Here is a 241,435-nt window from a genome sequence, read left to right as displayed (position 1 = left end):
GTTCTAAATTTCCTCTGAACCATGTTCTGTTCCTCCCAGCAGGAGGGCTACTTTTTAAGGTCACACACCCACCACGAGCAACCTTCCTGAACTGAAAACATTTACTCGGTGGGTTTTTTATTTCCACTCTCCATTCAAACCAGGCATGTTTAATAGTCTGTGTATTGACAACATCCAGAGTTCCTGCACTGATTAAACTATTTCCAGATACACTCCCTCACACTGCATTCACCTGTTGCCAATATCTCCCAAGAGTTCTCCAGCTGCTCGCCACAGTCTTGTTGTCCTTAGAAACGCCTGCAGAGTGGACATCCCTCCTAAGTGTGACACTAGTGACAGGAACCTCAGGGCCGAACCAAGGGACTCAACATGACTATCTTCTTTCAAGAGAAATGAAGAAGACCACAAAACACCCAAGCACAGCTGCTTGGAAGGAAACTCAACACCAGCTGGGCTCTGTGTGTCCTGTTGGCACAGGAAAGCCAAGGATTACTGCCTGGTCCGCCAGACCATCTTCAGTGCCGCCGCCTTCACCCTTGACTGTCAGTCAAGCCCTATTTAGAGAAAGTGTAGCACTCACGTGTAACAGAAAGCCGATTCTTTTGTTTCAAATGAAAAATATGGACTTGTTAATGCATAAACAGGTTTTAGGCATTTTCACTACACATCATGTTATTTTATTTCTCTTTCATAGAGCTGCACTTAGTATTTTGGCTACCTTTGACTGCTGTCTTGCCGTCTTGTTTTGTTTTTTTTATTTATTTCGGACCAGCTTCAGCAATCCATTTAACCATATTTTGAAGCAGGGGATTCTTGCTAAGAATATTCTGTTTTGGAGGCAAATGGGATTAGGCTTCATTTCACGAAAGGTTTTCCATGTTGAACTTGCTCTGCCTACAAAAATATATATGCATGACTTTAAGCGACATTGGGGAAAAAAGACTCCAATGAACTGCAAAAAAATTGAAGAATCACGATTAAAAATATGTCGTCTGGCAAAATTCAGGAGATTCTTAAAACAAATGAAATAGAACCTGGACATAGTTTTAACATTTTTATGTAGAGATGGATCTTGAATTGAGTTAAATTTAATTGACTGAGCTTAGGGAGAATTTACCCATGTGACGCTTCAGCAGAAAAAAAACCCAGTTTGGCACATGGTGCAGCTAAAATATATCGTACAAAGTAATAACAAACTGCAGGCCATACTGAATAAATCACTCCACAAAGTTGAACGAATTCCAACCAAATGTGAACCAATGTGGTCGAAGTGCTGAAGGAGGTTACATTGAAATGGCTGGCATGTTTAAAACAAATTCTATGAACTTAATGGTGGGAAAAACTGTGCAAACAAAGCTGCCATTTGTGCTACCTACAACTCCAACAAGCAACTGGTGAAACAGAAAATGGTAATCACATTAGAAAAAACAACATTTCAAGGTAATCTTTATTGTATATGAAAAAGCACATCATACTGAATTCATTAAGCAACCCTGGTGTGGGCAGTTTTTACCTTCAGTAGATAGCACAGCCATCCTGAATGAATAAATCAGTCAATCTATTTAGCTAAACTATTTAGCTGTGGTTCATAAGGAGGGACTGAAGTACCAAAAAACAAACTAAGTTGACTTTAACAATCAGATGAAAACAAGATTAACTAATTAAATCCATTGATCTTGACAATAATAAAACACTATATTTAATAACTTACAAACTGTAACTAAAACATTTTTTTTCAGACTGATGGTGATTGTTTCTGTGTAACGTGAGCTAATTAAAAATTATAACATGATTGGATACATATCCTATGTTTTTTCCATTTAAAACCTGCTTTCATCCAGGCATAAGGCTAACCCATGACCCACTAATCAGCCCCAGTTCATATAATTAGAAACAAATCTGTGTTATGCACAATTCTACAATATGGTACAGTTTAGTAGCTGTAAAAATGAGAGATAATTACTTGAGTGGGTTTAAGTCACTATGATAGCCCCATAACTTATTTCTGTCAGTCCTTGGATGGGTTAGTATCCTATCCAGGGGGTCTGCCTTGCACACAATGTCAGCTGGGATAGACTTAGGTGAGGTGACCCCTGCTACCTTGCACAGGATAAGCAGGTATCATAACACATCTTTCTTTGAGATCGGTTTTGATGACTTAATAACAACTAAAATTAGAATTTTGTTATTCATTATTATTACTTTGTAAATTAGTACAGTGCCCGTCGGAGGTATGTATTCATATAGTGGGACCTTAAGTCCCACTATATTTGGCATAGTACAACCAAAAGTGATTTGTAGAATAGTAGTTATAATAGTAGTAGTAGTAGTAGTAGTAGTAGCAGTAGTAGTAGTAGTAGTAGTAGTAGTAGTAGTAGTAGTAGTGGTAGTATGGAAAAGTAATGCAATGGTTTAAGTCATACTTGGAGGAGCAAAGTTATTTTGTAAGCATTGGAAACTTTGAATCTGACAGATTACCAATGTCCTGTGGGGTTCCTCAGGGCTCTGTTCTTGGACCCCTTCTGTTTAGCCTTTACATGCTTCCTTTAGGACACATTTTACAGAACTGTAAGGTTGATTATCAGAGCTACGCAGATGACACACAACTATATCTATCACTGAACCCAGATGACTATGGTTCCATTGAGGTGTTGTATGACTGCTTAGAAAAAGTAAACTGCTGGATGAGTGAAAACTTCCTCCAACTAAACCTTGAGAAGATGGAGGTGATTGTCCTTGGTAACAAGGAAAAGATGACTGCTGTCAGCAAGTATCTTGAGTCTTGATCTTTAAAAGCTAAAGACCAAGTCAAAAACCTTGGTGTTCTGATTGACTCAGATCTTACATCCAGCAGTCAGATGAAATCTATCACAAAAACAGCCTTCTACCACCTAAAGAACATCTCCAGAGTGAAAGGTTTAATGACTCAGAAAGATCAGGGGAAACTGTTTCATGCTTTTATCTCCAGCAGACTGGACCATTGTAATGGTCTTCTGACAGGAATCCCCCAAAAGAGCATCAAACAGTTACAGCTGGTTTAGAACGCTGCAGCTTGGGTCTTAACCAGAACAAAGAGGTCAGAGCACATTAGTCCAGTTTTAAAGTCTTTACACTGGCTCCCAGTCAGCCTCAGAATAGACTTTAAAGTTCTGCTGCTGGTGTATAAATCTGTGAATGGGTTTGGTCCAGAATACATCAGTGAGATGTTAGTCAGGTATGAACCCAGAAGGTCTCTCAGATCTATGGACACAGGTCAGATAGTGGAGACCAGAGCTCACAGTAAACATGGTGACGCTGCGTTGAGTTGTTATGCTGTAAAGAAGTTGAACAAACTGCCAGTAGAGCTGAAATCAGCATCTAATGTGAACATTTTTAAATCAAAGTCAAAGACACTTTTTTCCTGTACTGCGTATGATTGAGAGAGAGATTTTTGGTCATGTTGTTGATGTAATGTGTTTGTTGATGATTTTAATTGATTTTACTGATGATTTTGAATGTTCTTATTGATTTTAAGCCGTTGAATGTTTTGTCATGTAAAGCACATTGAGTTGCCTTGTGTATGAATACGCTATACAAATCAATTTGCCTTGCCTTGCCTTGCCTAGTAATAGTAGTGCTTGCGGTTCAGACGCTCATCTCATGTTCTGTTTGGTTTAACCCGTGTTTGTCACTGGAGAGCCCACCCCCACGCCCTCTCAACTCTGTCCGAATTACTCCAAAATAATGTACACACTCAGGGTATTTGGAAGCTGTTGACAAAGTCTCAGGTCAATCAGATACGGAGAGATATTTGCTCCACAAACACACACACACACACACATGCGCATTCCTTGCTTTTATAGATTGATACTGTTCCAAAATATTTGATTGTACATGTTATTTAAATTTTGTTGAACAGGCCCAAAATTTGTTAATGCTTTAGGGGGGACACAACAGAAACAGTTTGAGAGCTGTATGAATATATAAATGTCATTTAAATGCTTCTATTTGTTTAACACTGAGCATTGCTGGCAATCCCCACCTGTTTCCAAGCCTAACCAAGATCTCGGCTTGTTTTAAGGCAGTTGCTTTTTGCCATGGTGTCCTTTTCTTTCCAAAGAAGCCACTAAGTGCAGCTCTTAAATAGTCTAACTATTCATTTGAGATCTTTAAGCAAGCATTTTGTCACAAGCTAATGTGCCTTTAGCACTTTTTATTTTGTGCCATAGTGTCAGTTTTATCAACTAAAGGTGAAAAGGAAATGATAGTGAGGGCAACAGAGGGGCGACGTGTTTGTGCACATTCCTGGAAGCCATGGCTCCTGGCAGGTTGTCTCCAGAGCCTGTTAGCTCTCCAATGTGTTCATGTCTTAAGTTTCTCTGCCTCTCCCTCCCTCTCCAAATATTTTCTAATGACACTGAAGAATGTCCTTGTGTTGTTTAAGGAGTGAAGCCGTCACTTTCAATGAGCAGCTGATTTCTTATGAGGAGGAAGATTTCTGAGCCAGTTCTCTTTTTTTCTCTCTTTCTATAACTACTGTTGACTAAATCTTGCTTGATAAATCATAATATTTATTCTCAAGTGACTCAAACACTTTAAAGACTGAAAAGCAACACCAGCATGAATACACGGTTCATTTCAAAAGCTACCTGAAAAATTCAAAGAGGTCTTTGTTTAGTCAGAAAGGGTTGGTTACCAAAATAAAGCTTTGGTGTAATACAGGGTTTTATGGCTCAGGGTGAGTCTGCTTGTTCTCTCCATGTCATTTTTCAGATATTTCTACATTTTTTAAGTGCTGTATGTAAAAGAACAGCCTGGCCACAATGTGACACAGAATGTCAAAACTACATAACAGAGTAAAGAAGGAAAGCCTCACAGAGCTTTGGCACTCATACAAACAAAGGAATCGCTAAGGAAGAAACTAAAATACATATACCCAGCACTACTACCATAAAAAAAGAAAAGGACGTGAATACCATTACCATCGCAATGCAATTTTTCAGCTATATATTGGAGCTTTGAGCTTCATACGATGAAAGTTTACTGGAAAACAGTTGTGGTAAGGTGACGGTCTAAAAGAATGAGTACACATGTTACAAACGGTTTAACGTATGTAACTACATTTCTAGACAGAATGATGAATAATTTTTGGGCACGGCAGTATTTCGGTTCAGTTAACACTGGGATTGACTGGGAACTTAAAATAACACAGTGGACACCAGCAGATGACATGGTAGCCCAAATAAACACTGACTGTGGAATTTTGCAAGTCATTTGGATATCAAGGTCCCAGGTTGTGGAGAAAGAGTGGAGAAGCACAGAATCCACGTTGGTTGAAGTCCAGTGAATTTTGGGTTTTCATTAACTGAAGGTACAAATAAAAATTTCAAGTAATAATCAAAATTTACATATTTTACTTTATGGGTCATGAGTTTATATCCCATATGAATTTTACATTCTGAAATATTGAACTTTTTCATTATGTTCTAATTTTAATTTAATCAGATGTACCTGTCTTTGTGCGGACCTATCAGCCTGAAGTTAGTCTAAGAACAAGCTCCTAGAATGGCACCTTTATCAATGGCAGTCTGTGCAAATGTAATAATGGGACTTGGGAGTGAAAAATCTGCTCTGTGTGTACATTAGTATACAGTAACTGAGGGTCCACTCTTTTAGGAGCAGTGTATCAACAACAGAGATCAAATAATGGAGCGTGGCATTATTAAAAAAAACACTTAGCACTAACAGGAGCTGCTCACCTGCACAAGTCATGCAGCAGCAGTGGATCACGTGTACTGAGGTGATTTCATGTGTAGGCCATGAACATTACACATTTCATTTTTTATAATGTTTATGCAGATACAGTGCATGAAAAATTTTAATTGATGAGTTATTGACTAAGACAGTTTTGCTTTTGGATGTTAATGGGCCGACTTAGCCCATTAAATCACTCAATTTTCCCACAGTTAGTCTGTCTCCACTGCAGCCTAGCACATACACAGCTGATGATTACTACAGGTAAACTTGGTTATTACTGCAGCCTAAATGAAGGGCTACAGCTGCCTACAGGCAGAGCAGTAATACAACGAGTGCAAACGGCCCACTGTCGTTTCAACACTTTTGATAAACAAGATGGTGAGTTGAAAATTCAGCAGAAGCACATAAAAAGAATGTGAAGGTAACGTGATGTGTTTGCACAGCTGGCTCTTTTTGTAATTTTAAGTCTATGCACTTAGGAAATTTAGCTTTCCAGTTGGACTGAAAGGCCTGGACTGTTTCATTTGCTGTCATTATTTTGAGGTGGACTGGTCGCCTTTCAGAAGAGGGTATGACAACATTCAGCATTATATCCTGCAGGTGCACTTTTGTCAGGTAGGCCACTTTTAACTCTGTATTGTTAAGTGAGCTATTTGTGATAAAACAAAAATATTTCCAAAAATTGCCAAAAATGTAAATCAGTGCTATGGATGTAGAAATATATTCAGGGGTGGGCAACTCCAGTCCTCGAGGGCCGGATTCCTGAGACTTTTAGATGTGTCCCTGCTCCAACACACCTTGCTGAAACCAATGTGCTGTCATCAAGCTCAGCAGAGGCATGATTACGAGCAATTCATTTGATTCTGGAGTTGCCCGCCCCTTCATGAACAGTGTCTTGTAGGTGTGAAACTATTTTTGGATTACTCTACCAGAAGAAGAATCACGTTTTTAAAATTTTAAGTTGGCTTCTTTGATGACAATGGTCAAGACTGAGATGATTTTTTCAAATCGTTGCTTTGGCTCCCCGTATGTTCCAGGATCAAATTTAAAGTTTTTTTTATTGGTTTTTATGTGTCTTAATGTTCGTTGGCCTTCTTATCTTTCAGAACTGCTTTTACTCTATGAACCTTCCCGGGCCCTGAGGTCCTCTGACACTGGTAATCCCCAAAGTCAGGACACACACAACCTTGCATGAAAACAGGTGCAAATCTGAGTGCACACTGTGTCATATGATAGGACCAACGTGGGACTTATGACACATTCGTATTTGACCAATCTTAGCATACCAATGATCGGGTGTTGATAAGTGCGGAGGCTGAATTTGATCGTAATTAACTCCACCCACTGAGGTAAAACAAACAATGGTAAGGAAATAAACATTTCCGATATGGAAATCAACATCATCACAACCGAAGTGAAGAAAAAAACAAAGATATGCTTTTCGGTAGTGTGAAAACTGGATTTTAAGGTGCTCATTTTAAACACTTATTTGGAAGACAATAATGGAGGCAGTAAACAGTGTTTCTGTATTGGAACGGACTCCGGCTGAGGTTTGAATCAAATTCTCAATAACTAACTTAACCAAAGCCTAATTTTGCTTTAAATGAAATTTTACTCATCCACAGTCTAAAGCGTAAATCCCTGCTATATGATCAAGACGATTCTTTACATTTTGGTCAAGAAAAAGTGGACGAGTCAGGGTGGCGAGAGTAAGCCCGCAGCAACCAAACCCGATCCGGTCGTAAAATCCAGTCGTGAAAAGAGGATGTTTCCGGTAAATCTGGACGTATAGTTACCCTACCCAACAGAAGATATAAAATCAACAGCATTTACTGTCAGCAACCAATGAGGACGTAATGCAATGCGTATGTCGTAAATGAACGTGATGACGTCTTTGTTTGTAGGAACTGGGTGGAACGAGTGAGCTGGTGAGCACGTCCTTGCACCGTGCTAGTGGAGGGACAGGGGAGGGGGAAGGATCCTGCTGTGAGCTTGGAACGGTCCTAGCCGGTTGTGTGAGTACACCCTTATGGCCCCCTTCTGTGGAACAGATTGCCGGAACACGCGAGAGATCCTTCATATGTTTAAGAACAGGCTCAAGGCCCACGTGTTTAATTTAACTTTTAGCTACTTATTTAATTAATTATTAATTTAAGGTGCTCCCAGTCTTTGACCAGCACCTTGCAAGGCAGCTCAGTCCCATTGGTGTGTGAATGGGCGAATGAGTTGATATTGTAAAGCGGTTTGGAACTACTTCAGTGAAGGCATAAAAGCGCTATATAAATCAAGTCCATTTGCCATTTAATGTGCTGGTGAAGGACTCCTGTCTCTTTGCTGCGCTGGGAGCCCTGTTCCGGCATCCTGTGGCCGTAGTTTATGATCAGCTCCTGGTGCAGATGGCCCCAGCGTCATGCTGTCCTCCCTCCAAGATCCTCTGTATTGTTGCTGCATTGTTCTTATCTTAATTCTATGTGTCTGTGTGAGTGGGTTTGTGTGATGTCTTTGGGGTTTCTTGTGGATTGTTTTCATGGGGCATTTTTTATGTAAAGTTTTAATATATATTTTATATATGAAAAGTGCTCTATAAATAACGTTTGATTTGATAACTAAAAATTAAAAAAATACTGAAGGAGAACAATGATATTTGTTACTGACAGAATGCAAAGGACATTTTCCACATTAAACCCAAGCTTTACAGAAAACTGTAATGAACAACAGAACATCTGTTAAAATTTACAGACGTGGGGTAATTTATTCATACAGTGAAGGGCGACATTTTAAAGAGGTTGTTTGTGTGAGGTCAAACAGAACAGCTCATGCTGTGACACAAAGCCACACACTGGAGCAAACATTTTTTTATATTCAAGATAACAAAAGTTTAGAGAATGTGCATAAACTTGTAAAACCTTGAGTTGAATTGATCTAATTCCCTACGGACTATTTCCATTCAAGCTCTAGCCAAGAAATCGAGCAATTACCACAAATTACCTAGTTTACTCCCATGTTGGCTTTTCAAATGTAGGCCAAAAAAAGGGCCTGGTTCATTTGCTCATGGGAATAAGAAAACAAGGTCATGTTGAGTTACTCTGAACCTAAAACCAAAATGTGCTGCAAAGTGGGTGTTTATATCCTCCATGCAGCTGATTAATGCGGAGAGGGGCTGGCACCTGACCCCAGATATGAGTGTGACCTCCCCGCAGTTTGGATCCTCTCCAGTCTCTGCTTCTGACAACCATAGCTTCTCATCATTTGTTGTGTTTCCTCTAGCAACCGAGAATTCATCATGCATCTTCCAAGTGAGATACGTTTTGCGGCCAACATAACTTATCATCCGAAGTGTAATGGAGCTGAACACTCCCACTATTTTCTGTTGCCATGGAAACCTTGTGCATCCTGTAGTGCTGCATTTTGTTATAATGATTACAAAGTTCTAATGACAATATATTATTATTTATGGATAATCAATAAATGATTTAAAAAGTAACTAAACTCCAAGTCTGACGTGCGTCTAGGCTGAAAATTCAAAACGTGCCTTTATTTTAGATCCACACTTCTCTCTATCCAACCTACTCGCCACAGATTGCTGAGTCGGCAGGTGCTAGTTTTTACGGGAGTGGTGGGTCTAACAGTGATAGTTTGTGATGTAAGAAGCCATCAAAACATCACAAACCACCATTCGCAGCCAAAAGCAAAATGAAATTGCAATAACCAGATTTCAACCCATAGATGGCAGTCACTCTTATGTTTTTTTTTTTGTTTTTTTTAAAGCAAAATATGCCAAATGGAAATATTTTGGGGTTTCGTTACACTTTAAGTGGGGTTTGTTGTATTTTTTTATCAAATCATACCCTGTAAATCTTCTGCAACAAATAAGACATTTTTTTCTACAAGCTAATATGTCACTGTGTGAATACATGTTATTATATCGCATCCTGAGAAAATATAACTTAAAAAGTGTTTGCAGTGACAATTAAAGACTTTAAAATCTTGTTCCTCCTTATGCCCAATGTCAGTGTTGGTCAGTGGTTAAATGTGTGAATGATATAGATTATTATACAATAGTTAGTTCTGACCAAGTGATTTGATTGACAGACATTCCAGGAATGTTGATATAGGGCAACAACAGCACCGGGATTTCTTACGGATCATATCACTCCGCTGTACAGCTGATCTAAATAACGTTAATTACCATTACATCTTGGACTACACGCCGCAGTATGTTATACTGTTACTACGTTCACACATTAATGCACTATCAATTTTATGTCTGTGGTCATTCATGTTACATATTAAATGCACTTTCAATCAGTTTTGAGTATGAATGGAATGCGACCCTGAAGTGACGCGCGTGCGCATTAGAGGTTCTAAGGTGACCCATGACCCCACAGGCACGCACTGTGTTTACGGAAGTAAATGTGGAGTCTTCCAGTGTAGAAATGTGTGTCGAGCTGATGTGGAACTATTTTTGTTGGTGGAGCTTTCAGCCTCGTGCCTACGACCGAATCACACCAGTGCTGATATTTCATCACAACGGCACTGCCTCTCTTGTGATATTGCTTATGTAACAGAACTTGTCGGAGCAATTTTGAATCTTATTTTGTGAATTAATTTTTTTTTACAATATTTTTGCAACAAAACAGAACCATATGGTTGTAAAACTTAGGTTTAAAACAAAACAGAGTTGTTCAAGGGGTGACTGTGTGTTTTTGTGTAATTTTTTTACTCAGGTGTGCCTCATTTCCTGATTACCTTCCCTCACTATTCAAATGAGTGGAGCATGGAGTTCCCTCATTAAACACATGCCTGGGGTGTTGCCTTGGCTCATTCATGTATGTTTGAATAATCTTTAAAAACTCTGACGGCATCCATTTTAGGTGTAAATACGGACCTTTCGTCACCAGCTGAGTTACCGCCCACTGCTCCACAGCAGAGCCCCTCCCCCTCCTATGTTCTCTTCCTTAGTTCAGCCTGCAGCACTTGCCTCTGCAGGTTTAGCTTTTCATTTACTTATATTAAATACTTTTGTAAGAAACCCATGGCTTATATTGTCTGTACTCAATGAGTTAATAACTAAAATAAAAAAGTGTGTGTGTGTGTGTCGGTGACAGGGGAGAGAGATCTCCGTCTGTACATTAGCATTCCTTACTTTGATAATCATTCTAATGTATTGTAGCGATGTAAAAATGTAAAAAGTAGCCAAATACAGCACACAGAAGAACAGCATCCATGCGTGTTTGTATGAGTACTGAAGGGGGCGTGTTCATGGGCGCATCAGACAAGCTTGAAGTTTCTTAAAGAGACAGAGGCAAAAATGAGGCATCATGAACCGTGTGCTACACAGGGAAATTTCTTTTAAGTTTGATTTTTTTATATTTGCTGCATCTTCCCCCATCTGGGCCTTCGAACCCCTTTCACTTCGTGACCAGTTGATGGTTATTACAGCAGTACTAATACTAAAAAAATTATTACACCAACATGTTGATTACATTTATCTATACTATAATTCAAGGGAGGTCTGTGTGTGTGTGTGGATGTGTGTGAGTGAGTGAGTGTGTGTGTGGAGCACTTATCTCCCCGACGTGGTGCCAGTTCAACCTGAAACTCGGTCGACGGGTTCCAAATACCCCGAATGTGTATATCTGTTATTTTGGAGTAATTTGGTCATTTCAAAATGTTTATTTTAATTTTATTTCACTTCTGGACGGCCTAGAAATGAAACCTATTCAACTTTTGACCTCAGGGTGTGAGGGGGCGCTACCGCACCATCTATATCTATTTCACTACACAGCTCCTCACGCGACCAAGAGTCACGTGTGCGGCCACTCCTCCTCCGCCATGCTATTGTTAGCTTCTGAAACACGGAAGCTCTCTGAATCATTTGAAGCCGTCAGCCACTGGTGACTCTTTTGCAGACGTTTCCCTAGAGTCGGTATTGAACTCAACCCGTTCAATACTCCATCTGGAAAACTGCGGATTCTCTGTGGTGCAGTGCCGTCTGACCACTCGGTTCAAAGGTAAAAAATGATTTTTGTTTTTTTTAAAAAAGGCAGCCGAATTGTAGGTAATACTTTAATGTACTTACTCACTCATGTAGTTTGGAGCTTTACGTTTTGTTTTGCGCCGTTTGGTTGTTTTTCTGATTGGTGCTACAATCACTATGTAGTTTGATTATCAGCCGTTCAATTCTCCATCTGGAAAACTGCAGATTCTCTGTGGTGCCGTGCATGGAAGCTAAGCTCTGACCACTCGGTTCGAAGGTACAACATGATTTTTTTTTTTTTTAAAAAAGGCAGCCGAATTGTAGGTAATACTTTAATTTACTTACTCACTCATGTAGTTTGGAGCTTTACGTTTTGTTTTGCGCAGTTTGGTTGTTTTTCTGATTGGCGCTACAATCACTATGGAGTTTGGTTATCAGCATCTCAAACATTTCACAAACACACGGTATGAAAGAATAAAAAATACACATGACTCCAAAAAACATACATTACAGAAAATCCCCGGAAAAACCTGCAAAGTCCGTTTAAACATGCACATAGTTCTAATGTCGGCAGTTAAGAAAGCTCAGCTAAAGCTTGTCACATGGTGCTCGAGGTTATACATGTAGACGACGCATCGACTGCTGCAGCTCCAAAGACGGAGCGATGAATGATGTGACTACATCTTAGTCTTTCTTATTATTGTTTTATCTTATAGTTACTGGTATTCATTACATTATTTTGTTGTTGCTGTTATTACTATTACTATTATTATTATTATAGCATTACTATTATTACTATTACTACTTTCACTATTAATACTATATCCATATCATTATCATTGTATTATTAGCATTGCTATATTATCATCATATTTATTATCATTGTATTATTAGCATTGCTATATTATCATCATATTTATTATCATTGTATTATTAGCATTGCTATATTATCATATTACCTTATTTAATATTGTTTTTTATCGTATTATTGTTAGTGACAATGTTAAGTTTTTCTATAACAAGCAGTGGCTGAAGTAATTATATTAATACATATATAATTTTAAACGACATAACAAAAACTTTTTATTAACAGCAAAGCATAACAACAAGTTAACAACAGGCCTATTATTAGGTCTCATAACATCGGTTCTGTCCGGCCTGTCAACATTTTTTTCATTACAGCTATAACAACTTACTTATCCCTTACATGTCCATGCACAACTGCCTCCACCGGCACCCTTGCAAGATGGCTGCACTGTCGACGCGTCCCTCCACAGTATGCATCTACGTATGTTATGTTTATAGTTAAGAAAGCTATGCTAAAGCTAATCGCATGGTGCCTGAGGTTGTCTCGCAAGAATCCGTCAACAAGCTTTGCGGCATTTCTATAAAACTACGTTTTTTTCAGTAGTCTGTGTGGTTAATAAACATTGACATTTTATATCTTTGACCTGGTTCTGGATTGATAACAGTAGTTAAAAAAAACTGTTGACAAACACTTTTGAACTTATAAACTTTGGTACTTATACTTTTTCACTTTTTAACAGAATTTTAAGCAGAAACCAAGGAGTTAAACCAAGATTTAACCCCGGAAACTCCTGCGCCTGGAGCAATGGTAAGCTTTATGCATTTAACATTCAGTCTCTAACACACTCTCACACTCGCTCACTCAGTAGGAGGTGTGGGGAAGCTAGCTAACAGTTCTCTCAACCTTCACGCTACTCATAATCCAAGGGTGTGCATCCATTATTGTTGACTTTTTTGGTGATTACGTTTCAAAAATTTTATTTTAAACTAAACGCGGGTTAAACCAAAAGGGACTTGCAAGGTGGGAGGAGCGTCTGAGCCGCACGTACTACTATTACTATTCTACAAATCACTTTTGGTTGTATCATGCCAAAAAATCGACGTGCTCAAAAAGAGCAGAAACGTGAGGCAATGCGCCAGGCACGTGATGCTGAGTCACCTGAAGTCCGAAATGCCCGCCTGGCTAGCAACGTTACATGCGGGGCAACACGCCGTGCAGCGGAAACAGGTGAAGAACGGAAAAATCGTCTGGCCAGCAACGCTGCGTGCGAGGTAACACGCCGTGTAGCAGAGACGAGTGAAGAACGGAATAATCGCTTGGCGAACAATGCCGCGCGCGAGGTAACACGCCATGCAGCAGAAACACCTCAGCAGCACGAGGACCGACAAGCAAGAGATGCCCTTTGCCATCAAGAAATGCGTTGTGCACGTGTAGAACAGGCACGCAAAAACAATTGCAACCTTGCTCGGTGTGATGACATAGACTTTTTTAAAGAGGAGATTTATGGTGATTTCACACACACACACTCAGTATCACCTCACTGTTTGAGTGTCCTACATGCGTACACTGCAATGCCTATGTATGGAAAGAGGAGAGGAAAGGATTCTGTTGCGTGTCTGGAAAAATAGACCTCACATACAATCCCACTAATCCTAAACCTGGCTCAATCCCACCACAGCCTCCAAATGCTATCAAGGACCTTTTCATGAATCAAAACTTTGTTAAACAAGCTAAACAATACAACAATGCATTGGAAATAGCAAGCATTGGCATAAAAGAGAAGGCTATTCCTGGTTTCAACCCAGGCATACGAATACATGGAAAAGTTTTTCATGTCATTGCCGGCCCCCTTCCTGAACAGGGTCAAATGCCCATCTGAATGAAGAATTCCTGCTTAGAGCACAAGAGGCCATTCACAGGTGCAACCCTTATGTACAACAGTTCAAGTCAGCAATTGAGTACATGAACCAAAATGACTGCTGATGATCTGAGAATTGTCCTAACAGCTCACTCTCGTCGTCGTGACCTTCATCATGGCACTGTGAATCTTCCGTCACTGGACAGCGATGTTGCAGTCATTGCTCCAGGAACCACTCCTACTGAGCAATTTGGAAAGCTGGCTGTCACTCTTCACCTCAGAGGAGGACAACTTCAGAAAATTGATGCCATTCATCCAGCATATGATCCGCTATCATATGTGCTTCTTCTGCCACAGGGCTCTCAAGGATACCACACTGAACTGATAGGTGTCACCCCAACAAACTTTTACCAATTCCACCTTCAAGTGCGCAACACTGATCATCACTTTAATTTGCTGCATCAGTATGTATGTGACATGATGGCTAAAATTTAATCACACCGTCTCAACTGGATTCGCCATAACCAGAAATCCATCAAGGCAGAAAAATACAATGTCATTGTTGACGCCCTGAGTAGTGACACTGAGATCATCCCGGGACGCCTAACCATACTGCCCCCAACGATTTATGGATCACCAAGATGGTACGCCAAAGAATTCCAAGACGCCATGGCCTTCGTCAGAGTCAAAGGCAAACCAGACTTCTTCCTCACCTTCACTTGCAACTCCAACTGGGCTGAGATTAAAAGATCGCTTTTTGAAGGTCAGCAGACCCATCAAAGACCAGACATCATTGCCAGAGTATTCCACATGAAGGTGGAAGCTCTACTCACATACCCTCTGAAACATGACATACTGGGACAAGTGGATGCATTTGTGATGGTGAAAGAAACTCAAAAAAGACATCTTCCTCATATACATATGCTCATCACCATGGTGCAACGTGACAAACCCAAGACCTCCACTGATATTGATCGCATCATATCTGCAGAGATTCCAAAGAAAGACACAAATCCATATCTACATCACATTGTCGAATCACATATGATTCACGGCCCATGTGGACAATGGAATCGTAACAGTCCATGCATGGTTGACAGAAAGTGTTCAAAGGACTACCCCAAACAGTTGAGGCATATCACAAGCTTCTCAGACAACTCATACCCACTGTACAAAAGACAAGCTGAAGATGGACCTGGCTCTTCCATCTTAAAGACGATCAGAGGGGGCATAAATGTGTTCGTCAATAATGAGTGGGTTGTGCCATACAATCCATACCTCCTGCTGATACAATGCACACATTACCCTTGAAATTGTCTGTGCTGTCTCCAGTGTCAAGTATTTGTACAAATACTTGGAGAAGGGTCCAGATCAATGTCTTGTGAGGTTGGATGTAGCTGACCGTGAACAACTGAGATACGATGAGGTGACGCGCTATGAGTTAGGTCGGTACATCACTGCATCTGAGGCCTACTGGCGAATCTATGAATTCCCCATCCAACAAAAAAAACCGCCCGTAAAAACGCTGGCAATTCATTTAGAGAATGAACAGGTCATCATGTTCAATGATGACGGCGCCGTCCACAACTTAATGGACGCAGGACCACCTGCAACTACACTGACTGCCTTTTTTAAAGCAATGTCTCTACATCCACACATGCGACACATTGTGTACACAGATCTATTTCAACACTTCACATACGCAGGTAAGACATTTCAATTGCGAAAAAAAAGACTAAGTTCCGACAATTATCTCATGACCGACACCTTTGGACACATTCCAATGATTGCCTTCAACCCACACACTGCTGAACTGTTCTATTTCCGCATCCTTTTATACCGTATCCCAGGACCTACTTCCTACAGAGACCTCCGTAAAGTTGGAGATGTGGTCATGGACACCTATCTGGCTGCCTGCATTGCACATGGCATTGTTGACAATGACCAGGAAGTGGATTCTGTTATGGAGGAAGCAGCAAATGTGACCTTTGGCCCAGCACTACGTGAAGTATTTGCCACCATGCTCATGTTTGTGCTTAGAGGAGAGCACTTGCAGTTTTGGGAAAGGCACAAACGTGTTCTTTGTGAAGACTTCATGCACAGGACTGCAATAAATGAGCCAAATGAGAACATTCTGAATCAAGTGCTAATCGACCTCAAGGACCATATTGAAAGACATGGTTTCAAACTGAGTGGAAACTTTGGACTCCCTGAGCCTAATCCACTTCATGATCAAAATCAGACTCCCCGCATCATCCAGCACGAGACAGAGCACAACATGGAGCAACTTCACGCTCAAATTACTCAAACAGAAAACACACTTAATCCCGAGCAGCAAAGTGTTGTCAAAACCGTGATAGAGAGCGTGGAACAGGGACTTGGAAAGATGATTGCACTTGATGCAAGTGGTGGGACAGGAAAAAACTTTGTATTGTGCCACATCCTGAACAAAGTCCGTGCAAAAGGCAAGGTGGCTCTTGCAACAGCCGCGAGTGGCATCGCAGCAACCTTACTGCTAAAAGGCACAACCTTTCACAAAATGTCCTCTCATTCTCACTGATGAATCCACTTGCGCTGTCAGCGAACATGACAACACTGCCACACTCATTAGGATGGCACATCTCATGGTTGTGGATAAAGTGACGACGATGGATTGCCGTGCATTAGAAGCAGCAGACCGTACATTTCGGTGGCTTTGTAGATCAGACAAACCGTTTGGTGGCATCACAGTGGTCTTTGGTGGCGACTGGAGGCAAATACTGACCGTTGTGCCACACGGTAGCCGAACCGAGATCATAGGACGGTGTTGCAAGAGCTCATACCTATGGAAAAATGTTGAAACTCTCAGTCTAACAATAAACATGAGAATCTCTCAAGCTACAGAACATCAACAAGCTGAAGAAAACTTTGCCAAATTCCTTTTAGACCTTGGCGAGGCAAAAATTCCAATAGTTCCAGAGGAAGGTGAATTCGCAATTAAACTCAACGACACACTGACAATTTCTGGTGACAAACTAAAAGACATTGTAAATTGGGTGTATGAAGACATGCTGGCCAACATTTCCTGTCCAACGTGGCTATGTGAACGTGTCATATTATGCCCAACTAACTCTGAAGTCGACACAGTAAATGAGTACATGACCAAGATCTTTCCAGGAGAAGAACACGTTTGCAACAGCGTTGACACAGCAGATTCTGAGGGTCATCATATGTACCCAACTGAGTTTTTAAACACACTCTGCCCTTCTGGAATGCCTCCTCATCGCATTTCTTTAAAAGTTGGAATGGTGATCATGCTACTGCGAAACTTTGACCAACAAAATGGACATTGTAATGGCTCAAGATACATTATCGAAGAAATCCTGCCACACCTCTTAGTTACAAAATCTGTAATTGGTGTAAATGCTGGACGCACACTCTTAATTCCACAAATCACACTCATACCATCTGACAATATCTTCCCATTCACCTTAAGACGCAAACAATTTCCAGTGAGACCATGCTTTGCCATGACTGTGAATAAGTCACAGACTCAATCTTTGCAGCGTGTTGGTGTTTTCAGCACAAGAGATTTCTTCAGCCATGGACAATTTTATGTTGCCGCCAGCAGAGTTGGAAGATCAAAAAGACTTTGTATACTTGCTCTAGGTGAGCAAGAAACTAAGAAAAAGTGACACTTTCTAAGCAATGTTGTATATACTGAAGTACTGACTCAGTAAACCACTCTCTCATGCTCACTCAGTAGTTGGGGGGAGGCTGGAAGCAGTTGGAGGTCCATACAGACCCAGTTGTGGTGAAGCTCAAACAGGCTCCCACTTCTGACCCGGCTTACAGTTCTCTTAACCCTCGTACTACACAGAATCTGAGAGTGTGCTTCCATTATTTTTAACTTCTTTAGTAATTACGCTTAAAAACGTTTTTGATTTTGAAATCAACACAAATTAGACCAAACGAGACATGAGGGGGAGGAGCGTCTGAGCGGCACGCACACTGATACTACGTACTATTACTGCTAAGAACTAACACACTAACAACTAACAAACTAACCTCTAACATGGTGTGGTGGTGGGAATCCAGCCACTAAAGGACTCACTCAGTGTGTTCCTGTGTGCCAGTCCCAAGCCTGGATAAATGGAGAGGGGCACTTTTACTGTAAAACCTGCCCATTTTCTGTGTCTCTTCTCTATGGTCGTATGTTGGATGTACGTGACATGTTTGTGTGTAATTAATTTTCACACTGGGTTTTGTGTTTTTCATTGCTGAGGTAGGGTCTAAAGATGGGATGCTCTGGTACATTTATTATTCATTTACCTAAGTCCAGCAAACATTGGTGCAACCTTTATCTATGTATCATGTTCATGTCCCATAGAATTAAAACAGGGAACTCACACGATATTTTATTTTGCACCCACAAATATACACCTTCATAACACTACGGAGTATGTACACCTCTTTGTACATCCACCTTCAAACACATTCTCATTTGGCCATAATTAACTCTTAAGCTCCCACATGAATGCATACTTCCGACGGGCACTGTACTAGTGTTTTAAATACACTTTAGAAGGTCTTACAGTGAACTCTCAGCTTGGCAACAGAGTAGTTTTGTGTTTAGAAACTAGTCGACCACTGAAGTTTGAATTCATATTTGGTTCTGCTTTCCCTCTCTGTTTGTACAGGTGCACTCATGATGTATGTGTGTGCTCAGTCACACAGTGCCTGAGCCACTGACCCACTTCTACCACTTGGCAAGCTGGCACTGCTGCCTCAGTCCTGAGCAGAAAAGCCGCAAGGGTGAACAACAAAGGGGCCTCTGTGGATGGAAAGAGGCCTCACTTTGCTCTAACAGCCATTGCACAGCGTAAATAAATGAATTCATAACTATTTGCAGATTTCCAATTTTAGTGCATATCCAGCATGAAAACACAGGCAACAAAATGGATTTTAGAAAAATGAAAAAAAAAACAACAAAAACACCCTTACCGTTAATAGTAATAAACACTCTCCACTGCCACTGCTAAAAAAAAAACTGTTTACTGCAAGATTGTGACATTTGTAAAAACACAGCCAGTAATGGGTGGCAGAAGTACTCAAAATGGTAACCATCAGAGGGAGGTGGTCTGTTAAGAAAAGTGTGACAGCTGTGTTTAAAAAAACGGAACTTTGAGATTAGCTCACATTGGCCCCGTTTACATAGGAGCTTTAATTCCTCTTTAAAGCAGAAATATTTAATTCCTCTTTAAACTGACCTTGTAAACACTTAATTCCTAATGTTAATTTAATTCCGAATTAAACTTAAATTTGAATTAGGTGGCTGGTTTAATCCGATTTTTAATTCCAAATTACATAATTCCTCTATCTTGTAAACAATGAATTCCCTTTTAAGGTAATTCCGGTCGTTCTGCGCATGTGCGATTTACTGCGATGACGACATAATCCAGGATGGCCGCCTGGACTCCAGCCGAGACTATTTAATAAGAGCCTTAGAAATAATGAATATAATGAAAAAAGTGGATGGACGAAAGCATAAACATACAGACTTATTGAACACAGACGAACCTCGGTAAACACAGTAAAAGGAACAGGCTTCACCGGACGACTGGCACTAGGACCCGGAGGTGGCGAAAATACGTCCCTGTAATGCATGCACAGGCTGTAATATCACCAAGTTTGTCATTTTACCAATGTTAGAGCTACTATCTTTAGCAGGGAGCAAATATTTATTCCTGGTGATTGTTTTCCGGAGTTTTACTGGGCTTTATTTACCGGGTGATTAGTTCCTATCTTCCTTCCGCTCCGCGGTCCAAACTGAAGCCGTATGTTATCGTCCAGCTGCTGCTTCAAAACTACAATCAAAATGAAAGTGAAAACAGTTCTCATGTGTTGTCTTCTGTGTTACAGCCGATAATAAAAGGTTTGTTTTGTGTTTTTCCCAATAGACATGATACGTAACTTTCTCCCCCTGTCCAATGAGAGCCCTCCCAACCCCCAGCCGAATAAACCGGTTTTCCATGTAAGCTTCAATTTGGGAATAACTATTTTCATGTAAACACAAAGCCGAGCACTTTAATTCCAAATGATTTAATTTGAAATAACTAATTCCGAATTAAAAAAACATCATGTAACCGTGTCCAATAACTCCTGCTCCAATTCAAGCATATTTAATGCTCAATCGGTCCTTGTATGCTCCTTAGAAATGGTATTTATACCCACTGAAAGCATTGCTGTAACTGTAGCATCAAACTGATAGCAAAACCTATTTAAAATGACAAAAGAGAATATATTTTTAATTTCTCTCAATGATGTTAGACAGGAGCTTTACCAACTTGTGGCAGAGCATACCCTCATCAGTCAGACCATTAAAATGATTCCCTTTTGGGGGACACAAAGTAAAAAGTAAACCTACTTCACCTGTGACACACATTATTATCGGCTTTGTGATCATTTAGTCACTTGTGCAGAGCAGTTAATTAGGTGTATTGATGGAAATACTAATATATGATCGAGAGGACTCCGTAATAAGAAGTAAAGGAAAATACATAGATTGGAACAGTCCATACAAGGGTACTGATTGACCATGTAATTCGACTGACTAAAATACTGAATCAATTGCTTTCTGGTGGCCTGGATCAATGGTGGGTCCTCAGGCCATCAGGTCCTTTATGGATGTCCCTCACTGCAAGGCTCCTGTGTAGCAACTAAAGTTTTGTTTGGCAGAGATAGTTTTTCTACACCTGGAAACTTACAGAGCATAGGTAGGCGGAGTCCTGCTGGTGGATGTTAACCTACCACTGCTAGAGCAACAACAGTCCTTTCAGCCATAATATTAAGAATAATACATTTTATTTCAAAACCAGTGCACTTCAGGTCACCCAAAGTCACTTTACAAAACATAGTATTAAACAACAATAAAAGCTAAGCTAAAACAGTATAAAAACAACAGTAAAAGTTAGGCTAAGACACAGAGATAGGGCAGAGGTGGTCAGGTGGGAAATGCTGTTGTAAATAAGTGGGTTTTGAGTATGACTTTGAAATGTGAAAATGAGTCTATATTCCTGAGATCCTGAGGTAGTGAGTTCCAGAGCCGGGCTTTTAGAGCTTTCAGCCGCTAGACTCCCCATGGTGGTAAGGCAGGGTGGAGGAGTAGATGGGTGAATGGAGGAAGAGGATCTGAGGGAGTGAAATGCAGTGTGGATGTGGATGAGATCAGTCAGGTAAGGGGGGCAGTGTGGTGATTGCCTTAAAAGTTAGCAGAAGGATTTTGAAGTGGATGCAAAATTGAATGAGAAGCCAGTGAAGCCAGTGGAGAACAGGAGTGATGTGGGAGATAGAAGGCATTTTGGTGATGAGGCTGTCAGCTGAGTTCTCGACTAACTGAAGTTTATGGAGGAATTTGCTGGGGAGACCAAAGGGAAGGGAATTGCAGTAGTTAAGTCGGGAAGTGAAGAGACTGTGGACAACGACAGCAGTAGTGTGAGGGGTGAGGGAGGAGCGGAGGCAATTCATGTTACGGAGGTGGAAATATGCAGACCGGGTGACATATTGATGTGGAATTTGTAAAAAAGAGTGTCGAGGATAACACCCAGATTCTTGACCTGTGGGGAGGGGGAGACCAAGGAGTTGTCGATTTGGATAAAGAAACTATTGGATTTATAGAGTGTTGACTTTTTACCAATGAGGAGAACCGCTGTTTTGTCACTGTTTAGTTTTAGGATATTGTGATTTAACCAGAATTTAACTTCTGTGATGCAGTCGATAAGGGATGGGGATGGGAGGGTAGATGATGTTTACTGGTGAGGGAGAGCTGGGTGTCATCTGCATTGCAATTCCTGTAAAAAGTTTTTTTTTTAAATAACAACAACTGCTGTTCTCTTTCTTATGAGTTTTTTTTTTTAAGAAAGCTGGATGTTTTAGGTATGTTTATGTTCGCTTGGCACAGAAAGGCAATCTACAGGCAGCTTAACATGCCCATTCAAAAACAAGTGACAGCAAAGCTCAGTGAAGCTTTGTGTAGGACGCTCTGTCTAGGACTGACTCACCTGAACCTGCAGAACAATGGAAAAGTAAGCAAAGCTCTAAGTCAGGAATTTGATGGACAGCTTCACAAAGTGTTAGTGACATTAAGCGGTTGCAAAGAGTGAGGCTGCACAATATACATTTTTACACCAAGATTTGAACCACAAGTCAACATTTTAAAATGTCTCCCTAATCTTAAGCTTGTGCCTTAAACAACCCAGACTTTCTCTTTTCTTTTTACAACATTGTATTTGGTGAGACATGAATCAACCGAGTAGGTGTGCAGAACAGGGGTGGAGGAATTTGCTGAGTGTTTTGCTTGAAGAACTTGTCCTGCAGTAATAGACTGGTGCACTTTTGAATGAGCAGAAACCCCACCCCCCAAAAAGAAAATTTAAAAATTGCCATTTCGCAAATTGAAGCTTTGGTTACGCAATAGAAGGGATTTGTAAAATAAGTCTCAGCTGTGCAGATCCCAAAAGATTTATGATGCATCTCTGAAACCATATTTTGATCATTTTGTTTTACATTATACGCTTTTTAGAATGAAGCTGTTTTGATTTAATCTGATAAGAACGTGAAAAATTGTTGCTACTCAAATATTTTGTAGCTAGATCAGCACTGGGAAAATAGATCCTGGAGGTGACTGGGGCACAGATTTTGTGTCTAAAGCTTAGAGCGTTGCTTCTTCCTGCAACACACAGGATGTAGTGTATCCTGTCTGGCAGCAGCAGAGAGAGGAGACACGCTTCAAAGGAAGGAGAAAGTGGCCACAGAATGGAGAGAGGTAGGAAGGGCAGGAGGAGGAAAAGGCAAAACACTGAGCCCTGCAGCAGTGGATGGGCTTTCAGGCTTCCCCTTTTTGACTTGAGTACATTTCAAGATGAATTTAATCAGCAGAGACTAAACCCACTACCGGATTTTACCAATATGAGCTGAGCAAATCAACACAAGCCAAAAATGTTTTGTGACATTTAAAAGCTTCAATAAAAAGGCTACATAAAATGCACAACAATGTAATAAACCAAATGTTGTAAACGGCTGCACAATCCTGACAAGAGGACTACAGTTTCCTTCCTACAAACCATTGTTCCGTTTACAAGCGAGGAGGCTGTTTCAAAGACTCTTGCAAATTTTGACTTCAGAAGTATGCACAGTTGGCTGGGGTGGAGGGATGAGGGTTTGGGGGTGAGACGCACCCTGTTTCACTGGCATCTGAGTCATGCAATGGTCTGCAGCAAATGTGTGTAAAATAGCAAGAACCCAGTAGAAGAACTATGCGTACCAGGAAAGTGTATAGTGTTTGAAAATCATGATATTTTGTTTATTTTCCAGCCTGATTCGTGAAATCTCAAAGGCTGATTCAGAGGGAAATGGAGTTAGACTTGAAACGACAAGATGAAACAACCCTGCTTGTCTAGGCTATAAACCCTTTCCTTGTGCACACATGTTTGGCATTAACTGTCCTGTGCCCTGAATGGCAAAGACATTCAGACCTCTAGAAATGGCCTGACTGAAAGAAGGCCTGATGGCACAAGGAAATCTATTTATAAATGCCACTAACAACAAGCTGTGATTAATTAGTGCTGTTCATCACAAAATGAAAGGTATGCACAACGGAGGATTTAATCTAATTTAACCCTGAAAAGCATATTTAATCAGAACTGTTGCATGTCTTTAGAGTGCTGCGTTAGGTTCGTATGAATTTTTATCACTCTAATAATCCATCATTTTCCCAAAGCAATTCATACAGATTAATTTCAAATCAGTGCAATATTTACCTCAACCTTAACCCCAACTTAACTCAAATGAAGTACATCTGAATGAAAAAGTAGACTAAATCTGACTGAAACATATGACCCAAAAATGGAGTCTAAATCCAATGACATAGCAACAGCTAGCTTGTTAGCATAAGCGCCATAGCTGTAGTTCTGAACGCTGTTCACTCATTCAACCGCCATGGCGGTTCTCTTTTTTTTTTCTCTCTTGTCTGCACATGCTGTCAAAGGTCAACACTACAAGAAGTGTAATCATTTTTAGACAGCAATGCATTTTTTGTTATTGCAATTAAATAAATTGCATTATTTTATTGCATAATTGTGACCATCACCAGCCCTCCCTAAGGAAGGGAAAGAAACACTTTATTAAAGGGAGAATATAAAAAGAGAGGGCAGTGTTACACCTCGGTGAGGGGGTGGGGGGGAGGTGAAGGGGGAAGAGAGCAGGGAGGAGCGATTCAAGGTAGAGAAATGAAAGGGTGGGGAAGAGTTGATTACTGTAAAGTGAGAGTGAGATGTGAAGTTGTAGGCGTGAGGCTTAACTATAATGGTGGTGGCTGTGGGCAGAGGGAAGGAGTGAGTGGTAATACCTGAAACAGGTGCTTGGGATCAACGTATCTAAAGATAAGCCCACTCCAAGTTTTATCCCACAGTCCAAGGCATGCTAGTGCATCGTAGACCGATGTATGTGCAAGAAACCGCCACTGCAAACCCAAGCGCTGCCCCGGACTCGAAAACGCAGCCAGATTAGCAGAAAGTGCGGGGGCCAGGGGGGCCCAGGCAACCCCCCCCGGGCGAGCAGCCCCCCAGACGCCCCCAGGACACCAAGCCGAGAGGCAGCCACTGCCCCCCAAATACATACTCGAGAAAGCACCTAGGAGCCGAGGAACCAGCGCACCCCGCCACCGCCCCCAACCCCCAACCCCAAGGCCCCCCACCGACAATGTTATTGTGTACAAAGGTCACATGATGCTGTGAAGATGCTACGACTGCCACAAGCATATGCCAATGCAGTCGTAGCATCTTCACTTTTGACAATCTTTAACAGGATTTTATCGCCAGGGATTCCAATGGAGAACAAGCAAACATGATTTGATCTCATGCTTCAATTTCTGGATTAGTCAAAGATTGGCTGAGGCGCACACGCTGACATGAACATTCAGTTTTACTCAGGAGATATTGGCTGTTACTCCATCCTTGAGTATTTCATTTTTGCCCCCTCAAATTTTCACATCTATAAACATGATGCACATTCATGCTTGTGTTTTTAATGTCTCTTCACACTCTACAGTTTACAAGTATGTAACAGGGTCTATTTCATTTCATTTTATGATGCTATGTTATGATGCTTTTGATATAGGTTGAATCATCATGACCATATCTGAAAATGAATTAGGACAAATTGCAAAGCAGCAGTGAAATAAGTAATTTCCCCTCGAAGATAAAGTCAACAATTTAGCTATGACTCACTTTGGCACATAAAAAAATGCATTAAAGTGAAAAGTTAATGACAATAAGGAAAGGTCTTTGCTGATACATATATATTTCAAAAATGTGTAGTCATAACAATAATGTACAAGTTTAATGACAGATTCGGAGCTGTTCTAATTAACTAAAGACATCAAGTCTGGTTAAACCTACAATATTACTGTCCATTTTAAATTTACCAGCCTTTCTGGATAATAGCAAGAGAATAGCCCTACTATTTAGTAGCACAAGTTAAAAGCACTTGTCTCAGGTATGCCCGTTGCACAACACAAACAGTATAAAACTTCATACATAACCAGATGACATTAAAATAACCATGGATGTGTTGTGAATACTAAAGATGTCAGCTCTCAGCACTTGCATAACATTTATATAACCAATTATATGTGTAACATGTGGATGAATTACTCCACTTATAACCTATTTCATCTATCACACACATGGAAAATATATTATACAGAGATACCACATCAAGCTCCATAAATCCAGCAAACCTGACAAATTTTGTTTTAGATTTGGCCAACATAAAAAATGCTTGAAATAGGTGCTGCTTTGAAACAAGAATGAACTTATAACATTTACTAAATAAACATATACTCATTTAAAGTAAGAAAATTGATTTGAAGATGCCCCAAATTATGTCAGTCTATACATCTTGTAATGTATAGACAGCATCTCAGGTTAGTGTTAATGTTACCTGATGTAACTATACGGGTGTTAACTGGAAAGGGGCCCACTGGTGTGACTTAGGTGGAGGTGTCAGTTTCCAGCCCAACAGCTTTCCGCTCAGTCTAGGGAGTCGGGACCTAAACTGTGAATCTTCTGATCACAAGCTTGCTTCCTCTACCCTTTTTCCACAACTGCCTCAAGACATTCTGAGTGTGACTGTCTTTCTATAACTGCGTGTTTACAGACATTTGTGCAGCAGATGTGAATGTGCTTGATTCTCTGGGTGTACAGGGTTCCTTTCCCAGTGCATGCTGGGAATTTACTATTTTCATTATTGTAGTGCCAAAATTTGCACTACATTAAATACATAAATCCATGGGCGGTAAATTTAATTGAGCCAGAGAAAATACAATATACGTTCTTTATTTTCTTGCAGGTCCGAAATCCACTAATGTCATGTGGTGGGACTGAAATACTTGGCTGATGTCTCTTTTTGGTCTGTGGCTCAGAGATGGAGGAGTTGGTGCTCACGAGTAGAAACGTTGGAATAACAAAATACTCCTGATGCCAGAACCTCCTCAAAGATCCTGCTGCCAAGGTGTCAACATGCCCCACAAGAATGTGCTGAGCTTCACTGTGGCCAAGGGTCAGTGCACAGTGTGTGCCTCTGTGTGTGTGTGTGTGTGTGTGTGTGTGTGTGTGTGTGTGTGTGTGTGTGTGTGTGTGTGTGTGTGTGTGTGTGTGTGTGTGTGTGTGTGTGTGTGTGTGCGTGTGTGTGTGTGTGTGTGTGTGTGCCTGTGTGTGAGAGAGAGAGAGAGAGAGAGTATGCACATGGATATGTTTCCAACAGGGGATTCACTATCTATGTGAAAGGCGAGTGTGTGCACAAGAGGCTTAGGGTGAGTCAGCTCCAGTGAGAAGAGAAAGGTTGGAGACTTAGTGGTTCCTATATAAGGATTGACTCAGCAGCCAGGGCCACTCTGGAGCAGACATGGCCAATGATTGCAGATACAAAGGTTATATTAAATCATTTATGGTCTATATTCTATGCTGTGAAGAAGACACTTTGCAGAAAGGAAAATCTAGAACTGACTTCAGAACTATGGAAGGTTAAAGTGCAGCACCTTAACTCTATCTGTGTGACAGCTTATCCACATGAATCCAAGTAAAAAAAAACAAAACAACAACAACAAAATATAGGCATAATAGATGCCATTTAATGAAAATTGACCACCACACGACGTCTGAACAACCCACTGAGCAAACCGACGTTGAAGTGACCTGATGGTCTGACGTTGAAAAGACATCTGTGGCGGGTGCAGAGTGAAAGTTTTTAAAGATGTTGTCTGGACGTCTAAAAAAGACATCATAAAAAACGTGTTACAAATCATTATTCAGTATTATATGCAGTCAACAAGTATATATCCAGTTGTATTTCAGTAACATTAATTGCTCTCCGATCTTTTTAATAAATAATGTAAATATCGGGCCTTAGTTCTCACTGATGAAGCCGACGTTGAAACGATGTTGAGAAAACGTCTTTTTCAGCTGTGGTCTGGTAAGGTTAATTCTAATTGACGATGTACCTTCAGCTTGTTTGTTTCTGTGACTTCCAATAGCATAGCCTTCAGCCAGGGGCGTTTCTAGACCCACTGGGGACCCTAGGCAAGAAGGACTAGGGGGCCTCCCGGCCCCAGAATGATGATGAATGAAGTCCAGGATGACGGATCAGTAAAGAAATACTTTATTAAATAATTAACATATAAACTAAGTAATTAAGAACATAACTATCTAAACTAAATGCAAACTTTACACACAATATATACAGTAAATGCCAGAAAAAACAAACTGAAATGTGCAAAATTTTAAGTATGATAAAAATGCAACCAAGCAAAAAAAAAAAAGTACACTAACCATAAACATTGGATTTTCTAACCATTTCTCATTGTCATTTTGTAATTTTCTTTGGTGAATCTTCCAAGGTGGGTTTTCTGAATTTCGGGGAAGTCCATGTCTGTAATTTGGAGTGGTTCTTTTCTCACAATTTCACGAGCATCGATAGCTTTTGGCCACAGCGCAAAATAATCTGCATGATATTATTTGTTGTTGTTGTTGTTGTTGGCTTGCATAAAGTAAAGTAATGCATGAAGTAAGTTTGTTGATAACCACACCGTCAAATTTGAATAATTAATATATACATATAAACACTTTATGAATGTGTTTAGAAGAAAATGACTGAATTCACTTTACACAGACTTAAATGTGCAGTTACCGTTTCTGGTGCTGGGTGGATGACTGGGAGTTTGGGACAAAGTGCCTGGGACTAACTGGGACAAACTTTTTTAAATGTAACACACATTCACACTTACCACTATCATGTTTTTTCATGTCTGCTTCATTTTATCGGTGTATGTTTGATAACATCAGCACGTTGATGCAGGGACCGGTAGTAGTGGGGCCCCATTCGGGAGGTTCTTGACCTATCACTGTAATGTGTCCGGGGGGGTTTCAAATTGTGTCACTGATATCTGCCGTCTGTCGAGGCCCCCTACTAGCAACTAGCCAGTGACGACCCAGAAAGGGCCCTGTGCAGGGGATTTTCGATGCACTGTTGTTGCAGCGTCTCAAAGCAGTTTCATTATTTTGAAATTGACTGTCAGCCATCCCTCGGGGGCCCCCTTCAGCTCGGGGGCCCTAGGCAATTGCCTGTGTTGCCTACCCTGTTGCAACGCCTCTGCCTTCAGCTAAGCCCTGCAAGCCAAATTATAAGGTCATTCTGAACTGAAACTAAACATGGTTTCAGATAATAATATAACTCAAGGAAACATTAGTTATGCAACATTCAACAATACTAGTTCTCGACTTTTACCTTCAGCGTTTAGTTCTTGAATTATAGCTTTCTTACTAAATGTTTTCGATCCCCATTCAGTTCCCATGTTAGCAATCTTGGGGCCTTTGTTACATCCCTTACAGTATATTATTGAGTAGCATAATATTTGTAGGACAAAACCTGACATATTTGTGTAGTGGGGTGCATATATATATATATATATATATTTTTTTTTTTTAATCTTAATTTGAAATATCTACATCTTAATCCAGGTCATCTTCATGGAAACAATGAAGATAATTCTTCATTACCATTTTCTCCAGCAGCTTCTAACTCAGTTTAGAAATGTACCTGAATTTAACATAACTGCTTATATTTGAATGTTTGTCCAACGTACTGCTGTAAAGAAGCTCTCAGTCGATTTCAGAGGTATGACAGGTCTGTGTTAGTCACAAAAGGGAAATGCAGTAACTGCTGTCAGTGATGCTGCAGCTTAGAGACACAAAGGCTGATTCAGAGCAAATGTGAACATGTGTGCAACATATGGTGAAACTCTAACTGAATGAGAGCCACAGGCTGGAGAGGCCTGCTGAGAGCTGGCTACAAAGAATCACTGCACTGACACACAGAGACCTGCACAAACAACCACATTGTTGCACATTCCCTGCTTTTAGCGGAGGTTGAAGGATCTCACCATAACTTGGTCTTCCAGGTAATTCACAGTATGCACAGTGTGCAAGTGCATGTGTGTGATGTAGCAATGAGGGATATCCGGTGCCAGCGTGTGAAAGAGTCAAAGAACACCCAAAGAGGTGAGTACAGCCAACTGCCAAGACAAAGCAATAATAAGGAACTTTCAGCTGTCATTTAAAGAGCCACCAAACACATCACACATTGTATCATCAGTGAAACCCGTTTTGTTTTTTTTCTTCATGGATTGAAAAGCAGTCGCTTTTTGCACCTCACCTCTTTTCTCCTTCTAGCGGTTGGGCTCTTGGCAGACCAGAACTGGAGCTTATAAGACTGAGAGGGTGATTGAGTCAATTTAAGTTGGCTTGGATGACCCACCCAGCACCCCCCCCCCACCTCAACCCCCCTCACTGTGGTATTGATAAAATCTTAAAGATGCTTGCAGCCAGATGTCTGAAGACATGAAGAAAAGCAGCATGAAATTTGGAGAGGCAGCATTGTGCCAAACATTTTGCGTGTCACATGTCTCTAGCCATAAAGGACTGAAATTAGATATCCTCGAGTCCACTGACAAAAGTAAGACAATTTGAATTTCTCCAAAAACCAGACATGCTCTTCTCATTTTGATGGTTCTGGTTTTAGCATGGATGGTGGTGGTGCTTTGCGTACTTAAATTGCTTTTTTTTCTGTGTACTTTACCCATTTATGTCACTTTTATCTCCAAAGGCAGAATAAAGACAGCAAAAAGAAAAATATGATAGTACCGTAAGCAGAACTTTCTTATCATACAGAGAATCCACAACTAAAATTATCAAGGCAAATATATGCATTGTTTTTAGTTTAATATTATTTACTTTAACAATATTTTAATGATTCTTGGTTTAAAAAAACAATATTAAAATGTGTAGCTTCTTGAAAACCAGCAAATACTGTAAATGTTTGCTTGAAGAAGTAAAAGAATAGAACAAATGAAATATTTATTTGCCTTTTCTACCTCCTCTTTGTATCTGCCTGACCTTTTTTCCAGGCAGTCCTCTGGTATTTCTCCAAGAGAGGAGCTCTGAGCAGACAGGAAACGTGGTCTCCTCTAGGTCGAGGCATCTCTGCTGTGTTTATTGTCCTAACCTCAGTAAAATGATGTTGTGAAACTGAGAAAAGAGTCAAGGGCATCAGAGCTGGTAAACGGAGAAGAAACTAAGCAGAACAGGGCTGAGATGTGTGTTTGCTTAGTGCTGGGTGTGGAGCTGCTAACAAGCGCAAAGATGATCATGAAGGTGGACAGGGATGAGGAGATTGTTTCTAAAATGTAGCGTCTATATTGTGTTTTTGTTCCTACCTCCATTCCCTGACATTGTATGTCTATTCAGGAATTATTTGATTTGAATTTCATTTTGCACACACTCCATTCTTTCTTTTGCTTATAGGTAAAAACTCAGTTCAACCCTTGAGATGCTGAAGCACTTTACCATATGGGTGAAAAGTCAAGGTGTACGGACAATAAAAAGGCAACTTAGATTGTGTTGATAAATACTTTTGGGTGATATAAAGGAAAGTTAACTGGAAGTGTGTGGTTCTCTGTGTAAAATGCCATGACGAGCTGTTAACGGTATTCTCCCCTACAACAGAGAGGAATAAGAGGCTGCAGGAAGGTGCCCTGTACACCAGTGCACATTACACATTTCAGCGATAAAAGCAGCTGCATTTTTTTCAGTCACAACTGCTTTGCACTGCTTTGTTTCATTTACTCACATTGGTTTTCACAAAGCCAGATTATTTATTTTCCACTCCAGGTTCTGCAGCCCACAAAGAGAAAGTTAATGCTGTGTAATGTATCCGTTTTTCAGAGCTTTTAAAAAGTGTAGTGCTCCTGTGGAGTGGAGAGAAAGGAGAGTTTTGAACAAAAAACAAAACAAAAAACAAGGCAAACATTTATTTAAGAAAAAAAACACAAAATGTTCTGTTCTATATCTGATGTGTTTTATAAAATAGATTAATACGTTTTTTGTTTTTTTTAATTATTATTCATAATAATTGTGGTCATACCAGCCTGTGGTCATACCAGCCTGTCATTGCCCGATCCTGTTAGATCTCGGAAGCTAAGCAGGTCTGGGCCTGGTTAGTAGTTGGATGGGAGACCACTGAGAATTCCAGGTGCCACAGTGGGGTGGCAGTCACCCAGTGGTATCTGTCATTGTACCCTTGGGCAAGGCACTTCACCTACATTGCCTAGTATGAATGTAGTGTGTGAGTGAGTGTTGGTGGTGGTCGGAGGGGCAGATGGCGCACTATGGCAGCCTCGCTTCCGTCAGTCTACAATCTATTGTGGCTACAATAGTAGTTTACCACCACTAAGTGTGGAGTGAAAGAATAATGCCTTAATTCTGTAAAGCGACTTTGAGTGTCTATGATAAAGCGCTATATAAAACTGATGCATTATTATTATTATTATTATAAGACTACCTTCAGTTTTGTAAATATTGATCATAGTGCGTGAAGTCTTACTTTACGTAAAAATGTATTTAAGAATTAAGCCATCCAGTTAAGGTATGTTATGTTGTTGGTTGATAAAATCTGAGTGAAGGATATTTTATTTTTTCAGTTTCTCCCCTTGAGAGATTGCCACCTTATTGTGGTCAGCGGGTTTGCAAGGGTGCCTCAGTGACATTAAGAGCTATACCAGCAGGAGTTTAGTCTTCAGGTGGGACACCCAAGTTGGACAGGACAGAAGGTAGAGGCCTGAATAAGTGCAATCCACTCTAGATTGAGGTTGGACAGATTGCTATCAATCCAATTCAATGAAGAAAATAGTTACTACAAGCACAGGGGAAACAAAGTGCTGGAGAATGTTGTTTACATATGATGCCCTCTTAACTTTTCTGACTGCCCCTTAATATATATACCTGCCTACAACGGGCCCTGTGTTGAACTGCAGGCCACCATTGTATTCAGAGCGTATTTATTTATTTTCATTCATGTCTTGATGCAGCAATGACTTTTCTTCAACTCAGATGTTAAACTGAACTATTTTTATTCACCTACCATACGGCCCAGATTCACAGTTAGACATGCTTTTATTGACACATTTCCGGCTTAGAGGAGCTTCCAAGTTCTCTGCTGTTTAAAAGTCATTATGGCAATAACTTTAACAACATCCACCACCAAAAGAGCAACGTAAGCCAGAAGCCATAATGACCATATCCTCTGCCTGCTGTAATTACACTGTAGAGGAGGTAGAGTGATTAATATAAACCTTTAATTAGTGTTTACTACACACTCTTCCTTCATTTTATTTAAGTAGGAACATGTGGAGGCTCACTTTTAGATACTGAGGATCTTACACAAAACAGAAATGGTAAGAACCTTGTAAAACAAGTCAAATGGCAATAGCTTATGCAGTTATGGTCTGCGACCATGAAAACTGAAAGGTGAATATTTGGAGAGAGTATGAGACCACAAATGATTTCTCATTAGGTGAGTAAAAAGCATTTATTAGGATTCTTTAGGGAAAGACTGTATGAATTTGATTGCATTAAAGCATTTTTCTTTTACAACTTAAATTAAAGCTACCTTTGTTCTAGCAAGGAAAGTAGAAAAAAAAAAAAGCAGAGCAGCAGCCAAACCTGGATTAGCTGTGCTGTAAGGAGCTGAAAAATCCCAGGACATTATTACTGCAATTTTACAGGCTAATTAGGAGAAGGTTAGAAATGACACATGTGGCAAATATATATATATATGAATAAACAATGGGAGTCCAATAATAAGCTGGCCTCTTAGTGAAGTCCATTTGAGTTTTCTGAAAAGAACATCTATGCTCAAAAATCCTGCAGTGATGACTGACCAAATCTGTTGCTACACAAAATTATACGCCTGTATAACCAACCAATTTCTGGAGGATCACAGAGATGGCCTACACAACAGCAATCAAATCTTTAAGAAAACAAATGTGACACTGAATGCAACTCTTTCAGAGGAGGATTATGGGTTTCACTTTTTTCCCTCAAGAAGGGCCAGAGCTGGGCAAGCCATGCATGACAAATCCTATTGATGTAAAGGATGGAGGGATGTGAGGATTTAGCTGCATGGAGGCTGGTGGTCTGGCCCACCTGGAGAAGTGAAGGAAATTTCTGCCATTTCATTTACTCAGAGCCCTGTGACACCAATCAGGAAAATCTGCTCGAAGTAGAGAATTTAAGATGAAACCACAAAAAGCCTGCAAGGGTTGGACTCCAGGGGGAAATAGCTGGGGTAAGATATGGCAGCCAGGCCTGGCTGAATTGTAGCAGCAGAATAGTTATGATGAACTGGCCTAGATAAAGCTTCTGATTATTGTAAACATAGGCTCTGGTGTCTGATGAATCAGGCTGTTGGGCTATTAAGACATGACTTGGTGCCTGGGAAAGGGGGAAAATACAGTAAGTGGTAGTGGCAAAGGAAGCTCAGGACCTGCAGGAATGTGTGAGTCTGAGTGTTTACCCCAGCTGTCCTGCCACTCTCAAAGCTCTGTGAATTTTAGCCTTTGGGCTACACAGACGGGGAAATGCTTTAATGTTGCAACTGAGGAAGTAGGAGGGAAATAACAGTCCAAAACACCACCCTAATTTATTAAGTTGTCTGTTTCCAATAAGAAAGTGCTAATTAATGACTATGGATGAGGGAAATGAGAGGCTGGTTGTATGACAGTGAAATGAGAACGCTTTTGTGGCTTAAATGTATTCAAGGGCAGAGATATGCTGTAGCTGCTTTGCTTTCTGTCACAAGAGATCACTCCTGAAGAAGGACAAGATCACTTTTCTTTCACAATTTTTTCATTTAAACCAATTTATTGCATGTGTTTGGCGACTTGGAGTAGTTTATACAAAAGGAGGGTGAGTTTCCTCTGTTTACTTTAACATAGAAGGAACAGCATGTGTCTGTGTACCACTTATGACAGCGATTTTCTCTATCCCTGAGAGATGCATGGAAATGATTAGAAAAGAAATGTGCATCATGGTGGTCACAGTTGCTCTGGCAATCAGTGAGAGAGGAAGAGTGGGACTTGCTCTTTTACCTACACCTGGGCTCATCCCGACTCAAAAAAATCATTATTCTGAATGATTTTCATTTTTTCTTTGTTTAAAATGGAAGGATCAGACTAGGTGTTTCAGTTTAATAGGACAGACATCAGCTACTTAAAAATTGATCCAATAGAGATGGATGACTCAAATAACCATCAGCCTATTCACATACCACAACACAAAGTTACCTTTAACCAATTATTAATTAATCAATTTCTATCTTATTATATAATACATTATAGCACAAAATGTTTTTCATAATAATAAAAAAAAAACATTATCCGCATTAAAACATAAGCAACAAAAGCCAGGTCCTATGCTAAAACCCATAAATCTTCATTAATGCCACATCCTAATGTGGGGTAATCCAGATTAAAAGGTCTCTGAGAGACCCAACAAACCCCAAAGCACCAGCCCTGGCAGCACCATGTGGCAAAAAGAAAGCTCCTCTTCCTTCTCCACATCTCCCTCAGCAAACACTCCACCACTCATATACCACCTGCTGAAGAGCATGTTTGCACAGCTGCAGATTTGTCAGTTTATGTCCATATTCAAAACTATTTCATGCCTTCCTACTGAAAAGAGAATAACATTGGAGCCCCCCTCAGTTACCGCAGCCTGTCTTCACTGGGAACTGAGCTCCTGGTTGACCTGGGCCAGACAAACAAACCGGACATCCGTTTTCACAGTTAACCCGACAGGCTGGTGTTGACAAAGAAATATGATGTCTTCACTGAAAAGACCAATGTTGTTTTTTACTCTTTCCTCCAATCTAATAAGAAGATCAGATTCCCAAAAAAGCACACAATCTTCATTGACTTAAAAGCTGTCAGCAGCTCTTAATTTCCTAACGCCCATCAGTCAATGAAAATTTCTGCTGATAAACTGTTGACTTGGTCTGACACTAATATAACTTTCTTTAAAAGGCCCAACTGTGCAGGGCAGGGAACTGGATGTATACCTTTCCATTTTCATCAGGATTTAGTCAATCCATAGATGAAATATATCTAAACATTTTTATAAAATAGGTACAATCTGTTTTGTTTCCACATCCTTTAACAGGGATAAATGTAAATCATTATGTGATAGATACTCATTCATTCAGGGTTACTATGTCGCCAGTTCAATTGTTTTACACCTTAGGAGCCATCATAAAGTTAAACTCCAAAGAATTTACTCATCCATCATTTATATGTACTTGCAAACTGGATACTCTCAAGACATTGTTACCAGTCTAGACATGATCACTTCAACAGTCAGTGTAAGGAGTCCACTTATATAATAAAAAAATCCAATTTTGATCATTTCATCTACAATATTTCTTACTCACTGGCAGGATGTCACACTAAAAGCACCAATCGACAAATTGAACATCATCAGGAAAAATATCTACACTGTATGAGAAAATAAACTGATTTAGTGCAAACTCATAAAACAGAATCAACTTCAGACATTTTTCTACTTTCCATTTTATTATTTTTTTAGGTCTGATGCTTCAACTTTTTTTAACTTAGGTCCATCATTTAATGAGTAGTAGTTAGTGAATCTTCTATTTACCTTCAAAGGTAAATTTAATAACACTGATAACTCAAATAGTTTGAGTACATCCAAAATGTCTGGGATTATTACAGGTCTGCTGACCGGGTAAGGATTTGGACATAGTGACATAATTTATTTAGCGCATATTTTTGAAATTATCTACTTACCTGCATGTATCTCACCTAACAGACTAATACAAGACAGAAACATAGACTTGTACACAGCGGTATGCTAGTGAATATTATATCAAACTGTACAAACACATTGCGCATAGAAAAAAGCATTGACGCACTGCGTGATCTCAGCGCTCCTCCAGGTACGAATGCCGATGCTGAGCCAGTGACATCACTGTTGAGGAAATAGTTGGGCAGCCACAAGGTGAAAGAAATGAAAAGCTTGCGTTTAAGAGGTTGTATTACAGTGTTATTATGCAGTGCAAGGCACGTTTTGGAGAGGACAGCACCGCTCATTGGAGTACCTGCTGCTCTGAACCCAGAGGCTGAGGATAATGTCCTGGATCCATCAAAGCTAACCCCTGTACTCAGATTGGCTAAAAACGATGTGGTTGAAACTGGATTTAATGTGGCTCGTGAATTCCTGATGAGGAAGATGAGTGAAGTCCCAGTTCCCCACAAAGACAACAAATGGACAATCGCCAATGTCCCCAGCACATTTAACTGCATACTTCATCCTATTTCCTTGCTTTAACCTTATAGAGCATCGACAGTCACCTCTGAAAACTCATTTTTAACACTTAATAACGTGTTCTTGGAGCATTAGTGAAATATGCTGCCCAGACGCAAGGCCCAGCAGATTCAGCTGATAAAAGACATAAATGAGTACAAAAGAAAGTATTTATTTAGCATTTAACATTTCTTAGTGCAGGGGTGATTATCGTGCGTGTGTGCTCTTTATATGCTCCCCCAAAGACCAAGGTCTGCCAACAGGTCTGTTGTCTCCACATGCAACGCTAGAGAATGACACACATGCAGCTTCCAACACTACTTTCAACAGGTAAAGTCCTTCTATGGGTGTGGTAAAATTAAACAAAATTATCAATACAAATGAACAATTATCGAGAAATACAAACAAAACTAGAAAAGCACTCGGAGAATGCAGACCTCCGCCAAGTGATTTATTAAACCATAGTGCACTATTTTATTAAGATGGTGTCACATTTCTTCTTTTTAAAATTTGAAACACACACAATGCACTTCCCTACTACTACATTACCCATAAGCCACTGCTCTTAAAGAAGCAGGCTCAGGCACAGCTCACATCCACCCATATTGCAATTTCCATGACTGGTAATTCAGAACATCACCTAAAGTGAACCACCTGTTCCTTGTCCCATTATCAACATTTCCTGAAAATTTCATCCAAATCCGTTCATAACTTTTCAAGTTATCATGCAGACAGACAGACAGACAGACAGACAGACAGACAGACAGACAGGCAGACAGGCAGGCAGACAGACAGACAGACAGACAGACAGACAGACAGGCAGACAGACAGACAGACAGACAGACAGACAGACAGACAGACAGACAGGCAGATAAGATAAGGAGGAACCGTTAAGCGGAATTGACAGGCAAGCAAACAAACGATTTGCACTTGGCGGAGGTAATAAACACACATCCAAGATACCTGAAATTTCTAACTAAATTTAAAAAAAAACATTTTTCAAAGCAAATCATAAAACAGCTCCACCCAGAAATGTAAATGAATAATTAATCAAAATAACTCATAATCACATGATCTCGAAAAACCAGAGCTTTTGCACTACATATACACCAAGATGAAGCCGCTCCATCTTGCCTGTCATTGCTCAGAGGAATCATGCCACCGCTAAGGATTCCGTGTGAAGATGTGTGAATGTATGCGCAGGTGGAAATATAAAGCAGTCAAGTGTGCACCCATGGCTGGTTATGTTAAATGTTGGGGAAAAGAGAAACGTTAAATAAATGAAGGATGTGGGAGAAATGTCTTGTGTGTTTGTGTGCTGAAGACAACAGGAGCGCTGGGGGGGTGTGCCCCGCTGCCAGTCACTGACGGAGTTGCTTTGTCACATCTGTAATTTTTTTTCTTCAGTAATAAATAAAACACCTTTACATTTTTTTTTTATATCTGAAATGTGAAAGCCTGTCATTGTCACTGCCCTGGGTTGATCCCGTCTAATTAAGAGATATAAGAAACCTCTCATTTAGGTCAGGAATGGTTATCTCTTCCTTTACCATGGACATGTTTGAATTTATGAAACGTTCACTGAACAAATACTTTAAGAAACTACTATTTAGAATTGTGCAACTTTATGAGTTGCACTAAAGTATTAGTGGCTCTCAAGATGTTTTGGATGGAGCCACTTGTTCTTTTGGTTGACTTGCAGAATGTTTTCATATTCACATTACCTTTAGTTCTTCATTTGTGACATTTATCCCTGCTTCTGCCACAACAGCAATCAGTTTTAGCCTCTCTGATGTTGCTGCAAGTTCAAATACTTAACAGTGGCACAGACATGGACTAGTAGGTAATAAATGTCTCAAATTTACTATAAGCCTAGGTTAATTTTAGCACATTTAAACTGACAGAAACCAAGACAGCCCAGCAACAAACAAATAGTGTGATAATTAATGTATGTGCCAAAAAATGTGTCTGTAAGAGACAAGGCTGAGGTTCTCAGCCTTGTAGTCTGGGATCAGCATTGCAGCCAAAAGTGCCGTATCACTGTATCATGCCCCATACTCTCTATGGTTAAAATGTGATAGGTGACGAATGTTCCCAGCAAGTAAAGCAAGCATAATGTTCTGTATGAAGGGACACAAGATCTATTAGTATTCAATAGCAATGCAAGGAGCTTGAGCAGCAAAGTGTGTGACGGATAAATGTTTGCTTGAATGTTTGCCACATACATTGGCACACACAGTACATACAATACATAGTTATCATTTGCAATGATGACCTGGAGAGTTAAGGAACTTGCACAATGTCCCACAACTATGGCCCACAGTGGATTGAACCAGTGAACCCGGTTATAAGCTTCCTTCCTATACTACACTATAATAGATGTGTAGCAGTCAGTTAATGGTGAGGTAAAAGTGGACAAAAATGTTCCTTAATCATTAACATTTGAGGCTGTTACTTGTTAGGCTCGGAAATACATTTATGTTTTTGGTTTATTTTTAAAAATTGGGTTATATAGTACATTACCTTTTCATTTTAACTTTGCATTACAGATCACGCAGAGATTACAGATCACAAGAGATGCTGTGAGAGTCCCGTGTTTCTGTGAGATTCTGTGATTCTAAGATGGCGCCCCATCTTATGAACACTAATGTCTATCGTCAAATCCTGGTCAATAAACACGGTCATGTGCTATACCACCAGTGACGTGCAGTCAGGGTAGGCAGCGCAGTTGTTTTAATCATAATATAATTATTAATTATTTATTTTTTCATTTCCGATTGCCTACAGTACCTATAAGTTTGAAAGTGTCAGCATTTTGTGCTTTTCATAGCCCAAATGACTAAACAGCGCTATTTCCTGGTACGGCAGAGACGCTGCACAGTCTCACTCCACTGTAAAGCAGGAAGAGTGTTATGTTCTGTTGGGAGTTTAGTTATTCTGTGTCTGTTTATTTTAAGTCTGTCATGAGTCTGCTTAGTTAGTCATTGTTTACCTCCTTATTCACTCCCTGTTCCTTGATTTTGCCTGTTCCTGTTCATGTTTTTCTGCCTGCCCAGTTTTTCTACTCTCCACAGCTGCTCCTCATTCCCTCGTCAAGTCAGAGGAGGGTATATATACTCCCTCAGTTCAGTCAGTCGGTTGCGGGATCATTGTGTTTGTATGTTGTCTCTCCTCCTCGTGTCCTGCTGCGTTTTGTTCCCTGTACCTCCTGCCTCGTTGGATTTAAGTTACTTTTGTTTGGTAAATAAACATGGACTGGTTCCAAGAATGCTATTCCTGCATCCTGCCTCCATCTTTCCCCGCATTTGGGTCCATACCCACAACTAACCGTGACAAAGAGGCCACACCCCCTCCCAAAAGCACATTGCTGCTCTGCCTCTGTTCCCATAGCATGTTTTTATGTGCTTGCGCATGTGCAGTCAGTTCCCCAAGATGATAACCATTTACGTCCAAAGGCAACTCTCTACTCTGCCTTTGGACGTAACCGCACTATGCTAAATGGTATGTAAGTTAACAGTGCATTAGTGAATTGATATGCTGATTTGCTCCGTGTTTCTGTGCTTCCAATACAAAAAATGGATGCGCTGCCGTGTCATGAGACATATTTTGTTGGCAGAGTATGGAGGCCATATTAAATAATTGTTTATATTTCTTTAATGGTGTTTTACGAAGTTAATTTTGTTAGATGGCTAAATGCTTGTTCATATGGATCTTGTTGGATTTTTTTCTTTCTTATTATGAATTTCATGTTTTGATAAGCACATTGTCTTTGTTGTAAATTGCGCTATCCAAATAAAGTTGAATTTAATTGAATTAACACTTGCCAGCAGAAACATATGAAATTGTCATTGGTGTTGACATTGGTGGTCTCGATTTGCAACGCCCTGCCTACCCAACCCTAGTGCTCACTGTATACCACCTATCAGAGTAGAGAACCTAGAAGAGTTTATCAACAGGTATTTCATCTAGTTTGCGATGGAGGATTTGGCCCAGTAGAAATTGACACCACAGACCTGGGGCCTCATGTACAAAGACTTGCCTGAAAATGACGTGAAATAAGCGTCTCAATTCAGAAAAAGGCGTACTCTCGAAAAAATTTTAATGTCTGAAACAGTGCGTGTGATTGGATCCACGCACCTATCCTTTGAACATCTGAATTTGCGGATGTGAGCGCACCTAAGCCTCACCCCGCGACCCTCCCCCGTCGATGCCCTCATTTACATATGTAAATTATACTGAAATGAGATCAGCACCAGGATTCCCCTCACCAGAAAAAGCCGCAGCTCTTATCACCAGTAACACAGGAAAAAATATATTTTTTAAATTATTAGACTGACAGCTACATGCATGACGGAGAAGTGTAAAGAAGTGGGTAGCGGATTAAGGAAGAGACGAAAAGTGCTATACTATTACTACTACTACTACTACTAATCAGGGTTTTCGCTAGTGAACAACGTTGTAATTTTGTTCCCCTACGGAGTCATGGCGCCCCCTACGCTCCGTTTTCAGCAATGTAGGAAGGATTTTCTGTTTTTTTTTTTCTTTTTTTAATTGGTACTGTTGTAATGCTAATACTGTGTGCAATACAAAGAAGCTGAGAACAGGAATTTATCACTGTTTGTTCTTCCCCCACTGCTCCTTGAAACACATGGAAGAATCTTTTCCCTTTGTGTTCTACTGTTCTCCAAGAATTAACAATGAAACATTCCAAAAGCGGACACAAATTTCTGATAAAAGTTTGAAATGTATTTTTCTACACTGTCAATAACTGTTTTATTTACAGGAAGTCAAGGACAACCTTAGAATAAGATCACATAATTGTTTTTACAGTTAAAGTGTCCCTAAAGAATATCTCTCATTAACGTTGCATAAAGTATATCATGTTTGGTGCCAGAATAACCAGGAAAATATGATCTCTGCTTTTGTCCGTTGTGAAAGTCATAATCTAACTGGTTTCTGAGTTATATTCATATTTCTTGTTCCAAAAGGTTTCTTCATCCCTTATCACCCATGATAGCCACAACCCACAAAACATCCACAGCAATCTAATTGGCTCCCGAAAACACGTCGCCCAATAGAATCGCTTAGACGGCGATAAAACCAAAGCGCAAAATTCAAATCATTGGATTTCGGTGGTGCTGGCCGCTAAGATGCCCACTGCAGTGTACGTTATTCTCTTTGTCAACTTTTATTTTCTTTGTAACCTCAAAGTGTTTCCTTTCATTAGACCTTTTAAATAAGCTTTCTATCTCAGAGATAAAACCTCCTGTTCCAACTGAAGATGCTGAACACGAACCTAGCCTGAAGGAGCTGAACACTGAACGACAAGAACAAAGGTCTGCATGATCTGAGCTGAGTCTGAAGGCCAGAGCAAAGCACGCTGCGCTGAAGAAGTCTAGGCAAGGTCAGTTTTCGACCCGTGGTGAAGAACACAAGACAGAACCAGTAGAAACCTGCTGACTAAACAAGCTGTGAAACACGCTGAACAAGGAACAGGGCCATTGGTCCTATCACAAGCCAGAACCAAGCTTTGCTCCTCAGACTTTTCTTCAACAACCCCTCTGCCACAAGAGACGGACCACCGACCACGGACCCATCAGAACCGAGGTACTCTGGATCTCAAATTCTAGTTGGGCCTAAAGTAATCGCTGCCACATGGATCCACACTGATCTTATGATAGCTCACACACACACACACACACACACACAATCACACACACATTGAAATCATGCTACTTTTCTTTCTTTCCTTCTTTCTCTTCTAAGCTTTTACCTTTAAAGTGTATATACATTTATCCATAGTTTAGTGAGTGTAGCGCTCTTTTAGCTTTATTGTGTTAGTAGGTTTTAACTTGTTTTGATTAATACATGTTGTCTGTGGTTTATGAAAATATTACAATCATAAGGTTTGTTATATGAGAGTAGACAGTCTTGACAAGAATTCATAACCCTGGATGACAAGGTATTAATAACTAATTAAGTGATCTGAAACACTTTAACTCGATTTCAGATGGCACCTCTTGGCAAATTACTGTAATATTATTAATAATTAATATTATAATTCTTATCACTCCTTGTCAAAGCTCCTCCCCCTACAGAGACAATATAAAAAGAAGGTCAAAAAGATTTAGGCAAAGCAGGATTTGAACTGACTCCAGTTATTGCCTCAGAGCACCCCACAAGTAAGTGGTTTGTATTGTTTAGCAAGTAGACATAAACTCTAAATTTGTGAATAGCAACTTTTTAATAGCTAATCAATTCTAACAGTAGTACTGTATATAACAGACTCTTTACGTACTAGATGTGATTGCTGGTGATAAAAGCAGTAGTCCCAGTTAATATACAACTACTGCTTTAAAAGAAACAGTCCTTGCAGCAGCAAAAACTCGAGCTTGTGTGGTGAAAATGTTGGGTCAAAGCCTGAATTTAATAACAAGCTATCCAGCATTTGAAACATATAAAATCCTTAAATTTGGAGCCAGAACCCTCCATGTTCCCATAAATGAAGTGTTGGCCCAGTGTCTGGGTTTGCAGGCTGTTAGTGGTGGTGGAGACTCAATTTCTCTGGCCAACACGTTCGTACCCAGGATGCATGGCAGCGGTGAAAGTGTTTATGAAGCGGGTCTTTCTTGTTTAAATGTATTTTCCTTCTAATCTGTCTCAATCATTCCTATTTCAAGTCATTTCTATCCCTGCTTCACACGCTGACATGAAAGTAGAGAAGCACAGTCTAAATCTTACATTGTATGTCGAATCTGAAACCCAAGACTGGCACCAGGAGTCACCATCCACATGGTTCAAATACCCAACACCATCTTTGTGGTTCACAGTCACAAAGTTGAGGTGAGAGAGGAGTAAACAATGGAGGGGGCGCCTCTACCCTCCTATCCACCACCCTTCTGTTGCTTGATAAATTAAGTCACTCATCATTGGGGTGTTTGGGTCATCTCAGTATGAGCAACGGTGTTTACTACTTTTCCAAGAGAAGAACTTGAGCTCCTGTGAGACAACCCACACTACCACTAGCCGGTTCACATGAGACAAGTAGCTATCTCAAGTTTCAGAAAGCATTTCTAGCCTGCTTCATTTGCAAACTAAGTCCTCTACTGGACTTTTATTTCAGCCCTCAAAAGTAAGACAGTCATCAAATCAATATATTCAAAGTATTCAGTTTAAACTAAAATGGTATTAAAAAGGAAAAGTCAGATGAATAAAAAGACTAGCAAAAACATTCAATTCAATTACCTTTATTTATATAGCACCAAATACAAAAAGTCCTACCAAGTCACTCAGAACAAATAATAAAGACATTTCCACTTGATCAAGCATCATCAACAATAGAGAGGATAATGTCCTTATAATAGGAAAATACCTATATCAAAACCAGATTCAGAGATGGTAACCATAGTTGGGGTTTAGTCCATAGGAAGAGGAGAACAAAGCCGGATACAAAGTCCATGAGGGTATCACAAACAAGTTGAACCACGAACCACAGATTAGGAACAGTCAGCTGTAACGCAAAAACAACTAGAGAGTGAGAGGGCGAGAACAGAAAGGATCTAGATCTAGATTTAGATTACTAAATCTAGATTTCTGAGGTGCATTGAAGGCATCATGAAGACAGACTTCCTGGTAACGATGCAGCTTGTGGGCGGGCTTAAGAGTCCACATGTTGGGTGCAAGCCGCTAATTGGCTGACAAACCTTTCACTCAAAGCTTTCCTTGAGCTTGTTATTGGATAAACAGCACCTGTGTGGGCCTTGGTTAAAATGTGGCACCGCAGTGACTCGGTGCTCAGGATCTACATGTGTGCTCAGGCTCCGAAGTACCAATGGAATAGGCGCATTTTACTAAAATGTTAAAAGTTGAACTAGGATCAATCAGCAGCACTACTTAATACCCAAATAAATGTGTATTCAGCAGAAAAAAGTGGGTTTGGGGTTTACTTAGTCTTTGGTGTTTGGAATGTATATGGACGGCATGCTCGCTACACTGTAAAAAAAAATTGTAAAATATACAGCAAAAGACTGTTAAAATCCAACAGTAAAGGAGCGTTACACAATGACGATGACAAATGGTACAAGTCTCAACTTTAAAAGAACAAACATTTATTGAAATTAACAAAGGTGAGGTAGAACAACAGTAAGTAAAAAATATTTAACAAATATTGAAAACAGGTGATGTAGAACAAGATCAAATAAAAAATATTTCTGCTCTTTGTATATAATGCGGATCGGCGAACGCACCAGCCCGCATCGGCCAATAATATCAGCCGGCCAATGCATCGGTCTATCAATAGTATGGAAAGCAGCACAAACCTGCACAGTGACAATATTGGGAAACTTGTTTTGCACTTATTTTCTTGTTACTTTCATTTCTTGTCTCATTATTTTTGTTATAGTTATTATTTATGGTATAGGCACTTTTTGTTGTTTTCTTTCTGAATGCAGAAGGGATCTAGCCAGTCCACATTGAAAGCTTCATTGCCAACGTTGCTGTGAGTCTTCAGGCAGAAATGATGCCTGTACGAATTCTTTGGTTTCCCTAAACATCGCACCCTGTCTGTATGAGGCTCTCACCATCTTCAATTAAGTCTGCACCTAAAGATTCAATAAGAGGTAAGCAAGGGTATTGTTCAGTTTAGCAAAAGAAGGACAGAAAATGCAAATCTTAATCAGTCTATCAGACTGTATCCATGTTGTAGCATTAACTCATAGGGACCGCTTGGAAAGCTGCATTACATCTACGCTAAACATGCTTGCTCATCTTTTGCAGCATTTTTCTCATCGGAATCACTACCACATGATGATCTCTGTCCCAACAAGCAGTATCCCTCTCTGACCCCAAAAGATAACATATAACACCTATTTCAACACAGTTACTAGCCATAATTTTAACCTCTAAAACACTGTGTACAGACAGAACACTGTTCGTTTACCTGCATCAGCTAACCGAGAAATACAACTAGACATCACATCCCACCATAAGAAGTTGCTTCCCATTTGCTTTGCCCTAAGAATTTTTTTTTTTTTCTAAAAAAAACTACTTATAACTATAACTTATAACTACTTCATTGGATGTTGATTTTGAAACCATTAAGTGCAAAAAGTTATGACTCCAAATAAAAGTCAGCGCTGCTCAGTGCCTGAATGATGTGTGAACACGGAACACATTTGCTGTCTGACTTTATAAGTTCGATACTCTGTTTACAGCTTGTTTTGACATGTATGGCATGTATGCTCTCTACATTCTGTTGACACTCCATTCACACACAGGCAACCAATAATCAAGAAAAACACATCAACAGAGCTGCTGGAAACTCAACCCCTGTTTCTTAAGCTGACTGCTGTCAGATGCATGTGCCCCAAAATCTGACTCAAATGCCACTAAAGGTTACACACTCTGTCACAACGTTAGATTAGACACAGTCCGACATTCACAGCCGGTGGCCCGTAATGTACTGCTATGGGTAGCCATGCCGGAGCCAGCCTCCACAAACCCACAGTGAGTTATAAAAAGAGAGGAGCGCAAGTAAAAAGGCACTCCCTCTTTGTTCCCGAGCCTGACTATCCGGTGTCAGATTTCTCATTCTGTCTTACAGCAGAAAGAAGAATAGTAAGAAAAGAGTAAAGGAAATTGCAAAATGGTTTGCTCAGTATAAAACTAATGCAATGCTCAATTAATTCATGTATTTGTGTGGTTTGCAACACTGAAAGCATCAGACCTGTAAGATAACACAGCCAGGCTGTATAAAATACAAATACTGTCCACCTTATGATGTAGGCTTGCTGAGCTGTTTACTGAACGCAGCATCGGAGCCATAGACTGCACCCAAAATGAGGTGGATACTTATATATTCTCTGATGTATTTTTTTTCCCTCTCTTACTTTGTCTGCACATGTTTTGATATTACAATTAAATAAATGAATTAATTTTATTGCATAATTGTGACCATCATGAGTCCTCCCTAAGGAAGGGTAAGAAATGCTTTATTAAAGGCAGGATATAAAAAGAGAGGGCAGTGTTACACCTAGGTGAGGGGGAAGGGAACAGGAAGTCAGAGTAGGAAAATGGGCAGTGTTACATCTAGGTGGGGGGAAGGAAACAGGGAAGAGGGAATCAAGGTAAGAAATAGACAAGGTGGGGAAGGGTTGATTGTTTTAAAGTGAGAGTGAGATGTGATGTTACAGTTGTGCATATTGTGCTTATTATGTTGTGTAATCAGTTCAGCCAGTCTGGTGACATTGTGGAGCTTAAGTATAATGGTGGTGGCCGTTAACAGAGGGAAGGAGTGAGTGGTATTACCTAAAACAGGTATTTGGGATCAACGTATCTAAGCTTAAGCCCAGTACGAGTTTATACCACAGCCCAAGGCATACCAGTGCATCCATGACAAATGTTTGTGCAAGCTTATCAATCAATCAATCAATCAATCAATCAATCAATCAATCAATCAATCAATCTTTATTTGTATAGCGCCAAATCATAACCAATGGTATCTCAAGGCACTTTACAGTAGAGCAGTCTTAAGGACGGACTCTTCATTTTATGGATACACACATATGCATATATACGTATATACACATACATATGTATCCCACACCCAACATGAATTCATCATGGCGGCAAGGAAAACCTTCTGTTAAGCAGCAGGAACCTTGTGTGGATCCCATTCCTATGATGAACAGCCATCCACGTTATGCTGTGTTGGGTGTGTGCAGAGGAGAGGGTGGAGACAGAGCCGCTGAGACTCTGTAACTCCACTCTGAGGATCCCATGGACCTGCAAGACAAAAGCCAGAAGGAGTACAGGAGCAAACACACAAGGGAAGAAGCAGACATAGAGGGAGTGTTTGAGAGAGGAATGGGACCCTCTCCGGTCCCTCTCTAGCCTAAATGACCTATGTGAACCCAAGCGCCGCCCTGGGCCCAAGGATGCAGCCAGGCCAGCAGAAAGAGTGGGGGCAAAAGGAGCCCGGGGCCTTAGTTATTGTCAAAGTTAGGCCTCCTCCAAGGGCCCCAGCCAGACTGTCATACCATTATGCGACGCTCACAGCTCCGAGGTGGCAGAGCCACGGAGCTCAGCCCTGTAGGGCACTGCCCAAGCCAGGGGTCATCCTGAGCCGTATCCATAGGCATGCAAGGGCGCGGACTGCGCCGCCCTCCCCGAAAGACCCCCTTTAAGACCAGCCCAGCCAGCAGGCCAAGCCCACCAGACCCCAAGGGCACCCCCCGGGACCGAGAACCCTCAAGGGGTGATTGATCCGGGCAGAGCCCCTCGGAGAAAGCCCACCATCCAGCAGGACCCCACAGCCCCAGAAGGCACAAGGACAGCAGCCCAGGCCCTGCCGGCCACCGGACAACGCAAGCCATGGGTCGACACCCCCCATGGCGGCATCCCCCACCCCCCAGGCACAGCGTTCCAGGGGGCGAACCCTGTCGCACGCCGGCCCCAAGTGGCCCACCCCAAATCGCGGCCAGTCCCCTAGCAGACGGTAGGAGAGCGCGCCCCCAAGAGGCCCAACCCAGAGACCCACCACCGAGACATCCCAGCCCTGGCACGGCACCCACGGGGCCCGGCGCACCCAGCCAGCAGACCAGCCATCCTGGGTCAGCTATTTTTAGTAGTAGTGCGCTCATTCACCGATTCATAACATTGCAACTGGACATTGTCCACACCACAGTAGATATAAATGGATCCAAAGGCTCGCGAATTGATGTGTTCATATCGTTGAAGTTAAAATCAATATTCGGTTGTGCTGCTTGGCGCGTGCCCGTCTGCGTTATCTACCCTCTCCGGTGGCCCGCCATGCGGATGGGCCGGGCTCCTACCAGACAGGCCTCCTACAAGGGCACTTCACATCACTCACTCCCACCTGGTCTGGCTCACCCACTTGTTGCACCACACTCACATACCCAACCCTTAGGGGGCTGGATGGTGGGGCTCCGCATCGGTTGTGTGCCGTTGGGGTGCCTCGCTCCCGCGGTGGCGGCCGCCGGTCGGGGGGGGGGGGGCGGGGGCATTGGCCCGTGGCTTGCGCTGTCCGGTGGGTGGCGGGGCCTGGGCTACTGTTCTTGTACCGCCTGGGGCTGTGCGGTCTTGCTGGGTTGTAGCCTGTACGTGGGCTGGGGTGGGGGGGCGCGGGGGTTTGGCCCGGGGGCTCGTCCTTGGGGGTTCCCTGTCCTGCGGTGGTGCCCTTGGGGTCCGGCGGGCCTGGCCGGCTCGGTCCATAAAAGCCACATGTCCCCAAACTGCAAGTTGATACCCTCACGTCATGTTTTCCCCTATACATCGCAGGTAGCCATACTTTTGTTTTTGTGGCTGTGTTTCTAAAGCATTAGGTTGTCATTAAATGCTCATTTAGCATTTTGAAATGGTGTTCTCTGATAAATTACAATGTACCTAGTTTGATCTGTATACATGTCTTTTTATTTTTCTTTTGCATGAGAGAAATTCCCCCTTTTTAAGTGAGCTACTTTTTACTTTTACCCTTTTACACCTGTAACTTTACTTTTACTTGAAGTAAAATGTAATCAAAGTAACAGTACTTGTACTTAAGTAGATTTTTTCTGTACTCTTTCCACCCCTGGTGCAGGTGTATGCTTCACTCTGTATCTGTCTGGCCTCCTAGTGGCCATAATTCCCCAAGCGGCTGCTTAAAGCGCTTATTGGGAGGGCCAGCTTTGCTGCAGTCCCATGTGGACTGAGTGTTGAGGTGTTGAAAGACCCCAATGAGCCAGAATGTGCGATATATACAGAGCAGATAAGGCAAACTACCAGTCTTTCTGCAGTATAGAGAGGCTTCAATTCTCTGCACCAAATCCCACCCACTGACATCTCAGGGCCGGTCGGTGTATGTCCGTTATACAAAGACATTCACCAAAAAACTCTGCACCAAGCAGGCAAGTCCATATTTAAAATTATGTTAACACTATCAGTTTACATATACATTTTAAGTGTGGGTGTCTCCAGCTCCGGCCCCCTGAGGCCCACACTTTGACTGAAAATTCCATCACCATTGTGATGCATTCAAAGACATCTGTTTCTCTGAAATGTCACGTCCTTAACAGAAAATAGATGGAAACCTCTTACAAAGCCAACATTGTTCATCAGGCCTGTTAAAGTCCACATGGAGACATTGTTGAAGGGGGAAATACCCTGATATTGAGCGGTGGGTGAGAGTTCAAGCAACTGGCAATTTTTTTGCCAACTAGAGAACAAAAATCCTCTTTTATTCACGCACTGCAGTATTGATACAAAATACATTTGGTAGCTCAGTGTTTTAGAATCCATCAGATGGATGTGTTGAGCAATTTAAACAGATTGATAGCAATAAAAATGACAAAGCCTTAAATCAGAGCAATAGGCAATATAAACAGTAGGAAGCAGTGTTGGCCACAACAGGAAAAAAGCAGGGGGAGATATTCAACGTTGAGTACCAATGGTCTGTTTATCATTAACCCACACTTCAGTAAAACTTCATGTTGTCTCATGATTAACCAACTTTAACAAACAATGTTAAATGTGTTGTTGCACCGATGCTGTTATGGTGTTTTATGGAGACAAACTCAGAGCCAAAGATGAGGAGTCACTGGTTTGATACACTCAGGGTTTATTGTCAAAGTGCAAAGACGAACAAAAAGGCCCAGAGGTTGATAGCACCATCAGGTGTGATCAAAGTTCATAGAGAATCAGCTGCTACTTGGTCTCTCTCATATTTAAGGGTGGAGAGTTTCTGGTTACAGGAAACAATACATTTTAGGTCACTAGATGCAAAGACCTTGTTACTGAGCTGTGCTCTAAGGTCACTTTGACCAAACAAGAGACCAGGTGCCTCGTTTATAAAACATTGAGTAGGCGACTCTTATTTTTATATATCACAACCTTTGCTTGGGAAAAGGCGGACATCACTTTCAAGCAACATTTTTTGCATAAGCATGCTTTATAAATGAGGCCCCAGCACTGAAAGAACAGGGTACAGTTCACAGCCAGGGAAAGAGGGGTTCTGGAATTAATCTACTTCAGATGCTTGACAAGCCCAATTATCAGGTCAGAACTGAATAGAATGCACATCTGAAGGGAATAAAACATATATTGGAACGTGCAGATGTCTGCTGAAGTAGTCCAGTGGTTTAAGAAGAGAGGGGTGGTTAAAGGCAACTGTGTCAAACAGGAATGGCCATAGAACAGCCAACAAGACCTGAAGGCCGCAGCACTGTCAGTAAACTGACAAACAATTGCAATGGTTATATTGTCACACTGTATGCATAAAAAAGCTCTGCTGCTTACAATCAAAGTCAACACAGGGCAAACACACATATGCTAACAACCACATTCAGTATTAAATTACCCATACAATAAACTTGGAAACTCAAATCAATGTCTGTATTTTTAGACTCTGGAAGGAAACTGCAATGCCTGGAGCAAACGTATGCATGCTTAGGGGACATGCAAATCTTACTATTTTTTAAATTATTTGTTGGTGTCTTGATGTACGTTTTTATGTAATGTTTTTGTATATTTTTATTTTTTCTGTTCTTACATGTACTAGAAACTTGATTTATTTTTTTTTTTTTTGCTTAGACCCCAGAAAGATTAGCAACCACCACGGTGGAAGCTAATGGAAATCCAATGAACAAATAAACAGTAAACAGCAGAGATAACCCTGTAATACCCGCAATGCCACAGAATGTACTTCCTAACAAAAAAGGAGTCTTTGAGCCGCATACTGACGCTTACCGACATGTAGGTGTTTTAATGTGCTTTCTGTACCATAACTGAAGAAGTTATTGATGGAAAACTAAATGCTGTAAACCAATTGGACCTTTATTTGGACCAATAAATTATAATCACCACTCTAATGTGTTAAAGTACATCAAAGCTTTTCCATTAAGGGTATAATGATTCCTTCATGAGATCAATTTAATATAAGGGTTTATATTCCTTATATTTCTGCCACATGTCAACACATATCGATCTAAAATCATTTGAAAGCCAATTAATCAATTGTATCGATACAAAGAAATAACACATTGGATTTAAGCACGGCAGACTATTTATGAATGTGTTTTAAAAGCGCTTTTAAAATGTTGCTGCCGACTCTGTCGACTGTCTATGACGTCATTGACACGTACCAGCATGGCAGAGAAGCCAGCGAACGAGAAATGGATCAATCCACCTTTCGGATCCAGTGTGTGGAAAAACTTAGGCTTTTGCACAGACTGAGATATTCTAAAGGAGTCGCTCGCTGTGTTAAAACGCACTGAGTATTGAAAATGAGAGCAGAAATGATTACCGTCCTGTTAATTTAAACTTAATTCACATTTTATTTAAATAAAATGTGAATAATTATGCCATTAAATGTTGTGTTTATGTCCAAGGGAATTGTAATGATAATTCCCTTACAAGAAACAGGAATCTAGGAAACCTCACCTGCACTGTCAAATGTCCAGGAATTTATGCAGGCACAGGTTATGTTTGCTAAAAAGTTACTTAACACGAATCATGATTTGAATTGTTACACCCCTACTTACACAAATTCACAGTCAATAACCTAACCCAATGATGGTTTGCTGGTATGGCCTTATCTACCAAATGATCCATGTTAAAATAATCCCTGAAACACTGCATTTAACTTCAATATAGCAGTTCTACAGATATTGTAATATTAGCCAGACTCGATGCTTTTGCTGCAAGTGTTGTTGCGCGGTGATGCTTCAACAGAGACAGGTGGACCTTAGGGTGCAAAACACTTCTGGACCTCTTTTGTAGATCCACATTATAGTAGCTACGTCTGCCAAGGAGGTTATGTTTTTGCTAGCATTTATTTATTTGTTTGTCTGTGAACAGTCTACCTCTAAAACTAATAAACAGAGTTTGATGATATTTTCAGAAAATATCTGAAATGGGATAAGGAACAACTGATGAGATTTTGGGGATGATCTGGATCACCATCCTCTGGATCAATTTTTAAAAGCGATAAATCCCTATCTCTCATCATTGGCAGATTTTCAAAAATTCATATCTCGGCTTGTAATTGACCAATATTCATGAAATTTGCCATGTAAGGTTGGATCCTCTATCACCCCTCAGAGTTTCACGCAGATCCGGAAGACAACCACTGTTACGGATAAATGGATTTTCCTCAATATCTAACATTTCGGTGACAATGCAATAAAGGAGACAGCTATATCATGGTGGAGGTCTGAGCTTTCTGGTTTTGTCTTTACATACATAACAAAATCATCAGCCAATCAGATTAATATGTTCACAAAGTAAATTTCTAACACAGAACTTCACTGACACTGATTGTTGAACCTTATATGAATTAGAATTTTATTATTTATTTATTTATTTATTTATTCAGTTCATTTCCGACATGAATCAGATATAGTAGAAACCAACTTTCTTTAAGGTTATGGAGATTAGCTTATAATACCGGGGGATGTTAAGATTGTGGAAGGCATGGTGTTAATCTTACCCTCAGCAAATGATTCAAAAGTATTTTCTGTGAGTGAGAACAGGGGATCTCTACTGGGCAGACAGAGGCTTCCAGCTGTTTTAGGGCATATAAGCAAAGCTCCACAGGAATTTCCAATAGTTAATTTGAGGCAACAAGGAGACTGAACTGCAAGGTGTGATATTTCCACTATATCTGTTGGCAAACTTCACAAGTAAAGTAAAATGCAGCCAACATCAGCCTGGTCCTCCTCCAAGCTGCAGCTGTAAGTGCTGATGTTTGTTGTTTTTGTGGGAGGCACAGACAGACCTCCTGCTGTGACTCTGGTATGCGGACTGTGTCCATTTCCTTTTGTCAGGATGGAGCAAACACAGGAGCCACCTCAAGCCGTATCTGAGTGTGCAGGTTGTTAGGCTCCTCCAAAGGTTAATTAGAGGGGATTCAAGCGGCTGGCTGGCTCTGTGAAAGGAGTCTGATGAAAGTTGAATAATCAATTGCTGGGAGGCTAAAACAAGAAAACAAACAGACTAATTTGTCAAATTCCACAACCACTCAATTGTGTTTTCAGGAGTTAATCATTAGTTCGTATCTCAATTAAAATAGTTTTAAACCATCGAGGAGATATTTGCAGCAGGGTTCACACAACTTAGTTACATATCGCTTTATAAACATATGCTGCAGGAAGAACTACGACTCACAAATGTGGTACAATTATCAAGATCACCATGAAAACATATGCATGTTAGGACGGCATCTGTGAGAGGGTCAATAGATGGAGCAAAGCCTTGTTTAGGAAGAAACCACAAGATTTAAAGGGAAACAAGACAAACTCAGGGCTAATTCTTTCAACAACAAAAGCTGCAAGAAAGGACTTAAAATGTACAAATGTCTTTAGATCTCTTGCATATACTTGTGCAACTTACCTAATAACAGTGTTGGGGCGGGCGGTAACGCGTTACCGTAACTAGTACTGTAACACAATATTTTTGTAAGAAATAACGCAGTTACCGTTACAATATGGTGCATTTGTCTGTTACTTTGCTAGCTGCAGTGTACTTCCTTTTTACAGTGACGCTACAGTAAAACAGAAGAAGAAGAAAAAGCAGTGTCAGCATGTCTCTGTTTACATCTCATGCACCAATCATGGCGAGTCAACGCGAGAGCGGAAATACACAAATTATTTTACCAATCTGTCTCCAAAAGATGCATCAGTGAAGCATCATGATGGAAACCTCTGCACCAAAACAGCGTATGGATTTTAACTGACTGTTATCCAGGGACAGGTCAGCTAAACTATTGCACGGTATGTTGTTGTAAATAAGCCTAATAAGGCTGTCGCTACTGCTGAGTCACTGCTAACAGCAGCTCATTAGCCTGTTATGTTTAGCATTGTGTAGCTGAGAACAATGTTGTGAATAAGTTTTAACACATTTATTTTTATAAGCATTTTCAACATGTGCACCTGGAATACGCACAGCTTACTTTACATTACTGTGCTAAGGTGGAAAAATTACTGTTTCAATTTTTGAGCAGCTGTTTTATGCTTTATACACTTATCATTCATGGTTGTTTTACAGCAGTTTTTGTAAAGCAGAGTTGGTCAAAATTTGTTCTGAATGTTAATTCAGATTGCTTTCATTTATTTATTTTAGAAGGTTTTTTGTGTTTATGTTGAACATTATTGCTAGTTTTTGTACTTAAGCTGTAAGGGAACATTCTAAGGCAAAACACAACTGTTTTAAGATGCTGAAGTGGATCAACAGTGGATTATTATATTATTACAGCACTAATATGAAGCTGTATGGACACAAATTACCTTCAAAAAATAATATTCTTTAATTTTAAGTAACTCAAAAGTTCCTTTTTCCAGTAACGCATTACTTTTTGGTGTAAGTAATCAAAATAGTAACTGAGTTACTTAGTGAATGAAGTAACTAGAAACGGTAACTAGTTTTTTTAGGTAACTAGCACAACACTAGTAACTAGTAACAGCCTAATAACTACAAACAATGAAAAATCAGAAACAAGAAACTTTGTTTGCTGGATATTAACCGTAGATTTCGATGATCAGTACATTTAACTACAGTTAGGAAAACCACAGGATAGCGCTACATGCTGACTTAAAAAGATCCATGGATCCCACCCAGATTTCATTACCTACTTTAAATAGCAAATTTATACTGAATAAACTGTCTGTGGTGCACCCAAACTAACCACAAAAAGTAAGTGTAGAACCTGCTCAGACTCAGGTCTGTTTACCACTCGTCAGCTTTCCCAAGCCTTCGCGCCACGCCTGTCTTTTAATAAGGCACAGAGGGCTGAAAGAGAGGTGAAGGTGTAGCATTGCTCCTCAGTCTCTACTTATGGCATAATCTGATTGCTGGCAAAACTATTTGTGCATGTGTCAATTTTAGCTTGACACATGCAATTTTAGCTTATCTTTTCAATCCAGCAGAGGCTGGATTGAAAAGATGCTCACTTGCAACGCCGCAGAGCCTCCTCACATGGTTTTAATATTTCCTGATTGTTGTTTTATATATCTGCATTGAAAATGGAGCCACATGCTATTGATGGGGTTTACATACACTAGGAGGAAATATCCATCCTTATGTGATTTGGAACAACTCATCAACTTAGGATATCAATAAATGAATCAATGGAAATGTAGCCATCGTTGCCACAACCAATAAAAGCATGTGAAGTCCTTGCTTGCATAAAAGGTTCCTCTGTGCCTTCAGGGGTTGTCAGGCAGAATATATTTGCTTTTGATCATGTTGAAAGCCGGGTCTTGGTGCAAACTGGGTGTGACCGGGTGACATGTGACCATTAGCAGACTGAGGTGTCACTTTTCCTGCATGCACTCATATCCAGACATCCTATATCTAGATGCTTCTAGAACCAAAGAAAGACTGGCTTGCCTGCTGCACGTCCAAATGTGCACACTTAAATACCATCCAACCTGTGCATGGAAAGGAAAAACAAATGTTTTTACACTGAGTTGAAAGTAATGGACTTGTTCTGACACAATAAACGAACATCCAATCAGTAGTGTACTCACTGTCCAGTTTAAGCAGTAACCAGTATTTAATCTTTATATTTCGCCGAACAATCTGCACATAGTGCTGGTTGGTCAGCATAACTGGGAGTTGAGCACTTTCCAGTATGTCAATGTGATACAATATGTATATAATTTCAAATGTTTTCTAACTTTGGACACTTTCGTCAGCAATATTTTTCTGATGACCAATCTCTGACTTTCTGCATCTGCTCCGACGCATTCAGGACATCACTAGTTTAAATATATATATATGTATATTTTTAGATATTGTAAACAAGCACATTAGTAGTCACTGTTGACAAAATGATGACAACCCCCTAAACATTTTCTGACAATTCCTCTAAGTACTTAAAAAGTACAGCTAATTGAGACTATGTACACCTTCAAAGATATAACTTTTAACACATTATGAGTGTAATAATTTATAATTGTGTGCAAATGCCACGTCATTTTAAAAACTTGCCAGCCCTGGTGGGAGAAATTTCATCACATTTGTGCATTTTTTTCATAATATGTATCCACTCGCACTCGAAGCAGTTGCGCTGGTCTAAAAACAGTGGGGGCAACTAATAAATTTTTTTTTATTGTCATAAGTACCTGTTCGTTTTTGGGGAAATGTTTGATTGAGGTTTTAGTTCTTGTCATACGAGGAGTTTGCGGAGGTCTTTGATACTGCTTCTCATCGGTTTTACAAAAGTGCTCGGATATGTGCATCATTCCTGGGTAGAGTCTGAATTCCACCCGCTGGAGACCCAAGTAGTCTGGGTCTGCTGCAGAGCTGCTTCCGTCAGTTTTTAAAAGCACTCGGATCGGCCGAAAGTGGTTTCAGCGGAAAGCCCTGGTCCCTCCTTGAGTCCGAGTATGTGTAATATTAATAATATAAACACTATTAAAATACTAAAGATCTCTGGAATAACATTACAAATGCTGTTAGATTGGAAATATTAACAGAGTGAACAAGCTTGTTTACGTTTATATCCCTCTCGACCTATGACCCCCCAGGTCACGCATGCACAGTTCCAGTGTGAAAGGCTTATTCACCTGACGTGTATTACCTGTTCTGTTTGTTTTCACCTTTTCTAAAAGAGCAGGATCTTTTTTTGTATATTCAAATATGTACACCATTTTTAAGACGTACGTACAGATGTTATATCTTCTTATTAAGTAATAAATGGTAAGTACATGCATAGCACACAGAGCAGAATAAAAATTCCCCCCATATCAATATCATTGCCCCCTGGAATTTGGTAGAAATTATAAATTTGTTTTAGGAATATTTATGCCTGGATGAATTATAAACCTGGTTTTGTTGTAGACAAGTGCCATCATATACCTATGTGTGGATTATAGAGATTTAAAGTCACCCAGTCTCATCCTTTTATTAACTGAAACTTTCTTGTCTTTCTCTTGGAAGCTAATGAACTGTCTTTGGCTGTTCTTCTTGCAGGCGAGTGAACCACAGCCACTTACTTATACATGACACTAAGTATCCACAGATACTGTAATCCTGTAATAAACATCTCTGGGAGTACAGAACAAGCAATCTGCTCTGTGTTCAGCTTCTTATCAATCACCACATCATTAGCTCCCATTAGATAAATAAACGCACTACACACAGCCATCACCTCGCTAGGTTTTACCCCAACAAGGAGACTTCAATGATACAGAGATGGAAGAGTGATTGCTTTAAATGTATCCAGAGGCAGATTCAGCTGTAAATCTTCATCCTGTTTACGGCTTCCCTGTGCTGAGTGAGTTTCGGAAACAAGAATGTGTCTCCCACACACTATAACACCAGAGCATCTCATACTTGTGTTCAAAGGTAAGAAAAAAGATAAGGCAAAGGGCTGGAAAATGTCAAAGTGGGCCCGAAAAACAGAAAACCATTTTCATTTTATTTTATTTTGTTTAATTCAAAGACACTTGATACACCAGCTTTAGCAAATAACTCTGTTTTACCTTACAGTATATTCAGCACAACACCATCAGCACAGAACGACCGAACAAAAAGTCAGTTTATACACATGATTACAATTAAATGCTCTAAGATAACATGGTAAAATAACAATAATACAAATGAATTACAGTTTTCTGATAATTAAACATATTACTGTATAAGGTAATTGTCTCAATGGGAGGACTTTAAAAACCAGCTTAAATGTACTAAACAAACACAATCCTCCTATTGTTCAATCTTCATATAGTGATCCATCATCTCTGCTTTTATCTGCTGGAGTTCATCCAAGATGACTCAGTCAGAGCACAGGCAGGTTCTCTTTTTGAACTTCATTAATTGATATGCAAAATCAACTTATTTGAAAAAGGATACATTCAGGCCTGCAAAGTCAAAACAGGCAGTTATTTTTGTGCAGTTTACATGTTCTCTCCGAGTATGTAAGAGTAAGATACTCTGGTTTTCTTTTGAAGCCCAAAGACATTTTTAAGGTTATCGTGTCTGTCTTTCTCTACACAATGTGTTCAGTGTTGAGACTAGGTACCCTCTAGAAACCTTATAAATAAACAGTGCAGCTTTCTTTGTTTTAATAAAACATTGTCCAGACAAAATGAAAAAATATAGATGAGAGGAGCAAAAATCCAAATCCCACATTTTTAAGCTCCTTTAGCAGCCCTAAAGTGGTTTGAGCTAAAGAAAAAAGTAACATCCCAAAGCCAAAAGCTCCACATTAAATAGATTATGTGTGCAGGGCAGTATTCACAAAGTGGCATTTTAGATGTCTCTTCTAATTCTGTTGAGCATAGAAACTTGGTAGCTCTCTTTTGAAGTGTGCCTTGTCCCATTTTCTTTGTGGTCTTTCGGGCTTCGAGAAGGAATAAAGCCGCGTGTGACACTGGATCTGGGAAAAATGAGCATTTGGCCCGAAGCAAAGTTAAAGAAAATAATCTCTTCAAAAACTGAATGTCTCCAGCTTAAACTAGGTCCTCAGAACATCAACAGGGTTGCACTTGCCACCTCGCACTGGCTTTTTTGTCATGGAAAGTTCCAAATTTGCATGCTACAGAGCCAATGAAGGCAAAGAAATTCAAACACAAATTTGGTTGCATTCATTTCTGTCCAGCACACGTGTGTTGCTGTTAAAGAGTTTTAAAGGCAAAGCCAGGCAGAAACTGTATCCGCTGCTGGCTGGATGTTAAAGCCGCCCACAGGTAAGGTTGGGTCAGTCGATGGGTGGAACAGTGGCGGGGACGTGACCCCAGTCCAGGCCTGCACAGCTGAATAAACAGCTGCCAATAGCTCAAGTGTGAGTATTTGTAAACGAAAGAAATAAATATTTAAAAATGGATGATTTCTGCTCTACTTTTGCTGCACAAGGAAAAACAAAGTTGTTGAAGATAAGAACCACATAAAGTAAAATCTAAAAATTTGTAGCAATATCACAGTTTCATGTGTGAAGAAAACTATCGTTGTACAAATAGATAAATTTGACACCCACATTCTCTAATGAATTAGTACAGTGTTATTTTAGATGGTGATTAGGTGTTGGGGTAAGGTACACCACTTCGTGACCTCCTGGCTTAGGCAGGCTGAGCACAGGTTGAACAGACCATGGTGTGTATTGCATTTTGATTTTAGTGATTTTATCGATTCCGTATGCTTCGTCCTTTCGTGACGTCGTTTGTCACTCACTGTAACATGCTCTCTGATTCTTTTTGTGACGTGATTAAGATTAAATTGGGCTTTCGCCTTTAATTGGCCATGTAATGTTAGTACATTATTGGAATTTGTCTTCTGCACTTAACCCATCCCTGAGGAGCAGTCGGCAGCCATTTTGCGGCACCTGGGGTTCGGGGTTAAGGGACTTGCTCAACATCCCACAGTGAGGCTTGAACCGGCAACCCTCCGATTACAAGCCCAGCGTCCTTAACCACTAGGCCACCACTCCCCTTGATCGATACCTTTCACTGTGTAATTACTGGCAATGGCCACATTTAAATGGGAGCTTTAATTATCTTTAATTCAGAATAAAAGTTAAATCCTCTTTAACCTGGCCATGTAAACACTTAATTCCTAATGCAAATTTAATTCTGAATTAAACTTCAATCCGAATTAGGTGGCTGTTTATTCCGATTTTCATTTCAAATTAAATAATTCCTCTTTCTTGTAAACACTTAATTCCGCTTTATAACGTGCTGGTAAAAATATAGTCTAGGATGGCCACCCGGACTCCAGCCGTGACGAGAGGATGGATGGAAGTATCAACATGCAGACATTCACATAGACCTCGGCAAACGGAACAGGCTTCATGGGGGCATGAAGCACCAGAGCTTCATTAATGATGTGCAGATCATTATAAAGCTAATTTTTCACTCAGCGTCCTGTATAGTGGAGGTAGAACAGCTGTTGCCTTAACCGCTGGCTTTGATTGACCTAAGTACGGACTTCTATCTCTCTTCTCTGCTGTTCTCTCTCTCTTCTGCTCCTTGGATGAAAGCAAAACCGTATGTTATTTTTCCATGTAAACCTCATTTCGGAATTACTATTTCCATGTAAACACGAATACTATAAAACACTATAATTCCGAAAAAAAATGTTCGGAATAAATAATTCCGAATTAAAAAACATCATGTAACTGTGGCCAATGTCCCTGCTCTCCACGGTCACTGGATAGTTCCTCAAACAGCAGCCAATCAAACCAAACCAGATTATTTCTTCTGCAACCTTTTTGTGAATTTACTCTAAACACCTCAGATTGAAAAGGTCTTTATTGATGGTTCAGCCAACAAGATTTCATTCCTGTACCTAATCCCCCCCCTTACCCACACCCGCACACACACACACCTTAAACAGCCGTTTTCATAATCCAGACCTGTTCATGCATGCCTGTAATACCCGCTCATCGAGGTTTTCCGTAAAAAAAAAAAAAAACAGTACAGGACACATGTAGAATGCAATCATTGAGTGAGTTGAGTTATGAGCCCATCATCATCGGCCTGATAATGAGCAAGATGAAAAGAAACTCAGTGGTCATTACATTTTGTCTGTCCCACTTTGGTCAGTCTCTGTCATTTTTTCACTCGGATATCGCTCATCTTAGTGGTTTGGAGGTGTTTGCATGCTGATACAGTGTGTGGGAGTGTTTCATTCTATCTAACAAGTTGGAGCAGGACTTTTTGGTGTGGCACAATAAATACACCCACTCTGTGTCTTGATGTTTTTGCCTTTTTGTATTTGTGTGTGCGTGCGTGTGTGTGTGTGTGTATCTAAACACAGCCTGTTTACCCACAGTTGTGTTGGGCAACAGCACAGATGTTTCCTCCCTGGGGCTCAGAGTAAAAAAAGATACAAACTGAGACCCATCATTGTTTCATCGCAAGATTCATCAGTTTAACAATAACAAAACCTATTTAAATTCATTACCAATCTGCCACATGACCACATATTCATGTTATTTACCTAATTATTTTTATTAACACAGATAAATTAAATACATTTAAATCATATTATGGTTTAGTGCTTTGCCAAAGTGTGTGATTATTAAGGTTAGTGAAGACATTTTTTGTCACTATTTTACAGTGTCCAAAATAATGGAAGAAAAAAAACCGTGGAAAAAAACAATAAATAGTATAATTATAAATGACATGCTTATTCACAAGAACAGAATATTTCAAGAATAATTTAAAGTTCAGGGCTTTTAGTGTAAATGTAGATACTTTTTTGTTTCAATGCATGTTTTACAGGACCTTAAAGCCTAATAAACCGGGATAGCGATATGAACCACACACTTTTATTAAATGTCAGTTGCACAACAACAACATGTGTTGCCACCTTTGGCTTTTCCTCTCACAGGGGACAGCAAGTGTGAGTCAGTTCTATATCATTGCTTGTTTTGGAACAGGAGCCTGGACAGGCTTGATGGATGGATGGATGGATTAACTTATGTGTACATGAATGTGTGATTGATTATGATTATAATGGATGACGTGGCTAAACCGGACCATTCCGGGTGGCCAAAGATGGTCTCATCATTGGTCACCCCCTGCTATCTCGCTGGTCTGATTATGTGATAGATATAAAGTAATAGAAACTTTGAAAAGTGATATTGAAAACATGTTAAATTAATAAAGAAGATATTTTAGTGAAATATACTTAGAAAATGGGAAGAGCTCATCTAACAAAAGACATCCTGATGAACTCATTTATGATGCTGAAGAAGTCAGAAACATGTGTAAGGCTGTCAAGATGTGTGCAAAGACATAGTTTGAACACAACTCAGTCCTCCAGAGGGAATTCTATAAAGGACCTCAAGAAAAAGCCAACACCAGAAGTTCCCATCCTCCTACTCTAACAGGTCAAACCCTAGAATCTGTCTCCCTTCAACGTTTTGGAGAGTGAAGGTGAAAAAAGGGACCATGATCATCCAAGTTATTGCTATTGACACAGACACTGAAAATGATTACACTGAAGAACAAAACAGCATGTAACATTGATCCCACTGTGTTTGAGGAATTTGGCTGGATTATCAATCATTCTGTTTCAGTTACTCATCTTTAAATCTTCCTAAAACAGAACAAGTCCACACAAGTTAGTGGATGTTAAATGGCTGAGCTTCATGTGCAGTCACAGTTTTAGAAACCCAAAAATCATTTTTCCTATAAATTCAACAGTCACAGTGAAAAAATTATATTTATAACTATAATGTAAGTAATGTTTAGTTTATTTGTTACATGTTTTTGTTGTTTTGTGTGTGTTGTCTTACAAGAGTGATATGTTTTTCCCTGAACTTTTTCAGAATAATGTTTGTTTTGTGTGATAAAAAGACTCAATTAGCAGTTAATCAGTGGGATCACCTCCAGTCTTTATGACAACTTTTTAAAATAGGGATCATCATGCTGGCTTAGGCACAAGCATAAAACACAAACTGAAAAGGTTTCACACAAACTGAGACAATTTTGCAGTAAAGAGTCGGGCAAGAGCAGACATGGGTGGTCCCCACTTGTTATTATATCCCTGCAGGCGAGAAGGCAAACACAAAGCACCATGGGAAGGACAAGCCTGGCTGATGGCAGAGCAGAGCAGGTGCTGTCAGTATGACATGAGATGAGTCGTCTTCTTGAAGCACAAATCACTCACTGAGGTTTAAGAATGTCTGGTGGTGGAAAAAACTAAAATAGTGTTACTGTAAGTTATTTATCATTGCTCCCAACCCAGTCAACCCTGTGTTGTGTCAATGACGTCACAGCCGTCTGACGTGTCCTTTGACATACCTAACCCTTGCAGGTGTCCAGCATTGTTTGAGCAACCTTTATGACCTATCCATCACCCTACTGATGAGGCCTGTGCATCTTCACTAGATTCCATTGAAATCCAGGATACATCACGATGCAAAGCAATTTTTTTCACCGTCTTTTTTCTATAACCGTCGTCAGTGAATACAAGCAGTCAAATCAGCATGATCTTCATTATTCATCATTTAGAAAGTGCTTCAAAAACCAATAACAAATGTCTTTACATTAAATTGTAAATCAAAATAAATAAACTGTATAGACCTAACCTTCCTATATCTGTGTGAAATAATTCTATCCTCAAATCAAACTAACACATCTGCAGTTGAGCCTCTGCTTCGAGTGTTTGTCCTTTTGGTGAAAGAAAGAACATTGAATGAGTTTGAACACAGCGCACAACCAGAATAAATACTAACATTACATCAAACTTCTCATTAGTTTATACACTGCACTGTTCTTCTTCATAAAAGAAAATATTTAAGTGTTAACAAATGTTTAGCGGCCCAACATTAAATTTAATGAACACAAAATATACAATAAACCAAATCCTTCAACAAAGTAGTGTACTACAACTGTGCTGTAACGTATAATGTACTAAATAGTTTTAATATAGCACCCTTAAGTTAAAGCAATTCCTAATTGAGCTAAAAAAAAACAAACCAGTCCTTCTGCAATCAGCTGCAGCTTCATCCTCTGCTCTACGACAGGCTTCATGACTGTGACAAACAATGAGTGCAAACAACAGTCGCTTCATTAGATCAGCATATTTCCCAGACTTTACTAACCTAACATACCATCACTGTTAAGTATTAAACTGATGCAACAGTAGTTTATGAATCACATGTAATGGCAACCCAAGATTCGATCATTAGCGCTCTTATCTGTAAAGCAGTTACAGCCTCTTCAACAGGAAGTGAAGCCCAGGGTTCTTTTGTTCTGTTTATAAAATCCATAAAATATCGCTTTCCCACAATTCAATGGGACATTGCTCACTGAATGTTTTTAGAACCTCACACACTCACACATAATCAGCATTGATGTCACATCTTGACTGTAGGTGTGAAAGAAAGATATCCATGCTTAATTTAATAGTATTTCCATCATTCATGGAGGAGCAGATTAATGGTTGACATAGCTCCTTCTTTTTATAAGTAGGACATTTACGCAACTTTCAGAGTTATTAACCCTAGATTAATTTATCGCGTATATACCAGACAAAGAAGAAAACCGATATCCTGACTTTATCTTTTGGATTGAAACTTTATCTTAAAAACACACACTTAAAATATGGCCCAAGTATGCAATCTGTTCTTATTTGATGGCCTGACATGTAGCTACTTTGTAAGGCTTTTCTACAAGGTATCCTTCTTTTGTAGGGTTATGAACTGGTTTAACACCGTCATTAGTTCAGAGAGACCACATTGTTCAGTTGGAATTCAAATTGTGGCATCCAAGTGCTGCAAAGTCTGATTTCTCATTTCCTGGTGAGTGTAACATCAAAATCCATCCACCGCCATATTCCTGGTCTTCTTCGCAATAACATCATGAAGTCCAAGGAAATGTATGAGACATAATTAGGCAATAAATCATCCAAGACAAATGCCATTTTCACATACACTTTCTATGGGTGCAGAAAGATGAAAAGTAGCCCTGACATGAACGGAATATGATATGCAAATGCTGATTGACGGAATTTTCCAAAGTGAAGGGTATGACATTTGTTTGAAGGCTAAAAGTTGATGTAAATGACTCCAAAGTCATTTCTGACCTAACAGTTTCATTTTTCAGCTTTATACAATCATCTAAAGTGCATTCATATGATGGGTTGCATATCGCTTTAACTTGGGTTCACTTTGCTGAAACTAAGTGTTTTTCTAGCAAGCTGCTCTCTTGCTGACAACTATCTAAAAGTGTTAGATTCAATTTGATGCTAAAACTCAAACCAGGTTTGGGCATACACAGGGTAGTTTCAAAATGGCAAAGTGTGCTATCCGGTTTTCAAACCTAAACAATCCATTGTGTTCAGACTGATAAATAAATGGGTTTGGATCCTGAAATTCAAGTTGGGAACCCTTGAATAGGTGCTTCAGCATCATCAGTCAGTTCAGAATGGCACTTGTTCCTGAATCCGAACCATGTCAGTCTGAAAACAGCTCCACAGCTGCAGACGTTGCAAATGTCTGGATCCAACACGTGTTTATTCGTGTTTCAAAAGGCCACAGAGGAGAAGAATGTGTCTAGGACAGGAAACAAAAACATTCATATCTGCTGGTCCAGTGTCCTCTGACCCTACTGTCTATGTATCCACGCCACACCATTTTCAGTCAATAAATCAAATAGACACACTACAGATTGTGTCTAAACCAGAGACAAACTATTGACTGTCTGCATAACAATGATGATGATTGATATGTGCACATGTCTGTCTGTTTACACCTGCAAACATGAGCCCAGACTCTCAGAGATATGAAGCTGAGCATTGTCTATAGAACACTGAGCATGTACTCAAACAGCTGGTCACATAAGTTACTGTTACATATTAAACAAAATCCATTCTATCCTGTTTGCCTATTGACCACTCACATGTTGTACAGATGAAGTGAGATTGTCATAGGAAGCAGTGTGCAGGTGAATCACTGATTACAGCTGGGAGGGAATGAGCTGTTAGCATGCAAAGCCAACAGCTGTGGAGCTGCAGGGAAGAGTCTGCAGACCTCCATGTAATGTAGCCTACCTACTAATCAACAGCGGGCTAAAGCTGAGAGGGTACATTCTAAATAATACTGTTTCCAATATAGGCTAGTGGAGATTGGCACCGGCAGACCCCCGCGACCCTGACAAACAAGGAATAAGTGGGTCTGAAAATGGATGGATGGATGGATATAGGCTAGTCTGAAGTTTTCACAAATAATTTATTTTCTGTATTGTCCATTTGATTCAATCATTCTATTCTCTTGATACATCAGGAATACAGAGGACTTCCTGTATGACTTCCTGCTTCTTCCAGGTTGTTGACACTTTTCTTTGTATCGACAACAAAAGAAGGAGGTTGACTGGCTGCTTTGAACAAAGTGTTTCCAATAGTAATACAACTTAGGGTGCTCTTGGAAAAACAGAGGCAAAACCACTAGTCAGAAAAAAGAGAAAAAGACTAGGCACTGCAAATCAAAATTACAATTGAGAAAGAAAATGCTAAAAAATGTTTAAAAAAAAAAAAAAAAAGCCTTTATTGTAATGGCCAAATCACCACAAACTTTTTAGATATAGACTAATCACTGAAAAATGGATTCCGCTCACAAAGATCGACAAGACTTGCGCTTACTGTATTAGTAGAAACAATAGCAGCTGCAATTGAAAGAAAAGAGTACACAGGAGGGGTGTTTATTGACCAATGCAAAGCATTTGACACCATAAATCACAAGTTGTTACTGTCAAAATTATTCAATTATGAGATTAGGGGTATGACACATCAGTGGCTTCAAAGTTATATTACAAACTGTAAGCAGTATGTACATATCAATGGGTTGAATTCTGAATGTGGAGAGGTCATATGTTGAGTTCTGCAAGGGTCCATTTTGGGGCCATTGCTTTTTATTTTGTTTATTAATGATATTTGTGAATCAACAAGCAGGTAATATTTTTTGTTGTGTGCTGATGACACCAGTATATTTCAATCAGGAAGTCATTTGTTGGAGCTATCGGAAAGAATTGAAGAAATGTTAAAAGTGAGAAATTGGTTGAACAAAAATAAGTTATCTTTAAATTGGGACAAAACAAACTATATGATTTCCAGTAATCATAGAAAAATTGATAATGTGAAAATCACAATTGATAGTATAAAAAGAGCCAAGGAAGTAAAGCTTCTAGGTGTTGTTTTAGATGAAAAATTTGAAAGCAAAAGTATTGGCATTTTATATAAAGTTCGAGACTTGTTTGATTGCAGCTTGTTAAGTATGCTTTGTTCCTCGATGATGAAGTCTGGGATAACACATATCAGTGCCACTAAGCCCTTGTTCCTGGTCAAAAATAAATTATCAGTAAGAAAAGTTATAGAGAGCACACCAATCATTTATTTGTTTAAAATAAACCATTTAAATTTAAGGATCTTATTGACTTAAAAATTCTGATTATTATGTGGAAAACAAAACAAAAAAAAAATTGCCTGCACATAACGTTTGCCATAGAAGAAAATGTAAATTCCGGAATATGTTTGCACGGATAATTGTGAAATTTAAATGTTGTGTTTACAAAGTGTTTACAAATTTAAAAACAATGTATAAAAACAAAATTCTGAAAGATTACAAAAAAATTGAAAACATGAATGTAACTGCAGAACTGTAAGACAAATGATAGTTATGTTTTGTAACCTGGTGAGGAGTTGGGGTGGAATGATCGGAAATCTAATTGAATAATTTTTGTTATTAGGAACAGATATGGATGTATTACTTATAAAACAGTCTGGACAAAATAAAATAAATTCATCTTTAGTCATAGAAATATTGCCTTAGTCTTAGCACATATTGATTTTTTAAATTTTGGTGCAAAAAAAGCCTACTCTATTCATAAAGTTTTTTCTTTTCGTAAAGCTTTTCATACCCAATTCCTTAGAGTGGGCTGGTGGTGGGTTAGTTAGGTTGTTTCTGCGAGAAGAATTTCACTACACATAATGTCAATCTAAGGCAACTAAAGCCTGATGTATGGTTCCGCATAAAATCGACGCCGTACGCTCTACATATAACCTCCCCATAACCTGACGTGCACCTCCCAAAAATCCTGACTGCGCGTTGAGGCGACGTGGAACATAAGAGCTGTGATTGGTCAGCTCCAAACCTCACCCCCGGCCTTTTCCAGTCACACCGCCATGTTTCAACTTTTTCTGGAGCGATAAGAGAGTTGTTTCTACAGTGGATTGAGTCAAAGAGTGTCCAAGATGAACAGAAAGTGGCAGAGTTTTATTATTTTCTATTCATGGCTGCAGCACATGTGAAGCACAGCCAAAAGGAGTCAATCACAGTCGAAAGGTGTGTGTTTACTGTTATTATCACTACTCTGCCTCATCTCTGTACCTACAATGACCATCATGCTGTGGAAGCTGCCAGAGGTTATGTTAAAAGCAAGTTTTATAGAGCTGCCCCTCTCCCTACTCCCCGGGGCCATGCACTAGGTTACCTCGCTGCGCTCTCTCCGCTCTATGGTGGGGTCGGGGCCCCCTCGCCCTCGTTGTGACTGTTGACAGTGCGCTCGATACACTTATACTTTTAATTGTTGCATATGTTTATATTGAAGAATAAAGTGCACGATTTGAAACCGTTGTTTTAATGTTTGTGTCCAACAAAACCCACATGGTTAGGTACAGTAATAAATCGAGAAATAAATTACATTTTAAGGTGCTTAAAAAACATAAAACATTGTTTTCTGTGACTGGAAGATAAACAAGGGGTTTTTAATGCTCATGTGTAACAACACAGCCACAACCACCTAGCGGCAGGGTGGCCAATCGCATAGCAAGGCGTTCTCTTGATGCAGAACTACAGTTTGCAAACCTCTGCATCACGTTGACGGCATAGATCCTGGCGCAGAACCATATACCAAACTTAATACTGAAAAAAATCTGATGCCGTAAACCATGTTGAGGCAAATATTGGCCAATAATATTGGGCCGATATTGTTGCCAAGTACCGTACCTTGTCATGCTGTGAAATAAAAAGCACACTCATGTTGGCAAATAAATTCCTCGGTGAGAAATGCAGAAATTCAACAACAAATTTGGAAATAATAAAATAAAACTTTTAGGCTATTCAAGTGACAACAATTTCATTTAGATTTATTAGCTAAATCTTCTGCAGTTTCTTTGCTGTAGTTAAAAAGTGTATGCGCCTCCTTCTTCCACTTGCACCTCAAATATTACAGCTTAAATTTTTTGTTTTGCTTTTACCCGAATAGCTCTCCCACATTTTCATGTCGATCACATTACATGCACAAAATCTCATTTAAATAGGGTGTTCTCAAACACATTTGCTGTGCATCAATTTTCACTGCAATCTTAGTTAATCCCTCACGGTAGGTAAGGAAACAGTGTCCACTATCCACTCTGATCTAGTATGTATTTGACTGATTTATTGTTCTATGTCAATAGAGCACATTTATCTTAAAACACCATCTTACATGACGCTCAAAGTGGGTAATGCATAAAAATAAGCCTTGAAATGTAGCCATAGCTGGATGAAATACACGTGGATGAGATTTCTATAAGCTGGTATTACTTCAGTTACACTGTGTGGTGTGAGGTTAGCATAATAGGGAAGGGCTGTGTGGGATGTGATTCAGGGGAGGGACTGTTGCTGATTAATCACAGGTGTAGCGCACTGTGATTAATCACACATGCTATATGTCTTGCAGGGGAGCTGCTGAGCATTCAGTCACAAATGCCGTATTAATAACTAAACAAAAGGACTCATGATCATTCACACTTTAAAGGCGTATAAGAAGTTTCTCAATAATAACGAAACATAACCAATCCGGTAGATCTGGGCGGTGTCTAAATTTTGATACCGTCAAACCTCCTCCCTATTTCACTGCGATATACGGTATTACTGTAAATAATTAAATAATTAAAAAATATGACGTAAGGCTCAGGGAGCGTTCACATCGAACGCGACTGTTTCTCTCTGTGTGTGTGATCAGTAGCAATAAAAGCCTTTTAAACTCTTTTATAAAGTCTCTTGGAACCCTTCCAGACAGAGTATTGTTACACACTGGTTTTGTAACGCTGTCCAAAAATGTTCAATTTATTCATATTCACAAAATGAGTCAAGCAGCAAATATGTGTCTGAGTCAGATTTTTGTGAGTATGTTAGCTCTATGATGGACTGACAACAAGTTGTGCATCTTTGGGAGCAAGGCACCATGGAACAGGCTGCCAGTCCATTTGATAGAAACCATTCCTTCATCCACACAGGTGCTCATTCCAGATCTGCAGAAGTAACGGTACACCCTCAGAGGAAGCTAGAGTACCCAGAGAAAACCCATGCAAGGACAGGGAAAACAGGCAAACCTCACATAAACATCTTCCAGTTGAACTTCTGGGTCAAACCCAGAGCCTTTTGTGCTCCAAGCTTTATACCTCTTTGTTTCCAGAGCTCACACAAAGAGAATGAAAATCAAAGGCCTTCACATTCTCCAATGAAGGAATGCAGATAGACTTCCATGCATGTTTCCAGACTGTGGAAGAAAGCTGGAAAGAAACATATTAACTCAGCAAATAGAAAAAGAGGGCCATGATGAGCAAGCAGGGTTTGAACCCATGACCATTTAGCCGTGAAGCAGCTATACTAAACACCCATTAAAATGCCTAAACACATTCATGGATTTTTTTTTTTTTCTTCTTATGTTTTTTAAGCAGATGTTGAACTAATGTGGTCTGGTGATGTCAAAGTCAATGTCACTGTTAGATGATGTATTTCTGTATGAAATGAAGACAAATCTTGAAATGAGGCGATTAAAGTCACTGGTGACGGAGTGAGTTGCAGGATGAAGATTCAAGCAGATTCTCCACACATTAAAACCAGATGTAAGCTCGCTCCAGAGAATTTAGGTGCGTTACAGGTTGAACTCTAATGTCTGGATGGCACATTTAAAATCTGCAAGGCTCATCCATCATCAAGCTAGATTGTTCCAGTACCGGAGCAGAGCAGAGGTCCTGGGTCACGTAGGTGCCGTGGACTCTTTATATGTAGGTTATGCGAAGAGCAAACAAGAGACTGGACACCTACCTGTGAGATGGAGATTTAAAGCCCCCAGTGTGAAAAGGAGCATAGTGTGTGTGTGTGTGTAGAAAGTACAAACCGCACTGACGTCCCCGCTGCCTGAAAACAACCATCCTGCCAGGAGCGGCCTGCTTCTTGTGGTTTGTGTACATGTGGAATTTTTTCCAGTCCAGACAGCAGGTGCACACACACACGCATGCACGCGCACGCGCACACGCACACGCACACGCACACACACACGCACACACACACACACGATGAAATGTGCACATTTTCTGTCTCCTGTTTAGATGCTTTTAAACAAATCCAAATCTGTAACTGGTCCAAACTCTCTACACGTGTGAATGCTGAAAGCATGACAAAGGGGAATAGTGTTGATTGAGAATCTGGAAGTGTGACTTTTCACATTCACGCATACAAACATGTTTTTGTTCTATTGATTGGGTCTGTGCGTGTTTGAGTGTGTTTGTGCCAGGATGTGAAGAACCATTGCCAGAAGAGGGAGAAGAATGATGAACCACTAAAATTGACTCATCAGCTGACATCTAAGCCATCCTTCACAATCTGTGCGAGTGCTTTCAGGAATATTTAAGTTCTTAAGGAAGAACACAGAATTTTACATCAACTACCGCCTAAGGGTGCCACTGGTAGTGTGTGATTAAAAATATCAATAAGAGAGTTTTGATTACAGTGTTACAGTAACTTTCCCTGAAAAAGAAGCAGTCAATCCAAAAGAAATTAAATGTATATCAACAAGCAAAGATTCACAATAACACACCTTAGGCCACGTTTACATGGAGACGCTCTCAAACCAAAACGTGTTGTTTCCACTTTTAACTCATTCAGTGCCAGCCGTTTTTGAGCATTTTGACTGATTTTTAAAGACCCACAGAATATTTTCTACCATGACTATCTGAAATCTGACACCAGATTCTGAAAGATTGAAGCCTCTACTTTCATCAAAAAAAAACATTTTCTTCTGGCTTGTTTTGTTCTTTTGTAATCAGCCGTTGAATAGAGCAAGTTTTACACAAATCTTCAGTTTCAGAGCAAAAAGCTGAGAAAAAAGCCTTTTTGTAAAAAAAAAAACCATGTCAGTGACTTTAAAGCTTTTTTTTTTGCTTTAGTGACAACTCTAACATCTGAACATTGTTTGGATGGATGATCTTACATCCAAAGGTGAGCTGCTACTTCCTACGTGTCACCTATTATTTTGCTATCTGAACTGCAGTTTGCCGTTTATACTGTTTACACGGTGGCGAGACAGTGGAGCGTCACCAGGTTTCCCACTTTGGAAGGTGGTCTGGGATTCTTGCGTTTTTTATCTCATGAAAACATCGGCGCCGTCTAAACAATACAAAAATCTGGGAAAATATTTTGCTGTTTTCACCTGTGACCGTTCTCATGTAAAAATGGCCTTAAATATTATTTCTAAATAGTCCCATGGATATCATTTAACTACTTTCACCAATTTGCAACACTTTTTTGATTGGACACTGATTAGAGATAATGATGCTAATTAAAGATGACCCAACCATGATGGGTCCTGCGACTAACCCTCCAGTTCTGGAGCGTGTGACTATGGGCGACAGAGGAAGTCCTGTTGCAGCGCAGCATCACAGCAGCCATGTGAAGTCAAAGTTACAAAGGTATAGAGGTATGATTGTGTCACATTACAGCTTATGGTGTTTGTTAAACTGCAGAGAAAAGTAATTCCTCGTGAACTTCATGCTTTAATTTGGTTCTAGCCTTTTTATCCTGGTCAATAGGTGAACAGGATATTGTGCTGTATGTTTTCTGTGTCATGGTGTCTTCACCAAACATCTCCTGTGCTCTCAGCTAATGGCGGCCATGCCCTGTGCGATTTTTGGCCCATTTTGAGCCGATTTTTGACTTGTGCATCTATTTTTTGGGATCAGGCCGAGTCTCAACTAAATTGTGTGTCATGCATTGTGTAGTATACATGGGGTTATGAGAAAGGATTACCTCACAACCAGCTCCCGATCAGCAATCGTATGGTCGCGACAAAATCAAATATGTTTGAAATACTGGTCACTTCTCGTGAGAGTATCACCGTTGAAGCAGTACAATGGTTTGGCTTAAACTTTTACACTGCGCATGTGCCAACACTGTAGGACCACTGTAGAATTGATGGACTGCACTTCCCATGTCTGTCCAGCCATTTCTTGTTCCGTCACATTGCCACCTTTTCTTTTTTAAAGCTCTTTTTGCTGAGATTCGCAAGTGTCTCTCCATTCCCGTGTTCTTCTTCTTCCTCTGTTTTGATAGCAATACTTCAGAGTTCTTCTTCGTCTTCTGATTTGTACGTTGAAACAAGACCCCAACGTATAGTGTATGACGTACAGTATGAGAAGTCAGGTTGTGTCAGAGCGTCGGTCCATATAGTGTGAGATCATGAATCGTGAGCTACAAACATTCGGACTCTACAATTGAGTCGCACAACTTGAGCTGGAGCGGAGCACATCGATTGAAAACAATCACAGTGTATGCCCGCCTTTATGTGAGTTAAGAGGATTTTCTTGAGTGTTTAGTTTTTGATGCTTTGTTTCACCCTTCAGAGGAGCTGTTGCTTAACGCTGCTGCAAAACCAACCAATGTAGAAATATTTATAATGACATGATTGTTTTATTGTTACCATTGTATTTATTATTGAAAGTGTCTATTGATACGGAAATATATCAATGGCCTCCAGGACTATGGGTACGTTTTCTGGACCTTTTTTACATAAGCGTAATGTGCCTGTGTTTTTTCATTGTGTCAGGATGGCCGAGTGGTCTAATGCGCATGACTCAAGAATTCTTTGTTCCGCTGCTGTGGGTTTGAATCCTGCTTTTGTCATTTATATTTTTTCCTTTTAACATATTTAACACGGCAAATTCCACCTTTAAAAATACAGATATGAAAGAAAAAAAACATTTTATGGTATTTCCTGGGTCAGGATTAAGGATAGGATTAGGGATAGGGTTAAAGTTAGGGCTAAAAGAAAAGGGTTAGCGGGGTAGCTAAAAATGAATATGAGCTAAAATAAAACTGATGGAACTTCAAGTCACGTGGTGCACCAATCACATCATCTAAACTGGCCAATGAGGGGCACTGCTTATGAATAGACTGGCAGCTATTTATACGTTTCCGTATCAATAGTCACGGCCTTTATTATTTGAGCTTGAATGATGTTTTATTTTGTAAAATTACCGGATTCTCTCTACTGTATCTGTCTATCCTTCACTGGAGCATCCCCTTTAAGCACCGGATGTTCCGGACGGTAAATAACCGCTAAAGTGAAACCTCCAAGATAACAAAATTAACAAAAAAAAACAAGCGTCTTTGCGCAGGGTAAAAGAGCCAGTCAAGAACCTACAACTTCAAAGAAAAAGAAAGCTGCATTTAACAGACAATACTAGGAGTCCTAATTAAATTATGCATTTATTGCGACAGGTAGTTCCCACGCATCAAGCCCCCGATGGGACCGTCTCATTGCAGAGAAACAAGCTCAGGGCCCCCACTGATTTAGCATTATGGTGAGTTGTATTTTCCATACACTTTATATTTGTTTTTGTGGCATATCTTATTGTTGAAGGCATGTTTAAAAATGATGCTTCTAATAAAGTTTTTTGGTCACATCTTAAAGGACGATCCGAGAAAATATTGTCCGACATTAAACCGGTCCATGGGGCAAAAAAGGTTGGGGGTCGCTGGTTTAGACTCCCCTGCATTTATAAACATTTGAGTTGTATAAATGAAATGTCACATCAGGTTTTGATCGATAACTCTGGGTCTTTCCACAGGCTCTGGAACACCTTGTAGGTTTGTGGTATAGCACCTGCAAACAAAAATCCAACCACTAAATTTGACTGAATGATTGATTTTTTTTTCATATACTAATAGCAGGAGCTGACAGGTTTGTCAAGGAAATTCCTTTAGTTTCAACATTCTGCACCGAACACTTAAGCCAACAATTGAAAGAATCAATCAAACAGGAATGACACTCTTTAAACAGAGAGAAAAACACAACACAATCATCTGTTTACTTCCCATGTGACTCAGCACCCATTCACAGTCTGAATCAACCAATACCAGCCAACACATTTTTATGTTACCGACCACAAACAAAGGTGTAATCGAGACCAGCAATGTCAATCATGCAGAGTTTACTGTCACCACAATTATTACATTATAGACTGAGATAACTTTATAGGGCCTATGTCATGCTAAAGCAACTTTTCTGTGCTTTAAACATCATAAAGTGCTTTTAGGGCTTCATAAACATGGCCAAAGTGTTTTTTTCATTGATTCCCTCAATCTTTAGTTAGAGGGTGATTTGCTCCTTTCTTACTGCAGGGCGACGCCAAACCCCTCACTCCAATTTGATGACGCGTTCCCACTTTGATGGTGTATTTGACGCGGCACTGAGCTGGAGAAGCCACGCCTCCAGGAAGCTCTCTGCCGTGATTGACATGTAAACAGACACGCCCACGAAGGTGAGCATGTCAGCGTCCTTCGCACAGTGCTATGTATGTATATTCTTTACTGTCTATGTATGTACCTGCGAACGCCCCGCCCCCACGCTCTGTCTCATGTTTATAATGCAGCATGAGTTCAGCTATGGAGTGGGTGGGAGGGGGCGGGCCGTCCTCTGGCCCTACATCACCGTGCGGGGAGGAGGAAGTCAATGTCCCTTCTATAGACACGCCAACTCATGAATATGCATAAGTGGGACGCAAATCAACCTGTTTGTGTAGAGTTGCTCATAAAGTGACTTTTCAGAGGCTAAAACTCTGGACAACAGGCAAGTTTGGGAAAATAAACCTCAAATACTATGTTTTTGGGGTTCTTAGAACAAATGGAGATGGGTTAGAAACAGCATGACATGGGACCTTTAACTGTGATGCTGCATTCATAGCCCATGCATGGACATCAGCATCCTGAATGCTTTTGAAATAATTGGGTTTCCATCATTTACATTTGTGTTTGTTGAAATTTGGACTAAATAGATGTAAAAAAACAAAACAAAAAAAAAACATCAAGATTTGGTTCAAATAACAATATGATTGAATAGAATAGCCATTGTGTCACGTGGTTCTGGAAGCTCTTCCAACAAACTCAAGCACAAGACAGGTTTCCCCTGTACAAAAACACAAAGTTTGTAATGAGTATCTGAGGACAAAGAAGAAGAAATCAAACATCAACAATCTCAGAGTCAGGATCATCACTAAACAGATGTGGACACTGGGATGGTGGAGAACATCTGTCTTGCAGGCACATTAGAGTGGCACATCATCAGGCATTCTCTAAATCCACATTATAATGTATTTGAGATTATATTAAGGTCTGTTGACAGACATACTGTCTGATGCAGCTAATCGGCACTGGATCGCTAACACTGATCCATCAAAACACAGAGCAGCAGTATGTGATGGGCTCTAAGTTGGATTTAATGGAACAGAAACACACCTGACCTGCTGGAGAAAACCAGTAAAGCTCCACGGCTTCTAAACAATAACAGAGGATGGAAAACAGGCTTAAGAGGTCTGCCATTAAGTCAATCATCCAAACAACAAAGGCAAGCCCATAGTTATCTTAGTCTGAATGTGATCCTCAAACACAAACATAAATAAAGTCATGCACGGTTTCTTGGCAATCTACGACAATCACCATGGAGAGCTGGTGGACCATCAAAGATATAATCATCTACATAAAGCACACAGTCGCAGTGTGCAGCTCTGCAATGGCTCTTATTTGTGCTCTGGTTTAGCTTTTGGCACAGCTGCTGTTGGTAACAGTCACAGTATGAACAAGGAGAGAACTATCCACAAGGACTCAATTCTTTTACTCTGTGTGTGAGTGGCACACACATTATTTGTTGCTGTTGGGTGGAACATTTCCACCCATCTCCACCCAGTCCTTAAATATCCCAGGCAGGATTGTTGTAGACAGTTTTTGTGAAATGTAACTAACCTTAGTGAGCCTTTAATCATTCCATTATGGACTGAATGTTTTCAAAGCTGCTCACTGATGATATCTTGACTGTAAACATATTAGACAAACCTGTTTGTATTTATACAGCAAGATAGCATCGCTTTGACATGGGATCATTTTTGGGCTTTTGAATGCGTCACATCTTTATTTGTCTTGTGTAAAGTTGAAATGTGTTTTTGGATGAAAACATACCTTGATTTTATACCATTTGTTTTTAAAATGGCAAACTTTGGATTCACTTTTAGAGAATATAATTTGTTATTCCTAAATGTATTAGTTTTTCTCAAATCAAATTCCTGGTTTGATTGAAAGTGAGTTTTTAGTTTAACATTAATCACAAACAGTGCTAAAGCTAAATTGTACATTGACCCAAAGTAGAAATATTGGTTTTGTTATATCCATACTGATACTATGTTTTTACTTTCATACAACTTAACATTTAAGTAGCGAAATAACACCAATGTTCTTATAAGAAAGATCAATCAAACCATAGCTTAAGAAGTGGCTAAATATTGTGGTTAAGTTAAAAATGGGAAATAGAAAGATTCAGTAAAACAGCTGCTAAACCACCCAGTTGCCCTAAAATACCACAGCTCTAATAATAGAATAATAACATAATAAAACATAATATTAGATTCTTATCTTGTTGTTGAGGACAGATTTTCAACAGAGGATCTAAAATGACTGATGCTTAACTCCACACAGCGAGCAGGGTCATCTGAGGTCATGTACTCAAAAACATTTGGTTCAAAGACGTACAAAGATTTAATGAGTAACAAAATCCCGCGGTTTTGGCTGATGTGCGTCTAGCTGAAAATGACAGAAATGCCTTAATTGTGGGCGGGGCTCCTGGAGCAGTAAAGACCCATGAGTCTATACAATAACAGGAACAATCAATGGAATGCTAACTACCTACTCCATACTCACAATTCTCTCAGTCCAACCTACTCACCACAGATTGCTAAGTCCACTGCTGCTAGATTTTATTAAAGGGGCGGAGCCAACTGTGACATAAGAAGCCACCAAAACGTCACCATCCACCATTCTCAGCCAATAGCAAAATGTAATTGTAATAGCTGGGTTTCAACCCATAGAGGGCAGTCACTGACGGGTTACATTTACAAATGACTGCAACACATTTACAAATTACAGCAACACTTTTGCAAACAGTCAAAACTAATTAACGAAAAATATGGAAACATTTTTAAAATTACAATGTGACTTTGTAAATCTATTTCAACATTTGTAAAAAAAAAATTTTTTTTTTGCAATTTGAATTTTTTTACTTAGATAATTCTGTATATTTGTTTCCAAAATTGTACATTTGTTGGGGCATTTGTAAAAGTGTTGCAATAATTTGTAAATGTGTTGAGGTATTTGTAAATGTGTTTTGCACTTCTCAGCCACCATAGGGTGCACTGCACACCCTCAGAGGTGCACTTTTTTAGAGATGCTCACTTATTTTACCATTTTCTGATCCAATTTGATAGAATCCTGATGTTTTCAAATTCAAACATATCACACATACTTGGTGCTTCTATAAATCAAATGTTATGAGTTCTATTCTATTTACTGCACAGTCATTGATATATATTAAGGCTAATCTGCGTATGTGCCAATTTGAATTATATTTCCCATGGAAATTACTATTATTATTATTATTATTTTATTTATTTTTTTACGCATATAAAAGACTACCAGGTTAATATACACATATGACTAATATATAGACCAGTGTTTCTCAAATGGTGGTATGTGTACCCCTAGGGGTACGCAATGGCACTACAGGGGGTACTTGAGATAGAGGGAGTGGAAAATTAACAAATAAAGTATCAGTCTTAGTGACCGGAAATTATCAAAACTAGTACAGTGCCCATCGGAAGTATGCATTCATGTGGGAGCATAAGAGGTATAATTGCGGGTGCAAAATGTGGGTGCAATTTTCCTAGTTTAATTCTATGGGACATGTGCGTGATAAATGTGTTTGTTGTTTGTTTTTCTTTTATATATAACTCACTTTTATATTTCTTTGTTTGGTGTTTTTTTCTGTAATGCATGTTTTTTGGAGTCATGTGTATTTTTGTATCTTTCTGTTGTGTTTTTGTGCATTTTTTGTATAATTATTGTTTTTGTTGCCATTCTAGTGTGATTCGGGAGTCATTTTGTGTATTTTTTTAAACAGTAAACGGTAAACGGACTTGATTTACATAGCGCTTTATAACCACACTGAAGCAGTCCCAAAGCGCTTTACATATCAGCTCATTCACCCAATCACTCTCACATTCACACACCAGTGGGACAGGACTGCCATGCAAGGCGCTAGTCGACCACTGGGAGCAACTTAGGGTTCAGTGTCTTGCCCAAGGACACTTCGACACAGTCAGGTACTGGGATCGAACCCCCAACCTCTCGATCAGAAGACGACCCTCAACCACCTGAGCCACGGTCGCCCTTTTTGTGTAAATAATTAGTTTTGTGTATTTTTTGTATAAATATTTAGTTTTGTAGTGTGATTCTAGAGTCATTTTCTGCATTTTTGGTATAAATATTGTTTAGTTTTTTGTTTTATTTTACTCATTTAGTATATTTTTATTATAAATACTGTGTGTGTGTGTGTGTGTGTGTGTGTACCTCCACCTCATCCGTGCGTTCTCTCTTACACACGCGTCATGCACATAATGTGTGTCTACCTCTATCTCATCCGTGCGTTATCTCTTTCACACGTGCGAGCGCGTCATGCACATAATCCGTCGGGTTGATGTGAGATTTAAAAAAAAAAAAGAATAGAAAAAGAAAGAGATCCAAAAGTACCACGAAAAACAAACGTTTTGCAACACCAAAGTCGGAACTCTCTCTCTCTACATGGCTCTGTGTGCGTTCACCATGTACATCCCAGTGTAGTGCACGTACACGCATCAGCTGTGTGTGTGTGTTTACATATAAGGTCAACTAATGATCGTCAGCACAGCCACCACCCACAGTCATGGAGACGAAGGAAGAAGTGAAGTCCGTGACCCGAGATTTAAAGGAAGTTTGGAATCACTGGAATAATATTAAATAACCATGAAATATTAACTTAAATTACTTTTAGCGGTACAAAAACGTTTTTAATAATGACCTTTTTTTTTTTTAAAAACCCAAACAAACTGCGACACGGTGACGTCATGAACCCGGAACCGGAAGTAACGCGCTCAATCCCCCTTTATGTTTTGAACGTTTTGCTACACCAAATTACTCCAAAATAACAGGTGCACACACTTGGGGTATTTGGAACCCGTTGACTAAGTTTCAGGTCGAACTCATACCGCATCGGGGAGATATTTGCTCCACACACACACAGACTAGTACAGTGCCCGTCGGAAGTATGTATTCATGTGGGAGAATAAGGGGTATATTTGCGGGTGCAAAATGTGGGCGCAATTTTCCTGGTTTAATTCTATGGGACATGTGCATGACTTCATCACTTGTATATTTTTTTGTATGGTGTATTTTACTGCAACGTATGTTTTTTGGTGTTGTGTATTTGTGTATCTTTCTGTTGTGTTTTTGTGCATAAATGTTTGCTTTTTTTTAATTACATTTTTTGTAATGTATGTTTTTTTGGAGTCACGTGTATTTTTGTATAATTATTGTTTTTGTTGCTATTGTAGTGTGCAGGAGTAATTTTGTGTATTTTTCTGTAAATGTATGTTTTTTTGAAGTCGAGTACAGTGCCCGTCGGAAGTATGTATTCATATAGTGGGAGCTTAAGAAGAGTTGTCAATTATGGGCATAATAATAACAACATACTCTGTAGCATTATAATGGGGTATATTTGCAGGTGCAAAGTAAAATAGCGTGTGCAATTTCCCTGGTTTAATTCTATGAGACATGCGCATGATAAGTGTTGTTTTTTTTTTTTTAACTCATTTTTATATTTTTTTCTGTAATGTACAGTGCCCGTCGGAAGTGGGCATTCATGTGGGATTATAAGTATTTAGTTTAGTGTATTTTGAGTCATTTTCATGTTTTTGTTGTCGTTTGGTGTATTTTTCTGTTGTCTTTTGTGTAATTTTTGTATAAATATTTAGTTTTGTGTATTTTGAGTCATTTTCATATTTTTTGTTGTGGTTTAGTGTGTGTGCGCCTGCCTAACTTTCACTAAACGTATCTATTTTCAGTAGTTAGGTGTAGTGGCAGGTGTGTCTTGAGTGAAGCTGCAGTAATCATCAGGCGGGCTTCACTATGTAGCACCGTTTACTGATCTGACTCAACACTAGAGTCACTACCACCCAATGGACGGGTGTCGTGACACAGACTGTAACCAGACTAAATAGTGGTCCGTTACACACACGTAGACACGTAGACGGTGATCGATTGTGAAGCGCAGCTGATCGGTGTGTGTGTGAGACTCTCTACCTTGAACTCTAATCTCTGTTGGTTCTTTTTCTATTTATGCATTTCTGTAGTAATTTTGTGTACTTTTTGTATAAATATTTAGTTTTTTGTTTTATTTTACTCATTTAGTATATTTTTATTATAAATACTGTGTGTGTGTGTGTGTGTGTGTGTGTGTGTGTGTGTGTGTCTTCATCCATCTCCTCTGTGCGTTATCTTCACACACACGCGTGCGTCTTGCTAAGAGAGACGCGGAAGTTCCGCCAAAAATAAACGTTTTGCAACACCAAAGTCGCAACTCTCTCTAAACGGCTCTGTGTGATCCGCCTCAGCCGTGTGTGTGCGTGCGTGCGTTTACATTGTAGCTGCTAGCATCCTTTCTTAGCACATAGAATAATATAAGAACACTTACCCTTGCGCAGAACAAACAATAATCAAAGTAGAGCCGTGTTGTGGACCCACAAAAACGTTACATTCCTCTGTCTGAATAACCAGATAGTTTGTGATAAGGTCGACTAACGTCCGTCAGCACAGCCACTGCTCACAGTCATGAGACGAAGGAGCCATGAAATATTAACTTTAATGACTTTTAGCGGTACAAATACGTTTTTAATATTGGCCTTTTTTTTGTTTTTTTAACCCAAAAACCTGCGACATGGTGACGTCATGAACCCGGAACCGGAAGTAGCGCGCTCTTACCGAGGGAGCCGTAATTATAAAATTAATGTTTTGACCGTTTTGCGTCACCAAATTACTCCAAAATAACAGATGCACACACTCGGGGTATTTGGAACGTGGACGATTCACAGTTCACCTGTTTCGCCTTCAAAATGGACACCGGAAGTCGTCTCAACTGTGATCAAAATGGATGCCGGAAGTTGTTTCTCAAAAGATGGTGCACTAGCGCCCCTCACACCCTGAGGTCAAAAGCTGAATAGGTTTAATTTCGGCACCGTCCAGAAGTGAAATAAAATTAAAATAAACATTTTGAAATGACTAAATTACTCCAAAATAACAGATATACACACTCGGGTATTTTGGAACCCGGTGACCGAGTTTCAGGTCCAACTCGCACCACGTCGGGGAGATATTTGCTCCATACTCACCATCCTTGAATTATAGTATAGACTAGTACAGTGCCCGTCGGAAGTATGCATTCATGTGGGAGCATAAGGGGTATATTTGCAGGTCCAATTTTCCTGGTTTAATTCTATGGGACATGTGCATGACTTCATCATCACTTTCATATTTTTATGTTTGGTGTATTTTCCTGTAACATATGTTTTTTGGAGTCATGTGTATTTATGTATCTTTCTGTTGTCTTTTTGTTCATGAATGTTTGCTGTTTTTTTTTTATTTAAATATTTTTGTAATGTATGTTTTTTGGGGTCATGTGTATTTTTGTATCTTTCTGTTGTGTTTTTGTATAATTATTGTTTTGTTGCCATTGTAGTGTGATTCAGGAGTCATTTTGTGTATTTTTTGTGTAAATATTTAGTTTTATGTATTTTTAGTATAAATATTTAGTTTTATTTGTTTTTAGTATAAATATTTAGTTTTGTGTATTTTGAGCCATTTTCATATTTTTGTTGTATTTTTCTGTAATGTATGCTTTTTTAAGTCATCACTATGTGTATTTTTTTTTTATCTTTCTGTTGTCTTTTTTGTATAATTATTGTTTTTTGTTGCCATTGTAGCGTGATTCTGGAGTAATTTTGTGTATTTTAGTTTGTTTTTTTGTGTATTTCTGTTGTCATTTTAGTGTATTTTTTGTATAAATATTTAGTTTAGTGTATTTTGAGTCATTTTCATATTTTTGTTGTCGTTTTGGTGTATTTTTCTGTAATATGTTTTTTCTCTCACACACGCGCTGCAGAGAAATTTGTAGCTTTCAACACAGCAGCCATTGCCGTCAATCACTTCCGGGTGAGGTCCGTCCGGTCTAAACAGCGTACGGTCAAACTAATGTTTTGAAACGACATCATCGCCAAATAAGGAAGAGTAAAAAAATATTTTCCCTCAAAAGAGAAGTCCACAGGAGCGAGATTAGGGCCTAACTCAGCTGGCACGCACCGGAAGAGAGCTGTGCAGTGAAATAGATACAGTGCCCGTCGGAAGTATGCATTTATGTGGGAGCTTAAGTAGAGTTAATTATGGCCAAATGAGTATGTGTTTAAAGGTTGGATGTACAAAGAGGTGTACATACTCTGTACTCTGTAGTGTTATAAAGGGCTTTATTTGCGGGTGCAAAATAAAACAGCGTGCGCGATTTCCCCGGTTTAATTCTATGGGACATGAACATGATAAATGTGGTTTTTTTTTTACGCGCTTTTATATTTTTTTGTTTGGTGTATTTTTCTGTAATGTATGTTTTTTCGAGTCAATATGTGTATCTTTCTGTTGTCATTTTTTGTATAAATATTTAGTTTTGAGTATTTTAGGCATTTTAATATTTTTGTTGTATTTTTCTGTAATGTATGTTTTTTGGAGTCGTGTATTTTTTGTTCTTTCAGTTGTCTTTTTGTGCATTTTTGTGTTTTATTTTACTCGTTTAGTATATTTAAATAAATAAATACCGTCCATGAAATATTTGAGAAAAGTAACCAAACTGCACAAAACAAAATGTAAAGCTCCAAACTACATGAATGAGTAAGTAAATTAAAGTATTACCTACAATTCAGCTGCCTTTTTAAAAAAAAACAAAAATCATTTTTTACCTTCGAACCGAGTGGTCAGAGCTTAGCTTCCATGCACGGCATGACAGAATCTGCAGTTTTCCAGATGGAGTATTGAACAGGTTGAGGTCAAACCCGACTCAAGCGAAACAGCGCGTTATTGAACAGTTATATGGTTTAAACAATGGGAAACGTGTCTGCAAAAGACTCACCAGTGGCTGATGGTTTCAAATGATCTTTTCAGAGACCTCCCGTGTTTGAGAAGCTAACGATAGCATGGCACAGGAGGTGGTGGAGTCGGCAGTAACTCACACACACGAACATCAGTGACTAACATCAGGCCCAATAAGTGAGACTTAAGAGCTTTGCTAGTTTATCAGTACAAGCACGGCTGCTTAGACGCTCCTTTCCGCTCTCCAGTATAAAACTATCTTCCTCTCTCTCACTCGTGTGTTTACAGTCAGTGTCTGCTTGGCTGTGTGCGCAGCGATTGGCTCTGGCTGCACACGTGACTCTTGCTCGTGTGAAGAGCTGTGCAGTGAAATAGATATAGATGGTGCGCTAGCGCCCCCTCACACCCTGAGGTCAAAAGCTGAATAGGTTTCATTTCGGGGCCGTCCAGAAGTGAAATAAAATTAAAATGAACATTTTGAAATGACCAAATTACTCCAAAATAACAGATACACACACTCGGGGTGTTTTGAACCCGCTGACTAAGTTTCAGGTCGCAACTCGCACCGCGTCGGGGAGATACTTGCTCCACACACACACACACACACACACACACACACACACACACACACACACACACACACACACACACACACACACACACACATAGTATAGATAGTATAGATAGATCAGGAGACACTAAATCAGTGTTTTCCAACTTTGGGGTTGGGACCCCATATGTGATTGCCTGAATTTTCTGAAAAAATGTAAAAGATTTTTGAATTTCTTTCATTATTATTATTATTTTCACATTAAAACAACACACAATCATAACCAACTGTATTTCTATACCTTCACTTTGTGAAATACAAATCTAGTTAAACTAAAATGCAGTGGAAAAAAAACTATCCTAGCTCAAATATGATCAAAAACTAAGTCTAGAGAAATTGGATCACGATCCAAAAAAAGGTTGGGAACCAAGTCTGCACTAAATACTGTTTATTTCCACTTATTTACAAAATATGATTATTTAAAATGTGTGTTATCACTCATTCATTCCATCATTATGCTCTATAGTTGTTTTTAAATAGTTTACTGTGTAAAATGCTGTAGTCGAACAAAGGGGGTACTTGGATTCAGAAATAAGAGAAAGTGGGTACGTGAGCCAAAAATAAGTTTGAGAACCACTGATTTAGACTGTAGAGAACGGGACACTTTGCTCAAAGGCACATCGGCAGAGTTTCAAAGGGCGGACGTGCTTGCCTCTGTCGGCTCAGTGTGGTAGTGAAGGGAGGGCTGGACTGGATCCAGGTGTGGGGGAAAGAGAGACTGGTTGGATCAGTAGACGGAGCTCTCTGCTGCAGAGCGCGCACACCGGGGACGCACGCGCTCACACGCGGACGGATCAGTGCCAGACGCACGGATTCGGATCAATGTTTTTCTTTCTTTAAGTAATGTTCGGGTGTTTGTGTTGTACCAAAAGCTCGTGTTGGACTCTGATGTCGCGTGTCTTTTGAATTCTACTCGAGGAAACGTTACGAACACGAAGCTCCAGTGAAGCTGAAATACACACCGTGCAGAGTCACTGAGGAGCTCCAGTTCTCCAGCACCGGTCTGTCGCTTCACTTCACACACTTGGTCACTTCTTCTGAAGTGTGTTACATGAACCGAGCCGTCCCAGAAATGGTGGGGCACCTTCATTTACAAGGGATGGATGATAGCCTGAAAGGAAATAACCGGGAAGGGCTGCTCGACAGTCCGGATTCGGGTTTACCGCCGAGTCCCAGTCCGCCGTTCTGCGCCCTCTCAGCGGCTCTGAGCTCCGGCAGCTGCTCCACTCCTGTGGAGGGTCTTCATGGCTCTTACAAAAAGGAGAGCAAAGAGGGCAAACTGGTACGTAACACACACAAGTAGCTTCACCAGGTTGGTTATCCTCTGTCACTGTGCATTGTCTATTTTTGTATATAGAACATGTCTCTCTTTTTTTTTTTTTCTTTTAATTTTTTTTTATTTATATACAGCCAAATCGCTTTTATTTGAAGAAACTTTGAAGCGTTTTAGGGTTTTTCTTAAAAAGACTTCACATCAGTCCCTTTCATTCAACATCTGGAAGCTCTCTTATTCCATCTCTGCCCTGAATTCCTCTGTTACAATCCTCTGATATTGATCTAATGCTGAAGATGCTCCTGGTCCTTTTAAACAGTGGAACTCTTCACTCTTTTTCTTTGCTGTGTGACACATTGTCAGGGTTCTCAAACTGAAATCATTTTGAAGGCATAAGTAGTAACAGAAAAACTCATTGAGAGCCCCATAAAATACATTTATCAGTAAACAACAATCCTCACAATCAAAAGGGAAACTTACAAAACCAGTAGAAATGACAGCCACAGGTAACAGGTCTATTTTGAATTTTCATATTCAGATTTTGACTCTACATTAGTAGTTCCCAAGGTTTTCACAGTCCCGTAAACCTTCAAACTTTTAATCTGAAGCCATGTACCCCCTACTCCTGCACACACAAAAATCAAGTATTTTATCTATCCTGTTGAGAAATAATTTATAATAATATATATATATATATATAAAAGCTGGGCAATTTTGCCTAAAAAAAATGACAGATTTTTTTAAAGAAAAAATTGAGTTTCGATTTAATTTTTCGATTTATTTATTTTTTTAATGCACTTAAAAATGACTGCCAACATCAGATATATTGTCAAAAGTGCAACTTTATTGCTGCGATTGTCCTCAAGAGTTAAAATGCATAGAACAATCCCAAAATAAAAAGTTAATGAGTCTCTGTCGTTCAACAATTTCAAGCTTTAACCAGGTTTAAGCAAAAGTGCAACAGCAACTTCACAGTAGCTTAAATTTTCTGATTAAGAAATCAGATAACTACATATTTTATAACATATAACATTACAATTAAAAAAAAAGAATACACTTTTCCCTTAGCATCTCAGCATAGTGTGAATAAAAAATTGAACATGTCTGTGACACACATATAACCTACTCAAAGGGTAAACAAATGTAAACAAAGAGGGGGCTGGCTCACATTGGAATGCAAAAAAGTCCGAAAAACTGTGGTGGGGAAAAAAAATAAAGAAAAAAATAAAAGTAAACTCGAATTTGCAAAATAAAAATCGTTTTTATCTAAAAATTTAAATCGACTTTTTACCCAGCCCTAATATGTAATAATAATAATAATATTAATAATCTGTAAGCACACAAGAAAACATCTTATTCAGAATTATCACTTGTTTGCTTTATTTACTTAATTAGCTACTGGCATTTTCAGTGAAAAAACTATCTCTTAAAAAAAGAAAGAAATCTTCCAAACAATTGTTGATTTAACATATACCAACGTATATTATTCATCACCCTGAATCTGTGAAATAAAACTCACTACAATTTTAATGAAAAGGATGAGGTTGAGAGGAAGCACGTCACTCTGCAATGTTTGGCTGAATTTCATATAGGGATGTCCCGATACGACTTTTTCATTTCCGATATGATTGCGTGTTGGCTGATACCGATATTGATCGGATGTCAGCATGAATCATACATACTGTTTTTTTCTTTAATAAAAAACAAATAATTGTTTATTTAGTAGTGTGGAATGTTAAAAAAGGTTTGATCAAGTGATGTTTCTCAAACAGAGAACAATAGTCAGCAACAGTAGGTATGAGAAAAACTGACCCATTTATTATTAACCAATTGGTTACATACATTTTAAGTTCAGCATAATATCTACAGTATTCTTTAATTAATAAAAAAATAAATAAAAAATGAATTGGGGGAGAAAAAATCGGAAATTTATATCTGATATTCGTTTTCAGGCTGATATCGGACTGATCTCCGATATCAATATCGGATTGGGACACCCCTAATATCATGTGTTTTTTTGATGAGATTGTTTCTCTGTCTGAGGATGTATGAGGAGGTTCTACATCTGACCCATCGCTGCTGTCCGTGGCTATGCTAATAGCTCGGCTATCCACAAGTGTAGCACTGCTAGCATCTTGGTCTGCCGTACACCTTGAATATTGCGTGTTGCTGTCGCTGGCAAGTGCCGCTTAAATTGTGGGCTGACTAGTGGTAGCAGTCGATGATGAAGGACATTTGTCATATTTATTTTTATCGGTTAGCTGTGCATGATGAAATTAACGACTCTCAGTCACATGTATAAATCAATCAATGAGATTCATGTAAGTCTATGTGAGAGCATTCGACTGCCTATGTAATGAATTTGCTCACCACTAGAGGGTACTCTTACAGGGGCCAATGTGTCATTTGTGACAATGCATGGAGGCTCCTGACTACTGATCAATTTATATTTTAGTTTCCAATGTTGTCACACTGTGTTTAATTTTTATTCATGTAACCGCTCTGACAATTTGCTTACACCTGGGGGTATCCAAACCCCATTTTGGGAAACTTCTTATACGCCTTTAAAGTGTGAATTATCATGAGTACTTTTGTTTAGTAATTAATACCATATTTGTGACTAAATGCTCAGCATCGTATTGATCAGACATCTAATTAAATAAAAACATATTTAACTTTAAATAGGTTACTAAATTTATTGGATTTTTGTAATCTGGCACATTTGAGAATAAATCAAATTGCAGATGTCCCTTGTATTAAAATCAGTTAGACATTTCTGCCTTTTATTGGTCTCTGATGAAACAAGGATATTTTACTCAGAAATATGTCATTTGATAATAATAATACATGCAAACGTTAAGGGTTAATGGACACTCTTGTACACGTTGGAAACCCCAGGGATCTTGAGATACCTATAGGAGACTTTAGTGACAAAAAATGGAATCCACAAAACCACTGTGGCCTCATAGGGCGACCGTGGCTCAGGTGGTAGTGGGTCGTCTTCTGATCGAGAGGTTGGGGGTTTGATCCCAGTACCTGACTATGTGTCGAAGTGTCCTTGGGCAAGACACTGAACCCTAAGTTGCTCCCAGTGGTCGACTAGCGCCTTGCATGGCAGTCCTGTCCCACTGGTGTGTGAATGTGAGAGTGATTGGGTGAATGAGCTGATATGTAAAGTGCTTTGAGACTGCTTCAGTGTGGGGATAAAGCGCTATATAAAATCAAGTCCATTTACCATTACCATAGTTGTTGATTTAAGAATGTGCACTGTGCCAACTTATAGGTTTCTTTTCTGTTCTAAGAAGGTTTAGACTTTGGCAGTGTTTGTACAGAGGTGCTGTGAAAATGGAGGTGTGACTGTGATGTTTTTTAAAGAGGCACATGATGTGTGTTAGTGTGTGTTAGTGGAGGAGTGTTTGAGTGAAGTGCTGGTGAAGATATCCAGGACACTGGATTAGCCTGAGCGTGTTCAAACCACATCCCTGACCTAAGAATAAGAGAGCCGTGTCTCACAACATGTCATGGACGTGCTACCGCCCTGGAACATATTGTATATATTCCCCATATACTCATTTCATATCATGGAAACAGACCAAGGTATTTTTTTTGACCTTGTCCTTTTCCATTTTACAATATGAGAGCAGAAGTAGATGTTAGTGAGCTAACAGAACACCAGTTATTCTGAAAAGAACTTATTCAGTTTTCAAAGTTTCCATAAATGTTTTACTAATTTCATATAAAATGTCAATTTAAGTGATTGCTACAATATGGCAACATGATACAGAAAACATTGCATTACTTTAAATCAGTGGAAGAAGGAATATTGTTCAGTCCAATGAAGTGACGAAATGTATCCATGCAAGGGTTTAAATATCATGCACCTTCTCTGGAGTTATCAGGTTTTTAAAATCATCAGTTTAGGTTTGTGGTGGTGGTGATACACCTTTATAATCAGACAGCTATTGCTCCACACAACTTCCCATTTCCTGCTTAGGGTGTTTCGTTGTCTCCATCTTCAGTCGCTTACCTTTCTAAGGTGAACAGAACAGTCAGACAGTTCAAGTGCCCATTTAGCTGCAGACAGTCCCACAAAAACAAGGTGCTTTCTACTGAAGTAGTGTTTGTGATAATTGATGCCCTCTCTCATCTTTCACCAAACAAATCATCTGTATTGACCGAACCTGTTGTGATTTGTGTGTGTCACACACAACACGTCTGATTTGATTGGAAATCCTTTCCAGGTCACTGCTTCCAGAAGTCTCCAGAGCATGTCTGTGCAGGTCAGGGTGGCTTTTCCAGTGTATTATGGAGACCTCAGAAATGCAGTGTTGCATTATGGGAATAGAGGTTCTGCTTTTTTCAGTGAATTCAGTGGTAAAGGATGAGTCCTGACTGTGTTTCAGTCACTGGAAGCACACATCCAAATCTATTTATGAGTTGTTTTTGTATGCCACCTAAGAACAATCCTTCAGTGCTATTTTGAGGCAGAGGGGCTTTTTAGAGCGGTTCGAGTGGCATTGCATCAGAGTTTAAAAGACCTTTACGCTTCTAAGTTAAAAAGGGGTAAGTGTTCGAAAGACCTATTGGTTCTCACAGACAGCTTTAGGTTTTGCAGATGCAGGAGTTTTCTTTCATTCACCTGCATTAGATGCATTAAAAAAACCTATTGGTGAAGATTCTCAGGTAAAGTGGTGGAGATGTCTGGTTCAAGGAAGTGGCTTTACTGATGGAGGATTAGAAAGCAGGACAGGAAGGAGAGGGATCCTGCGACTTTTTATGATTACATCTCACTCTGGGATGCAGCTTCACAGCTGCAGAGATGCAGCAGCTCCACATCTGTATTAGTGTTTGTGTTTAGCGTTGGGCATTCTGTGACTTTCCTCTTTGCAATCTGTTCCTTCTGCAAAAATGTGCTTCCAGACAGAATTGTTGCATTGTGTGTATGCTCCAGGGAGATGACCTCCCTCCATTCAATAGTGTTTGAACAGACGCTGCACACCTTGGAGAAATACCTGGAATGTTCTCCATGCTGGAGGAGCAGAAGAATCACAAACTCCTCCTTTAATGGCAGCAGAAAATGGATGGCAGACACATAAACATCTCTCAGACCCATTTGGCAGAGAAAAGGAAAGCCTTTATGTTTGAGAGTTGTTTTTAGATCAGAGCCTTTGTTGAAGTTGTAGGTACGACAAGCTCTCAGTGGTCACAGACCGTGCCCTTGGCTGGTTGTTACGCGTCCCCTGTAGTGGCATGTGCAGTCAGGCCGCAGCATGTGACCCCCTCCCTGGTGTAATGTGATCAGGGCAGAGTTTGGCTGAGGAGCTATTCCACTCAGGTCATCATCGTTTACAGTGTGCACTGGTATCTTTCTAGAGTCACATGCAGCCCGTTTGGGATTAAAGTGGACAAGAGTAAAAGTCAAAGTAAAATGAATACAATAATAACAACTGTAGATAAGCTACTGACAAGTCTAAAGGTTTTTCATTTTGTTTAATAGAATATATTTTTTTGTCACTATGTTGCTTACATTACATTTAAAGGGATAAGTTCTCACTGAGTGTACACTGAGTATGGTCATTAAAGCAGAACTAAGTAACTTGCGTTGAGCGCTCCCCATAAAGGTCCCTTTTGGTTATGTCACTGTCGTCAACACTCCGCACCCCCCCGCCGCCTGCCCCACCCCACAGCTACATGTGCACCTTTGCTCTCCCAAGACGGTAGCAACCGATCACTGAAAAATCCTAATACAACAGTGACACTAGGGCTGGGCGATATGGCCTTTTATAAATACCGTGATATTTTTAGGCCATGTCACGATACACGATATATATCTCGATATTTTGCATTACCCTTGAATTAACACTTTGATGCACAAAATCACACCAGTATGATGATTCTATATGTCTACATTAAAACATTCTTGATCATACTGCATTAATATATGCCAATTTTAAACTTTCATGCAAAAAAGGGGATATCACAACTAAGTCAAAGTTGACATAACTGTATTTATTAAACAGTGAGTGGCTCAAACATAAAATTGTCAACAGAAAGTGCACGTTCTGTGCAAAATTGTCACAGAGACATTTCAAAACAAGACATTAGTGCAGGATGCAACTCACATGGCATTTCAAAACACAAAATTAAAGTGCACTTTTTGTACATAATGCCACTACAATATTTTAAAACAAATAGTGCCCTTTTGTGCATGTTGTCATTAAGATGACATTTCAAAAACAAAAAAAAAAGTCCGCGAGTTTAACGGTATGGTCATTTTCAACACCGCACAGACTACAAGCTGCGATATATCGAGTATATTCGATATATCGCCCAGCCCTAAGTGACACTAAGAGTGCTTTCACACATATAGTCCCATGTGACCATGTGAACAGAATGAGGAAAAGAGACAAGTAAAATAAATGAATGATGTGGGAGTAATACGGAAGGTAGTGTGGAAATGTGTGTGTGTTTGTTTGTGTGCTGACAAAGCGGCTCTGAAAATAGATCGATGGATGGATGAATGGATATTTGTGTGTGTGTTGCCTGATAGAGCGCTGGGTTGCGAGTGCGTGTGCGTGTCTGTTGCGCAGTCACACACACTACGACAACAGTGTGTGTTGCTGCTGAGCTGTCACTGCATGGAGTTGCTCCGTTCCTTGGACAAAGGTCTTCTCTGCCTTTTTTTGTTGGCTCTGCCATGATATAAGTTTGAGAAAAGTGAATTTGTAGACAATCGTGTGCAGCCACGCAGCTGGTCATAATCTAGCATTAGTTTGTATTGGGCTGACGTAAAGCAGTACGTCTTGCCACCAGGTCGGAGGCAGGAAAGTTGCAAACTTGCTGTTTTCTGGTCAGAGACAGCAGGGGGAGATGAAAGACCCCCCAATCACCCCATAAACAGATAGTTTTATAGTTTTTCATTTTTCTAAGGGGTACAGCAGAAATGGTTTGTAACCACTGCCTTCATTGGCAAGTGTAGATTCTGCTATTTTTGAAAAGGACGTGTTGTAAAGACTAATGTTGGAGATGTGCGCTCATCTTGAAATAATTCTACATTTTGAAGCAACCCTTACTTGCAATAAATTGAAATATTTTAGAACAAAATATTATATGTGAAACCTTTAAATACACCACCCTGCAAACACCCCTCACGTTTTGCACCAAATTCTGCACAGTCTTGTGATTCTTTGTCACCAGGTAAACTCATCACCAGTTCAGCTTTTACACCGTCATCTAAACCATTCTTTGTAGCAGTGCCTTTTCAGATTTGAATGCAGTCATAATGCAATGAACCAATTGTTAATCACAACACATTAAAAACACACTTCAGATGAAGCCTTGCATTCATTTTCAGTCACATGGTCACCATTCAAACCTGAACATGTAGTGCAACATTTCAAATGGGATTATGGGTGTTATTAAATTACCCGTTTTCTAAAGAAAAATAGGTTGTAAATGTGTCACATTGTCCCAAAACATGCATGTGCAGCATTTCCGTGTCATGTTGGAGCCCCATTTTAAATAAAGAGGGAGAAAAGAAAAAAAGAAAAAAGATTGCTTTCTCTGTTTCAGAATGAGAATTCCGTTGTCTGTTTTCTGTAACCATGGAAAATCCGAGGCCCTAAATAATAAAGGTTAGCTTAACATGTAATGTTAGCTTAAAAATGTAAAGTCATTTTTAACTTGTATAACTATTGATGACTTTGACGGAGTGATATCTGCCCAGCACTACAGACACTGATCAGGTGTAAGAAAGATATAGCCACACCTGTTCTGTGAGTCCCTGCTTTCTCAGCAGCAGTTCACAGGTTGGAACACTATTAGTCACCTGTGAAATTAGTAATATATTATGATGAGCGTGTTTTGTACAGTCATCCCATGTCTGGACTAGGTTTGGTTTAATACCCCACCATTACAGTATTAGAGTGTCTAAAAGATGCTGTTTTCATGAATCAAAGGATTTAACTGGACAGACCTGCTTTTAATGTGCCGAGTCATCCTTGAGCCTTTGTCATCTTATCTGATTTAAAAAAGCTGAACTGCTCAACAACACCTCCATTCATCATTGGTTTTTCCAAACTATCTATTGTGTAAAGGTCAATTTTTGGTTTTTATGTGATTAGCATTAGACATGTTATCATTGGCTCATAATTCAAATAAAGAGCAGTGCTATTAATATTAGTTACAGCATAAAACCCTATTTTTATTCCATTATGATGACTCAACCTGTGGTTGGCAGACATCTTTAAAGCAGAATGCACCTGATTTACTAAGAACTGATATTAAGAGCTCTAAATTAGATGATGGACATGATTTCACAGATTCCCTTATTCACTCCAATGGAAGTTAATAATTGTATCTTGTTTCTACAAATGTGATTGTCAATCAAACTGTAAACCTGTTTAAATCTCATTTAATTCTTATTGTTTTTTGCTTCGATGCGAGGACAAACCTAATGTTTAATCTCGTGTTTGCAGCATCCACACAGTTGTCAGTGCTAAGTAATTTGGATTTTACATTCAGAGGACAATCACTATTTTATTAAAGTGACATTTTGGACAACTGATCTTTACTGTTCTCAGCCTGAGAGATCTGTTAGAAGACCAACGTAAGAAAGAAACAAGGCCTCAGTCACAGTTTTTGAGTGTTTTTCATCAGACTGATGAGCAGTCAGACCATGTGTGTGAGAAGTCTTCTTTATTGAAATTCTCTGAATGAACACGTTGGCAGACTGCTTCCAGTTTATGGGTGTTTATCAGAGGGAATGACACATTTGTGTGCTCTTCTTATCTTATCCATGCAGCTGCCGTACCTGCTGCTGAACACCACAGGAACAGACCCCAAGACTCGTATGCACCCTGTCTTCTACGGAGAGCGCATTGAGGTGAATCCTGAAGCAGAGCAGGAGATCAAGTAAGACACCGCATTTCCTGTTTACAGAGTAAACTCTTAAAAACACAGTGTTTCTCACCCTGGATTTCCACTGGATGCGTAACTGCACCGTAACTGCTGCAAAACAGCAACGCAGCTTCTATTTTTGCTGGACGCTGGAGCTGTGCTGCAGCAAGTTAACAAAAATAAGCCTGTGCAGGACAGGAAGTAGTATATAGACAAAATAAAATAGCCAGATTATTTTCAAGATAAAATATACTACGTGTTCAAGGGGGACCTGGGACCTCCAATGGGCCCATTTCGGATTCTATCCAAAAAACCGAGAACATATTCGGACTCGGGAATAAAACTTGTCTGCTGATACCAGACAAGGGGGGGGGCCTTACACGTGAATTAGCGGGATCTCCTGAGTCCTTGCTGCCCTCTGCTTGCTGCGACAAATGAGCAGCAAAACCGGAGGCGGTGGGGATTGCTGGACTGCAGATTACGCTGAAGTCACGCAGTGGAGCATTTTCTGTGCAGATATGCATCCAGTGGAAATCCAGGGTCAGAGTGCCTCATTTTAATGGTGACAAAACCAGAGTGTTTGGTTGTGCTCCAAAGTCACTCATTACTTAAAAATGACAGAGTTCACCAAAACCCCAGGTTCACTGCATTATTAGCCACAGTAATAAAGGAATATTCCTCCTTTAACAATACATTAACTTGCGCCACTGTTATCTGTGATACTCCTCAGTAGTAGGGATGTAACGCGCTATATATCCTTCTCTTGTCCAGAAGTGTTGGCGGCGGGCGGAGTCTGCTACTACTTTCTTTCTGGCCACATTCTACTCTTAAACATGTTCATAAATGATTCCTTACCCCTTTAGCAACGATAGAATATCTGTAATATTACGTGAATATCTGTAAGAGTCACGTTTTTCTATTAGCTCTGTCTGCTAGCGCATAGCATTTCTTCTTCACTGCAAGAATTTCTGCATGCCAACCGACGACTGGGTTACCAGCACCCTCTGCTGGTCCAAACAAATATCTGACGTAAAAGCATTGCAATGACTGTTTTTTTTTTTTTTTTAAAGTCCAATTGTTAAGGCACAAAATACATTTTCAGTTGCACTTTTAAAAAGAAAAATAACAATTATGCAGTTTTGCATTGTTTACTATAGAACCAGAATTTAAATTAATAGGCTTCTTCTTCATTTGTATTATTCTTTTATTTATTTCATTCAAGATTTATTTTTTGTTAAATTGCATTGTTTTGAATAGTTTATCAAGGGATTCTTTTGACAATGAAAAATAGAAGGAAATTAGTACAGTATTTTCCCAAAAAAAATAAAGGAATATTTTTCAGTCATCATTTGTCTACAGTCCCATTTTGTAAAACAAATTGTGAGAGAATCGTATTGTGAACCCAGTATCGTGAATCGAATCGTATCAGGAGTTGAGTGAATCGTTACATCCCTATTTAGTAGAAATGACAAAGTAGTACATTTTGTGATGCTCATGATGACATGTGCAGGAATGCTGTAGGTGTATTTGTCTCCACTTCTGGATTATAAAAGTCAGGCTTCAGTGATTTAATTTTAGCTTATACATGTATAGGTTATATATAAATTTAATATGAATATGAATAATTATTGGTATTTCTGTGACATACTTCATCACTGGGAAATAATTCAGTCTCTTCCCTGTGTGTGTTTATAATTGTCTGTTTTATGGGTGGGGCTGAAATGCTTTCATGTTGAATGTTTCCTACCGCTGTACAAGCTGATTTTTTGTTCCTCTTCAGATGCAGCTCTGAGGTGAAGTACGACTCGGACAAACATTACCAGGACCGCGTGCTGTGCGTGCCTGTCCCTACGCCCACTTCCTTCAGCGAGACGGTAGTGGCTGTGCAAAACTGCACTTGGAGAAGCTACAAGAGCCAGGTTTACCTGGAGCCACGGCAGAAGCCCATCCGTTACACGAGCACCACCATCATTTACCCCAAACATGCTAAGAACACGTACCGCACTACGCTCAGCTACAATGCCACAGGATCTCGCCGCTGGTTCGTCTCCACAGTGCAGCTGGAGTCGAGCGAGGATTCGAGTCCCTGTATCATCTACACCGAGGATTTGTAGTGCTGGGATGGGAAAGGTGGACCTCTGTGCTTGTGTGTTTGCTTCTGGAGCAAGAACTTGGAAATATTGAGATTTAAAGGGAAACACTTCAAGTCAACACCTGAAGCTTGTAAAATCCCCGTTTTGGTTCATCTCTGGGAGGAAGCTTGGAGTGATGCTTTATCTGAGTGGATTTGGATTTTCTACTGTTGTAGCTTTAAAAATACATTTGAAAGCTGCACCTCAGCATTAATGTCTTATTTAATACAAGAGCTGGCAAAGCGGTGGTCTTCAGTTACCCTCAGGTTGAGAGGTAGCAGTCTCTTTGTACAGTGGGTGTCAAGATGTAGATTTTCAGCCATCCTTGCACAAACTCATGCAGAGCAGGATTATGGTTTTATTGCACTTGATGATGTTTTGTAGGACTTGACAATGGAGGAGTTTGAGTCATTTGAGGAATTGGACCAAAGAAAGTTTGAATAGTTGATCTCTTTTTCATTCATTCTCTGCAGATTCAAACAATGTACTGGTCATGGTTCACCAGGATAGCTAAAATCTGATCATATCTCCCCCCACCCAATAACACAAGGACCAGAGTAAATCTGGTTATTTCTTGGTGTCAAGGACGAGATGAGGGCTGCGGAGCAAAAAAACACAACTTCTCAGTTGCATATTTAACTTAAGTGTAACACTTTAAGCTTAGTTCATCTGCTTATTGGCAGAGACCAATCATATCACCTATTAGGAATGTCCCGATTTTTTCATTTCTGATATGATACCGATATTGATCCGATATCAGCATGAATCACACTTTTTTTTTTCTTCTTCTTTAATAAAAAAAGTAATAATTACTTATTTAGTAGTGTGGAATGTTAGAAAAGGTTTGATCAAGTGATGTTACTCAAACAGAGAACAATAGTCAGCAACAGTAGGGATGAGAAAAACTGACCCATTTATTATTAACCAATTGGTTACATACATTTTAACCTTCAATATAATATCTACAGTATTCTACAATTGAATAAAATTAATTGGGGGAAAGGAAACAAATAAATAAATCGGTAAATCCGGACTTTTGAATTTAATATCCAATATTCTTTTTCAGGCTAATATCGAACAGATATCGATATCGGAATGGGACACCCCATCACCTATATTGTTTAAGCTATAAGAGCAGGGCCTTGCAGAGTGATAGGAATCCATATCTGGCCCTCTCTTCATCACTAGCTTTTTTCCAAAGTGCCAAAGATAAACTATTTTTTTTGTATCTGAACGGCCAAACAGATCAGTGAACTGTATCTACATTCTGGATGGATAAGTCGACTTCTGCGCATTAGCGCATGAAGAAACTCGCCATTCTGATGAATCAAGTAGATGTTGCGCCATCTGAACTCCATTAAAATGTTGCCAATGCATTTTTTTTTTACATTGTGAACAATTAAATAAGAGACATTCTGACAGAGTCAAAGCAGCGTTGTGATTTGTAAGGTAATTATCAAAAATTGCAGTTTTGTGGGAGAACATAGCAATTTTACCTGACCGTAAATCAGATCTGTCTAACAAAAGTGTTTAAAGTCATGTTATGTTTAAAGTTATGTATAATTACAAATCTCAAAGGAGATTTAAAACTTGATGTGAGGACTAGTTTGTACTGCAGCTTCTTTAAAGCTGATATCTGGAGTTTTTGAGAAATCTGTTTATATATGATTCTTTTGAAATGTGAAAAAATACCAAAGTAGTCTTTTACTATGGTCTACTGCTGGTGGTTATTCATATACATTGATGTATATAAGTCCCTCCTTCATCCTATAGATATGTATACAAATGTAAAAAAGCACCGTGATCGCCCAGCCAATAGGCTTCGACTTCCTGTTTTTGAGACTCAATCAAATGAATGCGGAACTGTGCACGGAAACAACAGCAAACAAGTAAATAAGATTTTGGCTCTTACCTGACCCATAGATTTGTATCAATGCAAGCCGACACGACCTTGTTATGTTCCGCGATGCGCGTGCAGAAAAGTAGGGGTGTGGCTTCTGGTAGATTGGCAGAGGCAGTGGGAGAAAGTGGAGCTGTTTAGAGCGGGACATCGAGATGTTTCTCAGAAACTCCGGATATCAGCTTTAAACTCCTTCTTAAATCACCAGCAGTTCATTATGTTTAATGCAAAGAATAAAAATGAATCATGTTTAATGCCAAGCATTTGTAAAGCACAGCATTTTCTGTTCAAGATGTCCAACTTTATTTTGTCTGTCTTATTACGTATATATTTAGATGATGAATAAGGCAAATGTTGAAACTTCAGACTCTTACCTCAAATTTTCCTCAATTTCTTTATTTTTATTGTAATTGTGTATTCCTGTTGTTCAGTGGAGGGTTGTTGTTGATGTTTGTAAAGTGAGGGTTAAGTGTTGACTTTAATGAGAAAAGAAGCAGAATGTGAGAGGGTGTAAAGATAAAGTGGTGATGGCTGCTGGGATGGTGTGGAAGTTACTGGGAGGACGATGGTTAGTGAGGTGGGGATGAATGAGTGATGGGGTTTGAGGGCTTGTGTGTGAGTTTTCCAAAACTTTACTTTGTTACTATAAGATATGTTTTCCTGTTGTATATGTGGCATCGACGCACTTCATAATTCTCTTTATATTTTTTTACTTGTTCCTGTCAATGAAAATAATTTAAAAATATGTATATCCTCAGCAAATTAAAAAAGCTATTTCCAAACCCTAATGTTGTTCTGAGGAGTTTTTTTTGTTGTTGTTGTTGTTGTACATTATGATTTACAATTACAATAGAAAATAATATAAGACTGTAATGGATGGATTTATGAATGTATTTCATCTACAACAAAATGAGTCTTCCAAAGTTAAAAATGTGAATGTGTGAAAGGTGACATGTTTCACTGAATGATTATAAATCATTACTTGTTATCGTATGAGTAACTTAAAGATTAGAAGATTGAGGCTAAAACAGGAATATTAAGATGTTCGAATTAAGAATAAAACAGACTGAAACCAGAACAGGATGATAGCAGGACTTTATGTCTTATTTATGTTTGTTCGACTGCGTACAAATAAAACACAACTAACTTAGTGCTTCATTAAGAGTGCAAATAACCCAAGGTCATTTTGAAATAAATACCATTTTGATAAATAACAGACAAATATATAATATGGCCATTAAATTGTTAAATGAGGTAATATTGTTATGAAATACATTTTATTATTCTTAAATATCTATTTCCACAATGGTCTTCATTTCATAATGTCCTTTTTATTTCATAATGTTGTTTTTCAGTAGAATGACTTTGGTCTGTCAATCAAAGTTAGTGGGTTGGACCTCGGCTTTGATCCTTTAAGATCGATTAGTTTTCCTGGACATCGGTCATGGCCATTCTTTGACTGACACAGTGGTAGCAACTGGAGGGAATATAAGTAAAAGTATTATTAAAAATAAAAAATAAAGCAAGAAAAGTACAGTGAGGTGTGTCTAGCTTGAATGTATTTATTTTGAGTGAGGGAGCGGATGTGTGTGTTAAGACCTGGGTTCAGTCCAACACCGTGACAGGTAGAGAGGTTTATGTTTATAGTGCAGGTAGTTAATAAAGTACAGCTCTCCAACACCAACACAGCTGTTGGTTCCACTGTTATCTGAGGATTTAACATTAGAGGAGGAGCTACATTCAGCTCTGGAGAGTAAGGACCTCCCCTGTGTCCCCCAACCACGGCTAGGAGATGAAAACAATAGGGAATGACAACATTACTCGGTCCGTGAATGGATATTTAACTGCTTTTGGCTTGCAGTTTTTTGGCGTCAAAGGTTGTCATAGCAACCGAGGAAAAATGTACGTTGTAATGAACAAACTACAGATTTACATTTACATAAACCTAATGAATACTATGAAATTTAAGGGTACATTTCTCACTAGAAATGTCATCCAAACATTTCTAAAGCCACAATCTATCTTGAAATGAGGCAATTTGCTATTAAAATATGTGTCCGCCATGTTTTTATTGCCTGTGTGTGGAACACGGAACCTCAGTGTAGAAAATAAACATGTGTTCAGTGTTCCACACACTGACGCTAAGGGGTCCTGACTTTTGGTCAAAATGTGACGAGTAAAGAATGAGACTGTGTTATTCTAACGTGTGATGCACTTGTGGCGCTCAGGCTTCTCAGCATTAGTGATTAGTCTCCACGGAATCGATACTGCAAGTGCTGCTGCTCATGTCTGTGTAAAGGATCAGCCAATCACTTCACTTGGCTCCGCCTTATGTTCTTTGATTGACAGACCAAAGTCATTCTGCTGAAGAACGACATTATGAAATAAAAAGACCATTGTGGAAAGGAACATTATGAAATAAGAAAGACCATAGATATTTAAGAATAATAAAACGTATTTCATAATAATATTACCTTATTTAACAATTTATGGACATATTATATATTTGGCTGTTATTGATCAAAATTGTATTTATTTCAAAATGTTGTTTTTATTTATTTAATTATGACTCTTTTGGGCTTCCATAGAAAATAGCCTCGGTATAAATATAATACTGGTAGAAAGATAGAATGAAGTCTTACAAATGACAAGTGCACTAGACAAGACTAACAAAAATAACACTACCAGATTAGGACAAAGACTAGATTAGATCATCGGTCTGAGAAAACAAGATGAATAACCTTTATTAATCCTTTACTATCAACACACACATTCTCCCATCGACAGCCTATCCATACTGAAAGAAGATATAAATCAGTTTAGGGACAAACATTAATAAACATCGACTCAAACAAACTGATTTTATATGCATATGTGTGTATCCATAAAATGAAGAGTCCGTCCTTAAGACTGCTCTACTGTAAAGTGCCTTGAGATACCATTGGTTATGATTTGGCGCTATACAAATAAAGATTGATTGATTGATTGATTGATTTTCTCTCACAGTCCGTCCTGAACCTTATACAGTATTATGACTGCGCTGCCCTCTGGTGGACAAACACAGCCATTACCGGCTCTATTACCTGTGATTACACATTTACTTTCGCTTCCATAAATAGGATTAGTCCTACTAAAACGATATATATATATATATATATATATATATATATATATATATATATATATATATATATATATATATATATATATATATATATATATATATATATTTATTATTATTATTATTTGACTAAACTCTGGGCATACTTACACACTCATGGACCTTTACTGTGGGGTGCCAAGTGTAAAAATATAGTATTAAAGTTTTAGCTAACACATTTTCATTATTTATCTCACTTTTCTCATATTTAGCACATTTTCCTACATTTAACACAACATTTAACCACATATATAGAGGTAAAAAAAAAAATAAAAGCATTAAATCTAAATATTTAAATCTAAAGCTAAATGTGATATGTTATATCTAAATGTAAATCTAAGTCTAAATGTTAAATCTTATATATAAACGTTAAATGTTAAATCTAAATGTCAAATGTTAAATCTAAATGTTAAATTTTAAATCTAACATAAAATATTTAGATTTGGATTTAACATTTAGATATAGATTTAACATTTAGATATAACATATACCATTTAGATTTAGATTTAAATATTTAATTTAATGCTTTTTTTTTTTTTACCTCTATATATGTGGTTAAATGTTGTGTTAAATGTAAGAAAATGTGCTAAATAATGAAAATGTGTTAGCTACAACTTTTATACTACATTTTTACACTTGGCACCCAATACTTTTCTACTCAATAGGAATATAAAAAAATAAAATGAACATAATTCTGTGCCACAGCAGATAGAACGCAAAAACATAAAAAATTTAAACCATATCACGTCGTCATCATCATGACATTCTTTAAAACAATATTGCTATCTGTGTATGAAGTTTGCATAACAAGTCTTTTAAAAACTAGAGCAGACGACACGGCCCACATTTATTATATGGGCAGCGTCTGAATAGTCCCTCCTATCTCCTTTCCTATCCACTCTTCCTTCACCCCCGGAAGTGTTTACGTGGTGGCCATGATAAAGAAGGTCCTGGTTCTCTTTAAGCTCAGGAAAAAACTCTCAATGCTTCCTTGTGTTTTTTTTTTGTTTTGTTTTTTTTAGCTCCTGTAGCCTAGGAAACACTGGTGCATCCTTCATAGACATCACATACATAGACGCCGCTGTGGAGAGACACATCAACAGCGCCGCCATCTTGGACCGGTGGTGGTGGAGGCAGCTGTGCATAGACATTATGACAGAAAGAGATATTTCTCAATCTCTAAGTAGAGTTATTCGTTGAATTTAAAACCGATTTCCAAATCGCTCAATTTTTAAAAAAAATGCCACACATGTAGCTATGATACAAGGTGCTCGGATATATTTAAAATGCTGGTTTTACCACTGAACACTTAATCTTCACACCCACAACCTTGAATATTTCAGTTCTTTGGCTACAATAATTAATGATGATGATATAATAGTAATAGTAATAATAGTAATGGTTATAATAATAAAAGCAAAACAAATAATGTAATAAGAGTCCAGTAACAATAATAAAAACAATATTTAATCATAATAATAATAATATAGCAATAATAATAATAGCAATATAAATAATACAATGAGAATACCAGTACCTATAAAATAAAATAATAATATGAGAATATGATATTTATGAGAATAGCAATAACAATAATACAGTAGTAGTACAATTATACAATAATAATAATTGCCAAATGCAATGTATAGCTATAAACAATGTTGTCAATAAAAAAAGCCTGAGCACATCTGAACGTTTTCTAGGTTCCTTTTGTTCCATCTATCTATCTATCTATCTATCTATCTATCTATCTATTTATCTATGTCTGACGTTTGTTACAAACAAACCCCGTGGAAATTGCTTGAGAATTGAGTGATTTATGACAACTTTAATAGTGTAAACACATCATTCCTCTATAGATGTAATACACTGTAGGAGCGAGTGGAACCGGTCCAAGATGGCCGCCCTGTAGACGCACCGCTCTAGTGGGCAACAGCAGTCGATGCGGCGTCTACGTATATAATGTCTATGGCATCTTTACCAAAGGAGACGAGATAATACTGACCCACAATTCCTTGCGACAACATTTAAAAGGAGACGCACACCCGAGCGCTGACAAATAACGGAGATCATGTAAATTACTAATGCAATGATGTACCTTAAATAATCTAACACCCATATCTTATTATATGTAAGACATATTATCAGATTATAACTGACATAAAACAAACACTCTGTGGTTCAAGAAAAAGGGGTCAGAGACATTTTTAGCCACATTATGTTTTATTCAACATAATTCATATTAGTGAGTGGAAGGTGAGTGTGAGCAAACATTCCCTTAACGTGACGTTCTTTTAGTTTCACTTTTGTTCCTCGTGGCCTCTTTTCTTTTGATTTACATTCAAACCTTGTGATTTTTGAGATTATATCAGTGGAAAGTTTTATAAATGAGTTTTTAGTCCATTTTCGTAAATTTGTTGTTTTTCACCACGGCAGACGTCACTAACCTTTGCAGCCGTCAGATTATTACGTCATCTAGTCGGAGTGCGTCTGATTGTCAAAACAACCGTGATGGCCGTTTCCTAACTCATCTCCTAACACCTTTCCTTAACCACGTGACGTCATCCACGGGGTTAAGGAAAAGGAGATAGGAGGGACTATTCGAACAGGTGTTTATACCAGCCTGTCAATGCTCAGTCTAGTCAGATCTCTGAAGCTCAGCAGGTCTAGGTCTAGGTCTAGGTCTAGGTCTAGGTCTGGTTAGTCGTTGGATAGAAACCACTGAGAATTCCAGGTGCCACAGTGGGGGCAGTTGCTCTAATATCTATTGTGTTCTCAGACAAGACACTTCACCCACATTGCCTAGTATGAATGTAGTGTTTGAGTGATGAAGGGCTGATGGTGCACTATGGCAACCTCACTTCTGTCAGTCTGCCCCAGGGCAGCTGTGGCTACAATAATAGCTTACCACCACTAAGGGTAGAGTGAAACAATAATGTACATCAATGTAAAGTGCTATAAAAATCCATGTTCTTTTTCAATAATATGAACACGTCTACATTTTCTGCCAGTAATTGAGACCGTTGGGCATTAACTATTTAACAGTCTTCAGCAGTGGAAAAGAGACGCTCACTGGGCACAGATGTAGCAGGGATGGAAAGGCAGGGTTCACTTCCCCCTGGGGTGACCCTCGTACCATCAACAATAAATCTTTTTAACGTAGTATCTCAATATATTGTTGCATCTCTACATACACACACTAACCACACAGATTGAAGTTGATCCATCCCTTCTTAATGAAGTAACATATATAAACCTCACCCATGTAATCAAGGGAGTCTGAGACAATGAATGGCAATAAGCTTTTTATTTAAACATTAAGGCAGTGTATTTTTTTTGTTTTTCATTTTTACACTGCTATCCACAAAGCTTGCTGGTGGGCATGTAGAACTTTAAACATGTGAATATTTCTTCTTTTGTTTTTGCATTACCAACCTTAAAGCAAGCCACATAAATATTTACATCTCTTTAGTTGTATATACAATCCTTGCTATTATACAGTGGGTTATAATAATAATAATAAAAAAAAAAGAAAATGCACAGAATGGTTGAACAATTGGAAGTAAATCTGGCCCTCCCACCCCCTCATTGGACAGACCAGGGAAAATCAGTTTATGTCTTTTGCCATGTTTGAATGAATAATTTCCTTCCAATAAAAAAAAAAAATCACAAAAAGTTAAATGCAGGTTAAAATTCACTTCAGTACGATTAAAAACAAAACAAATAAATGACATGAGAGTCACCAGGTTAGGAAACGGCTGATATGGCTTTGTCTGTTAAGCATCTCATTCTTCACTTCCCTTATGGATAAGCGATCAACATGCAGAGACCAACAAATAAAAGCCCAGATTTTCTTTTTCCTTTTGTGTGGGGAGTCAACAAACCATCCATGAGTCTCGAGGTTTAAGGAAAAAAAAACACGACTGAGATGAGTTTTATGCAGGTGAAATGCGTCATGGATGGGAGCGATGGAGGAGGAAGGGGAGGTAGTCTTTTAACAGTCGTGCTTGTGTTGAAAAGATAAACCAGAGATGGATGAAAGCTTCATGAACCACAAACTTAGTGTCCAGCCATTTAACCCAAGGAGAAAACACGGTCCAATGATCCAGAGATGAGTGGCTGTGCAAACATGAGGCTAATGTTAACCCTCCACTTCCGGGCGCTGCAGTGAAGTACACTTGAAGCAAGATGTGCTGATGTGGACAGTTTTCACCTGCTGGAGGATTGATCTACTGAGTGAAACCGTTACAATCTAAGGCAGTGATGGAATCAGAAGTTTTAAAAAACATTAAAATGAAAAAACATTTTTTTTTAAAAAAGACATTTCTTTACTTTTTAAAAATATTTCCCAAAGTAGACAGGATGAAGCCTGTGAGGGGGGCAAAAAAATTAAATGTTGTGCGTCACTTGATAACTTCAGTAATGTGTGAGGAAAATAAATGGCACTTAACACTAGAAATATCTCATAGCTGTACAAAATCTGCCTGACAGGAAGTCTCCCTAGGGCAGTAAAAGGTCAGAGGTCAGACTGTCACAACAGCTTCATGTTTATACGAGCAGCCTGAAGTCGCCGCCGTCACTTCTTTCCACTGTGGACCAAAAGATCAATGCAAGATGGCTTTTTGTCATCTCTGTTGAGGTTAAAGGAAACTGCAGAGTTTACCTTTCTGCAGCTTTGGGCTTGGGCTGCAACTTGAAACGTTCACTGCGATGTGATTGTCACTGTGTGTGAGAGGAACAGGAAGGAGGTCGGACCAAACTAATAACCAGCGTGGTTACAGGAACCTTCCAGTGAGGGCGTCTTCCATGTTCCAGTCCATTTGATTCTCAGATTCTTAAAAACTGGGTATTGACCTGACGTACGATGAAGTGCTTCATAAACACAGACATGTTTGTATAAAAACAGTGAGAGAGTGTCCCTTGTCTCAGTGCCATGTTTATAGTGACATCAGCGATGAACAGCATGTTTACCCTGTAAACCAATGATATGAATCCCCACTCACACATCTCAATCTCTGCTCACCACAAAACCAGCTCCACCATGACAGAGAAGAGAAGAGACATCAGAATGAAGTGCAGGTGTGAGCACAGTTAACACAGGACTGGACTGGAAACAGCACAACAAACAAAAGAACAAAACAGGAAGTTATTCTCCTCAGGCATCCTCTCTGTAGGGGGCGCAGTGTCCAGCAGTAAGAGTGTGTGTGGGCACAGGTCACATGATTCACAATCAGGTGACAATTGGAGGCCAACGTCACGTCGACTCATATCCACCAGGTGTGAGTCAGTGTGTGTGTGTTGATAAGGCCAGTAAGGAAAAGCAAAGTGATTTTTCCTTTAGAGCAGTCCTGGAGTAAACGCGTTACACATTTGACACGCACAATGAGAGTAGCAGCGAGTCTCTCTTCATCACTACTCAGTTTCAAGTGTGTGAAAGGTGCAGGTAAACCTGGTTTGATGGCTGAAGCAGGAGAAGCAGGCTGGAATGGTGTGTGTGTGTGTGTGTGTGTGTGTGTGTGTGTGTGTGTATGTGTGTGTGTGTGTAGCACTGAGGTGGGTCCAGTTGTTGTGCATCTTCACTCGCTGTCCGACAGCGTCTCATACTGAGACATGAGCAGCGGTTTGGGCTCCTCCTCCCAGGACCGGCTCTGTGCAGGCCCCGCCCCTGGGCCCGGGGCCCCCTGTTGGCCAGAGGAGGGGGAATGAGCAGTTCCCGTACCGCTGGGAAACCTCATGATCAGCGGATTGCACGGAAACGGGGTCGGTGTGGAACCTGCAAATATAACAGAAACAAAGTGTTGGAGAGGTTGAGGCTTTCCATCAGGTGATGTACTCAGAGTGAGAGGGGATACCTGCAGACAAGGGCCGGTCCTCCCACACTCTGTTAGTGAGTGGAGTTCGTCGGTTGCAGTCTCCTTCAGAGTGGACCGAGGACACAGATGAGGGTCTTTCCCCCCCTGACAGACCTGGCCCGGGTGATTTGGTCTTGCGGCCGTTGGAGCGCCCGTTGGTCTTTGAAGACTTTGCTCCACCTGCAAACAATGGAGGCATGAGCAGAGCTGCTGGTTCTGCCCTTAAACATCCTCTCCATAGTCAGTAATGCTGCTAAGTTACTGACAAACCAACATTACCTCAAGTAGTTTTGATCAGTTGTTAAATATCCAAGTTCAAACTGGTAACATGACTCTGGATGAAGTAATATCTCTACAATATTAAATATGTGCTAAAGCTACAAATACATTTGTTTTAATTTTTCCAAAAGCTTAGAGCTTTAGTTCACAGTAAAGATCATTCTTTATGTCCGTTAGTGGCGCATACAGCATGATAAAGCCTGGTAAATGTTTGCTTTGTGGGTTTACTGAAGATTAAAAAACACAAGACAAAACTTCATCAACAATAGTAAAAAACAGTGTAAGATTACTTAATTCAAATTTAGGTAGTGCTTTCTAATCGATACACATATATACACACTAGGGATGGGCGATATTGACAAAAACCCAATCCCAATCATTTCTGGTATTATCACAATAATGATAAAAATCACGATAAAAAAAAAAACTATTAAAAAAAATCATTAGTGTAAACAGGTTCTTTACAAACACAAATAAATCTTAATACATCAACATTAGACACATTTAAAAAGGCTACAATAGCTGCTGACTCAAAGAGTTCATGAGATGATATTTTATGGAATTTATTTATGCATGTGGCTCACTCTATTATTGTTATTGTATGTAATTCATTTATTTCCTCATTTGAAATAAATGTATTTTCTAAAAAATAAAAAGCACATGAAAAGCACAAATAACTCCATTAGTGTTTTTACTGCTGATGAATCTTGTTTATGTATTTGATCAATAAATATACTATATCTCTCTGATTTCCTATAATTAAACCAGATCAAGGTGATGGTTTAATCATTCAGTATATTTAGGTGTAATAATCTCAATAGTTACATTAGTCTAATGGGACCAGCTTTGTCTGTGAACATGTGAAATATAATTAAAAAATATTGCGTTTCACAAATTGGGATGGATTAATAGTGACATTATTATTTATGCTAACATTTATTTAACACAACGTGTGACATGTTAAGCTTTTATTCTTCCACATAAGTGTTAAATCTCACCATAAACTAATTGGTGGCTCTCTGTGGTTTGATGACAGTAAGATCTGTTCTTTTTATTTGGTCTATTCCATATATGGAGTGGTTAGCATTAGCTCTGTGTGTCGTGTGTTAGCTTAGCATTGTTAGCTTTAGTTGAGTTTCCAGTTCATAATCAATGCTGCAGGTTCATCTCTGTCCCCGTGTTTGTGGATCTTTGGGTGGATCTGATGGAGGAATTTGAATTGGTTCCCTTTGTTGGATGGTTGTCTGGTCTTAACCAAGTAGTGGTCCATGATGTATCGCAGCACAGCAGCTTCTGGTAGCTGTAACGACCACCGTGCACACACAGACAGACGGCGGTGTGTAAAGGGGCAGTGGCGGTACATGTCAGAGCTTCCATAAACAGCGTTCCGCTCCAAAGATATAAAGTTGACAACAAACAGGGGCAGTTTTGGCCCGTGGAACACGGTTTTTTTTGGGGCATTCTTGGTTAAATTGAGGGACAAATGGCCCGTGGCCCTCGCTAATCTTCGACATTGGAATTTATCGTTTATACCGTGGTATGACAAATTCTTACCGGTGAAATTTTTTTTGACGATAAATCATACATTCCCACACACACACACGCGCACGCACTCACACACACGCGCACACACAGTCAAAAGTTTTAGAACGCCACACTTTTTCCCGTTCTTTATTGTAACTTATTCAGTTTATTGTGTCAACCTTCACAGCTTTAAATTTTAAACCTACTTCTTGTTCCCTGAAAAAGGGCTATTAGTATAATTCTGAAATGTACATTGTTGTTCAGTTTTGGGTTACCAAACCTTTTTTTTTTTACCTCTGGCTGTTAATTACTTACCTTTGTACCATTTCAAGCTATTCATTGGACTTGCACGACTTGAATTGCAATAAATAACTGGAACAATTAGGGTGTTCTAAAACTTTTGACCAGTAGTGTACATACATACAGTATTAATATATGCTTTACAAGAAATAACTTGATAAATTGATTATCTTCCGCTTTAGTTAAAACCAAACAATTATATTTGCAGAAAAAAGTACAAAGTTTTTCATTTGCATGGAAAGCACAAACTAAAAACGGTTTGTAATGCTTGATGTATTTCCTTCCAGCAGATTTGGACAGTGAACCATCCACAATAACTATGACACTGGTTACCATGGGAGAGCAACTTTCTCTCCACCAGTTACAGTTTCCAGAACTAAAGTGTGCCATCACAGCAGTTGCTCCAAACATCTGCTCCTAGGTTTCCAACTAAAGGCAAACATGTGATTTTGTGCTGTTCCACTGGGAGGCACTTACACATTTCCATTCTTTATCTAATATATATATGTCAATTCTGCTTCTTTTTACCACTCATTTTTTAAGTGTAAGGGTAAGTTTAAGTTACTTAGGGATTGATGCAAATCAGATATTATCCTTTTTTTAATGTTTGAATTATATGTATCAAACTATTTAATAAATATTTTTCCACTTTTTTCCTTAAAATGCTAATAATAACTTGATACTTTTAGATATCTATAAAAGTCTTGTTGCACTAGTTGAGAGGTGTTTTACAACCTTTACAATCAAAATAAGTTAGAAATATATGATGAATATGGAAAAGGCTTCATTAACAATAAACTACTACAAGGGCAAATAAACAAAAGACACCTCAGGTAAACACTACAGTTGTTTGGAGCACAGGAGCTTTATGACAGAAGCAGTGCAAATGTATGTAGAGCCCTGATTTAGGGCCCAGCTACAGAACTGTGAAATAACTGATGCTTCCTTGCATTTTTGTTTATTCTTTACGGTCTGGAATAATGTCATCAGGATATTTTAAATTAGTAGAGCTGCCAACTTTGGTCGTTTAGTCGACTAATTGGTCGATGCCATCGTGGTCGACCAACTTTTTCATTGGTCGACCAATTATTAATAAAATTATTATTAAATATAGAGGGACCTTGACTTTCAATTTCAGCATTAAAAGTTGTTCATTATTTGAAAAATAATAAAATTACAATGGGTAACATTTGTGCAATTTTAATGTAGTCTACTGATATATTTTGAAAGTAGACGGGCCTTTTTTCCTGTTAACTCTCGCCACTGTCAATTAAGTATATGACGCAACGCCGCATGTGTTCAGTCCACATGCATAGCAGACGGCAGCATCAACCTGACAGTGCACTGACTGCTGAATCAAGGCACTTTTTTATTTTGGTTGACTAATCGCTACGTGTGCCATAGTCTTGGTCGACCAACCATTTTCTTGGTTACAGCCCTATAAATTAGGTTAAATTAATTTAAGTTGATCAAAATTTAATCAATAAACCTGCTCAGATTCAGTAAACCATTGATCCCTGAGGGGAAATATGGTGACATTTTTGACATAAATTTTTGTTTAATTATGGTTTGCTTTTTTATTAGTATTTTTTTTCCTCACAGGAGTTAAAAACAAATAATTAAAAAAAAAAAAAAAAGATTAATATCGCTAGAAAAACGGAATTTAAAAGAAATTATGCAGAAAACATGGAATTTGTGAAAAAATTAAATGAATTTTATAGGGCTCATTGTTCGTGAGCTACTGATACATCACTGAAGAAAATGGCTGACCAAACTAATTCACCAGTACTCAGCACCAACCAAAGGCACATTCAAACTGCAGGACCAACAACGCAAGCTGCAACAAAGGCATTGTTTTAGAAAACAGAGATCAGCACAAATACAAAGACAATATGAAGCCTGCGTTAAAAATATGGATCACATGAGGGAGGCTTGACCTTGTAAGAATGAGTCCTCAGCCCGTCCGTCCGCAGAGCTCAGAGGGTTGATGGCAGGATTGGATGGAGAGCGCTCCTCAGACTGTTCATCGTATTTGCCCATTAGGGCCTTTCTGATTATGGCCTCTAAGCCGATGGAATTACCAGGAGCCTCAGGGACTGGGTGGCTGCGGACACTGATGGGTCCTGTGAGAAAAAGGAGAGGCAGAATGTTAACGTGACTTAAACCAAGACAGAACAGGACCACTAAAAGAAATCAAATATTCCATTAGAACAATCAGTGCCATATTTCACACAAAGCGTCTGATCTACTTTTAAAAATAACAGAGGGCAGATTAAGAACTTTACAGGACTGACAGCTTATGTTTGATTGAGCAGATAAGAACTAAAAACAAAAATCTAACGGACTATTAAGGGAAGATAGGAGACAGAATCAAACCTAATGTTCAATCAATGTATGGTAATAACATCAATAAAAGGACAAAACATCAAAGGTCTAGGTTTTTCCAAACTAAAATCCAACAGTGCAACGTGTTGTCGTAAACAATAGAGAAGACCCTATAAACATGGCTTTTACAGGTTCTAGTAAACATATTAGGTTATAGTACAGGAAGAACTAGAACCTAATCCTGCATCATCAGTGGGCAATACAGGTGCACCATGGATTGATCTGCCTAATACACCCAATTCATTCTTTGATCAATCAATACATTTAAATACATTACAGTGTATATCAGTGGTAAACCTAGATTACCTGAAAAAATCCATGCAGCAGAATCATAAATATGACTAATTTATTTTCTTCTTAAATGCACACACACACACGCACACATATAAACACACACACGCACACACATATACACACGCACACACAGAAGTTATGTTTGGCCAGGGATGCTGTATTAGTAGAGATAAGACATGTCAACACACTTACAAGGTGTGTTGTTTCAGTTAAGGATGTTTAAAAATATACCTGCAGTTGTGGATGCAGGCATATTGAAGATTTCAGTTCCAGGCTGACCAGCATCTACAAGTGAGGACAAGCTTTGATATATTTACTTCATTAAAATCAAGGCAGTGTTGCTTTTCTTTACAGCTTTTTACTTCTGTCTGCTCCAATATCCGACTTACTGAAATCGCTGTCATTTCCAACCACAGTCATCTTCTTAATCATCTCCTGTTTCTTGAACTTCACGATGGCTGATGTGTTCTCAGTCAACTTGCTAAAGAACGCGGGAGGTTGGGACGTGTTGGGAGGAGAACGGGAGCCCATTCTGCAGGAGGTACAATGATGCTGGGTTAGCACAGACGCACACACACACTTCTTTTTCTCGCATTGAGACTCCAAATCCATTCATCTCAACAAAGCCATCTGCTTTCCTCCTTCATTCCTTAGTGTCAACAACTAAAAATTCTTAGTATTGTATATTATCACCTAGTAATCTAATACTAAGTATAGGTAAATGCCTTTCTATTTTCCCCAGTAACAGCACACACTAATAAACAAAATAAAACCATAAAATATGGACAATGTCAGTATCTCCCATTCCGTTGACAAACTGCTGTTTGTCTCAGGACAAAAGCATAAAGACTCACTACAATGATCTAAGAGCGACAAAGCTACATCACTGAAACAAAGCAGACACTTTACAGCTGCCCCGTGCCTCAGAGTTCAGTCTGTGGAAACCATTAGTGCAGCAGAGATGAGAGGAACACACAGAAACCCAGGCAGGGATCCACACACCAACCCAGGAAGGAAATTATCACGACCAAAATAGATACTGAAAACTCCTGACATCTCCAACATCTCTGCATAAATAATTTAAGTGTTGCACAACCACTTTATTGGCTAAATCTGGAGTTAAGGCACCAGAGCACAGCTTACAAAAAACAGAGGAATATTTGCCACTTCCCTTTGATGGACCTCATCTACGAAGTAAGAACAACATCTCAGACACTAAATGGTTATAATTCTGTTTGCTCACGCAAACATTTGGCCTGAAGAACACTTTGGGACCAGATGACATGTAAAACTCATACAATATGCAATGATTTTGGCAGACATCACCACCACAATTTATCAAACATTAGAAGGAGGTAAAGCAAGAACAAAAGGGAATCTTAGCTAGTGAGCTATAAAGAAATTTGAGTAACTCATTACTGCCACCTACAGCCCCTTTTAAAAACTTAAATATAAAAGTATAATATGTTCTCTAACCAATATAACCAAAACAAACTAATAGATACATGTTCTTTGACACTGGTCAATACTCATTATTGCAGGTTTTAGCAACTTTAACATGTTGAGCTTATTTTGGTCCACCTATTTTCTCCATTCAAAGTAATCACAAATGCAAGAGAAGCTACTTTCTGTTAGACTTAAGAAAAAACAAAACAAAAAGAACATGTTCAATGTCAAACTGGCCATAACTGTCACAACAGGATCTAACTCAGGTTAATATAAGTGAAGCAGTAACTGGAGGATTCACCCTTGCTCTCCTTGATCACTGGAGTAGGCGTGCCCTCCCTGGGAGTCGGGCTCAGTGTTGACCCCAGCAGGCGAAACTGGTTCAATGCAGTCATTGGAAACACTCACAGGTGACGTCTTCGTTTGAAGGGGAGACCTGAAGAAAACCCAAAGAGAACAAAACCTTAAAACCAAGAAAGGGTATCAGGGACTTTTATCCTTTACAGTTTTTCTTAATTGTTTACAGACACTTTCTGAAAGTATGCCTACACACAAATCCAAAATAACACACGCAATGGGCAAAACCCCTCAATTCTCCTGCAAAATGAAACTTTGCATTCAAAATAATGTAATTTCTTCTGAAAATGGTAATTTGTTTTCAAATGACACACAAACCACTATATGAATAGACATTTATAAGAACCAGTGGAACACTGATGTGCGCAATGGAAAACACTATGATGAATGGAAAACACTTGTTCTCCATTCATCATATGGGCTTAGGTCTTCTTTTGTTCAGTGTTACACTTACTACAGACAGTACATACATAAGTGTGTTGTAAAATATTTGAGAATATTGTTTTTATACTCAGAACACACAAATACACAATCAATTACATAAAAACAATTTACACTGTACATCCCAACCAACACAAACTTGCACATACAAAACAAAATAATTTACTGTATACAGTCACAGTAAAAAAACAAAAAAAACAAAAAAAAAAAAAAAACTATGCCGCATCCTCTCTTTGATTTCGGTCATGGCCACAGCACCTCGACCACATCGCAAACAATGTTGGCATCCATTGCTCCAAACAGAAGATCTCACCTGTTTCCCTTTTATGCTAAAGCTCTGATTGCTAATTGTAAAACTGTGTGACAGGTGTTTGCCCATGTGATGAGTCAGTGTGCGTAGTAGGGCAATTAACTTTAGAATTTTGAATGACAGTGTGTACCTTGTGAAAACAAGATATTTTCTTCATGAAAATTGTGTCAAATGCAGAGAATTGTTTTTAAGTTTCCATTTACATGATCAATATAAATTAAATCAAACATTATTCTATATAATTTAACTGTATAGAATTTAATACACTGTATTGTCTTAATTAAGAAGGTATTTTTTGGCTCCAGGAGGACTTTAATCCAGGTGAGATGAGGCAAAATGGTTCCTTTAAGAGTAAAGGTTGCAGACCCCTGACCAGGGGAAGAGGGTTAGGAGACCCCACTATAAGAGCTGGACCCTCTGAATTTAATTCCATGGGGTGAAGCAATGCAGATGCTAAGTTGGTTATGCTACTGTTAACTTAATTCAAGTACAGCATTTCTGCAAAATAAAAAAAAACATAATACACATAACCTGTTGTTATGCTTTGCTGTTATTTAAAAAAAAATTGTTACATCTTCTTTTAAAATTATATAAAATAAATGACCTGTTATTTCAGCCACTGCTTGTTGCAGAAAAACTTAATATTGACACTAAAACATTAAAACATTTTGCAAATATATCTCGAGTCAATGTCAATCTTAACTTCATACAAAACTATGGTACTCCAGTTAAGTCAACTATTCATCAGCATGCATGTCTATAGCTAGCCGGTCAACTCTGCACTGTGAGTTCACAGCTGAAATGTGTCACTACTATTACATGCACACACAATCACAACGTAAAGCTCATACACAGTCTACACCACTCAGGGGTAAACAGCCCTGCTCTCCCACCACCTCACGCACATAGCAATAAGACGTACAAGCACGTCCGTGCACAGACAGAGACAGATGGGAATACATGTGTCTATACATACACACATAGCTTGATGAACCCTCTGATTAGTCAAAAACCTCACAGCTGCAGCGGGCTGTTTCACATGGAGGGGCAAAACAAGGCTGTGATATATTGAGGGGCCTGACCATGTAACGCTTGGAACGTAAAAACTAAGATTTTGTACTCTATTCGAAACTTAACTGGGAGCCAGTGCAGAGTAGAAAGAATGAGGGTGATGTGGGATGTTCTGGGGGCACCAGTTAAAAGTCTGGCAGCAGCGTTCTGAACGATCTGGAGTCTGTTTAGGGTTGACTTATTAAAGCAAGTGAAAACAGAATTACAATAGTCAATACGTGAAGATATAAATGTGTGTATGACTAGTTCGAGATCCGATTTTGATAACAGATGCCTCACTTTAGAGATATTTCTCTAGTTTTTTGTCAGTTGACGACAGTGTCCCTCCAAACACATTGACTGATCAAAACCACCCTAAGGTTTCTGAGGCTGGTTTTAACAGATGAGCCCATATCACCAAGGGAGTTTTTAATCAGAGGGATCTTTTTATCAGGAGCAATGATCAGAGTTTCTGTTTTGTTTCAATTTATCTGGAGATAATTTGATGACAACCAGTTTTTGATACAGGATATTCAATCTAAGAACTCAAATAAAAAGTGAAACTCTGAGTCATTAAAGGAGCAGTACAACTGGATATCTTCAGCATAAAAATGATAGGATTTTTAAAACCACGAATCAACCGACCAAGAGGCATCAGATACAGTAAAAACAAAATGGGCCCCAGAACAGAGCCCTGGGCTACTCCACATGACAGGTTGGACATATTAGACATTACATCATTAATAGCTACAGGTGATACAGGTGATAAGACCTATCACTGAACCTCTGAATTATCTGTCCAAGAGGGAGAAGGTACAATAAAAACAAGGCCCTAGGACTGAGCCCTGTGGAACACCCCAGGATAGTTCAGCTGACCTCGACATGATGTGATTGACTGACACACTGAAGCTCCCACCGTCAGATACAAGATAAACCACTCTAGTACAGGACCTGACATTCCCACCAGATCCCGCAACCAATTTATCATGATGCAGTGGTCAACCATGTCAAAGGCCGAGGACAGGTTTAACAGAACCAGTACGGTATACCTTCCTGAGTCAGCGGACATCAGGATGTCGCTGGACACTTTCAGCAGTGCTATTTCTGTGGAGCGGTGCCTCTGAAACCCTGACTGAAATCTGTCGTAGATGTTGTGATGCTCAACGAAGGATGTCAGTTGTGTTGCTACCACCTTTTCCAGAGTTTTCGCCAAGAAAGGGAGCTTTGATATTGGCTGAAAGTTCTTAAGTTCTGAGCTGTCCTGACTAGGCTTCTGTAGCCTTGGTTCTACCACTGCATGTTTAAAGGAGCTGGGAAATACCCCGGAAGTAAGAGACAGATTGCACATTTTAGTGACCCATGGCTCTATCAAATCAATAATGTTTACAAAAAGCTTAGAGGGGAGAACATCAACCAAGCTGGTTGGGAGGTAGGACTCAAAGCTTTCAATCATATATAAAAAATCGAATCCACTGCTGGACCCATCATCCTCAATGTGCAGGTTAAAATCTCCAAGAATTAAAACTATTTTCAGTTTTATAATAAAGGATAAACTACTGGCAATATTCTTACAAAGAACAGTTTTTTCCCAGTTTCATCAGGAATGACTGAAATCTTACCGGTCCCTGTTCAGTTCACCACTAAGGCCCTCTGAGTAACGGGACTCCTGTGAAGTGGGAGGGGCTTGGGAGGCACTAGGTGGGCGTGTGAGATCCAGGACGGGAGAGCCATGGTAGCTTTGCTGCTGCTGGCTTTGTCTGGTGTAGTCTTTAGTGATCACCTCCTGTTTGTAGAAGAACTTGATCATTTCAGGAACTGTTGCTTTTATTTTTAAAACTATGTTCATGTTCATTTGCAATGTGATTATAGTTAGCTAAACTTGTATATAGTCACATTATGAAGTGCCGGTTAGTTAGTTCACAATTGGTGGTGCAGTGAATGACTTACACTGATGTGCTGTGCCAGTGTGACCACCCTTTGGCTGCCTTTGACACAGGGCGATGGTGGCTGCTGGCCAGGAGACAGTCGCTCCTCGGACGGAGGGCAGTAAAGACCATGAGGCTGAGCTGTGAGCCAAACACACACAAAGATGGAAATCAGTTTTTGGTGACCCATCAACAAATTTCAAAAGATCCTGATAAAAACATGTACTTTTCAGAACCGTCAGTTCATCCATAGAGGCTTGAAGTTAGGAGACACTTTCTTTAAAACATCATAATGCATTTATATCTGCACATTGAAATGAAAAAGATATCCGACAGACATGGTGTGTTTGCTTGAACAGATATGATCATAGCACCATAAAGATTAATAGGGAATGCATTGAAGATAAAATAATGAATTTACGACCTGGTGTTGAAATAAGTGATCAACATTAAATAAAAAAATACTAAAAAGTTCTTTCTTTTATATCAAGGTTGAAGTCGTTAAGGCTCGACACAATCTGTCTACAATAACATTTTCCAGATTGTTGTCTTTGTCTTTCATGGGTAAGAGTTTCCACTCGGGGAGAAGGATGATGTAAACTGTGTATGGGGGAGGGGGTGAGGTTGTATGGACTCCCACTGAGGACAGGTCCCTGAACAGGGAAAAGATACACGGTTCTTTGTTGTTAACCAACAACAACATAACAGAGTAATTTTACTTTAAGAGCACACAAGGGCTACCATTGTCCATTTCTGTCCTTAAATCAGTGACTGCAGCAAGGTGATGATAGATATTTCTGTAGTATGGCATTAAAAGATAATCAAAAGCAAGTCTTTTCAAACCCTTTTGTAATATTAAACAATGTGCTTCAAAAAACCATTATAAGAAGACTACAGGGAAAAAGGTTTGGTTTATTTAAAAAGGAGTAGGGCTAGGAAAATATCAATGGTTACTCACGTCAAACAAATCGCCTACAGTTCTTAAAAATATTGTTTGCTTTTCTTTGCTTAAACCTTCAATAATTGATTATATTGTGATATCTTCAACAACCTTATCAGTTCAGAAATAAACTTAAGTTCAAACAACTTGAGCTTAAGCATTGAAGGAAACTTTAATCTTGTGAGGTGCAGAAGGTTTTGTTTTTGCAACAGAATATTTTTTAATATGAAACTCTCCAGGAATCCTAGGGGCTTTGGATGAGGTGAATATTACAATGACCTGAGATGAGGCATTGATTTAAGAAAGTTGACCCTGCGTGCTAGAAATGTCTCTGCTATGCTTTGGTAAGTCACTTTAGACGAGTGCATATCACTGATTTAAGGTTGCATTAAACTGTTTTAAACTACTTTGCAGGAATTAAGTTTTACGATAAATATATTAGATATTCCCAGGAGTAATTCCCCTGTCATTTAAGCCTACTCGTTGACTGTTAAAAGCAACAAAACAGTTACACATTAAAAGTAAAGTGTTTTTCATAAGTGCAGTATCTGTAGATTACATGCTCTATAACCTCTTTATTATTACAGCTGTGATTGCTCTACTAAGAGTATCACAAAAATCTAAATCACATTCCAGTTGACAAACTCAGAGCTTTGACTAGAGAGACGTGTTGAGTGTTTGAAGAGAGATCAACACTAAGAGGAAGACACAAATCATCACAAATAATAGCGGGCTTTAAAAAGAAACATGCAAATTTTAGGTTGGCAAAAGCAGTAGTAACCCCTAGCCCCCACCCCCCATTAACCCTGGATGGCTGAACGTCTCAACCTTACTTCTATTTGTTTCAGTACAACATGGGTGTGAGTTTGGTGGCTTTAAAAATTATTTTCCATCATATTTGTACACTTAAGCTTTTGTGGTCTTTCTCAAATAAAAAAAGCCTCCTGGCACTGCATGTAGTCTAATCTAAAAAATATGCAACACCGCAGTAGAGCAGCTGCAGTCAAAATGTCCGAATAAGGCTGCTGTTAACAAAGGTGAGATATAAAAACTTCCTACTGTGAAATGCCTCGTCAAGTCTCACAAATCTTCTCACCATGCCCACTGGCAGGAAGCAAAATATTCTGCGGTAGGGTGGAGGGATGCCACATGGTGAACTCAAGTCATATCCTTGTCTAAAACAAGGAAATGAGGATTATTTCCAAAAGATACTCAATCTTAATGTCTCAGCAGCTGTAACCTTAAAGGACACCCAAGATCTCATGGGAAATCCAAGTCTAATCATGTCTTACCAAGCTTGCAAACTCCCAGCACTACTTTTTTGTGAGTAAGTCAGTCACAATAGAAAGTGTTTTACTAGTCTGTAGTTATAGTTAATAGTAATGCCCTGGTGGTCTTTAGGTCCATAAAGAAAAAGGGAGTGATAATACTGGAGCAGGAAGCCAACAATTAAAGCTTTAAAATGAAAAGAAAAATGTAAATGAATTGGGCTGATTTGAAAATGTCAATCACCACAGCGTGCAATAGGCCACAGATTGACGGGGGAAGGTCTGGGTATTGAGGGAGACCCTGGCATCCAGAGCATCTTACCATCAGTAGAGCTGCTGGCAACAAGCGAACTCGTCTCTGGCATCCCCGTTTCACAAGAAATTTGACGCATAATAATCGCGTTTATGAAGTTGGCCGCAGTCATGGTTGTCTTACCGAGTGCTCGAAGCTCTTGTTCTTGAATCGACATCTGTTTGTTTTGAGTCTTTTCCCTACTAGGTGTGCCACTTTCTCCACGGCCAGAGGGGTTATCCAACTGGACAGGCAGCAGGTGTTGAGGACGGCCTGCAGATGGGGGATAAGGGCTCGGGTACAGTCCTCCTGGGCTGGGGCTGGACAACTTTGGATCAGACCTGGAGGAGCCATGCTGGTCTTGCCCATGTTTAGGTAGCCCTCCTCTGTTTTTGCCTCCATCACGACTCTGCTCTTTGGCTACATTTGAGTCCATAGCAGGTAGGTAGGCCTCAGAAGTCACACCTGTTCTTTGGATTTGGCCAGGGTAACCTTGGTAACGAGATGATCCAGGAGGCACAGACCTAGAAGGATGACAGAACACAATTAGAAACTGCAATGATCTTACCTACTCTTCAAAAATGTCTGAAAATGGTGGACAAATGCAGTTTACCGTAACACAGATGATCCAGAATGCTCATTAACAGAGAGACTTTTTCCCCCCGTGTTGTGTAGAACACTCGGCCTCTGTTGCACGTTTTCCTGGGTTCGTGGGGACATGGGGGAATGCTGGTGGCTGTAAGATTGGGATGCAGGTCTCACACTGCTGCTACTACTAGCCAGGCTGTGCTCCGTCCCTGAAAAACCCACACGGTTGTCTAAATATCTTTCCATCTTTTCCTTTTGTGAGGCTGTAATGGTATTATTTTAACTAATTTAACACACCTGGTCGCCAAATAGGTGCATGCTCCACGTTTCCAATTGATCCACCCTTGTCTCTGTCTCGCTCCCGATCTCTCTCTCTGTCTCGTTCACGCTCCCTCTCTCTTTCCCGCTCTCGATCTCTCTCACGCTCTCTTTCCCGGTCACGTTCACGGTCTCTTTCCCGCTCTCGCTCTGAGCCTTGCAGTTTGTTTATGTGCGATGACCCAACTGTACATAAAACAAAAGAAATACAAACTAAGCAGTTGCACTTTTTACTGAATTCGACAGTGTAGGCTGAGAAATACCAGGTGAAATTGGTGAGGTGGTGTAAGGCCTGCCGGGAAAGGTGGAGCCGGTCCCAGGGATGTAGGTGATGCGATCCATTGGGGAGCCGCCTGTCCCTGCAGAGGGAGGGACCAGGACAGGTAAGTGTGGCACCTGAGAAAGATCGATGATCCCTACAGAGGCAAAGAGAGAAGAAGGTTTAGAAAAAACCTTATGGATCACTCAGTCTAAACATTAAGTGGCACTAGGGATGCAGAGTGATCTGACTTTCTCGCATCTATTATTATAACAAAAAAAAAAAAATGTGATGTGATCTTAAAAGTATAAAATATAACATATACATACACACATGCTAACAGAGATGTTTACATTTCAAAATAAATCTTAGCAAAAATCAAACCCATTATTGTTTTGAGTCCCATATGAATTCCCAGCCAAAGAGTGATCATAACATTGTATTTGGAATAGAAAACATGTCTGTGAAAATGAGTCCTTATAAGTCTCATCAGTCTCACCGCGTGGGGCTGCCGAGTAGGGCAGAGAAAGGGGCTGGTCACGAGGAGTCAGGCCTCTGAGCAAGTCAGAGCGCTGGGCAGCCATGGCAGCAGCTGCAGGCCACTGATGCATCTGCTGGGATGTGATGTAGTCGTTAAGTAGCGTCTGGCGGTTCTCCAATGCTGCAGTGTCCGGAAAGCCACGGATGAGGTACGGGTAGGGATTAGGGTATGCCGGGTTGGGGGCGAGGTGGCGAGGCAAGTAGTAAGCTGCTGCATGGTGGAAAAAGTGAGAAGATGAATAACAAGTCCCAAAAAGAGAAAGACACCGATTATTATGAAGCAGTTGGAGCTTGATTTGACAATAATGACCTCGATACAGGTGCTGCGGAACATAAATTACGGAATTATTTGTTATAGTAGCTTGGTTAAAGAACTGGAGTTGCAATAATTGTCAACATTACCTTGACTGAGATCTTTCATAGATGATAAGAAGCTCATTTGATAAGAAACTCAGATGATATAAATTAAACAATTATCAAAAACTGATCAGTGGTCAACACTACTGATCTGAATCCAGTTTTAAGGCGATACTCAGACTATTACCTCTAATACTTTCACAAAGCATTTCACTTTAGGGCAGCATGTTTTCATAGGCAAAAGGCTTGTACGATGCAGTTTTTAAATGGTCAGTGGCTGGGCCTGTACCTGGGTCAATGGGAATTCCTCGGGGCAGTGCAGCAGGATCAAAAGCTAAGGGGATCTGACGGTACATGTCAGCAGCTCCGAGACCCTGCAGCAGACGCTCGTAGGCCTGCGGGTCCGTGACGCTAGACAGCGGTGACTTGGTGGCACGCATCTCTCTTGGTGTTGGTGTGGCTTTACGTTCCTGAGGTGGGTTTTTGCTGGAGCCTGGAATGAACCAAAGAAAGCCTTTTAGTTCTGCAATCTTTCTGAGATGAAGAGTTTGAGCTCTTAAGTTCTTTAATTGTATATTATAATATTAAACCATGTCAATATAGTCATTAATTGCTACATGTAATAAATACATGTAATTAGATTATTACTGATGAATTACATGTAATGGATCTGTGTTTTTTCATCCTAAATAATAAACGTACTTACCTTCATGTGGCCTTTGGCTTCCGTCCCTAGAGAGTGGGGAGCCCCGATGTGAAGGACCTGGGTAGGGTGTTCTCATGGCGCCTTTATCCTCGTAGCCTACTGGACTGTGATGGGCCTTGCTTCCTTGCTCAGACCCCAGGGTAAGAGGGGAGGAGCGGGCCATTGAACTTGCTGTGCTGACAACAGCACTGGGCCGGCCTTTTGGGGCCTCGTCATATCGACCCCTCTCTGATCGCATATCCAAATGAGACGTTGCATTGTTGTAGGATCGTGGAGAACTGGCGATAATGGAGCGGACATCATGACGTTTCCCTGATCCACCCGCCTCTTGTTTCATGGATGATCCCTGCAGCACAACAGTAATGACTTTGTAGAAACACAGTAACAGTTTGATCACCTCCACATACTATTAGCATGTATATACCTGTAATATGATGCCCTCCTTGGGAGGCTGCCTCATCTCCTCCCTGGGAATGAGGTGGATGGAGCGGCCGGCCTCCTTCACTGTGGGCACGATGGATTCTCTGCCTTTCATTGAGTCAGAGAGTGACCCAGGCCCTCGGGGTGGGGAGCCCTCTCTTTTCATTTGCTTCGCCTCCCGTCTCAGGTAACCATCCTGAGGGTCCAAATGACGAGGTATACCTGAAAATCCAGAAGCATAATAGGCTAGTTAATTCTAAAGCAAGAAAAAGCAGTTTGGGACTATTTTCTATTTTAGCCACAAGAAAAACAAATGAAATGGGGACTAAAAAACAAGGCTTTGATGCAGGTTATATCAGCTCAGAGTGACTGCTACATTGTAATGAGACAAAATAATATTATTCTTTTAATGAGTGTAAAAATCCACCCAAAGAAAAGCTTACCAGAGACAATGTAATTAAAATGCTTTTTTATTTTTGTAATTAGGTGCTAGTCAGAGCAAGACAAGCAGTGAATTTTAAAAAGTGTTCAAAGGTGTATAATTAAGATCAACATTATTGAACAGCTTGACATTGTAAACATCATTTTTATTAAAGATTTTACCACCAGCAGCATGGGTAAAGGTTTTACAACAGCAACTGATAACATGTGTTCACCTTTTCTAAGGTCTAACTTTACTCATCAAATGTATCTCCTTTTTAGAAGTGGAAAGGAAAGGGCTTCTGTCTTTATAAATCTATATAACAAATCTACATTTAATCCAACGCTCTCGTTCCTTACCTTGTGAAATGGAGCCGCGGATGTGATGAGCATCTTTGTATTGCGTGTGATGAGGACTATCCCTATCGTGGGGCAAGGCACGACCAATCAGACCTGAAAGGAAATAGATAATCAGCAAGACATGAATAAATAGTTTGAATCAAAGTCAAGCGTTGAAAATCTTTATAAATATCAAGAGGGTGCCTAGATGAGGTAATACAGGGGTTCCCAAACTCAGCAGTGCCAGGGCCCACTTAAAAATTTCACAGTTATTCGGGGCCCACCCAATAGTGACACTCATTTTTTTAGCAACAAGACCAGACGTGGGCAACTGGCGGCCCGGGGGCCACATGCGGCCCTCTGCCTAATTTTGTGTGGCCCCCAAGACAAATCCACCAAAATTGGTAATTCAAGAAATTAGAAGTAATATAAAGCCCAACATAACTCCAAAACCAGACAAAAAAAATGGCAAAATACACAGAATGTCAATAAAAAATACACAAAGCAACAATAAAAATACACAAAGACTTGATACACACAAAACGACAGACACAACAAAAACTCAAAAAATGTGCAAAATGCAAACATAACACACAGGCAAAAAACAAATAACAAAAACACACACTGACTCGTAAAATACACAAAATGCCAACAGAAATTCCCAAAATGACAGATAAATGACTAAAAACTACACAAAAACAATGCAAACAACCACAAAACCCTTTGTTATTTCCTGTGTTAATGCTCAGATTGTTTTTTATTTTTAATACTGGCATACATGTTGATATCGTGGCCCTCAGATCAGACAATCCCATTTTTGTGGCCCTGCTGTGATAATAGTTGCCTACCCCTGAACAAGACTAAAGCGGTTTATTTTTCTGTGAATATTTAGTTAGGAGAAAATCCAAATGCATATTTTTTATTTAAAAAAAGTTTAATCTACAGAAAACAATATTAAGTCTTAAAGCTTGCAAAAGCACCTAGTGTTATTTAAGGTTCAACTTATTCATTCTTACAATAAAAATATGAACAAAATTCCAGAAGATATTGTAGTGAGGATGAGATGTGAAATAAGGATTACTGAAGGTTTGTCAAAAGTAATTTTAATTGCTGGATTCAGAGCAGCAGGACAATCATACACGGATGTCACACAAGCATCCCCACTGCAGAACTCACTAAACTCTCGTTTAACTCCCGCAAAAACGAACTAACGCGGGATTTCAAGGCGGAAACATCCCAACATGGCACCCCCAACATGGCAACCCACAGAAAATAAACACGCAGATCCACTATGAACATTTAAGCTTTAAAGAAAATTAATTATCTTGCTTTCACACAAGTCCTAAAGCAAACGCTGTGTAAGAACAATTATTTTAGTCTTGGATTGCGTGGTGTCATTAAATGTGCTCACCTAATGAGAGGGATGGTGCTGCATTGCTGCTGTCAATGTCCGGCTGGATTGAGGTCAGTTTTAGGCGAAGATCTGACCCCACGTCCAGTCTGTTTCTGTATTTTGTTTTTAATCCCACGAGCGCTGAAAAGCCAGTTTCACACAGATATGTGGTTGTAAACGGCATGAGAAGCCTGAGGGCTTTGTTGGCAAGCTCTGGGTATTCCGCGTAAATGCGCATCCAAAAAGATGCCAGGTGTGTCTCTGCAAAGATCAGTTTCAATGAGCTATCACACGATAATTCCACAAGGTTGTCCTGCTCTCTACATGCAAGTCCTGAGATGGTCTCCTGGTCGTGGGTAACAAACGGGTTCTGAATCCAGTTGTGTTGCTTGTTGAGTGATGGAAAGTAGCTGCGCAGCTGCGTCCCCAAGCCCTGTAGGTGCGCGCTAATGGAGCTCGCCACAACGCTGGGAATCCTCTCCTCCTCGGTGCGTAAAAAGTCACAAAGACTATCGAAGGATTCGTAGTTGTTTTGTGTCACTCTCCGATCCCACAGCTCAAACTTTTTTATTGAAGCCTCAATCTTGTTCTGGACTTGAAAAACGGTCACTGATTTTCCCTGGAGTGACAGATTTAGTCCATTTAAATGCTCAAAAATATCAGCCAAATAGGCCAATGTAGAAAGCCACACAAAGTCACAAAATCGATCTGACAGCTCAAACGTTTTGTCCACAAAAAACACTCTCACTTCGTCACGGAGCTCATAAAGCCGTGTGAGCACTTTTCCACGCGAAAGCCAGCGGACTTCAGTGTGTAGCAGGAGCTGATGGTGTTTGCTTCCCATCTCTGCGCACAAAATTCCAAACAGGCGGGACTGGAGAGGACGACTTTTGATGAAATTCACTGTTTTTACAGCTTCATCCAAAACCATTTTAAGATTAGCTGGCATAGTCTTTGTGGCCAGAGCCTCTCGGTGGATGCTGCAGTGGACAGGTGTAATCAGTGGAGCCACATCCTTAACTCGCTTTACAACTCCACTCAATCTTCCCACCATGGCCCGGGCTCCATCCGTGCTCAGTCCCACACATTTCCCCCATTCGATTTCGTTTGCAACCATAAATTCATTCATTACTTCAAATACGGCCTCCGCCGTAGTGTTTGAACGTAAAGGCTTGCAAAACAGAAACTCTTCGTGTATTTCTCCATTGTGTTCGTACCTGACAAAAGCAAGCAGGTTTGCCAAGGCTGTAATATCAGTGGATTCATCAATTTGCAGAGCAAAGAAACGACTTGATTTAATTCGGGCCAGTAGTTGTTTTAACACATCTTGAGCCATGTCGTCGATACGGCGCTTCACAGTGTTATCTGACAATGAAATCACGTTCAGTTTTTTTTGCTGCTTTATCATCAATCATCACACTGACCATTTCCTTAGCAGCAGGTAAAATAAGGTCCTCTCCTATGGTGTGAGGTTTTCCAGTCTGTGCGATTAATTTAGCCACTTTGTAAGATGCCTCCACAGCTCTGGCATATTCACCTCCCGTCACACATGTTGCTTGAATGGCTTTTTTACGTGTCATATATTCTCGTAACTTATTTTCAAAAAACTCCTTTGGCTTGGACAACAATTGTCCATGTTTGGTTTGTAAATGGCGACGCAGTTTACACGGCTTCAGTGCTTCATTTGACAGGACTTCAGTGCAGATGACACAGACGGGGCGAGGGTTGTCATCGGGTCCCACACTTGTAAATCCCAGCGACAGATACTCACTCGAGTACTGTCTTCGTTTCTTTGATGGCTCTTTTGTCTGCTCATCCTGATGATCATCTTGATTATAATCTTGAATTGAATTAGCAGTAGACTTCTTTTTGCCGAGCAGCCATCGGTCCATGACTGCTACTTATTTCCCGCCGTTCATGCGTCCCCTCACCTTTAATTCCTCCCCTTTATTTTATTATTTATAGTTCCGACCTATTTTTAGCGACTTGTAAATTTACTTACAATAGTTTAACTGTCAGTATATAATTCCGAATAATGTCCTGCATTGAAAAATGTATAACTTTAAATAATTAATTTAAAATAATATTTTTCTATGAAATTCATATATTTTGTGGATCACACTTTGCGGCCCCCCTGCAATGCGATCGCGGCCCCCCAGGGGGCCGCGGACCCCACTTTGGGAGAGACTGAGGTAATACCTTACCTTCACAATTAGCAGCGGACAGAGAGTCTCTCATTGGGAGGCCTCTTGAAATCCCTCCTTCCATAACATCATAAGGACGCTTTAAACCAAGAATGTCTCCAGGTTGTCCCAGGCCTCGGCCATCGTCTTTAGGTGTCTGAGAGGTTGGACCTACAAAGGACATGGCACAATATCCAATATCTTGAGGTTTAAAATAAATAACTAAAATTGAGCGCCCTATTTCCAACAAGGGACTCACGGTCGTAAGTGAGGATGTGTCCACTGAGGCCTTCGTAGACCACGTGACCTTTAGACAGTGCCTCTTCGCGCTCCCTCTCCGCCCGACTGGTGCTGTCCTCTGTGATTAGACGTGTTATGGTTCCTTTATACAAAACATCAGCAGGTGTCCCCTGTAGTAGCAAAAAGAGATGTTTAGTATCGGTTGCTGTAGAAGCAGCTTTAAAGATGATTAAGCTGTGACTCTTAAAAGTATTGCAAAATATGCCATTTGATTCAAAGCAAGCTCAGATAGAACAAAACCCTTGGAAAAGTCTTAGAGTAGACTTTAAGTTATGCAAGTGTTGTGTTGTTTTTCTCCCCATTGTTTTGAAGTGTGGGTTATAATTTACACATTTAATCTATTTATCCAAACTTTAAAATGATTAATTCCAGAGCACCACAAGTTTGTAACATGGCCAACATTTAATAGAAATAAGTCTTACAAATAAACAATAGGATATGTCACGCAACATATTACTGATAACATATTACCAGTGCCACTGAGATTCTTAAGAACAGTGGGTGCATGTGCAAAATTGACCTTAGAAAGCAGTAAAGCAGTAAACTGTTGATTACTCCCAGAGGAGGATGTACAACCGCTCAGCTTTGTTACAACCTTTAGTCACAGCACTTGTACACTGAGCGGGTGTGTCATTTTGCACACGGTCAAATAAAAACAGGACTGAGGGATAGAGAAACAGATGCCTCAGTGCACATTTGCACTCTTTTAAAAACAAAGGCCACATGGGTAGACTTCGTATAGCACATTCTGGTTCTGTAAATAAACAGACTCTACTAATATTAACAAAACTGATAATTTATCACAGATGGTAAATAAATACAGTAGTAGCGATGTTTAATACACTTTATCAGCTCCTTTAAGGTTTGTTTTCTCTTCCATGCCATTGAGGGATGATATTACAGGGGGAGATCAATGACCTGGTTTAGCCATGATGAACAGTAAATAGATAACTAGAAAAGGGAACAGTCAAGGCACAGTGTGTACCTGTTGCTATGGAGAGAGGGCAATCAGAGCTGTGGTTATGTGACAGCAGCAACAGAGAAATCCTGCCACCACAACACTGACTCATGACCTCTTACCAGCTATTTCATCGTGAGTGTGAAACTCACAGAGCACTACGGTAGCTCTAAACTGTGTGACTGGATCACGATGGAAAATATTATTATGGGGTTCAAGAAGAAATACTATAGGGTTTAAAAAGATAGTGATACCCTGATACTGCATCCACTCATTAAATGTCTCTGTTCTTCTACCACATAATTATCTTTGCAAAATAGGACTGGTCAAAGCACAGCAATCTACTAAAAATGTGTAAAAACAAACTGTTCACAGTGTAAAAATGTAGATAAATGTACTGCAAACACACTTTAAAGAAACTTAACTATGCTTATCTAGAATAAAAAATGAACAATGACACTATATTCCATTTGCAGTTCATGTGGGAGTTTTAAAGATAAGGGATAAATTTGTAAATTAAAGGTATCTACAGCAACTATTTTAAGTTTATGACATCAATTTTAACGTTACATTTTTGCAGGTTTTCCAGCCTTAAACAGAAGGCTTTCAGAATTTTGGGAAAACTACATTTTGGTGCGGCACAATAAAAACTAATAAAATAAAACTACCATAAGCAAATTGAAGTTGATATGTGTACAGAGAATTTTCAAAATCAAGGTTTACTTTTCCTCTTTTAGGGGGTGAAAATGCTACCAAAATAAACTCCAAACCTGTTCGCAGGAATTAATATTAAAAACAAAAACAAAAAAAGAACAAAAAACCATTGCATTGTTGGGGTACCAGCGCCTTGGCTCATTAGCTCATTTGAAGACTCTTGTATTGCTGCAGATGAGCCTACCTGAGTAATGGAACCCCCTCTGTAAGACACTTCTGGATGCATTCTGGTCCCTGGGATGCCCTTGGTGATACTGCCCCCTTGCACAGCTAGGATAGAAGCTTCAATTAATGAAATGCAACTTGTAACAGTGAAAGTTTTCTCAGTCAAACACAGTAAAGTACAAATCTGTAGGGTTTGTTCCAGTCGTCTAGCTCATAATGCTGGAAAGTAAATGTTGATCTACTTCACTAGACTTCCACATCCATACCATATCCCCTTTTTTTTAAACTAAATTAAATGGTATAAATTTCCTTTTGAATAAGCTTGTTTATAAAATCATGAATGAGAGCGAACAATTTTTTCTGAGATTATCTGATGCAATAAATTAAATTAAATTACCGAAATTAAAAAATATTCTACTCATGAACACTCAACAAATAAGGAGTAAATTAAACACCCACATCGTCCTGCATCATGCGGCGCCTGCGTTGACAAGTTATCACCTTGAGAGGATGAGCTGTGAGGAGACAACTGTTCCTGCTTTACCACAGGGAAAGAACCTGCAGTAATCATGACAAAAACCATGTGAAAATGTATTTAGGATGGGTAAGCAGATTACCATATCCAAATAAAGTGGCAGTGGGTGTGACAACTGAAGAAACCCCTTCCAAGTACACTCACCCATTTTCTTCTGATCCATCCAAGGTAAACCCATTTGTGAGGAAGGAATCTTCCCAGGGTCAAGTCCATGAGCTGGGCTGTGCAACTGAATCGGAGTGCCCTGAGAAAACGTGTTTATGGTCACAATTATACTGCCTTATATCTTTAGGGTTGCATTACAGTGAAACCTTGTTTTCATTTCTACAGGTTGAGCCATTGAAAACACTAAAAAGGTGATTAATCCATTCCTGGGCTCTGCAAATTAACATTGCAATTTGCATGAACCGTTTTCTGCAATGCCGGCTAAATTGGTAAGACATCTAATATGGCGACTTAAACCAGAACTGAAAACAGAGCAGCAGTACCAGTAATTTGTTTATTTAAAGAGTTTTCAACACCTCAGCTCACCTCAAAAACATTTTGATTTAAAAACAAAACAAACAATAACAAAAACAAAAATAAATAAAAAAATCAGCTTTTATACATACAATCATTTTCTACGTTGGGTTTTACCTGTGTGATTGAACCACCGGGCTTAGTGGAGGAGATGAGGGGTGGAGGCTCGGGCATGAGAGGTCGCACTGCCACTAACCGTCCACTATCCGGTGGCAGATTAGACAGGGAGGGATGGCTCGCTGGTGGGAAAGCTGAAAGGAAAAAGATTTTTGTTTATCTTTGAATTTAACTGTCAATTAAGTAAAGGCTTTGAAAGAAATCGCTTGATTATAATGATTCAACTCACAGTTGAAGTGAAGCAAGTGCTGGTCATGGGTGATCTTGGCCATATCTCGCTGGGAAATTGGATAGGGAGAGAGGACTGGTCGACCCAAGTTGGGGGCCCTCAGGTCATCGGGACCCGTCGCCTGCTTTTTGACCTCACCATGTGGGGAGTATGCTCTGGATTTTTCTGCAACATTAAGATGCAGTGAACACAGGAAGCACTCATTTGCCACTCTTCTTTATATACTAAATTAAATGTGGTAGTAAACACATTAAGTTAACCCATGTCTAAGTTACAGAACACTTTTTCTAAAACGGTCATTTCTTGATAAATCCTTTGTTTTTATATTAATTTATTCATAGTCCAACCCACTTATTTTTATAAACTAATAGATGTTTTTTTTTCTCCGTGAGTTAAGAATTTTTTGCATCCTTTTTTGCATGTGTACTTGCCATCCTTTTCGCAGGTCATGGGGCTGTGAGGGCGAACCAGAGAGCTGCTGCTGAGAAGGGCCTCCTGGTCTCTGTCTGTCTGCAAGATGTAAGGCTGCTGTTTCCCTGGCTGGCCTGAGAGCTGCTGCAACTGCTGCTGTTTGCCCTCCTGGGATGACTCTCCATGAGCCATAGTAATCTGTTGCTGGTACAGGGCCAATGCATGAGGGGGAAACACGCCTTTCCCACCCATACTCCGCTGGCTGCTCTGCATGTTGGCCTCTGGCAGCTGCTCACACAGGACAGGAGGAAAATGAAGGGATTACAAATAAACAACACCCACTCGCTTCTGCTTGGTATTAGACATATGCTTAACCACATACACTATCTGATAAACATGATAGCCAATACCCGTCTCTTATTTCTTGGAGCGCTTAAGAATGGCATCTTGTTTCTTACCAATAAAGCAATCAGTCCCATCAAGCTCATCATCTTCCATCTGGCTGGTTTTCCCAGACATTTCTGACAACTAATTTAACTTTAATGCTGTTATTAGAGAGAAGAATAGTTTTGAGACACTAAGCAAGATTTCTATTGCTGAGCTTACATCCAAACTTGCTTAACCCTTTTAAAGTTTCTGGAGCATGAGGCAAGGCAGAGCATCCCTATGCATTGAGACGCATGAATGCCAACACACATGAACCAAAATATACATGCATGTGTTTGGCTGGTTAGAGGAGCGTGGGGTACACAGAGAGAATGCACATAGGGGTCTATTCTCAGGACTTAAGCACTTTTTTGCGCACCTACAGTTACGCGCTTCTCTTCTATGCATATTCTCTGGTCCAGGCTGCTGACACGCCCACCGCGCGTAAGGTAGACCAAAAGCGCGTATGTGTGAATGAAGACGGGTTGAAGGAAAGGAGGCAGTGATGTCATTTTTTTGGGCTGTCTAGAAATCACAGAACCTGGAGTTTTCCCAACGCTTGTAAATGTCATTGAAATCTGTGAAAATGATGAGGTTCACTTTTAATTTGAAACACTTTCATTGATAAACAATGTAACAGGTTGATTTGATCAGATCATTGATCAGATTATTACAGTGTGACTGAGTCACAGTTGAAATCTCTTTCCTTGATCATCATCACCTTCATCATTATCATCATCATCATCGCTGTAAAGCGTGACCGAGTTAGATGCGCTGGAGATATGAGGAAATAACCTGGCCGCAGAGCGTCCTGCTTTAATACAGAAGGATGTTTGCAGTGAAACAGAACTATTGGCTTCCATAATACACAGTTTTAATTATAAAAACTTTAAAGTGACCTGAGCTGAGCCTCATTAAAACATGTTTGGGAACGGTTTGTGTTCCATCCTCATCTGCATATGACAGCTTGTTTCACTCTGTAGTTGATCAAACCGTGACTTTATGTTGGACATAGTATCAAAATAGTTGAATTACTGTGACCAACATGGACAGAAGTCTGCATCTGTCAAGAGTTTTAATTAATCGCGCAGCAGCAGCTGAGCTTCGTGACGCACAACTCCGTGTGGCTTCAAATGTAACCAAGTCCATATTTCTAGTGCAATATAATGTTTCACTTTATCGAGGCGCTGCACTTATTCCAGGGTTAGAAGAGCGTAAGAGGAAAAGGACTTACGCACAACGGAAAATGCGTGTAAAGCCAGATTTGAATGGGAACACCCACATTTCAGGGCTTCTCCACCTACAGTGCGTAACTGGGATAAGGGCGCGCAGCGACTGACTTAAGTACATGGAGAGAATAGCACACAGCCAAAAACAGCGCCGCTGCACGGCTTTTTGGACTTACGCACATGGGAGAATATTTTAGAGAGAATATTATGAACAAAAGCAATCCTACAATTTCATAAAACTGTGAGATGATTGTTAGCCTTGCCCTCTATTAAGGTTGACTAAAAAATTTTAAGTGTCGGGTATTAGTGCTTTCATTTATTGGTCATGAACAACATGCTATTTGATTGATAATGATGGGTTAAGATAACACAACGCTGATTTAGGGCCCTATTCTCCAGTCTGGACTTGAGCACTTTTTTCCGCACCTGCATCTCTCTCTTGCACGTGTTCTCAGGTCCAGGTTCCTGACATGCCCACCACGCATAAATCAACCAAAAGCATGTAGTCTGTGCCTTCGTTGATAAAACAATGTAACAGGTTGATTTGATCAGATTACTGCAGGGTGGAGATCAGACACATTTTTTTGTCAAAGCCACAGTTAAAATCTCTCTTTTTCTCTCATATTAACGGCAGATCATAGTTTGTTTGTGTGGAAAGCCTGATTTTATTAACTTCTTACATTCCTGCATTCAGAAATGATCAGCACACATTAGTTGTCATCATCTGTCATCAATGTTTCACTTGTTATTTACTCTTGTAGTGGATCAAACTGTGGCTTTACGTTATACACAGTGTTACAATAGTTTAATCAGTCTGATGTCTGTCAGAGTTTCATTTACCAAGCTGCAGCAGCAGAAGCGCGCATCGCAGCATACACACACAGCTGATCAGCTCCGCAACGCCCCCCTTCTAGGACAAGAAGTGGACGGTACGGATAAAATAAAATTAAATGTAACAAATTTTGTCCCGTCTAGAACTGGTAAATCTGAAAATATTAGAAATGCTGATGGACAATCCTTTGGCGTGCTTGTGTGACTCCCATCACCCCCGTGACAGAGTGACAGTGTCAGTTGGACAGACTCTTTCTGGGAGTCTCTTCTGGAATATTAAGAGTATGTGTGGCTTCAATTGTAACTAAGTCCAAACTTCTAGTGTAATATATTGTTTCACCTTCTCGGGGTGCTGCACTTATTCAGGTCCAGGTTCAGAAGCACGTAGGAGGAAAAAAACTTAAGCAGACGGGAGAATACGCACAAGGCCAGATTTGAATGGAAACACCCACTTTTCAGGGCCCCTCCAAACAGAGTGCGTAACTGGGATGGAAGCGCGCAGTGACTGACTTAAGTAAAGGAGGAGAAGAGCGCACAGCCAAAAACAGTGCCAATGCATGGCTCTTTTGACTTGCGCACATGGGAGAATAGAACCCTTATTCACTATAATTAGAATAGTGAAAGACAAAGCTGAAGCCTCGTGCAGCCTTTAGAAAGAGGAAGTATGAACAGTTACATCAACCATCAGAAGTATATTACTGTACTACTCTGTAAGACAACCCCATTTTATAGAAAAAAAAACTAGTTTAATCTAAACATAAATGAACACAAAGACCAAATGTAACGAGTAACTTACAATAGGTGGTATAGCAGCAGCTCTTTGCTTAAGCTGTTTCAGGTCCATGGGCTTTTGGAGTGGTGATGATATGACCCCATCATGACTGTAGTTTAGTAGGCTTGGCCGAGGAGAGGTCATTCTGCAAAGAAAAGAGACAGAAGTTCATGAAGACTTGCTCACAAAGGCAAAGATCCGTTTTAACTGCTCTCAGATTTATTTCCATGAAAAGCCTGCCTACGTGAACACAAAAAAAATCTAGAGTGTATCAGGCAAGTAAATTCTAGAAAGATTAAAAAGATTGATCACTGAGCATTTCAATCACATTCACAACTCTGCAGAGAGCCAACTGACAGCGTCAGCACTGCCGTGTGATTCAGATGGTGTAAGAAAAGCGACTGACACAGATGTGAAAGAGCGAGGAAAGACAAACATGTTTGGATTTTAGTGGAAATTCTCTTTGATTTTAAAATGTTTAAAGGGCAGAAGAAGCAGCAGTTCTCTCTAAAAAAGTGTTGTGAGGAGAATTGAGTTCAATGAGGTGCTTCAACATCACCCTGTCCTTCTTTCTGCTTTGAACTGCTGAAAATCAAATCCACACTGTATGATTTGAGTCATATCAAAAACAAGAAGCTCTGTGTGACAGGGTTTTTCCACTCACTTCAGAGCGAATACAAGAGTGCGCTGTAAACGCCAACTGAGCCAAGTCGAGGTGATAAAATGTTCAGCTGTTCTCCTTTCTTTTTGTCCCAAGACCATCCCTACGTGAGAGTAGCCTAAGGCGGCTTAATGCTAAAAGATATACATGATAAATACAATTGAAAGCACTCAAGTGTAAAACAAATTTTTAAAAAATGAAAGAAAAAGCAGCATAATTTACCACTGTTAACTTTCTCAGAAAATTAGTTACCAGTCCTCAATTGCAAAAAAAACCACACACACAAGAAAACAAAAACAAAACAAAAAAAAAATTTCTACACAAAGAAGAAATATATAGTTGGGTGTGTTTGTGCGTATATGCCATGTCAGTATCTTGTAAGCCCAAAGTATACTGGTAGAGATTCACCACTGTACAAGTCTGATAACACACTGGCACACTCAGTCTGTCACCCACTCACTCCCTTTGTTTTCTTTGGCAGAGGGGGCAGCGCTTCCCCCAGCATTGCCAGTACATGCCGTCTGCTGTCTTGGGAAAATAAATTCAACAAATACTGTGCAAACAAGGGGGAACAGGGTGGTTAGCAATGCTGCTTCGCAACATGAATGTTGTGGGTTTGATTCAGAGTCCTTTAGTGCAACGTTAGATTGTTTTCTCTGATCAAAAGTTGGCTTTCTTTCACATTCTTCCACAGTCAAAACCATTTACATTAATCTGAAGGGGCACTGAATTGAAGTAGGAGTGAGTGTCTGTGTTTGAGTGTGTCTGTCTTTGTGTGTGACGTTACTCCTCCTTTTAAAGAGCAAGACCACACCACAGAGTGGTGGTTTTCACTCACGTGGCTTTCCAAATATGGCAGCACTGCTGTACTGTGTGTAGCTAGGCAACCAGTACCTCTTCAAAACGTTCAATGCCTTGTTTTCTGAGATGTGCTGTGTTACACCAGTAAAACAGGACACCAAGTAAACCACTCAGAGATCAGATGTTCCATGATGTAAACTAAAACCATCCAGACACGCCTTTGTGAGGAGATCATAAGTTCACCATATTTACAGGGTTAAATAATTCACCTGCTCTTGTCCGTGTTGTCCGTCTCCTCCACTTCATCAGCACTACAGGTAGCACTGGAGTCACTGTCCCTGTGGGAACCTGTCTTGGCTGCATGGTCCTTCTTTGAGCTCTTGGTAGAGACTTTAACATCCTCCATTCCAGCTGGAGGAGGTTTTTTATCAACGGCCATGCTGGTTGTCGCTGACAGTGACAGGTCTTTACTGGGCTCCCCCACTTCAGTCTTGATCTCTTGCTTGATGGACAAGTCTCCGTCTTCTTTGCCAGGTTTCTCATCACCAGCCTGGCTCGTCTCCAACTGGGCTTCTTCCTTTTCCTCAGAGTTGGAGCTGCCCTTTGACCTGTCTGAGCCTTCCTCTTTAGCCTTACTGTCCTCGGAGGAGTGAGGCGAAGGCAGACTCTCAGTGTCCGAGCTGTTGTTGACTCCACCTGGCAGAGATATGAAAGAAGCAAAAATGCAACTTAGGCCCTCTACTTTGAACAACATTACATTTCTGTCCTTTCCCATCTGGGTTTGGCAGAAGAGAAAGATTTATAGCATTGCATTAAGGCCAAGCTGTACCTTCATCTTCAGGGGCTTCTTCTTCATTACAGCTTGCTCCCGAACCCTCAATCTCCTCCTCGTTAAACGTTGCAGTGGTCTCCTCATTCTGGGGATTTTTGCCCCTACGACGGGCTTTTCGCTCCTTCTCCTGTAGCAACAGAAGATTCCCCAAGACAAATGAAAACTTTACCATCATAGTGCACGGAAAATCTAAGAGTAACCAACATTTTTAACTAAAGGCTTTTAGTTTATGCTGGCAAAAACATGACTTGTCCTATTGTCTTTAACTTACAGACTTCATTTTATGCTGTTGCAGAATTTCATCCAGTTTCTGCCTTTTCTTGTAGTTGAAGTAAAAGTTTTTGCACTGTGACACGGTTTTAGATCCCACCATCTTGGCGATGGCGGACCAATTCCTACCATACTGGAGAAGGCCTGTAAAAACAAACAAGATTAGGGCACCACAGAAAAAGTCGCACACGGCTGTGAATGTGACCTGGGTAACAGCATGACAATCATTAACCTGTTGCAATATTAAATGATAGAAGCTGAGCAGCACAGTGAATTAACTATGTGAATTGTTGCTGTAATGTTTATTTTAGTTTATCTACTATAAACTCACCCTGGGCCCAAATTTTCAAAGTTGGACACTGTAAACGTATTTTAACTCTACACAATCAGAATCAAGTTTTATTTACTTATGCTATCTGACAAGATGAGTTGTGTAATACAACTCCATATAACTCCTAAAGCCTGGGTGATGCACTGTGTGAGAGTAAAACTGGGTTAGGTCACAGTAAAAGGTGGACTATCCATCCTACAAATGACATCACTGGGCACCCTTTGTGTCCCATTCAGAACTGCTTTGATGTGGTCGAGTGTCAAGAAACCTTAGACTTTGACTCTGCAAACCAAATTATAGAACCTTACACAATAGTCGGCACACAACTACAGAGCCAAAACTGTCAAGGATCAACCTGCCGTTAAACACACAAACAGAAAAGGGCACACACACACACATAATAGTAGCTGTTATGCGCAAAGAAAAGATAATTAGGCAGAAGTAGATAAGAATGAGACAAATGGTACAGAATTCGCCCCAGTGCACCCTGAACAGGTCTGCTGTTAATGAAACTCAGCTAATTAACAGTGTGTATTGTAAGAGGCTTAGCATACACCACCCACTTATATTCTGTGCCAGCATGATGTGTCCTGGGAACAAGAAAGCCTCTCAAATAGGTTGAGGGTCAGTAGGAGTGGTTTTATCAACCCTGGACATTGGTTCAGAGGTATATGTATCTTAATAGAAATATTAAGATGTGTAAACCTAACAACAGAACATTGTTTTGAAATGGCATTTATTTAATCTAGAGTGAATACTTCAACCTCAGAAGTAAAACACTAATCACAACATATCCAAAAAATAAAATAATTGCATAGTCCAGCGAAGTGGGGAAAATGTACAATGCTTGCCAACAAGCTGGAATTGCATTAAAGCAAATGCAAAACAAAACAAAATATGAGTTGCTGATCTAAAAGCCAATGTGCACCTACAACTTGTCAAGTGTTAAAATGCAAATGCTTCTGCTGCTTAAATAATTACTATTTAAATATAATTACATTCAAACCATGCTCAAAAAACTTCTCCAAGAAAATAAATATGGGTTAGCCTGACTTGCTCCACGAGCACAGACATGTGACCTAACTCCCATTACCTCTTTACAGTCACTCCACCAGAGAAGAAGAGTGAGAAGGCAGCTTTCCAAAGGCGACACCCTCCAACTTGGAATACAGCACATAAAAATGTCCCAGCTATCATCAACCATGAGATAAACCACAATAAATTATTGCACATCCTAAAAAGAATGATTATCTGTCTACATTGCAGCTGGAGAAGCAACATTTACCAAAAGTTAAAGTTCACTGTGTATGAGTATGACCTCAATTATTATTTTTTTGTTTTTTTGCTTTAAATGCACTCACAAGACAATCCAAAGCAGCTCTGCTTTACTCCGTGGCTAAATTGCTAAAGCAACACACAATAAACTAATACCCAATCAGCTGCAGAAGTACTGAAACAGGTGGTAGCCAGACACCCAATCAGGCTGCAGTATTCTTGCTGCTCCTCCCAGAGAAAGTCAAATCAACACCTGGTGCAACCAGAAAAGTAGTTCCTCCCATCTGTCACATGCCTGTCACTCCAGCAGTTGTCTCAGAGGTCTTCTGTGGATAACCCGTTCAGGGTCTGCGATCTCAAGAGGCCTGTCGAGAAGTTTTTTAGGGCCGGGCCTTCCCATCCAGAGTAGAGCAAATGAAAACAGTTTGGCTGGGCGCTCTTCCTGCCAGCTGGCTTGATACTTGAGCCTGGATTAGTTTGACATGCTCCAAAACAGCACATGCTCCTGGCCTCTCCCCCTCCTTTTTTGACTAGCAATGTCCACCCTGAGCTCCAGCAAGTGTAGGTCTATTGGTCTCTGCCGTGTCTCTCCCAATGGCGGTCGTCTAGGAAGACTTCCACAGGAAGTGGGACTGTGGGGCGGTTGCTATGTGCTTAGCCACTCTCTCCCCTCATCTGATCTCTCCTCTCTTTTTTTCTCTCACCCTCCCTCCCCCTCTCTGTCAGTCTGTCCCTCCCCCTAACTCACCGCAGCGGACGCACTCGCTCACACAAGAGCACAAGTACAAACTCACTCAAAACCCGTCTCACTCTCTTTCTATGCTAATACTCTAGCTGAGTACACAAACGAGAGAGAGAGGGAGAGAGAGAGAGAGAGAGAGCGAGAGAGAGAGAGCGAGGGAGAGGGACTGGTAGACAATAGAGAATGAATACAGCAGTGAGGAGTATGCGCAGAGAAAAGTGGGGGAGGTGGCAAGGGGTGGAGTGAGAGTTGATGTTGATACCATGAGAAAGCACAAAGGCTTTCACATTTTTCCTGACTGACCTGCTTTTCATCTTGAATGTGACCTTTGCAGTTTATAACTATACAGACTGAGGAAAGAGAAAAAGTAAGTGGGGAGAAGAGGCGCTTGCCAAATCCTCCACAGCTCTTGCCAATCTGGGCTGTTGCCATCTCCCAAAGCGAGGGACAAAACAGAAAGGCAAGAGATCAAGGAGCAACAGAGGAGATGACAATAGAGAGGACAGAAACTGTGTCACTCTACCTGCGGCTCCTTTAAATCAATTCTTGATCACAGAAAGCAGGGGCCACCATACAGTTGGCAGTCTGCACTCAAGCTAAACCTTTCAGATTAAAGCACTTGCATGAACACTATGCAAGGCTGCAAACGTGCACATGCACATTGACAAGGGGTTTAGGAGTGCTGAAAAGTTCTGTCTTTTTTTTTTTTTTTTGCTTTAGCATACCAGTCTTCATGAGAAATGTGAAAACAGGAGTATTTTACTGCCAAATGTAAACAGGGCATCCTCGGAGGCATCAGTGACTGGGACTGCCATAATGGATCGCCCTGCCAGGCACCATAAATGCAATTATTCAGATCAGTTGAGCTCAGTAAGATAAACACATTAGCATTAAGTGGTCGAAGCCTCTTTAAAGCGTATACACGTCAAGCACCTGCCAAGGAAAGCACCTTGGCAAGGCCTCTCAATTATAATCTCGAAGTGTCTGAGGCCAGGGTGGGGAAATCCCTTTTGACAGGTGATGGAGTGGCTGCTAGAAATGATGAAATTGGTAAGAGCAGCATCCCCTCTTTAGCTTTTGGTGCTGTAGCTGGGTTTCCATGGCTGTGGTTACATAAACCTTTCATAGAAACTCTGCTCCCTCCGAGCAGCCAAGCTAATGCTCTGGGATTAAGCCCGCCACTAATCCTGCCACAGGAAAAATCGAACTGAAGACATTAACTAGAATTACTACACAGGACTGTGTTCAAGCCAAGCCAGTGGCAGTTATCGCAAACTAACCTGTTAATACACAAACCTGCCAGCTACACAAACAGTGTGATGATGCAATACACACCCACACAGGACAGAGTAGAGGTAAACGGTGAACCCACTAAAGCTGCAGGTGCTTGCAGGAGTCACTACTGATGCCAGGAGTTAAACAGAAAGAGAAGTGGGAGTCACACAGATAATGACACATCACCTACAAAAAGTCATTGCCTGGAAGAGGAAATTATGTTGAGTCATTTTGAGAGTGAAACACTATAAATGGTGTGCATTATAAAGGGAACACTTCGTAACTAAAGAAATAAAAAGACAGTAAGACAGAGACATGGCAACAGAGAGATATAGACATGAAAGGGAGAAAGACATTGGACATAGTGCAATAATCAATGTGATTTCTTTAACCATCAATGCATCCATGGAACTATCCCAGATACCTCAAACAACGTCTCCCTACATTAACCTGTAACTACTAATCATATAAAAACATTTACCACTTTGTCTATTGAATCACTCTGTATGCAATTTAATATTTCAAATAAATAAAAGGAGCCTCAGGAATAAAATCTATGATAAGACGCCTAAAATGAGTAGAAAAAAAAACAGATGGTAAATGACAGAGGCAATTGGCAAATATGGTGAACAAATGAGAGAAATAAAGCATAAAAGGAACCAAAGAGTGCAACAGAACATTCAACATAACTTGCGCTGCATGACACACTTTAAAAAACACAGAGGCCTGGAGTGTTTAAATTGTTGAGAATGTTGGAAGCATTCATGAATCAACCACAGACTTGTTGGTAATCTTCTCTCAGAGACAATAAACAGCCCGAGTTAATGACTGCCGCATTTGCAGAGGCTGCCTGATAAGAGGCAGACATTTACAGCTTTCTTGATAGTAAACAGGTTGCCTTGACCTAGAGAAACAAAGAGCAGCAAACCCCATTCAGGCATTCTGACAGATGCACGCAGCGACACAACCTCACAGCACGTGGCAGTGTGCTACATCTGTAACAGGAAGTCACAGCCACATCACTCTGAGCATATAACAGCGTTCAAGAGGATAGTATTGTGTTTAGGACAAGTGCTGTGTAATGCACAGCAGAAGTAATAAAGCTGCTTAGTAAAGACAGAAAAAAAGATAAACATTATTTACCTTTTTTGGCAATTTCCATTTCTTCTTCAGTCCAGCGAGAGCTTTCATTCATCTCCAGATTTGCTGGTGAAAAAAAATAGAGAAAAATAGAGAAGCACCACGTTAGAGAAGGAGGGAGGAGCAGGGGGGAGGGGAGGAAGAGGACGGGGCTGCTGTCAATAAATCACTTAATCACTGGCAGACAAGAATTAAAGTACAGAAAAAATAAGAATGGAAAAAAGAATAGGAGAGTGTGTGTGTGTGTGTGTGTGTGTGTGGGGGGGGGGGGGGGGGGGGGGGGGGGGGGGGGGGGGGGTAGAGTATGCTGCTTGCAAGTGAAGCAAAACAGTGGGTCATTGGGGACTGTTTGTTTCAGACGGAGGAAGCAGGAAATCCAAGGAGAGAAGTTGGTTAATTATTATAGACATAACAACAGGCATTTTTACCTCCACAGGCCATAATCCAGGCAGCCCCCTGGAGGAGCTCCAGTCTGAGCCAATGTGTTCTTTATATGGACCAGTGCCTCTCTACCACCATGATCAGCAGAGCAACCAACATAACCCCAAGAAACCCATCAACTGGGGGATTCCCTCAAAGGCAGGAGCATGTGCCAACAATAGCCGAAACTTCATAAACCTAATCCCAACAAGCAGCATGACACTTACGAGTTCATATCATTTTATAGATACTTTGCACTATCATAAAGTTAAATTTGTGACAATATTCAGAGATTAGATTACACTGTTTGTTGGAAATACTTCAGGGGAAGTAGTGACTGAAAGAAGGCTGTAAAAAGAACAACAGTGCACTCTTGCGGTGTGGAAGACAAAACCAAAACTAGATCAAAGGTGAACTCTCTCAGTCCTGCTTTATTTACCAAATATAAATTAAGTGTTTGAGAAATTTAAACATTTTATACTATGTTGGTGTGTACATTGTAAAATCTATGAATTATGTATCATCTAATGAAAACATTTAAAATACCTTTTCTTCAAGTTTGATTAAAATTAAACAACCATAATATTAATTAAACGTTACATAATTTTAAAATTATGCAGTGTTTTCTGATGACCACTCAAAAAGCAGGAGCATACCAACACTTCCTCTCTGAGTGCACTGATTTGGACCTACCAAGCTCACTGTTGAGCGGCGGCGTGGCAGTGTCCTCCACTTCATTGGTCATAGAGCGAGTGATCCGACCCTTACGGAGCCCCTGGCTGTTGGCTGTGCGTCGACCCTTAAAAGCCACAGCAGGCTCTTTGTCCTCTGCGTCTTCTCCAGAGGTGTCATCCCTGAATTTGGGAAATGTCAACAGTCAGCCGCAAATGCATGTGATGTTTGAAGGTTTACAAACGCACACTCAATGAAGTGTAAACGCTCCACTTGTTATTGTGAGTCACAGATACAATTTACAAATACGAGTCTCTGTTTCTAATGGAAACCCATTCAAAGCACTTGGCTTAGTGTGCATTCAATGATGCAATGATGTACATTGAAAAAGAAGCTAATGCTGATGGACTTCAGCTGGGATGGTTTCAGGTCATATCTGAAGCTATTACCTGCAAAATTCTGTGACTTTACTATTATTATTCAAGATCTAATGTGTACTTTGATAGACATATGTCAAAACTATTAAAAAATGATTGTTTATAAATAAAAAGTAGAGCTATAAACATATGAAATTCTACATATATATTATACACCTCTATTCCTTGCTCCAATAAATCTGCCAAGGAAAGCTTGTGGCCCATAAATATAACTGAGCCACCCCACTGGCACGGTGAAAAGAATCAACACTACACAGTAACAAATTATATGCAGTCCAGTGTTTGAAACTACTGTGGTGTCTGATATTAAACAACATACTTTAGAGCAGAATATGACATGCACTGCTTTAATTTAAAGCAAGAAAAAAATTAATATAACCCATCTGTTTGATATTCTTTGCTGGCCCCTGTGCCTGACAATATCAGTATTAACAGTGTATCCACCAGCACCTCTACCACACATGAGCAAACTCCTACTAATATCTCAAACTGACGTGAAGAAAAAACAGGACAATAGTTCCTGTGATGGGGAAGGCAAATTTTGATTTTGTCATGACTACGACAAACCTTGTGACAGACTAAGAGCCCAAGAGTGAGAATGAATATCAGAATCTACTCAGTCGAGGCAAATTCACTGCTACTTCCCTTTTTCATCAGTCCGACCAGAAAAAGCTTTTATGAAATGAGTGTGGTCTTATTGAGACATGAAAATATATCAAGTGCTGAAGGTTTTCCTCATTTGACTCACTTCATTCCATCCTCTTTATCTTCCGTTTCATTTTTGTCTTCTTCTCGCTCTCCCTCCCTTCTCTTTCTCCTCCTTCTCCTTGTCATCCTGACTCCCCCGGTTTACTTGTTGCTGCTGTTGCTGCTGATGGCCATGCTGTAAAAAACATGCATTATCACAATATTATTATAGGTAACGCACAAGTTCTTTCAGGTTGTAACCTTTTATTCAATCAGCAAACCACTTATACATGTACAGTAGTTTCAGGTTGTAAACAATTAAGCATTCTTCTCCACCTTTTGAAAAGTTTAATTTCCTTCAGCTGTATTCAAAATAAATTCCACATATATTGGCTTAAAATAAAAACCCAGAAACTGAAAAAAAAAAAAAAAAAAAAAAATAATCTGTACGTAAAGTTACTAAAGTAAACTTCCTTTGTAATTGAATACAAAAGTTAGAGTACATGTGTACCTGACAATGTGAGTGGAAAATTACTCAGGTGTCAAAAACATTTGGTCGCCACAAAGTTTAAGTATTTGAGCAAAATAAAAATAAAACAGGATATGAAAGTTCAGAAATTACAGTGAAACAGTTCTGTTGTCCAACTCTTGCTCTTTCAGCACCTAAAAACACTTCCTTACTAACTTCCTGCCTGTCTGGACTTTGAGGGTTAGAGTTCACATTACAAGATCTTCTATTGGATGTTTTGGCCATCGCTGCCTCTAGTGAAGTCTTTGTCAAAACACATTTTCAGATGCTAACTTTGTTGTGAGGAGAATGCAAGTGGTGACAGTCATTTTAATAATAGTTGCATTCTGGTGGAAAAACAAGGGAATAATTGCACCTCTGTGAAGGTGTAATACTTCATTATTATTAGCAATGAACAATCTCTCCATGTGGCTTTGAGCAATGGGAGCAGCTTATCAAGACATATGGAGCACCATCACAAGGTATGAGCAGGCTTCATCAGTAAAGGAGGAGAAACAACACCATGCGATCACATGAATATAAGTGTATTCTATTAATCTTTTAGCATCTGCTAGCACATTTTCAGATACACGATGACTGGAAGCTTCACGAGGGAAAACTACATACTAAAAGAAACATTGTATGAACATGAGACTGAAAAAAAAACCTTTAAAATTTCCCCCAAGGTGGTGGAAACGTTGTGGTTTCCACACAAAGAAGAAATGAGGACTGGTGATTTTCAGCTGTGATTATGTTTAAAACATGCAGGATATGTATTATGTTAAAAGTTTTTTTTTTTTAAATAAATGTTTATTTAAGCGAGTTTCTGACAAAATTGATAGGCAGCTAATCTGGAATTATTCCTTTTATTTTATTTTTTTAGGTTAGACTGTAGAAGAGAGTCAATGAATTATGGAAAGCTTGCTATGACAGTGCATTTTTAAAACAAAAGATAAGGGATACACTTGAGGATCACTAAGGGAGTGACTGGGCTGCTTGTCATTGTGTAGTTTTTTTGGGGGGGGTTTTTTTGGCTTTTTTTTTAATTCTCTGAGCCATGACACACCTATGTATTGAGGGAAGAAACATCAATTAGCACTATATTAATATTAACTGGGACTTACTGACATAGAAACGTTTCATTAAGGAAAATGTAAACGTTAAAATAATATTTGGCACATTAGGAATGGTGAGGTTGAAGATCACTGACAACATTTATTTAAACTGAGCAACAAGCAAATACTTTACCTGCTTCTTCCTCCTTCGGCGATAGTTCCTTCGTACAATGTTCTTGTAGTTTTCATTCTTTTGGTCAGGTATAAAGAGCACACACTCTGCCACAGTCTGAAAATTAGTTTTAAAATAATACATTGTCTTCAAAGTAATGAAAGAACATTAAAGAAATCATTACAAATACAAACAAAAGAAAGAACTCACAGTACCTTTCTCTCTAGAAAAGATGCAATCAGAGTTAAAGTTCTTTGGATGTTGGATGAACCTGTAGGCACAGGACAAAGCAGATGAAAATACAGATAGTCGCCTATTTTTAAAAAAAGCAATTGTAATTTATATAACAAAGGTTGAGAATGGAAAAACAGCTCCCAACTAAAACAAATGACAGTTGATTTACACTTAAATGTACTTTTCTAGGAAACAGTTGTACTATATACCAAAGTACAAAGAGACGCTATCCAACTTTAACACTGACAAATTCACATTGTGGGTTAGATTTCTAAAATCTTACAAAACTTCCTTAACAACAACCCCCTGATCCCTCAGCTGGTCACGTCACAGGACGTAAAGATGTTTTTTTATTGAACCAATTACCTTTAATATCCACATCTCCAACTAAACGTAGCACAAAAAGTATGACAATGTTGGTGTTTGGTAGATTACTCTTTGTTGTAATAATGCTTTCTGGCAATACATTTCATACAGTTGGAAAGCCTGTTTGTTTCTTTTTTAAATAGTGCCACATTCGTGAAGAACATGCATTTGTGGGATGAGCAGAAGAGCTGATTATGTGGGTTGCACCCATGAAAGGGCAGCACTGAAAGTTGGTATAGGGGTTTACGTTTGCAGGATTGTACCGATTCCTTTCAAAAGACTGAAACTATCAAACATCTGGATCCTGAGAACCAAAAGAATGTGACGTGCTGTCAGCTCAACACAGCATTTATATTTTAAGTGATTTAAGTTTCCATTTGTATCCATTTTTATTTGCTCACTACATGGTGTGACGTTTGTGAATGACAACAGGTAATATTTATTATAAAAGATGCAGTATTATAGTGATTGTAGTCAAATTACATTGTGTGAAAATGACTTTGTAAACAAATGCCAGGAAAAAAAACTGTAGGAATGTTCTTTAAAAAAGGTTAAATGTTGTATTTTGATGGAATATTTTGCTTACTTCTCTCTGAAAGTGTCCTTCTCCTGCTCACTCCACATATTCATAACCTGCCGGTCCTTGTACACCTTCATGGGGTCATCCATCAGGCCATTCATGTTGATGAACTTGATGCGCTGCTGCTCAGCATCAAACAGCATTGGTGGGATGACTGCCAACTGACGCATTTGCTTCTCTGTGTTCTGATGTTCAGAAGTGGCCCCAGAAACACAAAAACAAAAAGGCAGAGAGAATAGGTGAGCGAAATTGGTTTATTCTAGGACCTAAAGGCTTTCATTTCATCTGATTAAATGTCCAGTCCAAATCAGTGTCTAAAAGCATCAGATAGTTTGCTGAAGTTATTATGTCAAACTGATAGCTCTTTTATATGAAAAACAATACATTTTTTGAATTAAAAAAATACTCAACCGAGAATACATCATCATCGAGAAAAGGATGCAGGATTAAGGGGTAGGGGGGAATGAAATGATGATTGAAATATTTGAAAGAGTAAAAACTAGTAATTCTTTGAAAAATAATAGGATTCAAATAAGGAAAACTCACATTTTTAGTATTTACATTGCATTATTTGAATCAATAATTTATCTTGTTACCTTTTTTATTAGTTCTAATAATTTTGTTTGTGCCTAAATCCACAGTAGTGAGATTTTCATCTAAATAATGTTAAAAGGTGTTTCTTTAAATAAGCATAAATCCAAGACTAAACACAAGTGACCTCAGAGCTTTTACATTTCTAAAAACTGTGCCAACAATGTGGTATCAAATGACAAACTTGCCGGGTGGAGTGTACCACGTCAAATAAAGTTAAGTTTAGGGCTGCATGATTTTGACAAAAACCTAATTGCGATTTTTCTGACAGAAATTCGATTAATGATTTTAAAAAAAATCTATACATTTAAATGCATATGCATTTTATTTTTTCCAAATTCCGTGTTTTCCACATACATTTTTTAAAATTCTGTGATTTTAGAAATATTAATACATTTAAAAAAAAATATTTGTTTTAACTCCTGTGAGGAAACAAAATAAACACTAATAAATAATAAACCCATAATTAAACAAAATGTATGTCAAAAAGAAAGTAAGATGCAATTAAAAGGAAGATATAAGTTGTTACTGTGGGGAAAACAAAATAAATACTAATAAAAAAGAAAGCCATAGTTAAACAAAATGTATGTCAATAGATTAAGTTTTAATCAACTTAATTTACATTAACCTACTTTTAAATGATCCTGAGACATCATTACAAACGTAGGGGCCAGAATATGTTAAAGTATCGATGGTCTCGTTCACAACAGCAGAACAACTTTTCCCACAGATCTTCTGTAGCTCTGATGAGATGTTGTTTAAACGCTCTGAGCAGGTAAAACTGATTAAAGCTGCTGCTGTTCTCAGGGATCGCAGCAGCGCTACACGAGAAACAGACTGAGCCTTACAGACACGTTAAAGTTAAGTGAGCACTGGTCGGCTCTGATTTAGGAGTCAGTAATGATTTGCATAGTTTTTTTTTGCCAGTTTCGGGTGGTTTAGGCGGTGTTTGAAGCGGCCAGGATGAGAGTGGGGAGGACACTTCTGCATAAAAAACGTCCTTTTCCTCACGGTGACAGCGTTTCAACTCGATTCTGTCCATTTCCACGTTCAACAATAGATTCCGTTTTCAATGGTTGATTCCGTGATTCCGTTAACGTGGATTTCATAGGGCCCTAGTGTAGTTGTTGTTAGCGCACTCGGAGACTCGCTACAGTGCATACAAGCGTGTGTCCTGTAACCATCTCTGATTGGCCAGCAGCCCAGGAAATGAGTTCTTGGCAATTCTTATTGGCAAACATATATATCATTCAAATGATGGAGACCCTCAACGTCTGAGGTTTGGTATCACAGTAGTGAAAACCTCAATATCGATGCGATTAACCTTAATCGCATCGATATTGAGGTAATCGTTCAGTATTAGTTAAGTTAATTTCAATAATATGCCTCAGATTACATTAAATCATAATATGACAACATTAAATAGATATGATATAAATATGGTTTTGGCGTCTAAGTTGAAAATCTAAAGCAGGTACATGGATGATGTTCATTAGGCCACAGTTAGTCATCAAAAAGAAGACCAGATTATGAAGGGTACAGTAAACAGGTATAAAAATGACAAATATCATCAAACCAGCAGCCAGAAACTTAGTGTTCCCCTTTATGAATCAACATATTTTAACTGTCCAAGATTGTGACAAAAAAACCTAAATGTAGGCTGTAAAAACCGCCAGAAACTATGAGCACTTTGAGTTCAGTCCAACTGAAAGCATGTTTGCCTTAACAAAAGTCTTACAGCACTTTAGCCCTGCTAGCCACCCTAGCATAGCTAAAACAATCACTTCATGCCACAAAAAAAAAAAAACTATGACAGGGATTGTATTAATAGGAAGCATGTCGCCTAATAAGAGCAAACTACATGAAACTGACTGGCCTACCTCATGCTCTGATATCCCATCAATTATCTCAGACACTTCATGTTCGCTGCGTGCTGCAGAGGAGTTCAGACCACCTCCTCGCTGGCTGACACGACTAAAGAAAAAAAAATAAATCAATAATTAGTAAGTCTAAAACATGCTCCAAAACAAGGTCACAGCAACAAAAATGAAAGTAACCTCTGCATTCGCTCCTGCAGCTCTCTCTGCTTGCGTATCTCAGGGAACTGTTTCTCGTAATACTCCCGGACCTTACTCTCCTTTGCTCTACGTCTCGGGTTATTTTCGATGCGCTCCACCTTCTTCTCCCAGGCCTCCATTAGCTGGTCGTAGCGCTGGCAGAACTTCTGTTCCTGTAAGATTGAGATTTAGTTTGACACAGCATAAGCTTTCTCAATTTTCCTTAATCAAATTTTAGATCCTTAAATCTTCAATCAGCATTTCTAAAACCAGCACCGCTTTATTCCCTTGCACACTACACTAAAGTAAATCTGGTCCAGAATAAACCTTTTTTACACTTCCGTATTTTAAACAGGAAGTGGTGTGCAACAACTTCCTGTGGCGTGCAACAACTTCCTGTGGCTATAGCTTTAGCGTTAGACAGTGACAAAAATGCTCAGTCTCTGCGTAGTTGAGGGGCAAGAAAACAGCCATACCTGTCTTACCACGCCTTTCCGACGGACCCAGACCAAAGGACGCGGTGGATCTAAGCAGTTAGGAGGGATGAGGGTCCGGATTCTGTATTCTACACTACACTGGCACTTCACTCAGGAGGATTTTGTCAGCGGATCCACCATCAGACGCCTTAAAAGTGGAGCTGTTCCATCTCTCTTTCCCTGGAATAATTTTATCGCACCACCAAAGAGGGAGTCTGCCTTCGAGAGGGCTCATAAACGGCAGCTTGTCCTCTCACAACAAGCTAGCTCTGCTAAAGCTATGGAGCAGCTCTGGCACATCCACCCACAGGTAAATAAGAATGTATCACAATGTTAAAATATAATTCAAAAGTCTATAATATGCCTCTCTTTAAACATTCCAAATATTTTAGCAAACTATATTAGGTTTCTTTATTACAGTGTTTATACTTGATATGTTGTAGAAAGCAGTTAGTTCACGAAGCTACTTCTTTCCTTATCATGATAGCTGCAGATATAATCTTCATGGAAGAACTTATATCCCTTATCAAGTTTATTTGTTCAGGTATTCGCCGCTGTGATTGCCTCCACATCAAAATAAGCTGGCAAGTTGAGGAACGCTGTCGAAAAAACAAGACCCATTTTCCCCTAGACCCACAATAACAGGAAGTTACTCTGCAACAGGAGGTGCTACTTCCGGTTGTCGTGAAAAAGGTCTATTGCCTCCTTGCCCACCTGGAAACCCACAAGGAGGACAATAACACTCAAATACTGATGATGCTGATGATACAGCGGCAGCAGTTGAGCAACTGTCTTCAGATAACTTATGACTGATATGTTCTAAGCACTGCACAGAGAAAGGAAGTTGTTAAATTTGTTTTCATTTTAGGGCTTTGTAGATACATACAAATCTATTAGTGATGCTGTGGCCTTAGATTGCAGCAATGATTTTCTGTCCAGCCAGTAGATTTTACAACGTCCACCTGGCATCATAGCTCACCACATTGATCTCTCTTTTATTTATAGTCGTACTCTTTGGCTCCGTCTGCCTCAATCATTTGCAGGCAGGAGCATAGGCTAACTCTTTGCACTGCTCATTAAAGAGCTTATTTGACAGTGGATTCAATAGAAATGTAAAATCATATTTTCATATGATAGCGTGAGAGATTTGTTTTTCAGAGGCAATCACTAACACAAGGTTTCAAATCATGCCCAGAGCTTTTTTCCTCGCATTTAACTTGCTTTGAAAGGACACGCACTTGGAGGAGCAGCTGGCCTAGTTTCACACAAGTCATCCGTCATTGGCTGAATCTTAACAGGGAGTCAGAAACTTTGAGCCCTTTACTTACCCACTGCTTACGAGCATGATTCCTCCTCTTGAAATACAAGATGAGCTTTTTCCTCATCGCCTGGTTTCTAGAACAGACACAATAGGAGGATGAACCACACAGAGGGAAATGTGGCGAGCACTTTAAACACTTATCAGACACTTCTTTGGATTTTAACATGTCCACCACATATGTTCAGATACAAAATTGACATGGTCGGCAAGTTCAAATGTGTTACTTTTGACACTTAATCCGATAAACAAGAAAAAAAGTGTGCGCACATTCATATAGACATTAATGATACCTGTCCTTGTACAGCGCGTCGCTGCTCAACCAACTCAGTCTAGCCTGAGAGAACAGTACAGCAAGGAGAGCCAAACTTATGAAACTTGTCTGTGTTAGAAATATGCAGCCATGGCACTTGAGAACAAAGGCAGGGCCAGTAATCTCCTTAAGCCTCTACCTTGTTTGTCTCTTTCTTTGCTCTAAAACAGTTTTATTCCTGACACTTAATCTGTCAGTTGTGAGGTCATGTTCTGAACTGATTAATGTAATCTTATTCTACATTAGACACTTCTGCTGATCCGCAGGGCCCCTTGGGCCATGGGTAAAGACAGAAAAAGTATGCTACTGATAGTACAAAGGATTACCTAAAATTGAAAGAAATAGCATGATAGCATTTAGATGTTATCATGCACATGTATTTGTCACAACAATGGTGGTTCTCCAGGAACCAAACCAAGTTTAAACCTCAACTCTCCGCCTACAGAAACACTCCTACACAAACATGTTGTGCCAAACTTTCCAGAAGAGAGAAAAAGACTGCCAAATCCACCTAGATAAGAGTGGATAATCTCACACTGTTATGAATAAGAGGTGAGAACTTAAAAAACCCTTTAAGGATAAGCAGTCGGGTATCCCAACATAAAGAGTTTATTTCCCTGAGTAAAAGCAATGCCGATCATGCTGGTTAATGATTAGTACTCAAACATTTGACATGTGTACTGTAAATGTGAACAAATTGTGTATTGTTTGCACATGTAAAATGTATTTCCATATGAACATTATAGAGAATATGTATAGCAACTGCTCCATTTATATGCTGGTGCCAGTAGGAATCTATGTCATAGTTTATAGAATACACAAACATGCACAGAGGGGACGGTTTTCAGTCAATAAGTTAGAAACAATATTCAAGTTTAAACAGCACAAGGCTCAAAAGGGATGACATTGGCAATATGTGTAGGAATAGTGCACACTTATTAACAGGAGGTATCAAACGATGACCAATGCATTCCAAATGTTTTAGCAAACAGACATTGGGTGTGCGCTGTCAGCTCTTGTCCCTAACATTGTGGTTTATACATCATAGGTAATCAGACTAAATGGTGACCCAAATAAAATCACCTAATGTAACCAGATTTATATAATTCAATGAGCAAATCCAATCAAAAATACGACCCAGATAGATAAAGTGGTGTGTATTATCGGATATTGGATTTGCTCTAACTCTAAACATTGTATACACATTTCTGTTATATATGTCCAGGGTTCTCTGTTGAGCGCTGTTGAGTGCAGGGGCCCCCGACATTGTAATTTTGCTCCCCTACAGAGCGATGGCGCCCCCAGCGTTCAGTTTTCAAAAACATAGGGGAAATTCTCTGTTTTTTCCTTTTTTAATCGGTACCGTCGTTGTCATTGCACACTTGCACACAAAATTGACTTCCATGTGTGCATGGGTTGTTTAAACTGTTTTTCTAATCTGCATATCCGAGAAACACATTCATCAGCTGCACCGCCTATTTATTACAAGCGATTGGCTCGGGCACCCTGTCTTGAGGATCCCTGCAGTCCCTTAAGGCAGGCATACACTGTGTGGACACCGTTTGTCCAGCCAGCTCCTAGTCCATCACATCGCTGTCTTTTCTTTTTTAAAGCTCTTTTTGCTGACATTTGCGAGTGTCTCTCCATTTCCGGTGAGCTGGAGCTGAGTGCAACAATTGAAAAAAAATCGCACAGTGTATCCCAACATTTAGCTGCTCCCGATGCTGCCTGTGTGCTTCCTCTGTTTATGTAACTGTAATAACCAAACACGTATTTAAGCTCTGACGAGTGCGGCCTGGAAGGGCCCGGCGGTGAAGACACCGCTTGCCGGGTCCATGGATATGGTTACCTTACTGAGCCCTCTCCGCTCTCTGGCGGGGACAGAGCCCCCTCTCCCCAGGCACAAACTGTCCTCAGTGCCCGACACGGGGACCAGATCACAACAGTTGGCCCATAGGGTCGGTGGCGTTGTTGGCCACCCACCCGACCTGACCCGTCTAGAAACACGGGCCGGTGTGTAACTGCACAGCAGAGCACAGTGAATGGAAACATGTTGACCACTAGCTCCGTTTCTTACACAATCATTTTAAAGTGAAGACAGCAACAATGATGAGTAGCTGCACATTTGTCTCAGCACTTACAGTCCCTAGCAATAATAATACATTGTGTTCTTTTATCCATCCACCTTTACTTTAACAACCCAAATTCGACAAGCGTTATGAGAGCTGATGTCGGTTTTATTAAAGCTGCTTTGACTGTGCACAGCAAAATATTTAGTTTCTTGTGGGATTTATGCTGCTCATTTAAGTTTTCTTTGGAAATCTTTATTTTTATTGAATAAGCTTTTGTGCTAGATCAGATTGAATTAGCTGAATAAGCTAATATTTTAGCTATGTTTATATATATTTATTTCTTTTGTAATGTGATTACTGTTGGATTTGGTGATTTCATATAACTAAAGGTAATAGTGATAAATTTGTCTGGTTACTTAAATGAATGAATACAGACACATATACCTTGTTTAAAAGTATAAAATAGCCACAAAGTGAGGAAAAGAAAAAAAGATGCATAAAAAATTGTGATAATCATTAATATTGTAATAATCGTTAATTGATTGAATCGTAGCACCCTGAATCGAAATCGAATCGTGAGGTCCCTTAGATGGCACACCCCTAAAAGTAAGGCAGTGACAAAGACTAAAAAACAACTTTAGCTTTATTTCACTAATTTTGGACTTCCTCAGTAATTCAAAGCACAAAACCAATTACACCACAGAAAAAAAAATCCAATGAGGACAACCAACCCAATGTTAAGTTCAACCAGAATATACTGAGAAATACATACACCCAAAAAGAACATGAAAAACTGCACACCAGAATGGTAACCAGAAGTGGGTCATGTGAGAGTGTCCCAATACAGGTATTGCTTAACAAAGCATAAGACTCAATCATATTCTATTATTTGTCTATGTAATGAGTCAATTGTGTTTTCATTACAACCTGATCAGTCAACCCAAAAGGATTCATCCTGACCTACATAAATAGATAAATAAATGTAGTACCTAGTAACAGATCAAACAGACAGCATTTCATAAAACAAACGTGATTTTAGTGGCGAGAAGGTGGTCATAAAGTAACATTGTTAAACTAATGAGTAGAATTGTTTCCTAGTTTCTAATTTGAGTGTTGTTTTGCCTCCGTGTCAAATCAAGCCAATTTTCTAATGACATTCCAAAACCTTATAGTTTTTCTTCTTCTATAAGCAAACAATGGCCTCTGTTGTTACACTTTTCTATTTCAACAAGCGTCTTCTCAATGCTTACATAATTACAATTTCACATCCTTCTATTAATGTCATTCTTCGCATTGTGCTAAGGGGTAGGGATGGTTGTGGTATATATAAACATACCTATTCATTTAGTAACCTTTAGGCTGTGTGTGTGAACTCATAGATACAAAACGTAAAAATAGAAATCTAAAGTTAAAGTTTCATTATTTTCTTCAAAGGTTTTTTCTCCTCAAATTAAACAATTAAAAACCCTATATTAAGTGTACACATGCAGTATGACTTACATTTTGATGTTCTCATGGTACTGTTTGGTATCAGACGGCTGATTGTACAAAGGCTGGAAGAGGGGGAGAAAAGACACAAGCAGATGTCACATTTAGCACGGATTGTAGACAGGTTTTTGTTGAGTTTTAAGGTCAAAGTCATTTGAGAAAAAAAAACATGCTACAGATTGACCCAAAGCTCTAGATGACATAAGTCCAATAACCTGTTCTAATTCAATACAAGGAAGCCACTCAAAAGGAGGGCCCCCAGGGACATGACACAAACCGGTTTTGTGCCAGTTGCCTTTAATTTGGGCTCAGCAGGTAATTCGTTTAAAGTGGTTGAGTTTCTTTGTGTGATTAGGAGCGAGATGGAGAGATCATCATCATCATCATCATCATCATAACTCAAACATTGTTAAAAAAGTTAAGTTTAATGAAAACTTAAATTGACAGTGTCTTTGTTTTTAACAGGTCACTTAAAATTATAAATTCAATATAAACATGGCACATTCCATTCGGATAACATTGTGGTGTATCCTGAGTTTGAAATAAAATCAAATAGATACATTTGCCTACAGCATGGATTAAAGTACATTCTGAATTAAGTCTATAAACAATCTGACTTTATTGATATGGATTAAAGACATACTCCAATCATTTCATTCAGGTTACATCATATTATCTTCTTAACATCCATCATCTTTTTAGTAAGATCTGGATAAAAAATGAAGATGGAAAGAGATTCAGAAGCTAAAATACATGAAAGAAGCTACTCACCAGCTCTACACGGGGACCGAGTCCTTCCAGGATCCTGTGAGCCTCCTCTGCCTTTTTCTGGTGCGGTGAGACAAACAGGAGTGGTACATTAGCTGGCCGCCTGGACCTCTGCTATCACCACGGCAACGCAGCGAACATGCTCACTAGATTGCTAAAGCTACATTGGTGCTTGGTGGATGGACAGGCAGGTGGATATACAGATGGTTAAAAAAAGAGGTTCAAGGGCTATTTTTAGAGCTTTTAACTGTAGTTGGGCCTCAGCTCATTGGCCCTACCCCTTTTACCAGGAAAAAAAATTAAATGTAAGATTACTCAGCTCCTCAGAAAAGAGAGGTAAGAGAGAAAGTGCAGGCAAGTGGGTAAGCAGGTGGGAGTGGTAAAGCAAATAGAAAGAAAACAGGGGGTACACAGGGGCAGGTACATGGCTCCTGTGTCAATCGGAGAAAAGACAAGAATAAAATAATAATAAAATACATAAATTCCTGGCATGTTATCAAACATTGGAAAAAAAGCACTGTGGTCTATGAGGCACCGCTTTTTATCAGGTAACCTCTTAGCCATTCTGCTCCACTAAAAAAACATATGTTGGTGTCCTAAATGACCCTTCCCAGTGCTCACTCCACTCTTTACTCTCCATCCATCAAACATGACTTTCTGGAGCAATAGACCACATGTCCAGTTGCTTTCCATCTCATTTCTTTTTCTTCTGGCGGGACCAAGCTGTTCACACCTGGACTACAGTGCACGCGGGGCGAGTAAAGTTGCTGGGAGGTGACAAACATTCAGCCTGCATGTTGATCTTTATTCCCCACTGCTCCATTGTTATCCCACATCTAAATCAAATGTACTTAATTCTACAAGTACCTGTGGGAATGTAGTGTACAATTTAAAGCATTTAAAGTAAAACCCCAGAAGAGTTCAACCACATATCATAAGTCCACACAAATAGATTGCCTTGGAGAGAAGCCGAATGACATAGGTCACCTGTGTTTAAGACAAAAAGGATACACTGATGCTTTAAAAGTGTAAGACATTCAAATGCCAAGCAATCCCATCCCCATCCCACAGTGAGCATTGGTGAATTCTGTTGCCTCTCCAGTCTCCACCAGTGAGTGGGTCTAACAGGCGGTAGGGTGATGCCTCAGAGGGCTGGCTTACTGCTGGAGCAGTTAATGGACAGTAATTATTCAACAAAGCCTTTCATTCCTAAGGACCAGGAGACTTTAGGACTTCTTTCTCATCTTGCTATTATTCTTTAAGCAAAACTGAAAACAAGTCTCCATCACACCTACCGCAAAACTCAAAAACGTACCCTCACTAAATCTTTTTTTAAAGGGAAAAAACAGGGTTGACAAAGCGGGATAAAGATAAAAATACTTTTTTTTTTTTTTTTTAATCTTTAGTTGTTTTATTAAGAGTTATCAATCTAAATAAATTGCAAAAGATTTAATGCCTCAACACAACCTCAGTACAAAAACCAAGATTGACTGCCTCTAATACATCCACCCCCTGTGGCCGCACACAGAACTGCTGCTTTGTGGGCAGAGCAACAACGTTGACTGTTAAGAACAATTTGGGCAGATATTATAATCCTTTCAAACAAAAAGTTACCAAACTAATTCATGAAAGCAGTACACCAAACACTTTTGTAAATAAACTAACATACCTAAAAAACCCTGTGGGACATTTAGAACTTAAACTGAGTACTAGAGGGGCTGAATAAAAACAAAAAAGAGCCAGCATTATACAAAGAAGAATGACAATGGACTGGCTTAAGTAGTTTACTCTGTGTCTGTGGACCAAATATAAGACTAGTGAACTTAAATGTTGCCTTCTGGTTCGTCTGGGTTCAACAATAAACTGTCAATAGAAAAGGATAGTTATCTCATATCTTGAAAAAGAACCAGATTATTATAAAAGCATTGAAGATTTGTTTTTAATAGTTTCTGGAGGCAAAAACACCACCCAGGGAATCAATTCACAATTCAATCTGCATCAAGGCATCTCGAAAGGTTTTTTCAGTAAAAACATTTAGAAATAAATATAGTTTAAAAGAATGTAGGCTGCTTTTATAGTAGTTTATGGTTTATGCAGGCATGTGCTCAAACAGGAAGTGAAAAAATGAGTGGGTTAAAAAATTTGTTATTGTCCTCACATGAAGTGTAAATTTAACATTTGTGATTAAAAACATAAACAGATAAAGGTAAAAAATAAGGAGAACAGTGAAAACAGTAAACAAGCTGAATTGCTGTGCAGTGAGTGAGGAGGACCTGCAGTAGGTCATAGTGCATTGCGTCAGTCAGAGGGAAGTGGTAAGTGTTACAGAGGTTAGACTTAGTTGTGCAGTAATTGTAACTGATTCATTCCTCATCTTTGAGCCTTGTGAGTTAGTGTTACACAATCTACAAAGACCTGCTGTACCTTAAGAGATGACTGATGGGGCCATACGTGCTAACACTGAGTCGTAAAGTACATAAAAGGAAATGGCGTGCTCCTCATTCAAAATGGGCCTCTTACAGCATTTGCAATTATATCTGAAGTCTGTTTTTTCACATCATGATTCTGGGGTCTGTCAGGGATTGAGGCTCTTGTCTCTGAATCTGGATGAATGCCTGATTTTTAGGACACCATTGGAAAGACCAAAGCATTTCTTCATTCTCCACCCAAACATTTCAATGTCATTTTTTTGTTTGTATGAAATCTAAAGTCAGACATGGCTTAAATGCAGATTTTTTTTTTAATGATGACTACTTCAAATAAAGCTTTGTGCTTCTAACCACTAGAGGGACTGAGAGAGCAGTGAATCACAATGTAGCGTCCTTACACAACTGCACAGTATTGTAATTTTAAGGACTCATTCTAAATGTTGAATATCATTATAAAAAATCTCATGGCTTGTGTAAAATAGACTTGTTTTTTATCTAAGTGGAAAAGTGGAATTGTATTTTTTATTGATATTAAAGGCACAATTAATTTGCATGGTTTATGCTGTATAGCATTAATGTGATAATAAAGACTTAAAAAGAGTAGTCTCAGTTTTAGGTGAAAATCTTTATGGTAAGTTTTATTGGCACACCAGCAGGGTGATCCAGTTTAGCTCAGGGCACAGTGTCTATCTGTCACACTGAGTTGCAGGCTTATCTCTGACCTTAGAGTGAGATAACCAAAAAAGGCAACTGAGAATAATCCAAGTGTGACAGTCTGTCTTGCTTTGGTTTATCTCTTATCATCTCCACCATACTGTAGAAGAAGGCAAACAACACTCCTCAGATATTGCTCACACTTTGATTGTAGTAACGTGTTCTAAAGCAGAACGCTAAAAAGACAGGTTTACTGTGCATTAGAATAACAATCTTTGCATATTTTATTGGGTTCATAAGCTATGAACAATACTTTATAGGCTCAATATTGTTCATTCTTATAAAGTTTTTTGTTTATGTAAATTTTTGGAGGGGTTTTAGCTCCATGGAAATAATGACTATTCTGACACGTGTTACTTGTGGATTGATTCACAATTCTGTGAATTTGTGTTTATATATAAACATGAAGATACAAATATTTCCCCATAACAGAGCGGTTTCTAAAAGCACACCCAAATCCACTTTTAACACACTCTTTTACACTAATTTTATTTTACTGCACAAAAAGTGTCAGAATGTTGCTTTTATTAGCCACTCAATCAGAACTCATCTCATAGAACATCAATTAATTCCCATTAAGGTGATTTACATGCACCTTATGCAACCATTATAAACCAAGTTCAAACCGTATGGCTTTTTAGGGAAAGCAATGCTGCACTAACCCGGTTTTCGTCGTAGATGATCTGCACCAGACTGCGATGCTTGGCCTCACTGGGTGGTGGAGAGATGGGCCGATCTGGCTCGTGGGGTTTTGCTGCCTCTTCCTCCAGCTGTTGCTGTAAAAATAAATGAGCAAAGATGCAAATAAGAAAATCTTTGGTGAGTCCAGAAAGACGAGTGACTCAAATTCCCAGTGCAGAAGTTAAACAATGGAGGTTGGATTAACCGTCTCTCTCTGGCTATCATGTAGGGATGGCACCTTCCAATTAACTATAAAAGGCCAATACCTCCCTGGGGTCAGGGTAATCAATGACTTACCACATTAATACAAGCAATGGCTTAGTCAACATTTCAAAAACATCGTCTTATGTTCTGTATCCACTTCTTAGCTTACAGTGTGGTGGTAATGTGGGGGAAACCGGACCCAGATGACATTAGTCACACGCAGGTCCATCATAGCACTAACAGAGAAGTTACCAGGAAGACTTTACCTCACAACAATACTAACCAATGTACCAGTAAGCAAACCTTAACCTACTACCGGTAAGTCTCTTCTGACTATTAGTTCAATATACTGTATATGCAGAAAGTGTAATAATTTATTGTTCTAGTATTGAGACAAAGATAAATTAATTCACTTTACCATTAAAGGGACATTTAAGTCAAATGACAAAGACGGCTCAACTAAAAGACTATTACATGTAACCCTTACTAGTAGTAATGAGAAGTGATTTGGAAGCTGCATAAGCAATAAAAAGCCCTTGAAACGCACCCTTGTGGAGGTTGCCATGTCAGTGACGTAGTGATTATTCAAGCCATTCAAGTAACTCCAACTATTTTTATGAGTTTAAAGGCATTCCATCATTCTTATACAGATCAGTGGTACACAACCATCGGGCCGCTGACCGGTACCATTTGGTATCGAGCCAGAATGAAAGAATAAAGTTTTAAGAATTAGATGCTTTAATTTCCGTGTTTTATTTTGAAAATGTCCTAAGGCCGCTTACACGTTCATTACTCCTGCTCTTGACTGGTGTGTGCCTCTAACAGCCTTGATGCAAACACAGCCATGAGCACACAGCTGTTTGATTGTGGTGAGCCACATATCCTCCAAACACACACACATACTGACACAGAAATACACCTGAGAGTGGAAGGGAGGCGTGAACAGCATCACACACACACGGAAACAAACATCTGCCCACAGTCATATCAGCATCTGATTTATGTGACGAGTGTCCTTCCATATAATAATTGTCTCACAAAAAAGACTTCATTTTCACCATGAAAAATGTTTGGAGACAACACAAAGGACATGGCGTAGATTTAGATGATCTGCATTTAAGTCGACCTCCAGCAGCCCTTTCGCCTCCTCATTTACTGAGATGGGCTTTACAAAAGGGAAAGGCAGCCTCTAGATGATCCACATAAGAGAAAGGCAAACTGGATCATCCTGTGCCACGAAGGCCTTGGTGAGGGAAAAACATACACCCCCTATAACTCCATCTTTTACTCTCTGAGGCCACCAGAGAGTAAAATAAAATAAACAAGCAATCCTAAGCTCAGCAGACATGACGCACCAGGTGTAACCTAAGCCCTGACTTCCGTACACACCTCAACTCTAAACTAAATGTTGCCATTTGACCCAGTTACTCCAGATGTTTTAATACACGGAGAGATCTGGACTGTAAAAATATTTATTAAAAAATGTGTATGCAATGTTTTCAAAAGTTTGGCTTACATGTCAACTTTAAATAGATCCAACAGTTAGCGTGTATGCATGAGTACTGTCACAACAATTTGTTTCTGTGCAAACACTCATAATTCACAGGAACAGTATGAAAGTTTAATATCCTACACACTGGTATGCAATATGTGCTTTAACACCAAATGGTTACCAATGGTGACCAAATACTGCTCTATTTTCACTTTTCTTTAGCTTTCACACAGCTTGCTTGTTACAAATGTTCTACAGAGTGGTGTGATTACTCTTCATCAGAACCAGGGGCCTCAAGCACAAAGACTTGTGAGGGAAATAGTGTGGAAACAAGTGCATGCCTAAAGAGCAAGATGTACACAAAAATAGTCAGATGTGTGAATCTGTGCATATGAATGAATCCACGCATATTTCCTTTCAACATCTCCATCTGTGTAGGATTGAGCTCACATGTGCCCATCCCTGTCCACGCTCCCATTTAAATTAGGGATACACCAAATATTCGGTAACCAAATACATTTGGCCGAATATTGCAAAAAAAGCCGCCTTCGGTTTAGTGAGTTAAAAGCAAGGCCGAATAGGAGTGTGTGACACAATGACGCAATCAAAGAACATGCAATAATTTTGAGTCGGAAAAGTGTGTGCGTGTTGCAGCAGCTTCTCCTTTCCACACACTAACACAGCCAGACTCCCTCTTTTCTGCTTACTGCTCTCCATCACCGCGTAAAAGTTGGAAGCCATCCAATTCCACAACCGAGTCCGTTGTTAGCGCTGTAAGCCACGAATCCGTAAGCATACCCATCGTTTTCTCCGTACACTACACCGGGTCTCGCTGCATAGGCTGGTGTAGCATTAGCACGGAGTCCTAACAGCTGATGTGTGTAAACAATGGGTCCGTGGCTGCAAGCAGTGACTCCCAACACAATCGGCAGCAGAAAAAGTAGTGCAGTGTGGGCGTCCAGTTTTAACTGTTCGATAGTTTGAGAAGGAGGAGCTCACATTCTAGGAGACGTGTTAGGTGACGTCACCTGTCAACTTGGGCAAAATCCAACTTGCCCATTTGGAGCTGACTTTTTACAAAATGTGGAATAACAAGGGAGGGAGAAAACATAACTTTTTCAACTTTGGCCTTCTGAATGAGGCTAAAGGGATGTATATCACTTGAGCAAAACCATTGTAAAGTGATTTTTTTCATCATACCGCCTCTTTAATGCACTTGAATTTTTTGGAATGCATGTTTTGTTTTACTTGAAGGGCTAATATAAATTAAAAACTTTGTTGTGCTTTTTTTGAAAAGCAAAGGCTACTGGAATATCTAAAAAAAATGAAATAAAGAAAGTAAATATTTATTGAATATTCTACTTTATTCAGCTTCGGCCTCAAATTTTCATTTTGGTGCATCCCTAATTTAAATATGCAAATCCTATTAAATCATATCATCATATCGGGATTCCCCTTAACAACTTTAGAAAACTCCAGCCCTTACCATCAGTAACATTGAAAAGCAGATTTTAGTAAACTGATTAGACTAGTACAGTGCCCATCGGAAGTATGTATTCATATAGTGGAAGCTTAAGTAGAGTTAATTATGACCAAATGAGTATGTGTTTGAAAGTTGGATGTACAAAGAGGTGTACATGCTCAGTAGTACTCTGTAGTGTTATGAAGGGGTTTATTTGCGGGTGCAAAGTAAAAAAGCGTGTGCAATATTCCTGGTTGAATTCTATGAGACATGCACATGATAAATGTTTGTTGTTTTTATTTTTAACTCATTTTTATATTTTATTTGTTTGGTGTATTTTTCTGTAATGTGTGTTTTTTGGAGTCATTATGTGTATTTTTGTATCTCTGTTGTCTTTTTGTGCATTTCTTTGTATAATTATTGTTTTTAGTTGCGATTGTAGTGAGATTCTTGAATAATTTTGTGTATTTTTGTATCTTTTTTTAGTGAAGTTTTGTGCATTTCTATTGTCATTTTGTGTATTTTTTGTATAAATATTTTTTTACTTTTTTTGTGTAGTTTTGTGCATCTCTGTTGTCATTAAGTGTATTTTTGTATGTTTGAGTTTTTTTTGTGCATTTTTTGTACAATTATTGTTTTTTGTTGTCATTTTAGTGTGATTCTGGAATCATTTTGTGTATTTTTGTATCTTTTTTAATGAAGTTTTGTGCATTTCTATTGTCATTTTTTGTATAAATATTTAGTTTTGAGCATTTTGAATCATTTTAATATTTTTGTTGTCGTTTGGTGTGTGTGTGTGTCGCAACCCTACCCCTGCCTTCTTGGATTTAACTGCCCAGATGAATGAGCTGGTTCTGGCTGGCACAAGACTGACACCCCACCCTTTACCCCACCACGGTCCCATCTTATCTCCTCTAAAGAACCAATCTGCACCACCCATCCCTCCTCGACGATACCTGGCCCAGGATCACTCTTCTCCTCAAGCCAGCTGTGTTCAAATTAGAGCGACACAGGTCTGACGTGTGCTGGGTTCGGACTGCAATACCTCTATTTTTAGGAACAACCAGAAAAAGTCAGGGCCTTATGGAGTTAATGCAGCTTCTTTAAATCCTGTGGTGACAGGTAACATGTAAAATTGTGAAATTAAAGAAAACTAAAAAGCTTAATAGATCTAAAAATTTGACTCCTATAACATAACAGTGTATCCAGTAAAGTCTTTAAAACTAGCTCTTCTTAATGTTAAATCTGAACGCGGCTCAGGTGGTAGAGGATCGTCTTCTGATCGAGAGGTTGGGGGTTCGATCCCACTACCTGACAATGAGTCGAAGTGTCCTTGGGCAAGACACTGAACCCTAAGTTGCTCCCAGTGGTTGACTAGCGCCTTGCATGGCAGTCCTGTCCCATGTGAGAGTGATTGGGTGAATGAGCTGTTATGTAAAGTGCTTTAAGACTGCTTCAGTGTGGGGATAAAGCACTATATAAATCAAGTCGATTTACCATTTACCATTTGTTAACAAGTCACTACTAATTAATGATATTATTTTTACACATCACTTGGACTTTTTATTTCTTAATGAAACGTGGTTGAATGATGGCATCAGTAATACTATTCTCAATGAAAGTGCACCACAAGACTTTATTTCAATAAGTGTCGTACTTGCAGGAAAGGTGGTGGAGTTGCTGCCATTTTTAAATCAATATTTCAGTGCAAAGAAATAACATTTGGTGATTTTATCTCCTTGTCATTCTTACTGAAGGGTGATTCAAGAGTTCTGGTTTTAGTCATTTATAGACCCCCAAAATATTCTGGAGAATTCATGGATGAGAACTTTTTAATAATAACAGGTGACTTAAATATTAATGTAGACAATAACATGGACAATACTGCCAAAGGACTGTATGCTTTAATGGACACTTTTGGTCTTATACAACATGTGACTGGTCCGACACACACTCAAGGTCACACTTTGGATCTGGTTATCTCTAAAGGTGTTGATATCTTTGCTGTTGATGTAAGAGACTTAGCTCTATCTGATCATTTCTGTGTCTTTTTTTTACCTCGAGACTGTAGCATCTGTTCCCCCTACTTCTGTGTGTTTAAAGAAAAGGTACATAAATGACAACACAAGTGCACAGTTTATGGAAGCCATAGCTATGACACCAACATTGAGTGCTGAGACAGTTGATGATCTTCTGGATGAGTTTAATACAAAAGTCTGTAATGTCATAGATATGGTGGCTCCAATCAAAACTAAGAGAAAACCAAACACACAGAAAACACATTGGAGGAGGACTGAGATAATGAAGAATTTGAAATTTGATTGTAGAAGAGCTGAGCGTGAATGGAGATCAACAAAACTCCAAATTCATTTAGAACTAAACAAAATAAGTCTGCGAAAATTCAATGATGGCTTGTTCAAAGCAAGGCAGCAATACTTTTCTGAAATTATTGCCAAAAATGTCAACAACTCTGGCATGTTGTTTTCTGTAATTGAAAAGCTCACAACCCCACCAGATCAGATAGCCCCTGAATTACTGTCAGCTGGAAAATGCAATGAATTCGCTGTATATTTCAATAAAAAAATACAATCAATAAGGTCAAACATCAGAACAAACCAACAAAATAACAAAAAGCTTGAACAGCTTCAACCACTGAGGGATGAGTCAACTACAATGTTAGTTTATTACAGTGAACCCAAAAACAATAGAGGAAACTGTTCAGCAGCTGAATCCATCAACGTGTTGCCTTGACACAATACCCTTAAACTTATTTAAAACTGTTGTAAAGTCAATTGTCACTGATTTGTGTCAGATAATTAACTGCTCATTCCAATCAGGCACAGTATCAAAATCCCTGAAAGTAGCTGCTGTGAAACCTCTGTTAAAAAAGAGAACACTGGATGCCTCTATACTGGCTAACTATAGACCAATCAGCAACCTTCAACATTTAACAAAATATTTGATCAATTTCAGTCAGGTTTTCGTTCTCATCACAGCACTGAAACTGCTCTGATCAAAGTGATCAATGACATAAGGTTGAACACTGATTCCGGAAAAGTATCTGCTCTCATTGTCTCTGCATTTGACACTGTAGATCATACTGTTACTGTGATATAACCTGGAACTAAACATATCAACCCTGGAACAACCTGTCACTGTGAATGTTCATGGACATAATTTTTTCATTTAAATGTTCACCTATTTGCACTACTCATCAATGCACTGCACTACTCATCAGTGCACTGCTGCACTATTATCTTATTATTATTATTATTGTATTCTTATTTTATTTCATTATTATTATTATTATTATTATTACTATTATTATTATCTTGTTATTTTTATTTAGTTTGCACATATTAGTCTAACTACTCTTATATTTATGTTTATACTTCTTTTTTCATTTATTTTTCTTTATTTTATTTATTTTTCTTTATTCTAGTTGATTGTTATTATTTAATGTTATACTACCTGAGAGAGCACAGGTCACCAAAAGAAATTCCTCGTGTGTATTCATTCACCCCTGGCCAATAAAGTTGATTCTGATTCTGATTCTGATACAATTTTGTTGCACAGATTGCAAACATGGGTTGGATTAAATGGAAAAGTAATGCAATGGTTTAAGTCCTACTTGGAGGAGCAAAGTTATTTTGTAAGCATTGGAAACTTTGAATCTGACAGATTACCAATGTCATGTGGGGTTCCTCAGGGCTCTGTTCTTGGACCCCTTCTGTTTAGCCTTTATATGGTTCCTTTAGGCCAAATTTTACAGAACTGTAAGGTTGATTATCAGAGCTTCGCAGATGACACACAACTATATCTATCCCTGAACCCAGATGACTATGGTCCCATTGAGGTGTTGTGTGACTGCTTAGAAAAAGTAAACTGCTGGATGAGTGAAAACTTCCATCAACTAAACCATGACAAGATGGAGGTGACTGTCTTTGGTAACAAGGAAAAGAGGACTGCTATCAGCAAGTATCTTGAGTATCGATCTTTAAAAGCTAAAGATCAAGTCAAAAACATTGGTGTTCTGATTGACTCAGATCTTACATTCAGCAGTCAGATGAAATCTATCACAAAAACAGCCTTCTACCACCTAAAGAACATCTCCAGAGTGAAAGGTTTAATGACTCAGGTTCATGCTTTTATCTCCAGCAGACTGGACTATTGTAATGGTCTTCTGACAGGAATCCCCCAAAAGAGCATCAAACAGCTACAGCTAGTTCATAACGCTGCAGCTCGGGTCTTAACCAGAACAAAGTGTTCAGAGCACATTACTCCAGTTTTAAAGTCTTTACACTGGCTCCCAGTCAGCCTCAGAATAGACTTTAAAGTTCTGCTGCTGGTGTATAAATCTGTGAATGGGTTTGGTCCAGAATACATCAGTGACATGTTAGTCAGGTATGAACCCAGAAGGTCTCTCAGACCAGAGCTCACAGTAAACATGGTGATGCTGCGTTGAGTTGTTATGCTGCAAAGAAGTTGAACAAACTGCCAGCAGAGCTGAAGTCAGCATCTAATGTGAACATTTTTAAATCAAAGTTAAAGGCACTTTTTTCTCTACTGCATATGATTGAGAGAGAGATTTTTGGTCATGTTGTTGATGTAATGTATTTGTTGATGATTTGAATTGATTTTACTGATGATTTTAAATGTTCCTATTGATTTTAACCAATTGAATGTTTTATCATGTAAAGCACATTGAGTTGCCTTGTGTATGAAATGCGCTATACAAATAAAATTGCCTTGCCTTGCCTTGCCTTGTCTCACACACACGCGTGCGCTTTAGCCGCGCACATGCATGCACATCAGTGACTCACATCAGGCCCAATCAGTGAGACTTGGGAGCTTTGCGAATATATCAGTGTGAGAGCGGCTGCTCAGACGCCCCTCCCCCTTGTCCGGTCTAAACTATCTTCCTCTCTCGACTCTCACTCGTGTGTTTGCAGTCCATGTCTGCTTGGCTGTGTGCACAGCAATTGGCTCTGGCCACACATGTGACTCTTGCTCGGGTGAGGAGCTGTGCAGTTAAATAGATGTAGATGGTGCGCTACTGCCCCCTCACACACTGAAGTCAAAAGATGAATAGGTTTCACTTCTGGGCCATCCAGAAGTTAAATAAACATTTGAAAATGAACAAAGTACTCCAAAATAACGGATGCACAAATTTGGGGTATTTGGAAGCTGTTGACAAATTTTAGGTGGAACAGGCACCACGTCTGGGAGTTACTTGCCACACACACACACACACACACACACACACACACACACACACACACACACACACACACACACACACACACACACACACACACACACACACACACACACACACACACACACACACACACACACACACACACACACACACACACACACACACACACACACACACACACACACACACACACACACCTTTTTTGCTTTTATAGATAGATATACAGTATAACATGCAAGTCAGACATGAATCAATACACAGTGGGGATAGGTAGAGTAACTAAACCTCAAACCCACTTTTATCTGCTGAATACATACTTGGTAATGAAGTAGTGTTGTTGATTGATCCTAGTCCAACACGAGTCAAAGTACTTCAGTTTGGCGTATTTTGTTCCAAAAATATAAGAATGACAGCCATCTATGGGTTGAAACCCAGCTATTACAATTGAATTTTGGTTTTGGCTAAGGATGGTAGTTGGTGACATTTCCCACCCTAAATTTCCAATGAATGCAGTTCCGCTCCGATACAGCGGCAGAGCTGATATGTGTATGCATCTAGTGGAAATCAGGTGTCAAGCTTCCTGTGTCACGAGCAAGCACTGTTGGCCCCGCCCCTCCCATAAAAACTAGTAGGAGGGACTTGCACTTCCTCCTCTCTCAGCTGTCAATCAGCATTGATGAACAGCTACAATAGGGACTGCTTTTGCTGGCTCTGTGCTTCTATAAAGAGATGATTCAGGTCTAATCAGAGGATTAATTAAGTTACAGTATGTGTGTGTACAGCCAGATTGTGTGCGTATCCCTGTCTGGCTCTGCAAGTACGTGCACTATGCAACTCCTTGCCTATAGTGCACATCAGCCAAAACCTCTGGGTTTAGTTACACTTTAGATTATAATAGACCTACAGATATACACAGTATGCCTACTTCTTTAACTTTTTTGATATGCAGGGATGTGTTAAGATACGGAGACCAGATTAAGGAAGATAGAGAAAAATACTAGGCTATTAATTAATTATTATTAATAATAATAATAATAATAATAATAATAATAATAGCAGTAAAATACTGTGTCTGGGCAACCCTTTTCCTTTGACTTAATGACAGTGAAATAAGAGATGTTCTCTGTGGTGGAGGTGCACAAATAGGAAAATATGTTCTTTTTGGCTCAATGTCCTTCAGTATCATCAGTAAGGATGAAACTGGGTGTGTAAACATGTGATTGTGTAATGGGTATTTATAACTCAAGTGCTATGAGACTACAGTAAAGATCTATAGAAGTGAAGTTTAATTACAGTTTATCAATACATCATTCGCCAACCCCATGCCCCACTACTGTCAAAAACACAGCAAACTAAAATCCTCTATAGCCAAAAGGAAAGCCATTATTTAAAGCCTAAGCTTTATATCATTTAACCTATTTTTCTTCTGAACAAAATAAGAGAGAAGGAAATGCATAAGCCTGGAACAATACGCGCACATATTTACAGTGCTCTAAGCAAAAACCAGCGACAAGCTTGAATGCAGCGATTGCAGCACAACAAGGTCTATTTAGGACGTTATTGCTCGAAAGCCAACTGAGGCCTGGCAGGGAGAGTCACCCTGGAAAAACCACACATTTCGAAAATAAACAAAACACTGCACAAAATAAAAAAAAAAGAAAATTCAGCATGAGTGCCAGTCCTGGCACAGAGCTCTACGAGCATGACAAGTTAACACTCCTTTACTGCACAGTCCGCTGAGGGACTTCAGCCTGAATATGTTGAGAAAGCTATTGGAGAGAGAATTTGATTAGGTTGAAAAAAAACTATGCTGCACGCCAAGAAGATCTTAGAGAGAGAAAAAAAAGGTTTGTTTGGATTTATTGATGGAATAAAATTAACAGTTGGTGATTTGGAAGGTCACATGCCTCACTAAATTATGTTCTTCTCACGAGGTGAATAAAATATTGTTGAGTCATTTTTACATAGTTTTTCAGATAAACACCTACGCAACTTCCTCTATAAGCAGTTATTTTACTGATTTGTCAAAGAACACTTTGAGGGGCTGACAACAAGCAGTTTATATCTTTCGAAAGAATGTTTTTTTCTTTTATAAATTGGAGGTATCTACAACCAGGCTGCCAGATCTTCATTACAAGGAGCACCAGATCCTTACTACAGATAAATCAATCCGAATATCAGGAAGCAAAGCGCGAGTGATAACAGTAAAATACAATCTCTGTCTGAATAGCCACAGACCTGTTTTTTGCGAAGCTTGCAGATCTGTTGCTCCACCATCGTGATCTCTCTGTCCACACGGTCCATGTTCTGGATAAGCTCCTCCTTCGAGAAGCGAGCTGGGACTAGATCCAAATCAGGGTCCATGTGGACCGGGCTGACAGGAGAAATGGGCTCCAGCTTCCCCATGCCACTCCCACGCTCCTGCAAAAAGGGAATAAAAGGTTTTGATGATTTAAAAAAAAAACAAAACAAAAAAAACAATGTACATTCACTGCTATAACCATTAGCAGCTAATGTATTCATTTTAAATGGTATGTTATGAAAAGGTACAAAATTGGCTGAGAAGGTAAAGCATGTCAGTAATTAAGTATTTTAGGACATGAGAGTCTGTTTTGTCTCAGTGTCATTGGATCACACTAATGAATATGAGATTACAGCTTTCTCTGCCAGGATTATGCATGGACGCTGCTAGCAGCTGGTTCTGCTTTAAGTAAAGTGAAGAGTTTTATCTTCCAGAATGTTTGTAGGTGGACAACATATGATTTGGGTTCATTTTAGAGGGCAATTATTCAACATATATTTGAAACTAAATAAGTGGATCCTGTGGGTCTTACAGTCATGCCAACAACACAATAGTGCAAATCTATCTATGATTCAGGGCTATTAAACATGTGGATGCTTATGAAGTAACAACTTCTTTTTTTAAATACTTTTAAGGCACACACACACACACACTTCTGTAGTCTGTGAAAACGTGCTTTTTGCTACAATGTATTATTAAGACTTGTACTTTGTTGGTCTTCAAAATCAATGTTTGGCTTTTTATCTGTGCTAGCATCTAATAATTTATCAAATGAAAGCAGCTTGCTTCAGTCATAATAGATGAAAATTACTTCTATGTAAATATTGATAGTGTAGTATAGAAAGCCGTTACACAAAGCAGACATTTATTTAACTACAAGTTTAAGTACTACAAATGGTTTGTTTTTTCCTTACTATCAAAACAATTAATCTTCAATATTAAATTGTCTGTTGGCTGAGTAACGCTCCAATCATCCTATTACAAAATGAAATGACAAATTTGCCCACACAGAAAAAACAGTGACAATGCAGAAGTAGTATTAATTGAGAACAACAAAGGGGTGCAGAGTGCAACAATCTAAGACTAGTAGGGCGAGGAAGATTTATCAAATTTGTAGATATTTTGCAAATTCGAGTTAAAAAGAGATGCTAAGGGAAGAGATTATTATTTTTTTAATTGTAATGCTATATGTTATAAAATATTTAGTTATCTGATTTCTTAATCAGAAATTTTAAGCTACTGTGAAGTTGTTGTTGCACTTTTGCCTAAACCTGGGTTAAAGTTTGAAATTGTTGAATGACAGAGACTCATTTACTTTTTTATTTTGGGATTGTTCTATGCATTTTAACTCGAGGACAATCACAGTAATAAAGTTGCACTTTTGACAATATATTTGCAGTCATTTTTAAGTGCATTGAAAAAAAATCTAAACAAAACTCAAATTTTTCTTTAAAAAAATCTGATTTGTTTTTTTTAGGCAAAATCGCCCAGCCCTAAAGACTAGTAAGTGTAAGCAAAGTCTATTGTTGCAGTGATGATGGAACAAATAAAGTCTGCTTTGACTTAAACCCCAAGGCCAAATGTACACAAGAAATTTCAGTGAATGGGAGAAAGACAAGAATAATATACCATGGCTAAACATGAAGTTGTAAATGATGGAAATGGCTGATTTAGTGTTGATAAATTAAATTTAGGGAAAACTTCTATCAATCAATCGACGTTTTATTGTCAACATGGTATGTTGTAAAGTGCATAATACTTTAATAACTTAATAACTTAAGACACATAAAAATGGTAGTGACAAACATACTGAGGATGTTTGTAAGACTGGGTTAATTAGAATGGAACCGGTAGACAAAGTAAAATCGAGCCCTATTTTAACATGGACATACTTGTCACAGAAAGAAAAAAAGCATATGGATGAGACATCAAAAAGAAAAAATATTAGGTTAAGGCTTCACAGTGCCTAATAAATGGGACTCTACAAGGGTCAAATAGAATAATGATATACAACACTATACGACTAAGTACTATATTACACTAATTAAAGTTTTCATAGGTATCGTAAAGCACGACTGACAGTGGCGTGATAGATACTCTGTGATGGTGAATAATTAAACTGTTAGCAACAAGCAACCACTGTGTGTACGTAGTGCTTCTGGAATGTATTGTGTTGCCATGTCTACTGCAACTATACTGCAACTACCGGTACTTTGTTATTTGACATGGTCACAATATCCAACACATCAATCTAGCTAATGTGAGTGAGTGTAAGGAATGCCCTTCTTTGGGAGCTGTCAGATGAGCTGCTTTAGCCAGGGTTGGTTTAATGGGATGATTATTAAAGGTCCAATATTGTGCTATTTTTCAGACATCACCATTTGTTCCAAGAACACCAACAACATAGTATGAGGTTTATTTTCTCAAACTCACCTGTTTCCTGGAGTTATAGCCCTCTGAAAATTCACTTTCAGAGCACTCCTAAAAACAGGCTGTTTTTTGGGCCTTGTGTGTTTATCACAGCAGCAGCAGCAGCAGCAGCATATCATTAACAGTCTTCCTTCTCCTCCTCACATTGTCGCATTGGGTCACAAACACATCAGATCTATGTACTAGATTATCTATATACCAAACGTAAAGACATTAACTTTAATATCAACCTGCCATCGCTATGTTTGTTTTACCTGTGAGGTAGTCTAAGAGGGAGAAGCTCACATTGTTATGTAGGGTAGGAGGAGCCAGGGTTGTCAGGAGGAGGCGTTTCCGCGTTGTGACGTCACAACGCAAGAAAAATCCAACTCATCTGTTTGGAGCTGACTTTTTACAAAATGTAGAATAAAAATGGAAGGAGGAAACAGAACTTTTTCAACTTTGCCCCTCTACAGTGATATACATTCCTTTGGCCTCATTCAAAGTGAATTTTTAATAATACTGCCCTTTTAAAGTACCTTCTTTTCCTGCTCGTGCTTATTGCAATGTGTTTTGTTCTTGTAAATATCACAGAATCAGTGCCAACAAAACCTATGACACTGTTTGAAAAAGGTTGAAGGTCAAGAGCTAAGCCCCAGCCCATGAGAGCTTAGAGCTTATCCCACACTTCATGAACCTGCTCACATCGGTGCACCTGCTTGATGTTTGAGGATGTGCACGCATCAATATACACAAACTAAGGTGTCGTAATTTCCAGACTATAAGCCCCTACTTTTTTCTCACACATTGAACCCAGCGGCTTAAACAATGACACGGCTAAATTCTGGATTTTTCCTGGTTTTAGAAGCTTCATGCCGCCACAAAATTGAGCTCCGTCACATTAGAACAGGTGGAACAATGAAATTGTTAGCATTAAATCATTGTTGCTCGCATTGAATCATTCTGATCACTAATTTTGTGATGATGCACACTGCCTCATCATAGCAATGACACGGAGAAACGTTGTCAGAGAGAGAGAGAGAGAGAGAGAGCCCGCTACAGCAACAGCAACAGTGGGGATGAATTACAAGTCAGCCAGTTTGTTATAGAAGGATAAACAGCATAAAGTCGTTGATACAGGCTGTATCCAGGCTGTTCTGATCTCCACTCCATCTACAGTAAAAGTCAGCCAGTTTGTAACAGTAACATAACAGCATGAGTTTTCCAAATCATCACGTTGAATTTGTTCTGTCTCGCTGTGATCGCTCCACGGTAGTTCACGGTAAGAAGAGCGGACGAAGCGGTGTATCAGTCTGGTTCCAGTAAAAAGTGACCATAAAAAGCTGTAAATGGACTGATATGTGGACGTGGGGCAGTGAGGAGAAGACTTCATGTAGTAAAGGAAGCTTATCAGTTGAAACACGGACATTTCCCTGCAACCTAACATGAGCACAACAGCTCGCCTACCTGCCCATTCTGATTGGCCGAGCTGTCTAAAGGGCACCATCATCAGCCAATAGGGTGTGGCCTATGTTAGGCTGCGGCATTTGTGTGGATTTTTCTTAGAAAATTACTAAATTATTGTACTGTGGCCAATAAAACAATGCCCTTTATAGCCCGGACATTACGGTATACTCAAGCTTCTAGCTATGTGTTAAAAAGAAAAATGTTCTAAGCCTTGATAAACTGTTTAACACTGAACAGAATTAAATGATAAACACAAACACTTCCTTTCGTGGACTTTTGAAATACAATCCGAAACCACAAAACTGCAACAAAAAGCACAAGTTCTACAGAGCTTCAGAGACACCCATGCAGATAAGGATGATATCTATATTTTAGCAAAGACCTTTTATATATTAGTATTAGTAACCCGTCTGGGAGCAGGGAAAAAATATATAACTCCAGTCAAAAAGACCAAACCACAAATCCACCTTCACTTACATGTTACATTAAAATGCTCCTTTTATCCTATGGTTCTGTGTTCATGCCAGTCAACTTTTGTGTGATACCAATGTACTCTGTACTCTCTCACTTCCTGTTGCCATACTGTTTCCATTTTTTACATTAATTTACTGTCTACAGTGGCTTAAGCAGAAACTCAGTTTAGTCCCTTTTGCTGCTCTTGACAGCGATTGTATCTGACTTTACTTACTTGATGACTTCTCAGAGTGTAGTTGCTCTACAGCAGAGATGGGCAACTTCTATCAGAGCGGGGCCCAAAAAAATGTGATCGTCTGATCTGAGGGCCACATTATCAACATTTATGTTAGAATTTAGAATAATGACCAGTCTGAGCATGAATACAGGAAAGAACAAAGGGTTGGATCATTCAGTTTCCTTTTTTTGTCCTGTTGATTTTTTCATGCTGCCTCTGGAACTATGGAATTCTGTGTAGCTTCACACAGTCATTTTGATTTGCCGTTCAGACAGATTTATCCTTGACTTTTGAAAACTAGGTCAGCTCTTATTATTTATAAATTGCCATTTCACAGCTCCTCAAGTCTTCCAGTTGAGCACCAACACGCAATCTATATCTATAGAGATCTGCACTGATGTGAAAAAACATCCTTTGTTGCGCCCAATAAGGTTGGCAAGGCTAATTAAAAACAAATCATCTTTGAAAAATTACTGCATGAATTAGTGTCGAAATCGTTTGTAACACACATTAACATTTGTTTCATCATTTACAAAAAATGTACATGTACAGTCTATTTGCAGCTTTTGTTGGAAAGGCTGTTTTTGCTGGAGAAATGAATTTTATTTTAATCCTTGACTCATCAAACTTCAGTTGAATGAACACTGACCTTATCCTCAGCCATGCCCAGAGGCAATTGCTGTCGGTGGGTTGAGGGCCTCATCTGAGCGTCTGGTCCGATATCCAAACGAGGCCTTTTGATTTCTGCATACTCCAGCTCAGACTGGCTGGTATGCTCCGATAGGTAGATGTGCTCATAACGGATATGTTGTTCATGCCCTCTGCTAAAGGAAAGGCAAAAAGAAAGTTAGAAAATGTACTGGGAGGCACCTGAACTGGATAAAAGTGTCTGTCTTCAATTGATTCATTCAGATTCTCATCTTTCATTTGTCATTTCAAAAAGTGCTGAGGGAACAGATGGTGGTGTTACACAGATTCAGCAATGCAAATGAAAGAGCTTCTAATAATAATAATTAATCTTTAAAACTATTAAATTGTTTTAAATCAGTGGAAGCAACACCAAGAAGGGCCTTTACAAATTCACTGGACTGATAATACAAATATTTTATCAAATTACATTGCGCACAAAGTAATTTGCGTAGTAAAAATGTAATCCCATTTCCACATCCCCATCAACCTCTGCTCCTAGTGATGCATAAACAGTGACGTGCCGTCAGGGTAGGCAAGGTAGGCAGTGCCTACCCAAGGGTGAATTGATATTTTGATTATTTAATTATAATTTTTTTTTTTTTTTTTTTTTAATTATAAATTATTTATTTTTTCATTTCCAATAGCCTACAGTACCTACTGTATAAGTTTGAAAGTGTCCGAATTTTGTGCATTTCATAGCCCAAATTACTAAACAGCGTTATTTCCTGGAACAGCTGCAGTCTTTCTTTTTTTTTTTTGCTCCGCTGTAAGGCAGAGGGAGGCCACGCCCCCACCCAAAGGCACGTCGCTCCTCTGCCTCCGTTCCCATTGCGTGATTTTACGTGTTTGCGCATGCGCAGTCAGGTCCCCAAGATGACAATCATTTACGTCCAAAGGCAGCGTAGAGAGCTGCCTTTGGACGTAACCGCGCTATGCTAAATGCTATACGTAAGTTCACAGCACATTAGTGAATAGATGACACGTGACTGCTGCTGCTACGTTCTCTAACTAGTGGGCGGGATAACACTACAGTGTGGATGACAGCGTTAGAGATGATAGAGAAACTTTGTTTTGAGGAAAAACGACATCTTTTAAAAGATGGAGACCAACACCTGAGTTACAAGAGCTTCAGCAAAGGTAAGGTCAGAACATGTTTCATACTTTTCACAGTGAATGGAACAAAAGGAAGGATTGACTTTGTGGATGCTCCTCACTGAGGCTGTTCTGAGTTGTCATTTTTTCCGTGTTTCTGTGTTTCCAACACAAACAACAGATGTGCTGTCGTGTCATGAGATATATCTTGTTGGGAGAGTATGGAGGCTATTTTAAATAATTGTTTATGTTTCTTTAATGGTGTTTATGATGTTGATTTTGTTAGATGGCTAAATGCTTGTTCATGTGGATCTTATTGGGTTTTTTCTTTCTTATTATGAATTTTATATTTTGATAAGCGCATTGAGATGACTTTGTTGGAAATTGCTTTATACAAATAGAATTGATTTGAATTGAATTAACACTTGACTGCAGAAACATATGAAATTGTCATTGGCGGTCTCGATTTGTAATGTGCCTACCCAACCCTAGTGGTCACGGCACGTCACTGTGCATAAAGCATTGTGTACATCAATATATATTGAAAATAAAGCACTACAGTGGCTGAGCAACAAAGAATCAGATAAAGTTTGCACTAGTTTAATTTACAATTTCACAAATAATAATTTAAAAAGACATTACAAAAAGCAAGCAAATAATTAAAAACATAAAAAAGTTAAATTTGGTCCCGTACCCCTTCAGACATTAAACCTGAAGCCATAAACTCCCTACTCCTGCACACTGAAAAAACCTAATTCTTTAATGTCATATACAGTGTAGCCCTACAGTGAAATTTGCCCCAGAATTTTCCCAATCCCGTTGAGGAATAATATATTGAAAAAAAAGGAATAATACCGGTAATCTGTAAGCACACAATAAAACATCTTATTCAGAATTATCATTTATTAGCAGCACGCCGAAAAAATCCTAAAACTACTAAATGAATTAATATTATACCAAAATACCTTAACGTAATTATTTTCATTCCTTTTGACTGCCTATGAGTATGTCCAATACCAATATGTCCTGCATTAAATTGGGCCTGAATAAGGGACTTGTGTTGGCTCATGTGAATGTATGTAGTTTGCGTCATAAATACACGGATATTGAGCGAATTGTCAGAGAAAACTGCATTAACATCATTGCTATTTCAGAGACCCATCTTGATGATTCGTTTACTGATTCATATATTGCTATTGATGGTTTTTCTGTTTTTGGGAAAGATAGAAATAGGTTTGGAGGTGGAGTGGCAATTTACGTACAAAATGATTTACCTGCTAAAATGCGTCTTGATCTGATGAGGGAAGACATTGAAGCCAACTGCGTACAAGTACACCTGCCTTATATAAAGCCAATTCTTATCTGCTGCTTTTACAGGCCCCCTAGTGCAGATGCTATGTATATGAATGGGTTGTGTGAAATATTTGACAAGATATCAGATGAAAATAGAGAGATTTACCTGCTGGGTGATGCAAATGTCGACTGGTTGGTGCACTCATGTCCCAATAGAAATAAGCTACTCTCTGTATTAAATGCATGTAATCTGTCTCAGATTGTTGGAGTTCCCACAAGAATACACAAAAGAAGTGACGGGATTATCTCTGAGACATGCATTGACCATATCTATACAAATGCTTCTCTGCAATGTTCTAAGGCCATCTCTGTGCCTGTAGGTTTTAGTGACCATAACATCATAGCCATCTCCAGACTGTCAAAGATGTCTAAACCTAAAGCTAAAGTTATTTTAACACGGTCCTATAAGAGATTTAATGAGCTTTCATTCATTGATGAAATAACAAATGTAAATTGGGACATTGTGTGTAGTAAGTATGACCCTGAAGCTGCCCTGGATTTATTTATGTCAATGTATATGAATGTTGTTAACAAACATGCTCCCTTAAAAAAACATGTTAAAAATAGGTCTGCCCCATGGCTTGACCTCAGTCTCAGGACCCTAATGACAGAGAGAGATATGGCCAAAAAAGCATCTGTTATTTCTGGCTCAGTTGATGACAGGCTGAATTACTGTTCTCTACGTAATCAAGTTGTAAAACTAAATAAGGTGAAAAAAAGGGACTATTTTCAAGAAAGGTTATATGACGCGAGGCATGATGGTAAACAACTATGGAATGTTTTAAATGAAATTATGGGTCGAAAGACAACTGTGTGCACACCCTATGTCCAATCGAATGGGTTGGTTATCACTAAGCCAGGTGATATTGCAAATCACTTTAACGACTATTATGTGGATAAAGTATCTAAACTGAGGCAGGCTATGTATACTTCAGACAATATTAAATCAAATGACTGTATTAAGAATGTTATAATGAATGACAAAAGTTGTGAATTTGTATTTCATCAAGTTTAAGTAAATGAGGTGGAGTGCTTGCTCCGATCTCTCCCTTATAGTAAATTAGCTGGACTAGATAACCTGGACAGTAAACTGCTGAGAATGACTGCTGGTGTTATAGCATCTCCTATCTGTCACATTTTTAATAGATGTTTGCATTTGGGCCTATGTCCAAGGACCTGGAAGGAGGCTAAAGTTATTCCTTTACCTAAGGATCATAAATGTGCTTTTGACGAGGTGAACTCTAGACCTATAAGTATTCTACCTGTTTTGAGCAAAATCATGGAAAAATTGGTGTATGCACAAGTTCAAGATTATTTTGTTACTAACAAGCTTTTATCAAACTCACAACATGCCTACAGAGCTGCCCACTATACCTCTACTGCAATGATACAAATGACTGATGATTTGCTAAAAGCCATTGATAATTCTATGATGGTGGGTGCTGTGTTTTTGGATTTTAGTGCTGCTTTTGATGTTCTTGACCATTCTTTACTGGTTGAGAAACTTAAATGTTATGGTTTTAATTATTCAGCATTAAAGTGGATCAAAAGCTACCTGTCCTCCAGATCACAGAAGGTGTATTTGAATGGCAGCCTGTCCAGTAGCAGAGGTCTGGACTGTGGAGTTCCACAGGGTAGCTGCTTAGGACCCTTACTCTTCTCAATCTTTACGAATGATCTATCTTGGGCTACAAAAGTGGCTAAAACTGTTCTCTATGCAGATGATTCGATATTGTAATATGCTGCACCGTCATGCAATGTATTATACGAGGTCTTGAGCAGAGAACTAAAAATTGTGCATGACTGGGTTTTATGTAATAGACTTGCTCTCAACATTTCCAAGACTAAATGCATGGTGCTTGGTACAAGGCGCAGGTTATCCACAAGCCCAAAGCTTGAGTTAAACTTGTGCAATTCGGTAGTTCAACAAGTTGAAAATACTAAACTCCTTGGCGTAATAGTGGACTGCTCTCTGTCTTGGTGTAACCACATTAATTATATTGTTTTGAAAATGGGAAGAGCAATTGGTATTGCGAGGAAATGTTGCTCTTTTGTGGCTCGTCCCCTTTTATGTCAAATAGCTCAAAGCTTAGTCTTTTGTCATCTGGACTAATGCTCTACGGTGTGGTCATCTGCTGTCAGTGGTGAACTCAGGAAGCTCCAGGTTGTCCAGAACAGGGCAGCACGGTTAGTACTGGGTTGCCCACTAAGATCTAATGTGATCCATATGCATGCCTGCCTCTCATGGCTTACTGTTGCCAATAGGTTGTCTTTTAATACACTTATGCTGTTCAAGTCAGTCATGAGCAGTAAATCTCCGGTTTCTATACATACACAAATAGTTTTTAGTAATGCTGTTCATGAACACAACACTAGAGGTTCCAGTAATGGGCAGCTTGCTTTACCTTGCCCAAAAACCAATGCTTTAAAGAGATCTTTTATTTACAGGTCATTGTCACTTTGGAATAACCTGCCTCCAAGCCTCTGCTGCATTGACAGTAAATTTACTTTTAAAAAGAATCTAAAACTCCATTTGATACTGTGAGATGCTTTGTATTGTTAGCTATGTTTAGCTATGTTTTATCCTTGCAAATGTAATGTATTGTAATATGTATGATTTTGTGAGTGAGTAATGCCATTTTAATCAAATTTTTTTGCCATTTTAATCAAATTTTGTAATTGTAAATGGTATCTGTTGCATGTTTGCTATTTGGACCCCAGGAAGACTAGCTGGTTGCCATGGCACTAAATAATGGGGATCCCCGAATAAACAAATAAACAAATTTCATTAATTAGCATACGGGCATTTTCAGTGAGAAACAATCTCTTTAATTTTGGAAAAATAAATAATTTGTTGATTGAACATAAACCAGTAATACAACGTTCATTCATCACCCTGGAACTGTGAAATACAACTTGATACAACTTTAATGAGAAGGTTGAGTTTCAGAAGATGCACAGAACTGTTTGGCTGCATTTGAGAAAGTCTAACCCCCAATTTCCACTGGATACAGGTCCGCTGCGTTACGTCTCCACCATGCCAGCGGAGCAGATAGGTTTCACTTTGGTCTGTGTGTTAATTTCCACTGAGTCTGGTGCGCTGCGTGCGTATCTGCTCCTTCCCAGCTCCGACAGTCTGACAAATGCCGGAACACGACGCATCAACTCAGCACAGAGCAAATACAGTGAAACAGGAAGTTATGCACATACTAAACATTAAAACATCTGGTTACTTTTCAAAATAAAACACTTCAGATCATATTTCCAGTAACTACATCACCAAAACGTCATAATTCTTCTTGTACTCCTTCATTAGGAACACTGACCTGTTTATCTGTTTGTTGTTGCGTTTATAACACTTCCTTTAACTGTGTTCCCACGGGATTATGTAAATATCGCGAGAACTCCTGTCTCGTGACGTCAATCGGACTGCGCCGTGGTGCACTCAATCGCAACTGGTGGGGATTGACGGCCGGCCGACAGCGAAACAAAACCGGATCGGAGCCGTAACGCAGTGGAGAAGTATCCAGTGGAAACCCCAGGTGAGTCTAAAATCGTCCTCCAAGAAAAGTCTTGCTCAGTCTTTTGTTTTCATGTTTGCCAAAGCTGAAAATCACAAGCATCAAGCACATTTGGCTAGCGCAAAACAATGTAGCTGTCGTCATATTTGAGCTTTGTTGATGAGATTGTTTTTGTCACTACTAGAGGGAAGCCTTACATAGGCCAATGTGTAGTTTGTGGCAATGCTCCTGACTGCTGCTCTATTTCAATTCTATTTTTTAATTCTATGACAATTTGCATACCCCTGGGGGTACCTGTAGCCCACTTTGGGAACCTGGGCTTTAAGAGGCTGAGGTCAGGGATGCATTGTGTTCAAAGACACATCAAAAGATAAAAACAATGAAACATTATCATAAACCTATCACCTGAAATAACTGCAATATTGTAATCAAGACAAATACAATTGTCTGCCTGCCAATATAATCATAGTATTAGCACCAAGTAATCATTGACTACTTGTGGAGATCAAAATATTCAAATCAGAAACAGAGGCTATATTAAGCAAATATCCAAATGTATCAGACCGTATGTGTAAAAAAACATGTAACATGTATGGCACCTATCACTAGGACTAATCTTGATGGGTGCTATTGTCAGTAATCATAAACATTGATGATGCAACTGTAACTGAGCTCATTGGAGCATTACAGTAATCCACAGGAGGGGGGCGGGACTCCGAGTGGGCCATCAAAAGACAGCTACCAAATGCTAACATTTTTTCTTTACCGAGATCAAGGAAAGATAATTCGGTAGCTGTCTTTTGATCGCCCACTTGAAAATGGCTGAGTGCTCAGAAAGAACAGTTTCCTCAAATTTGCAAGGGGACAAGTGAGAGAATGTGAGAGCACTGCCAGTGTTAGAAAGTAGGGTTTTAGGAGAAAAAGGAAAAAAACTGCCATCATTACTGGTTCAGACCCACAATAGCAGAGTGTGTGGTTTCTGTGTTTGCCCATGAGCACGGCGCTCATCTCAACAACATTCACTGAACAAACTCGGGGTCTATTTATAAAAGTTGTGTCAGGGATACCCCAGTGTGTTGGGAATGTGACAACGGGTGCTAAAAAAACAAAAAGATTGTTGTTTTCTTAATGTGTAACTGGCCACACAGTGCCTTGGAATAGAGTAGGTCAATATTATTGCCCAGATAGTGTGTGACTGCTCCACTGTAAACCATTTCCCCCTCTTATCCAGTCGGATACTTCTTCATCTCCACAGAGGATTGGCACTTACATAATCACATCATCAAGCTCCCCCTCCTCCCTCTCCCTTTTTCTTTCCCCCGCTCCCTCTTGTGAGCGTGTGGAATAATCTGATCCCCAGGGAGGATTTGTCTAGAGGATGAGGACGACAGAAAGATGTGTGTAGATGTGAAGGGGGAGGAGTGAATATAAGTGGAAAGGTGGGGATAAAACACAACACCTCACACCAGAGTCATGACTTTTTTGCTGGCTCATGGCCCTGATATGACAAGACCAGGGATCATATGTGCTGATAAGAGCCCAGTATTGTGAAACCACTAGTGTTTACATGGTTGCCAATCACTTGGTTTGTCCCCAGTGAAGCAGTAACACAGCTGTGCACAGCATTGACTGAACAGAGAAACGTCTGACTAAGAGCAGCACAGCTGAGACTTATAAATGCGAGAGACAGTTTTATTGGCTGGGACAAAAAACTTTCAGCTGAAGATACTCTAACCTTAAACTTGCAATTCTTAATTTGCTATAAAAGACAAGTGACGATGAATCTGGGGCATTGGTGCTTGCGGTCATGGAAGTCAGTATCTTTTAAACAGTGATGAAAATTGGGGTTACCTTGTAGCTTTGAAGTACACAATAAAGGTATAAAAAGGAAAAAAAAAAAAAAATGCACAATTGCTACAATATAGTTGAGTGATATTGAGAGTCTTGTCATTGACACGATTAAAACCTTGACCAAGAAAGTGACAGTTACAAACAAAGCTCACAAATTCAGAAATAAAATGAGAAAGGAACTCTGATTTCATTTTAGGAACTAAAACTAGAAAGTTTAAAGAATTAATTTTGTCAATATAAATGTGGTCAGATAATATAATTCTCTAAATCTGTTTAAAATCAGATGTTTTGAATCATTTCACTTTCATCTGACCAATAGAATAGAATTTAAGTGTCACTGTACAGTGATTCAAAAAAAATTGTAGGTGCTCCATCAATAATATTACTACTATATCTACACTATATTCTACCAGTCTGTCGCGAGGATTCTAATGAAAGTACTTTAAAAAAAATGCAACCTTTGACTTTTTTAAATAAAGTATATTTTAAAATTAAATTAAAGCTTTAAAAACATTGTTGATGATCAACCTGGAAAAACCCAGAGATTACAATCTACAGAGTATCTAAGGAACAGACAAGCATACATCTCAGAGAACAGGCTATTCTTAGGTCAAAATTACACTGGCCAGACAGAGTTAATAAAAACATAACAAATTAACTTCAGAATGAATTGAAGACCTTAAAAAACATACTTGCCTGATCTTTTAAACTAAAACCTGTTTCCATAATTGATCAGACTTTAGGATTTAAGGTTTTCATAATAATTTTTTGCGTGAGAACGCAGCAGTATACTATAAATAATAAAAGGAAAAGTAGACGAACGTAGAATACAAAATAAAGTTGTAAACCAATTCTTCTCTTCCCGATATGACTTTTCCTTAAAAAGCAAGGACTGTAATTAAATTGGGTTTGTCCTACAATAAATAAGTGATTTCTCATTCTCACGCTGTTTGCTGGATTCAAATTTGTTTAATAACTGTGCTTGCCTTTACGATCAAGAATATATACCCACGTGGTCAATACTTTTAGGGGTGGATTCACTAAAGGTATAGGGGTATTAAAATGTGTGCAAACAACACTCCACGTGCTAAGGGGTACAAACCCCAGAGAATCGTGTCACAATGCGTCCACAATCCATTTAGTGCATTTCACTCTGATGAATATGTAAATTAGGCAAATTACAGAAAGGGAGCAATTAAATGGGAAGGGGAAATGTAACTAAAATAATGCAGTGGACGCAATGGCATTCTTGAAATCTGGAACCGTTGGCAGTGACTGTTTATGCGCCAAAAATAGTATGACTCAGAGCCAGGTGTAAATTCACACAGAGATCATCGCTGCAATAAATGTTGACAATACACAGCGGAGATGGAAAAAATGCTCCAGTTACCCTTTCTACTATAAGAAAATAATTTAAATTAAAGCCACAAGGTAGGGTCTGAAGAAGTGGTCAGAGTCGGTAACCCAAGGTTGTGTATCCCAATGTTGGGGATCGGGGTTCGGTCTGATGGACTTTGGTGCAAATTGGTGGAAAAACAGCTGAGATATTGTATTTAAAATGTTTTAGCATTAACATTAGCCTAGCAATATCATTAACCTAACAATAGCATTAGCCTAGCATTAACAATAACCTGTCATTAGCATTAGCCTAGCAAAATCATTAACCTAGCAATAGCTTTAGCCTAACAATAGCATTAGCTAGCAATAGCTTAGCATTACCATAACCTTGCATTAACATTGATGTAAAATTAACATTAGCCAAGCATTGACATTTGGCTAACATTAGCATTGGCCTAGCATTAACAATACCCTGCATTAGCATTAGCCTAGCATATACATTAATCTAGTGTTAGCTTTAATCTAGCAAAAGCATTTACCTAGCATTAACATTAAGCAAACATTAGCATTAACCTAGCAATAGCATCAACTTAGTATTAGCTTTAACCTAGCATTAAGCAAACATTAGCATTAAGCAAACAATAGCATTAACCTAGCAATAGCATCAACTTAGTATTAGCTTTAACCTAGCATTAAGCAAACATTAGCATTAAGCAAACATTAGTATTAACCTAGCAATAGCATTATAGTAGCAATAACCTATCATTAGTCTGACAATAGAAATCATATTGCAGTAGAACAGGAAAAAACAGTATAACCAGTAAAACCAGCTAGAAAACATGTTTACACAGTCGTATCTCTCTGATAAATCAAGGAAGTTCTGCGTGCACAAAAATGAAACCTATTCACCTCTTGACCTCAGTGTGAGGGGGCACTATCGCACCAATCTGTTCATTTACAACCTCTGACAACCACTAGAAGAAGACCTAGGAAACAAAATCTCTCTGATGCGGTGTCTGGATGACCTTAAACTTTTTAACAGCGTTCCCGAGGCCTGAGGGTGTGCATCCGTTATTTTGGACTTATTTAGTGATTTCAAATCCTTTATTTTCATTTTAGTTTCGCTCAAAGCGTACAGTGAAACATGCATATTTCTCTGCGAACATGCCATTATAAATGCTGATATTTTTACCACATGCTGTATAACCTAATGCGCACCTTGAATATACATGCTGAATGCACACAGAGCCGTTTAGAAAGAGAGTTGCGACAACGGAAGAGTGCCCGGAAGTTTGAATGAGTTCACGGAAGTTGTTGGCGGCCAAAAGCCAACCATATCACAAACTATCTGGTTCGTTAGACATTGTACTACACCAAACTGCAGATAAAGCCTATAAAGATATGGAATATAAGTTTTTTGTGAGTGGGTGGGTCCATAAACTCGTTACCAAATGGCTCTACAATGATTATAGTTTGTTCTGCGCGAGGGTGAGCATTTCTTCTTATATTATTCTATGTGTTAAGATGCGAGCCACTAGCAGTAACAGCTATAATGTAAACAAACGTGCAAAAGATCTTAACGGCAACGTTTGTCTGACAGTCAAGTATACAAGAGGTTTGTTTGTCACATACATACTATTATATTATACACATTAGATTATCGGTAACTTAATACTCATTACTTAGTAAATGAGCATTTATCAACAACTTATTGCAATCAAAATCAGGAAAAACGTTATTATATAAGAAACAAGTCTCTTCTGCTACTCAGTAGAGGTAGTCGCATTCCTCTTCACTCCCCACTTTCCCTCCCTGCTGCTATGTCTGCTGTCTCGGTCTTGTGGATCTAACAGGAGCCTCACTCTGCAATTATCCACAAATCCAAACTATTGAATTGGATCAGCTGGTCTTTCTACTCAATTGGAATTTCTTAACGAAGGAGGCGGGTAATGGGAGAGTTCGTTAGTCCTGAGGATGTGGAAGACGTCCACCAGACCAGATTGATTTTTGATAACAGGACTTCTGCTGATAGAAGTTCCTAATTTATCGCAAATTCAGATTACGATGGAAGCATTATTGGAATCTGCTAGTCATCGATGGAGGGGGCCGAGCTCTCAGAACTTTCAGATGGAAACCACCGTGGAACTTTAAGAGGAGTGGGGAGTTTGGGTCAAGAAAGTGCCACATTATTTGGATTATTGGAATGACCAGGTACAAATAGGGTTGGTAGTCAAGTGTTGTGACTAGCCCATCTGAAAACAAATATCTTATCATCAGTCCCACTCTCAACCTTGGATATATGCAGATCTGACACTCCGTCCCTTCTCCTCTCTCCCTCCCCTCCCCCATAATCACCTAGACTTTCCGTCTTCTGAATCAGACGTTCCAAGGTCATCATACCACCTGACTGTCAGAGTGAAAGCAAAGGTTTTGTTTTGTCTAATGCCTCCACCAGAAAACCTCCCGCCCCCTCTCACATTCGAGCTAAGGAAGGTGTCCGTGGAGCACCCAGAGAGGCTGCATGCCCGCGCTTCCCCAGTGGTTTCCATGTAAATATCTTACTTGTTGACAATATTTCATTAAGCTAGCAGGTGGCAACAGTGCTCTTTGGATGCCCTATCACAGGTAGCAGAAGTAGAAACCGTGACTACTTCCTACTTATCTATATTCCAGGAGAAGATCGAGAGAGAATGGCGAAATGAGGAAAATAAGATAAGGAAAATAACAGGCAACTTACACTTGAACTGGTTTTGGTTAGCAATGGTTCTCGTAGTAAGAGAGGAAATGATTGTGATCATGGTGGAGTAGGAGTATCAAGGAAGCAGACAGGTGTTCCACCTAAAAAAGCAGCCGACAAGCATGCTAAGGATGCTAACCCCCCGACAGAGCTGCTGGTTGCAGATAAAAAAAAAAAAATTGCCATCAAAAACCCTTTCCCAGTGTTGTTTTTGCTGTTTTAAAGAAGGAAACCACTGTTCATATGTTTGAGGTGTCACCACAGCAAAAAATATTGGCATCAAAGTCACTCTTCTGCTTGATATGTTTCTTTTTACAAAAAGCTTGTTTCCTCAGTTTTTTTGGTCAGAACCAGCTGTTTTTGGTGTAACCAGCCTATGTTATACCGCTGATAACTAAAGAACGGAAAAAGGTGGAAAAATAATTTTTTCCATAATGAAAGAAGAGAGTCTAGTGTTTCTTTTGGTGGTTTCTATGTTTACTTCGTTCAAGACCCACAGAGTATTGTGTGCTATGACTATCAGTGAAAACCATCTAAAACGCCTGGCAATATGGGGTTGGCTGCTCTGAAAATGGCTGGCAGCCAATGAGTTAATGAATCTGCTCCTTAGAGGCTCTACAAAGAGGTACAAAGTACTAATCGACTTAAGACAATTGTCATAACTTATCATCAAATGTCATCATCATCCTTTAAATGCGCGCGCGCACGCGCACACGCACGCGCACGCGCACACGCACACGCACACGCACACGCACACGCACACGCACACGCACACGCACACACACACACACACACACACACACACACACACACACACACACACACACACACACCTTATTGATGGAGAAGAAACTGTTCAAACTTCATCACCTTTCTGAACCATTTAAGATAAAAGAATCCATATGTGGATGTCAATTACAAAAGGATAATGCTAAGAGGGAGGTTAATATGCTTCGACAACAAACCATTGTTGACTGCAGCCCGAGCCAATCCTTATTGCATAACGTATTAGTGAATCTTAGTCAAAAATACAATAAGAATAGTAGAAGAGTAGAAGAGTATTCTGGGAAATATAGTAATGTAAATAAATACAAAAAAAACAGCAAGAAAGAAGAAAGTTTTCTTTTTTCGACATATTATTCTGTTTTGTTTTTGTGTTTCAAACATTTCTTTAAAATAAACCTATTCATACAACAACAGTAGCAAAGGATGGATTTGTAACCCTGATAAACAAGAATGTTGCAATCCATAAATCTGATTTTCATCAAAGTCTTAAATGTGACCATGGAGCTGTTACCTTTCACTCCCTGGCTGGAACTCTGAAAGTAGGGACGGCCTGCGACGATGAGGCGCCAGGTGAGCGTTATAGTCCCTGACATGATGAGCGTAGTCCACCATTCCCACGTCCTGTAAAACAAGTTAAAACATCAAGCCCTGACGAATGGCAGACAATTTAGCATGTTTCTCTCCCATTTTCGGCCTAAAAAAAAAAACTTCACTTCAGCTCTCATTTTTCTCCCCTCTGACTTCTTTCCCAGCCAAGTGGGATAGCCCAAATTAGTTACTGTAAACATGTACTTCTGCCAATTGGTGATTGCAGGACACAGCCCATCAACTTTCATCTTTTCCAAAAGGTGGTGACAAGTTAGAGTGGTAGGATTAACTACAAATGCAGCTGTGATGTTTGGGGAAGGGACCTTGGATTCTTTCATTGTCCAGTAACATACTATGCACCCTGCCAACACTGGAGTGAGTGAACATTTACAGCAGCAAGAGGCTGCTCCCCTAGAGCAGTAACAGCTTTGTTCCTGGTGCGCAGAGGAGCGTAATTCGTTAGGAAATGTGGTTGGAAATAATTGGGAAAGACCCTATTGCAATGCCCCCATGACAACATGAACTCTCAACTCAGATGTCTAATGAAGGAACTGTTCTGAGTACAAAACAATATAACCAGGAATGTCTCCGTTGGAAAAACAACAGTTGGAGGCCATGAGGAGGTGCCCCCTGTATGGATTCTGAGTAATGCCTTGTTTACTAAATATCCACCAAGTGAGCAGTAATTATGGAATCGTTCCAACAGGTTCATACAGAAATGTTTTTCATCCAAAGGTCAGGAATGTCCAAAGTCCTGTCCAGCCGCCAATAACAGTCAAAGAGAGAAAGTTACTGTATATGGCTCTGTCCTCTATCTAAGTCTATAAGTTGTCACTCACCTGCACAAAGGTTCCCACAGTAATAAGCATTGCACATGCAGTTGTTTTTTCCTTCTCGTTATGGCTGAGGGCCAATGCGTTTTACTTTGCTTTGGGAGAGTATCCATTGTAATCACCATCATACACAGTAATCACAAGTTCATCTCGTAAGACGACACCACATCTCTGATAACAGTTAAAGATTCTTCCATTTATATAGACATTTTTGTTCAAATGATCAAATCCTGCTAATCAGGTCGACATTAACACTGTGCGTCGGGAACCATACCGTGTGGGTTCGTTGCAGCTGCAACGGCAGATTGGCGGGGTTTGGCAGGTGCCGTGTGTCCACAGTCCTCCGGCCTGGCGGCACAGAGTGGGGATGAGAAGACATGATGGCACACCGCTTCCTCTACAAGCCAGTAGTAGGTGTGGCTCTAGAGCAGGGCCCACACATTATTGGCTGTTTCATTTAGCTTGAAACCTGCAAACACAGAAATAGTAGTTGGGATGGAAGACAATGATTTTCTTCACTTTTATCCTTTCAAAAGTGAGTACATTACTAGCAATTTGCCAGTGGCACAGAAACTTGTTCAATAAAGATATTGAGGCATGTAATACTCAATAGTTTTCCTTAATCTTTGTGTAGGATCACAAGTCATTTTTAATAACCTGCTACAGCAAACATGGTTGAAGGCAATATCTTCCACTTCTCCCAAGAGGAGAAACATCATGCAAGAAAGCTCGTTTTGAATCAGTGAGCATGGAACAAGTGGTACTTCAGAGATTATTTCTGCTTTTGTGATGTTAGACATTTCATGTTCTTTTCCACAAGAGTGCTGACGTGACTTGAATATGAACCTTTAAACAGTGTGCAAATAACACTAAGAAAAGAAGCAATTTTGCTAAAAGACAAAAAAATTGTTGAGTTTGTAGATCTACCATATCTCTCCAAATCACACACAATCACAACGTGAAGCTCACACATAGCCTTACAAACACCACTTAGGGACAAACGGGCCTGCTCTCCCACCACCTCACGCACATAGCGATAAGACGTACACACACATCCGTGCATAGGCAGAAACAAACAGGAATATACTCATAGTGTAAATGTGTCTGTAAATACACATATAGCTTGATGAACCCTCTGATTAGCGCAGTATCTGCTCTTTATAGAAGCACAGTCACAAACATCACCGCTAGAGTGGGCTGTTTCAGGCGGAACACAATAGACTTCATCATTCGAACTATCAATCAATGCTCACTGAGGTCTGTGATTGGAGGAAACCCTGCTCCCTCCTCTCAGCTTTTATAGGAGGAGCGGAGCCAACAGTGAAAGTTGATGATGCAGGGGAATCTAAAGAATCCTTTTCAGCCAATAGCCAAATTTATTTATTTATTTATTTATTTAAGTAGGGACAATACATATTAATGAACATTCAAAAAAAAAAAATGTAAATATGCCAGATTGTAGCCAATGGCTAATTTCCATCTGTTGTCCCCAGACAGGCTGATGTAATAAAATGTTACACTTAACAATAATAATTTAATTGTAATAGCCGGCGTTCAACCCTTGGTGGCCAGAAACTCTGACATTTTACAACTAAATACTAGGCTTTACATCGATCTGACTGGCTATATCGGATCGACCGACATTTTGCATTTTATGCAATTAATGTGATCAGCTGTAATGTCTTCATTTGCATTGACGTGATGAAACTTTCTGTAGATGCTCCCATTGCAATGTTTTATCTGTCTCATTTGACATGGCTTTATTTCACTCGTATTTGTGCATAAAGGTGAAAACTTATGAGTGGATGGCAAAAATGTCGAGCGGAGCGGCTGAGCACCAGACTTCTTCACCAGTCTACTAGCTCTGAAAGCAGGGACAGCGTCTGCTGTTACCCCCAATTTCCACTGGATGCGGCTCCGCTGCGGAACGTCACCGCCGCGTCACCGGAGCTGATTGGTTTCCATTTTAGTCTACTGTATGTGTTAATTTCCACCGGGTCCGCTGCGGTGCGTGTCAGCTCATTCCCAGATGCGGTAGTCCGGTGCCCTGCGCCAGATATACAGTACGCAGGGCTTCTATTTCTGGCGGACACCGGAGCACGACGCATCAATCAGCACAGAGCAAATGAAGCTAAACAGGAAATTAAGCACATACTCCACAATAAAATATCGGGTTACTTTTCTAAATAAAACACTTCAGATTATATTTCAAGTAAATACATCACCAAAACGTCATAATGTGTAAAAAGAAATTCACATCCACTATATTGATTCCTCTCATACTGTAACTACACTGTAAAATGCAGCAACTTTGATTTAGTTCATGTTTTACTGGTGCAGTTTTATCTCTTCACTGTTGGCTGTTGATAAAAAATGTGTCTATGACGAAACCAGAGTCCAACATTCTTGTTCTCCTTCGTTAGGAACACTGACCTGTTTATCTGTTTATTGTTGCGTTTATAACACATGCTTTTAACCGCGTTCTCGCGCGATTATATAAAGATTGCAAGAACTGCTCTGTCTCGTGACGTCACAGTCATTCAAACGGAGCGCACCGCGGCGCACTCAAAACGCAACCGGTGTGAATTACCGGACGGCGGACAGTGGTGAAATACCGGATCGGTGCCGTGGCGCAGCGGAGACGTATCCAGTGGAAACCCCGGGTCAGTGTGTGTGTGTGCGCGTGCTTTTGTTTTGTTTATTCAGCCCAAGAATGTTAAAAGAGAAAGTCCTAAAGCAGAGTAATGCCTCCCGTTTACTTTCGCCTTCATAGCGGACACTTCTGTCCTTTTCAGGGTGGTGGCGGACACAGAAGCGCGTGTGCACCCCACCCCTACTGTGTACCTGTGAATATGGACTAAAAGCAGGTTTTGCGATGCCACAGTCAGTAAATATGTATTTGCTCCTAATGCTAATGCTAGTAGAGACTTCACGTAGTTCCAGTATGGTCTAGCTGCTACAACTCTCTTGTAGTTGCTTCACAGCAGTCACTGAGTATGAGACACTGTTTAATTCAATAGCTGCAATGTTTATTTTGCCAATCACTAAAAAAGGTACACAGCTTATAATCGATCTGCTTCGGTCTCACATGCTTTCTCACTCCGCACATGGTCGAGCGACGAGGGCATTCATTCGCAGTTAAAAGGCCACGCACCCGCACACACACAGACAACAAATGCTATTGAAATTATTCAACTCTTCCACTCCCTCACAGTCACAAGGCTGCGTTTAGGTCCAGAAACATAGTACTGTTTGATTTTCCGTGAATTAGGTATAAGGCTGAATGATTAACCTTAATCGCCTCGATATTACGTTTTTCACTACTGTGATAACGTAACCTCAGATGCTGGAGGTTTTTTCTTCCGTCTCCATCATTTGAGTGATATATATGTTCACCAATCAGAATTGCCAAGAACCGCCTTCCTGGGCTGCTGGCCAATCAAAGATGTTACAGGACACACGCTTGTATATGCTGCAGGGAATCTTTTTTTTTTTTTCCTATAGCGAGTCTCGGAGTGCACTAACAACTACACTAGGGCCCAATAAACTCCACATTAATGGAATAACAGAATCGAACAATGAAAATTGAATGATAGAATCGGGTTTAAACACCGTCACCGTGAGGGAAAGGACTTTTTTTAATGGGGAAATGTCCTTCCCACTCCCATCTTGGCTGCTTCAAACACCATCTAAACACCGTCTAACCTGGCCAAAAACTAAGCAAATCATCACTGACTCCTAAATCAGAGCGACCAGTGCCTAGGGATCAGAATTGATAAGAATTTAGTGATTCCGATTAAATTATCGATACGATTCCTTAGTGAAAGTGTACAGGACTAGCATAGCAACAGAGATGCTACAAACACAGCACGGAGGACGGCACAGCTGGATGTGGAGGAGGTGGATTCTCCGCAATTGACAGCAAACAACTATATGGTGGAGCTTCACTTAATGCTAGCATAAACACAATATACAGGACCTGGAGGAGTTTATCGTTACGTATTTGTGATGTAAAAGGAACCGATTAGCGGAATCAGGCAAGCAAACAAACGATTCCTTGGAATTGGATTACTGGGAGCCGTTTCTCAGAAAGAACCGGTTTTTGATTCCCATCCCTACCAGTGCCCGTTTAACTTTAACTCGTTTGTAAAGATCCCTCCATTCCTCATGTAGCGCTGCTGTGCTCCGTGAGAATGGCATATGTCAGATGAGTCGGAAGGATGGTGGCTGCTGCGTCGCAGAGCAAATCAGCTGTGTGCCATGTGAAATGAAACTCTGACAGACCTTAGAACGATGTCCACGCTGGTCAACTATTTTAACACTGTGTTCAACGTGAAGCCACAGTTTGATCACAAACAAACTTTATTCTGTCGTATGAGGAAAAATGAGGCCGATCTTTACACTGCAATACACTGTGACTTCTCTTTTGACCAGCTCATGTTCCTACAAAAGAAACTAGACACTCCAAAGCACTAGTTTGATGAACATTAAACGTTTCAGTTGACTATAACTTCAAAAAGTTATGTACAAATTACTTTTTTTGTACATGTTGTTTACCTCCTTTCTGATGGAGGTTTTATTTTATTTATTTCAGTATAAATAATAATAAATCACTGAATAAATACTGATAAATCAGTGAATGAATGAATGTGATGTGATGTTCATTCTTTTTTAGAACTGTGACATATTTCTAGAAGTTTAGGATTCAACTAATGTGTTTGGATAAGTAAAAAATTAGATAATCGTCACTGTAGAATCGCAATACTGGTAAAATCAGAATTGCAATTTAAATCTAATCGGCACCCAAGAATCGTGATTAAAATCGAATCGGGACAAAATAAAAGTATTGTCCCAGCCCTAATACTTAATACCCAAATGCATATGTATTCAGCAGAAAAAAGTAGGGGTGTCCCGATCTGATGTTGATATCAGATATCGGTCCGATATCAGCCAGAAAACAAATATCGGATTTTATCGAACTGCATTAAAATCTCCGATATCATAACCGATATGATAATTGATTTTTCAATTTATTTTATTCATTTGTAGAATACTGTACATATTATGTTGAAGGGGTACAACCAATTTAATTAATAATAAATAGGTCAGTTTTTCTCATACCTACTGTTGTTGACTATTGTTCTCTGTTTGAGTAGCATCACTTGATCAAGCATTTTCTAACATTACACACAACAAAATAAGTCATACAAGTATGTATGATTTGTGCTGTTATCGTATTGGATCGGTATCAGTCAATACGCAAGGCTGCAATATCGGTATCGGATCGGAAGTGAATAAGTTGCATCGGGACATTCACAGAAAATAGTGGGTTTGGGGTTTAGTTACTTTTTAAAGATATTACACAGTGGCAGAATTCGAAGCAAAGACATTAAAATAGCAATGGAAGTCAGTCAACGATTGACTACGAGTACACCATCTACCAACTAGGTGGTAAGTGCTGCCTCAGTATACATATATATGTGACAAAAATGTACAAGGCTTTGATCGTAATGAGGGGTAGTTATATCCATAATCCTTGTATCGTCAGAGTAAAGAGAGGTCAAAAGTGTGTTATTTTGTCCTCCGGATATCAGCATGTCATCACCTCCCTAGCACAGCTGCTTTCCCTCTACATCCAGTAAAAGGATTGAAAGACCATCCACCTGCTCAACTTAAACCCCTCATTCTCAGCTTACTGAATGGTCTACTGTCTTCACACCATGAGCTCCCAGACAGGGCTGAGACTAATTGAGTATGTCCTCATCTTCGTCACTAGAAAACTCTAAATTAATCTTCATGGGACAATGGTTTAAGAACAATGTAAGTAACTGCCCTGGCTTTGTTACTGTAAATTTACCTATCCTGTCACCACACTATTATTGTTAGACATCATTTTAATAGAGACAGATGTAAACCATGTAAGGAGACAGGGTAAACCTTTAACTGCATAGTACCACTACAACACATACATGAATTTGGCCTGGATGCTGTTATTATTCACTCAACCAGTTCCTGCTCTCTTTATGCACTCACAAACCTGTAGTGGTAATAGGTTGACTAGTACTGGTGACATATGTCCCAGTGGCTTCTGCCAAACTAGGACTCCTGCCATTCTATGCATAGCTGTGTCAAAATAGTAAACTCTTCCTGTCTCAGGTTAAAAATCTATCCTAGCCCAGGCAGCATGCTGCTTTAAGTGTTTTATGCTCAATAAGTTGAGAGCTTATCACTCATCATAAATAGTCATAAACATTTTGTAAGAGTAAAAATCTATATTACTGTCGTGGACTTTAAAACATTAAAACAAATATACATTGATGTGTGCATTGAGGCACAAAATCACAGCATTTTTAATTATCTTCAATACACAAAAATAAGAGAAGCATGTTGACACAACCAGAGTGCACATTAAGAAATATGCTGAATGATAGATGAACGGAAGACAAACCATCTCCATTCATTATACACTAAGGGGCGGATTCACTAAGATCTGAAATAAAGGGTGGTAAACCAGTTGTGTCCCTAAATCCTTTGGTGACGCAGTTTCCTCACCCACTGCAAGCAATTCACTAAGATTGGAGCAATGATTAGCGCATGTGCAGAAGTGGTGGAGACCGCCCTATTTAAATGAGTGTTTTGCTCGTTCAATGTGGAGAGGTGAGTACACAGAAGCACACAATGACATTTGAAGAAGTTCAATTGGAAGCAGATGGACTTCTCTGTCTGCTGCACAAACATTTAATAATGTAGAAAACTAAATAAACAAAAAAAAAAATATATATGTTTTTTAAATCAACTTTAAAACCTAATGACGTTTTTTTCCCCCTAATGTAATGTGGCTGCACTGTTAGGTCCCGTTTGGTAATACCATTGTGGAAGATGAGTTATCGGATTTTTTCATGGTTAAAATGAAGACAAAGGCACAAGATGAGCTTGTGCTATTAGTCACAAGTCACTTCCCGTCAGAATAGTTCAAAGAAAGCTTTGTATGATCTCTGTCCTGGATCTACACAGACAAAACTCCTCATTTTGAGTCACATCACCTGGATGAACTGCCGCCTATGTCATTTAACAGCATTGATATCTCATGTCTACTTGCTAAAATTGAGAAGCTGAGTGCAGATATGACTGCTTTGAAGCAGGGAATGAACATGCAGGCAAAAGCTTCCCCTGATCTGTGTGCTGCGTCAGAGGACCTACACCGGCGGCTGACGGCGGTGAAGCAGTGCCGCCCGGGAAGGGCTGCGGCTTCACAGACACTGCAGGTCTCTAACAACGATGCAGTGACAAAGGATGGCACGGGGACTGCGTCCGATGCACTGGCACAGTGGCTGCCGAGCAGGAGCAGGCACATGCGCAATGAGCCCACAGTGGAAAGTACAGCCGAGGGGCATCCTAATGCATTGGCTGCAACAGCTACGTGGAGTACCGTGGCTAAACTCCACCGAACACACGTGGCTGCAACCCCTGAAAGATGTAAGCCCGGCAGAGCAGACCATTGCAGTGGCATTCGAACTGTGAGGACAAAAATAGTGAGTGTCTTTGTGCCTGAACTAGAGGCAAACACGCCATCACTCTACTTACAAAACAAACTTGGATGTGATCTTACTGTACATGTTCAAAGATGGACTCAGCATAGATCAGATATAGCTCGTTCCAAGTTGTTGCAGAGTGTGATGATGTTAAAGACATGTATGACCCGGCTTTGTGGCCAGAAGGCGCATTCGTGCAACGCTATTATGAAGTGCGTAAATTGAAGGCAGCAGTGGCTTTAGGAGACGCTAAGTCGAATGCGCACGTCATGTAAAGATCAGTGAGAGTTGTGTCATATACAGGGCTCTACACTAACTTTTCCAGTGGTGGCACTGGTGCAACCAACTGAAAAAGTACTGAAATAGTTGACTTAACTGGCGTACTGTAGTTTTGTATGAAGTAAAGATTGACAATGACTGAGATATTTGCTAAATGTTATCAGGTTTATTGACAATATTAAGTTTTTCTGCAACAAGCAGTGGCTGAAATAACAGGTAATTTATTTTATATCATTTTAAAAGATGTAACTTTTTTTTTTAAATAACAGCAAAGCATAAAAAATGTTACATGTATTCTGTTTTTTTATTTTGCAAAAATGCTGTACTTGAATTAAGTTAACAGTAACATAACCAAATTAGCATCTGCATTGCTTCACCCCATGGAATTAAATTCAGAGAGTCCAGCTCTTATAGTGGGGTCTCCTAACCCTCTTCCCCTGGTCAGGGGTCTGCAACCTTTACTCTACAAGGAACCATTTAACCTCATCTCACCTGGATTAAAGTCCTCCTGGAGCTGAAAAAATACCATCTCAATGAAGACAATACAGTGTATTAAATTCTATACAGTTAAAATTATATAGAATAATGTTTGATTTATTTTTATTTATTTTATATTGATCATGTAAAAGGAAACTTAAAAACAGTTTAAAATAAAATAAATTGACATCAAGAAATAAAAATGTGTCTTGCATCTTCAAATTCTTTCACATCTCAGTTTACATGAACACAATGTTATATAAAGATTATTATTTTTTTAGTTAATGTATTTGAAGGCTGAACACATGATCATGTGGCCAACATATGTTAATTGCTCATTTCTTGCCACACATAAAGCATGCATATTTAACCGGCACATTGACGGTTAAATTAATCAGTCCCCACTAGGGATGTAACGATTAATCGTAAGGCAGTTAAAAATCGATTCATAGGTATCACGGTTGATATCAATTTTCTGACAATTGAATCGCAGTACTTTTTTTAACCAGCAGAGGGCGGAAGTGTTGGCGGCGGGCGTAGTCTGCTAATACTTTCTTTCTGGCTGCCTTCTACTCTTAAATATGTTAATAAATGATTCATTACACCTTTAGCACCGAAAGAATATCAGTAATATTACTTGAATATCTGTAAAAGTCACGTTTTTCTATTAGCTCTGTCTGCTAGCATAGCTTATCTTCTTCACTGCAAGATATCTGCATGCCAACCGACCACTGGGTTACCACCGCCCTCTGCTGGTCCAAACAAATATGATGTAAATCAGTGCAATGACGGTTGTTTTTTTTTTTTTAAAGTTCAATTGTTAAGGCACAAAATACATTTTCAGTTGCACTTTTAAAAGAACTATTATGCAGTTTTGCATTGTTTATTATAGAACCAGAATTTAAATTAATAGGCTTCATTTTCATTTGTATTATTCCTTTATTTATTTAACTCAAGATTTATTTTTAGTTAAATTGCATTGTTTTGAATAGTTTATCAAGGAATTCTTTTGACAATGAAAAATATAAGGAAAATAATACAGTATTTTCTGGTTTTTTTCCCAAAAAAAAAATTTGTCTACAGTCCCATTTTGTAAATGAAAAAATCGTGAGAGAATCGTATCGTGAACCCAGTATCGTGAATCGAATCGTATCGGGAGTTGAGTGAATCGTTACATCCCTAGTCCCCACACAATTAAAATACATATTTTCTTCCAGAATATTGTTTTTGTTGGTTTAGGGATTTAAAACTTAAGGTTAGCCACAGGAAAGTTGATGGTCTGTAGATGTTGCAGGAGGTGAAGTCATTGCACAACGTGATTCATTTTAGGTTAACAAATAGTTATATCTTGATTTTATTTGTCATTAATCATTAATAGCCTCTGTAAAAAATAACTTTATTTCAATAGTTTTTTTAAAGCTATATAGGGAGCCATTGCAAAAGAGTCAAAGGGCCACATTAGGCCCCAGAGCCGCGGTTTCAGACCACTGCTCTGGGAGAACCACAGCTGAACATCTGGCCTGGCATCATAGTCCATCAGTTCTGGACCCCCCATGCTGATTCTGATGAGTGTGTATGCTCTATCGCTGCACTCATCATGTTCTGCATTTTTACTGTTGCCCTCAATGTGAGCGCACACTCAGTGAAGGGCTCGTTATGTCTGGCTCCGTTCGCGGACCGCGTGCACCCCAAAGTAGCGCATTGGTGTTTATACTTGTGCATTCACCGTTGCATTACCCGCAGCCAAGATGCGTGAGCGCGCACCGTCTCCTCACCCGCAGCGCGGAGTGAGAGAGAGGTGCACTCTGTGGGACATGACGGGGCGCTCAGCCACTCCATCCAAAAACAGATGCAACCAGTTTAAATTTTCACTCGCACACACTGAAAATTAGGGATGTAACGATTCACGATACTGGGTTCACGATACGATTCTCTCACAATTTATTTTACAAAATGGGACTGTAGACAAATGATGACTGAAAAATATTCCTTTATTGTTTTTGGGAAAAAAACTAGATACTGCATAATAGTTATTTTACTTTTTAAAAGTGCAACTGAAAATGTATTTTGTGCCTTAACAATTGGACTTAAAAAAAAATATATATTTGTTTGGACCAGCAGAGGGCACTGATAACCCAGTGGTCGGTTGGCATGCAGATTCTTGCAGTGAAGAAGAGATGTTACGCGCTAGCAGATAGAGCTAATAGAATAACGTGACTTTTACAGATATTCACGTAATATTACAGATATTCTTTTGGTGCTAAAGAGTAGAAGGCGGCCAGAAAGAAAGTAGTAGCAGATTCCGCCCGCCGCCAACACTTCTGGACAACAGAAGGATAAATATATATAGCACCCTCTGCTGTTTAAAAAAGTACTGCGATTCAATTTTCACAGTTTCGATGTGAACCGTGCTACCTATGAATCGATTTTTAACTGCCTTACAATTAATCATTACATCCCTACTGAAAATATACTCGCATATGCGACCATTTTGGTCACATTCTCGAGCCATGAATAACACTCGGGGCTTGCGTCTATGACAAAATGCAGCAGATAAATCCCGAAGACTTGTTGTTGTATACACGAAACCTTCCTTTCAAAACAAAACCTGGACAAACTTAACTCTGTTAATACTGACTTCCACGGAGCAGGAGAGTCTACAACAGAATTGAGTTTGGGGATAGTGCATGGTCAAATATCTGGAGATCTAATATTGTGGCACAAGAAATATAACTGTTATTATTGTGATCAGACTTAATGTTGATTGATGTATAGGTTAGGGCTGGGCGATTTCTTTAAAGAAAAATGTATTGAGGAAAGTGAATGTACTAGTATTTATGTAATGGGTGATTTTAATGCAGACATTTCTGATGTGAACTTGAATTGTTGACTTTGTTCTATGTTTGAGTAACATCACTTGACCAAGTCTTTTCTAACATTCCACGCTACAAAATAAGTAATAAAAGTATGTATGATTCATGTTGATATTGAATCGGACCAATATCGGTATCGGCCAATACAATGCTGCAGCATTGGTATCGTATCGGAAGTGGAAAGGTTGTGTCGGGACATCCCTAGTGCAGACGCAAAAGATTTTTGCGACTTACAAAGGAGGGCGCACGTACGTACCACGCCTGTTTTTGTTTTTGAATCACAATCAACTCAAAAGTTGTCGCACGTGAAGAAACACCTTGCTCCGCCCATACGGTGCCCATAAAAGGTCCGGTGAACGCCCTAAATGAATCTTCACTAATACAAATTTTGTTAAGATGATAAAAAGGCAGATCACGTTGCATTGCCTCAGAGTGTCAGACTGTGATTGAGGTGAAAAAGAAATGGTCAGACTTAAAATGTGTATCACTCTTCATAGGAATAGCGTCGATCTGTTCAACAGGTGAAGGAAAGAGCGCACCAGAGCTCAGCCTCACAGACCAAAAGCTGGAGGATCATTGGAGAACTACCCCTTTGTGTTTTAACGGAGGTGGAGGGGACACAGATGGACTATATGCGCCAGAAGCATGGGATTAAATTGTATTTCCTAGTTTGAAATATTAAAGATGAACAGGTAGTGAAACACCTTTGGTAATATACTGTACGTAATTCACAATATTTAATTTAAAGTAAAACCATATTTTTCATCAGTCCGAGGGTTTTTACTAGTGAGTGATGCTGAGGTGAGTGAGGCCGGGGGCTCCACAGCACCTCGTCCTCCCTCCCGCATCACTGCGTCCTCACGGGGGTCCTGCCTATAGGTCTCTCTGGTCTCTGAAGATACGCTCCCTCCGGAATCTCCTGTGCACCACGTCCTCCAGCAGTGCCAGATAAACCACTGTGCATCTTTACGCATTGTGAGTGCGTTTCTTTTTATAACAGCTACAGGCGTTGCAGCCAATTGATCAGCAGTTTTGCGCAATGATCATGTGATTTGAATTACCATTATTATTAATATTATTATTATTATTATTATTAATAATATAAAACTGTATTTGTAGGCACACACACCACACACTCCCTGGGCATCAGTATAATTTTTTCCTCCTTCGTTTTTGCAAATATATCCTTCATATATGATATGTGTAGTGAAATGTAATTATTTCACACAAATGTATCAATTTCATAGAGCCATTTTTAATTTCATCCTTCTCCTGTTGGAGTCAAAGTTTCCCGTTTCTGAGGTTTCACAGCTTCAAGCTGTGACGAGAACCGCCGTTTGTGTGTGTGTGTGAGCAGCGGGAGAGGCGGCGGCGCACACCTTGGAGGCTCTGCGGCGGAGCTCCCGTAAACAGTGCCCCACTCCAGAAAATATTAGGCTGTGACAAAAAATTGGGGACAATTTTGTCCTGTGGAACTAGGTTTTTAGGGCCGTTCTTGGCTAAACTGTGGGACAAATGGCTTGTGGTCCTTGCTAATTTCCTACATGGGAATTTATTGTTTCTATCGTGGGATGACATTCTAACCGGTGACAATGTTTTTGACGATATATCATCACCAATAACATATTGCACATTCTTAGCGCCAAAGGATTGTCCATCACCATTTCTAGTACCGGTATGTTCACCATTTACCAGTTCAAGATGAAACAACTGAATGTGTCACGTTTTACTACATTTATAATATTTTATCTGCGCCACCACTCCTTGTTCTGGGAGGGCAGTGAGTGCCATGTCAGAGAGGTGAGCACAAGCGCACAAGCTCCACCAGCTCCTTATGACTTCTGTCCATGCCGGTCAGACTGTTATTGAACTATAATGTATGTAGTTGAACGAATAATGTACAACGTAAAGTTGTAAATGCAGCCGATCCACACTTTAATGTACGTATCTTATCACTTAAACCTGTCTTTCAACCAATAAGGCCTTCTTGAATTAAAAGTGCGCTGGAGATGGTGGCTGAGAAGTGGGTGAAGGGCCTAGGAGTGTGACGATATCACGATACGGTGATATATCAATATTTTTTTCGCACAATCGATTATCGATATGCTCGCGCTAAATATTGTTTTTTTTTTTTGGTTTTTTTTAACCTTTTCTGCTTTTTCACTAAAATGTGTCTTCACAGAAATTTTGTCACTGTTTGTTGAAGGAACCAATATTTTGTTTACTGGAATATTGCACAAAAATGGTGTCACTGGTAAGAAAGACCCTATTTTTTGTATTTGTTTACATTGGTATGTTGACACTTATTTACAGAAATGCTGCACTAAAATAGGACACTTTTTCAATTTATTGTCTTTCAGAAATATAATCATGGACGCTTCAAACAGCATCTGGAATGATGTCATCAGGATACTTTAAATTAGGTTAATTCAAATTAAATAAAAACACAAAACTGCTCAGAATCAGTAAACCATTGATTCCTGAGGGGGAATTGGGTGACATTAATGCTGCTCTTTTTATATGACATATAAATAATGAAAAAGGAGCAGTCAGAATAATCCATGTCACTACAACTATATCTACCTTTTTATTGTATCTTACTTTAATTTTTACATACATTTTGTTTAATTCTAAGGTTTTTTATTTGTTAATTAGTATTTATTATGCTTCCTCACAGGAGTTAAAAAACTAATATTTTCTGAAAAATTGATTGATATTTCTAAAAAAAAAAAAAAGTGAAATTAAAAAAACAACGCATAAAACAGAATTTGGAAAAAAATAAAACAGATTTTCTAGGGCCCTAGAAAATCTGTTTGACAATCCCTCTCAACCTCTGCATGATGAGCTGTGGCTGATTGGCAGCTTTTTTCAGACAGCGGATTATCCCACCACAGATCAGGACTGAATGATTCACCATCGGCCAACAGACTGTACAACATCCTATGTTTTTTTAGTTTCTCAAATGTAACAGAAACATAACAGAAATAAAACTATATTAGTGTCATATGAAGTCGTTTTACATTCAAACCCAGCAAATATCGGATTGTGTTATCAATCTATTAGCTTTACAAACGTATTTTACATCACGAATGAATTTTACATGTATTGTCCATGACATGATGTGAATATTGCTGCAAGAAGCTTTGGCCCGTGTGCAAACCAGTTGGCTAAAAAATCACTAGTTTTTGACACTCATCACTGAAGTCATCGATGTCATTTAACGCTTAACACAACCATTAAAAGCCAAAATGCCATTTACAAATGATTTGTACATTGTTTTATATTGACTGTAAAATAAAAACCACAGCACTGCGTGGTCTTTGAACATGTTCATTCTTGGATGCAGCAACATCTGCTCAAACTCTGTTATGAAAGAGCAGTGGAGTGAACAGTTGTACTTAATGGTTAGAAAATAGAAGCATATTGATAATAGATTAAACTCGATACCAGCAGTACTTTCTAAACTGTGCAATATCAGGTCACTAGCACTGACAGTGGGTCAGATATCCCCATTTTGGTCTTGTAAATATTATTTACAGTGAATATTTAAAATGTAAATAAACATGTGTTAACAGTCTAAAACCTGTTTTACACCCATTTGCAGAAGCTTGCACCTAAGAAAATTGAAGTGCTGAAAGATTCTGGATTTTATTCTGGGTATTGACCTTTGACTTACCCACCCAAAATTTAGTTTTATCTAGTTTTCACACACCATCTGCCCAACCATTCTGCTTAACCTCGACCAAGACAAAGTGCCATTTGATTCCAGTTATGCAAAGAACTTTATTATGAAAGGCTGGAAACGTCTTTGGCTGTATAAAACACAAGAGCCCTGTATACAAGGATTCAGAGGTGACAACAAGATGGGGAAACACTGCTGCATGTCTTAAAACCACTACAGTAGGGTATCGCCAGGTACCTCGCAATATGATATATTGCAATATTCTTTTTCCCACATTAACAATATTATCACGATACGGCAATAATTGATATATCGCGGGAAATTTCATCCACGATACATCATGATATCCGTGTTGCTGAATTTAGAATTTATCTACTGCACTGAATCTATTTCACAGGAATTAGAAACGCACACACACACTTTGTAAATATCCACTCCTCACCTATTGTCTCATTGTACTGCATTATCTCTGTGTAACATAAATATAGATATTTAGATGAAACCTTGCGATATATCGTATCGATATTTTGGCACAACCCTACACTAGAGCCTGTCCCTTGGCATTAGATCAGTGGGTCTTAACCTGGGTTGCATCGAACCCCATAGGTTCATTGAGTCCTAATAAAATATTGACATATGTTTTGATGAATTCACATTTTATTTTTTCAATTAAGAAAAGTTCAGTGAATGCACTGCACCTCCAAAAAGATTAAGAATTATTTTTAGTCCATTTTGTCTGTGCAGGGGTTTTAAATGTATTTATTAAATTACAGCATAGTCTCTTTAGGATCAAATAAAACTAAAAGAAGGCTAAAAAGAGAAAAATCATTGAGCAAAACTACTCTGTGAATGGAAAAGTATAAAAACTATGCATTAAGCTTAGCCAAAGAGAGAAAAAGGCAGGAAGACAAAGGGGAGTGAGAAAAGCTGCTTTACGCAAAAACCTCTTTGATGAGTATCCAGTCCATGAGATTCTCCAGAGAAAAGGGAAAACAAGTCTGAAAGCAGTCACAAAATCCATAGAGGACAAAAAAAAACCTGAATCAAATGATAGCACCGACACAATGGAAGAGCTTTGACATCAACTCTGAGGCTATTGGGGCCTTCCAGACAAGAGGCTGAACACATGCATTGGCACCGGTACAGACACCCACAGGCAAGCTGATGGCTCACTGCCAAAACTACAAATGAAGTCAGTCACCTCACTCTCCAGCTATAAAGTCCTTTCCTTTTCTGCATTTTTTTTTAAAGAAAAAACTCTCCATTGAGGGACTTAGCCACCACTGGTCTGGTGCAAGCTAATATTTCGTCATGGTCTGCCCACCCTTTCTCTCCATTTTAGGAATAGCTGTGGAAATACGAGTACAAAGCACTGAACCTGCCAAAGCAGGAGGGACACCAAACAACAGTTCATCTAATCTTTGTCTAGTTCAACTCAGCATCTTGACAGTTGAGCTCCTGAAGAGAGACAATTGGATTTCAAATCTTGGCTTCATTCTGTAACAACAAAAAGTAGCAGTCAGTTTTCTACATTGACTGCTAGCCTCACATCATTTTTACCTATGTAAACAGTAATTGTGTGATATAACAATATATATCATAGTGCAATAAAATAACGTCTACTGTATGATGTAATCCTCTATCGTTTATATTGCAAATTTATTGTGTGTGGTATTGGTCCCACTCTTGCTAAAATACCATAAAGCAGGCTAACCTATTCACAGCAATGTTGCTTCTTTCCAGTAGCATGTTTACGTCACTAGAGCTGGAACAACGCATCAACATCATGAATGAAAAAAAATACGGCAACGTCAACTTTTTGAGTCAAAAACATATAGGTTGTCCCACTTCAGTCCAGAATTGGCGTTAATGCACCGGAAATCTAGCCGCTAAGCCACCAAATGCTTAGGACGAAGAACTCATGTAACCAATAATGGCCTCGGCACCAGCATTGGGAGCAGCGCAAGTACCAAGGAGCAACACACGGCAAATAAATACCCCCACATGGTCTTTAAAAGTATGGGAGTTTTTCACTCTTCAACCTTCCAGTGATGTTGTAATTTGCAGATTATCCAAAAACACCCGGAGCGCTCTGTCAAGATGGAAACAAACACCGAAAGTACAAGGCATGCAACAATTCTCAATAATATATTGAACCGTTTGGTATGGCATCCACGGTTCAATATTGACTTTTAAATCGCGGGTTGTACAGCGCACATTGTATTTCTGGCTTTTGCCTGTGTGTCTCAGTGTACTTGTGAGTCAGCGCGCAGGATTATGCGATCCCGCCATGTGAGATAATAAACCAATCACACTGCTCTAAAGTTTGGCAAAGCTGACAACATTATTTACCTTTAGCTTGGTTAGCATGTTAGCAGTGAGGAGCAGTTACGGCTGCAAGGAAATACCGCAGTCTTTAAAGTCAGCGATGTAAGAATATTTCACTTTTATAGTCCAGTCGAATGACAATTAAGAGAAAATGGTGAATAAAAATGACTGTAAACATTGTCGAACACGTATTACGCTTATTTAAATGGCAACATTTCCAACATGACTTCACATCTTTGGCTCCATCACCCAGTGATATCATTGTGAGAAGCAGGATGACCAACAGGTAACACCGTCAACCAAAAAGCAACAGTCCGTCCCAGGGCCTTTGTTAGGACATACTTCACTTGTTCAGAGAAACACAAAAATAACAAAGGCAGTAGATATTCATCGCCAGGGATTTACAGCCGTTTTCAGTTGGAGATGTGGGTTATGTCATCCTTTAAATATGCTGGATTCATGTTAAAAATAAATGGCCCGTTTAAGTTTATTACTGGTATACTCTAATTATTGAAAGTAATGAATTGTTGTTTATTTTCTTTTTTAATACATATTTCCCTAGTTTGTACAAGGGCTGCCAGGGTTAGGCACTTGTCCTTTGGAAGTGTTATTGCATCTTATATGTATTTTATTCATATTTATTTCATATACTATTCACCAAAGCAGTGTTGAAGATTTCATTCAATAGAAAATCCAGAGACCTTTCAAAGCCCAGGAGGATAGTGTGAATACAAATAACCAGCAAAGCAGTGTTTAGATAAACATAGGTTCAACAAATGTTGAATGTTAACAACAGATGGTTTGAGATCCTTATTGTATGAATAGTAGCATTGATCAAGTGATGTTAGGTAATCATTACCTGAAAAATTGATCATTGGATTAATCAAAAAAATAATCGTTAGAGACTTGGTTTTTGCGCCCCCTGGTGGCATTTCCACATACAAATTTACAAATCAGAACACGTGAAAACAGTACATGTATTATGTACCATTTTATATATAATAAATATCTATAAAAATCTATATCAGGATATATAGTTATCAGGATATACCGGTACTGTAAATCTACCTATATCATTATATAAAATGTTCTCCATATTGCACAGCACTAGTATACAGTACTCTATTCAGGGTAAAATCATGTTATTAAGCATATAGATTGGAGGGAAGTGGGCTACATGTTAAATTTGTAATGCTAATACAGTACTCATGTCCATTTGTTATCAAAGCAACAGCGAGTCCACTTTTTACAGCAAACGAGTGGCTAAAGGTCAATACTTTATCTTACCAAAACAAAACTTAATTTGTCCATGTCAGTGAACACAACATTTTCCAAAAGAACAGGTGCCTTTTTCTATACAAACTAAAATAGATCCTTCTACTCATTCCTTCTTCTTCCTGCAATCAAGGTCAACGGGTGTGAATCTCCTGCTCACTTTGCACCTTAGAGAGAACACCAGTCTGTTGCAGGGCTTTATATTAGACAATTAAATCTACTAACATATTTATTCTAAGCTACATATTTTAGGATTTTGTGTAGGATGCCAAAATACCCATAGATAATTAGGGCTGAACGATTAATCGCATTTGCGATATTCTCGCAATATCATAAAACTCATTTTCTAATCGCAAAAGCTGCTTTTTTTTTTTTTGGACCGACAAGCTACATTCTTATCCGCCCTGGTACCGGTATTTTTAAGGTGGCATTAATCCTCAAGCCACAGACAAGCATTGATACTGCCGTGCTGCCTTTCGGTCATCCTTAAGAACCCACATGCGGAGCTGACTGATGGGAGGGGCTACTGTAGACAGTGCTCGCCTCTTCGCCTCGCTTCATGATTAGGCGTGTCTGTAGACACTATCCACACACTCTTGTTATGGTTTTTAGACAAAAAATTGCACATTACAGTAAAACATATGGCTATTTAAGCGGCTATTGTGATTTTGAGTCAGAAAAGTGTGTGCCGCTGCAGAACCAGATGAGTTGTGTGTGTGCGCTGTGCGGGGTTCTCCACGACTTAGCCTTTAGCCTAGCCGATAGTCCTACACGGCAGCCACACTTCTGCCATCTGCCGCCTCTGTCTGCTCTAGTGGCGGCGAGTGTTGGCAGGCAAACTCGCAGCTTCGTGGGCCGCTGGGTCGTATCGGCGTAGCAGTCAAAGGCTGCGTAGGTTTCCCCGCACATCGCCCACTACCGTGCCACGGCTGCCAGCAACATTTAGTTCGAGTAGTAACTTACGATCATATATTATCTTCCAGCTAAAACGTTGTGAGTTAATATGGTAAAACAGAGGTAAATCAACAAGGTGAGCCTTGTCACGACCAGTGCAGCCGCAGCCAACAGAGGCACAGCTCACCAGTTCTCGTTTTGCACAATTTTTCATTGTTAAGTTGTTGATATGCTTGATTTGAATATTTGTATTGTTTAGATAGTTAGTTCAGTGTTTTGTTAACATAAAAAAGTTATTAATACGGTATCTTTTTACTGTGTTATTTATACATTTAGTGTTTTATTTAGAACTGTTTATTTTGTATTTTTCAAGTATTTTGTGTGCCATATTGTTAAAAATGTTCAAAAATAAACACATTGATGTTCATTATTTGTTTGTTTTTTGTTATTTGTGTTTTTCCATTGATTTAAATAAAAAGTAAGGTATCAATAAAGTACCGGATTGATAAGAGTAGTAGTATAGTAGTATACCCATCAATAATGTTGGCGAGGTAAAGCCACAGATTTGTTTGCTTTATTGATGTAATCTGTGCTTTAAAATTTACATTTCATATTTATTTAAATCTTAAATAAATCTGAAATTGTTTATTATGAAACAGATTGATTTATTGTTTGTGTTCATTGAAAAATACATGACAAGAGGTCCTTGAAAAAATAATCGCATAATAAATCACAATGGCAATATTGAGGAAAAAAAATCTCAATTAAATAATTTTCCAAAATCGTTCAGCCCGATAGAGAACACACATATTTACTGAGAAAACATGCAAACTCCACACAGAAAATTATCCGGAAGGCTTGTGTCCGTTGTACTCGAACACTATGGCAATCATGTTTTGTAAAAATAAACTTCACTCCTAATCTGGAAGATGCCATTTAAAGAGTTTCCATGTATACATCGATAGCATTGTAGTTGACTGCCAAAACATTCGTCTGTCTTTTTTCTGATTTTAATAACATGAAAAAAGTGTAATGTAAATCATGCATATGTGACATAAAGCAACATATGAAAAACACCCACAACGCTACCTGTCACACCCACATGCGCACTCGTTGCTGCCGACAGTGCAACGATGATAGCTTGTAAGAAGCATTATCTGAACATTGTTTTCAGTTATACAGTATGCATTATGGAAACCAACTCATACAAAACCTTCTGGTATAATCAAACAAGGCTGATGCAGAAGAACTTTGGACAGGACATCAGCCTCCGTGCTTCACATGACGCTAGCAAAGGCAAGGTAGCAAACAATGAACATGAGCCGACTGAGTTTCAAGTCCTTACTTCTACCAGTGTGTGCACAAGTGTGAGCGATTGTGTGTGTGTGTGTGTGTCTTAGATATGAACATCAAGATACCTTGATGTTCAACAATGTTCAACTGGTCATCTTTCACACTCACACATTGTGTGTGCACATGATCTCACCAGTAGGTCATCTAATAACTAGGTATCCAGAGAATGTTCTCAGATAGATAGATATTTTTTAAGACATTACATTTTTTAGATTACTTTGTGTTTTAATTGGGTCTCTTTCCAGCTGTCCTTTAGAAAAACCTCGTGCAATAGACTAGTTGACTGATCGATATGGAAATATTGGTGTAGTCAACAAGAGAAAATAGTTGGTTGGCAACATCTCTAATTCCTACAATTCCTGTTCTTTTCTGCTCCATCTTACCGTACCTCTCTGCTAAGTTCATGATGGCATCTGTTTTTCTGTCTCTCTTCCAAAATACTCAGGTAGCTGACATGAAGAGTGTAAGTGAAAAGACTAGGTAAGTAAGGTAATACCGAGTATGCCGTGTCGATTACCATGGCAACTTTAGGTATTTAATTCTTTTTACAGGGAAAACACTTTTGTACAATCAACAATGACTTCTGAATTACATAAAGAAGAGGCTGGCATTTCTTAAACAGATAAATGAATTGTATCGTTCATAAGGCTTTGCTTTGTTCTTCTATTCTTGATAAAGCTTCAGAAGTACAGCTCAAAAGTGAGGGGGGTTACAAGGACACACAGGCTAGGAATGTGGCACTCTGTCAGGTCTCATAAGGATTTATCTCCCTGGAGCCTCATTACTAAAGCACCCCAGACAAAGAAGCTTTCATTCACATACCCTTTTATTCTCTCAGACGCCACAGTTTAATACCTTTAAGGAGTATACATACAGTATATTGGAACATTTACAGGACTTTAAATGTAATATTCAAAGTTGTACTCAAAACTGTTGCCTAAAAGGCAGGAATGACTTGTTCCTGGTGGTGCGTATCTCAAGATACAAACACATTGCAGTGATTTTGTCTTTAAAAGGAAAGTGAAACACACCAAGAACTGCCCTTAATTATGTTCATTGAGGTCTCTGTCAAACATTATGTGCATTATAACAAGTATAAATCAGAGGACGGCTAATTTTATACCCATCAGCAATCCCAGGACTGCCAAGTTTCAGAAAATGACAAGAGTGAGACTTTAGTGACAAAATTTTCCTTTTTTAAACAAGCTTTGGCCTGTTTTAACATTGATTTATACCTTAAGACTGATGTCCTCACCTCCATGCCAGTGGCTCTCCCTGCACTGTGGCCTCCTAATGCTAGTTTTAATTACAGTCATGCAAACACCAACGACATGAAAAATGTGACATCAAAACCCATTGTAGGGGGGTCTGGGGGGATCCTCCCCCAGATTTTTTTTTTATTTGACCACAAATTCAGCAATCTGGAACACTAAATAGTACAATAAGGCAAAATACACTATTTTCTTCAAGCCTAAAAACATTTACTTTCACCATTTAAGTTGTGGTTTGTGAAAACTTACAATACATATATATATATACATATATATATACACATATATATACATATATATATATATATATATACATATATGATATAAAAGTATCTAAAATTTGCAAAATATTAAGTACAATATAAATAAATAATTTTATTGCCATTTTCTGAATCTAAAATTAGTTAATTCTTTTGTGACCTAATCCCCAACTGCACTCCATCACTTAATAAATTTGACATTACCATTAGTAAACGGTTTAAACCCATTAGATAATTGTAGGTACGTTTCCTAATTAATACAACAACAACAGTGTGGTCCCACTGTGATAGAAGTTGCCAATATATATGTACTTATAAATACTTAGTCATTACTTATAGTGTTGTTTGGTGCATGATAAGAGTACATTTACAAAAGCATATAAGTAATAAAAACAAATAAAAGTTAGAATTTATATGGTTGAAATTAAATAATCATTCAGTTTCCTTTGCATATTTAACTATACAAATAATCAACTTAGGATAACAAATCCACTGTCTTTTTAAAAAATCTATTTGACAATCATGTTTCTTCTCAAAGATAATAAACCATAGAGGACAAAATACAATAAACAGGAACTGATTCCCTGTGAAAACTATATTTCTATGCATTTTGTAGGTGCTTTATACTTTGACATTCTTTAACTATTAGCCAATGAGAACATAAACAGGGCGTACTAACCTGGTATTCGATATAAATCTGTGTGACGACACGGCAGGTGTTTTATGAGGTTAGATGTGTTCCCTCATTTGGCTTCTATAGCTTGATGAAAGCTCCTCTTTACCGTCTCTACCTTGTTTAAAGCCAAAATAGTTCCATATGTGACTTTTAGAGTTTGTTTTTTTGAGCAAAATTAGTGATGCCACTGACGACCAACGCAGCGGCAAACGCTCAGGTCCGGTGCTTCAGCCAGTGTGTTGTCTAGTGTTTGTGATGGTGTGTGCGTCTCGGTGCGACAGAACTTTAGCTAGTTTGCTTGTTTTGAATTTTGTGTAAAATGTTTAGTCTCTGAAGCGAAAACTCAAAGTTGAAATTCAATCTCCTTTTTCCCTTGCTGAACAATATGCAACAATTCAACTTCTCAGTACCACCTTTGAAGTTTGTGTATTAAAAAGTTTGAATAATAAATTTCTTTACATTCAAGCATAGCTATTGTTGGCTATGGAAGCTAAAATCACAGGTTAGGTAACATATTATGCTATACCCATTAGTGATGTAACGATTCACTCAACTCCCGATACGATTCGATTCACGATACTGGGTTCACGATACGATTCTCTCACGATTTATTTTACAAAATGGGACTGTAGACAAATTTTTTTTTGGGAAAAAAACTAGAAAATACTGTACTATTTTCCTTTTATTTTTCATTGTCAAAAGAATTCCTTGATAAACTATTCAAAACAATGCAATTTAACTAAAAATAAATCTTGAATGAAATAAATAAAGGAATAATACAAATGAAAATGAAGCCTATTAATTTAAATTCTGGTTCGATAATAAACAATGCAAAACTGCATAATAGTTATTTTTCTTTTTAAAAGTGCAACTGAAAATGTATTTTGTGTCTTAACAATTGGAAAAACGTGATTGCAATGATTTACGTCATATTTGTTTGGACCAGCAGAGGGCGCTGGTAATACAGTGGTCGGTTGGCATGCAGATATCTTTCAGTGAAGAAGAGAAGCTATGCTAGCAGACAGAGCTAATAGAAAAACGTGACTTTTACAGATAGTCAAGTAATATTACAGATATTCTTTCGGTGCTAAAGGGGTAATGAATCATTTATTAACATATTTAAGAGTAGAAGGCGGCCAGAAAGAAAGTATTAGCAGACTCCGCCCGCCGCCTACACTTGTGCCCTCTGCTGGTCAAAAAAAGTACCGCGATTCAATTTTCAGAAAATCGATATCGACCGTGATACCTATGAATCGATTTTTAACTGCCTTACGATTAATCGTTACATCCCTAATACCCATTGGTACACTGGTAAAACATTTTAATACCAAAGGCTGTTCTCAAGCGACTACAGCTCAGATTTCACTGAATAAAAAAAATCAGCAGTCACAACAATCTCAAGATTTCACATTTTATATTTCCACAATGCTTTTGGACTACAGTGCCCACACTCACTTGGTCAACATAAAAAAGACACCTGTAAATGGAATAAAAAACATAAGGTGACAACATTTTTCATTTATTATTATAGCCAAACCTGCTACCAGCTATTATCAGACCTCAACATGAATGCAAGGTGAAGTGTGAAAAGAACAAACATTAATGCATCAGGGTATACAGTACATATATTTACACAAGAGCAACAGGACAATAAAAGCTTTTTTTTTTTACAATAAAGTTTGGAGTGTATGTGATATCATGTCCTGTAGTAGTTTAAGGATATTGGAGCAAGAGAATTACAGTAGGTATTATAAATGATTTTGTACACAGAATTGGTACAGTATTGGTTTAGGATACGTCAGTCACAGTACCAATTTTACTTGAATAGATAATAGATTCTCAGAGATCTCATACTGTTGATAGTAGAAAGTAACTGTAACTTGGTGCAGTACTAAAAAAAAAATCCATGTTTACATTAAAAAATGAGGTCACAATACTGCATTAGAAATGGTAGAAAGACATTAAATGATCGATCTTAGGGTTTTATGAATCAATACAAAGGAGAATCAACTGAAATAGATGGATCCATTTTTTTTTAACCCAGCCCTACTCTTGAATATGCTAAATGCTTTCAGAAATCTCTAACTTTCTTAAATTTAGAAACTGGTGCTTGATTGACCAGAAAATCTGTGGGATATTTTCAGAAGTAAGATGAGAGATACCAGACCTAACAATGCAGATAACCTGAAGGCTGCTATCACAGCCGCCTGGACTTCCACTACACCTGAGCAGTGCCACTGGTTGATTGCGTCCATGCCACGTCGCATTAATGCAGTAATTCATGCAAAAGGAGGCACAACCAAGAAGCCTGTAATTTATGTTTGAAATATTTAATTTTGATTGATCTTATGTAATCTATTTTTAACACTGCATTTTGGATTTTCTTTATCTTACTGTAAGCCATTGTCAAAATTTCAAAAAATAAAAGGCTTGAAATATTTCAATCTATATCATCTGCTGTATGGGTTTCACTTTCTAAAATGAGTGAGAAAAAAACCACAGAACAGCCAAGTGTTTACTAGTAAATGCTTTGATAGTAAAGACTGATGAGAAGCTGTTACCAACAAAGCTTGAAGACTTCAACATACCTCATGTAACACCTCGCCAAAAGAGACACACCGATCTTGTACGTCATCACAGTTGTATGTTGGTTAAGGATCTTAAATTAAATAAATTGCAAATGATAACATTTCTCAAAAAGAAAACAAATTAGCTGACCCAACTGTTTGTTACAGCTAAAACAGAAGAATTAGGTTTGCTTTCCCAAACGTGTTGAGGGCAAAACTAACTCTTAATGCAAGCCTTATTTTAGTACTGATGATACATGTGGAAAATAACTACTAGCGCATATATTTAACTATAAACCTGTTATTACAGCTAAATAAGTGCAATTTTATGTTTAACTGACATTAGAACACAGCTAATAGGAGGATAATGCATGGCATTAGCAATGGGAGAGGAGAACCTAACAACAAGGGCTGGTGGGTACTATACACCCACCAGCCAATCATACTGTTGACAAAAAAACTTTTATAAAACAAAACCCAAATCTAGAATGTTGCCAGCAACTTTTATTTGAAGGCTGAAAATATCAATATTTCTCTTCCATTGTACTGACACCCACTTCCTGTATGCTATTACAAAAGTAAATACATGTCACAAATTGTCACTCTTTTAGTAAATCAATTTTTACATTCATTTTTTAACCGATTTATCATAGCAAAATTGCAAATTTTGTAGTTTTTAACTTCCTGATCTTATTTCATAACCAACAGGTTTACATGACACAAAAACCCATTTGAGCCGTTTTTTAAATAATAATTTTTCATGCCCTTTTATTTAGGTATTACTTATATAAAGGCCTAATAAACAGCATTTTCTAAATACACAGCCACAGCGCTAAAGTGAGATAAAACAAAAGATTATCCCTACGTTTAATAATAAATAATATTTGACATTTAATTTGAAGTCAAACACAACAAACAAATTTTCAATTTTTTGGCTATGATAATGTGCAATGTTTCATATCGTTTACCACCAATATAGGGGCAAATTCCAACCAGAAAACAGTTTAATAACAAATACAGTTTAGAGCTGCAACTAACGATTATTTGTTATTTTCGAATATTGATTATTTTTTCGATTAGTCACAATTATTTTTTCCATTTTTTTCCCCTGTTTTATATTTGTGCATTGTGCAATTAGGTTTCCGTTTTAATGGTTATTTTTTGTTATTCGTCATTCATCGACATATAATACAAAAGTTTTGGAAAAATTACAGATCAATCAATCAAGTCCATTTACTTTTTGCAACTAGATTTCTTTTTGCTACTAGCTTCATGCTTCTTTGGGTAGAACTGACTAATTTTCTTAATCTGTTAGTTGGTTTACTTGACATTTCAGGCCTAAAACACATATATTTAAATACAATTGAAACAAGGAAGAAGATAGTGAAGCTATTGTGAGAATACTTCAGCTGTAAAAACCTACACTGGTGAAAGGTTTAACAAAATCATTAAAATCATCTACAAGAAAGAAAACAATATTTGGCATTTTGTTTTCCATAATTGTATAACAACAAATGCAAACCAGCATTTATTGCAACAACCACTTTTTTTCTTTTCACCTCTGACCAGAAGCTCAATTATTTGCAGCAGGATATACAACTAAGAACATGCATGTCAGCCAAACTGACCTACTTCCGCTGCACTGCTACTTAATAATTCAAACGCTCTGAAATGCTCTTCTGTAGGGAAAATGCAAACCAAGTGCATGTTATCCCCTCACAATGGAAGCTGCACAGAGCTCCCGTTCATGCATAACATGCATGAACGGTGTGTGTACATCAAACTATTACATGTATACTCTTTGCTTTAACGTGAATTTCTTAAACCTTTAAGGTAAATGTAATAGACAAGAGTAAAGCTGCAACAACTAATCGATAAAATCGATAATTAAAAGCGTTGGCAACAAATTTCATCATTGAGTTGTGCAATTATGTGTCACTGACCGTGAGGCGCAGCCACTTGCATCACCAGCAGAGCTTTGTCAATAAAGTTTTTGTTAAAAAAATAATAATAAAAAAAACTCCCGTGCTGAGCGAGTCAACAGAGCATGTTGGATGAAGAGCGGAGGCGGAGAACAAAGTTTGGCCGAAGTTCACAAACGTGCTCCCAGCACTAGCACACCTGCTGTATATTCTGGCCTTATCCACACTAATGTTTAACTATGTATCATTATCGTATCAATATCTAGATATGAACATTTAATATATTAATTGGCCTGGGTTGATAACCGTTTTTGCTGGACGATATATTGTCCCAAAATGTAATGACGATAAATAATATTATTGGGGGAAAAAAATTGACAACAAATTATCCACTAATGTAATGATTATATATCAAAATTGATAATTAAAAGCAAAACTCTTTCAAAAGCAAAACTTTTTTATTTCTCATAAGTATTTATTACCAATGTAATTGGAATGTCAAAAAATTTGAAACATTCTAAATAAATAAATAAATAAATACATAAAAAAGCCAGTCTTTGTTATTCAAAAAATGCTCTTACCCCTTGAGGTTCTCCCAAAATTTGAAGAAAAAAAAAAGCCTGTCCAAGACATTCCCATCTTGGAATGATAACTGTGTTTAACTTTGAACCCTTTGGTGTATATACATGGGAATGTGCTCCTTTGAAAGATAACTTTTAGACGTTTCTAGAAAAATTTTGAGTTAATGTAGTATTGTAGTATGAAAATGAGAGTACAGATATTTCCATCTTCACCTGGCTTATTTTATCATGAACAGTTAAAACTGAGTTATGTGTATTGGATTGAATACAAGGTGAGAGCAGAGTATAAGGCGCTACCTACATCCAAAAAAAATGTCATCAAAAAATATAACGTGCCATTTGGATTCGCCAAATAGCACATTTAGCACCACAGGCTCTATGGAAATGGATGGAATGAATGTATGAATATACAACAAAAAAAGTGAGAATAACTGCATGTGCATGGGAGAGGTAGAAGCCAATAGGCTTACAAATAAAAAGCTGATATAATAGGATAAGGATGAAAATAGAGGGAAGGTGTATAAATGGTTGGAAAGCTATCTAAACAACAATGTGTTCAAATAAACAATCAAAAATCTGAGTGTAAAGCTATAATATCAGGAATTCCACCAAGTTCAGTAATTGGGCCAAAGCTTTTCATTTTATTTATCAATGACATCTATGAAATTACCAAAAACATGGATTTTCTATTATTTGCAGATGACACTAACGAGTACAAAACCAGATCTGATCCAGAAAAACTAATCAATGATATGGTAACTGAAATCACAGATTTAAAAACATGGTTTGACAGGAATCATCTGTATTTAAATTGGGAAAAAACAAAATGTATGATTTTTGGGACAAAAAGCATGAGGATCAAAAGGAGATTACCATCTGCGATAAAGCTCAGAAAAAAAAAATTTGGGAGTCATGCTAGATAATGAACTTAATTGGAAGAGTCACATTGAACACATAAATAAAAAAATAAGTAAATCTATCAGCATATTACATAAAGTAAAGTATACTTCTGATGAAAGAGCATTGTTCAGAATTCATACATCCCTAATTGTCCCATACTTCACATATTGTATTGAGATCTGGGGTACTGCATGCAAAAATGTAATTTATTTTTATTTTAAACTGTTTTTAAGTTGCCATTTACATGATCAATAAAAATAAAGTCAAATTAAATCAAACATTATTCTATATAATTTTAACTGTATAGAATTTAATACACTATTGTTTTCATTGAGAAGGTATTTTTTTGGCTCCAGGAGGACTTTAATCCAGGTGAGATGAGGTTAAATGGTTAAAAGGCTCCAAAAACACACAAAATGACAAAAAACATATATTACAGAAAAATACACCAAACAACAAAAATATGAAAATGACTCAAAATACACTAAACTAAATATTTATACAAAATGACATCAGAAATGCACAAAACTACACAAAAAAAACTAAAATACGCAAAATGACTCCAGAATCACACTACAATGGCAACAAAAAACAATAATTATACAAAAAATGCACAAAAACACAACAGAAAGATACAAAAATACACACGACTCCAAAAAACATACATTATAGAAAAATACACTAAACAAAAAATATATAAAAATGAGTAAAAAAAAACCCAACACATTTATCTTGCGCATGTCTCATAGAATTAAACCAGGGAAATTGCACACGCTATTTTACTTTGCACCTGCAAATATACCCCTTTATAATGCTACAGAGTATGTTGTTATTATTATGCCCATAATTGACAACTCTACTTAAGCTCCCACTATATGAATACATACTTGAGATGGGCACTGTACCAGTGTTCTAAATGAGAGGAGGATCAGAGAAGCTGCTCTTCATCAAGAACCTAAATACACTTTGTGTTTTTATGAAAGAACATTTAATTTGACAATCTTTCATCAGCCCAGTCAGTCATAGTTCATAGAGCTGTACATTATTGTGTTGTACATGCAAGTTGAGTCAAGTTAAGCATTTTGTGCTTTGTTGGAATGTCAGTGCTAAATCAATATTTCCAAACATTTCAATTTATTCTTTTAAGCATGAATAATTTATGTAATTGCAATACCTTGATTTTCATGAGGTTAGTACACAGTCAGAGCCATAAATCCAAAGGTACAAATAAAAGTAATTCCTTGTAGTAGAGCAAGGCTAATCTGTGATAAACATAATGTCACCTACAGCAGAAGCCTCCACACAAACAGGAGTTGCCCAGTCGCATGCCGTCATTCATGTTGTATAACAGAGTTAAGTGAATCATTTACCACAGAGTCAATTGTAATCTGCTAATCGGCTGTCTATCTTGCCTTTGGTGTGCTTAAATGTGGTTGACTGATTTTAATAGCAACCCTATCTCATGGCCAGGTGTGTGTGTGTGTGTGTGTGTGTGTGTGTGTGTGTGTGTGTGTGTGTGTGTGTGTGTGTGTGTGTGTAAAACTTGTTATGAATAACAAAGAACTTAAACTTTTGAGTCAGCTTTGCCTACTGCATGAAATAAATCCCAACAAAAGGATAAGCGGTTTAAAAAATAATCATAAAAGGAAACCCTAACACTGCAACGTGTGAAATGGTTAAAAGTGACTGTCAAGTAGGTGACTTACTTTTGATCAGTTGCTCAATTTATTAAACGAAAAAGGAACAACATCTTGTTCCATTTAAAATACAGCATTTAATCCTCTTGTCAGTTATATAATTTATGTGGAATTCTGGTTAATAAATCTGAATAACAAGTATTTTAGGTTTGTCAAATAAAGACTAACCAATGTATTTGATTTGATTTAATTTATTTTTGAACATGAACACAACAGCAGTGTATCTCACAATAACAAAAAATTGACGATAATAATAATAATAGCAAATAAATCAAACAAGGCACTGCTACTTCGTAGAAAGCTGAAGTAGCAGAGCCTCGTACCAGCGGTGTCCGCCAGCGGAGGAGGCATTGCTAGCAACCAAGCTAAAAGCTAATCCTCAGAGAACACCGCTTCCTTCCATCCTGTGTCCTAATGTCCGCTCCCTGGAGAACAAACTGGACTACCTGAAGCTGGATTTAATGCAAGACGGGAGATAAGGCTGGCGGTGTTTGCATATACATCAAAAACAACTGGTGCAACAACGGTTAGCTAGTCTCATGTCACTACCCTCTATACTAGAAATCCTACACGACGATGCTACCGTGGGTTACTATACTACCAGTGGCAGATTCTGCTACATAGCGGCTGCCTCTACTGTCCTCCCGGCTTCTCACCGCACAGTCTAAGCTCACTGCACGCTATTCACTTGAAAACCAGGGCTCGAGAATGTGAACAAAATGGGGGTATTTTTTCAGTGTGCGCGAGTGAAAATTTGATCTGATCGCATCCATGCGAGTGCATATAGGTGACCTTATTATGGACGGAGCAGCTGAGAGCTTCGTCAAGTCCCACAGAGTGCATACTTGGCAATTGCTCCAGCTTTATAAAAAATATTGAAATAAAGAGATATTTTTTACAGAGGCTATTAATGGTTAATGACAAATAAAATAAAAATATAACAATTTGTTAACCTAAAATAAATCACGTTATGCAATGACTCAGCAACCTTCCTACTCCATCTCCTGTAACATCTACAGACCATTAACTTTTCCTGCACCTGTGGCTAACCTTAAGTTTTAAATCCCTGGTAAGATAACTAAACCAACAAAAACACTATTCTGGAAGAAAATAAAGATTTTAATTGTGTGTGGACAGATTAATTTAACCACCAATGTGCTGGTTAAATATGCATGCTTTATGTGTGGCAAGAAATGAGCAATTAGCAAATTCAAGTTACTTTTCATAGCCTTTCAAATACATTAACTAAAAAAAAATCTTCTTTGTATAACATTGTGTTCATGTAAACTGAGAATTTCAAGATGCAAGACACAGTTTTATTTCTTGATGTCAATTTATTTAATTTTATTTTTAACTGTTTTTAAGTTTCCATTTACATGATCAATATAAATCAAATCAAACATTATTCTATATAATTTGAACTGTATATAACTTAATACACTGTATTGTCTTCATTGAGAAGGTCGTTTTTCGGCTCCGGGAGGACTTTAATCCAAGTGAGATGAGGTTAAATGGTTTCTTTAAGAGTAAAGGCTGCAGACCCCTGACCAGGGGAAGAGGGTTAGGAGACCCCACTATAAGAGCTGGACCCTCTGAATTTAATTCCATGAGGTGAAGCAATGCAGATGCTAAGTTGGTTATGCTACTGTTGCAAAATAATACTGTCTGCAAAATAAAAAACAGAATACATGCAACTTGTTATGCTTTGCTATTATTTAAAAAAAAATGTTTTAATTGTTTTGTTTTAAACTTATATAAAATAAATTACCTGTTATTTCAGCCACTGTTTGTTGCAGAAAAATTTAATATTGACACAAAAACCTGAAAACATTTTGCAAATATCTCAAGTCATTGTCAATCTTTACTTCATACAAAACTACGGTACGCCAGTTTAGTCAACTATTCATCAGCATGCATGGCTATGTTGTATACCCCACCACCCCTCCTGTTTCCGCACACTGGGTCCGCCCATCTGTTAGCTGATTGGCTGTTCGTGTGTTTCTACAGGCAAGAACAAAGTCCATGAAGACAGCTCCGCTTCGACAGAAACTCACTTCAAAACAAACAACAAGCTAAAGTTCTGTCTTGCCTGGGCGCATGCATGGCTTACAGTCACAAACACAAGACAACACAAGGCAGAAGCACCGAGCCCGAGCCTGCCGCGGCGGCGGCGTCGTCAGTGGCATCACTGATTTTGCTCAAAAAACCAAATTCCAAAAGTCCCATTTGGAACTATTTTGGCTTTAAACGAGGCAGAGTCGGTAAAGCAATAGGAGATCCACTGTGCAGGCGCTGTCACCAGCTATAGGAGCCAAAGGAGGGGACACTTTTTGTTTGTTTTTCTGCACGGACTCAGAGCAATCTTTTTTTTTTAATTTCATATATATATATATATATATATGTATGAGAGAGAGAGAGAGAGAGAGAGAGAGAGAGAGAGAGAGAGAGAGAGATATTTACAAGTTGTATACATACAAAGAAGGGATCACATCCAATCTCACATCAGTGACGTCACCTAGAAAATGCATAAAAATATAATTTTCACAGGGAATCAATTCCTGTTTATTGTAATTTATCCTCTATGGTTTATTATGTTGGAGAAGAAGCATTATTGTCAAATAGGTTTTTTTTTTTTTTTTTAAAGATAAAATTTGTTATCCTAAGTTGATTATTTATATTAGTTAAACAAATTGATGTGCAAAGGAAACTGAATGATTATTTTTTTAATTTCAACCATATAAATTCTAACTTCATTTATTAGTTTTTTTATTGCTTATATGCTTTTGTTCATGTACTCTTATCATGCACCAAACAACACTTAGGTAATTCATAACTATTTCTAAATTGTACAAATACATTGCAGTTCATAAAAATAATAAAATAAAAAAAGGCTTCAGTATCGCAATATTACCCGTAGCCGTGATACTTTGTCTGGTAAAGTATGGTGGTTACTCATTTTGGTATCGTGACAACTCTGATGCATACAAAAGTATATACACACTTATTTACAATTTATCCCTTTAAGACTTGTGCTTCAAGAAAATAAACTTTAGGTATTAATGTTTAAATTGCTTTAAATTCAGATGATTTTTTATTTCAACACACAAACTATTCCACAACCTGGTACCACTTACTGACCCACAAAAGCTTTTTTTTTTTGTCTGTGCATGTAGTGACCGAAAGTTCCTTAAAGTTACAGTACTATGCTATTTTTCACCCATCTCTATTTGTTATAAGTAGGGTTGGGCATCGTTTGGATTTTGACGATTTTGATTACGATTCTCAATTTTGATTCCTGTTCTAAACGATTCTCGATTCTGATTCTTTGAGTTGTGCAGGTGAACAGGTCACAGATTTCTCAGGAGAATTTTTTCATTTTAAAAAGCCTTTAGGCCATTTTTATTGATTCACTTAGTTGATAGAGTTTAATTTGGTTGCTGTACTGTAACTAGGGTATTCAATTACAAAGGTCCCCAACTGTAACTGTAAAACTGAAACTTGCAGAAATAACACAAGTTGGCAGCAGTCTAAAAAACAACTGCAGCTGAGGTAGATGTATATAAAACAAATTAAAACAAACTCAAACCCTGGAGCAATCATGTGACAAATCAATCAACTAGGGATGTAACGATTAATCGTAAGGCAGTTAAAAATCGATTCATAGGTATCACGGTTGATATCGATTTTCTGAAAATTGAATCGCAGTACTTTTTTTAACCAGCAGAGGAGTTTCCAACCCATGTCTCTACGGTCTGAGCTGAGTGTAATAATCTCAATAGTTACATTAGTCTAATGAGACCAGCTTTGTCTGTGAAAACGTGAAATATAATTAAAAAATATTGCGTTTCACAAATTGGGACGGATTAACAGTGACATTATTATTTATGCTAACATTTATTTCATACGTGTGACATGTTAGTTTTTATCCTTCCATAGCAAAGTGTTAAATCTGACCATAAACAAATCGATGGCTCTCTGTGGCTTTATGACAGTACGACGTGTTCTTTTTCCTTGGTTTGTTCCTTATTTGGAGTGGTTAGCATTAGCTCTTAGCTCTTAGTGTGTTGGTGGGCTAGCTTAGCTTATCTAGCTTTAGCTGAGTTTCCAGTTCATAATCGTTGCTACAGGTTCATCTCTGTCCCCGTGTTTGTGGAACTTTGGGTGGATCTGACGGAGGAACTTGAATTGGTTCCCTTTGATGGATAGTTTTCTGGTTTTAATCAAGTAGCGGCCCATGATGTATCGCAGCACAGCAGCTTCTGGTAGCCGTGACGAGAACCTCACACACAGACGGCGGTGTGTGAGGGGGGCGGTGGCGGTGCACGTCAGAGCTCCCGTAAACAACGTTTCTCTCCAGAGAATAATAAGTTGACAACAGACAAGGGCAGTTTTAAATATGGATTTAAAGGATAAAAGAGTTGAAAGGATGACGCATTTCTACACTATAGAATATGAACTACCCAATTACTAAAACTGAAAGCAGGAATCATCTTGTTCCTCTTCGTTCACTTCCGGCTTCTCTTCAGATGCCAACTCCTTCACCTTCACCTGACTTCATCCTGCTCTGTGCGTGTATATATAAAATATTTTTTATATAAAACTATGAGCACTTATGATACATTGCATTTGAGCTTTTCTGTACTTTTCATTAATTTACCCTAATCCGAAGATTTGCATTGAGGGGAATCCTGGCTGATATCAATATCAGATCAGCCCCGAGGTCCAACACCGATCCCCCTGTTGCTAATGACTGATCTCTCTGTGCTCCATCTTGAGTGAAAAACCAGGCATGTTTCATAGTTGCATGCAGAACTGTTTGCAATTTTCAGAAAGAAAGTCACATACTACACCAATAGTCTTTCCATTAGGCAGCACTGCTGAAGCTCAACTTCATTCCCTTTTGCAGAACTGAGGTGGTTCTCTGTCCTTTCCAATGCAGCCCTGATTGGCAGTAATCTCAGACACAGCAATGAGCCAGCTGTGCATGATAATATTCTAGCCCACCAAGTCACGCATAACACACAAAACAAACCAGGTGTAGTACAAAAGTGATTAAGAAATGCTTGACAGCTGAAATTTCTCAGTGATTGAGGCTCAAAGGCAGACTCACAGTAGCCCTGGGACAGTACAGTGCACTGGAGCTGTTCCCACTCAACATTCTTGAATAGGGATGTAACGATTCACTCAACTCCCGATACGATTCGATTCACGATACTGGGTTCACGATACGATTCTCTCACGATTCATTTTACAAAATGGGACTGTACTTAAATGACTGAAAAATATTCCTTTATTTTTTTGGGGGGGGGGAAAACTAGAAAATACTACTATTTTCCTTTTATTTTTCATTGTCAAAAGAATCCCTTGATGAACTATTCAAACAATGCATTTTAACTAAAAATAAATCTTGAATGAAATAAATAAAGGAATAATACAAATGAAGAAGCCTATTCATTTAAATTCTGGTTCCATAGTAAACAGTACAAAACCGCATAATAGCTTTTTTTTTTTTTTTTTTTTAAAGTGCAACTGAAAATGTATTTTGTGACTTAACAATTGGACCTTAAAAAAAAAAAAAAAACTGTCTGCACTATATTTGCGTCAGATATTTGTTTGAACCAGCAGAGGGCGATGCTAACCCAGTGGTCGGTTGGCATGCAGCTAAGTGCAGTGAAGAAGAGATGCTATGCTAGCAGACAGAGTTAATAGAAAAACGTGACTTTTACAGATATTCACTTAATATTACAGACATTCTTTTGGTGCTAAAGGGGTAAGGAATCATTTATGAATATGTTTAAGAGTAGAAGGCGGCCAGAAAGAAAGTATTAGCAGATTTCGCCCGCCGCCATGACTTCTGGTTAGCGCCCTCTGCTGGTTAAAAAAAGTACTGTGATTCAATTTTCGCAGCATCGATGTGAACCTTGATACCTATGAATCGATTTTTAACTGCCTTACGATTAATCGTTACATCCCTATTCTTGAAGCCAAAATACAGCGCTTGGGGCGCTTCCATCTTGCAAATTTGACGTCATTTGGAGCCAGAGTCTGCGCAGTACAGTCCGGCGGGAGGAGCCCTCGTAACACGTCCCGCCCATTTAGCGTACTGCCCTGATGACTTACGCAAGCCCAGCTACGCCAAGAACATAAGTATCTTTCCTGCTAGAAATTCTACCACAGCTTTTTCAGACCATAGAGGTTAATACAAAACCACAATATATTTAAAATCAAATATCTTGTTAAATGGCGTCTCGGCTTTCCTTCACAACTGCTATTCACAAAGAGAGCTATGAAACAGAGCTGCATGATTTTGACAAAAAACCTAATTGCGATTTTTCTGAAAGATATTGTGATTTGATTCACGATTTTAAAAAATATTTTAAACATTAAAATGCATATGCGTTTTATTCTTTTCCAAAATCCGTGTTTTCCACATAATTTTGTTAAATTCCGTTTTTTAGAAATATTAATATTAGTTTTTAACTCCTGTGGGTGATACGTGGGTCACGATATGCTATAATCGCGATATTCTACCCAGTTAATATCAAAATTAAACGTAGAGATGAAAAATCAAGTTGCTGTATATGTTCATCAGAACATATTTATCATTCAGAAGACAAACTGAGTGAAAACTATTTGCTTCAAAACATCCTATTTATTATTTATTATTAGTGTTTTTGCACATTTTCACTGAAAAGAAAATGCAGTGTCACACACTGCCATTATAAAATAAAGTGCAACAAGTTTCTTTTCACTGAAACTACTGTGTAGAAGTCTCAAAGTAACCATTATAACATAATGACGGTATTTTAACAACTGTAAGTGAGAACATTAAGGATAAAACACCCTGAGTTACTGACAATGCAGAAAAATAAGAAAAAAATATTTATCCTATTGTATCAGTTTAAGCACTGATTTGAACACATTGAAAGCATTGTAACCACCACTGAAATATTGCACAAATACACAAAAATATTGATTAAAAAAAAAAAAAAAAAAATCGATTTCAAATCGGCACCCAAAAAAATCGCGATATATCGTGAAATTGATTTTTTTCACACCCCTACAGGTGGTCATTAGGCCATTAAGGACAGTATTTATGCCCTGAAAGAGAAAACGGGAGAAATACGATCCACGCGTTGCTATTACGATATTTGTATAGCCCGATGTCGATTCATAAAACCCTTGAATCGAACCTTTTAATACGACTCGCTGCCTGTAGATTAGTAGTGCAGCGCCTCATGCTGCTCAGGGGGAGGGGGTGGGGAGGGCACGCACCGCAGCTCTACCCAAAAGGTATTGTAAGAACGTGATTTGAGCTGTTATCACAGTTTTACAGGCTTTAATGGAGGTCGTAGTAGCCTGTAGACAATAGCCGATGCTAAAGCTAAACAATCAAACATACAAAAAACCGTCTGACACCGTCCCAAATGCCCACACTTCCCTGTGGGAACGGAATGTGTTAACACACTGACTCTTTCCCCGCTTATGCCCACCCATTCCCCAGCCTTCCAGCCAATCAACACTCAGAATATATATAAACAAGACACACATCGGCAGAAAAAGCTGCATGTAAACATGATGCCTTCAAGGCCATGGGAAATGATAGTTGTTCCCTGCGCTCCAGCTGCAAATGATGAGAATCAGCCACAAAAAAGTGAAAAATGAAGTTTTCTTTTGAAGTTTACTGTTCACAGGAATTTAAAAGAATTTTCTTACATTTCAGAATCGTTTTAATTTCTGGATGTTTGCTTTTATTTACAATTATTTATTTACCGACCCCGGCCACTCCTTCGGACCCTATGACGCCGCTCGCGGCTTTAATTCATTTTGTTCTTTTATCCATCCACCTTTAATTTAAAAACCCAAATTCCACAAGCGTTGTGATAGCTGATATTGTAGGTTTTATATGTTTTTAAAGTTGCTTTGATTGTGCACAGCACAAATGTTTAGTTTCTTGTGGGACTTATGCTGCTCATTTAAATTTTGTTTGGAAGTCTTTATTTATTACTGAATAAGCTTTTGTGATAGATCAGATTGAATTAGCTGAACAAGCAAATATTTTATTTACAGTATTTATTTATATATTATTTATTTATTTATTTATATATACAGTATATACTAGGGATGTAACGATTCACTCAACTCCCGATACGATTCGATTTACGATACTGGGTTCACGATACAATTCTCTCACGATTTATTTTGCAAAATGGGACTGTAGACAATTTTTTTTTTTGGGAAAAAAACTAGAAAATACTGTATTACTTTCCTTTTGTATTTCATTGTCAAAAGAATCCCTTGATGAACTATTCAAAACAATGCAATTTAACTAAAAATAAATCTTGAATGAAATAAATAAAGGAATAATAGAAATGAAATTGAAGCCTATTAATTTAAATTCTGGTTCTATAATAAACAATGCAAAACTGCATAATAGTTCTTTTTCTTTTAAAAGTGCAACTGAAAATGTATTTTGTGCCTTAACAATTGGACTTTAAAAAAAAAACAAACCCTGATTACACTGATTTACATCATATTTGTTTGGACCAGCAGAGGGTGCTGGTAACCCAGTGGTTGGTTGGCATGCAGAAATTCTTGCAGTGAAGAAGAGATGCTATGCTAGTAGACAGAGCTAATAGAAAAACGTGACTTTTACAGATATTCAAGTAATATTACAGATATTCTTTCGGTGCTAAAGGGGTAATGAATCATTTATTAACATATTTAAGAGTAGAAGACGGCCAGAAAGAAAGTATTAGCAGACTCCGCCCACCGCCTACACTTGTGGATTAAAAAAAGTACTGCGATTCTATTTTCAGAAAATCGATATCAACCGTGATACCTATGAATCGATTTTTAACTGCCTTACGATTAATCGTTACATCCCTAATATATACATATAATTATTTCTTTTGAAATATGATTACTGTTGGATTTGGTAATTTCATATAAATAAAGATAATAGTTAGTGATACACATATCTTGTTTAAAAGTATGAAATAGCCACAAAGTGAGGAAAAGAAAAAAAGATGCATAAAAATTGTGATAATCGTTAACATCGTAATAATCGTTCATTAATTGAATCGTAGCACCCTGAAGTGAAACCAAAAGCCCCCTAAAAGTAAGGGAGTACCAAATATTAAAAAAAAAAAAAAACAACTAGCTTTATTTCACTCATTTTGGCCCACAAAGAGTTATACATTTCAAAATTTTCCAGCTTGTGTATGACACCCCCTATGCTGTGAAACATTCCTGTTGAGAACACTGGTCTCGCTACAAATTCTTTTGCATTCCTTTCAGTTTAATCCTCTTCAGTGTTAATATACTGGTAAATACACAGGAGCCAGTCACTTTCCCCAAAGCATCTGTCAGTTTCAGCCCTTTAAACCTAAAAAAGTTGGTTTCACTTTAAGCAGCTCACATTTGCTTTGCTTTAGAGCATGTGTCAAACTTAAGGCCAAGGGTGCCAAATCTGGCCCATTAGAGTATTCAAATCGGCCCAGAAAAATGGCAAAAATGAGAGAGAAATCAATCATGGTGTAAGTTACCAAAAATTCAGTTCTAAACAACCAAGTCCCGCCAAATTCATAAATTAATTGAGACTCCAGGATATCTGCAGGGACTCGCTATTTTCCCATGTACATATCACATGACGGCATTCAAAAATTGTCAAAAGAAATCTTAAATTTTCTAAAATCCTACAATTACTCAAAAACAATACCACAAAATAGCCTTAAATTACAGAATAATTTGTCACAAAAATCAATACATTTTAAAGTGGAGATCCCACAGGGACTATTTGTCATCTATTGCTTTGATATGGTCAGTGTCGAACAAACTGTTTTAATCAGTTGACGTGGAAGTACAAACTACAGATGTCCCGATCCGACATGAAGATTAAAAACGGCTGCCGATACAGATTGATTTTTTTTTTTTTTTTTTTTTTTAAGATCAGCGAGGTTGACTGAAACAATTTGAGATGAAAGAAAAGTGTTTGGGTTTTCCCATATTAGTTTCCTTCATGAAATAATCTTCCACAGTATGAATGTGCAATATTTCATCATTTATCATCAAAAACATTCTCACCAGTAAGAATATGTCATCCCACGATATAAACGATGAATTCCCATGTCGAAGATTAGCGAGGGCCACGGGCCATTTGTCCCTCAATTTAGCCATGAATGCCCCAAAAAAACTGTGTTCCAGGGGCCAAAACTGCCCGTTTGTGGTCAACAACTTAGTATTCTCTGGAGCGGAACGCTGTTTACGGAAGCTCTGCCGTGGAGGCTCCATGGCGTGCACCGCCACCATCAACTGCACACACCGCCGTGTGTGTGAGGTGCTTGTCTCAGCTACCTGCGATACATCATGGACCACTACTTGGTTAAGACCAGACAACCATCCAACAAAGGGAACCGATTCAAGTTCCTCCATCAGATCCACCCAAAGTTCTACAAACACGGGTACAGAGATGAACCAGCAGCATCGATTATGAACTGGAAACTCAACTAAAGCTAAGTATGCTAAGCTAACCCACCGACACACAGACTGGGCTATGAGCTAATGCTAACCACTCCATATAAGGAATAGACCAAGGAAAAAGAACATGTCTTACTGTCATCAAACCACAGAGAGCCACCAATTAGTTTATGGTCAGATTTAACACTTGTGTGGAAGGATAAAAGCTAAACATGTCACACGTTGTGTTAAATGAATGTTAGCATAAATAACAATGTCACTATGCCATCCTAATTTGTGAAACGCAATATTTTTTAATTATATTTCACGTGTTCACAGACAAAGCTGGTCCCATTAGACTAATGTAACTATTGAGATTATTTCACCTAAATATACTGAATGATTAAATCATCAGCTTGATCTGGTTTGATTACAGAAAATCAGAGAGATATATTTATCAATCATAACTTTATGTAACTCATTATCAAATATGAAATAAACAACATTCATCAGCAGTAAAAACACTATTGGAATTATTTGTGCTTTTCATGTGCTTTTTTTTTTTTTAAATAATTTTATTTCAAGTGAGGAAATAAATTAATTACACACAATAACACTAATAGTAATCCACATGCACTAATATATTCCATAAAATATCATCTCATGAACTCTTTGAGTCAGCAGCTATTGTAGCCTTTTTAAATGTGTCTAGTGTTAATGTATTAAAATGTATTTGTGGTTGTAAAGAACCTGTTTACACTAAGTTGTGAATTTTTTTATTTATTTTTTTTATTTATTATTTATATTTATCGTGATTTGTTATCTCTATCGTGTTAAATGCCAGAAATTATCTGGATAAATTTTTTGTCAATATCACCCATCCCTATTCCACAGAAAAAGAAAACAAGCAAAAACTTTCCCATTTCCAATTTCATAACAGTGTTGCATTTCATAATGAGAGCAGGAATTGAGGAAAGAGTAAAACAGCCACCCTGGGGCACCACAAAGCACAGGATTATCTCTGCCCCCATTACCCTTCTGGCTAAGAGGGGGATATCTCCTCTGTCATTTTACTCTTTACAATCCAGCTTACAAGACTGACACTGTGCTGCACTGACTTAAGTTAATTGGTCTTATTCGCCCATGTCACAATGTTCTACATTATTAAAGAGATTTCCTGACCTTCAGATTGCCTAGTCAGACAAAATACCTTCAAGCACAGTGTGACTGCATAACATACCTGAACTCACAAGTACACTTATGATTTGGCAGCAAGTCATCAAACTCCATTGGACTTTGGCAATCATTAAGCAAATCATTTAAAGATAACATTATTATAGCTAACCTGCACCTGCCTTATTTTATGCCTCCAAGATAACAACATGAACAACTGTCTCATAGCATCAGCCAACAGCATCTTATTTGATACTCCGCGTTGATTTCTGGAATCATTGGGTGTTTCAACAGACACCCTCATTCAGAGAGGTATTCCACAAAACGAGTTATGTTCAAACTCCGAGTATGTTCGGGTTCAAATGAGGGAAACTCTGAGTATCCCATTCCTGAAGGCGAGGTATGTTCTTCTCTGAGTATGTCATCATGGTAACATTCTCCATGAACTGAACCTCACCGCCACCGCTTCTCAAAAACAGCAACCTTGACACTCTTCTCTAAAACACAGAAGTAACATCACACACCACAGACGTGCTCATATAATTACAAATGCTGTGCCGCTTTCCGCTTCTTTTTTCCAAAGGTAGATTTCTTTATAACATTGTGGATGCAAAACATTTAGGGAAAGACACTGTAAGGCTGATCTGCATTAAAACGCCTTGTAAAGTTCCCAGGGTACAACCCTGTGCAAATGTAAAGGGGAAAATGTCAATTCAAATGAATACACATTTAAGGCTCGACACTGACTTTACATTGTTTCCTACTGTAATACAGGTGGATGTATAGTCACTATAGTTTGAAAGTTACAATAGCGCAGCGGGTGAGGAAGCACGCTTAGGAGCATAGGATCGGGGGTTCGAATATCAGTCATATTTTATATGCCAGACAACTCTGGAGACAACATTACATTAAAAATCAATATTGATGATGCAACATCAAGCGGCCATCACTGTCTTTATAGCCGCTGTAGCCGGAGAGCTGTACACTGGGGCCAATGAAAGTGGAATACTCCTTGAATACACCTTTTAAATTATAATTGAAATTTTGAGTGAATGCATCCTTTATAAACTCCTTAAGTTGAGCATTTAAACTGTAAGTACAAATGTAGCTGTCTATGAAAAGTGCTGTAAACCTACAAGAAATGATCAGCCCTCTCTATGCAGCAGCCCACTGCTCCTGCCCCAGCTCCTCAGACACACTTTATTCATTATATTCCCTGGTCGTCACATCACTAGCGCGACGAAGTGATTAAGTGACCAAAAAGTGCGACTAATCACAGGCGATTTAAACGATTATAGTCGCTGAAGTGGCGTTCTGTGTGGACGCACCTTTAGAACAGGCTCATGTTCCACAAACGCCGGCTTATTTCACCTATCGGGATTAATACATTTCTCTCTTCTGGGTGGTTGCCATGGTAGTTTGTGTGATCTTTGCTCAATTGATGATGGCTTTTTATCACGCTTGTGCACGTAAGTAACCCTATCCAAGGTTTACATACTCAGTGTTGATTGACCCACTTCATACCAGCTGTAATGGAATCGGATACCCAGAGTTTCCCATCGCGGGGTATGTTGACCCAGAGTTTATGGATAAACTCAGAGTTTGTTGAACCTCCTTTCAGGATTACCCCTCCGGTGACCAAACTAAGGACTGCACATAGTCCCTGATTGGGGAGGGTAGTACTGATGAAAAGACCAGGGCGTAATTGGACAAAACGTTCTGCCTCCATCATGTGAAAGGTTGACTGCTGAGCGTTGATTATAGTATAGTATAGTAGAAAGATTCAAATATTTTGCAAAGGAGCTCTGTGGCATTGTTTCATCTGCCAACCTTTGTTGTTGGCATAAACCACTCACTACTGTGCAGGTGGTTAGAGAAAAGTTTGTTTAAGTCTGTACCATTTATTGCATTCAAGAAGCATGTGTCTAACAGATACAGCTGTTGATTGTTGAAAAAAATCAATTGAAATAGGGGTGACCCAATCCGATATTGATATCAGATATCGGTCCAATATCAGCCAGAAAACTGCATCTAAGATCTCCGATACATATTATATTTATTCAATTGTAGAATACTGTAGATATTATGTTGAAGGTTAAAATGTATGTAACCAATTGGTTAATAATAAATTGTTCTATTTTTCTCACACCTACTGTTGCTGACTATTGTTCTCTGACTAACATCACTTGATCAAGCCTTTTCTAACATTCTACACTACAAAATAAGTAATAAAAGTATGTATGATTTGTGCTGATATCGTAACGGATAGATATCGGCCAATACTCAAGGCTACAATATTGGTATCATATCAGAATTAAAAAAGTTGTCTCAGGACATCCTTAATTTTAAATGAATAAATGAGTTTAAACAGGCTAAAAAAGGTATGTCCTCAAACTGAGCAGGTGCCTTATGAAATGCTACCAGTGCCTATTAATTAAATTTGTCCTCCTACATATTTTTCTTCAGGTGAGCAATCATAACTAGAAACACCCACCGATACACGTAAAAAACACAAATACTGGCCGGTCTGTCACTACTGTACATTTGTGCACATTAGGTGTGGCTTGTTGTTTTCCAGGATAGCAAAAAAAGATTTAAATTATGCAGTTTACTTCCTGAAACAGAAGTGCCAAAATAGATTTGTTTTTTAATCATGTAATTATTCTTAAACAAAATCAAGTAAAAATTGCTATATAAAACAGAATATACCTTCCAGTGTTCATTTTGACAAGAAATTTTAATTTAGTTTTAGTCTTAACCTTTTGACTAAAATTATTTTTAGTTTTAGTCATCTGATTTGTTTTAATTTTGGTTGACTAAATCAAGAACAGATTTAGTAGACATTTTTTTACCGCTGGTGTAGAAAACAAACTAAATCTACTGTAATTTATGTGTGTATATGTAATATACAAAACACAAATTTAACTTTATTTCAACACAACTGTGTCTTTATTTCAATACAAAAGTAGTACTGATTAACACACTGTCACTTTGGAAATGGTATCTTTCTCCCATAATAATGCAAACAAAAATGTACAATAAGTATTAATTTGCAACTCAGTTTTTACAAAAGAAATGTCAAAAATATTAAACTCAAAAAACAAACAGAAAATAAGATAAAAACTACAATAAATTGGAATTCACTCAAAACATAAACTTATAGTTCTTTTTAAAAAGCAGTGTTTCAACCTTTTAAATAGTACACCAACTAAACAGCACACTCAAAAACCGCCTAATCAAGTGCAACCAAGCAGTCATTTAGCGCACTATTTGTCAAGTTGTCTCTTTCAAACACTTGTAATACATTTAACATAGAAAATATGGTGAAAATGTGTGATATTTTATTCACTCAAAACATGTAGATGAACTTATATTATGTGTTAAGTTAATCCATTTCAGAAAGTGAATCAGTTTTCGGTAATCACTGGAAATCTGAAACCTTTTGTATATGTAAAGCTGTTTGAGGTAGAACATTGATATACTGGTAGGAATGGACACCAAGAGCCGGTTCCAAATAGGAACCGGTTCCTAATGTCCGGTTCCGGAATCGATACAAAGATGTTTGAATTACAATTATTTTTTCCGGTTCCTAAATGCCTACACTAGTTTGTTTCCGCAGTTTGTATTACTCCGCCCGGCTTGCTCCGTTTGTTTCCGAGGATTGTAATGAGGTATGTTCACACCAACCGCGACTGTAGTCACTTCAATCGCCTGTGATGAGTCACTTGAACATAGTGAAGCTTTTTGGTCACTCCATCGCTCCAGTGACGTGATGACCATGGAACAGTGTGTGTGTGTGTGTGTGTGTGTGTGTGTGTGTCTGCCAGTGACAGGGGAGAGAGGGGGCTGATCACTTCTTCTCTGGCCGTATCATAGACAACGCCGCTTTTACGGTTTAAACGGTCAACTTACGGGGTTACTAAAGGATAAGTTCACGCAGAATGTAAGCTTATTCAAGAATTTAACCGCTTGAATTTTGCCCTGGTATAATCAAGAGGTCCAGGCTGCGGACCTCCGCTGTAGCCGTCTCACTGTAGCGGGAGGGAGGGGCTGCTGCCCGTCGCTTGAGTTGTCGCTTGAAGTCGCTTAAAAAGCTCAAATTTCTCAACTTTAAGGGAGTAGGTCATGCAGGACCTAGTTGCCAGAATAATAATTATCTTCCTCAACAAGAACTGTTGATTGATTTGTCACATGACTGCTCCAGGGTTTGAGTTTGTTTTATTTGTCTCACATCTACTTGGGCTGCTACTCTTCGTTTTTTAAACTGCTGCCAACTTGTTTGTAGTGTTATTTCAGCAAGTTTCAGTTTTACAGTTACAGTTGGGGACCTTTGTAATTGAATACCCTCGTTGCAGTACAGCAACCAAATTAAACTGTAACTCTAAGTGAATTAATAAAAATGGCCCGTGTAAAGGCTTTTTCAAATGAAAAAAATCTCCTGTAAAATCTGTGACCTGTTCACCTGCACAACTCAAAGAATCGGAATCGAGTCGTTTAGAACAGGAATCGAAATTGAGAATCGGAATCTTTGAAATCCAAACCCATATCCAGGTCATTTCAATTAAATTAATCAGTAGCAGGCATGTGTTATAATATTTATTTTAATTAATATGTGCATTAAACTGATGGCATTTACAAAGATAGTCATCATAGTATTACAAAAACAAAGAAACAGCCAACATGAGCTAGCTGACTGAGCTGAACTAATTATTATATTACTAGTCAACATGTCACAATCATTCTAATGCTCACATAATGATGAGTTGCATTATTTAAACGTGTTTTTCAAAGACGTCTGTTAACTTTAGTGGAAGCATTAGCAATTGTGCTCAATCATTGATTAATACAGAATGATTAAACCTTTCCTTAAACCAAAAAAATCAATCAATAGGCATCAAAAAAAGGAATTAAAATACTTTGTTTTAATATTGTATGCTCATCGGTTCTACTTGGCTAATTTTTTTTGTTGTTGAGCTAATGTGATTCCTATGCTATTTTATGCTGTTATTGCATAAACAAGAGCGTATATCTTGTATTAACTAATAAACTGACTAAATCAAGGGCACTTAATTTAAACCCATTGAACCAACAGCCATGTTAATTTAGTTAGTCGTGAGAAAAGACAACATTTCACAATGTTTGTTTACTTGTACTAAATATGTCCTACTCAATGAGTTTAAAAAAGCATTAAGAAATTATTTATTTCCTCACTCTCTGAACAGCTTGGCACCAGTTCACTCTGGGAGTAAACAGATTCTCACGGCTTATTGTTATGTTAATCATCACAAAGACTCTCCGACACCACTAACATAAATCCCCTCATGTCAGAAGCGAGAAGCGTTTTTAGGTGAAAGGTGAAACGTCTTCATAGAAGACTACAAACATGCCCTTAATCAGATGTTTGCTTATCAGAATAAACCTGAGGCAAGATCAAGAGCTGAAGCAACACGCAGGAAGATAAACACCGGTATTTCATGTTGTCATCTACAACTCGGTTTCACAACAACATTATATCGATGTCAATTATTACTCCCCCATGCCTTAGTTCCGTTAGAAACCGGACATGAGGCTATTTATTCAATAGCAAATCTAAGCTAACACGGTGTAATACCCCAATTCAATGTTTACAACCGCTTTTGTGTGCCATAGCAGGCTAACGGCTCCAAGAAACACTTGGCTCAATATGAAAGCACTCTCCTTAAAATCTTGACATTTACATAAACTAGATTATATCGCTGATCATTTATATTTAAAGGAATTTATTAAGTAATAATTAGTTAATAACAATTATTCCGGTAAGTGCAGCTGGTGTTAGCCTCTTTGACAGCTAGCTCGGGCGGCTAGCCACGACAGCTATGGTCTAGCTTAGCCTAGCCTAGCCATTGTAGCACGTGTTAGTGATTTATGAAATAATTGACTGTATGGTGGTTTCCAGCCAACTGGGAGTGCTGGGAAGAGATGAGCAATCGCGCTAGTCAACACCGTCTACAATTCCCAACGTTCAACGGCTACGAGTGAATGTAGCCTGAGTACACAGTGGGAAAGGTCAGCACGGCACTGGGTATCTCCTCCAAAGAATAGTCAGACCCCGTCAATACCCCCAACTGCACCAAAGAGCCCCTCAACCTAAAGGACAGTATGCAATGGAGGCTAACTAACCTTAGCGACAGGGGTAGCAGAAACCATATAGCGGCCGATTCCCCGATCTTTAGTACGTCGCTCAATTATGTTCCTCGCTCCGAACGATCGTCTCACCACTGGAATAATCCACACCAAAGAGCGTCTGTCCTATGATAGCGAGTGAGTAGCAGTGCTCGGATATGTCGTGCCTGCTCCTGCACAGCACTGTGGTCTGGTAGTATGGCTGGTATCACCGCTGCTGAGACCATAGCAGGGCTGAACTCCCTTCCTCTCTCCCCATAGGTCCACATACTCGCTCGCCCCTCCTCTTCACTAAGGACTGCACACTTCCCTTGCACAGCAGCACACACACTAACAGTGATGTGGAGGAAAAGCCATCCAAACACTGACGACAGGGTGCTCAAAAGCAAATCATGTGATCGTTTTAATGAAACGTGTGCGTGTATGTAAACGTTACGTATTTTAGTACAAAATCCACTAATCTCCAAACAATATTCGCTACGTAGACGCCAACTAGACAGAACAGCACAGACTACAACGTCCTGCCATGGCACTTTGAAAATTAATCGATTACAGTTTACATAAAGAAGCACATGAAAAGTAACAATGACAGTAATGATTAGAGGTGGACAAACTTAAGTACTCATCTTATGAACAGTGGCGACTCCTGACAATTTTTCTCAGGGGGGGCAACTGTTCTGATGATGACTGGTGAGCTGTTATATATTGAAAAAATAATAGGCAGCACGACAATTGCCACATCTTGTTATTTTGTGGTCAACTTAGTTGTTGGCACATGGCATGTTAAAGCTAATGTTTTGAGTGTAAAATATGTCAATAAAATATATTTCAGCATTAATGTTCTCATGAAGGTGTACAAATTTACACATTAGTTGTTTCTTAAGTCATATATTTAAAAAAATCACAATAATTACCTCATACTTTAATATTGGGATATATTGTATCGTATATAGACCCCTTAATGGCCCACGTCATAAGTGACGTGAATTTAAGTTTTATAGGATTCCAGCAGACACTCATGCTCAGAAAAAACTAAGACAATTGTGGCTTTGCCTCCTGGCTTTGCCCCGCCCAACAAAATACGTCACAATGTTTTCAAACGATTAAAGGGTTTATATATACAAGTGTGTTTAGTGTTTTGCAAATCACTGTGTGTATTGTTTGGCAAAAAGTGTGAGGCTGACATTGTGCTTTTAGTGGTGCACATCTGGGCCATGTTTTGCTTCTTGAGTGTAAGGTTTTGATAATTGTGTAATACTTTAAATTTTAGTGCTTAAGGAATCGGAAAAAACTGTAACAATTGTTAATTGCAAACAAAAGTGCACCATTCAACAGTGAACAATAAATACAAATATCATATCTGACAAATTGCATAGATTTGTGTGTGACAGAGAAAGACTGCGACTAAGAATGACAGTGTCACTAGAGGCAC

General features: G+C 38.9%; 2 protein-coding genes and 1 pseudogene across 2 annotated transcripts; 2 read left to right on the top strand and 1 right to left on the bottom strand.

Annotated features, from left to right (window-relative positions):
* The first annotated feature begins 31,898 nt into the window (after positions 1-31,898).
* LOC114470471 (uncharacterized) lies at positions 31,899-32,016 on the top strand (annotated as a pseudogene).
* Positions 32,017-86,198: 54,182 nt separating this feature from the next.
* rflna (refilin A) lies at positions 86,199-98,632 on the top strand. The gene is made up of 3 exons (XM_028457744.1): positions 86,199-86,768; positions 95,563-95,672; positions 97,438-98,632. The coding sequence occupies exons 1-3, from the start codon at positions 86,538-86,540 to the stop codon at positions 97,769-97,771; spliced, it is 675 nt and encodes a 224-aa protein (XP_028313545.1). The 5' UTR covers positions 86,199-86,537; the 3' UTR covers positions 97,772-98,632.
* Positions 98,633-106,139: 7,507 nt separating this feature from the next.
* Positions 106,140-240,274, bottom strand: ncor2 (nuclear receptor corepressor 2). Its single transcript, XM_028458640.1, is given in 48 exon segments — positions 106,140-108,622; positions 108,702-108,881; positions 112,742-112,927; positions 113,715-113,768; positions 113,873-114,015; positions 115,231-115,365; positions 118,707-118,870; positions 119,035-119,153; positions 121,543-122,036; positions 122,126-122,309; positions 122,398-122,604; positions 122,682-122,834; positions 123,177-123,428; positions 123,864-124,067; positions 124,281-124,626; positions 124,705-124,922; positions 125,481-125,573; positions 129,057-129,206; positions 129,295-129,445; positions 131,192-131,277; positions 131,632-131,730; positions 131,852-131,951; positions 132,344-132,477; positions 132,573-132,737; positions 133,004-133,271; positions 136,266-136,386; positions 137,973-138,399; positions 138,533-138,662; positions 138,807-138,949; positions 143,572-143,634; positions 144,682-144,842; positions 145,846-145,901; positions 145,903-145,980; positions 147,541-147,636; positions 147,735-147,761; positions 147,763-147,790; positions 148,706-148,884; positions 151,171-151,264; positions 151,348-151,520; positions 153,152-153,218; positions 157,027-157,079; positions 157,786-157,842; positions 161,588-161,701; positions 172,224-172,406; positions 177,504-177,675; positions 190,734-190,843; positions 191,918-192,112; positions 240,001-240,274. Coding segments are annotated over 47 exon segments (7,119 nt in total). The 5' UTR covers positions 192,023-192,112; positions 240,001-240,274; the 3' UTR covers positions 106,140-108,425.
* Positions 240,275-241,435: the final 1,161 nt, after the last annotated feature.

The sequence above is a fragment of the Gouania willdenowi genome, chromosome 9, assembly GCF_900634775.1.
Source record: "Gouania willdenowi chromosome 9, fGouWil2.1, whole genome shotgun sequence".
In the NCBI taxonomy this organism is placed as follows: domain Eukaryota; kingdom Metazoa; phylum Chordata; class Actinopteri; order Blenniiformes; family Gobiesocidae; genus Gouania; species Gouania willdenowi.
Note: the sequence above shows the minus strand (reverse complement) of the source record. Positions and strands in the feature narration are given on the sequence as shown.

Coding starts and splice junctions, on each gene's coding strand:
- rflna (XM_028457744.1), top strand. CDS start 86,538: ATGAACCGAGCCGTCCCAGAAATGGTGGGGCACCTTCATTTACAAGGG. Junction 86,769..95,562: donor AGAGCAAAGAGGGCAAACTG/GTACGTAACACA, acceptor TTATCCATGCAG/CTGCCGTACCTGCTGCTGAA. Junction 95,673..97,437: donor GAAGCAGAGCAGGAGATCAA/GTAAGACACCGC, acceptor GTTCCTCTTCAG/ATGCAGCTCTGAGGTGAAGT.